The following is a 249,755-nucleotide window of genomic DNA, read 5'->3' on the forward strand; positions in this document are numbered from 1 at the left end:
CGAATACTGATGCGTTGATTTTTTTTTGTCATGTTTGGAAAGAAAAGCTTTTGGTATTGCCGGTCCACTCTGGCTGGAGGTGCACAGGGTGTGGGCTTAGTCATGCAGTCTTTGGACACATCTGCCCTGCCTTCTCCTCTCGAGGAGAAGACAACTAAGACAACCTATGAAACAAACCCCATGTTGGAGGCACACACTGGTCTGATCTGATCAATCATCCATCATCTTTATCACCATCATCATTATTATAATATTAATTATTAATATTATTAAACTACTATTTTTGTTTTTTAATAATCTAATAATTGGCATGACACTCTTTCGTAAATCACCCTTTTCACCCACAAGTTTGGGCTCTATTAGTCTACAAGAAACAAGACTAGTTTGCCTTGGATGAAGAAGTACTGTTGACAGTTTTACCATTAAAAAAAAAGTAAAGGGAAAAGAAAAGAAAAAAAAAAAACCGACAACATTTATTTGGATATAGATAATATATATATATGTATAATATATATATATATATACGTATAGATTGGCAACTCTGTGCACCAGTCCAAGGTGCAATAGGAAATCTGTTTAAATGTTTTGGTGATGTAAGTGTGTTTAGTGTGAGACTGAGAACTATTTGGGGTTATCCACGCTGCTTAGAGGGGCTGGCAAAGCCTGCTGAGAAGGCTCTGAGGTTTTGCCGTTGTTGGTGTTCAAGCCATGACTTCCATCTTCCTGCAGCTCTACTTCCATCTTCCCAGCATCCTCTACACAACTGCTGTCATTGGGAGGGATGTTCTCAGAGTCTGCATTATCGACAGCACCCTTCTCTTCTTCTGGGTTCAAGTCGGTACAAACACAGTCCGTTCCTCCATTAGTCTTTACATCCCTGGCCTGAGGCGATTCCACAGGCTCCGCCATTTTTGCTGTATCTATCATCTCCTCGCTAACTGTGGTTTTGAGAACTTCCGGGACACTAACTCCTGATTCACCTGATGCAGCTTCAGGTGTGACTGCGGCCGCTGGCTCTGCCATTTCACCCACCTTTGGCTCTGCCTTCACTTCGGGAACTGCTACGGTGACTGGTACTTGCACGCTAGGCTCAGTGGGACTCTCCTGCACACACACTTGTGTAGCATCCTTTGAGTCTTTCATGCTCCCTAACTCTGTGCAGTCCTGTTTAGAATCCTGTAGGATGTCCGTCTCCATGGGCTGAGTCAAGTTAAAGCTCTGGATGAGGCGGACCAGGTGTTTTACCTTGTCCAGAGAGGCCTGCATCTCCTTCTGACGGGCAAGTATGCTGTTCTTTGTCTCCATGCATTTCTGTTAAATAAAAGGAATACAGCATTATATAACAAACACAACTTGTTAAAAAATTACAGTCATTAAATAGAAAAGAAGAAATACCAAAATCTGTCATGAAACCAGAGATGGCGCAGGCTGATGGGTCCTTAACGTAAATGAAGATATTCTTAGCATTAAACGACTTGTCACAAGCTGATTGGTTCATGTTGCATATGCAGCGGGTTATTTTATATGCTATTTGTGCAGCAGCAGTATGTCTTTAATACTTGCTGCCCCCTAATAGTCGACTAACTGTTTACAAAATTTTATTAGTCACAGAAAAGAGAAAAAAAAAAAGAATCCACACGACGTGGCGAAATCACGCAGTCTGTGACGGACAAATCGTTAACGGCTGGTCTATGTGGTAATGTAGTACATCGGGCAGGACATAGGCTACACTCACCTAACATTCATCGACCTCAAAAAATCAATATAATCTTAAACAAGAATGTAGTACCAACTTCAAATGTTAAATCAAACTAAATTAAACCCACAAAAAACATCTCCTCTTAAAATACTTAAATAATATTATGAAAGCATCTGTAAAGACCCTACGCACACACAATAACAATCAAAAGCCACTGTGATCATTTGCTCTTAAAATACTTAAATAATTTTTGGTCATACAGTAATGCATCTTTCATATCTGTAAAGACGCTACGTTTATTCGTGTGCACTCAGAATAACAATGAAAAGTTGTGCTTTGGTAATATAATCCAAGCAAACAGGATGCGCTTTCTGCCATCTCGGACTCTGTGAACTTGAGCGCGTCACTTCGAAACTCTGTATTCTTGCCTTATTACAGATATGAAAAATATATCTATAGAGAGTGAAACTTTTAAATGAACCAATTCAAATAGAAAACGAATATTCTCAGTTTATGAAATCTGTATGAAACATGCATACAGGCGCATACTGCGGAGATCAGTGTCACCGACTTCATCTCTTAAACTAAAAACAGAAAGCACTACTGTATCAATAAATTATTAAAACATTAATGCAGTGTACTTGCTCTTTTCCCCTAACACATTCATAATTATTATATTTGCCGGTTCGTTGTGGCAAGCCTTTTTTGCGAGCGCTTAGACTATGTAAGCAATTAAAGGCTCATTATTATGATTTATATGGTTTTATTAATAAAAGTGTGACTAATAGTCGACTTATGCTTAAAATGAGCAACTACTAGTCGACCAGAAAAATCTTTAGTTTAGTTTAATCTTTAAGTAGCAAGTGCAACTTGCAGCAGCAGCAATAATCTACAAATACAGCAATAACTAACAGCAGCAGCATTTCAGCAGCAGCGTAGCAGATTTATTCCGCCAAGATCAAATACATTAGCATTGTCATATCCATTACCATGCTAAAATCTTCAGAGAGTTCTCATGATAGAACCACGTAGCTATACAGTGCGACAAGCCATACTGAATATTTGCAGACATGAAACAAGAAAATAAAGCTGAATGTTCATCTTAAAATTGGTTTTCTGAGGCAAACATTGCTTCACAGAGATGTAGAACAATTGTATAATTAATCATGTATCCGGAAAAGCTCCAGTTACAGATAAAAATAAATAAATAACTCACTGTTATAGAGTTGCTGAGCTGTTTCACTCTCTGTTCTAGTTGCTCTCGTTCCATCTTTAGTTCGGCACTCCATTTCATTAATTTCTGCTTCTCTTCTTCTTTTGCTGTTGGACAGGGACAAAACACTTACACATTTAATGGGCTATAACATAGATGTATGCATTTGGTTATATATAATGGTAACACTTTATTTTAAGGACCAAATTTTAGCTATTGATTAGTTGCTTATTAGCATGCATATTACTAGCATATTGGCTGTTTATTAGTACTTATAAAGCACATATTAATGCCTTATTCTGCATGACTGTATTTTGGGTCCCTTAATCCACCCCATACCTAAACTTAACAACAACCTTACTAACTATTAATAAGCAGCAAATTAGGAGTTTGTTCAGGGAAAACTCTTAGTTAATAGTGATTGTGTTCCCTATTCTAAAGTGTGACTTTAATAAATAATAAAAAAAAATTACTTTTTTAGAGTAAAAATGTTAAATTGGGGTACAAAATTCTACAATTGAAAATCAAAATCTCTCTACCTTCTTTGTAAGCAATGTAGGAATGGACGATTGCTAGGGTTCCTGGCCATGGAATGGCCTCTTCCTTCTTCAGAATCTGTAAAAGAAATTCTCTCAATAACAGACCAGTGCTGTGCTCATTTGACCTCTGGAAAGCCATGAAAGAAACTGAGATCAATTGTATATGGCAACAGTGATGAACAACAGAACTTCAATGGGAGTGCTTGATGCTGTATTACACTTACATGATGGGTGGAAAAAAGGCACAATCAATACCGAACCATGTGAGAGCTTACAAAGGACGAAACAGCCTTCATGCCTGAAGAAACTCATTTTGTGTAAGGGGAGAAAAATGTACACTTTTGTGTACATTTTTGGCAAGGATAGGGAAGTTTGATCTCTCAGTCAGTCTTCCATTTCTAATTATATAAAAGTGTTTGTGCTTTAAAGGACTGAATTCCAGTTAAAAGGAGACTTCACTGACTGGCCTGGGAAAGGAGTGGCCAAGGCCTCGTTGTGCTGCTATTATTTACCTGGTCTTGACATTTAGGACAGATCCACATGCCTTTGGGAATGTTTTTGAGGGGTGGGTCCAAGCAGTCGAGGTGGTAGACACGCGAACATGTATCACACATGAGCAACTGTCCACTGCGTCTGCACACAGTGCAGAAATCCTCATGGATGTCTCCCTGTCAGGAAGAACGGCAGGTGTCAGTACCACCGCCCCCTTCTGTTCCGGACCAATCAAATGACATCGAGAAAGGCGGGGAGGAGAGGAACTGACTGCTGATTGGAGGTATATGTCTAGTGGCTCACTGGTGACTGGATTGTTCACTTAGGCAGGGAACTGGATATTTAGCTTGTAGTTTTATTACTTCTACTATTATTGGGATTATTGGAAATAAATCATTATTGAAAATGTATCATGTGATTATGAGTAATGAGTATTTTGGCTTAAATGCTAAGATGTGGTGTAAGTATTTTTAAAATTCTATACTATAATTACTTCAGGCCTGATATTTGTGTGGGAAGTAGAGAAAGACTGTTCACTTTGTAAGACTGCTGGCTCCATTTCAACAAATACAACAAATAAACACATGAATGACAGTGCTGGTAGGTCAGTCTTTCTCTTTCCAAGGTGGATACGGGACTCTAACAGGAGTTACCTTGCTCCGGTACACAATGAGGTGTACGGGATGAATGCAGTGAAGGGTTTTGGGGGGTAGGGGCAGCCTGTGATGTAGATAACTCTACTAGAACAATAATAATTGTGGGGGCTTTCAACAACATGGTCACCCAGACTTGGCAGGTGGCTACTTACATCCCCGGAGCTGGGGCTGGGCTGGGGGACAGAATGAGGGTGGACAGAGAGGGGAAAGCCCCCCGTGTCAGGCCGCTCAGGGGCTGGGGAGGCGGGAAGGCTGCTGGTGGGGGAGAGCAGGGGGTTGCAGCCCAGCTCCGGCACCGCTGTGCTGCTGGTGGTGGTTGTGGTGGTGCTGTATTTGGGAGGGCGACCTGAGTGAAATGAGACAGACAAGAAAAGAAAAACAAACAAAAAAAGAACAAAACCAAAAGGAATAGAAAAAAATGGAGGAGGAGGAAAAGGGAAAAAGAAAGAAAAAAAAAACACAAAGATGAAATAAAATAATGGCATTTTCTGGTTGCAACATACCTTAGAGAGGGGATCCTCATTGGCTAGCATGGAAACAAAGGAAAGGAGGAAGAGAGCGAAGGAGAAATGGAAGGGAGGGTCACAAAAAGCAGTTAGTGCAACAGACGACCACAGCAGCATGCAGGGAATTTGAAAAGCAATGAGCAAAAGAAAGAGCAAAAGAAAAAATAAAAAAAAAAAAAAAAACAAAGCCTAAACCCAAATACAAGTACACTTCATCTGCAGGTGGCTCCTACATGAACAAGCTATGCATCAACCTAAAATAGGCAAAACAATATAAACATAACATCTAAAGCTATCAAAGTAGCAGAGAACCAACAGACTCTTACCAACTCAACCTACTCAAGCCAGTACTCAAGTCTATAAGTAGAGTCCAAGTCAGGTCTTTCAAGAATAAAAACCCAAGGGCCAGTTGCATACACAGTCACCACGTTAAGACTGTGTCTTAAGAACTAGTTTGACCAACTAGCAGTTAACTAAGTGGTTATCAGTCTTACTTTTCAGACTTGCAGGAAAAAAAAAATAGGTATCCAAATTTTAAGACTAGTCTAAACAGTTTATGCAACTGTCCACAAATCAACGCTCAAGTCTTTGAGGTGGAGTTAATATCAAGTCTTTCAAGGCCAAGTCTAAGTCAATCCCCAAGTCTTTGGGGTGAAGACCAAGTCAAGTTTTTCAAAGCCAAGCTTAAGAAACTACTTAAGTCTTTAGGTTGAAGATCAAGTCAAGTCTTTAAAGGCCAAATCTAGCTAAATTCATTATGTCGAAGCACTGCTCTAAAATTCAACAGCAAACAACAAGATATTCTCAAAGACAAAAAGGGTGCAAAGAGCACACAAGAGACTCAAATCTGAAGTGAAGCAACAATAAGAGGATATAGTTCTTCCTGTAAGCCTACTGACATTGTTCACAAGTCTCTGATTTTGGAGTCTCAAGTCAATTGCTAACAAGTCCAAAACAAGCCAAATTCTCCATCACTGAAAACTATACAAACTGGAGGAGCAGTTCCTCAACCACCACTTTTATAAGCCACTTTTTAGGTCTACTGAAACACTGTAGGTCTGCAGAGAGATCAAACCCTAGCAAAGACACAAAGCAGAATTGCAAGAGAAAGCAGAGAGGTGTCTATTAGGTGTCTGTTAGGTGGTACATAGAAGCAGCAGGGCTACAATACATCAACTTAAGCAACTAAGACAGGCAGGTACAGACCTCTCTTCCTGGTGCCTTGATGCAGTGGAGTGTTCAAGTAAGTGACAGCATTCTTTTTCCTCTGAGATGTTTGAGAGAAATCAGAATGTTAGAGCTGGGTTGGAAGTACAATCTAAGCTCTCAAAATCAGACCAGAAGGAGCAGAGAACTACAGAACATTAGTCTGTACCTCAGGTTCAAACACTGCTCCACTGTACACTGGGTTGGCTGTCGTTCTCCTCTTACGTTCTTGTCTTCTGCTCTGAATCTCTGGAGAGAAAGGACATCCCATGCACATCTGGTTACAAAACATCCTGTCCTTATAACTTTAATTTTGTGGAAACCCTCAGAGCAGCATTGACACCAGTGGGACTTACCTTCAAGATGGTCATATGTCACCAACCCAAGAGACACCATAAAGGCAAGCTTCTGAAGGAAGAAAATGTAACAATTTATTATTTAGAAATTAGAATATTTGTCAGACATGATGGTTTTGTTAACTCTGTGAAGGTGCACAGTACCTGTGGGCTCTCCTCACGTTTTGATTTTTGAGCTGGAGGAGGAGGAAGAGGAGGAGAGGATGAGGGTGGTGTACTTGTGACCACCTGTTCTGGTCCTCCCTGTGGTTTCACAGTCTGATGTAGAGAACAACAAACAAGGAAAGCACTTCAGTCAGCTGAATGTTTGTTTCTTAGAGCAAGTACAACAGCTAAAACTTCTCCTGTCAGATAAAAAAAAAAAGTCTTATGTCTGGAGCAAACAATCAAGCTAATAAAAATGGGTGCATGCACCTTCAAGTCTGAGTTAAGGTTGCTGATTTGAAGTGTCTGGGCAGGACTGATGACAATGCCTGTGACTTGCGTGGTGCCACTCGTGACTGCAGTCGTGGTCTTGTCAATGGTGGCGCACTGTTGTCCGTTCACAATGTGCACCTGATGAATGGGCCCGGCAGAGGTAGGCAGAGATGACGTCAGCTTGGTGGTGAGCATCAGGGGCCGCTGGATTAGAGGAGCCGCCACCATGGGAGGAGGAGCTGGAGCGATGGGCACATTGATGGGCGTGGGGGGTTTTGGTCGAACCTGTGCAATGGTGGAATGGGGTTGGGTCAGAAAGCAGACCATGGCTCTCCACACAAAAATATAACAAAAAACACCACACTACCACCACCCCAACAACAACCATGCTTTTTTTTAATAAGTGGCAACCTCAGCCATAAGTAATGCCAACACTGAGCTCTGGTTCGCCTCTCAGGGACTAGTTTAAAAGTTGATGAAAATGTGTGGAGATCTCAATTTAGGAACTCCAAAACAAACCAGGAGCAGGAATGGGCAACTCTGGCCCTCAATAGGGCCTTTTGCACCACTTTAGTTCCAGAACTAAATGTACAGTACTAAAGTACTGGGATGGTTTTGCGTGAACTATTTCCCAGTACCATTTGAAGGGTTGCATTCACACCGCATAGGAAGTGATGTAAGCTGGTCGACAGCGACGTCATTTGTGCGCGGCGTTCAACAACGAAAACTAAGAAGAACAACGTTAACAACAGTTGGATGGAGGACGCTGTGATCGGAGCTGTGTTTTTGTTGTGTCTCGCGGGTTTCACAATAATGGACATGGAATGTCGACGTATACGTAAAGCGATTGAAAGAACGGAAAAGAGGGCTAAGAATCTCCAACGGCAACTGGCAGTGCTACATTTGCTACAAGTGCCTGCACTTCAGCAACCCTCCATCTATCGCTGTTCTCCATACTTGCGAAATAAGTTGACACAATGTTTACAGTATGTTTATATGGTGTTTTAAATCATGGTGTGTGAGGGTGTTTTCTAACGTGTCTGGCCAATCAATGTATACTTACATCAAGGGTAGTATCAGGTGTGCTGGTTAGACCCTGCTCTGGAATAGGAGCTAATTTGGTTCTCGAAAAAAGCAGACCGGTACTAAAATCGTACCCAGTTCCGGAGGTGCAAAAACGCCAAAAAGTGGGTAGCTCCACAATTAGTTCTGGTACTATGAAAAGTTTCCCACAGTGCAAAAGGCCCTTATGTCCACTTTCCTGCAAAGTTTAGCTCCAATCCTGATCAAACCTGCCTGTAACTTTCTAGTAATCCTAAAGAGGGAAAGACCTTGATTGGACTTAAGCTCTGCAGAACAGTAGACTTTGAGGGCCAGAGATGTCCACCCTTGCCTTAAAGGCATAGTTCACCCCCAATTTAGGTCATCATTTACTCACCCATATGTCATTCCAAACCTGTATGATTTTCTTCTGCAGAACACAAAATAATACATTTTGAAGAATGTTTCAACTGTTTTTGTCTGTATAATAAGTCAATGCATCAATACAACATTGGACCTCTCCGACATTTTTTGGATATACTTTTTAAAACAGTGACTTTTGAAAAAGAAAAAAAAAACAACAACTCTATATTCTCTTTTGTGTTGCACAGAAAAAAGTAAGTCATACAGGTTTGGAACAACATAAGCGTAAGTAAACGATGGGTTCAGGTGGATTCATCTGAGCTCACTGTAGCATTACGTAGCTTTTTGAGGTAAAAGGTGATATACTGACAGTCTTTAAGGGAGTGGGAGGGGGGTTAATGATAGGTTCAGCCAAAGCAAATATCAAAATAACAAAACAAAAGCAGAAATAAAAAGCTGCAACTGAAGGAACAGCATTGTTACAAAGGAACAAACAGCAACACACTGTCTTACTCTCAAACACCATGTCTATACCAAGCATAAGAAACATACATACTGTAATAATTAGGGCTGTCAAATGATTAATCACGATCACATCCAAAATAAAAGTTTTGTTTACATAATATATGTGTGTATACTGTGTATATTTATTATGTGTATATAAATACAAACACATGCATGTAAATATTTTCTAAATAATATAATTAATGTGTGTGTATATATATATACATTTATATATACATAAAAATATACCCTGTACACATACATATATTATGTAAACAAAACTTTTATTTTGGATGTGATTAATCGTGATTAATCATTTGACAGCCCTAGTAATAAAATACCAATTTTAATACCAATGGACCTCTGCTGAGTTCAACTGTTGAACGAGTTATGCAGCTTGGACACTTTCAGTGTAGAAGACTCAAGCCATTCCAGTATAGACACGGTGCTAAGGGAGCTTACTCACTAGATAGAGCATTTTGAGAGTATGGAAAGAAGCGGGCCTTTGAAATAGAGCAGTACTAGCGTGGACAGAATTTTCACTGATCAACAGATGCCTAGGTCAGAGTGCAGGACAAAAATTATACTTGTCATTTTCAGAATCGTAGCATTTTTTTTTACACAATATCCTAAATGAAATCAACAGAATCGTAGCATTCTCTAACAGAGCATAAGATCCATAAAGCAAACACAAAAAAACAAAGAAAAAAAAATCAAAGCAAAAACCATCAAAGCAACAGCCAGTGCTGGGAAGAAGAAGGGGAGCATCAGTTTTATTGGAAGGAAAAAAAGCAGAATTTGGGTCTCTAGGTGTGGAGGAGTGATATTTTGAAGTTTGGGTGACTGTGTTCAAGCAATTTTAGTTCCCATGTTAAAAACTCTTTCAAGATGAGAAGTTTAAAAATATCTTGAATCGGAATGTCTCTGTAAACAAAGGCTTTACAGACACGAGGCCTCTGAAACTAGGTTGTGTGTCGCTCTGGTGGCGTCAGTGTGGAACTGCACATACATAAGGGGAGGGGGCAGGTCTAACAGAGACGCACCTGTGGCTGAAAGGTGGGTCGAGGCGTCAATCTAGGAGGAGGGACAAACTGGGGAACTTTGATGGGCTGGGCAGAGGTGGTGGTGGCCTGCACCTGTGACAAAACCAGCTGTTTATTGGCCACTCAGCAGGTGACATGAGAGAAATTCACACAACCGTCTGCTTTTAGAGTAAACTATCCCCTATTTGGTTACATCACAGAAGTATGTCACCACACACCCCTACCAAGCACATCATTACTGTCAGAAAGGAAGTCATTTCAAATCTTCATACTAACTGGAGACATAAACATCCTGTTCTAAACACATCAAAGCAAAGTGGGTCTGACTATGACTAGTCTACAACAAGCTATGCAAGAACACAGACTGGCATTTCTACCTCAATTTAAAATTGTTATATTTAAGCTATATGGAAACACTAAGTGAAGAGGAAGAATTTTTAGCAGCAATTCACACTCACGACAATAACATTCTTGGACACAATCCGTGTGCCCGCATCTGTATCCTGATTGGGTAGCTTGCTGGCCACCTGAAGGTTGATTGGTGTGCTCTGGGAGTCAGAATTGGCGCCGGGTCTCGGGGGGTTGCTGATGGCAGTGACCATGGCGACTGTAGGGCGTTGTGTTGCCATGGAAGCAGGCATGGTGGAGGTGGCAGCTTTCAGCACGAGAGGTAGAGTCTTTGCAGTTATAACCGGCGTCACGGTGAGAGTTTCTAGTCGAGGAGGTAGGTTGGTTGAGGGAAGCACGATGAGGAGACACAAAAGATGTTAAAGTGCTATTGACTACATTCTTCTGCTGTTAATGTGTACAAATTATCAGTACATGTGAGAAAAAAAATGGTCTGTCCTTGCCTTTCATCAAAATTTAATAACTTGAAATGACTTTTCATTCCATTGATGTTACCTAGAGAGCAAGTGCTATTGGATAATGTTAACCAATCACCTACTGAGCCACTGATTTAACAAAGTCACATTGCAGCTTTGGCTCCATTCTGGTATGCAACGCCCAAATGTCAAGTGTTAAATAATATTTTTCCTGTTGAATAATCAGTTTCTCTTAGATATATGCCACATCACATAAAAAAATGGTTGTAAATGCCACATATAAAAAAATCAGTTTCTCTTAGATATATGCCACATCACATAAAAAAATGGTTGTAAATGCCACTTTTAATTATATGAAGTTCAACTGTTCCTAAATACTATAAAAAAAATAGTAAATACTATGTTAAATAGTAACACATTCATTTTAGTTGTTCTTACAAAAAAAAAATTAAAATACAAAAAATTAAAAACAGAGAGGCTGTTTGAGGTCATACATTATTGGCCATATAAAAGAAATAACACTCAAATAAGATTCTAAGGTCACGCTGCCCTTATTTTTCACAAATTCAAAGCTTATTTCAGGGACAAAGATTTGTTTGTTTACAATTACAGAGTGTGCCTTTAGAATAAAGCACCGCAGATGACTCTGGGCAATTGTTTTTCAATAAACCTTTTGCGTAAACTAGCTATTCGGTTAAATATTTGCTACACTAAAGGAATCAAATTCATGTCTTAACAGTGTTAAATTAGTATTCCACCACAAATCACCTCTGAGTATAACGCTGTTCTACACATTTTGTCTACAAACTGTGTGGTGTTCGGGGAGTGAAGCGGTACCTGTGGCGCCCCCTGGTTGTGTGGAGGCCCTGTGGGCAGCTGTGAAGGGGGACAGGTGGACGTCAGCAGCACGGTTTTACCGTCTGCGGTTGCTGGGAGCATCTGCAGTTTCAAGTCAGGCTCCTGTTTCACCAGCAACTCCTTCCTCAACTGCTCAACCACTTTTTTCTGAGAGAGAGAGAAATTACTAGGAAACCATACATCCATTCGCAGTCACATTTTGAGGAAATGGTGATTACAGAGAAACAAATTGTTCTGAACATACACATATGCACTTTTTCCAAGAAATAAAAATGGAAAGACCTCCCCTCGCATCTCGTCTTTTAAATGTTGAGTTTATATCTGGTCGCAGTGGTTTCTAATAATAGATCATTAGTCACCAAATTCCCTGGTTTTCTTTGTTCTGGGTGTGAAGCTAAGCCATGGCTTTTATTCAGTCAGTCTTAAAAGACCCTTCAGGTACGAGACCATCTTAACAACATTGGAAATGCTTTTATAAAGGCCCAATGAGCGCTACACACACACATACAAGCAGAGAAAAACGTGATTGAAATTCATCTCACACACTCTGCTGCCTCAGAGTCCTCTGGAGCCAAAGCGCAACTAATAATGCAACCACACACACATTCCTCAACAAAGCCCTTACGCTAAGCACAACATCAAATGAAAGTCTCTTCCTCAAAATGAATTTTGACAAAACTATTTTTCTCTTTAAGCGGACGATCAATCATATAGTAGCGGCTTTAGACTCACAAGCAGAAAGTTTACATAAGCAAAAGACCTCCGTGCCAGCTGCGGGCCTCACATCGAGGCTAAAAATCCCATAAATATAAATTTATGATGCGGAAAGAATTCATATGAATGGAACTGAGATTCAAAGGCAGAAAAACTGTATTCACAGTCGACAGGATTGAAAAAGAATCTGAGGAAGCATCAACCTTTCGACCTGATACAATACACACAGACACACGTATCTTATGGAAAAAACAACTGAATCTTATGAAAACATGTGAAGGTCATATTTTATTCCAAATTCAAACAGAATAGGAAAAAAATATATAGATTTATTTTTAGAACTATTATATTTTGTTGCATAGTGACATTATTTTCAATTAATAAATTAATAATAAATATAAACAATTAATAAAAATAAATAAATAAAATACCAGTGTTATTTTTAATGAATATTAAAGATATAATGTAGTTTTTTTTTTTTTGTAATATTTTGAGACTGTTTTATTTTTATATTTTCTGTTTTCATTTTAAGTTTAGTTCAATTTTAAATCATTTTATTGTGCTTTTGTAATTTTGCTTTGCCAGTTTGCTGAAATAAAAAGGTTTTTGTATTTTGTTTATTATTTTTTATGTTTCATTTAAGTTAACGTTTATTTGTTTTTATAATGTTACTTTTAGTTTCAGTTTTAGTTAACTATAGAGACTCTGTGACTTTTTTATTAGCAAAAACTAAATACATAACATAAATATAGTTTGATTGAAAAAAATAATAAAATACAGTATGGCTCCAAAAGTCTGAGACTGAATTAAATCTTTTAAATCAAATGGTTATAAGACCATTTAAGTATAACGAAATGTATATTTGTATTAAATTATAACACATTATATTATATATACACATTATAAGGTGAACTGTGAGCTAGACAGGTTCTTGACAGGTTTCGTGAGAGAACTGAATTAGCATTCACTGAACAGTTTCATCATCTCATGCGCTAATCCTCGTCTGGATTGACTAAGGCTACACACACATACAATATTTGCCCTCAACATTTGAGTAGAGTTAAAAAAAAAAATCAAATCATCTGTACTTATAGTGATCTATTCTCTCTCTCTCTCTCTCTTTCTCAGGATAAAAGCTCAAAGCTAAGCCAGCGATCTATGAGTCAGTAAACTGGGACAATTCTCTAACTGGAGAATTTCAAGAGTAGGAAGAGAGAGAAAGTGAAACATTGCCCCAAAACAGCTGTGCTACAAATCCATACTTTTCAAGAAGCGATTGAATAAGTGCAATCTCTCAAACTCTCTGACAATCTGGAGTGTTTCCACCTCCCAGCAGGAGCACATACACACACACACACACACACACACACACACACACATTTTCCCAACTGCAAAACAATTAAATACACACACACACACACACACACAGCCGGCTGCATGTATTACTCTTCTGCCACAGTTGTTAAATGCACAGATGCCTGTCTTGCTGGCTGCTCTTTTCTCAACTGCAAAACAATTAAATGTATCAGTCTTTGCTTATTTCCACTGTCATTAAAAACTAAAAATGAAAAATCAAATCTGCTTCAACAACAAATAAAAAACTTCACCAAAAAAACTAAAAACATACCTGAATAAAAAAAAATAAATGCTTCAACTAGGGTTAAAATACATTACTAAAACAAAAAAAAAAAAAATCTAAAAAAAAAAAATAAAATTAGATGAAAAACTAAGTGAATTTGAACAGCAGAAGCACTAAAATCGCTAGCTGGAAATAAATAAACAGTAAAACTAAACTAAAACTGAAAAAAGGAATATATTAAACATAAATAATATTTAAAAAAGTAGGGCTGTCAAATCGATTAATCGCATCAAAAATAAAAGTTTTGTGTACATATATGCATGTGTACTGTGTATATTTATATGAAGATTTACACATTCATTCATGTATATATTTAAGAAACATTTACGTGTGTGTGTAGCATAAAAAAATTACTAAACAAAAACATGAAATATAAAAAACTAATATAAAAAAAAAAATTCAATTACTAAAACAAAAATGGAATATAAAAAACTAATAAAAACTATAATACATAAATAATACTAAAACAGCACTGGTTTCAACATCACAAAATCAAACAATCACGTCACTGCTTGAAATCAGAAGTTCAGAAATAATCATATTTAACTAAATGAAACTACATTTCCAATCAACCTTCTTTGCAGGCAACAACTGGATAAAATATATCAAACTGTACATTAAATGCTTATCCTTAGTAGCATTAGTTGATGTCTGTAAGTATATGAAACAGAGAGAAAGCCTGATGAAATCATCCAGTGTCTTTTTTTCAACCCCAAAAAAATCACACAATCAACCTTTGCTCACTGACACATATTTGTAGGTTTCACTGTTCAGAAACATTAATTTCAGCACCCGAAGCAGTGAATGACGTCACAATGACTGTGAAAGTTCTTACCTGTTTCTCACTCAGAGCTGTGATTTTCGCTTGGAGCTCGTGAAGTTGTTTCTTCAGATCTGCGTTCTATGAAGAGCAAAGATAAGCGTAAGAATCAATTATTTTTGAAACCATGAAATTGCTGAATCTTTGTTTAATAAAATATTTATACACACCGCCAAGCTGCCTTATTAGTATAGAAAATATAATACTCAGCCGTCAATCATGTTAAAGCTCTCAAACAAACCAGAGGATTATTTCTGAAGAGCAACGTCATAAAGAGTATTTACCTGTGGATCCTGCTTCATTTGGGCAACAAGTTTCTATGGCAACAGAAAAGAAGACAAGAATTTGCAGTCAAAACTTCTGCCATCGGTTTTGGAGGGAGTTACAGACATGGTGTGCCATCTACAGGCCACATGTGGAACTACAGCTTATTGCACCTGCCTTATATTCAAACAAAAGCAGACTGAGCAGCAGGCAGCCTGCCAACAGCTTTCTGTAACTGTCCTCCAGCTACCAACGGTTTGTAGAGACAACGTTTAATATGTTAATTTGGAACAAACATTTTACATTTGCAATGAACAAGTGTAATTTATATGAAATTTGTTAATTTCAGTTGATGAGTTGATCTACATGGGGTAACATCAATCTTTGAGGGACAGATATATTAAAGAAACGAAAAAGACGGGGAGAGTTGGGTAACTGTGCCACAAAGTTGGCAAGCAAGAATAAATGAGATGTAAAATTAGTTCTCCCCCAATTATATTTCAGGACATCTGCTATTAACGGAAATGAGCATCTATAACATCAGGTAATACAAATGTCTAAATTTAAAAAGAAACTAAATTTAAAAAGCGGTCCCATTCACATTTTCATAAACCAGCCAGAAAATGTATTGAAACAGTATGAGAATTAAAAGTTACTATCATTATTATTTGGGCCACTTTTAAAATTTTTAATAATGTAATATTGAAAATATAATAAATTAAGCATTTAATAATTCATGATTATTCATTAGTATGATTTTTTTTTCTTGATTTTATATTTGGACAAAAGCATCTGCTAAAGGCTTAAATCTAAATATTTTAAAATAAATACATTGTTTTAAAATTGAATTAATTTCACCTAAAATGTACAAATTAATTCTAAAATAATTAGATAAAAAGTACCCCATGAAATGTCCATAAAAATAAGGCACAATATATTAATATGAAGGAATTTTCTGTATAGGTATTTTTAAGCATTGCGTTGTGATTTTGGGTTAAAGTAAATATCCATAAAAACAAAAAAAAAACACTACTAATAATCTTCCACCACAGCAAAAAATTTCTTTTTTTTTTTTTTTTTTTTTTTTCTAACAAGGTACATCCACGGTCCTTTTTCAAATATACAGTCACATGACAAAAATTGAGAGAGCCACTTTTCTCCAAATTAATAAAAATAATAAAAAGAATCTTAAAAGTTTCTGCTGTCCACCAGTAGGCAATAGTGAGTCATGCGAGACCACAATCAACCGTTTCAGCTGCCCCAGATGAGGCAGAGATCCCGCTTCCACCTGCCTGTCAAATATTCCAAGCGATATGAAGACAAAACCAGACGGCAGTACAAAAAAAAACCCTCCAGTATGTAAAAGAACACCTGCTTGAGATGATTTGTTAAAATTGAAGTAATGGCTTACTCTTTATCTGCCCAGTATGACCCTGATTCTCCTGCTTTTCCTTTCTCTCCTTCCCTCCCTCCCTGTCTTTTTGTCTTTCTCTTACCCCACTCAGACAGCTCGACTAATTTTCTGCCTGCTGGGACACGCCGCCTCTGACTGCGAGGGACAAGAAGAGAAACATATCTTCATTTATCACTAAGTGCGCTGGAGGACCTGGAGACCTGTTCTACTAGACGCCGAAATCTTTTGAATCATCTATAAAACTGCTTTAAAACAACCTGTCTATACAGCAACGAAGGTGCTTTCTGGCATCAGATTGTGATTTATAGTTCTCAAGTACTGAAAATACAGTGACACTCCAGAATTGCTTTCCCCATGTGATTTAACTGATTAGAGGCCCATTTGCGAGATCTCCTACCTGATGGACTTGTATTTCCACTTTCAGGGCCTCCTGTAATGTTTGCAATTCCATCATTGATCCAGTTCACCAGAAAGAGAGTCCCAGGAAACTTTCAGCCTGTCTAGAGAAATCAAACAAGAGAGGTTTTGCACTTTTTTTTCTATTTTATGTATTTAAGCTTTATTTTGTGAGATGCTCAGCGGTTAACTTAATCCAATACCACCACGAAGGGGAACACAAGTCGGTATATAATAGGGTTTGAGGGAACAAATGTAAATCGCGGCGTGATTCATGATGTCTCAGGTGGTAGTAAACAGACACGCTTTATTCAGTTCGCATTCTGCAACTCCGCACTGCAAGAAGCTCTTGTTTAGGTTCAAAAAAGTATTTTGGCCAAACGGGACAACGAGGAGAAAAAAAAAACTCAAGAGGGTTTTTTGAAAAGCAATTTTCTGGGAAAACTAGAGTTGGTGGAGGATCAAAATTGTTGCAATCGAGAAGATGGGCAGGACTGTTTGCATGACGGACAAATCAAACAACCTTGATGCTTAGTGTAACAATGAGCGAAACGGAGGCAGTGTTACAGACATTCATTCACTCTCATTGATTTTGGTGTGCGGCCCTGTGCCAAGAGGACAATTATAACAGAGGCTATTAGAGGACTTACCAGCTGGCACTAAGACTGGTGTTCACACGCTCTCTCCAACTCCCTTCACAAGATGAAACACACACACACTATTAGATGGGAGAGAGACACTCCAATTCCCTCTCTCTCTCTTATACAGTCTGTGTTAAAAGGGGCAACATTGCAAGCGCAGCATTCAGCGGGTTTCTAATTGCTCATCCCGTCTATGAACCCCACGACAAAAAAGTCCTGCATCCCTGCGCATCTCCCGGCGTCTTCACAGACCTAAAAATATCTTCTCCAAAACCCAAGCATCGGATTTGTCCTTTGTGCAGTTCTGCCAAATGGAGTTCTGAGATATTAAGCGAAGCCTGTACTCGCCAGCGATGACATCTGTCATGACCACACGGCAGATGGGTATCTCAGGACCTTCAGCCTACAATGCACAGGAAACGACATCCTCTCAAATCGACAAGTGTATGAGTCACTCTGCCAGTCGTTGATCAAATAAAGTCTATAATAACACACAACTAAATATTAGGATCACTGGAACTTTAAGAAGAGATCTGTGTCAGCTTGGGTGCCCACAAAAGTTGGGAATGATTATGAAAACCTAAGCTGATTATGTACATTTTCTTCATTTTAAAAGCACATTGTCCATATTTATAATATACTAAATAATAACAATTCTTGAAAACTAATATTAACTAGTGAAAAAATATAAGCTGAGATGGCTTAGTGGTTAAGCATCTCTACTACTAACTACCAGAAAACAATACAAAATAATAATAAAAATTCAAAACCTATACCAAGTCTCTGTAAGAATTTACAGAAAGTCACAATATAATTATTAGGGGTAGGCTTTATATATATATATATATATATATATATATATATATATATATATATATATAGTTTTTGAAAATTTAAGCTCATAAAAATATATATATCCCTTTATTTAAATTACGTTCAAGGAGAAAGACGTTATTTTTTAATAACAAGCTTATGATTGAGCATTATACACAATGTTAGATTATATCTCAAGGTTTTCTTTTAGTTGAAAATGTGTGTAAACAAAACAAAACAAATGTATATATATATTTAGAACAAGCTTTCAAGCTCAGGCAGAGCAAATGCGAAAAGTAAAGCAGACCGTGCCAATGACTGTACAGAGTCGGCCTATGTTTATCCTGTTTATATTGTTCACATGTTAATGTTGAGAAAAACAATAATATCCATATGCTTGGGTGAAATTTGGCTCTGCAGACAGATAACAATAAGACTTTCCAGAGACACAAAGATAAATGTGTGCAAAGCAAAGTTTCTTACAGCGCTGTGTGTTTTCTGCTCTCTACTTCAGGAAACTTAAAGGAAGCACGTGTCTCAAGATCATTTGGCTGTCAGATCAGCTCTCTTCTCGGCTCACTCGGCTACAGCTGCGCTTACCTGCAGTCATGAATGCAGTGATGGACAGATGTTTTGGTGTTTGGATTTCATGTGATTTCTCATAGTGGTGGGAAATATTATGATAACTCAGTTTCACTTGATCAAAAGTAATTCTGTTTTGTAAGATCATTTAGTAAGATACTTTTGATCAAAGTAATTCCAAACTTTGCGTGGCAGACGACAACATTCTGTGATCAAATACAATCAACTTGTTAACATGCTCCACAGTGCATTGCACAGCAAAGCAACATGTAGTTAAATTTTGATTAGTGTTTTTATTTTTCAAATATAAATCACAGATCGAATATTCGACTATTTGTGCACACACCCCTAATTATTATTACTATGAAATAGTAACAATGTAAGTATTAAAGTAAATAATCATAATTGAACTCATGAAACTTTGGTAAGAGGTACATTACCCTGAAATAGCCAGGGAAAAGTGAGCTCATTGAGTATTTTGTCATGGATGCCATAAATTTCATTTGTGTTGAATCATGATGCTGATTGGCTTTTAGAAAGCATTTGAACATCTTAAATCGGGTGACTTAAAACCATGCATATTAAATCTAAAAAAAAAAGATAATACATTTACGTTTGAGTTTACAATTCACATTAAGGTTCTTATAAATAGCAATAGGAAAGCTATACAGTACAGTAACACGGGACTTTTCTTGTCTCTGTAAAGTTTTTAGTGACCTGTTGAAATGTTCTTTGTAAAACTGTACAACCAACCAAGATCAAGTCTAGTTGTAGTTTGCTGAATATATAATGTTCTTTGTATTTAAAAAAGTAACACAGCAATATGAATTACATAAAATTGAGAATAAGTTGAAACAACATATTACTGTATTCAATCAGGTACATTGTACAACAATATTATTACGCCACATAAAAACTAAGCATTTTATTTAAAATAAATGCCTATAAATGTATCAACAGACAATCATGGAAATTATTTAATTCAACTGTTAACAACTGATTCACTGATTCAGTGCTGAGAATGAATAACCTTAAGCAAACTGATATAAGATGGCTAAAAAAAAAATAGACTAAATAAGAGTAATAATGTGAATTATTTTAATTTTGAAATAGTATCCCGGCCTGGATGAGGTAACAGAATATCACAACTACACCTGACAGGACACAAGGACTAAAATACTTCCAGTGTCATGTTACATAAACCAATACGTTTTGTTTTGCATAACTGCTTGATATTCATGAACTGCATCAACAACAAAACTCCTGTGTATATTTCAAAGTAGTTTCTGAGTATCATAAAGGAATTCTATCAATTACGTACACTGGTACGTCACGTGGAATCATAAATACCCAAAAGATCTGACTACCACAGTACAAACATTAAAAGTAAAACTACCTGGATAAGGAAAGGAAATCAAAACCTAAAGAAAAAGAGCTCAACATTTCAGATGAGAGTGCAAACGCATTGTAAAGTTTCTCAAACAAGTGAATATCAAAATTTACACACAATGAAAGCAAAACATGAGCAGAAAAACAAAGCAGATAGAAAGCTAATCAACAACAATAACAAAAGGGTAAACATGTTACTAAAGTTTGACAAACATCAACAATCAGTTGAAAACTTAAATAAATTGATTCTAAATCTGTTGAAAAAGCACCTACATTTCAAAAAAGGCTTTACAAAATGATCCAACTCTACAATCGTGTACAAAATACTCACAGACAGTTAAGGTGCAGTTTGACCCCAAATTATCCTGAGCTATACATGAAACCGGCCTTTAGTTCTGTACATCTGATCAGGGATGTGCAAATGACAGGAAAAGTTAAGAAGCACTTTGATTAGGCCACTATTATAAACCTCAGGGAAACACGGAAGATGATGCCCAAAGTGTTTACCGCCAGCATACTTTCACAAAGATTCACAAAGGAGGGGGAAATGCACTACAATATGAGGGTAAATGCGTTCTGAGTTTCCTTTCCACTCTCTATAAGAATCTGCTTGTAGTCGGTACAAGCTTAAACACATCAGCTCCAATAACGCAGCCTCCTCCAACCAAAAAAAAAAAGAAAAAAGAAAAGAAAAAAGAAGCAACATTTAAAAAAAAAAAAACACTTTCTAAACAAACAACAAAATCGCAGAGCTTTAAAAAGCATTACTTTATCACCCACCCACTACAAGCCGAGACACTAAAAGCGTTGAAAACTACCAAAATATGAGTGAATGTTTTTTTTACAAACCTGCTGCTGGATACAAGGAGCTTTCATATTGTGCTACGGCTAACTCTGCTAAAGCTAACAGGCCAACAGCACAAATTACAGTTAGATGGACTCGACTGAGCCGCAACCACTAATTCAAGCCATGCATGAGCAAAAGATCTTTATTCTACCCTCTTTTATCCCCCCGCTGCCATCGGATACAATGTTTCCACTGAGCTGGAAACAACCGTTGCGGCAACAATGTATCCAGCGAAGTTTAAAATGTTACAAAATAACAAAACGCGCGGAACGTTCGGCTCACGCGCTGCACTTAGAAATACAGCACTCAACTCCTAGAAATAAGCGGAAATTCTGATCCAAAATCATCGGGATCCTGACTTCTCTACCTACCCGATCGCGACGGGGTTAGGATTTGGAAAAGCGACGAAGACTCTATGAACGATTAAAGTCCAAAAACGAGGCGCATAAAAGTTGCAATAATAAAAAAAAGATCCCAAGGTGCACTTACCCTCCTCTACTCACTTGAGCAGTAGTGCCTCTCTCTCCCCACAAATTATTTAAATAAATATTTACAAACACTCCGAGATCTCGGTCCGATCCGATCCCTCACATAGCTGTAGTGGTGCTCTGGGGTGGATTTAGCTAGGTTAACGAGCTTATTTTTTGTTTGTTTAATTTTAATTTGTGTGTGTAAAAAAGAGAGAAACTGAGATACAAAACAAGAACTCTTCTTCAATCTCATTCACCACAGCCGCAGCACACGACGATTCATCCGCGCAGGAAGAGGGAGACGAAGGGGGCAGGAAAAGTAGCCGTCAAATAGCACAAATACTCCAAACATCTATCCAAGCGATTCAGAAACATCGTGATTACTGTAAAAGTACGCGTGTTTAGTGTAAAAGTGGACGTGGGGTTTCCTCAAAACGTGTTTGGGAAGAGGACTATTTTTTGTGACGGTGCGGCGAATTTATTTCACTTTGCCTAAGGAACAGCGGTAGTGCGTCTCCCATTGCCTAGGGAAAAACCCGGATGTAAACTCGGCGAAACTCATCTGGACAAGAGAAGTGGCAGTCTAACTCATTCAAACTCATGAATATACACTCACAGACAGCAAAATGAGTTTTTTATTAGCATACTGATTATATATGCATATCACCATAAACAAAAACAGAATAAATGTTTAATTCAAATATACAGTAATACAAGTGGTTAAATTATGCAAACAATATGCATACATTAAAAAGTGCCAGACTGTAATAAAATAAGGGAAAGGTGCTGCTTAACGAATCTACCGATATTATAAGCTATTTATTAATAACAATATTATATGCTCTAACAAAATTTTACATTTATACACTGCACTATGCCTACAGTTTTTAGTCATAAAATAATAAAACAAAAAAATCCATCATAAGAATACATAACTAACCCAACAAAAAAAATAATTAACAACAAAAAAAAAATTTTTTTTTCTATTCTACTGCCATTTAAATATATATCACTTACAAAACCACATGTAGTTTTCTTTTTATGAAATGTCCTTGAATATGTGTTAATGAAGTGACAACCTTTTTATGACATTTGTGATTTAAAGAATGACTTGAATTCCCCTTTTCTATGACTAATGTTATTTACAAAATAATGTATGTGTGTGTGTGTGTGTGTGTAAAACTTTACATTAAAAAGAAACACAACACTGTCCCAGGACTGTAAAAAGTTACATTAAAAGGCAGACATTCCTGAAAATGTCGATATAAGTCATTTATCATAATCTTTTATAATTATTTCTCTAAAAAGTAAGCAATTTTGTCTGCTAATTCAAAGTCAGTGCAACTGCCAAGAAGCCATTTTGTTGCCATGTGACAAGAAAAACCTCAACAAAGAGCAAGTTTAAAAAAAGAACAGAGAGATAACCCTTTGCTCATATATATATACATATATATATATATATATATATATATATATATATATATATATATATATATATATGAGCACGCTGAAATAAAATATTTATCATTGACACTTATACAAAACATTATTGTTAGATGTACAAATAGGATCCAGACAAATGCATCTAATGTCTTTGACTTCCTCAAAAGTGCTATTAATTATACAGGACTCACGCTGAAATATATAATTATGTCACCTACACCCAGTGTCCATCCACAACATATTTTCAAATATGCAATGTCAATATAAATGTACACTCGTGTCCTTGTCAACACTTCAGAAATCACAGGTGTAGCTAATCTATAATTCAATTAAATGTTCAGTACAACGTTTCACAGGATAAAGCGCCAGCAAAAGTGACTGCATCCCCCATCCAGACCACCATGTCTGCCTGACTCCACTTCACTCCCCCCATAACCTAACTAACATCAAGTCAAAGTAATGCCGCTGTCACACACGACTCAAACCGATCCAAAGCTCACCTCCATGAGGTGTGATTTATGCATTTACCTTGCTAACTAAGCTATCAGTCGTGTCGATCGTCGCGTACCTTGCCGAGACCAAGGACGTGTGATGAGAAGCGCGACACTTTCGTCGCCCCCCTTCTCGCGTGAGAAGCTACGTGACGTCTACGCCTTGTCGTCTGTAATACCTTTTGCCAGTTGTGTGTGTGATTTTGTTAAATGTCTTAAGTGCTGTAGATTAGTGTTTTTTGTTTTGTTTTGTTCGGCGCAAAAAGAAAGAAAAAACCTGCATGTTATACACCTCCAAATCCCCGAATATTTCATAATCTTCAGAACGTTGACGAAAATATGACGAGTAAAATTAAAATTACACTGCAATATAGCTAATCAATGAACTTACAATGTTATTTAGAAGTGCACTTGTAAAACAACAACCAGGAACAACCAATTCACAGCTTTCTTGTAAGCACCATATATCACTAATGGCACAAGATAATGGCAGTATAAACCAAATGGAAAGACAACATTTTATGTTTATGTGTTTTGTCCCCCAGAAAACCGTTAATCGAAAAAATGGCTTAATGCATTAACACAGTTAAATCCAAAGGCCAAATTCTAAATTATCGATGGACCATGAGTAAACACTTCAATCATGTAATGTTTTAATAATTCAATTTAGTAGTTTAGAAAATACAATATTTTAGGCTATATATTATACTGGAATGCATCTATACACATTCCAATTATTTTAATGATTTCTCCAAAGTTGGCCTCATTTTACAGATATTTTATGTTCTCATTCATAAAACACTCACACATCAAATAATTAACTCTAGTGTCACAGTGTGAACTCAAATAACACACAATTATCCATAAGCTAACATTCAGTAACAAAATTGATGACACCAGTCAGAATTTCAGGATAGTATAAACAGGAGCACAGGTGACTGCTTTAAAAATGCATCCTAGCACTGGAGAGAGGAGCTGAAAGAATCACACAGTGTAGTACAGTAAAGTAACTATAGTAACATCACTTTATTACAGTTACAGTGTTCTGAATTGATCTCACTAGTGTTCACTGGGCAGGGAAGTTGTCTGCACTGTAAATTCTAATTAGGAAACCTTAAAAAAAAAAAGCATGCAAACCAACCTGCCTTGAAAAAAAAACAAGTAAAGTGAAATAAGAATAGTAATTTGTACTAACAAAGGTTTATTTAGTGTTGTAAACTTACATGCAAGTTCTTGTAACTAAGAATCACTATTTTCAACAACTAAAATGATTAAGTAAAATATACTGTGCGTATTTCAAACAACTCATTTAAGTTTAGCTAAATCAAGTAACATTTCCTGCAACTTGGAATTTCTAAGTTGTATTTACTTGAACAGCAATCTAGTTTTAACCAATTGCCTTAAAAAAAACAAGTTACCATTACTCCAGTAACTTAAATGCTTCAAACATCCATTACAAATTCATGACAACAATGTTCTATTCTTCACACACATAATTACCCATAAATCAAAGGTAGTGACAGTTCAAAGTTAAAGATAATATATGTTTTAACTTGTATTACAAACATTTTGAAACAAAGCAAAAACAGTCTGCTTTTGTTTATGCTAAACAGCAAAGGTAGTAGTACTACGATGAGATTAAGTATGGCCATGAGTTGGCCACACAAGTTGCCAATGTTTTTTTTTTTTTTTTCTGTCCCAAGTCAAGCATCATATTGTAAGTGTTCTTCACAGTATCAGGGTAATCCACATGTACCAGTAATCCAAACGTAGCACATGTCGGTCCGCAAGCAAATGTTGGAGGTAGACCCTGGGGACTGTTCTTTGCAGTACTACACTGAACAATGATGGCAGAAGACACAGGGTCAAGACAGAGAAGATCTGGAGAAGTACTTCATCTTCAGTGATAGTCAGCAAGCCAGCAGATACTAGGTGCCCAGACTGCATCAACATCAGACACCTGTATACCAAATAAACACAATATTAGCAGGGAAATGAGGATGATCAGTTTTCAGTGTTATCTGTCCTGCCTACACTGCCATGCCATTGTGTTAGTTCACCCAAACTTGAAATTCATGTCATCATTTACTCACCCATGACTTTTGTTTATTTTCGAAACACAAATAAAGACATTTTCAGTGAAATCTGAGAAATTTCTGTCCTTTAACTGAAGGTCTATTTACCCAACACTTTAGACAGTTGATCATATAGCAATCGTGTCTCTTTCGAAGACTTGAGACGCTTTTCCACTGTCAGGCCAAACCATTCTTAATTCTCAATGCTTAACCATTCCATGCTGTGACAATACGGATATAGTTTAATTTTTCACTGTTGGGCTGTTAACAGAGCTCTTTTGAATGCAACATAAATGTGCCAGTCCCACTGATCTATAATATAGAATAGTCATATATAGATCAGTGGTCAGTCCTTGTCTTAGTAATGCAATAGTTAAGAAATCGTACCTGATGTAACTAGCACCCATGTTATGAAACATTAAATATCACTTTTAATTTTACTATTAACTTGTTTACTTCACTCAAATAGCATGTTGGCCAGCTACAGAGAAACTGGTGGCTAGGCAAAAGACAAACGACCAACCCTGAGCAGCGACGTCACTCCAGGCGTCCTACAGCACGGTTCAGTGTTCGGCTAAGAGTTCTGGATCAAGAACAGTTCATCAGACCATAACAGAGGCCTAACAGAGTTCAAGTGGAAAATATAACAGAAACTGCTCCTTACAACTCACTGAACAGTTTGGCTCAAAATGTAGATTAATCAGCTCAATTCATATAGACTGATTTGATGGTTTCTTGGGTGTCAGAGATTTGGGTTATATATCTTCATTCGTGTCATGAAGATGCAGACTTTTTTATGGAATAGAATGACAGAAGGGAGATTAAATGGCACATTTTTTCATTTTTAATTGAACTAGGTAGTTAATCAACATTAATCTTTATAAAGGTATCTCAGTAATATACCAGCAAATACACAGGTATTTTTTCTAAAATGATGTGTTTTTTTAAGGTGTAACTATGAGAACTACAAAGCGGGTCAACTGTAGAAGTATCTGGGGTGATCATGAAGTAAAACAGGTACAGTAGGCCTCAGATGGGTGTGTAGTTCTGTCAAACATGGGTTCTAGAAGAAAAGAAAAGAAAAACAAAGTTTAAGAAATTCAAAAATTACAGTAGAAACATGTTTGTCAAAGTGTCACTAAAGAAGTCATTGACACTGTTTATTTTAAATATTATTATTAAATATAATAAAAAAATACTGAAAACATTTAAGGTAGCAACATACATTTTTACGGGTTGTAGGGTGTGAAGTGTCCTCTTAGATTTGTGAAAAGAAACAAAGAAATATGGTTACAGGTATTCTGGAACGGCAAGAAATAATTTGAAATTGCAAATAAAGTGTAGCACATGATTGAGTGAAAAACCTGAAATACCTCACCTTTATTGTACTGAGGCCCATGTTTCACAAGATCGCTGTTCAGAGAAGACAGTTGCCACAAGCTTTTTTCCTAAATATGAAAAATGATTCTTCAGATAAAGGCGAGTTCCACTACTGTTGTGAACTGAAGAACAAAGACACATTCGTTTCTTGATATTTGCATGTTTTACAATAGAAAGAAAATTTCTATATATATCTACTTGAGGCCTCAGTCGTAAAACCAATTCAAAAGCAATATTTCTTCTGTTACACAAATAACACAGCAAAGAAATAATTACTGCAAGACAACGAGCTCATTCAGTTTAAACCTTAAATGTGTGATCGCGTAATGATTATGATTGTATTAAAATGTTGACAATAAAACTGAAAAATGACTTTAACCTAAAAAGTGGCCAAAGCCTCACAGTGTTATAAAATTATAGAGGAAATTTTGCAAAAGATTACTGTTAACAATTAATACTATCAGTGGCACATAAAGATTGTCTTAAAAAACTACTGTGAGCTCATCTTGGAGACTTTGGCATGTTCTTGAATTGTACCTCGAATTTTCATGCTTTCATTTTTAACTAGCAACACATTTTTTTCAATTTGAGAAATAAAAAAAAAAAGTTTTAAAGTTTCAAATTCACCAAAATGTGCCACAAGTTCTGTATTTCTATAGTTTTTGTTCTAATAGCAGAATAGCAAAGATCTTTTCTGTCTGTTAGCTAAATCTGGTGCTGACAAGGTGTTAATGTTAGTCAGGTCAAATTAGCAGCACACAGAAACATACATCCACACACAATTATTATTTTTAAACTTACCATATTATTATTCTGTAGAAGTATTCAGTCTTTATCCAGAGGTAAAATGCAAGCAGTCTCTCTACTTCTTCCTAGTTTCAGCAAATTCGAGAAAATTCAAAACATCGCTTGCTGCGCATGCTCTCTAACCGTCCTTATTTCTTCTTCTGTGGTTTTGTTGCGCATTAGCAACACATTACCGCACTGCTGCCTCTCACTGGTGAAGTAATGTCATCGGTTTTGTTGTAGCTACTTGAATATTTCAAGTAAGAATTACTGTTTTATTCGCCTTAAAATTAGCTGTAACTTAATAAAACCAAGTAAGTATAACAACTACGTAAAGATAACTTATTATATTTAAGTAAGGTAAACTATTGGATTTTATAGTGTGTGTATTTTGTACTGTAGGTTTTGTCATCTGAGGCCAAAGTTTGATATTGATAGATGTAATGGTTTTTGACTGGAGAATTAGATTTTTAAATGGAAGTTTGCACAAGTTTGTTTGTTACGAGAATGTGTTTATAGTTGTGAGAAACGGGTAAATTGTTTCATGAACTGTGTGTTAGGAATCGAGAAAAACTAAGACAGCATTTAGTAAAATTGAAACAATAGGGAAATCTTTGGTATAAGCAATGCACACGGATTATATAAAACTATACTGTCAGTACATCATAGTTAAATTAAATTGTTATATGCATTCATTTCTTTTCAAAAGTGTGGAAATTGATTTTTTAAAATAAGCTTTAAATAGGCCTATCCCTTAGAATGTGGCTCTCTCTAGTGGACAGTAACTTTGGGTTATGTTATCACATAGGGTCTAGGCTTTGATAATAAAATAAACTGCATAAAGTAATTGAGTTTTTTTTTTTTTTAGCTTTTGATTTTTTGTGAGCACTCATTATAAATCACTTTCCAAACAATATCACCTAAAAATCAATTGAAAATCAAGCAAGTCTATTCAGTGACTACCATGGAGTGTCCAAATACATTCACAGTTACAGCTTAAATGAAATAATACAATAATAATATAGGCTAATTTTAATCTGAGCACATATGAATTTACTGGTAATAGTTAATACAACACGTCTCTAAAGAAAAAAAAAATCACTATACAGTAGACCTCATTTCTGAAAACTAGATAACTGTATGATCAGCAGATGTCTATTATTTCAGAGTTCAGGTTTTTTTTTTTCATGCCATACAGCTGCTTATTACCAGAGCAGTTTCTTGTAAGCTACTCTACATGTTCAAATTAAGAGGCTATATATTGATAAATAATTAATACGTTTATACATAGGCCTATTTGAAAATGTTTTGAAACTGGTACCCAGTTTGAAACATTTTCATTTTCAAATGTTATGTCTATATAGTAGCCTACTTTTCATGTGTTGATATCTACTGAAGCCTTATGATTACAGTCGTAGGGAGACTGTGGCGTAGCGAGTCAGCTCCAGGCACATGTGCAAAAAACTTAGTTAATTCTTAGTTAATTCGTTAGATAATTAGATAATTCGTTCAGTAACTGCATATGAATCAATGATATTTTCCTCTTTAATATTTGCACCACGAAATAAACATGAATATATGAATGCATATTGAAAAAAAAAATCAGAACAATTTAATACAAACGAATGTCTCATGAATCGATCAATCAGAGTTAGTTAAAAAAAGTTAAAAAAAATTATCGATGCCACAGACTTTTTTTTTTCACTTCACAATATAACAATTTTATTATCGTAATTTTTACATTTTATTCTTAAAATATTATGACGTTAATCTTATTTATTCAGTTATTTTTCAACGTGGCACAAAATGCTTGCCTTATAGGCTACTGAATGCAAACACAATTTTTGCACAGCGGCCCAAAAACAAAGAAACAAAAAATAAATAAATAAAAAACAAACAAACAAAAAAAGTGAAAATAGTGGCGAGATATTTGAATTATGTCTTAATAAACTAATGTCTTCTGAGTCAATGTTGTTGCAAAAATTAATTTGACGAACTGACTAGCCATCTCCTCATTGGACGTGCCCTGAGAGAGAAATGCATCTTTAGATTACATAATGAAAGAGTTTTTGTTTTCGATTTGAATTATTTCGTTTTAAAATAGTAATCTAAAACGCTAAAAAGCATTCTATAGATATTCTATAGAAAAGCATTCTATAGATATATTTATCATGTCGGTGAAGCGCTCCTGCTCAAGACCAATAGGACAATAGCTAAGCGCACCCTGTTTGTTTTCCTTATTTTACAAAAGCATAAGGTTTTGTTGATATTGTGAGTGCACACAAATACAAGCAGACCCTTTGCAGTTCCGAATGAAGCACACTCTTACCTTTATGAGCAAAAATGACGGCGTATTTTTAAGTTTTTACTGTCATTAAAAAATTTAAAAAAAAAAAAAAAAGCTGACCCATGTCCTGCACAAGCGCTCGTTATCTCCGCACAACAGCGCTCATTTATCTAGGTTAAACGTTTAAATTAATGCTGTGGAATGCATGAAGTGTATTATGTCTGTTTATTTTAGGCAAGTCGCGTTGGTTTGAGAAGGCTAAATTGATCAAACATAATACTCAACTCACTATCCGCCGCTGCAGCCTGCTCGTTCCTTTAAAAAAACAAAAACTCGAATTTACCAAACACAAAATGTTCCAAACATATTTCTAAATTAACTTAATAAAGAAACAAAAAGAAATATGACAACTTTTCTATTAAAAAACAAAACTGAAACTATTTTAATAACTGTGTAATAGGGAAGAGAGAGAGAGAAAAAAGTCACGGTATCCAGTCCGACTCGGGCCAAGAATTCTCATATTAAAACACACCCAGACTACTACTTTAGGTACTGTTATCATGATCAACACCACCTTAAAGCCTTCCTTGGGGCAAAATAAGACAAAGCCAAATGATTATCAATGTATTTATTCACGCGTACGTTATCCAGACGTTTATCCACGCGTACGTTATCCAGACGCTTATCCACGCGTACGTTATCCAGACGCTTATCCACACGTACGTTATCCAGATGCTTATCCACACGTACGTTATCCAGACGCGCAAAGTAAAAAAAAAATCATCCTTTCTTTGCTACGTCGCCGCCACGCCGCCGCGCGCAGTTTTGAGCACAGCCCCCAACACGTGACCGTGACGTCTAACGTCTTATATCTTACGTCTGACGCCTGAATACTATGGGATTTTGGCCAGACCGGCTGGCGAGCGTATACACGTCAGCTATCCCACCAGCACCCCCACCAAGAAGCAATATGTCTGTTAACGGACTACAAAATAGTTCTCTGATCAAACCGAGCGCACGTGCACCGCCGCCACGACGCTTTATGTCTGTTAACGGAGTAAGAAATAGATTTACAGAATATTCTACGCAAGCGAATGCTCCTACCATGTGGCCGCTCCGTTAACCAATGAAATTGTCAGGAGTTAACAGTTTTTTTTTCTGGGCCGCCATGACATATTTTTGAGGCTGCTCGAAATAGGCTTTTTATTTATCTTATTTTTTTGCTGAATCAACACACCGTGAATCAAAATGATTGCGCTGTGTGGCAGGTGTCTATAAATGTAGGAGCGGCAGAATTAGCTTCAAATACTTAAAACGAGCTTTGGTCTGAACTTGACTCTCAGTTTGGGGCTTTAAACTAACACAGTGCGCTGCAACACGCGTTTAAAACTATTGGACGTAAATCTCGCGAGAAATAAACATACATCATCTGAGAATTAGCTCGAGTGTATAAAACAAACGATGTAGAAGAAAGTATCCCTGCCTAAAACGTAAAGGAAAATATGAACGTTATCTTATATAAATATATTAATTTTTTTTTTTTAAACAAATGTGAAGGTTGTTTGTCAAAAATCTCCCCATCAAAAGCTAATAACAACTAAAATAGACCCTAAAGTCAATCTAATCATCATGACCCTTTTATTCTCCACTCTGTTATGTTATATATTGCTTCCACCTTTCACTAGTCTCAAGATGCCCAATTTAATAATGTTCTGCTGCAAAGCATCACATCACATATAGACCCTAAAGTCAGGCTGCACATTCAAATCTAAAATCGATCTTGAAATATATCTGATAACTGCAATTTGCTTCAAAACTTCAAAGTAACTTGATGCTTTTATTATTTTGCCTCTATGTGTGTATGTCCAATTTACTGAATAAGGATAAACTCCAAAAAGAAAAAGAAAGAAAGAGAAGTTCATTAGTATTCAAATGTAAAATCCTACATAAACAGCAGTGCAAATTATGTAATGTAGTTTCATCCATCATAGCTTTTTTCTCTAAAACCTTCTGCTGAACTGCCTTACCACATAATTATTCAGTCTGTCACGTTTCTGCAAGTCATTTATATTCCATGTAAACAGGAGATGCTGTGAAATGTAGTGCACTTTACAGCCTGGCTTGAATGATTCATAAAAATACAAAAAATAAATAATAGCACACTCATCCCCTTCAAAGCCTTTGTAAATCTTGTGAACAGTAGATAACACCAAATGTACCCATTGTACTGGCTAAAACTCGCACTAGTGAAAGCTATTGCACTGAATTAACTTCAACTTGAATTAATGAAGTGCTTTCTTGCTCATTTGTGGCACAACTGATGCTTTCAGGTGGTACAAAAAGTACAATGTGGCACAAAAGATGGAACAAAAAGTATCTCTCACCTACACACTTTGTGTAGGAGGCCGTGCAGCTAGTGTCATGGGTGACCAACAGGCGGCGCTATTGTGCAACATTCGATCTTCATGTGACAGATATTGAGAATTGCAGTTTAAAAACGGTACAGTCAGTATTTTTTTTTTTTTTGTCTAATTAAATATTTTTACCCAAAATAAATTAATATTTTTTTTTAATGTCCTTAAAATCACAGTCACATGACACAAGAGACAAAAAAAATAAAATTAATTTTAAATTTAAATCCTGAGGCCATTTGTCATTTTGAGATCACATGACCGGCGACAAACTACTCTCGTGAAAACCCAGCGCATAAAAATTGAATAAAAATTAAATGAATAAAAATTACTGCGTGTGCCTTTTACTACAGTCTAATAAAAGCTTGTTCTATTAGCAGTGGATTGCAGAGGTGTAAAGAAGAGTTTTAACTTCAGACGTCGAAAACGCACAAGATATAATACTTTCAGTGCTCTTTAGTGGGCGATGCCACTTCTTTTGTAGCAGAAATCAACTGCTGGAGAAAAAGCTAGGTGCCATGCAAAATGTAGTGTAATTACAACACTCATTACAAATGTAGTGGAGTAAAGAGTACAGACACTTTGTAGAAAACATATGAAGAAGAGAGTAAAAGCTGCTAATAGCTTTGATACTCAGTAAAACTACAGAGTATCCAAAAAGATACTCAAGTACAGTAATTAAGTACATTTACTCAAATACTTTACACCTCTGGTGGACTGTGTGCTCTTACATATATCTGTAGTCCCACTGATGTCTCAGCAACAGCATTGATTTGTGAATTCTGACATTTAACAACTGCCAGGAGATGAAGATATCTTCATCATAACTGGGGCTGTTATATAAAGATGTTCAAAGATGTTGTATTGGCAGATATTAAAGCCACATATTAACCGACTTACTTCAGAAGGCAAAATCATGCTAAAGCCTATCTCAAGCAGTCTTTAATATAGTTAACCTGCCTGTAACTTGACTTAAACGGATAAATCACCCAGAAATGAAACTTCTGTCATCATTAACTCACCCTCAACCAAACAGCTGACAGTAGCCACTGGCTTCCATGGTGAAAATAAATACTATGGAAGTCAACGGCTATCGTCAACTGCATGTTGGTTTACTAACATTCTTCAAAATATCTTCTTTTGTGTTCAACAGAATAAAGAAATTCATACAGGTTTGGAAACATATTGCCATCCAACCAGTCGTATTATATTAAAACAGTCTGTATTTAAAGGCCTATGGACTAATCCGACCTAAAACGGATTTGCAAACCACAAGGTTTGTTTCAGATCCTGCTTGAATGACCTGCTGATGTCTGTTTTGTGCCCATCTGTTGTTCCTGTGGTTTAATTTTAATGGACACACAATCAAACAGTTTTTCTTTTTCTCTCTCTCGCCTCTTCATGTTTTTGATGAATCTAAACAGGTCACTGTAATCAGCGCAAAATCAAAAGCATCAAATTACATTAAACCAGCCTTTCAGGCTAAATGCGATCCCAGAGTTCCTCCTTTGTAGTATAATTTTGTTGTAGATGACACAATAGCTGACATTCAGCAGAACTCTTTAAGTCTATGCAATATAGATAGATATATACATACATACATACATACATAGAAAAAAGGAAAGATAAAGTGATAGATGCGTCCTCAGGTATTATGTGAATGTACAGTCACATCATTCACTTTCCATATGTCGTTTAGTAGCAGGTGGTCTGCTTGTGTGTATACGGAGGATGTTTTGTCAGAACAAAGGGTTTTCCAGCAACACCTGTTCTGCAACATCAAAACCCACGTCTCTAAATAACTTTGAATTCATCAGGCAGGATCGGGTTAGTGTCCTGGCTCAGCCAGACCTCAAAGCGGACTGACATGAAAGCTGACGAATAAAAGGAAATGAGCTGTGGCTCACAGAGGTCTGTTGCAGACAGCAGTTAGTTTCACCATTCAAGCCAAAATTAAACCTGCTATACAGCTAGCATTACATGTGCAAGCATAGACAAAGTTAAACTACTGTAGGAAGGCTAGGCTGATCTATAGTTGCTTTAAGAGTCGAACCTTCCCATCTCATCACTTGCTAAAAAAGGCTTGTGACGGGTGAGAACATTTTGACCGCAAATGTGTCATCGTCTCTACCGCTGTAGCAGGAGCTGAATGAATAAATGATAGCCGTGAGGCAGTTTGGTCAAAACGATCAATGATTGATTCAAAATGTGTCTGAAAAAATTACACCAGCACCAGCAGCACCATTCCTCAAGAGATGATAAGTGTTTGCAGGCATCAGTGGATGAATTCTTTGCCACCTGATTTGACATGGTGTTGAGTTACCTCAGATAAAGAGTTGGGATTAAAAGAAATTTATAAATTGAGAAAACTGAGAAATACTGTTCATGGTCCTGATTGGTCTTGGCTGATACAGCTAAAGTAATCAGACACTATAGATTTTAAAAGTTTACATCCAGCAAGGATGCGAATAATTGATCAAAAGTGAGAGTAAAGACTTTTAAAATTGATACACAAATATTTATTTCAAATAAAGGCCATTCATTGAACTTTCTATTCATATAAGAATCCCGAAAAAATTTAGTAATGATATGTTAGTATGTTAGTAATGATGCTGAAAATTCAGCTTTGCATCACAGGAATAAAATTACATTTTAAATATGAAAATAAAAGGCAGTCATTTTAAATTCTAATAATATTGAATAATTTAACTGTATTTTTGATCAAATAAATGCACCCGTGGCAAGCATGAGAGATGTCTTTCAAAAGTATTAAAAAAGTTGAATCAACTTTTGAGTGGTAGTGTACATTAGTGTCAAATTTAAAATTTTCATGTATTCTGTATAAATATGGAAATAAAGAATAAAACCTTTTAATTTCAGTGATAATCTATATTCTATTCAAGAAGGTTAATACATTTACAATAAAATATTTGTAATTTGTTTTGTAAGTAAAACGCATCACTTTATAATTTGGATAGCATCACATATTATTATAGTTTATTTACTTTTTTCTTGTTGTTATGTACATTGTGGTATTTTACATTTTTATAATAATTTATATTTATGTGCCACTTAACCGATATTCATCTGTAGTGCCTTTACACTAAACACTAATCAAATCAAAAACAAATAATTGAAGTGAAGTGAAGTGACGTGACATTCAGCCAAGTATGTTTACCCAAACAAAAAATCAGAATGCGTTGTGTTATGCAACAGTGCTTCAACTCATAAAAAAAACATAACATAAGTGTGACGGTGTGTAACGCATCAGTCATCCTGAATTGTTTGGTATCAATAGCAGTTTAAAAATAACACTGACAGAGTTGTTTGGTGAAAGTACCTGCTCGGCTTTGTGAGGTGTCACCGGGGTTTTAATCTCCGTTTAGTCTGAAAGAGCTGCAATCAAATTAACTGACAAGAAATTCTTCACATGATGTGTTGTTTCTGTGTTCACTTAACCAAATGAACGCTCAGATTAGACTGAACTCTAGACGTGCTGCAGCTAAAAGATATTTTAGACACATACACCCTCTGCCTCTTTTGCAAGAGATTGCAAGTAGAAGTAGTAAGTGTGAAGTTTGTGTGCATTTATTATATACTACATTCTCTATATTCTTTCTTTTTTATCATTCATTTCTAACTTTTTCCGTCCCTTCCTTATTTTCTTCTATTTTTTGTCTCTTGGTTTCACCTAACTTCTTTTTTCTTTTTCTTTTTCTTTTTCTTTTTCTTTTTCTTTCTTTTCTTTCTTTCTTTCTTTCTTTCTTTCTTTCTTTCTTTCTTTCCTCCCACATTTTGTCTATTTTCCCTACCTGAGCAGCCCAATATGTTATCTAACAGAACCCAGCTTGTAGGAGGGGATTATATCCATGTGTTTATGAATATCATCTCATCATGGATGGTGCATAGCAGAAGAGTTCTTCTCTTGTCCTCTGCTGCAGGTGGAGAGCGGAACACGTGTGTGAACATTGTTGTGAACTTTAACCTCACAGGTACTAGGACAAAGTTAACACTTACTCAACATTCCATAGGAATATTTCAGCCACTCTGTCTGCATAACATTCTTACCTCAGTTAAAGTGAATCTCAGAGCATCTCTGAGTCATATTTCAACCTAAAAAAAAAAAAAATCTCTTTACTTGTATTTATCCAGATATTTTACTTTTGGGTTGGAATTCTCTTTAGATTCTCTTTTGATTTCCATAATACAGTAATGAAAACTGCCCTGCCTGAACATTTTGGGATAAATGTAATTTATATATACTTTAAAAGGCTTCAATACTTTACAATTATAAATAATATATAATGTATAATGAATTATAATACATATATATATATATATATATATATATATATATATATATATATATATATATATATATATATGTATATATATATAGTATTATGGTAAGGAGAATGAGACAAGAATGAGAATTTTGGAGGAGATGTGTTTAACTGTCATATAATGACACTAATGACACAAAAATATATCTTTATACAGAAATACATTTCTTTAAAATATTAGTATTTTTACCGCCAATGAACACTAAAAAAGTTTGCATAACATCCCTTTTAGATGAAGTAACTGAGCTGAAACAGATATGCAGTTGCAGCTCAAGACCGTTTGTGTGTGTGTGTGTGTGTGTGTGTGTGTGTGTGTGTGTGTGTGTGTGTAACAAACTCATATATGAGCCGATGCCTGGATGTAGTCCCTGCATAGCATAGTGAGCGCAGCGTGGGCCTCACTCCACCTGTCTTTATGTAAAGTCTGAGTGGGAGGGAAGCCTGAACCGCTCTTCTGTTCCAGAGTTAGAACGGTACTGCAGAAACACAGTAATGACTTAATCCAATGTGAACAAAACCACCCACTCTGACGATATAATGCAAAAAAATAAAAAAATAAAATAAACTCCTGCTGTACTCTCCTTTTGCACTTTGACCCTTTATATTTGAAGACATAATCATAAAAACCTTCCTACCCTCAAAGAAACGTATTATGCAATACCATCATTTAAAATTGTGTGCACTGACGAAGGCTTCCTGTGATGGTTTACCACCCAATCATTCACTGGTTCCCTTGATCTACCAATAGATGGTGACACATTCCTGTCCTAACCTGGACCAGTGAAGGGAGAACGTGACGTGGGGGAGGTGTCAGAGAGAGAAAACCTGATAAAAGTCTGTGTTTGAATGTGAATGAGTCAGTCAGGCTGCCTCAGCAGGAGAGGGGCGGTAAAGCTCTCAGCGTCAGGGGCAGGTAGCCACACGTCTAGGAATCCTACACCTGTTTGACACTTCCTGGATTGTGCGCACATGCCTGGTGCAAGTGGAGAAAGTGAAACAAAGAGAGAGTTTGTTTGGAGGGAAGCTTCTTGCCAAACAGACAGCTGAGTTGCAGTAGGTGAGCTGCAAAGGAGGAGGAAGACGACTGGCTGCAGCTCATGGACGAGAAAAGAAGGGCCGTTATCTGTCAAATCTGTACCCGCACTTCGAGATCTACTTCCTGGTGCTGTGCTGTTCTGCACGACTGCCTGACTGAGCCCTACCGAAGTAATCTGCTCGTGGAGTGTGCTTCCACTTCTGAACCAAAAGTTTCCCTTGTATTGATTTTCATCTGCTATGGAGACTTTGATGGGCCGGCTTCCTGTGACCTTCGTGCGTGAAGTTGTGACAAGTGAAGTCAGGTTGCACATCTGAAATGGAGCAGTCAAACTGGCACCCCGAGGGAGAGATGGAAGAGCTGTCCCGACCCCTGGAGACTCTCCTGGATGGTGAAGAACCCCGAGGTCCGGATTCAGCATCCTCGTCTTGTTCAGACCTGTCCATCACAACCTGCAGCTCAGCCTTGTCCCAACAACACCAAGAGCTTCTCTGGACTGCGGATCTTTGGTAGAAGGTGGGTGAGATGTTTGAGCTCTCGTATGGACTCTTAACTTCAGGGTTGTTCAAAAGGGAAAAAGTATGTCTTTATTTCTCTTTTCTCCAAACATTCGTGATTGGAACAGTCTGTTTGAAATTCGGCCTATTTTCATTTTTGTGTTTTAATTTTTATTTTATTTATAGGCTATTTTTATTTTACAGATTCTTAACTTCAATTTATTAATAATTAATTAGAGCAGCTCTAAAGGCCAAAAGTGGTTATTTTATTTTATTTATAAGCTATTTTATTTATTATTTTACTTTATTGACTCAGCTTCAGTGTTTAAACTAACATGATTTTTTTTTTTTTTTTTGACCAACTTAAAATGGCAAAAGTAAACATTATACGTTTTTGAAACCTGCGGTGTCTCTTCTCTTTCATTAAGTCAAACATTTGTGACTGAAACCACACGTCTGATGTCTATTTGCAATTTAAACTTGCGTTTTGCTTGGACTAGCCCTGTGGTAAAAGGCACCACCTGATGTCCTGGGGTCATGAAATCTGTGACTCTCTATCTTTCTAGGAAACACTTTTTGAAACACTTTCCCAAATCCTTCAATGTAACCATTTCTGCTCAAAAAAATTAACTCCCATGACATCACCTCGGCTTATTTTAAAGACGTGCGCTTTCGAAATTTCATCAGGCATCTAAATTAATCCTACGATCTCCTGTGGTTCCCTGGAAATAGATGCCTTTAATGGATTAGAGAAGCAATTAATTATGGACTATAATTGTCCGACCTGTTCGGAGAACAGCGTATACCTGTGCTCTGCACTCCTGACATCATGCAACTCAAGTTGACTTAGATCTATGTGATTTCAACTGGTTTTCCATTGTGTGTGTGTACCTGCAAATGACTAAGACAAGGCATTAATAATATGAGGATATGAAATAGCAGAGAAAACGGAAGTGTGTTCCTTTTTGTATCTTTTCATCTCAGCACTAACTGATAACTGATGATTCTGACATGGGTTGCATTTTTGCATTGTCCAGAATTGTCCCCTTAAAAGCAAAAATAAAGTTTGTTATTATTATTATTATTATTATTATTATTATTATTATAAAACACTGAAAAAAGTTCCTTTTAGCGTTAGTGTGTTTAGATAGTTAGCTAGTTCAACCTTAAAAACTGGCCTGTATTGACCTCCAAATGGCCAGGTTTTATTGTTGATGGTTTAATTCTTTTCTTCTTTCAAAACCATTGACCTAAATCAGATATAAAGACTTCTGCTCTTTCATAACTTTATGTTCTTTAATATAAAAGTGCCAAAAGGGGTGTTTCACAGTGATGCTATTGAAAAACTATTTTGGGTTCCCCAACGAACCTTAACATTTTCTTATTGACTCAGTGAACATTTTAATAATCATAAGAATATTTTTCACAAAAAAACCTTCTGTCCAATTTAAAGGTTGCATGGATGTTTAAAGTTCTTCATAGAACCATTAATGCCAATAAATAATCTAGAATTGTTCAGAGCTGGACTGACTGATTGGAATGTGTAATTCTGGGTTTAGTAGCAAAAGCTCCCCGTGTCATTTCCTTTTTTAATATTGACATTTCCAGTCAAATCATTTCTTCACAAACATCTTGGCCTGCAAGCCCTACTTTAATTTTTAAGTAAGTCTAAATAAAGCTTTTTGCAGATCCTGCTTTTCTGCTTTCCACTATGAACAACTTTCACAAACAAAACTTAGAGGAGTATCCAATCAGATGCATCGCATAACTCCAGCAGGAAGAAGATTGTGTAAAATTCTGGAATGTTTTTGCAGGTTTTCCAGTTGGCTTTCATTGCACTATAGACAATGGAAGCTCCCTTGCTCTATTTATGAGCACGAAAAACCAGTTTTTCCAAGTGAGAGTTTAAGAAGAATTCAACTGTAGTCTGGTTCTGTGAGGGGTTCAGTCACTCATGCAAGCATTTCAGTTTTTTTGATTTGCTTTCATTGGTACTGGTGTTTGCGTCAGGCAAGCAACCTTTTAACCTCAAAGCAAGGAAGTTCTTTCATCATTTTCTTAACTTCTTTACATTCCAAACCTGTATGACTTTCTTCTGTTTTTGGTCCACACAATGAAATGGGGGACAATGTTGTTTAGGACCCCATTGACATTAATTGTATGCACAAAAGCAGTATTATATGTACAGAATGTCTCCTTTGGTGTTCCACAGAAGAAATAAATGCAGATTTGAAATGACATTGCATTTTTGGGTGAACTATCCCTTTAAATATTAAAACTTGCCACATGACTTTTTTTGGTATATGCTGCAAACATAAAAAAGACAAGCTTGCATTGAAAAAGGGACCCAAGTCATATATACAAACCAGAATATCATTATAACTTGCCAAAAAAAAAAAAAAAGATTAAAAACGCTCCAAACTAGGACCAGGACTAGTCAAGACCGAGTCCAAAGAGGTTCTAGTCCAAGTCAAGACCGAGTCCAAATGCTTCAAGACCACATACTTAACTATTGATAATATATGTGATGCGAGAGACAGCATATCTCCTATTCTAAGAAAATAATTTTACATTATTATTTGTAATGATCCAAAAGCATGTGCAAAGTAACAACTCTGTAGGACAGGGGTCTCCAAACTAGATCCTGGAGGGCCAATGCCCTGCAGAGTTTAGCTTCAACTGGCCTTAACACACCTATCTGGAAGTTTCTAGTGTGTTTAGTAAGAGCTTGATTAGCTGGTTCAAGTGTGTTCAATTAGGGTTGGAGCTAAACTCTGCAGGACACCGGCCCTCTAGGACTGAGTTTGGAGCTGTAGGATAAAATAATTTTTTATGTACTTTATTTACATTTAATATACTTTATAATGCTGCTGTTTGCTGACATCATGTCTGTGGTCAAAAATTAAAATGACTGATGCTTTGGCGCAGCCCACACACGCAAAGCTCATTATTGTAAAGGGTAAGTTTAAGGCTATGTAGGTGTAGACGTTTATAAAACACAATCTAACAGGTAGAAAATTAAATTAGAAACACCTAAACTTTTCAGAACTGCTGGTCATGTGACAAGAATCAACGAATCAGCTTCATCCTTTCCCGTAACAAAATTGAAAACTAAGCCAAGATGGAGAAACAGCTGATCATAGCTGTACAAGGATAGCCATTTTTAAATGAATTTGTTAGCAGAGCTACTGCAAGGGATTTTTAGTGCTGGAAATCCATTTATCCTTTGTTAAACTTCTGCATCTTCATGGAGAGCAGGTCATGGTTGCTTAGCAACGGCAGATGCTACTGGAGCGCAAGCAAAGAGCGCAGGCTACAGAGTGCTTTGGGAAAAAAGGAGAAAGCACACGTTTTCAGGTGCGACAAGCAAATGTGGTTTTGTTTTGAAGGAAAAAAAGCATATTGGTGGACTCGGTCGAGACCAATGAGAACATTTGGTGAGTTCAATGACCAAGTCCGAGACAAGTCCGAGTGCAAACACCAACGAGTCCGAGACAAGTCCGAGACGACAGAAAAATGTCTCGAGACCGGACTAAAGCACTACTCCAAACACTGTAGGAACCATGTTGAAACAACCTAGCAACCACCTACAATCTCGAGCAAACAAACAAACAAACAAACAAACAAACAAACAAACAAAAAACAAACAAACAAACAAACAAACAAACAAACAAAATATTATAAATATATATATAAGGCAGTATTAAGTAATTATTTTTAGGGCTGTCAAATGATTAATCATGATTAATCACATCCAAAATAAAAGTTTTGTTTACATAATATATGTGTGTATACTGTGTATATTTATTATGTATATATAAATACACACACATGCATGTATATATTTAGGAGAATATGTTATGTTTAATATTAAAATTTATATATAATATAAAATATAAGAATATAAATAATACCTGTATATACAAAATATTTTCTAAAATATAAATTATGTGTGTGTATTTATATATACATAATAAATATACCCTGTACACATACATATATTATACATATATACATACATACATATATTAGAACTTTTATTTTGGATGTGATTAATCGTGATTAATCATTTGACAGCCCTAATTATTTTTAGTAAATATTTTTGACTAAATAAATACTACAATATGTTGTTAGGAGGTATAGAGCTTAAATTAAAAAAATAAAAATAAATAAATAAATAAACCTGTCCAACATAGAAAGTGACTTTACTCCAAAATAAATGACCATTACTCCATCAACCAGTCCCCAGTCCTTCGAGATGTGTGTGTTTGTACTCCACCTGTTCTGTGTGCTGATGAGGCACCTGTTCACTACCATGTTGGTGTGTGTAATCTGATAATGCCATACGTGGCTAGGACACCTGAGGCACACAGGTTGTGCATCACTGTGGTACAGACAGTTCAGACCAGATTCCTCAGGGCCAGGAAGACCTGTGCATCCAAACGGCCGTTAAATGTGCTGATTGCATCAAAAAAAATTTCAGGTCATAGGTAGACACAGGTTTCCTTGAACACTCTCACACCCAGTGGCCCATCCCGCACAAATTCATTTGCATGGCTCCACTGTTCCGCCCCATGGAGGAACAGGCCCATTTCTGCTAACGTCTCGTTCTATGCTGGAGCTAAGTATGGATCAGGGTCAGAGTCTCAGGGTGGGCTAATGAAGATCTTTAGGCCTATGTGGTTGACTGAATATGTGTGAAAATGATGAGTGTATGTGTAAGGTTTTTTTCTTTGTGGTATCAGCATGGAATGAGAACAATAACTATAATTAGAACAATTAGCACAACCTACACACAATAACGTGTTTATTATAAGTCTGTACCACAAAAGTTGTCAATTGTCAGCAAAAGAGTACATACGCTGTTCTTCAGGTGGCTTTCTGTGCGTGTGCTCCAAGACGAAGGGGAACATGGACAAGCAAAATACACCTTGGGCTTCGGGTGCGTGCCTGAACAGACAAATACACACAAAAATATGTCAAAATGCTGGGTTTGGCATGTATTCATGTAAACACAGTAGTTTCTGTCTTAATATTAACAATTGGAGAATATCAGATGTGTATCCATCCATGCAGCAGGTCTTAAAGTGACAGCACTCTAATTAATATACCTGTGTCCTTAAAAGAAAAAGAGAAAACCTCTCACTTCTCTCAAATGAATGACTTTTTAAACTTTAGAATCAAACTAATTCATACAGTGAAGACTATGCTGTGTTTTATTTTACATTTGATTACTTTCAGTTTCAGTTTTTGTAGGTAAATCCTATACTGTAGTCTTACATGAAAAAACAAAGCATTATTTAATTTGTATTATTTTTATTTATTGATTTATTTATTTGTCCTATTGATTGTAATTTGCTTCTTTGTTTGGACTGTTTACTTTTTTTAAAAAAATGTTTGAGGATGTCCTGGTATCAAAATTAGCAAGAATTGTGAGATTTTATTTTGTTATCTATAATTTTGGTATCTAAAATTTTTAGATCATAACAAACACACACACACACACACACACACACACACACACACACACACTGTGAAAGTATTACACACACACACACACCACACATTACACACACACACACACACACCCCTAATTTTTAAATACCATGATTGACCAAAGTTCTAGTGACAAATTCTATGACAAATTCTCTACAGATGAATTAATCTCTGGAATTTAAAACATGTTCTAAAAATAACCACCGTAATGCTGCCATGCAAAGACATGTAAAAAAAAATCATCAGTGGTATGGCACGATTCTTTACATGTTTGCAATTTACAAAATGTTTATAGTTTGTTGCGAAAGCAGATTTTATTTTGTTATCTATAATTTTGGAATCTAACATTTTTAGATCATAACAAATACACACACACACACACACACACACACACACACACACACACACACACACACACACACACACACACACACACACACACACACCCCTAATCTTATTAAATAACCATGATTTCAAATGACCAAAGTATTTTTTACCATGAGTGACAAATTCTATGACAAATTCTCTACAGATTCAATGAATCTCTGGAATTTAAAACAGGTTCTAAAAATAACCACCGTAATGCTGCCATGCAAAGACATGTAAAAAATAATCATCAGTGGTATGGCACGATTCTTTACATGTTTGCAATTTACAAAATGTTTATAGTTTGTTGCGAAAGCAGATGACATTCTATAAATATATGTAAATCTGAAAGAGATTAATCAGGGCAGCTGAAAAGTATATATATATAAAAAAAGAGATTTCTACAATCTCCCTTTAAAACATCTGAGAACTCTTTATGTGGATAGAGCACCCTTAGAGGTAATGCATTGGTATAATGGATGGTCTCAGTGTTTCCTATCCAGCAGGTGGTGGCATTGCCATCCTTTTCCCCTTCAATCTAACACTCGGCTTTCCTGCAACATCAGAGACCTTTATCCAGGGGGAAAATAAGAGGGAATTGTTAGAAATATTGTACACTGATTAATCAGATATAATGAAACCAGGAATGTCCAGAAATGTGTAAAAAAGTAAATAGGGCAAGTTTGATATCTTGTTGATTTAAATTTCTGTTTCTCTATTCTTATATGCCAAATATATGTCTAATGATAAGAGAGGTTGTGAACTGTAGCCTAATTGTTATTGATTTGAGCTGCTAACTGAAGGATTCAGATCCATTAATTAGCATCATTTTGACTCCAAGCAAGACAGATGTTCTGTTTTCCACTGTTAATTTCTTACTCTTAAGAAATAAATAGTACTTCAGGCAAATCAAGTGATATAAGATGTTTGGTGTCATTGAGTCTTTTAATTGTTGAGACTGTAATTGTCTTTTAAGTCTCTTAGGCTCACCAACATTTTGTTTTTGATTTTTTTTTTAAATAGTCTTTTTTAATACAAAAAGAGTAATATTGTGAAATATTATTACAATTAATTTTTTTTTTTTTTCTATTTTAATATATTTTAAAATGTAATTTATTCCTGTGATGCAAAGCTGAATTTTCAGCATCATTACTCTGGTCTTCAGTGTCACATGATCCTTCAGAAATCATTCTACTATGCTGATTTGGTGCTCAGGAAACATTTCTCATTATAATATCATATTATATTCTTATATAATATTTTATGGAAGCCATGGTAATTTTTTCAGGATTTTTTAATGAATAGGAAGTTCAAAAGGACAGCAATGTAAACATATTTACTGTCATTTTTTATCAATTTAAATAATATTTGCTGAGTATTAATTTCATAAAAAAAAAAGGTTACTAACCCCAAATTTTTTAATGGTAAAAAAACACACACACACACACACACACAAAAAAAAAAAAAAAAAAAAAAACAAACACACTAGAAGACTTTGTGGCCTAGAATTTTTTTTATAAAAGATTATGAATACAAGATTGACGTGATTGTCATTGATGTGTACTAATGAATTAAGACCATTAACAATGCATTAAAAAAGTGTGAATGGAATTAATTTTGATATTATGTTGACTTTAACTGTTCCACTCTCAGAAAAAAAAGGTTCAAAGCTGTCACTGGGACAGGACCCTAGGTACAAAAGCTAAATTGTACATATAAGTACCTTAAAATATATATTACTTTAAAAGAACACATAAATACCTAAAGTGTACCCTTTGAAAGGGTGTCAATTAAAAGACAAATTAATACATGATTAATATAAAATTGTTTCTATTTCAAGCGAAGTTCACAGTGACTAAAGGACAGCTAAGCATGTTTGGTTGCCATGATGTCCCACTCCATGGTAACAACCAGCAGATCTCTCTCCCCATCACTTAAAAGACAGTAATTACTTCCACACGGAGTCTCCAGTTCTGTGCACGTCCGTCACGCACAGAAGTGTGCCAAAGAACAAGGTGCACAATCAAGTGGCTCATATTGATGCTCAGAATTTAAAGCTCGAACCCCTGACATAACAAAACTGTGATGTTCATTATACATTGCCGAATTGATATTCAAGCACATTCACCCCTCGCCCGTGTTCTCTTGCGCTGATCCATAATGCAACAGCACGAGGGCTTTGAAATGGAAATGACACTCATTGTGCTTTTGGGGTGGAGTGGCTTCGCCGTGTTGTCCTATTAGGGGAAGTGAATAGACACAAGGTGTCCTCACTAAAGCCATCATCTTTATAATTAGCTTTACAATGGTTAAAAAAAACCTACATGCTGTTTAAATGCGATGCTGCTCTTGTGTGTTAAACCACACAGATCATCTTCACAGCTGTGGGTGTTGCATGTTGCGGGTTGTTTTGTGCCAGAATTAGTGCTATGTCCTCTTTCTCTTAAGCAATATGCATAACGGTCTGTTCAAAAGCAGAAGCAGCTTTGCACAATGTTCATGATGGAGATGATCATCATAAAACCATTAATTGTGTTCCTATAAAGCACCTGGTGTCAGCCCCATATGTGCCAGGAACATGATCTAGGAGTCTAGGAAGTGTAGACTCTTGTGCGTACTTCTTGCACAAACTCCCAGCGTTAAGCTGATAATTGGTCATTATTTTAAACCGGAGGCTTCGATATACCCTGCATTCCCTCCTACCGGTTACCTCCTGCCTAGTCGATGGCTCTTTCCTCTGTGATGTTTGTTGCTGCTTCCCACTGAGCTGTGTTGTTTGTGGGTGGATGTGGGGCTTCTCATCCTGTAGGCTTGAGTTGTGTGTAGTTCATCTCTTTAAGAGTTCTGTGTGTGTGGCGTGTTGGGGGAGGCTGTCTCACCTGTTCATCTCTTGGACTTTCTCTGTCAGTTCACTGTGAGGAGACGTTCAGGGAAGGAGACGGGGAGCTAAACTCTCAGGTCATATAATATCTTTTTGTTGTTGTATATAGACTAATAACTGGACAGAAATGCTAAGTGAGTTAAGCTTTAGAACTTAAGTGTTTAGGGAGGTTTTTTATGTTGTTTGTACTGTAATATTGAGCATTATTATGAATGTTTATCTTTTTACATGCATAAAGCTGTGTGTAATGTAAATCCGTCTAAATGTAGCAGACATAAACAAGTGATATGTGCAGCTGAATAGTACAAATTTTTAATTATACTGAGGAATACTATTATATTAGAAACTGAAAAATAATTTTATTATAAATACAACTGAAAATATAAAGTAGTTTATTATTATTATATTACATGTATATATCATTACAGACACTGCAACATATACAGTATATTGTAACATACAATTATATATAAAAATATATATATAATTTGACATTTTAAGAGAAACCATCTGTGTTGAAGCCACTTTATATTATATATATTTTTCCAATTATATATATATATATATATATATATATATATATATATATATATATATATATATATATATATATATATATATATATATATATATATATATATATCACAACATTTATATTGTGATGTACAAATATAAAAAATATATAATAAAATCATTGCAACACAGGTCAGAATGATTTAAAATAGTCTTAGGCTGAGCTTTTTAATTAAATCTGTTGCAGAGTAAACAAACAGAACCACTAATCTTCATGTAATCAGCGACAAACAATCATGTGTTATTATTATCCGTCTTTTTTAATGCCTGATTTAGATGGAGCTACTCAAATTCAGACTCTGGGTTTAATTCAGCTTTTGATACTAAACGAACCCACTTCACTAATTACATACCATTGCTAGAGATGACCCTGACAGTAATTAGTCTTGGTTGAGTGTCACTTCCTTATTCTCCTTGGTGAGCAAGAACAGTTGTTTTTCCAGAGAGAAGTGCTTAATGTGGACACATTATTTTTAGTCCAATTTGTAATGAACTTTTTTAAGGTAAACTTGTTTGTACTGTAATGTACTGTCACTCCTACTGTAGTACAAAACCATGTTTACTGTAAATAATACTACAAAATACTTCGCACCAATAAGTATCATTCCTTACACTGAGGGTTGTGTCTAGGTCATATCCGTCTCTAAATGAGATAGACTAGTTACGTTCCTATAATTAGTACAGGCAGTCACTACTAAAGGGTCAGAAAGCCCTTATAATCTGCCCTGGACATCCCTGTGTGATAATCAGGACGTTCATGAGCTAAGCAGAGCTTAATTTCCTTTAGTGCCTTTCACGTCATTATGACATGATATCATCACCTGTGGACTCACAATGCACCTTTGTAGTCAACTGGCTTTGCTAGTATTAATGCGATTTGAAAGGCAAATTGTCCTGGCGTAAACCCCAGGAAAATCTGTGCTAGGACAGGCGGAGTTAGCTTTCCACATTCAAAACAATCATAACAATGTTAATGACCAGTATAAACTCATGTCTAGTAGACAGGTTTAGGTTTAAATATTGGTCAATGGAGGTCAGTGTAACAAAGTTTTAGAACTTAGTGCTAAAATGGTTAATCTATGCTGACAGGCTACATTTTAAATCAACAGCCTCAGGGGGAAGTTTAGAAAAAGTACCGTATTCTTCCAGCAAGCATGGACACTTTTTTCCGACGGCATTTTAAGAGGAAGGAGGCAGGAGAAGCCATGCATGACGGCCACGTACCTGAACCCTGTCGACACAGGAGGCCTAGCATTGCAGTGCCAGCCAGCCGTGCCCGTCGACGCTCCAGTGTAGGCCTTCCGTCCACTGTGTTGACCCAGCGACGCCGATCCAGTATCCAACTTCAGGCTTTACCTCGAATCACTAACAGTCAACTGGTTCCGAAAAGCAGTGGTAGACGGCGGTCCAGCACCACCACCCCAAAGGCCAATCCTCGCTTTTCCGTACGCCGGAAGAAGGTGGGCAAGCTCCGCAATATAGACACACACCTCCTGGGCCCATCCATGCTGCTGGCCAGCTTGATTCAGATGACAGAAGAGGAGGAAGAGGATGAGGAGAGCCGAACTCCATTGCCAGGGCAGGTGGAACTCAAGGGAAGCAGCACCAAGTTCAGGAGTTACACAGATGTGCTTCTCTCAGAAGGCGACAGCGACAGTGACAGCGAGGACTCCAGCGGCCACTCGGATGAGAGCCATCACTCGGGGCTTCGCAAGGAGTGCTTGGAGGAGGCAGATTTGTCAGACTGGGAGATCAAAGAGTCCGCTGTCTCATGCCAGCAGGAATGCCTTCCTCTGGCTGTGGTGGCAGAGTGTGTCCAGGCCCACCCGCTTATCCGAGTTCCCCGCTGCCTCCGGAGGAACTCGTCACATTATGGCCACGCAGAGCTTGGCCCGCACGTGCACTACTGCTGCAGCACCCAGAGGAGGCGCCATCGACGGGTCTCCACCATCTCGAAAGCGGGAAGCCCCTGGCCAGGAAGAGGCCTGCCGCTTCCTAACCGAAGGAGCTCTACCTGCTACAGGGGTCATGCGACTCTCAATCCTCTCCTGGGAGCTTATTACGATCCCAGGCTGGAGTCTTGGAGTGGATTCTTGTCGTATGTAAAACCTTTTCTGTTGTTGGGTCTAGTTGTCATTATTTCATGTTGTGCTTGCAAATTATATACAGGGTTTCATAAAATGCAAGAACAACAATACAAATGCTAACTCTCATAGAATTGCACACACAGGACAGTGGCAGCAAAGGACATATCTATGCAAAAATCGATCAGATGACAGTATCTCAGTAGACAGAATTTGACAATCATAGAATTCAGATGTGCGTTGTTGCCTTCCTACCTCAGTACACTCAGAAAAAAGGTACAAAGCTATCACTGGGGCAGTATCCCAAGGTACAAAAAAACATATTAGTACCTAAAGCATACATATTAGTATCTTTTGAAAGGATACTGCCCCAGTGACAGTTCTGTACCTGTTTTCTGAGAGTGTATGCTGCCTGCGTAGGTATCATTTTCAGCTTTTGGCCGCAGCCAAAGAAACTAATTATGAGCTAGGCCAAGGTTCCTTAAATCTGGCCCTTGAGGGCCAGTGCCCTATAGAGTTTAGTTTCAACCCTAATCAAAGTCATCTGAGTAAGCTAATCAAGGTCTTCAGAGTTACTAGAAAAATTACAGGTAGGTCATCAGGGCTTGAGCTAAACTCTGCTGGGCAATGTCACTCTAGGACTGGATTTGAGAAACCCTGACCAAGGCTTTGCTTGGGTGCATAATGAGAAGACGGTTTCTGTTAAAACATTTGTTAAAGACAGTTTCTTTAGGCTTGTAACATTAAACGTGCATTCACACTGACAACTATATCGCTGGAGGTCACCAAGTCGCTTGACAGTTGCTGCATCATGTCACTGCGCAACTGCATGAAGCTGACCTCTGCTCAACTTTGTTTTTGCACTCTTATTAAAACTGAATGTTGACCAACAACTTTGCCGCTGCAAATTGCTGTCATTATGAAAATATCTAAACAGTTTAAATTGTAGTGAAGACCAAATAAATATACCACAATGTACAGGGTTGATTAGATATTATGACTTTCAATACATGTGAATCTCCACTTACGAAGTCAGCGCTTTCAAGTCAGTATTTTTTGTAAATTCTCAAGCATTTAAACATTTAGATTGAATGCAAGAGCAGGCAGTTGCAATGCAGCTTTTCATTGCATTGACCTTCTCATTCTCCATTCTGTGGATACAAGCTCTATGGCTCTCGCTCATTAGCACAGCTGCTACCATAGCGAGAAAATGTGACTCATCAACGTTACTGATCACCCAGTGGGCTTCTCATCAACAGGTTGCTAAGCATCACTGATTCACTCTGTAGGGGTTAGGACACAAAGGTCAGGGTGAGCAAGGTTTTGATTACAAAATGATTACAAAAAACCTTGAAAATGCCCCACCCAAGGATAGAGGTAATATCTGCCTTTTTTCATTGCATAAACTTCATTGAAAACTTGCTTGTGTATCCATACTTGCACCAGAGCTCCTGTATAAGGAGAGGCCACATCTGTTTCTGCACTTGTCTATTGTGTTAGCATTTAGCATGAACGTTGATGTACAGATAGCACACTCAGATTCTATATAGATGTATATAAAATAAAGTTACATTAAAGACCAGCCCGTTTTAATTTTCTTAGTTTGGTTTAGTATAAAATTCAGTGCTGCATCTTGCAAAGTCGGTGAGCTTAATAACATAAGCTAAGCATTAGGTATCCACAGTGTATTATGGTAGTACAAAAAGCTGATCAAAGGCAGAAAGAAATATACAGATTTCCAAGCCATGCACTATAATGTTCATTGTGGGTGGCTGGTGAAAATAGTCTTATTGATTGATACAGAATTAAACAGATGCAATTTAAAGAGACCCCCAAGGCATTCTGGCTGGAAAGATGCTATCATTTCAGGAAAAATATTCCTAACGTTTTTGCTTTTGAGGATATGATGGACACAGACAGTCTGTTTAATGTCACTGTCACTGTGTTTTTGTCAGGAAAGCCATAGCCAAGGCTGGTGTGCAGGATAACGCTCCCCAATCCGGCGCCATGATACCTGCCAAATGTGAACCCAACAAAGAGATCTGCAGCACTGTGGATTGGACTGTGAGTTACTCTGTATCTATTTTTTTATCAAACAAGTTAGCATTCCAGCTGTTAGCATTCTCAGTTATCGCAATGGCAGTGGGCAGTAAACTCCCATCTCCAACTCATGACACAGTAATCCATTATTAATTTTCTGAAACTTCTGTTCAGCTTACTGATTAATTGTCTTGCACAGGAAAATGCCCAGTTTGGTCAACACGTGTGGTTTGAGACCAGTCCGTCTGGAGATTTCTGTTACGTTGGAGAGACGTATTGTTTTGCAAAGTCACTGGTAAGTGACCCATATTTTTATTCTTAAAACCATCAACAGCAAAATTTATAGTAGTGTGCCTCTATTTGTAAGAATCCCCGCACACGAGCTCCCTCTACTGGTCAGATGTCATATGCAGAGATTCAGATGCATTACCAAGATGCCAATTGTTTCATTTTGTTTTCTCAGCAAAAATCTCTTCCTCGCCACAAATGTGCGTCCTGCAAAATATCTGTTCACACTGTATGCATGGATCAGCTGGAGAAGGTCAGATGATTGTTGTAAAGCTGAAAAACCGTTTAAAAATGATGAAGTATTTAACTTTTTTTTTCTCAACAAATGAAATTCATTATTCCTTATAGATTAACTTTAGGTGTAAGCCATCATTTAAAGATCCAGGATTGAGAAATGTCCGAGAGGTAAGACTTTTAGTCCATTCAAATGAGCTTTATCATTTAGTTTTGTTAAACAACTGAGCTGGTTTGTGTTTCAGACTTCAAATATGAGACATCACTGGGTCCATAGGAGACGGCAAGATGGAAAATGCCGGCAATGTGGAAAGGTCAGTGCAGGACTCATAAAATACGAAACGTGTAATCATCCAGAATGTATTTATGGCCTATTTTCACTCTCTTTCCTCAGGGTTTCCAGCAGAAATTCACCTTCCACAGTAAAGATATTGTAGCCATCAGCTGCTCATGGTGTAAGCAAGCAGTAAGTGTTGCACATCTGATCTGAAATAATTTTTTTTTTATCCACTACTGTTCAAAAGTTTGAGTTCAGGAATAAATAATGCTTTTATTCAGCAAGGAATGCATTAAATTGATCAAAAGTGTCAGTAAAGACTTTTTCTTTGATTGCTGCATCATGGTTTTCACATAAATATCAAGCAGCCCAAATGTCTTCAACACTAATATTTCTTGAACAGCAAATCAGCATATTAGAATGATTTCTGAATGTGACTCTGAAAATAATAACTGGCGAAAAGCTTACAAATGTCAGTAAACTTTCAGGTCATCTGATCTTCATTTGTTGGTCTTTCTTTGTTGTCTAGACCTCTTTTTACACATCTTAACAAAGAATCTATTAATTACTTGTTCGTGTTTTTGCAGAACCCAATCTAAAATTGAAACTATTCATCATTTGTAAATGTTTATAAGCTATTACTAATAATCTAGTATCTTTTTGGGCATCGGACTGTTAGCTAATGTAACAAGGTTTGTGTAAAGGGTGGCTGGTTAAGTTTAGCTAAATGCAGATTCAAATATAGTAATATATATATCAGTGCACATTGCTATGTGTCTTACAGTATCACAACAAGGTGAACTGCTTCCTGATGCAGAAAATCGAGGAGACGTGTTCCCTTGGAGCTCACGCAGCTGTGATCATCCCTCCAACCTGGATCATCAGAGTCCGCAGACAGCAGGTACCACCTGACCTGAAGAAAACTGGTTCATACACAACATTACGGTTATATACGGTGATATATATATATATATATACGGTGAAAGGAGGTCATCAGCATTGATGAGCTCAAATGTAAACACTAAAATGAGTATGTTTATAAAGATACCTATATTATACAGGCATCATTGAAGAGCAGTAAAAGAAAGAAGAAAACATCTCTGAAGGTCAAACCCTGCAAGAAAACCACAGAGGTAGCAAACACCTCTGAACATTTGAACTTTTGTGAATAAAAGGCATATGCTTTTATATATGACAAGATTCCAATATTTAATTCTCAGCAGGATGGCAAATGGAAGAACTTTGTTGTGAGACCCATTCCTTCTCAGCACATGAAGCCTCTGCTGGTGTTTGTCAATCCGAAGAGTGGCGGAAACCAGGTCAGATCCGACGCTTACCGTTCCTTGCGCTTATATGTTATTTTACAGCCACATAATAGCACTTCTTCTTTTTAATAAAGGGAATGAAAATCATCCGCACTTTCATGTGGTACCTGAACCCCCGGCAAGTGTTCGACCTCACTCAGGGAGGTCCGAGAGAGGGGTAAGAGGTGATAGATCATACTTTATTTTTTTCTTCATTCTAAGCCTGTTCTCTTACGCTTTCTCTTCCTCTTTTTAAGTTAGAAATGTACAGCAAAGTGCACAACCTGCGTATTCTCGTTTGTGGCGGAGATGGAACGGTTAGTCAAATTTCTGTGCTCTTATCTAGATAAAACCGGATGGTGGGTAATATCATTTCTGCTCATATGGTTTCAGTATGTGCAGAAAATGCAAATTTTCAAGCGATGCAATGTGCATGACATGCTCGACAAGTACTTGAAACTGATTTGAAGTACAATTTATTTGTATAAGGCATCACACCACTACTAAAAAAAATACTGACTGATCCAAGCCAGTCTCTCAGATATTGGCTAGATTCGTTCATCTGTTGAATTTAAATGAATTTCATCGTTCTGATCACTGGTTAGAAAGTTCATGGGGTCCATAACATGATTTATATGTTCTGTTTGGATAGGTTGGCTGGATTCTCTCAGTGCTGGATGAGCTCCAGTTGAACCCCCAACCCGCCGTGGCCGTGCTTCCCCTCGGGACAGGAAACGACCTGGCCAGGACTCTCAACTGGGGCGGGGTATGAATCTGAATACTTTAGGGTTTTATGTTCTTATAAACATTAATTAGTACATTTCCTTTCCTCCTTTTTTTTTTGTTTCTGTTTTTTTAAGTTTTTAGTTTTAGCTTCAGCTCATGTATTTTGTTATAACCACAAGTTTTGTTTTGCAGCATGAGGTTTGTGGCTTAAACATTGAATTTTTACAGCTGACACATTGTTAAAGTCAATATGGCCCCACTATTACAAGTTTTCCTTTGTTTTTTGAAAATGTGTGTACATGTCAGGGCTACACAGATGAACCGGTGTCCAAGATCTTGTCCCATGTAGAAGATGGAAACATGGTCCAGCTGGACCGATGGAACCTATCTGTGGAACCCAACTTGGAGGCCAGTGAAGAGGAAAGAGACGATCACCAGACTGACAAGGTCAGCTCACACCAGTAAAGGGCGCTAGACTTCAGCAGAAGAACACCATCCTTCTAGCTTCACAACAAGTCAAGCATGAAGGTGTAAAGATTTTTTATAGTTGAAAAGAATGGTAAGGGCGAGCTAATGACTACTCCATGTCTATTTCAGCTTCCCATTAATGTCTTCAACAATTACTTCAGCCTCGGATTCGATGCACGCGTGACCTTGGAGTTTCACGAATCCCGAGGTGTGCTCACTCTCTCATGGAATTTGAATTTGGTTTATGAAATGAAAGTCTGTATATAAAATCTACGATTTGTGAAAGGCTTCACATTTCTAAGATATTGTTTTGTTTCCTCAGAGGCTAAACCGGAACGATTCAATAGTCGACTTCGCAATAAGATGTTTTATGCAGGGGTGAGTGTGTCTGTCCAGTGAAGTCATGTAGATATTATAGTTTATTCTTGTATAAAATGAAACATATGTGCTCAAATACATGTGTTGCTCTGCAGACAGCCTTCTCAGACTTCCTGACAGGCAGCTCCAAAGATCTGTCCAAACACATCAGGGTCGTGGTAGGTTGAGTTACTGTATATATATGATCCAAGGTATTTGAATTTCAAATATATTTGTTTTATTTTTATTATATTTTATTTTATACATTTGTGGTCAAACTGCAGTATCTATTAATTTTTTTTTTTAACAAAATAAAAGGGATCATACAAAATGCATGTCATACTTTCCAAAATAGAAAAAAACAGAATAATATATAAAAAAAACAAAAAAAAAGACATTAACATACTGTCCACAAGAGAAAATAATAGTTGACTTTATAAAAAAAACCCCGTTCAAAAGTTTACATACCCTTGACTCTTAATACTGTGTTGTTACCCGGATGATCCACAGCTGTTTTTTTTTTTTTTTTTTGGTAAATTGTATGTAAAATTTGACCAAAACTGTATATAAAAATTGATTAAAAAATATGTATGTGTGTGTGTGTGTGTGTATATGTTAATAAATAATACAAATTAAACATAAAATTTCACAAATAAATAATATTTCTTAATAATGCATATTTATGTGATGTGTAATGCTGAGGCTAAATTCAGCACCAGTAAGCAATTTTATCAGAAGCACATACACACATATATATATATATATATATATTTACAATTTCACTTAAACACACAAAAATAAAGGCATTACTATATTGATTACTGTGATACATTTTTTAAAATTATACAAATACTATTTCACCAAGTTAGATGGCTCAAATACTTACAATGAACTATGTTCCCTGGTATGCTTTTTCTTATTTCCTGTGCAGTGTGATGGTACTGACCTAACCAGTAAAGTGCAGGATATGAAACTGCAGTGCCTCCTGTTCCTCAACATCCCCAGGTAAACTGACCTGAAACAGAAGTGCAAAACAAATGTCTTATGTAACTACCCGTATGTACATTCTTGTGTTAATTTTGTGCTATTTGATATAGATCCTCTTTATTTTGGCATAATGAAGTTTAAGAAAAAAAGAAACTTCACTCTAGTTGCCAGGAAGACAGATTCATCCGAGTGACATCAAATTTCATGTCATCAAACCACGACAGAAAACTTAGACTGAAAACCTCATTTATAATAAGAGATTTGCTGTCCCAAATTATGTTTATTCCAGGATAAAATGTAATCTTGACAGGAGAAACTAGTCACAAGTTCATTAAAATGAGATTATCCTGACTGAGTTGTTCTGTAGATATTGCGCTGGTACGATGCCATGGGGGAACCCAAGTGAGCACAATGACTTTGGGCCACAGAAACATGACGACGGGCTCATTGAGGTCATTGGCTTCACCATGACCTCTCTGGTGAGTTTTGACTATTGCTCCTTAATGGATTTGTTCTACTTTTACCCTTGAATCCATCCAAATGTTGCTGTTCTCTTCCTGTAGGCAACGCTGCAGGTTGGAGGACACGGCGAGAGGCTTCATCAGTGTCAGGAGGTGACTCTGACAACCTTTAAGCCCATTCCTGTGCAGGTGGATGGGGAACCCTGTAGACTGGCTCCATCCGTCATACGCATCACCCTCAGGAACCAGGCCAACATGCTGCAGAAGACCAAGAGAAGAATCTCTCTTCCACAACTCTATGAGTCAGTATCTGTCTGTCTATCCTGTCAGTCTAAATTGCATTCAATCCTAGATGAAATCTGACTGTTTTTCTTCTGGATGTAGTCAGCAGCCCATCACAGAGAACGTGCAGATCCAGGTGAACCGTATCAGCATGCGTGATTATGAAGCTCTTCATTATGATAAGGAGCAGCTCAGGGAGGCCTGTGAGTATTTCTTCTGCTTGTCCTCTCGCTTTTTCACAGCCTTGAGAACCTAGTCATGCACTCCCGGAAAAGCTTCTGCTTCTCAAACACGGCTTAATTTAAAGCGACCCTAACCTATGTTTCCTCTTTTCTTTCACCTTCTCAGCGATTCCTATGGGGATAATTACAGTTCCCGGGAACAGTGTTTTGGAGACGTGTCGGCTGCATATCGAGAAGCTACATGAGGTGCTTTTCAGCTTGTTGAATGCTGGTTAGAAATGTGCCATCAGTTCAATTTGGCTACAGCCTCTTTCGTCATTGGTAAAGGTTAAGGGGAGGGTCTGAACTGTCAAAGTCAACATGAAATCAAAACTGACTATACCTTCTTAATGAATGTTACTGGTCTCATTGTGAATGATTCATCTGTACATGTTATCCCCAAAAAAGTTTGTCAAAATACAATAACTTGCTCCACCTCTAAAACAACTTTCCTTTTCACTGACATCATCAAGCCCTTATTTTCAACTCCGCCCATTTGGCATGAAACCAAAACAATTTCTAAAAGATAAAATCCTGAAAATATTGTTTCAATCATTTACAAGTCAGATAACTCTAGTAAAATGGGTTGCAATGGTGTAATTCTTGGCTAAATAAGAATACTTGTGTGTTAATGCTACTTTTTGGAAAGAAAATAAATTCATTTAATTTAGCTTGAAATCTGTTTCCTGTGGTGACATTAACATGTCTCTGAAACATAAATGATGTGTTTTTCTATTAAGAAACACTTGTTTCCACTATAATTACCACTCTTCTTGCCAAACATGTGATATTGAGCATGTGACAGCCATTGCACGTTGACTTCCTGTTCAATTACAGTCAGAAAAACACATTGTGACTAATTGAACTCACACAATGAGGCCATTTTGGACAGGAGCCATTTTTCACTTGCACTTTCTCTGTGTATTTTTCCTCTCTCTGTCGCTCTCTCTTTAGGAGGGGTATGGTATGAATACAGATACGCTGCACATGCCAAAGCTTTCACCAAAATGGTGCTTCCTGGATTGTAAGTAGAGCATCTACTTACAAAATAGCATAGAATTTGTCAAAAAAAAAAAAAAAAAAAAAAATAGTGTTATAATTATACATAACTTAATTTTTGTGAGATTCATTGCTCTTAAAATTTCCAAATCTTTCAAGCCTGATGTTTGCAAACCCCATAATCACATTTTTCCGTCTTTGGTTTGTTTACAGCTACTACAGCAGACCGTTTCTACAGAATAGACCGCGGTCAGGTAGCTACAAAAGTCAGCTTTTACATCTGTGTTGCATGTCACACTGTGCCTTTTTAACTTACAGCATTGCATATCTCCGCAGGAGCATCTAAACTATGTGACGGAGATCTCTCAGGATGAGCTGTTCATCTTGGACCCAGAGCTGGTCACCAAGGAGACGGTGGGCACATCGCCTGGAATGCTGGGGGCGATAGAAACTGTCGAGGGATGTTCCAACAGCACAGACCAGTTTGCTTTTCCTGCCTGCTCGGCCGGGCCTTCTCCACTGTACAGGTAGACTGAAACGAGTCACTTCAGATGACAAAATGTCTGGTTAAATGGTATCAACTCATGTTGTTAGGACTGCAAAGAGTTTTTGCACAGTCTCAAGGTACAATTTTATGTTGCCTTTTACTTTGGCAGATCATTTTAACACCGTCGACTAGCAGAGTATGTGCGTGGGCAGGTTTAGCTTCGCCTGTGGGCATGAAAATTCTGTGAATCTCCTTGGAAAAAACAGCAGAAGTGCACAAAACACTTATGTAGACATGATTCATAAAAGGAACTAAAATATCTTAATTTTTTGATTAAAGGAGTTGTAGATTTAGCATTAAAACAAAATTATAATTTTTTTTTATTATACACAACAGATGTGAATGCGCTTACAAAAAGTACCAGAAAGTACCATGGAATTAATATTATGTTGTTTTTTGTACTAATTGTCCAGTAACTCAATATTACCATCTGATGCCATTACTATGGTCCTATCACAGTACTTTTTTGTAAGTGTAGGAAGTTCCCAACAATAAAATACAGCAATATAATATATAGTGGGGTCTAAATGTCTGAAACCACCAGAAAAAGGTTTTTCATTATATATATATATATATATATATATATATATATATATATATATATATATAGACAGATAGTATTTATTTATTAGAAATAAAGTTAATATTAATACCATAAACTTTTATAAATATACCTTTATAATCAAATTAATTCTTATAATAAAGTATCTTAAATTATTTAAATATCAAAATAATAATATAATAAAATAGCTTTTATTATATCTATTTTTTTTACGTATAAAATATATTAGCATAACAATTTGAGTAAAAACTTTACTATTTTTTTTGTTACTATTAATACAATAAACTATTCTAAATCTATAATTATAATAATTAAGATTTAAATTATATAAATGAAATTTTTATGATGTAAATATTAAAATATATTTTATTATATCTATTTTATATTATGTATTTTATATTAGCATAACAATTGTAACAAAATGTATTTATTTATATGAAAAAAAATATTCCTCTTACCACAATAAAATATTAAATTATTTCAATAAAAATATTTTATGTTATGTATTTTATATGTACAATATTACTATGATATTATATTATAAATACATATACATTATATAAATAATACATACATATAAATTATGAGCATTACAGTTTAAATAAAAAGTTCAACTGACATGAATTTCCGAATGTTTAATACATGGTATGTCCCAAATACATATAAATATAGAGAAGCCTTTGTGTGTGCACTAAATATGTATCACTAGACTGAACCGAATGCATTCCTTCCTGTTTGAAAAAAAAAGACAGTTGCTCTTCAGCTCTGGTCTATTCCCTCAGGGGAAGTTTTTTTGTTTGTGTATTTGCGTGCACATCTGATGGCGAGACAGAGAGAGTGAGAGACAGTGACATTTTTGTGCCAAAGTCTCCTGTGAGCCAGCACAAATATGTGTGTTACTCAAATGTAAGCCCATCCAAGACAGGACAGTCCCTCATAAAGGCCCCTGCTATTAAAAACTCATTTATCTGTGTTTACATTCACCCTCCCCCTGCCTGACGCACAGCAGATCGCTGAAAAAACTCATCCCATCTGTCAGACCTCATTGTAGCAGTTGTTCTGTTACAGTAAATTATACACATCTCACAAACAATGACTTTCCCCGCCCCCCACAGCATGTAAACACACTGACACCGGGTCATCGTCTTCTCTGTTGTCTGTCCACCCCATCATGCTCTCGCAGGGTTCACCAGACGCATGCTGAAGGCCAAACGGAAAGCGTGAGAACGGATAGCGACTCACACGTGCAAGCTAGCAATCCAGAGACTCCCACAAAGCCAGGCTTGTGCAGGTACATCTCAAACTGGGGGCTTTGTGGTTTAATTCAGACCTTCACATCCAAAGCTTTGATTGTTTCCATGCCTTGTACTTTTTATAGCAAGCATCATTACTAACAAAGTAATCCATCCCATGATTCCATGTGCTTAATTAGGGCTCTGTAATGCCCATCTGCAACAAAAGTACACTACAATGGCACAATAATACTATGGTACTTTGAAATATATCAATGCACCGTAATGTAATTTTTTTGCTAGTGAGAGGGGCAGAAGATATCCATTTTCAAATAAATATCTTACATAAGCTTGTCTTTGCCCAATGTCTTTCATTTTTAGAGGGGAGCAAAAATTAAGAATTTGAATCGTTCAAACACACTTGATGAGGACTCAGTGAATGTGCCAAGGTACCTACAATATTTAATAATCATATCTGGTAAGACACACAGATGTAGTTGGTTTTGATTATGAATAGTGGTATTAATATTCAGTTTTAATTTCACAGGTTAGATTTGGGCTGGAACGACAGTGATCAAGGTACACACACACACATACATTATTATTATTATAAAAGTATAACTTGAAAAATATATTTAAAAATAGTATATTTACCAATTTAGTACAAGAAAAAAACATTTTTTCCATTTCTTTCAGTATATATATATATATATATATATATATATATATATATATATATATATATATATATATATATATATATATATATAATTAATAAGTCATTTATACATTTATTTATTTATTAGAAAAATGTATTCATAAACTATTATAAATATACAATAATTATTATTATTTTATATAATATAATTTAATAAAATAGATCATCACATATTCATGCATTTTTTTTAAATTACCTAGACCAGTTTCGTGCAATAAAAGCACTCATATTTAGTTTGATGTCTTTCAGAATCAATCAGTTTGCTCTTTGATGCCGTGAACTCTGACAACATCGAAAAGGTATTCATAAAAATAATCAATATCAGCAATACCATACATTAGCTACATTGCCAGATCTCATGGACTTCTTCTCTGGTCATTCGTGCTCTGCTGGTTCAGATGCGTGAAGAAGGGGCAAACCTGTTGGTCCAGGACCGTTTCGGCCGCACCCTCCTCCATCATGCAGTTGTTTTAGGCAGTAAAGAGATTGTGAAGTATATCATTGATAATGGTGAGTCGGTTGGACATTTGATTATTGACTTTAGACTTGCGTCTCATTTCTAATTATCTCTCACTGTTTTTGGTGAACAGCTCCGGCCTGCATCCTGGATGTGACGGAGAAATCAACGTAAGTAGTGTTTTAATTTGTGCTGAAAGCAGGGATAAAAAAGTTTGTTTTGACTGACAATCATAATGGCTAGGAGATGTTTCTCTATGTTTTCTATTCAGAGGGGAGACGGCCCTGCATAAGGCAGCTGCGTTGTGCCAGAGAACAATCTGCGGTTACCTGGTGGAGGCTGGTGCATCCCTCATGAAGACAGATCTACAGGTGAGAACTTTCAAATGGACCTTATTTCTTAACATTTCCTTGAATGATTTTTAAACACTTAAAGTGGTCACGATATTTTTTTATTATTAATATGTTCATTGAGGTTTACTTATAATATTAATAAAGTATTTTGCACTAATAGCTAGGGCTGTGCAATTAATCTGCGATTATGAGCGCGATTTTGCCTAATTGTCAGTGAACTACGGCTCTGTGTAGTGAATGCTGCTCAATCTGAAAGCAGGTGATGGTGATTTACTACTAATCATGGAACCGGCTTTACTGACAAGATATGCTTAACAATCAAATGCGATTAATTGCACAACCCTACTAATAGCCTATGTGTCTGTGTGTCAGTGTTTTGAAACAGTATCCATATAAAATGACATTTTCAGACAAAGCATTATGAAATTATTTACTTACGGTTTGCGATGCAGTTGGCTGTTTCCTCTTTCAACAAAAAGTTTCTGGAACTCTCTGTTACACTATGACTCGTTTACAAAACAATCTGCAGTCAAATGTTTAGAATAAACAGAATCCTCTAGCGCGACACAGGAAGCCATTAAAAACAAACCATCCACTTGTTCTTGACACTGAGGGGCTTCTTTAAAATGTACAGACGACGGAAACGAACTGTTTAAATAGGACACGTCAGCGCGAACCTCCTTTTATTCTTCTGTTTTTACTGTTTCAGCAGTACTTCAATAAATCAGTGGGTTCTGTTTGCGCTTGACGTGATGTGAAGTGGGCGGAGCCTATGTTGCAATGATGTATTACTATTGGTCGATGTTGCTCTGGAGGCGGTCATATGCAAATATATATGACCATATAACCTCACAGGCATTGATTGAAACTTGGTTAAATAATGTATTATTATTATATTAATATATTATTATGTATTATGTGCGTAAGTTATTTATTTTTATTTATACCAGCAAGCATGTATATAAATAAAAATTGGCAAAAAAAACAAGAAAAAAATTTAGGAATTAATTAAATAAGAAAAATTTCTTTCCCTTATCTAACATTATCATAATTTTGTTGATTTGTTTTATCTATAAATGCAAAACTTTATTGGCGAAAAAAAAAAAAAATTACAAATATTGCATTAAATAAGAGAAATAATGTATTTTAATAATAATATTCCTACATAATCATAATTATGTTTATTTTGTCTATAATTGCAAAAATTATTCTGTATGCATTTATTTATTCATTCCTTCCTTCCTAAAATCATTCCATCATTCCTAAAATAAAAATAAAGTCTAGTTAATATTTATTAATTAAATAAAAAATATCTTTCTGTCATTCTGCAGGGTGAAACTCCAAAGATGTATGCAGAAAAAGGTGAAGATATGGAGTTGGCCGCATACTTGGAAAACCAACAACACCACCAGATGATCCAGAGGGAGGACCATGAGACGGCTGTGTGACTGGCCTCCGGAACCCTCTTTTCCATCCACCACCAAACCACAGAGTCTTATCTGCTCTCTCCTGTGGCCGGTTTATCCGGTCGGCAACACGCTAGCGATGCTATGAGGCAGCACGTGTGCGGAAATAAGCTAGTTGCTCTCTGTATTGATTGACAATGCCAAAAAGACAGTGTTTGTGTCATGTTTCAGAATGCATGAGTTTGTTACATCACGTCCAGCTTTCAGGGCTGCACAAAACTGCAAAACTCTGCTCCTTAGGACACAATGTGCAAAATTTTGGGAATTTCAGGGATGAAGTACCATGTATGAAAGTGGCTTTTACTATAAGGAAACCAGACAAACCTCACAAGAGATTAACAGGAGAGGTTTCCGCTGCTTCTGATTACATTTACTTAATATTAATGTTTGAATTAAAAAATTCTGATTGCATATCTAAAGGTTTTACAGATTTTATGTGACTGTAATCCAATGGAAACTTCCTCTAGCTTGGCTTCCACTTCACGTGTTTGTTCTGATTCGAGATAGACGTTGTTTTCATAGCCTCCTGCGTTTAAGAATGCTTCCTCAGCTGTTGCTTACGGCCAGATTCTCTCTTTGTGGTAAATGCTTGAATTTCGTAAAAACATTCCATTAATTACTACCTTAGATAGCATTAAATCAATTCTTTATTCACCATATATTATAAATCGTAAGCGTTTCTTAGACAATAGATTTGCCTTTGGTTATTTTATAACCATAAATGTTCCCCTAAATGAATGAAGTTTCCTTCAGGAATGGGATTGTATCTCTTAGCATTGCTTACACTGACTGCTACACATCTGAATGAAAATTTTCTCTCACCAGTGTGATTTTAGGTTCTTTACAGAATTTATCAAGTTATGCAGCAACTTGAACTTGTTCGTTTTGGTTTCCGGCCAAATTGAGCATGTTAAGTACATAGAAAATTCTTCTGAAAATAAATCACATTTTCAGTGACAAATGGCTGGGTAACAGATATATTTATATCATGACCTGCGGTTTAAATTTGTGTATATTCAACCTGGTCACTTTATGTACATGTAAAATTGACTAAATGCTTGAATAATAAAAGAGACAGGAAAGCTGGTCTTTTTTACAAAGCAGCCATTTGACAACACTGTGTTGTCAGCATTGAAATAGTGTGTTTGTGGTGAGATGTCATTATGATAGAATATGTATTTTGTCAGTGCTTTGTATGAGTTGCTATGCAATTCCAAATAGATAATACATGTATATAATCTGTCAAACATTTTAAAAATGTGTGAACAATCCGTACTGATATAAAGCTCTTTCATTTGTATGTGATATGAACTTAGATGAGGCTTTATTTATATGAGCAGATAAGAATTTTGTTAGAGGAAAAGTCATATATTTGTTCTTGGGGTTGGATTGTTACTGTCTACTTGGGGAAAAAGAAATAATTAAAGACTTTAAAAACAAGTTTATGTTTTTGCATTATTTACTGAGTGTACTTCTATCATAAGGTTTAATTGACAGCGCACTGGTAAACACATACGCACTGCAATGGCGTCTTTTCTGGGTTTGGAGCGCCGGGTGGTAAACTGTGCCTCTCCCTAGGAGGTCTTTATGTCTGAATGAGTTACCGGTAATGATGGATGTGTTGACATTTGTGACTCATTTATCATTTCGGAGATAAGCTTATTGTTTTCTCTTTCCTGCTCTAGCTTCATTTCTGGAGTAGGAAAAAGGATGCAAATGTATTTATAAATCGGTTTAACCTCAGCTCAACCTCAGCTTATTTTAAATTTGCTGGATAGTATGTTAAGTCAAAGAAACATTTCACACAAACTCATCTGAACAGAGAATCACTGAAATCATATAATGTATTATACAGATAGACTGGATTATTTAGCATATTTCCTACACAATGGCAATTCAAAGCACTTAAAAACACACAGGGACAGAATAAAAAAAATGATGAAATTAAAAAACAAGTAAAAAAAAATATTTCGAAAATACAAACAAAACAATTTAAGATGTTTTAGATATTCTAAAGGGACAAGGTCATAAAAATAAATAAAATAAAATAAAAATAATAAAACAAAACATTAGAGGAAACAAATAAAATAAACAGCTAATTAAATATGATAAATTGTACATCAGGAAAGAGAGAAATTTACTTTCCTCATTATGCACGATCATAATTTTGTATAATTATTTGTTTTATGTATCTATACTTGCAAAAAGTTCATAATATAATAGTACGTTTATTTATTTAGAAACATGCATATAAAATGTATAAAAAAATAATAAAATAAGTTAAATAAATAATTACTGAAAGTGAAATGTCTTTCCTGAATTTTGCATTTTTATAATTTTGTTTACTTATTTGTTTTATGTATTTATAATTGCAAAAAAAGTATATAGTATATAAATAAAAAGTGTGTGTGTGTATATATATATATATATATATATATATACACTAGATTTTATTTATTTATTTATTTACAGCAAGCATGTGTATAAAATGTGGCAAAAATAAGAAAAAGTAAATAAAATGTATCAATTAAATAAGATAAATGTATTTCCACTTCATCTTGCATTTTCATCATTTTGATTACTTATTTGATTATTTATTAATTTATTTTATGTATCTGTAAATGCAAAAATGTCCTTACATTATAGTAGATGTTATTTATTTTATTTTTTACCAGCAAACATCTGTATAAATATACTGTGCCACAGGAAAAAGGAAAGAGATAGATAGATAGATAGATAGATAGATAGATAGATAGATAGATAGATAGATAGATAGATAGATAGATAGATAGATAGATAGATAGATCACGTGGGGAGAGAGAGCGAGAGAGAGAGAGAGATTGGGGGTGAGTGTAAGTGCACAGCTATGCGACCAGCTCAAACTAGTTCGGAGAAACACAAAGAGCAGCAGAGATCATAGAGAGAGCTGAACACAGACACACGCTCACAGCACAGCATCATATTCACAGCAATAAGGCAAGTACAACATCATCATCATCATCATCATAACCCAACCGCTCCTATTATTAAACTGTAGTCGATGTGCTTCACGACGCTGCGCGTTTGAATTATAGCCTAGTGGGTGATAAATAATGCACATATCTGCGATTAACCGGATTTATTTTGTTATGCTTATATTATAATTTTATCTGCGTTTTCGTGAGATAATAGGATGTGTGTGTATATATAATATTTTGGATGTGTTTATGATGTGATATATACAGTAGTATGACATGATAAATATAAGAAGGCGTATGGACGCACCGTGTCATAATAACAAACGCGTTGAACGTCAATAAAGAGTTTAATCTAAAGCACGGTTTTACGATTTTTAGACTATAAAATGCATAAATTACGTTTAACATCAGAATAATTCACGAGTTTAGAATAATAGCGTCAATATTAGATTTAATTGGACGGCGACACTAAATTAAATTGAATAAAATTGTTTATTATAGTTGATTTAATGGCGGATGTCGCTTTAAATAGTTGCATTAATGCTTTAATAGAGTCTTGGAGCTTGTGTTTCCGTGCGAAAGGGCGCTTTAATGCTGTCAGAGAAAATGATGCTCTTTGAAGTGCCAAAGAGGACCAGCTGCCAGCAACTGCTGACCCACTTCTCCAAATCAGAACCATCAGGCCTTGCCATTTCATTCCGACGGAACACAAACCTCCAGATGTGAGAGAGCCTGCGGTCGGGGTGTCAAGCGATCGACGGTGAACTTTGTGCTCCTTGAGGAAGTTTTCAAAATGTCCAGTTCTGCATTTATCAAAGGCAGCATCCCACGTCCCCTCTTGCATCAACAGAGTGGGTTTTGTCCTCCAATGCAAATAGGCTTACATTCAAAGAAGAGGCCAACCCCTCCTCCTCAAGACACAGCAAGGGATCTGTGTTCGGGCCCTTTCAGAGAGGGAAGCAAAACGGGCGAGATCCTGCTTTGTTCGGAGCCAGTGAATCAGGCTCCTCTAAGGCCCAGCTGAAGGTCTTTGAGGACTTGGCCTCTCTCCCCGCGGAGGCTGAGGAGGGGAGGGGAGGCGGGGGACCCCCTGCCGACCGCTGTTTCTCCTCGCACAAAAAGCCCGACCCCGAGGAGCCCTTCACATTTATGAGTGACTGAAGAATGGAGCCGTGCCGCGGGCTGTGCCTTGAAAGAGGCCTGTTTTAATGGAGGCAGGGAAAGAATGAAAAGGAGAAGTGCTTTTTCTTGCTAGAAAGAGGAAAATATAGAGAGGCTCTTTATGGAGGCACACACAGCGAGCTGCTTGAATGGCGGAGGATATTATGTACACAGTGTCTTTAATTCAGACAGTACAAACAAAACATTCATATCTGATGTGTAATTATCTGACTTGATCTGTTTTGCTGTTTCTAAAAGAGGACTTTTGATGGTTAGTTACCGGTTTAGCAGAGTTAATGGGTTTGCAGTGAAAAATTAAACCAGCCTAGAAAACAAGATATAATTAATATATCAAAATGGAATGTTTTTGAGCAGCATAAATACAACCAAATACAACATAATATATATTCATGTTGATGTATGTATATATTTGTATATGTATATAAAATATGAAATACATATTAGCATGGCATTATGGTGGGCACCTGGTTGGATGCTGTCCTCTACATTTTAAGATAAAATCTTTTGGATAAAGATAAAGTCTTTTTGGCATTGTCAATTAAGATAAAATGAAATATAAATATTCGATTAAAACTTAAAAAATGTAAATGACAATTAGAAACGTTGCCCTGGCAGGTAACTGAAATAAGTTTAAACTGGAGAACTAAAATAACTAGAATTGAAATAAAATAAAGCTAAATAGAATATATATATATATATATATATATATATATATATATATATATATATATATATTATATATATATAAATAGTAAATAACAAATATTAAATTAAATATAAAAAATAATATAAATGACAAAAGCACATTCCAAGCAAAAGCTAATTCAAAATATTAACAAATAATTTATAATAATAATAATAAGTCTGCTTCACATTGTGCATCTACATAATTGAACTAAAATTAATGTCAGCTGTATTTTTTCCCAGAATGCGGAATTTATTCTCTATAGCGCTTGTGCTGCTGGTGGTGTTGATGATCACCGTGGAAGCCAGTATGAAGAAAAAAGGTTCTTTTTTTTTTTTTACTTAAAATGATGCAATGCACATTCCTTTGGTGTGATATAATTAATAATCATTCTCTATTTTGTGACAGAAAAGGGCAAAGAGCCCAAAGCAGATGCTGAGTGCAGTGAATGGCAGTATGGGAAATGCGTGCCCAACAGCGGCGATTGCGGCGCTGGCATTCGGGAGGCGGCCTGCAACGAACAGACAAAGAAAACCAAGTGCAAAGTCCCATGCAACTGGAAGAAAGACTTTGGCGGTAAGGAGTTTTACCATGTATGAATACACTGAATGCATGTCTGGATGTGAATCAAAGAAAAACATATTTAGACAGGCCATTCATTCTAGTTTGTCCTTGGTTTTTAGCTGACTGCAAGTACAAGTTTGGTCGCTGGGCCGAATGTGACACTACTACAGGAACCAGAAGCAGGTCTGGGACACTGAAGAAGGCACTGTTCAACGCTGAATGCCAGACCACCATTAAAGTGTCCAAACCTTGCACCCCAAAGACCCCCAAACCCAAGGGAGGCGAGAAGAAGAAAGGAAAAGGGAAAGAAAACTAACTTGAAGACCACCCCAACTGCCCCATTGCCCACTCAGTGGTATATTCCTATGTGACACTCCCAAATCCTCCAAAAGGTGAATGCTGAGAGGAAAAAAACTGTAGCCCTACCTACTGTTTTTATTTCCACTTTCTTTGTTTTGTAATTAGTAAATGTATGTGTCTATGCTGTTGTCATTTGATCTCTGTAGCGAATTTTTAATTGTAATCGACTTTGCATGTATAAAATAGGCCGCAGTACATCTGTTGTCTAACAATTTGTCTTTACTAAAGAGAAAAACTGGTGAGACCCTAATTATGCCCCTAAATGAAAGTATTTGTAAATTACAACAAAACAAATGAAGACTATTTCTGTATGTTTATAACATGTAAGCTGAATGCTTAAACGAACATCGCTCCTGGAAGTAACGGCCTATATAAAGTATCTGTTTATAAATGTTTATGTTTTTAGATTTGATGGATGAACAATCAAATTTACAACACTAACTGATTACTTCGACAGGTTGTGAATAAATGAAAGTGTATTTTCAATAATACTTTCTGGTGCTTTTTTAAAAGCAAAGTTCAGACATTTATTGTTCAAGACAAACTTAGGAATTATCGACAAGAATGTAAGTATGATTTACACAATTTTGTTCGTTTAAAAAAAAAAAATCAATTTATTGTGCAAACAATAATAGTTTTACAAACTGTAACTTAAAATAACAAAAAAAAAAAAATTCCAATGTGCCATACAATTCGTAGAACAAATGCAATAACAGTGCCCTGATGAATATTGAATTACAAACATTTATTTTTACTTTAAACACCATCACGCTCACAAAAAAAAAAACAAAAAAAACAAATGAATCAAGGTGTTTTGTAAGTTGATTTACATGTATGCATTTGAGAACTTGACTTTAAGATACATTTAATGCATACAACAAAAGCAACAAAATAAATACTTCACTTTATTTACATTTTTGGCTCTAGTAAACCAGCATCATGCTCACAAAATAAGAATCAGTGTCTAATCTATCGCATTGATTCACAAAAACTGTTGGCGTAAGAATACATTCACAAACAATATCAGCAACATAATAAACACCAATAACGTCAACCAACTTCACTTTTTTCACTTTTGGCTCTAGTAAAACAGCTTCACAGTAACTCTATCTATCTATCCAGCATTCTCATTGGTTTGCTAGGATTCATTGATAAGAGAATGAAGTCCGACTCATTTTGATGCCAGATTTCTGAACTTGCACATCAACAGTCGTTTAAAGGTTCTTTTGAAGGTGGCGTTACAGAGCGCGTAGCACACTGGATTTACAGTGCTGTTGACGTAGCACATAAAGTAACCCACCATCCATAGAATTTCAGGGACACACCAGCGGCAGAAGGTACCTACCAGAACCATAACACTATAAGGAGTCCAAGTTACAATGAAGGCCAAAAGAACGGCAAGGACGGTCTTTGTCACCTTCCTTTCTCTAAGAGCCTTGCGTCTGGCATTCTTGGAGACAACCTTGGATGCTTGACGTTGAACCTGTATGGTAGTATGGTTTTGAAGACAGTGAGGTTGCATTGTCTTGCTAGTTTCTGCACACCTTGTCAAGGTCCTCGGTCTCGAGGTTTCTGCATCCGGCACTTGGTCTTCTGCAGAGGCGTCAGGACTTGAATCCAAGGAGTAGTCCGTTTTGCTGAACTCTACAGAAGGGAGGCGTTTGATTCTAACGAGCTTTGACTCTTGTTTAAATGAGCATGTTTCATTGGGTTTAATGTCATTCACTAGGTCAGGGTTTGCGGTTGACGTTCCTCCACTTGCCTTAGACGGTTCAAGCAGGTTTGTGAATTCAGGCTTCAACTTATGAACCCGTCTCTGACTGGCCAGGGATAACCTTGTGTACAGTACCATCATTATCACAACGGGAATGTAGAACGCTGGGATGGTGGTTGCCAGGGTTACGGCAGGGTTGGAGAGGAGCAGGATATAACATTGTCCCTCTGGGACCTTGTTCCTGTCCCTCCCAGCCTGCCAAAGCAGGATGGCTGGAGCCCAGAGAAGCAGAGACTGTAACCAAGCCACAGCAATCATCACCCCAGCACACCTTGCTGTACGTTTGGTTGGGTAACTCAGAGGCCGGGTCACGCAGAAGTACCGGTCAAAGCAGATCAGCAGGAGGTTCATCACAGAGGCGTTACTCACCACGTAATCCACAACCAACCACAAATCACACATCTGCGGTCCCAAAGGCCAATATCCCTTTACGGCGTACACAATGTAGAGATTCATGGAGAAAACACCGACGATAAGGTCCGAACAAGCAAGACTAAAAAGGAAGTAGTTGTTAATGGTTCGGAGATTGCGGTTGACTTTGATTGAAAGCAGAACAAGGACGTTGCCCAGGACTGTTAGCAGGCTGATGCAGCTAGTGACAAGTATTATGAAGACCACCCCTACAGTCCCGAACGAACTACGTGGTTTTCCCAAGACCAAGTATGATTCTTCGGGCAAGGGACTCTGCATGCTGCTGTTGAGCATGATGGAGGAACTTGTGGAGGAGTCTGTGACAAGAAAACGGGAAACGGGAATTTATCATAAATCAAGAAGTGTTTAACTTGACATATGAGCAAACAACATGAAATGAACTCTACAGACAGTATATACTACACTTTTAATGGTAAAATACACAACTCTAATTGGTTATACATAGAAGTAAATATATAAATTAGACAAAACAAATTATGACCCTAACATGATCCAATCAGCAAACTTACCGTTGAAAACAAACGATTCAAAGTCCCTCGAGAAAACGACAGATGCAGTCTCCATGATCTGCTGCTCAGTCTGAACGAGAGAACGACTGGGAGGACTTTTAATTCCTCAAACAGTAACACCCATCCTCACCTTCCGAATACATAACCAGGAACAAGTCATCCATCCTCTTAGGGCTGTATCAATACAGTAAATTTACTGGAAGATGATCAAAGTAGTGTTGAACGATCATATTACTGCTGAATTCCTCCTAGATTCGTGCTGCCTTTTTAAAGCATGTATACTAAATGCAGTTCCTGTCATCTAAAGAGGAAGGCAGCAGTTACATAAGGGATGGAATCTAATTACCTGACCTGTAATGAAGCTCCACAGCTGTTTCAAATCTTTTTAATTTTATTATGATTCTATTTTAACATTTTAAATATCACACATACTACAACACTCACAGATGTTTACATAGGTAAAAGTTGTAATGAGGATGCAGGGACCTGAGTAAGTTTAATTAAAAAACACTGCAATATATAAGACAATGAGAAGAAACTTTATTACACATGAAGACAAATAAACTTTGACAAATAAGCACATTTTCCTAATTTTTTTTTATGACCACATTTTGTTACAGATGTTTTATTTATTTTAAATTGCGACCATTTTCAGGAGAATTTGGGAAAAATGTGATTAAAGGGTTAGTTCACCCAAAAATGAAAATTAGCTTGTATTTTACTCAGTCTTGAGGCATTATAGGTGTATACGATTTTCTTATTTCAGACGAATCCAGTCGGAGTTATATTAAAAATTGTCCTGACTATTCCAAACTCTGACATTGCAGTGGGTGTTGCAGTTGAACAGTCCACAAGTCATCAAATAAAGCGCACATCCATAATAAAACGTGCCTCACACGGCTCCGTGGGGGTGAATAAAGGCCTCCTATAGTGAATCCATTTTTTTTTTTTGAAAATATCCATATTTCAAACGTAATAAATACCTTTCTCTCACTTCCGATATCTGTCATATGCGGAAGCCATTACGGCGGATGACGTAGTACGTCGGCGTTGCGTGACAAATGCGGAGAGAAAATAAAACAAAACGCGGGTCACCAATTAGAAGCACTAACCGAGGATTTGTAAAGAAAAATGATGAAGGATTTTGATATAAACCAAGATGAGACTGGTTTTCCTTTGCTCCTATAAACAAACTCGCGAGACTAGCACATCTCAGAGGCGCGCGAACTGCGCATACGTACTGCATCATCCGCCGGAAAGGCTTCCGCGTATGACAGATAAGGGAAGTGAGAGAAAAGTGTTCATTATGTTTGAAATATAGATATAAATGATAGAGCTTGGAATATCCAGGACAATTTTTAATATAACGCCAACTGGGTGAACATTTTTGGGTGAACTATCCCTTTAACTGTCAATTATGACAAAAAAAAATGCTAAATAATAATAAAAATATAAGTTGTGGAAAATTAATTAGGTATTAGTCCAGGTATTTTTATTTTGTTAATGTCCAAGTTTTTTTTTCTTTCCATTATTCTCAATCATGTTTGTCAGCATATCTTTAAAGGAATAAAATACTTAAATGAATACAAATAAATAATATCAAAAACAACTGAATTAATTTCCATATTCCCATTTTATTAAAACTCTCATAATCGTCATTACCAAAGGATCTTTGGTGTCCCACAAAATTCTTTTACAACACCTAATCCTCATTTTCACTAAATAAAGAACCAACTACACATTTATGGTAAGTCATAACAACACATCCCTCTTGTCTGGTCAGGAGAGAAAGTTGAATTCTGTTTTTTTCCACCATCATGACTTCAGCTACAGTACCGATCCAGCAGTGAAAGCATATACATAACCACACATCCAACAAGAACACAATTACAGTTTTAAAATGTCACACTTTCTGTCGCCGTCAGCTATTCTCATCTGAGAGGCCTACAAATCTAAAACAAACCCTGCATGAAATGACTTCATAAAAATAAGGTGTGCATATGGTCAGAAATGAGTAAAATCAGGAAAAGATGTGTCATTGATGGAGTATAATGTAAAAAGGTCCTTCTCTCTTATAATAGAAGCATTTTTTTTAAATCAGGATTGCATTTATCATTCACACAAAGGGTAAAATAAATAATCGAAATGACAGCCAACACAACCAGACTTCAGAGTTACCAATATTTCTACCAATAACTAAAACACTCGACGGTCAAAAGGCTTATGTAGAAGCTATTCTAGTTTTGTCGCACCTCAGAGCGGATTTGTGGTTCAGTATGGAGGAGATTCCCCAAGGCACTGAACTCATGGAAAAAAACGCCAAAGGGTATGTGGTTTCTGAGAGGTTCCTCAGCTGCCATTGTTTGTGATGAGAACACAATCCATCAGAATCTTGCATCCAAAACCTTCAAAACATAAACCATTCCTATTTGGGACTGCTTTTTTTTTTTTTTAACAAAAAGATACTAATTCAAGCCAAGCAGCTAAAATAAAATCTTTTACACAAATAAAAGCAGAGGGAGATAATTATATAAATGCTTGTTAACGAAAGGCCTGTGCATATGCATTGACAACTCAAATCACTAGAGTTGACCAATTGTACACGAGAATCTAATCAAGCACAATAGAGCACACAAGGCAAGTATGTCATAAAAAAACCAAACCCCACCCTGAAATATGGATTTAAATGTTTTTTCCCTTGATTTATCAGCTCTACATTTACAATGCTACATTTATTTATAATAAAACACTCTAGGTTTAGTGGCACACACTCACAGACATACACATCCACACATACACGCATTCAGACAGTGCCCGTCTTCAGTGACTTTCAGCAGTGTGCGTGCATATAGGGGCGTCTCTCTCCTAAGTGTCCAGTGCCCAAGAAATACTCTATTATGGGATATTCAAGTGTGATTATCAATCATAATCCAGACCTATGATAGAGATATGTCTAGTTTATTGTCTGTCATCAGGGCAGTTTGTTGTGATTGTTGTGATTGGTAGAATGGAACAGTTGGCCAATCAGATGATTTTAGGTGAGTTAATGGCGAATTGGCTAAATTGAGCAAAAAGTGTTGAGTTTGAAGCATGAAAATGATCTAGCACATTAATTTTAATGGCCTTACATTAAGGTATTTCTGGGTAATCGTATCAGTAGGATTAGTAAAATTGTGTTTAATTGCAACAATAAACGTGAATTGACTCATAAACACAAGTTAACGGTCACAAATGTATAAAAACCCAATAAAAACTGCTCAGCGTCACTTGGTGCGCATGTGCGTTCTACAGCCTATATGCTAATTTGCTTAAGCCCCGCCTTCTGCATTCAGCCCGCCTCCTCATATAAAAGCTCTGGAATTGGACACACATGCAGAGATGAGAGATCTGAACCAGCTTGAGGGTTCCTGAACTGCTTTTTTTTATCCGATACACGATTACAGACGACATGCTTTCATAAGTGTATTTTTCAAATGACAGATAAATAAATTCAAATTAAAAACCATCATAAAATTCGCAATCTGGAAGTTTAGTGGGACTTTCCAGTCTGAGAACTTCAAAGCAGACGTTGTTCTAGATCAACTGTTCAACCGAATGACTTGACCACTGAAAGTCCGTTTATCGCAGACAAAAAACAATCACATCAAGCATAATCTCTGAATTTGAACGCAAAAACTGTTAGAGGATGTTGTTAGAGTTAGTGTTAAGCTGTGAAGAGTCTGTACTGTTTTACAGTTCCTCAAACCGAAATGTCCTGCAGACAACGGACCCCATGGGATCCAAAGGAATTCCAGCCTCATCTGGCACTTTGATTGGCTGATAATTTTTCCTGGAGCTTGAAAGGGTGGTTAACTACAACCATGTAATTCCGTACTGCAGTAGGGGAAGGATTCAAGTATGTTGCCCTTTCTCGCATGGAATGATGAAATGTCTGATACTCAACCTTGAAAGGAAGAAAAATTATAACTTAAGTGCAAAGCGCAAGTGCAATAATGATTCTTCCCCAAAGCGAGAATCTGTTGTTTTGACAGAAAAGGTGAGGCTGACGTCTCCCGGTCAGGGAGATGCCATGAAAAACTTGGCACTCTTTTAATCCTAAATAAGGCCAGAGTGAGAGGAGTCAGAACTGAGGCGGGAAGTTCAGTGGCTCCGCCCTAAATGCTATGTTCTATGTGTAACAAAGGGTTCACCATGAAATGCTCCAGCACCATGCAGACCAGTTTTGAGATGTTCATCTCTGTGAAAACCAGACTTAGGACTATCTGCCGTACAGGTCATCAGGGTAATCTCGGCTCCTGCTTTCACTGTAGCTATGTTCATTGTTATTGTTGTTGCTATGGTTGGACATATTCAAACCGCTCGGGGATGGGTGGTGCTGCACATCATCAACTTGACGATCGCCAAACAAGTCCATCTCAACAATAGGAGATGCCCTCGGAAACTCAGAACGAGTTGTATACTGTGATGGAAGTGGGACACCACTCGAGCCTGAAGGCCCAGGAGCTTCTATTGAGTCTACCAATGGTTCAGTGTGAAAAAGAGTGGAAATACCGAGTCCAGCAGGCATTTCCGAGGTTGGGTTTCCCACCTGAGTCGTCCTGACCGAGGTCTGTGAGCCACGGTGAATCCGATGACTGACCACGATGTTGTTTCCAAAGCCACCCATAGAGGCCATAGTAGTGCTGCGTTCCCGCTGGACCACGGCCGTCATTCCTCCTTCTGCCATTAGGCGGCGAATCCGAGACAGCGCGTCCTCTCCCGGGCCGGGCTCGGCGGCTGACTCCACTAGGAAAAACCAGACAGAACAGTGAGATGCTCATATCAGATAACAGCAAAACAAACAAAAGATTTCAGATTGCGTTAAATATTCCTTCCTGTAGCACAAACAGTAAAGCACAGCGGTAGCAACGCCAATGTTATGGGTTTGATTTCCAGGGAGAGCAAGAACTGATCAAACGTATACTTTAAATGCAGTGTAAGTCAATTTGTATAAAACAGTCTGCCAAATCCATGCACGTATATTTAAAAAAAGAAACAAATACATAAAAATCAGAAAATGGAAATTTGTTTTATGGAAATCTATTCAGAAATTTTGCTGAACGATCCAATTTCAATGGCTGCTACAACAACTTGTTGAAACAAATTTTGCTATATTGCTGCACAAACATTAGTGGGCAGAAATACTTGACATTATTTATATAATTTTTATGTTTGTTGCTTGCTGACAAACCCTGGAACAATAAAAAAAAGCAGAATTATGACAAGGAACAACTTATTTATTTACTGAGTTTTCAACTCAGGAGTTTTAAGTAATGTGAACCTATAATAATATTATTTCATAAATAATATTTTTTGGGGGTTGCATCCATCAAGTTAAAAAGAAAAAAAGAAAAATAATCACTTAAGATGAAGCACCTTTTGTTTTTGATGTATTAAATCCACTAGATTATCCAAAAACACCCAGGTTATTTAAAACAAAAATAAATACAATAATATTTATTTAAATTAAAAATATAATTGCATTGAATTATCAGCAAAATTATGTTACGATCATGATATGAAATTAAATATACAGTGAAATAAGATTTTTTGTTAATGATAAAAAAAAACAACAACAACAGTCTTAGCAAGTTATCTATTAACTCCCCATGTGTGCACACTGGGTCTCCTTAAATCAAGAAAACAAGGGCGCAGATTTAATTAGACCAGCTAACAGCAGGTTATAAAGCACTTGAAACAGTAATAACAGTGTAAAGCCCTCAGCAGGACACAACACAGATCTCAGAGAGATCAGTTCAATCAGTTTCACTACATTACCTGTGTCCGACGAGGGAGGAAGAGACAGGACGAGAAAGAGTGAGACAAAGCAGTTACCGTGATATGTGGCGGGCAAGTTGGTCCGGTTCAGCGATCCCTCTGAAACCGTTGCCTGAACCGGTGTGTGTGACAGTGTGTGTGTCGTCTCTGAGTGTGCATGTCCCTCAGTGCTGGTGCTGGCTGTCTGAACCGCTGCAAGAGTAACACATTTTGCAGCTCTGAGTGGACATAATCAATATTACTTAATGTGGTTTCAGAGAAATGAACTGGGGCGTTATAGATATCCGTTAGAATCACCGTGGCCTTGAGCAAGACACTTCACTGCAGGTTTTTTTTTTTTTAGCATTAGTGTCATTACATCTGGGCCATATATATCGAATATTCAAAATGATTTTGCTGGCAGTATAAAAATAAGAAATCTTATTATACTGATTATGTGGTTATTAGGTATCCTAAAACTATTAATAAGTTCAATTTATTAAATTGAATCAGTTAAAACAGTCCACTTCAATGAATCAAATCAAAATTATTCAATTTACTCAATGTTCACAGAAGAAAATCAAGTGAATGAGGTATTTCCATGCATTAAAATCTTTTATTTTAGTAAAAATATATAGAAGATCTGGAGTTTAACATCACATTTAATATTATAAATAATAAAAAAAAAAGTGTCAGGGTTTAAAAAAAAAAAAAAATACAATGAAAGTTATGCAAAAAACCTTTGGTGCATGTGTCATGAAAGCAAAAAGGGGTCAAACATGTTTTTTTACTGTATATTCTTGATTTTAAAAAAAGTGGATTTTGTGCAAATTACATTTATACAAATGTCTTACTGTGTCTGGATGTGTGTGCGCTCTGGAAGGGGCTGGCTGCAGGAAGTTCTCTCTCTGTCTGCGTCTCGGCATTCTGCAGTCGCACTACTGGTGTCTGCGTCCCCTGTGAAGTCACAGAAGGGGCGGCCTGACGCGGCTGCAGGCCAATAGCATTCATAAGACCCATGTCTCGGTCAAATCGCCAGCCGGACCTGCTGGTGCTGTAAGAAATAAACACAGATGAGCATTTCTGGATCTATGACTATGACAAGCTGTGACTTCAGATTCAGCTCATTTCTGACCCTGGGCGCTCCACTCCGCGGGTTCGGCTGCTGCTGCTGACGGTAAACAAAGAATCCGAGTTCAGATCCGCCGGACTGTCTCCATCACTGCGGAAATCACTGACAACAAAACAGATATTTTAGACTTCATTCTTCATCTTGTTTACACACCTAAGTAAATGGCTACGGATGATTCATTTGGCGATGGCTGATTATACAGTATCCCACTTATTACACAGCAAATATATAAATAAACAAATGGACGTTAAATATCATAGTTTATCATGCAGAGTGATACAATCCATCAATCTTGCACACCAATGTAGGGCATCCGTTGAATCAGAGCACGGTTGATTATACAGTTCAGCATCATTATACAAAAACAGTTGATTGTAGAATGGCCAATCAGAATCAAGTATTCCAAAGAACCATGCAGATCTCAGATTGTGCATTTAAGACCAATAATACACCCAGACTTGACCAAATTACAAAACTGAACAACTGAATTGCAAAGAAGAAATGGAATTATTGTGACGTACTCCATCTGTCCGTGTGGACTCTGATCTGATTATAAAGCCATCAGATTGGAGGAGAATTCCTTGAAAGCGATGAGCTGCAAAATTCATGGAGCGCAGGGGTAATGTGGCTTTTAACCTTGTTAAAAAACAATAATTGCTTCTTTCCAGTCGAACACCAGAGTTTCCTGCCACTAATGAAGAAGGTAATCTAATGAAAGGCGGCTTCAGGTAACATGGTTGTTTATCTAAAGTCCATGTATCTGAAAACTGACACTGATCTGGGATCAGGAACTCGCTTGACTATTCAATCGTTGAAGATCAACTGCTGACAGACAGGTAATGAATCAACTTTGGCATGTTTAACTCAGCAAGTCAATATTGACACAGGCTCTGGAACACGTCTAGGGAAATTACTGGTTGTAAAAATTACTGGTTCATTGCGCTGATAAACCGTGTTTGGTTTATCTGCAATATCCATGGCTACTGTGCTTCACGGTGGCACTTGTTTTGTTTGTCTTGCTGGGTGGTGTGGCATACTGGTAAAAGATCTGGGCTGGAAGCCATAAAGTTACTGGTAGCATCCCAAGTAGAAGCGATTCACAAACTATCATTATCACTTGCTCTGTTGAAAAACCTAGAAGCTAGCTAGAGGAAATATTTTAAGGTATCATAGTCATGTTAGATATGAGAGAAATGGTGAATATTTAATATTAATTAATCAAAAATAAATGACAAACCACTGTTCAAAAGTATGGGGACAGTACTGTGTTTTGGAAAGCAATTAATACTTTTATTCAGAGGGATGCATTAAATAGATCAAAAGTAGTAAAGTAGTTTATAATGTTACAAAATATTTCTATTTCAAAGAAATGCTGTTCTTTTGTTTCTTGAGCAGGATATCAGCATATTAGAATGATAGAGTAATGATGCTGAAAATTCAATTTGATGTTATAGGAATAAAATAAATTTTAAAATATACAAGTTATTTTAAATTGTAACAATATGTCTTATATATTATTGTATTTATTGCATTTTTACCATATGCAGCCATGGCGAGCACATGTATAGTAGCAATAAAAATTGTAGAGGTGATTATATTACCCAAAATTTTTTGTGATGTATTTTCATACTAAAATTCCATGCTATAAGCAACAACATGTTAACTCAAACTGTTAAAAATCAGTTAGTTGCAGTCTATATAATTGGTCACTTATGAGATTCTATTTCAGTTAGGATGCTTCCTTAGCAGGCAGCTGCCTATGTAGAAAACCAGCATGGCAGCTCAATAGGTTTTGAAGCTACTGTTTCCTTAATATTATGTTATGCATAATATAATGCATAATAATTTGTAATATGCTATGGATAAAAACTTTTAGTTTTGTGGCGCCGATGGTCCAACATTTAGCGCCGTTGCGCTTCGGGCGTCCCGAGTTTGAGTTCTTTCCCGATCCCAACCCCCTCTCTCTAACCCACTCCGCTTCCTCTCGACCTACTGCCCTAATTAAATAAAAAAGGGCATAAAACGCCAAAAAACATTCAAATTTGCTAAGGACTAAAGATGCATGTGGACCGGATAGTCTGCTTGGTGATTGTTGTTTCAGCCGGATGTTTACTTACACTGGCCTGCAGATGACCAGGTCACCTTTATTGGTTCCGTAGGCCAATCCCATGCCTGGCTCTGGAAGCCACCGGGCTGAGTTAATACTGACGTGTCTCCTCTGGTCTGGAGCCATGGGGTACACCACATTAAACATCATCTGCAGGGTGCCAGGAGAAAGCAGACCATCAAAAAAAGTTTTAGTCACAGTACTGTCTCACTTTTTATGGCTTATTAGCTTTGGTGGGTCTATGAAAAAAAAACTCACTTTAAATACCAGTTTATGTTATAAAAAAAATCATATTTTACATTACTGCAGACATCTTTGTTTTATAAAAAAAAAAAAAGAATGGCATTTTCAAACTCTTACTCTAATGGAGGTCTCTCCTCCGTGTGGCTGCTGTAGACGAAACACTTGTGCCACCATGTGGTCGGTGGTGGGATGGAGCAGGATCCGCCTGGAGGCCAGTCCCACCATCACATAGCAGCCCATAGGTGAAAGACTCACAGAGATCGCATTTGGACCTGAAATGCAGGTTAAAAACAAAACTCAAAAACAAAAATCAAATAAAAATAAAAAAAAAAAAAAAAAAACCAAAAAAAAAAAAAAAAACGGAATGCTCAGAGTGTTACTGCAAAAATGAGCTGCTGAGTTACTGTTCGACAGCACCGACCAAATCTCTTGGTGTACAGCATTTCTCCCAGGTTATGGGGAGCGAGGGAGTAGACGGCTAGGATGCCTTCATCCGCAAAACCCCGTTGGCTGCTGGGAATGAACACGGCCAGCAGCTGCCCGTCGGCTGAAATATCACAGCTGGCATCGTTGTAGATCTTGCAGTGAGGAACGAGCACATTCACAGTGGCTAAGATGAAAACGAAAAATATATATATTTTGTATATTTCTGAAGAAATTAAACAAGTGAAGCAAGCTACCTATATTCCGATAATGTCATGTGGATTATGTGTGCAAAAACTCCAGAAAAATAAAAATAAATAAACAATAGTATTCAGAAGAATGTAGTACCATTACTGATCTCTGGAAGGTCAAACTTGGTGAAATCCCACCACTGCAGCCTATAGGTGGTATTGGCAATGTTACTGGCCACAGCTGACTGCCCATCACCTATAGATGCACCTGCAACAGAGCATTATGGGTAGATCTATTTAATTATCTTCAGTTTGTTTAAATTCCCTATCCTCGTGTTTCTGACATTATGGGATAAAAATGATTGAAAGTGCTTCGTAAATTAAACAAAACAAGAAAGATGTGAAACGAAATGACAAGAAATAGAAAATCTGCTTGTTGTACCTGCTAATACTCTGTTAATGGAGGAGTGAGTGGCCAGGCCTGACTGACCCCTCTCATGGAAGAGTCCAGCGTAAGGCAAGTACTCTGGTAACAGGAACCTTTCAGACAAAAATACCAAGAACATATACATTAATAAAACAAACTATATATATTATATATTTCTGAAAAAGCTCTGAAATCTGAATTAATTTATTAATTCATCTAAAGAAAGAAACCACCAAAAACAAAAACATCATCACAGAATGATATTTTATATACCAGTATTTTTTATTATTTTTGTTTACTCTTTACTCGGGACACTTATATTCAAGTGTTTAAGGTCAATAAGATTTAAAAAAAAAAAATGAATACTTTTATTCAGCAAGGACGCATTATGTTGATCACAAGTAACAGTAAAGACATGTATAATGTTACATGCAATGTTAAATGTCACATATGACACTAACCGTGGGACAAAGCGCCCAAGAGAGGGGGCTGACATTCGAGCGTTGCGGGGCATTCTGTGTCTTGTCCTGTCTCCGGGCTCCCTGTGACCGAGAGCGAAAAGAAATATTGAACACTTACTCTTAATCCAAAACCACTGCGATGAACACAGGATTTATAAAACTGTAATTGCAATCGTACAGTAATACAGATGTATGTATGCATGCATGAGTGAGGATGCAATGAGTTTTATCAGACTCACTCGATGTCCTCATAGTCTCCATCACTGGCCTCTGGTGGCATGGAGGAGGGGTTGTTTGACTGGCTGTCGGCTTGAGAGTTTGAGAGCGTCCGCAGGCGATTCTGAAGGGAACGCTGGCGTATGCTTTCTCTCCGAGACAGATACTGGATCATTCTCTGAGCATAGTAAGCAGCGGGAGACAGCCTGAGGAGATGTGGAAGAGAAAGAGTTTTCAACTCTGAAGTTAAAGTCCAATAATCAGCTTTGACTTTGTACACATAGGCTTTCGAACAGGTACCTGGCAGGATCTGGGTATATGGGATGATCTCTGGAGCCAGACATATCATATCGAGAGAATGGAAACAGTGACGATTCCAACAACCTCCTGAAGAGGAAACAAATAAGTTACAGGAAAGACAAATGGAAAAGTGCGGTGACATTTACCATTGTTCGGGGATATTTGCTGACAAAATCCAATAATTTCAAGAGGAATTCTTCCCCACCTCCTGAGTGAGTCCTCGTCCGGATTATCAACAGGCACCTCTGGGTTTAAGGCGTCTTGTGTTGCCTCAGAAGCAGCGCTTGCTGTTGGTTGGCGGTACACACTTTCCCACTGCCCCGTCTCCTGATTGTACACCAGACCCATAGGCTGCTGGCCCTGTAGACCAGAGGAGGCCTCGCCCAACTCCATGGGCCTCATCTCAGGGGCCTGGGCCTCCACTCGTGCAGCCTGAGCTGGGTCCTCAAATGGAGGCATTGAAAGCGGCCATGATGGTCCGTCTTGTGAAGAAGAAGAAGAAGAAGAGGTCTGACCGGAACGTTCCCAGCGCTGAGTGTCGTGGTTGAAGGTGAGGAGGTTGTGGCACGAACGGCAACGATTAGGGTGGTTTTGAGCGGGGCCAGCGACCGTGCCTCCGTTTCCAGTGTGCGATGAGCTGTTGTGCGAAGGCCCAGGACGTTCTGTGTCCATACCACTGTTGAGGAGCTCCTGCATGGGTCCCGGTCCACCCGGCACCTCTCGGCTGCCACCGGGTCGCTCCAATTCCTGCATTCGCTCGTATTCCATAAAGTAACGGCTCAGGTTGCACTGCAGGACATTGCGTATGGAGGCGGGGTTGTTGCGCTGGGTGTTGTCATAGATGGGGTGATGGCCACTACTGGTGCCGTCGTTGGCTCGTCCCCGGTTGGGCTCCGTGCCAGGCAGCACTAGGCCTCGCCCTTCTGTAGCAGATGTGTATATGGGTGATGAAGAGGAACCATCGGGGAACCTGTGCAGGGAGAGGAGGTCCATGGAAGAGGAGCTCGTCCTAGGAGGGGGTACAACACCCCTTATGGCGCTGCTTTCCACCCCAATCGCACCTAAACCATGTTCATGTCCCGTGCTCAGCAGACTACCAGACCAATCAGCCCCAGGGAGACGCCCAGGGGCCTCATGAGGACTAGGTGTTTGTGACCCTAAGGGATCAATAGTCCTAAGAGGCAAGAGTCCCCGATGTGCAGAGTTCCCCGCAGCCCCGCTGAACACGCTGCTAAAAGCAGAAGGTCGGTCCTTGGAGGTGCGGGTCTGGCTAGGGGTGGGCGAGAAGGCAGAGGGGCCCGACTGAGTTTGCGGTTGAGGCGAATCCGAAGGCTGGAGGCCTGTCGGATTCTGTGTGAATAAGTTCCGCGAGGCAGCGCAGCGACTGCACAGACAGCCCAGACCCAAATGCTGTGTGCAGCCCTGTAAGGCAGGGCGGTCACCCGGTTCCGTCCGCACCGGGTACTGGAACCGAGGTATGCTGGGAGGCTCTCTGGGCTCTGGAGTGGGGCGGGGCTGATCACCAGCCTGTGCTCCAGAAGACCGAGAGGATAAGATGTGCAGGAAATTGTGCAGGATTGGCGTCCGACGTACAGGTGGGGAGCGTAAAAGAGAACGTTGGCGGAACAAAGCCATCTCCATGCTGTCCATGGGGACCTCGGAGTCATCATCATTCTACAGAAACACAGTCAAACACTCATAAAATTACGTTTGTAAAAGAGAAATGCACACAGGAAAAAACAGAACAGCTATTTTACTGGAAAAAAGGTTGTTTCTAACCTGCTGGTTGGATGGGTTCACAATAGCTGTTAAAAGATTATGACCTAGAGGATCAAATCTCACCAACCTGGTCAAAAAATACAAATTCAGGATTAACAGTTTTAAAGATTACTGGAAAGATAATGGGTCCATTTTTATTTCTTGTTGACCCCTATGAAATAACAGGATCGCTTCCACACCGGACACGTTCGGTCTCGCTGGCAGTCTTGACCACAGCAAAAGGTTCTGGTCGGCTCCAGTCCCAGAAGTGAAGTTCGTTGTTGGTGGCGATGAGCAGGAGCTGAGCTGAGGGGTGGAACGCTAGAGAAGCGATGGCAACATTACTCTCAGTGAACCAGCTCTCGCTACCACCCTGGGGACAGGGAAAAACATCCACAACATTCATTTAAACAGCAACGTCTGAGTTTCTAATGCCTAGTATATTATGCAATTTGATCAGACCAGAAAAAACGACTTGAGCCGCTACTGAACGGTATGAAAACCAAACACAAAGTAACTAACACACAAGATAACAATGTTTGCAAAAGAGGAAGCTCCACACATATTAGGAATAACTAAAACATTAAACAAAACTGATGCTTACATGCAGGTCCCAAATGCGGACTTCTCCATCAAGGCACCCAGAGGCAACTAGGCCAGGGATGGTGGGGTGAAAGGTCACACACCAAGGTGTGCGTCGATGGCCCACTAAAGAGTGCAGGCACTTTCCTGTTTTCACATCTGTGATGTAGATGTTATGGTTGACGTGGGTTGAGGCCACAAGGTTCCTAGAAAAGGAAGAAATGTAAATACAATCTCTAGAAGCAAGGGAAAACATAAGTTATTTAGCATCTACTGTTCTAAAAAAAAAATTCCCCTCTCTTAAAATATAATGGTTACCTATCTGGACTGAAAGCCAGCAGGAAGGTTGATCGTGGATTATCCGGCAACTCTACTTTCTGCAGAAATAATTGACACATATACATATTATATACATACATACAAACACACATATGTATATTTGCATACATATATTATTTGCAGACATGGAGCCTTTGTGAAATTTCAGGGTCAATCAAAGACAATATAAACAGAAATTTTAAAATTAAAAAAATAAGTTCTATAAATTATTTTAATATTAACTGTTATTTCAAAAATAAATTAATCTAACAATAAAAAATTCTAAGTCTGCTTAAAATGCATTCAACCTGTAAAAATCATAAACTTGATGTGAATTTTTTTTAATGTACTGTACTACAAATTTTGAATTCAGCCTCAATAACTTTCAAAGAAACTAATTTGTATATTTTACAACACACATACAATGACCAAATTATTGCATTATTATTCTCCATTAAAGCAAGAACATTAATATTAATATAACTGTTGTCATTCACGCCACCAACCCTGAAAACAAAATTCTTTAATTGTAAAATGTTCCCAATTTTTCCAGAATTTTTTTTAACATTAACTATACCCAATAAAACATGGGGACCTAAGGATCTAAAATGCTTGTTTTGCAATTTTATTTCATTCATCATACTCATTAAATACAAAACACTCTTAAGATTAATAACGATTGATTGATTAATTAATTAATTTATAAGAAAACACCTAATAACAAGACACATTGACGATTTCAGCTGATGGCCTGTATGTGTGCGGAAGCCTCTGGATATTCTCTGCTGCAAAAAATTGATTTAAGACATAATTCTGACTGTGATCTCTTGAAATTGGTCTATATAAAAACATCTGCTGACTGTAGGCCTGAGTGAACCATTAGAATCATCAAGATTGATACCCTACCTGGCTCTGCCATTTCATCCAGCGCGTCCGGTCTTCCACCAGCTGCTGCAGGAGCTGCTGGGAGCCCAGCGTGCGAGCTCCTCGCTCTCGACCTGACAGGATCAGCACAGAGTTTCTGTTCTGCGCTGCCATTTTTCCTCTCTAGTGCTCCACGGCCCGGCCGGCCTTCCTTGCACACGGGCCGGACACTAACTCAGCAGCACTCTGGCCATGCAGACTACTGGACAGACACAAAGATATGATCTTAAATCAACAAACACGTCTGTAAGAAACATCACTTATCAGCAATTCATTAAAAAGCAGAACATTCAGAGATCATTCACTGATTACATAAAAAGATCAAGAGCAAGTTCATTTGCTTATTCATTGCAGACTTGCATCTAAATGACAGCTCGTCTCCAGACAGATGTCTGTGCAAAAACCTTGATTAATAGTTTTAACAGTGTATGCAATAAAAGTGTATCTTCACTACAAACACAGTAATCTGTTGTAGGGCCCAGCAATCAAGTCCATGAAGCATCACTCTACCATCCTTTAGACAACAGATTTGCAAATGTAAACCCTGTGGGTGTTTTGCCATGATATTACACCAAAATTGACCTTTCATTTAATTATTTTTATATATTTAAAGACAGATCAATAAGATTTGATGTCGCTGTGGACAATTAAAGCCCTATCAGATGTGCTGAACCATGTAAACAAACAAGCCATTTAAATCCACACCATGCCACATTCACATTTAATCAACTGCAAACCACGGAGCACAAAATATGCACATTAACAGCATTAATAAAGGCATAAAATGAGTTTTTTTGATCGTGCAACTAACAATAACTCACTGCCGCGCCTGCCCAAATATGGAAACTGAACTGAAGCTAGTGTTAGCCACCATTTATTCGCTATAAACGTTTATTTGTTTACACATTTCTTAGTTCTAACAATCCTATAACCACACATACACTACGATTGTATTGGAAAGCAGATTAAACAGACACTTTTTCGATATTTTACAGACCTGTTCTGTTGCGTTTGTCACTGAAATGTCATCGAAGTCGCTGTTAGCTTCTTAGCCTGTTAGCCGAGATGGATCTTCATTAAGCGACCTTGATTGACAACCAACCGATCCGAAGCGCCGAGCTTATTACATTCATGTCATTTAGGAGTATCTCAATCAAACCGTCTGAATTATCGGGACATTGAGATTGTATTGTGGTGGCTATATGAGAAATTATGCTAGCTAACTGGTTTGTGGGTAGCTCTGCGTAGGTAGGCTTACTAATCAAGAGCTGACTGCTTTGAACTGCTTTAGGTCGGTTAATCGAATGCAGAGTGGATCGCCTCAAAAAAAAAAAAAAAAAAAAAAAAACGACAGGTAGATTGTGCTATTATTTTATAACTTACAGGTTATTAGCATATATATATATATATATATATATTACAGGTTATTAGCATATATATATATATTAAATTGTGTTAAAAGAAATTGAAGTCAAAAGAAAGTCAAAGTCTTTGAGGCAGTATTAAGATACAGTGATTGTATCAGATCATAACACCATGGTATTTTGATATATACCACAGCGATTAATGATTAGCTTTAAATAATTACATACTGAAAAGAAAACTATTCAAATTGTGCTACTGTATCAAATCACAAAGAGATATTATAGGATTGTGCTTTAAAATACAAAGAAAAAATATTTCTAATACAAAGCACTCATTTTACCATTATGCAACAATAATGACATTTTTACACTATAACCTATTCATAGATTCATTAATACACAATCATTAGTGCGACTACTCACATTCACTAATTGTATGCAACAAGATACAGTCATTTTAGTTTAGAGAAAATCTGCTGTGCTTTTTTCAAAATATGTGTAAATAAATGTCCATTGCTTTTCACATTCAAATATACCATGATATTTTGGAAATATTTTAGGTGACTCCACATTCTCAAAGTCTGTACAACAACTCAAGCTCCTCAGCAAGACATTTTAAAGTAATCAAGATGGATACAACATGAAACCCTTTTCATGTAAAGTAAAAATGCTTATTTAATTATTAATGCTCAGTTTACTTCATTCTCAAACAATAGTTCAAAATTTGATATAAATTTGCCATCTAAGAAAGTCTAGTTGTTCTTGGCCCGGCCTCCTTTCAGGTAAGTCTTCCAGCATTTCACATAGTACCTGAAAATGGGGGTACTGTCAACTGATGCATGCAGCTGTAACTGGTTGATGTGCATGGTGTGGTAGTCTCAGCGTGCAAATTAGGGGCAACACCCAGGGTAAAGTGTCTCAGGTCATAAACCTTTCCAGAACCTGTGTGAAACAATGGCAACATGGCCTTGAGCGACTATAGTCCTTGACTGAACTCTGCCACATCATACAGCCCAATCAGAGAGTAGATAAAGCCATTGTGACGCCCCTGTTGGCCGTTTCTTGGTGTGTGTGTGTGTATTGTTTGCAGGTGACCAGCTGATTGCGTGATTGGGAGCACCAGCTTCATGGTGTTCATTGCTCTCTATAAAAGCAGGTCATTCCTGTTGGTGTGGCATCTCTGGACTTGGTGGATGTTTTTAAACTCTTTGTTCCATTCATGTAAAAAAACCTGGCTCATTTGAAGCATGAATGTAAAATAAAGCTCAAACATCGTAAGATGAATGTACTCGTCTTCTCCTTATTTGTAGTGAACCTTTGTGCTCGCAACAGCCATTAGGAACAAACGAACTAGGCATTGTGGGGTATTTTTCATACCGGTTGTACTTGTTCAAGAGTGTCGCCTTGACGCCATGTTGTTCCGAGGTCCTCTTGAAGGGGGATGTTGGTCGAATTGTGGCGCCGAGGTATGCAGGGTTGTGCGTCACCAGGTACGCCCTCACCAATGTCGACATGGCTTTGCCTTGGGCCATGGCTCCAGGCTCCAAGCTCTTGAAACCCTCTCTGAGCTTACGGGTCACCTTAATCGGCCAACCTCCGTGCTCATCCTGGTTTTGAAGAACCCAATCACTGGCGGCAAAGAAGGCAGCCATGTGTGCAGTGGAAGACACAGTGATATTGTTGATAAAGCCAGAACCTCTAAGAACCGGCTGGACCACACGGCGAGGCATGGTCTTGGTTGCCTTCACCACTTTTGTGTTGGACAAACCGACTCCTAATTCGCAACTGACAGTACTCCAGGAGGCTCGAGAGCCGATGCCATAGATGACCTCTCGGTCTTTAAAGGAAAGAAGGAGTGGACTAGTGATGTAATGGATGATGTAAGGACGCCCCTTTTCTGTGGTCTCCAGAACCACAGAGACGCTACTATTGAAGACAAACTTCACATCAAAGGTAAGGAAGAAATCTTTTGCGTTGTCCAAGACCAAAGACACACCATCAGAGTTCTCTATGAAAGTACAACAAAGTTGTCATCTATCTGGGATCATCACAGCAAAACTGTCGATTCATCTGAATTCACACCTATAAAAATTTAACAAGGAATTCATGCCTGCTGTGTCAAAATGGTTTGCAAACACAGAGTGACCTTGATCCTGGAGCTCGGACAGCTTGCAACCCTGAGGAATGACCCATGGACTTGAGACACCCTCTTTTTCCTCGGTCATGCTGTAGATCTTTATTTAAGGTGGCTTTTCGGTGAGGTTCTTGCTGTAGTGACTCAGACCATATTGAGCTATTTGGATGGGGTAGAAGTGCCCCTCAGGACTCCACTGGGTAGAGATTGGTACACCTGTGAACAATAAAAACACAAAAGGTTGATCCCAGAAATAGTATAACTCTTTATGTAAACATTTTATGAAACTTCAAACGTATGTTTTTTTAAACCAGGGTTGCCCAATCCCGTTCCTGGAGATCTAACTTACTGCAGAATTCAGTGGCAAACCTGCTCCAACAAACCCAAGTGTAGACGAGGATTGTTTTCATTTTAAAACGCCGATTTAAAACGAAAACACACTAGTGTAAACAGGGCCTTACACTTGTTTACATTTTAACAGAGAACATTATCTGAATAAATAACCTGCGGCTACTCACCGTCACATGTTATGCATGCCAAATGAAAATCAATCATAATAAATACATGTAGTTTTTTTTTTTTTGTATCAGTATTTATTTGTTCCTCCTTATTCATTTCAAATACAGTTTCTGAATGTCATTTACATGTAAAAAGTTACCCTGAACACCCTGTGTAGCTGGTTCAGGTGTGGTTGATCGGGATTGGAGCTGAACTCTGAAGGACGGTAGCACTACAGGAACAGGGCTGGCTACGCCTATATTATGCAAACTACCTTCCACACCGCTGATGCATTTCACCCGATCCCGCATTTCCACGTTGCAGCCCTCAAATGACATAAAGACCCCATCCGGGTGGTAAGGCTCCCTTTGGGTGTACACCTTTGAGTAACTGTGGGAGAACTCAAACCGTTCCATCCCATCATACTGCACCAAACGCCCGTAGACGTCAAAGAACCTTTCCACCCAGCTGAAAGGCAGATACACCTCACCCCCCTCCTTCAATCATAGCAACATGTTTTAATTTAGCCAATTTCAGTTAAACTGACTTGTACGACCAAACTGATTACTTAATAATTTAAGACAGCATCTGAACTTAAAGGAATAGTTGTCCCAAAAGATTACAATTTGCTGAAAAAAAAAAAAAAAAAAAATTCTCCTATTTAATCTAGTTTCCATTCGACTGATCACCACTCTCACCTTCCTCAGTTTCATTTCGTTGTCTTTTATGATTTCATACCAGGAATAGTTGCAGTTGGGACAGTTTTGCTTTCTCATGCGATAACTGAAAAAAAATAAAAAGACAAAAATAAATGTTACATACAATTTAAAAAAATTTGCATGTGGTTTTTTTAATGCAAAGAAAACTTTAGTCTCACCGGAACATAATACTCTGCAAAATGGATGCAAAGGGAGTGATGCCGATTCCAACGCCAATAAGCACTGCATGTTCAGATGCAAAGATCTGTCGGGTCAGGGTGCCAAAAGGTCCGTCCACAATAGCACTAACAAAAAACAACAACAAAACGCATTACCAAAGGTTTACAATTCCTTGTAAGACAATTACTTTGAAATAAATTAGATTACATTTTCTGTAGTGGTGAGTGGTTAGCAATCAAGTACCATTGAACTGGAGACATTAAAACAAATTACTCACCTTAATGTTACAATATCTGTGAGTTTCACTTAATTTAGCTGTAAGCTGGAAGACAACAGAAAATAAGTCTGGCTAATGTGTATCTTACATATAAGGGAATGTATGTTCTGCTTTGTTCAGACAGAAACTCACTTTTCTAATATAGCCGGAGAGGCATCTCCCACTTCTGCCTGGGCTACTGGGTCACTGATGGGCTTCTGGGAGTTTGTTTGTGTTCCACTTGTCTGGTACATGGTCAGTTCAACAACATCGTCCTTATTAGACGCCACAGTTTTGTTGCAGCTTGTGGACTTGAAAATTTAATTCTACATGGAGCAGAGTTATATAGTTTACTAAAACTGAAACCATAAAAACATTTCCATTACTTGAGACAAAATTAACGTTAACTGAGAAATATTATATATATATATATATATATATATATATATATATATATATATATATATAATATATATATATATATATATATATATATATATATATATACACAAATAAAATGAAAATGAAAACTATAAACTTAAAAATAAAAACTAATTCAAATTATTTGTGAAAACTATAATAGTATCATAATGAAACTAAAATAACACTGACATGGAGAAGAAGTGTAAATGTCTATTTTATTAAACTTGTTTGAAGTTCTTACTTTGCAATTTGAACTTGTCTTTCCAAAATATTAAATGGCAAACTGGAGAGAAGCCCATTGATTTAATAAAAGAAAATCATTAAGTCTTTGTACTGTATTGTCAATGATGTGCTTACAAAATGACCCCACCTAAAGAACTGCACCAATAACACATCACAGTAATGAACTTCTGTCACTTCTGTCTGATTTGCTTAAAAAATCTTATTTTGTTAAACATTTGCTTTGTTGTGTAAATTTTGTTTTGTGTAAAAGTCTTGTTCTGTTTTGTTATAAAAAAATGTTTTGTAAGAAAAATAAACTTAAGTCAAGACAGAATGTCTGAAAACAAGTCTCAGATTTGTTTTAAAAAACACAAATCTTATTGTTTTAAACATTTGCTTTTTTATGTGATTTTTTTGCTTTGATGTTTTAAAACAGAATTTATTCTCAGATTTGCTTAAAAAATCTTATTTTGTTAAACATTTGCTTTGTTGTGTAATTTTGTGTAAAACATTTTTTTTCTTTTGTTTTCATAAGAAAAGTAAATACGTCAAGACAGACTGTCTGAAAAAAAGTCTCAGATTCATTGAAAAAAAGTCTTATTGTATTAAACATATTTGCTTTTATTTGCATTAATTTATTTTGTTCCCTATATATATATATATATATATATTTATATTAGCATATATATATATATATATATATATATTTTTTTTTTTTTTTTTTTTTTTTTTTACAGATGTTTTGATTGTTTTACAATTTGTTTTACAAAAAGAAACAATTAAAGCGTTGACAAAAAATATTTTTTTGCAATGCATTTTAATTGCATTTAAATGCACATAGAGTACAACTAAAATATAAGCAAATCTCTGCAATCTAATAGAAGTGTACAAGAATAACATAACTGTATGCTTTGTAGTTGTGTTACCTTGCTGCTCAGGAGCGCTGCTGATGGTAAACGGATGTCACTCGTACTTGGCGATAGCGGGAATGTTAATATACACATAATCCCCAGGTTTGAAGTGAAAGAATGGAGGCCTCTTGATTACCAAATGTGTTACCTTCCAAACACAAAAAAAGGCAGTAGAGGTGAAGCTTTCAGCATGGATGACTAACTAAATGTTCCAGTAAACAACATACACCATAATATGTACATTGGCTCAGATTTTTACCTTTGAGGGCAATAAGTTGACTTCAACTATGTACAGCCCACCCATGCGGGACACTGCTATTCCAACAAGTTTCTCAATGAGGAACACCACTCCTGGCACCACAAACCATTTCCAAAAGTTTGCACAGTGGACGATCAACAGGGCCCAAACCCAGATGTAGGAAAGATGGGACCAGCAGAACACCTACACAAAAACAAACCTTTTCCTTGAACATATGCTTTGACAAAGCACATTTGAATGGTATTTGTTTGTTGGTATGCATGGCTGAAATAATGTGCTGCAATTTGCAAACAGGATTCTTTGCTAACTTGTTTTTAATGGTCTTGAAACAATCATCTTTTTCAGCTCCACATTTTCCAAATCAACAGATATTCACAGAAGCAACCATCTGCACATTCTTGCTTCTCATAAATTAAATCAGTAAGCCATCACCTCAAAATGACCACTGCAGCACATCAATCACTTGTTTACACGAGCTCACCACTATCAAGGGCTTTGGTGGTCCCCTTGAGGGCTTCCAGGGTCAAGGCAGCGATGATGTCAGCCTGCCGGACGATGGCCTCGGCTCTCTCCACGGCCTCTGCTCCCAAAGAAGTGATCATCTGAGTCCCATTGATCAGAGCCAGCCCCTGCAGACAGAGATAAACATAACTTTGTATAATTGTAACTTCGCTATACAATAAAAATGACTTGTTCTAAAGGTTACAGTAGGTTCTAAGAGGGGCTCCACTGTTAAAATGGACCAGGCAGGTCAAGGACACACATTTCTGACCCACAAAACACCTCGAAGTCAACAGCAATAAACATATTGACTGTACAATGGAGTGATTAGCTGTACCTCCTTTGGCTTCAGCGATATGGGCTTCAGACCATGTGCTTCCAAAACCTGCAGGCAATACGAAGGTCAAATATGACTTTAAAGGCTAAACGAGGAGTAAATATGTTTATGCATTGCTTTCATTATCATTAGGACAAAGATTTGCAACCAAAGCACCCAATGAATATGTGCTCACGTATTTGGCATCTGCCCAGCCGCTCTGGTGGCTGGTAAGAGAAATGAAAGAAAACGGTAAAATATCAGCTTTGATAAAACTCTTTTGAGGGAGAATTTCAAAGAAACCTTTTGCTAATATTATTTCAAAGACGCAGCAACTAACATAAAAGTATTCTTTGAAATGGCACACCATGTTTCATATGCTGTGCCAAAGAAACCAAAAACTCCAACAGTACTCTCTTCAGTTAAAATAATGAGGGATGCATTAATGTACCATTGAAGGCGTGGATCATGCTGTGCAGCGTCTCCAGTGAAACCCCGCTGTGCCCTTTGGCCAAAACATTGATCCTCAGTGCAAGTAGCATTCGAGTTCTTTCAGGACTTAAAGGGCTTCCCAGACCTAGAGTGACATATAACCAACAGTAATAATCTAGTAGACCAAATCAAAGTTGGTCCAATAATGTCAGTCAATTCATCGCAGGAAGGAATAAGTATCGTAGAATTGTCATACAAAATGTGTTCACACTACTGGTCCAAAGTTTGGAATCATTATGATTTTTCTTTATGCAAAATAAAGAAAACATTTATGCTAACAAAAACAAAATAAAAATAATAAAAATTACAAAAAAAATAACAATATAAAAAAATATAAAAACAATTAAAAATCACTGTTTTCTATTTGAATATGTTTAAAAATGTGTTTTATTCCTGTTATGCAAAGCTGAATTTTTCCAGTCTTTAGTATCACATGATCCTTTTACAATATTACTGTTTTTACTGTATTTACTGTAAAAAAAATCCTAATTATTCCAGCCTTTTGACTGGTTTCATTTGACTAAAATATGTCACACCAGATGCTCTTAATTTAAATGCAAAAGGATTCAGGAGTAAAAAAAAAAAATATATATATATATATATATCTATACTTGAGCTTGCTGACTGGGATGACAGTATGAGCAAATTTACCAAACCCCGTAGTGATGCCATACACAACTAGAAAAGGAAAAAGAAAATACTGATATTGTTTAAACTTATAAAAGCCCACACTATTCAATAATAATGAGGATTAGTTAAATATTCATGCACTACATTTTTATATTTTCAGAAGAAATAGCTGTGCAATTCCAAGTCAAAAATATTTTTTTTTTGTGACATTTTATCATCTGTACACTTAAAAATAAAGGTTCTTTGTTGACATCTATAGCTCCATGAAGAACCTTTAACATCCATGGAACCTTTCCATTCTACAAAATGTTCTTTAGATATAATTTTTTTTCTTCATACTAAGAAAAATGGTTCTATTAAGAACTCTTCACTCAAAGGTTCTTTGAGGAACCCAAAATGTTTTTTCTACGGCGTTGCTGTAAAAAAAAAATCCTTTTGGAACCTTTATTTTTAAGAAAAGGCTAAAAAAAAAAAACAGAAGTTTGATCACTTACAAAATAAACCGCATATATTTCCTTTATGTAAGTGGATGCCAAGCTCACCTGTGTTTTCTTTCACAATTGTGTCCAGAAGCTCTCTCGATTGCACAACCTTTTGCTCAGCCTCTGGGGTCAACTGAGGGTCAGATAACAGTGCTAATGCATTTCCTTTGAGAAATATTGTTCATAAATGTAAAATCTTCACAGTCCACCATAAACCCACTTACATTAATCTTATGAAGGCCTTTCCCTAAATTCACTAGATCAGATGCATGTGAACATTTTTAGTTTTGGGCTAACTGTTGGGTGTTACAGCTACTTAAATCTGCAAGTTAAATGTCCCATAATGAGGAAAAACACAATGATAATTCATGTTAAATTTTTTTTTTACTTTTCCCCCTAAATAAAACAGCTTCCTTTTTTTTGAATGTGTGTTTGAGAATGTGTGCATCGTCTTATATTATATAGTATGCCTGCAACTAAAGGAGACAAACCATTCCAAAATTTGAAATGACTGCACAAGAGGCAGAGATTGTTCCCACAGCCATTTACAACTGTTTTTTTTAAGGTTAGTAGAGAGCTCTGCAAAGACAGTGACAGCAGTGCTGATGAGATAACACATTTAAACATCAGTACTGCAGCTCAACTCTTCTCAATGAAGAAATGTGGGCAATCTGGTGTCTTAAATATAACATAAACAAAACTCAAGGTATCATAAAAAAAAAATGTTAATGTGTTTGGTAGATTGAATTTTATCATCACCAAAGCTCAAGGTGTCTTAAATATAACATATATGTCACTTCAGGTAGTATTAAATATCAATTTCTGAGTAGCATTGCTATTTTTGAATTCAAGTAGCTTTTCAGCAGCAAGGATAGTAAATTAATAACAGTCAAACTGTACGTGTACTGTACTTACTTTTTTTTTTTTTTTTTTTAATGAATCAGTCACAAACAGGTCCACAAAAAATATATAAAAATATCTAAGCTCCCTTAAAACAAGATGTACATGAGAAGCCAAATTATGAAAGATAATATGTGAAGAATGCATCTTGAATTAAATTATATAGGCACATTTAATTTAAAATAAAACTTAACATAAACCCAAATCACAAATATTATAGTTAACCTACTAAAACTATTTGTTACTTGAAATAAAACAAACTTGTGTACAAAAACACAACAAAATTACTAAACCTTTTATAACTGAAACAAAATCAAATTAAATAAATAAATCAAATTAATAAAATTTTGCCAAGGCAACATTTTGACATTTTCATTTAGTTTATCTTGATGTACTAAAATAACTTAAACTGAAATAATAATACAAAAAAGATTAATTATATAGACATATTCACATCTTCCTGAAAAACACAACAAAATTACTAAACCTTTTAAAATTAAAAAAAGAAAAGAAAATAAAAACATTCAAAATATTAATAAAAACTATAATGGTATGTCACTGTAAATAAAATAACCCTCCTTCACAGACACATCTTCCTGTTTGATTAAATGTTCCAAATTATTGCATTTTTCATTTAATTTTTAAAAATTAATTCAGTAATTTATGTTTCACTTCTTTTTGAGACAGCTTCAATAAAGAAGCAGGTCATTCTAGACAGTTAGCGCTCCCTCGAGGACTGACAGTGAACGTCGTTTTTGTGAGCTTCCATAGACCGTGGCTGTTGGCACTATAGCGCTCCCTCGAGGACTGACAGTGAACGTCGTTTTTGTGAGCTTCCATAAAGTCTACAATGCATCAGCAACTTAAAAAAATATTGAGCTTCCATAAAGTCTACAATGCATCAGCAACTTCAAAGATTATCCAGTGACACAGACTTGACTCTGAGGGACAGTAAAAGGTGGCAATTTTGGCATGTTTACGAATGTCTGGTGACAGTGAGGAATATTTTAAGTAGGCATGTGCGACATATTCTGGCAGCATCTTCAAAACTCTTCTCTCTGTCATCCATTCAACCACATACACACACTGTACGTCTTTTTCAAAGTCTTTCCTTTAAATATTCTCACACCTCAGTTTCTCCAGGCCCCCGACTCTCTGATACAGGCCCTCACAAGTTCATCATTCACTATGTCCTGCTGTTGGCTAGACTCCAGCTAAAAAAAAAAAAACCCTAACCCGCAGACGTTTGCTCCAGCCTGGGGCATGAGGCATGAGAGGAGCCCCTTGTGTTGGATCACACCCCTCAGGTGCAAAGCACTCTACATATTTTGGAGCTCTGAGGCCAGAAACATGTCTTAAAATCATTTGCTGAAATGTTCATATTTTTATAAGGGGGGATTTATTTAGGGTTAGAATATTATTTGTGGTTGGACATAAAGGGAAATGTAAAGTGTAAAATAAGGTAGTTGGGTACAATTAAGACTTTGGTATCAGAAATCAAATTAAGACAACAGATGACAATGCATTTGTGGCATGATGTTAATTATCACAAAAATTAATTTCGACTCGACCCTCCTTTTTATTTTTTAAAAAAAATCTGATCTGGCTTACAATGAGTCTCTTGGCACTTCATAGAGGTGAATACTGTAGTATAGCTACAAGATCTCAACAATATGTGTTTTAACATGTTTTTTTTTTCCATACTTTTTTTTTCAAAGATCATGGCACATCATGTAAATATGTTAGCATAATTTTAATGTGAAAATAAAACCCTAAACCACTTTGACAAAATAATGACAATAATGAAAGTTAAAAAAGTAAAAACAGTAAAAAAGTTAAAAAAACTTTTTTTTAAAAAAAAGTAAAAAAAAGAGTTCTATCCAATCTTACAATTTGCATTGCCATAACAACATAAATAAACAACTGTAAAAAAAATCTAACAAGTTTATAGCTCAAAGAATACACAAGTCTCAACAAAAGAATTAATGTAAGTGCTTTTATAAAAATTAGAAGCTTCACATTTCTGATTTTAATACTTCCGAAAATTGGCCCCAAAGTTCCCCACCATAACCTTGTTGTTTTTTTCTTTTTTTTTTTTTTGTAAAGAAAACAATGTATTCTTAAAAATAAATGAATAAATATTTTAATCATGCCACAAAATCCCTTTACAATAAGGTTCATTAGTTAAAATTAATTAACACAATAATAGTATTTACAGTATTTATTAATCCTGGTTAACGTTAATTAACAAAAACACAACTGTTCATTGTTAGTTCATGTTAGATTAAGTCCATTAATTAATATTAACAAATAAAACTGTGAATTTTAATAATGTATAAGTAAATGTTACAATTAATATGAACTGAGATTAATAAAGAAATTACAATTAATTTTTTTCATTGTTAGTTTATGCATGTTACTCATATTCCTTTAAAAAACAGTGTTATTAATACATTTCCAAAGCTGTAATGTCTTGCCAAAAAACGCCATTAGGCCAAAAAAAACAAAAAAAAAACACTGCACACTTCCCATGTCATATCTTCGTTTCAAGTGAGATCCTGCAAAGCTCGATCCCAGCCACCTTTCCTTTCTGGTGCCACCCCCACCTCAAAAACAACACGTTCCCAAAACTCCTCCCCTCCTTCACCCTCCTGGTCAAATTCCATTCACTGCTCTCACCATCACAAGCCCACTCCCCAATCTCAGGCAGGACGTCCCTGAGAACATCAGCAGCTTTTTCTTTGCTCTTGCTTGGCTAAATCTAAAAATGTCCTCGAAGCGACTTCTTCTTTTCACCTGTCTTCTTGTTTTGTCCGTCATCACCTGTGAGTAACCAGAACGTGGTTTACTGTTCTGACCAAGGGAAGTGTTGATTTACCAATGTGGGGAACCATATAGTCCATGGAAAGGGTGGCGAATCTTTTGGACTTACCTCGGATGTGTTTCTTCTGTTACAGTGCTCCATGGAGCCGACAGCACCACTCTGTCAGATAAGAAGGCAGCCAGTCCTCAAGGTGAACAAAGACCTTCACAATGTTGCTGTAGATCTTTGTCAAGAGTTTCTACCCCTCATCAATGTTCTTCTTCACTAAAGGTGCACTGAGGAAGATCTTCATGCCAGAGGCAGATGCCTCCAGCTTCTACAAACGCAGAGGCAAGAGGGCTGTGAAAACTCAAGATGAGATAAACGGTGAGGCTATTTGTGCTTATGTGAAAACTTCTTATGTGAATTCCAGCGCAACCCTTTGAGCAACTGTCAACTACAATAGACAATCCAGAACGTTTGATTTAGAGAGACTGAGTACAAGTGGGGTTTTTATATTAATAATAATAATACAAAATAAAAGTGTATACACACAAACACTAGCATTTAAATGTCTTATTTTGAAAGAAATATTATTTTATTCAGCAAGGATGCATTCAACTGATCCAAAGTGACAGTAAATACATTTATAATGTTACCAAAAAATAAATAAATGCAGCTTTAGTGACCAAAACACACCACAAACTACTAAACCAAAAAAAAAAAAAAAATCACAATTTGAAGTCTTGCAAAGTAAATTGTCATCAATCATGTCACTTTTGTGGCTTCTAGGACCTGTTTGGTCAGGTTTGCTAATGTAAAACAGTAATAAAGAGCCCTTTCACTGGCCACACAGGTGCTACGTTTTGAGCCAGCTGAGGAATGTAAAGACGGTGAACCGCAGCACATAGCAGGAACCACAGGGCAGGCTGGAGAAAACCAGCCTTCAGTCTTCAACTCCTGCCAGTGACGGAGGAGGGGCTCTGCTGTTTTTTCAAGCCTTTCATTTGGCTCAGACCTGGTCTGAGATTGTTAGTTTATGGTTATGGGCTCACCAAAAATTATGTTTGACTCACCTGTGGGAATTCAAGTCTGTGTGTTCAAATGGTGAGGAGAGGATCAGGACAAGAGCATTTTCTTGAATCATAAATAGCTTTTTTTGGACTTACAAAAAAATAAAATTAATTAGTATGCAGCTTTGGGGTTTTATAATTCGCTGCTGCTGTCACACCAAATCAGGTGATCCTATTATGTAATACAAACAGTGATGTAATCACAAACAGCCTTTCGAATACTATAGTGAAACTGAACTGTGTATTTTATATAAACCATATTTAGTTAAAATATGGTATATTAAAAATATGATACAAAAAAAAAACATGTTAAATGTTCTTCTGAACATTATAATTTGCATATTATTATATTTCTGTTTTTATTTCCTTCTTTTTCTTCCTTTCACATTTTGTTGTCTTATTAGCTGAGCAGAGGCAGAGGCTGGCCGCAGATGAGAGAAGGAGGAAGTATCATGAGGAACAGAGGAATGAGTTTGAGAGTTTTGCTGAAGAAGAGAACGACGGTGAGTCTACAGCAAGTGAACTCAAATCACTCACCTGGACCAGGCAGAATTAGTAGTAGTGTTGGAGATCATTCACCCACGTAAACAGGATTACACATGAACTTAGCTGAACCTAGGGTTTTACAAAACAGGTTTACCAAATCTAATTAAGAACAAAACAATGATTATCTGACTTAAAACTTATTATAAATATAATAAATAATACAAATATAATTGTATATATATATATATATATATATATATATATATATATATATATATATATATATATATATATATATATGTATAAAACTACATTTCTAATTAAATTTAAGGTTACTTTTCATGTTTCATGTCACATAAATAAAAACATTCCACGCCCAACTTATTTATTTGTACTGGCTTTTCTTTAGGCGTGATTACAACATTTCATTATGCATTCAGAAATTGATTTGTTTCATATTGCTTGCTTTGTTTTATTTCAAGGTGCATTTAAATTTTCGTATTTCATGAGGTTTTTCATTTTTAAGGCATATTTAATTTCAGGTGGTGTCTTTAATAAATACATTTATTTATTTACTTATGCTTTTATTTTAATGTTCATTTATTTATTGTAACATTTCATGCCGTATTTAATCATTTCAAAGTTTTACTAATTATTATTTTTTTTTAATTAAAATCATTTTTTTTAGTTTAATTTAATACAATTCGGCCATTATTTACTCTAATATTGTTTTAATATCTTGCCTATACTTTTAAATATAATGGGGAAAAACAGACCCAAAAGGATGATCTATATATAGTTTATATAATAGTATATTTTCATATTCAGTGATCATATTTAACATAATATGACACTAACAGCATGTAATTAACCTTTATTAAATACGTCTGCCTTTAATGGTTATACAGAATACATGCTAAACACATACATGGTCATGTTAGTGCAGTATAGGATCAAATATTTACACAAATGTGACCCTGGAGCACAAAACCAGCTGGGGTATATTTGTAGCAATACCCAAAAAAAAAAAAAAAAAAAAAACATTGTATAGGTCAAAATTATTGATTTTTCTTTTATGCCAAAAATCATTAGGATATTAAGTAAAGATCATGTTCCATGAAGATATTTTGTAAATTTCCTACCGTAAATTAATCAAAACTTAAATTTTGATTAGTAATATACATTGCTAAGAATTAATTTGGGCAACTTCAAAGGCGATTTTCTCAGTATTTAGATTTTTTTGCACCCTCAGATTCCAGATTTTCAAATAGTTGTATCTATAATATAAATATTGTCCTATTCCATCAAACCATACATCAATGGAAAGCTTATTTATTCAGCTTTCACATGATGTATAAATATTCAAATTTTGAAAAATTGACACTTAAGACTGGTTTTGTGGTCCAAGGTCACATATTATATATCTGGTCCTATGTAGGCCTATGTGTAAATATCTGAATGCAGTTAAAATATTCATTTTTATCATTTTTACTCTCCTCCAGAGCAAGACGAGCGCACCAGAGAGAAGACCGAGCAGTGGAGAGAGTTTCACTACGACGGCCTTGACCCATCTTACGAGTACAACCGCCACACGGTCTAAAACAGAGCATAACTACAAGAGAATGGGTGGAGAGCTTTACAGTACTTTACAGTGCGTTTTGGCACAATGTCTACAGTAAACATGCACACAACAGCAAAAAAGAACGTAGTCTTATATATGTATTCATGCATGCAGAACGTATGTAATCAATGTATAATAATTCTCTAAAAAGATGTACATTTATTCATATGTAGGCTGTACTAATAACTCCCAAGTTGTTATTTTAATAACTAGTTTAAAATGTATTGTACATTTCGTCACACAATAATGACACGAGTCATTGCACAAGTTACAGAAAATCTGTAACAGTCTTTTTTTAATGAGTATTATTTTCCAATTTCTTTAATTTCAGAGTAACCTGATTTTTATTGGTTTTGTGCTGGGAGAATGTAAAGTGTTACAGTTAATACAAATAATATTAGCAGTCTAAGCAAACATGTAAATCTTTGTTACAATCCTTTAATTTTAAATGAGTCTGAACAACAATAAAACTACTGTAATCTTTGTCTTTAATGAAAATTTGAATCCATACACTCACCACAAACACTCACCACAGAACAAATCTACTAAAGAGAAAACACTGCTTACATCATTTCTGCGACCTGAATGAAAGAACCAGCACTCGGCTGCTAAATTCAGAGGGCCGGTATGAAGACCAGGATGACATGCAAGATTTAAAACTGTTTGAAACTCTCACGGTCGTATAATATATCAGTGGACACATCATATCAAAACAGCTTCAGTTAAACTGGAAAACTGAAATGTTTGCATTCGTTTTTCACTTCAATTAAACACAAAATCAGCAAATACAAATCACCGTCACTGAAGCTGGTACTTTTCATATCGATCTGTGATAAAACAAACACGTTATTGGTCAAGCGTTCATCAGTCTTCTCAATTAAAAGAACAAAATTATGATAACAGTTTACATTACAGTGTCTATATTACATATATTTAATAATAATGTACTATGAATAGTAATTTGGGTGGCAATAGCAATAGATACTTGAAACGCAACATAATCACTGCAATGTAAAGTGTGACCAAGAGTCATTTTAAAAAAGCAAAGCTTACAAAATAAATGCAAAACATACACAATATAGTGCTTTTCGCCACCCTTTTATACACACAAATCACTCCAGATTCTTTCACTGATATGAACAAAATGCTGATTAAAACATTAAACTGCACATTTCCGTTTGTTTATGCAATATTCACATCCTTCATTCTCTCATTAATAAATGCCAGACACATCCAGGACCGAATTTTATACGTATTGGATGACAGTAAACCTGGCTATTGGTTTAAAGCCTGTATTTAAAGCCTGCTTCCGTAAATCACATCCTTTATCATTTGGTTGTTCGAAACAGCAGCAGGTTGAAATAAAGCAGCAACAACTTTTGAATGAATGAGACTCTTTTATCTACACCTTCTAAGACCCAAAGTAGATGTTCTTCTACTCAGGGTTTGTAATCCCCACTCAACAGCCACATAAGCGTCAAAAGCATGAGCTTTACTCATTAAAACAGTCCCTGAAATTCACACAGGCCGCTATTTTTTGAATCAGTCTTGTTTTATAGCACGCCATTGGCTTTCCAGAAAGGAAAACTGGTTCGACTGTGGACAATGGAAGTTACCGTTAAATAGAAGAAAACACGTCTTTCCACAAAGTGCAACAGTCAAGTGAGCAGTCTGACAGGAAGTGATGTCATTTGGAGCCAGTGATGATGGTAGTGACCGTAGATGGCCCCGAGGAAGAGTTTGCTGCTTGCATGGGTGAACCTAGACAAAGATAACACCCTCTTCAAGGGCTGTTCGACAATACGACATAATACAACACACAGCACATCACTGGTGATGAGTCAATCAAGTTGTTCAACAAAAGTCTAGTGAGTTGTGAGTTTCATGAAATATAAAGTATCAAGGCAAAAACTTACAGTCGTTGTGGTGGACTGAGGAAACATCGACCGACTGACTCTTCCCTGGCATGGATGTTAGATTCTGCTTCCTGTGTTGAGAGGAATCCATACTGCTGCCGAGCTGAAGACGCCTCATATGTCTGATCACTGCAGTAGCGTTGAACGCTTGCTGTGAGGAGAGAAGAATATAGAATTTCAGATCATCTTACATAAAATTTCTCTGAATGAGGAAAGGAAGTGGTCACTTACTCGCCATTTTGCTTTGGCAAAGTTCTTCTTCATCTGTCGGCTGACTGATTCGTGGATGTTCTTACAGAGCGCAGTATCTCCAGCTATCCTGGAATCAGAAAAAAGTCAGCAGTTGGACTTCCTGCAATATCATCCAGCATCCATGAGGAGGCAGAGTCTTATGATGTGTGACCATATATGAGTATATATTGTTTAATTAATATTTTGATAAATTTTTGCCTATGGAGTTTTTATTAATTTTTATTTGAGTTTTAGTTTTACAGATTTTAGTACATCAATTACATCATGAGGAGAGTGTAATTACAGTTATTGCAATATTTTTTATATAATATTGCAATCTAATAACTAATATTATATAAAATATGTAATTATCTATCTATCTATCTATCTATCTATCTATCTATCTATCTATCTATCTATCTATCTATCTATCTATCTATCTATCTATCTATCTATCTATATACACACACACACACACACACACACACAGTAAGATTTATATATATTTATCTTTTATGCTCACCATGGCTGCATTTATTTGATGTAAAATATATATATATTTTAAAATGTAATTTATTCCTGTGATGCAAAGAAAATTTTCAGCAGCATTACTTCAGTCTTCAGTGTCACATCTGAAGAAATCAATCAGAAATTTGATCAGAAATCAATCTAACATGCTGATTTTTGCCTTTTCATGATTCTTTGATGAATTCAAATGAAAGTTCATATGAAAAGCATTTATTTGAAATATAAATATTTTGTAACATTATTAAAGCCTTTACTGTCACTTTTTTTTTTTTTTGGTAAATGTAATGCCTCCTTGCTAAATCAAACTATTAATTTCTTAAAAAAAAAAAAAAAAAAAAAATCTCCCCAAACATTTGAACTGCTGTGTGCATATGAATTCTTACATAGTATAAGTTTTATTTTGCAAAACAGGCCTAATTGATACTATTATTATTTCTCATCATAATATTTATCAGTGTGACAATTTCATGACAAAAAAGTAGTTTGTCCCCAGGTCTCATTACTGTAATGCATGTAAATAATTATCATATTATGACATAATATAATACAGTACGGATCATTCAGGATGATTGGGCCATTTTTCCCAGTCATTCAATCACAAAAAGTGTCCTAATTTACCCAAAGTCTCTCTATATTATTTGAATTGATATAATATTTAAAAGTATCCGTGCATCATGGTGTGAACATGTTTAATTTATGCTGATTGTATTGGGAATAATGAATTTCAAACTCAAAACTCAGTAATGAGCATTATGGAATCAGAGAAATATGCTTAATCTTACTGAGAGCAACTAAAACCTTAAACCTGCAGCAACTGATACAACACCAGGGTTTTTCACGAGAAAGGCTGTGTCTATATTCCTGACCGCTCACCATGGATGCCGAAGAGCCTCTTCACAAGTCAACCTCTTTTCTGGATCTTTCTGCATCAGGTTATTAATGAAGTCTTTAGCTATGAAACAACACAAATGTGAAAATAAAGAAACCTGAATCAGTTACACAAGGGCGCAGTTCTAATTGTGAAAAAAATGACACCCTCCTACACTTCCCCAGACACCAGAGAACAGCTTGTGGTGTGGGTGTCGAGCTGTTATTTTCAGACGATGCCGAATCGCCTAGCGCCAGATAATGCTTTTCTACTGCTGATTTATATCTGGCTGCAATACATCAGTGTTACTTTTGAAAAACCCTTATTAAAGTGTTGCTCATGGGAAAAAACAAAGTCGTGACTATTAGTGACAAGTAAACACAAGTAACCCAAGTCTTACTTAATGATGGCATTTAAGTGGGTAGAAGAGACAAAAAGAGGTGAAGAAGGGTGTCATTTTATCCAGAATAAATGTAATAACAAAAAACATAATAAAATATATAAATAACAAAAAAATAAAAAACCCAAAAACAAAAAATCTAAAAATCCAAACAGCTTCAGTACCCATAAGCTACCCAATCACGATAACAGAATTTTCCCGATGGGACGCAATGAGTCACCAACATTCTTTAGAATATCTTCTTTTGTGCTCTGGAATGACATGAGGGTGAGTAAACGATAACAGAATTTTCATTTTTGGGTGGACTGTCTGTTTAACTATAATATATGATCCACTTCACAGTGATTTCCAACGCCATACACACCTGAATCCGAAATATCGTCCCAGTACGGGGAATCAAACTCGTATTCTGCCCTCAGTATTTGCTCAAAGAGTTTGGAGTCATTCTCGTCATAAAACGGAGGGTATCCACACAACCTGAGGAGGTCGAGGATTCAACAGTGCTCAGTATGTTAACCTTAAGATTTCTTTTCAAAATAATGAATGTAAAAATAGTTTGGAAAAAGCCAAATGTGTTTCATATGTGGTAAAAAAAAAAAAAAAATACTCACAAGATGTAAGCAATAACTCCGATAGACCAGCAGTCCACAGCTTTGCTGTAAGGCTTCTGTGCTAATACCTCTGGAGCTAAAGTAATAAAAAAGAGAGAAATCGAATGAAATGATACATTTAATAAAGTGTAAAAGGGTAATTAAAGGATAATTGACCCCAAAACAAATTTAATCATCATTTTGATCATCTCATGTCTATAGAAGCTTGTTTCCATCACAGAATAAAAAATAAAAAAGGTAACTGTGACATTTTTATCTGTGAAAAAAAGACTGAATTGTGAGATAAAAAGTCTTTTATTTAGTTATTTATTTATTTTTTCATTGTGTGGCGGAACCAAGCCTTCATGAATGTCATTTCAAACCATATGTTTCCTAATTGGCTTTTTCTAACCACTTTTATTGTTCATTTTTGGACTTGACAGACATGGTCACTTCATAGTCTACAATTTGCATAGAAATTGTTTTATTTGTTTCACCAGAGTAAATGGATATGGGAAATATGAATGTAGAAATAACAGAATATGGATTTGAAACACATGAAGGTGCATAAATGATCAAATTTTCGATTTTTGCATGAACTATTCCTTTAAGTATTAAGTAAATTTACAGTAAAAAAAAAAAAAAAGGCAAAATATATATACATATATATATATATATACATACAGTTGTGTTCAAAAAATTACACAACACACTGTTTTTGTCAAAAATTTAAAATAAAACTTTTACAAATAAATAAATAAATCAGTGGTTGCCAGAACTGTACCTTAAAAATAGGGTAGCAACATTTTAAGTTTTAAATTTATGGTTAAAAAAACATCTTTTATTAAGTTAAATAATGTTACTACACCAAATAAATTTTTTTTGCCTTTATAATACACTGACAACTACATTAAAACACAGGTGGTAAAGTGAAATGACACTAAATTGATGCAATAAATATTAATTTAATAAAATAAGATGTAGCGTAAAACCCTAATGTACATAACTGATAAGAAAAACGCAGAAGACAGTTAATTAATTGAAAAACCATCAAATGTGAGCTGTCACAAAGATAATGTTTTTTAGATTAAAGTATAAGATGACGTTTCTTTTTCACTTTCATAAATAGGGATGTAAAGATTAACTGCGAGCCAGTCGAAAACCGATTCAAATATGTGACGATTCAAATCAGTTGAGATGCTAAACAAATCGTGATACAACTGGAGCAGGAGTTTATATGAATGTATGTCTGAGGGGAACTGACTGTCTTTAGAAAAGTTTAGATGGTATTTTTTCTTTTCATCTTGCTTCTGTATAATGCATATTAAAGTTCATAAATGCAGCGCTGCTTTGTTAACAGCAGAAACCAAGGAAAGGCTTTAAGTGCCACCTGCTGGCAGAGAGTGAATCTGCGTCTCGTTCAGCTCGTCCACTGAAGTTTCATGCAGATATTTTCATGTATAGTTTACAAAACTGAAGTGAAACCATTCTGTTTTTGCTTCAAAATTTCGAAATTATACAATCTAATTTAAATTAAAAACTGCTCATGTTGCATGAATGCAACATCTTTATTTGGATCATGATTAAAATGCAATTTACATTCTATTTACATTTAGTCATTTAGCAGATGCTTTTATCCAAAGCGACTTACAGATGAGGACAACAGAAGCAATCAAAACCAACAAAAGAGCAATAATATGCAAGTGATATATTAGTATATTATTAATAGTTATATTTAAATTTCACAAAGAAATGTACAGCATTTTGTCCAAGCAATAATAAAAGGACCCATTAATGAATAATTTGTCTTAAATATCATTTAGTTAAAAAAAAAAAATTGAATAAATCGTGAATCGAATCGAATCATGAAGTCAAAATCGTGACTTGAATCGAATCGTGAGTTGAGTGAATCGTTACATCCCTATTCATAAAACATTACACATGCACTGTACTGTAAAATTATAGATTTATTACAGTTTTTCACAGCATAGAGTAAAGGAGTTTACCATTAACCAATTAAAAGGCTTTTACTGTAGCATGTTACAGTGTATTACCATTAAAATGATCATTTTATTAAATATTCAGATCCAGTGCAGATTCACATTGATATTAAGTGGATCAACAGCCCTACCCACATATCCCGGCGTCCCACAGGCTGTGGACATGATGTCATTGGCCACGCCTTCCATCTTGGACAGCCCGAAATCACTTATCATAATCTTAGATTCTTCATGTGGGTTAAAATAAAGCAGATTTTCTGGCTGTCAGGAGATGAGAGAGAAGGTGATAAGGTTAAAAAGTCACACGGAGTTATTTAGACCATACATCTTGTTTCCACTGGAGTGGAAGTGAGTGTTCGCTGTGCGGTGACCTTTCATTTCATGTTCCAACTTCCTTATACACTGTATAATGAAACTGTACTTCTCTGTAAATAGATTTTTTTTTTTGCTGTGAAGGAAATCAGTCAATGGAAATCATCACCTTCAGGTCTCTGTGCACTATCCCCAGTGAATGGAGATAGTTAACCGCATCCAGAACCTGTTTGATTAATGCACTGGCATCCTGCTCCGTGTAGAAACCTCTCTCTACGATACGATCAAACAACTCCCCACCAGACACACTGAAAAAAAGAAATGTTTTTAACAAATGTGTGTGTTTTTTATTTATTTTTTTTAAATATAGTTAAGAAAATTCTAAATTATATACAGGTATATATAATACTGTTAAAAAAAAAAACTTGCTCTTATTCACTTTTCAAAATAAAATAAAATAAAATAAAATAAAATAAAATAAAAAGGTTAATTTATAGGTATTTGTATATATATATAATATATATATATATATATATATATATATATATATATATATATATATATAAGGGGGAAAAATATACATTAAAAAAAAACATAATTCAGTCAATATATATATATATATATATATATATATATATATAAGGGGGAAAAATATACATTAAAAAAAACAAAAAATCAAAAACATAATTCAGGTGATTCAATTCAACAACCATCAAATAATGAAATAAATACAATAATAAACACTCAATACTCCAATCTATAAATTAAACAAAAATGTTTTGCATGTCAGCATATAGATTATGGATTATGGTTGGAGAATCCCGTAATCATCTGTTGTTCAGATCATTAAAATGATCTCAAACAACAGCAGCAGCCTTGGACATAAATTAGAATAAGAATTGGCTTTCTTTCAAGTCATGGGTTTTGTTCGCCACACAGGACGTCGAATTGGAATGTGAATTGAAATGACAGGAAGAATTTCCTGGATTAAAATTCTAATAAATTCAACAGTGACACAACATGAACAAATTACTTTAAGTTTTCCATTTTGCAAACAAGCTTCAGATGGTTTGGTTCTGTTTCAAACTTCACTTAGCACACTTAAAGCATTAACTGAAGCAGCAAACAGATTCTACTCACAGTTGCATAATAAGATATAAATGAGTGGGGCTCTCATAAATGTCTTCCAGTGCCACAATGTTCTCATGCTTGATCCTGAAAAGAACACATGAAATATTTGATCAATTACAATGAAGCAGAGTTGCACTTGAGTGGATTATGAAGGCTTTGTTTTGGATGGCTGATGTTGGTTCCGACTGCACATTCACCATAGCATAAATTCTGGGCTGATTTGTTGAGCTATTTTATTAATGCAGATGAGGAAAACAAAAGGAATTCCCATATGTAAGTTGCTTAACAACCATCACAGTCTCTACTATCATTCTGACAACTGCATCTGCAATCCAGCTACAAGCTGCAGAGTTTTTCCTCGCCAACGTATTGCCTCGCCTCCTTGCCTGAACGCCTTTTTACCATGACAACCATGGACCTGCGCTCGGCCTCAACGTGCGGTGAATAGCGAGGTCTGTGGTGGAGGCCACATGAATCATTTGTACGGCCTTTAAAATGCTTCTGACACCTTTGACATTGACAGGTAGGAGTCAGTAAAGGTAGGAGGTTGCGAGGGGTGTGTCGTAAAGGCTGAGTCATCTCTCGCTTTGAGGAGAAAAGCACAAACTCCCACTAACAGCTTCCTTTGAACTTTAGGGTTTTTGTCTGTAGCTAGAAGAACTTGTGTAAAGCATGTAATGGGTGTTGGGTTTGTTATTTTAAGACTTTTCCGGGAGCTTTTAGAATACTTACTTCCTCAGCACGGCAATCTCGTTTTCTATTCCGCTCTCTTTTCCTCTTAATGCTTTTTTTGGGATGCATTTCACGGCGTACATCTCTCCTGTGGCCTTCTCTTGGGCCAGGACCACCTCAGAAAATGCCCCACTGGAAAAAAGCATAAAAGAAAGGCTGTGTAAAATGGTAGTTGGAGATTTTTATGAATATAAAAAGAGGGCAGAGACAAAATAAGGTGCTTGAAAGGTAAGCAGCAAATAGTGGGGCCTAATAGTCTAAAACAACAATGAAAATACAGTAATAAAATAAAAACAAAAATAAAAATTAAATAAAACAAAACAGGCTACAACAGGACAGAAGAATGTAAGAAATAAAGTTGTGCTTTAGATATATATAGAATAATATATAGATATATAGAATAAAACAAAATAGTAGTGCTTAAGATAGCCTACAAAGGGACAGAAGCATAAAATAAAACAAAATAAAATAAAAAATATAAAATAAAATTAAAAAAGTAGTAGTTTAGCCTACAAAGGGGTCCAAGCACACACACACAAAAAAAAAAAATAATAAAAATTGTGCTTCAAAAAGCCTACAAAGGAACAGAAGCAAAAATCAAACCAAATCAAATCAAAAAAAAAAAAAAAAAAAAAAAAAAAAATAGTGCTTCAGACTCCCAAGGGGCAGAAACATAGAAAAGACAAAATAAAAATAATACTGCTTTAGTCTACAAAGAGACAGAAGAATAAAATAAAACATATATATATATATATAAAAAGTACTTCAAAATCATTTGATTTGACTCATTTATGAGCATTTAAAATACTAAGAACCCACTTCAAATGTCTGTATTTCTTCAAATATTTGCTTAAACCAATGCCAAACCTGTACATCCACATTCACGTCTGCTGTGATTCTGTGTAGGGATGTTGTATCATAATGCACTATGTGTAATCAGTTGGCCACTGTGGCTTGCAGCTAAGCCTTTATTGGTCACTGAAAATCTGCTCTAATCCCTCGGCGCGCACACACACACACACACACACACACACACACACACACACACACACACACACACACACACACACACACACACCATAATTCAGAAAGCTTGGAACAAAAGGCTGTTTTTCAGTCAAAAGGTTTCCTGAACCATTTCATCAAACATAGGGCTTGGTGCTTTTCCAAAATGAAGCATTTGTCATCGGTTTCTTAAACTGTAAAATTCATTTCACATCTGCGATTGAAACATAAGCCCTTCAGGAGGCTTAAAATGCAGTGACTCATTGGCCAAGCGCCCAGCAGGTTGAGTACTTTGTAAACTATGTGTTCATATAAGCGTGCGAGATTGCAGTGGGCGCACCGTACATCTCTGCAAAGGATTAAACTAAAAGAAAAAAATAACAGTGCGTGGTTGCATAGAGTGCATTAAATATCAGAATTAACACATATGTAATTCATAGACCTTTCACAGGACAACATGACTGGTGTTTTTTTGGTGCAAACGGTACTAAAATGTTATGGATGGTTGACAGGAAGTTGCTAGGCGGTTGTTTAGATGTTCAGAGTATTATGAAGTGCATTGCTATGTGGTTTTTAGGGAGTTATAGGTTGATAGGTGACTGTTTACTGGGCCAAGTCAGAAAATATGATTGTTTAGAAACCTTGAGTGAACAAGCAAGGCAAAAAATAAAGGAATAAAACAAAATAAAACAGAACAAAACAAAACATAGCAAATTTGATTTATTTAGAAAGTGACAGCACACCTCAAGTCAACAAGCAGCGTACAAAACAAAAAATAAAACAAAATAATAAGTCAACAAGCAGCGTACAAAATTGATTTATTTAGAAAGTGACAGCACACCTCAAGTCAACAAGCAGCGTACAAAACAAAAAAATAAAACAAAATAATATAGAACAAAACAAAACATAGCATGTTTGATTTATTTAGAAAGTGACAGCACACCTCAAGTGAACCAGGAACACAAAAATAAATTAATAAAAAATAAAATAGAACAAAAAAACCTTGCAAATTTGATTGTTTATAAAATAATAGCACACCTCAAGTCAACAAACAAATCTAAACCAAAAAACAAACAAACAAACAAATCAAGGCAAACCAAAATACAAAGCAAAACCAACCCCAAAATTCAAAGCAAATATAATAATAACATAAAATTAAGAGTGGTATTATGTGCATTATTATGTGGTTGCTAGGGAGTTATGGGTGGTTGCTATGTGACTGCTTACTGGGCCAAGTCAGAACACAGCATTTGATTGTTAAGAAAAGAAATAGCACGCCTTGAGTCAACAAGCAGCACGAAAAACAAATCCAAAACAAAAAGCACAAAACCTCAAAAAACATAATTCAGGTGATTCTAACTAAACTAATTCTAACTAATACAGACAGTATCGTGTAATAGAGTAGCTAGTTACATTTTTGCCATCAGTCTGGGATCAGTCAACCAACAGAAGAGGAAATGATCACAGGAAGTTTGAACTCAGAAACTCAATGCCATTTGTGTCACACCTTCAGGTATAAGGCTATGAAAGCAAGACCGTTAACCCACATCCACTGATCTTTATGTGCTTTGCGTTCCTTGTTGTGCACCTGACTGTAAAGTATATTTTGAAACAAAGCTGTTCTCTGGAAAGCATGCATATGTTTGCCTGTTACACTCCTAATTAGCATGAGGTCAACAGGGAACCAGTCTTCATTTATCACCTCAATGCTTTGCAGCGATGCTGAATTTCTAGAGCAAATGTCAGTTTGATAAGTCTATATATAAGCATATGAGATGTGGGTGTAGCCACATATTATGGGATGTGAAGGAATGTCAATTCACTACTAAAAAAGATTTATTTAAAGGAACAAATCCACCAAAAAAGTATTTTTATTTCCAAAAAACTTTTTAGCAATGACATACTTAACGTATGTGACCGCGGCCTCAGGTGAATTCAGGAAAACTGGCACCTCCACTTGGAAGGAAACAGGATTAAGACGGGATTAATCTAAAATTAATGGATTAACACTACACTGATGATATTTTCTCATTTAGAAATGCCTAAAGCGGTATAATGAGTTTGAACAATAGAAAGTGGGTGGAGATTGTGTGTAGGTTTTTGTTGAGTCATTGTGTGTAGGAAAGTCTGAGCTATTTCTGACAAGAAATAATATGCGGCCAAAGTCATACAACCAAAACAACATGTGTCCCTGTCTTTGAACAAATTGAAAACATGCTTGCATGCAGATTCCATCAAATTACTGTATGGCACATATAATAGAGCATCATGGTTTTGGAGTGTCAAAAATATCATGTCACAATTTTTTTTTTTTCAGGAAAATCACAATTTATGATTTTAACACGATTATTTGTCAAGTTTGTTTTACTATTTTCCAAGTTGTCTTAACAGTTCAGCCAAACTAATTTCACTAAACAAAGCCTTACAAGGTAACAAAATATAAAATAAAAAACAATGGCAGATATTTAGGACAAAGTGGGTGAATATAAAAAATCTTTGTCATCATTTTATCTTTGTTATTAATAAAATAAGAACAAAGATACACATTACAAATACACATACTATACAAATAAAACAAATTGCTTTATTTTTTAGGTACAGTATAGGTTTATTTAGCATTCAAGAAATTTAATGAACAAGTATAAAAATAAAACACTATATAGACTTCACTGTAAAGCAACTGTATTAAAGTTATTCAGTCAAGAGCAGTGAGTAATTTTTCTCTTTGTGTTTTGCTGTTTTATTAACATTAACATTAACAATTAACATTGTTTTAAACCTGAATGAGTTTCTTTCATCTGTTGAACATAAAAGTTATTTTGAAAAATGTGGGTAACCAAACAGAAACAGTTCCCCATCCACATTCAATACTATACTATCCTCTACTACTATCAAAGTTAATGGGGACCAGCATCTCTTAGGCTACCTACATTCTTCAAAACATCTTCTTTTGTGTTCAGCAAAAGAAAGAAATGAATATAGGTTCGGAACAACATGAGAGTGAGTAAATAATGACAAAATAAATTTTTGGGGGGGTGAACTATCCCTGTAATGACAATCGGCAGCATGTTTAGTACTATTAGTCTGCTGTCACTTTAAGACCTGCATCTAATATACAAGCACGCATCCGTTTTTCTCTCAACTGTGTTTGTATGTAAACCTTGTGTGTTTTTGACAGATAACTTAGTCAAGTAATCAGGTGCTGTTTGACAAGCTTTTTAGTGTGTGTGCTTCATGTGTTCATGCTCAGAAAAAGCGCATGTCAGAACACCCCACAAATTAAATGTTTAACCAGCAAGGCTTTAAAACACGTACAAATAATGTACTTTTGTGACTGTGAATAAGTGCAGCGTCCCGTGAGTGTAACTCTCAACGCTGAGCCAACATTTGATGTGAATGTATGTCGCGTTGTACAGTATATTGAGACGGAGATGCCAGTGATAGACGAATACAATGGGAACATAATACATTATTATAATTATAGATATCCAAAATCTACAGGCCAAATTCTATGATTTCTAAGAATTTATTTTATTTTTGATTTTTTTTTTTACATTTTGATCTGGCTTTGTGTCTGTGTGGTGTTTTCAGTTTAGTGCCTCAGAAGGCTGCATCTGTAAAATCTTGTGTAAGGCGTATTAGAGAATCTGTTATGTCATCGTTAGGAAGGGAAATCCTAGAGAGATAATCCAAGTAAAATATTACTACAAATCAAAATAACTGCTTTCTTTTTGACTATATTTTAAAATGTAATTTATTCCTGTGACACAAAGCTGAATTTTCAGCATCTTTACTCCAGTTTTCAGTGTCACATGATCATTCTAAAATGCTGCTCAAGAAACATTTAGTTTATTATTATCAATGATGAAAACAGTCATACAATATTTTAGTAATACTGATATTAATATTGTCCTGATAATATTTTTGTGGAAACTGTGATAAATTTGTTCCGGGATTATTTGATCAAAATAAAGTACAAAAGAACAACATTCATTTGAAATAGATATTTCTGTAACAATGTAAATGTCTTTACTGTCACTTTTGATAAAGATAAATAAAAATATTAGAATATTAATTCTTAAAAAAAAATTTTAAATACTGGCCCAAACTTTTGAATGGTAATGTCAAACTACCGTTAAAAAAGTTTGAGCCAGTATTTTTTATTTATTTATTTTAACTGATGGTAGGTCACGTGACAGTAACAGCATATATTGGTTGAGAACCACTGATATAGAACATACCTTTAATCAAAAAACAAATTCAAAATTAAAATTAATAAACAACCAAAAAAAAAGTTAATTCACAACACACCTGCTACAAATTTTTCAGTAATCCCGAAGACCCTGATTAGCTTGTTCAGGTGTGTTTGATAAGGTTAAAGCTAAAGTCTGCAGGAAGTGGGTCTACAGTAGCAAATTTGAAGAACACTGGTGTAATTTATGCGGTTTATGTTAAATTATGGTGAAAACAACAAAAACACAAAATACTTTACAAATGACTGGAACAATGGGGGGAAAATAACTTAATGCAATAGTGTGTGCACAACACACATAAAAAGCATACATAATATGGACATACGAAGAGTGAGACAGACAGAAAACCTGTAAACTGCACAATCTTTTCTGAGTCCCCCCCCCCCCCCATATAATCCACAATCAGCACATGTGCAAACATGACTGTGATTCCTGTTGTTGGACCAATGAGATATAACCCAGTATCAGGGCCTGGGACAAGGAGGCTCAAAATTTAGAGGATTCTCTGAGGTGTAAAACTATTGTAACTGGCGTGACTAATGGAGCTTCTACAGAAATGAAACATTTACAGGTCAGGATTGGTCTGTATCCACTAAAGCTGCTAGTAAATCCTTTTTTAAGAGACTTGGTGTGCTATTGTAAAAACGTTATGTAATACAGATCTCCATCGTGTTATTATGTCGGTTTGTGACCTAAGCAACCTCATCTGACACATATCTTCAAATGTTTGGAAAAGGCACCGAATAGAACAATAAATACAAAAAAAGAAAAAAGAAAATACACTATCTTCAGATGTTTGGAAGAGACACTAAAAAAATAAAAATAAATAAATAAATGTAAAAATGTAAAAATAAATACATATATATATATATATATATATATATATATATATATATATATATATATAAAAAAAAAACCTAAAAAAAAAAAAATAATAATAAAAACGAGTTATTTATATCTGACCTGACCAACCTATTTGGAATGGGCACTGCATTAAAAATTAAATTAAATGAAAAATAACACATTAAACAATCAAACATAAATCTATGTTTATATATATATATATATTTAAATAAAATAAATTAAAATAAAATTTGATGTATCATTTTCGCTTGACCTGTCAATAATCATTAGATTAGATTCAACTTTATTGTCATTGTGTGGAGTACAAGTACAGGGCCAATGAAATGCAGTAAGCAAATAAACATAAGTGCAAATACCAAAAACATTTAAATAAGAAAAAATGTGTGTGTGTGTGTGTGTGTGTGTGTGTGTGTGTGTGTGTGTATGTATATATACACATATACATACATACATAAATATATATATATATACACATACATACATACACACATATAAATAATTGTAAGTGTGTATATGTACAATAAACATTTATGAGGGACAGGTGCAGAGACTTATATAAGTATTAGCTGGGCTGAGTAGGATTGTGTGTTCATTGTTTAAATTTAAGAGTTTAGTAGGCTGAGAGTTGAGGGGAAGAAACCGTTCCTGAGACTGCTGGTGTGACAGTGAAGACGAAGAAGAGTAAACAGTCCATGGCTGGGGTGAGAGGTATTTTTGACAATGCTTCTCACCCTTCATAGGCAGAGTTTGACCGTGCAGTTGACACACCACATTGTGATGCAGTTTGTTAAGAGGCTTTCAGTTGTGCATCAATAAAAGTTTAGCAGGATGTGGGGGGACAGGTGAGCTTTCCTTAGCTTCCAAAGGAAGCAGTGCACCTTTTTGATCAGAGTGGAGGTGTTGAGGGTCCAGGAAAGATCCTCAGAGATATGGACACCCAGGAATTTGAAACTAGACACACGCTGCCTTATACAAATTATCTTCAGACGATTGGAAAAAGAGAGTGAATGGAAAAATTAAATAAAATGAAATGTAAAATATAATATAAATTTAATTAATTTATTTATTTTAAATGGCAAAAGACTATGATACAGCACAGATGCACTGCAATTGAATCTTTATTAATGGTTTTGAAAATTAAGTGTAGTTCATTTTACAATGGTGCTAAACACATCAGCTAAGGGACTATCACAGTTTACAGGACAAGTAAATAAATAAAACCCATACAAATGGTGAAATGAAAAATGTTTTCTCTCTAAGGGACATAAACATACCTGTCCTGTTTTTGGTCCCTGCACACCATATAAATAGACATCTCTTGGTCTATTTCAGGAAAATACTAGGGAAACCCAGTGAACCAGTACTTCAATGCTGCTACAACAGAAGAGGAACAGCTGTTCATGACAACATAAAGCCATGCTGCCGGATGTGGGACATTAACAGTGACAGAAGAAGGCCTGCATTAAAACCCGCTATGCCAAGTAGGTTAAGTAAGGATTTAAAATGCATACATACAATGCAATAATACAGACCACAATGAAGGGAATGTTGGGATACACTTTCACCTTAGTGACAGGGTTGACAGTTTTACAGTTCACTTAGCCATTACTAGTCTTGCGCTCAAGGTTATGAAACTAATAGTCTTTATTAAAAGAAGAATGCTGATATTTTTACAAACATGCAATTGTCAATAATCATTATGTTTACTGTATAAATCATGTTACAGGGTTGACTGACAACCCCTACAAAATGTAAGATAGTTTTTTAAATGTACTGAATTACATTTCATTTTAATAATTATTTATGATGTTAATAGGGTTGAAGGATAACCTAGGGATGCAAATTCAAGTATTTTCTTTTCTTATTTAACCGGTCTTATAACATCTGAATGAATAATAAAAGCATATATATGAAATGTAAAGTGTTTATTAAATATATTGAAAGAAAAAACAAAAACAAACAAAACAACAACAACAACAACCACCCAGTTCTCACTTTACTGTAGCCTAAAAAATCCTGGTAACAGGGTTGACTGACAAATCCTTCAAAATGCAAGATAGTGCTAAAAATAGGTGGTTGTTTTTTTTTTTTTATTATGATTCCATAATATATATATATTGCATTATGTATGTATGTATGTATGTATGTATGTATATATATATATATATATATATATATATATATATATAAAACACACATATACATATATAATATTTCCATTTAATTTTAGTAATTAGTTATGATGGTATACAGGGTTGACAGATAACCTGGGGATGCAAATTTGAGTCTTTTTTTTTTTTTTTCTACCTGTCTATTTAAGTCTGAATAAATAACATAAGTATACATAAGCAGAGTAAATACAATATACTAGCTTTTATTTTCATATATAAATATACATATTAAAATTAACGTACTGCTGTTTAGCCTACACATTTATTCATGAGGGACAAAAAAAAAAAAAAAAAAAAAAAAAAAAAACGCAACCTTTTCGTGAGACAATGAGCCAGAAAAACAAGCTTTCACTTTTTTTTAGCCATTTATAGCCCAGCAGATGTGTCTGCTGTGATGATTTTACCTGTCTGTAACATCGGAATATTCTCACAGGTCAAACTTTGAGAACCCAAACGGGAGGACATTGACTCTGATATGTAGATTACAGAATTCACAATGTCAAAGCATCATTCATACTCACGTCCCGAGGATTTCCTTAAACTCAAATATCTTCCTGATGTCATCCACTTGCTTTTTCCACGTTCCATTCACAGATTCCTCGCTTCCCCTGGCCATGGTGCTTCCAGGGTGAGCGCTGCCTCCGAATAACCTTCTTAACGCGTCAATCTTTCCAGCCTTACAGGAAACATAAAACACTAACGGATAAAGCCGCGAGCGCGAGCGTCGGTCTCTGTGACTGTATGACCGGCTTTAAACGTTGCCCGCATTCCGTTTCATGCCGCCCGGTTACGGTACCGCCAACAGAGCGAGGACTGACCGACGCACAGAGACTAATCCAATCGCTCGGACTCACCGCGGTTCCCGCCTCACTGACTCACCGCGACGAGGAGACGCGCTCGAGCTGAACGAACAGAGCGTGTAACGCGCACGCAAATGCGTGATTCCGTGTTCTTAAGGTATTGCAAAGTAGGGCTGCTGTACCGCACCGGTTGACAAAAAAAATGCAGCTGTTGCCCGCTAAATAATCGGTGAGCGCGTGTGAGGGATGATAGCAGACGGCAGAACAGACTGCGTCAGGAACGGTACACCTGCTGCATCGAGAGCAATAGGCAACTACATTCATCATCAGCCATACAAACTCAGTGGAGTGAGGAAGACACTTGGATAAACGTTCTATTTCGGTCTAATTGCTACTTAAGTAGAAATTTCTGGCGGGGAAAAAAAACTTTAAAGACACACATAGATAAAGTATAACAAAATGAATACGTAAATGGGTATTTTTCTTAAGACATTAACTGGAATTCATTTGAATTGATTGATTAGGAATGAATATACTAAAGTACAGACAGACAGGTTTAATTATTAATATATTTGCTTTGCATGATAAGTATGTTAATGGTAAGTGATAAGATTTTTATTTAATTTTTTATCTCTAGAATATGTATTCAATTACAAATTCAGTTTCATCCACAACATTATGATTACTGAAAACAATGCCTATAATTCAACATTATAAATTATATTTGGATGGGATTGTCATCATGAGTAAAAATTCACAGTAATATAAACTAGATATCAAATCAAAATTATTAATTTTCCATTAATACATTCACTTCAAAAACATGTAACAGTCGATTAATTTTTGTTATTTCTGATTCTACATTCATAGACGTATCTAATTCTCATGCACACATTTAATGCACCAACATTTTGAGCGTGAGACGCTACTAGTACACATCACGATATTCATCTCAGTGCTGCAACAAATATTATTTATATTCTTTTCTTTGCCTCCAGTCTTCTGCACGTATATAAAATTTAATTTAAAAGTGCTTTGAAAAATTACACACAATACGTATGTACTGTATGCTTTTCTACATGTCTTCTATACAATAAAATTTTTTCTGTGCCAAATATTACTTCTGAAATATCAATTATGATACTTACAAAAGTTGTATTGATAAACTGATTTGGATGTCAGTAAGAAATGTTTCCTTATACCTAAATAAGGGGATGCATTAAAGAGCCAAACGTGTAATATGCCTCTGTTTAGTGCTCAGGCTACAAACAGTACTTGGCGTTTGTTGTCAGTGTACCAGTCATCGCTTGTTTGCTACAATAAGACGATCATTTCTTGAAGTTTATGTTGGTGTGGTCTCAGGAGAAAGCCGCGGTCAGGATGGCTTCATGCTGCTGATGGTGGAGGGTACCGATGCCCACGGCAGGAGCAGGTAATGCTGGTCTGCTGACTAATCTCAACTGAGGGAACAAATCACAAGATCAACGTCAATCGTTTTGCAATAAATCAGTGTTCATTTAATGAATGTCAAAAATTTAAGCTAAGAGGCGATCAAGGCATTAGCTAAGAGGCCATCTATTAGCGTGAAGTGGTGAACCTGACCTTGCAGGCTAACTGTTTTTCAAATCTCGGTGATACAAATGACCAGCTGCCCATGTTCTGTGGCTCCTCTTGACTCCAGATAAAATCTGTAAAGGAAAAGTAAATATATTAATTGATATAATATAATATAATATAATAAGAAGCTGGCCATGATTTCTGTTTAAATGTGTCAGCTTACAATAGAGTTTGCTGTTTACATTGTTCACAACTAACAACAAACCACTGTAATAAGCATTAAATATACACTACTGTTCAAAAGTTTAGGGTCAGAAATATATTTTTTTAAATAAATGACTTTTTTTATTCAGCAAGGATGCATTAAATTGATCATAAGTGATTAAATTGTTCAAAAGTGAGATTTCCATTTAAAATTACTGCTGTCCTTCAGAATTTTCTATTCATTGAGAAAAATGCATCACAGTTTGCACAAAAATATTATGCAGCACAACTATTTTCAACATTGATAATAAGAAGAAAATGTTTCTTGAGCAGCAAATTAGTATATTAGAATGATTTTTTGAAGGATCATGTGACTGAATGAAATCACAGGTATAAATTTTAAGATATATTCAATAAGAAAACAGTTGTTTTAAATTGTATTTAAAATAAATCTGAAATATATTTACTTTTTTTTATTGTATAAAAGATTTCTTTTAAACTTTTTTTTTTATCTTACTGACCCTAAAGGTATTGTGTTTATAATAAACACAAATATTTTACTAATACAATATTTTGAATCAGATATATCTCATATATTTCATTCTATAAGGAAAAGCTAGTATAACGTTGTATTTATTTTTTCATGGAGTTTTGTGTATTGCATTCTGGGATTGCTGAAAGGCTTTTTATTAAAAAATTTTTTTATGAAAGTGAAAAAAAAAAGTGATAAAAACCAAAGGTGGTGATAAAAAAAAAAAAAAAAAAAAGATCACCACCTTTGCACGTTTGTGATTCCTTACAAAGGCCACTCACAGAGCAACTGCCACAATACCAAAGAAACAAATGCTAATTACGACAATCCTTTGAGTGGTCCATGAATAAAAGATGTGTTTATGAGCAACTCACCTTTGGCGTTTGTGTATTTATTTAGTTCCTGTTGTAGGGCTTCCGTGGGGAAAGGACACAGTTCCTCCACTCTGATCAAAGCTGTGCTTTTTTCTGCCTCTGGTAACGTCTCTCGATGTTTCAGCAGGGCGTAGTAATGTTTACCTGAACAAAACAGAATCCGCTGCACACTGCAAGACAAGAGCAAATGATAAGTCTTTCTGTAAATGTAAGTTTTGTTTTGTTTGTTTTTTGGAAGGAAAATAATCCTTTTATTCAGCAAGGATGCATTAAAATAATCAAAAGTGACAGTAAAGTCATTAACATCATTACAATTTATTTTCTATTTCAAATAAATGCTGTTTTAATAGCAGCACAACTGTTTTCAGCATATCAGAATGGTTTCTGAAGGATCATGTGACACTTAAGACTGAATGATGCTGAAAATTCACAGGAATAAATAATATTTTATTTTACATTCAAATACAAAACAGTTATTTTAGATAGTAATAATATTTCAGAATAGTAGTGTTTTTACTGTATTTTTCATCAAATAAATGGAGACTCAAAAATGTGTTTAAAAAAAGTGACTGAATGAAGATACCTTGTGGGGTTTACAGAAATATCACCAATGACAGGCTTAAAGGAAGTTCCTGGTCCCATATCAGCCAAGCTTGACACTGCCCCCTAGTGCCAAATAGAGGTGAATATTTTTTTTAAAAAACAACAACAACAAAACAAAACATTCTTTTTTTTCAGTAAGAAATTCATATTAAACAAATATTAATATCGCTAACGCACAGAAAAGCACAGAAGAGTCTTAGGAGAGGCCACGATTAGCGGCTTCCTGAAGTTTCTAATCATTTGTCTCCGCAAAAGGTGGTAGTACTGCGCAGGTAGGGTAGGATTCACCACTCCCATGTTCACTGTGTCACCGTCCACACCTTCCTCTTTACTGTCACAGAGCTGCGGGAGGAAGGAAGTGCAGTTATGAAGATTATCAGTGATGCTGAATGATTGAGTCTTAGTCTGTACTTTCCCTGTAAGAGAGCATGCATTAACTCGCCTGTAAGAAACGCTCGATTCGGCAGGATGAATGCTCTGGTCCGGCTCCATCGTATCCGTGCGGCAGTAAGATGACCAATCCACTCTGCAGGAGCCATTTCGCCTCACCTAAGAAGTTTTGCCACAAAACAGGATTTAGTCTCTAAAGATGTATTTAAAGGGTTACTCCACCCCAAAATGAAAATTTTGTCATTAATCACTTACGGTTTGGAACGACAGGGGGGTAAGTGATTAATGACAAAATTTTCATTTTGGGGTGGAGTAACCCTTTAACCATTTGACCAAAGGTTGTGTAAAACACTGCAAATTATACTTTGATCCTTAGCATTTGACTGCATTTTTTTTTTTTACCTCCAGAGAGGAAAGTGTCAAATATTATCTGAGCGCCGTTGAAGAAATCTCCAAACTGAGCCTCCCAGATGGGCAGCAGTCCAGGCTGAGCAATGCTCATTCCATACTCAAACCCCAGAACAGCTTCCTCAGAAAGAGCACTGTTGCACACCTGCGAGGACACACACAACATAATTATATGCTGTAAAATGTGGTGGCATAAAGAATTAAAACTGCAACCACCCAGCTCAGGAATAAAGAGCAGCTGGAGTATTGAGTTACAAAGCTAATATGTTACATGCCATCAACCAAACAGCCTAAACTAAAATGTACTATTAAAACACACACACACACACACACACACAAAAGTAATACAGTAAATGATTGCAGCAATGCATAACTCATGTTTGCAGAAAACGGTGCCTGTTGTGTCTGTGTCTGGTCTGGCTCACCTCCAAGTGGCCTTTCTGTTCAGGGCTGATGTGATTGAGGGGGATGTACATGTCGTTGGTTTCTTGACACACAACCATAGTGTGACGCTGACTGAATGTACCCCGGCCAACATCCTGACCGCTGATATGGATATTAAATCCTGCATTAAATGTATATAATTTTTTTTCTTTCTTGTACACTGATATCAAAACTTTAGGGTCAGTTTTTTTTAAAGAAATTATTCAGCAAGGATACATTAAATTGATCAAAGTGACTTTTACATTATTACAAAATATTTCTATTTTTTAAACAAATACTGTTCTTTTTGGAACTTTCTATTCATCAAAGAATCCTGAAAAAATGTATCACAGTTTTCACTAAACAACTGTTTTCAACATGGATAATAATAAGAAATGTTTCTTAAGCAGCAAATCAGCATTTTAGAATGATTTCTGAAGGATCATGTGACACTGAAGACTGGAGCAATGATGCAGAAAATTTAGTTTTGCGTCAGAGGAATAAATTACATTATAAAATGTATTGTAACAGAAATTGCAATAATGTTTCAGAATATTATTGTTTTTACTGTATTTTTGATCAATGCATTTATTTTGGTGAGCATAAGAAAATTTTTTAAACATTAAAAAAAATCTTACCATCTATTTTAATATTAGTGCAACTTAAAAAAGTAGCAATAGTATACAGTACATTTGCAAAATGATTGGCTTTTAAATTATCATTGCACTTAGGCAAAAGAAAATTAATAAAATATTATCTGGAAAATATTTTGTTTGTATTAAGCTGACTCAGAATTTTCAGTAAAGATCAATAAATTCTCTGTTATATCAAGAAAATAAATTCTAAATTTAGAAAATGTATTACTTTTCACAATAAATATTGTCAAAAAAAAAATCTCCAAAACGCAAAAAAATTGTCCAAAAACACCAGAGCACAACCTAAAGGCAACAGTGACTAGGAAAAAATCTGTATAAAGATACAATTTAAAAGCACAAATTATTCTTGAATATTTTAACAGTGCAAGGAAGAAGAGATGAATACTTTACCCTGGCACAGCAACGTGCCAAATGCCAGGGCTTCCGCTGTGGACCAGTCTAATTTTGTGCCCTCTTCCAGTTTCTGCAGGCGTGCCTGTGACAAACCAAGACATTTGTATAGGCATGTTCAAATCAACTAGACTGCATCTATTATTTACTGAGAAACCTAATTCACATAGACAATTTAAGTGATGTCATCTTATGGCTGTACAGCATATGTTCCTACTGTTACATAATATATGCATCAAAGTTAAACCTCTCAACAGACATGTGGCTTTTTTACAAAATGCCATAAAACAGCACAAAATGAGGTCAAAGATCAAGCGAGGTGTTCTTTCATTACCTGCACGTGTGTCTTTCTCAGGTGGCTGTGCATTTGAATCTCCTCAGGTACGTCTACTGATCTGGCACCTACGAACTGCAGCAGGGGCAGCGCTACGCCCGTGTCCCAGAATGAGACCCTGTTCTGGGGCTCCACCAGGTCTCCCCAGCGCCCCTGGAGGTTGGTGGGCGGAGGGCTGTAGAGGGTCATGTTGTTCAGCCAGTCGTTGAGCAGGGCGTAGTGGGTGGTCTTGATCTGCCCGCGCTCTTCCTCTGTCATCAGACCCTCAGAGATGAGTTGGTCGGCATATGAATCTGGGATACTTTTTCTCGACCTAGAATGGCACCAAATAAGGAAAATTAAACGTAACATTTTAGAAATATGTTACAAAATAAAGGCTGTTCCATTCGTTAAAACCAGAATTGCCAAAACCGTGACTGGTAGAGGTACCCACCGGATAATTTTATACATTGCGGGGTTTGTGAAAAAGGGCTCATCCAGCTCATTGTGCCCCCATTGGCGGTAACAAAGCAGGTCTACAATGACATCTTTTCTGAAGCGTCTCTGGTACTCCACGGCCAGCCGGGTCGCCCTGAGGACATCCTCAACATCATCGCCATTCACATGGATTATTGCACATCCCACCATTTTACCTAAACAGCAACAAACAGAATTGCAAAATGTTGTTAGATGTTGTGTAAAATAATAACAAAAAAATTACTTATTTTACTTCAGCTAATTTTATATATATATATATATATATATATATTTTTATTATTATATATTATATTTTTTACTTTGTTATTTATTACATCAAATGTGACCCAAAAATGAAAAAAAAAATGATATTATATAATATATATATAGATATGTGATAAAAACTAATAAAAATGACAACAACACATAACAACTAAAACCTTTAACTAAAAATAAAATAAAAATAGAAAATATTAATATAAAAACTAATTCCAATATTAATAAAAACTGTAATTGTATCTCAACGAAACTAAAATAACACTGGTGCAGAAATTCAGGCATGTGATCAGTTAAGGACAAAAAAAAAAAGAACAGATTTTTTTTAACCATTCAATATGACCATATATAAAAATAACAATACTTTATTATTTAAATTATTAAAAATTTTATTAATAATAATAATAATAATAATAAAAATAATAAGTTAAGTTTTTAACATTAAATTAATAAAGAAATATCATTATTGCAATAATTATACTGCAGTGTTGAATAAAAAATATGTATTATTATTATTAGTTATAATAATAATAATTATTATTATTTTATTGTACAAAACAACAATAAAATTACAATGCTTACATTTATGCTTTCTTAACTTTATTTCCTTTTAAATGTTTAGGGCCCTATGAAATCCGTTTTATTTTTTTCCTAAATTCTGTTTCATTTTTTCCAAATTCTGTTTTTTCTGGATTCTGTTTTTTTCTGTTTTAATTTTTCCTCGACTCCTTTTTAATAGTTAAATTAAAGTTTATTAATCAAAAAAGCAGGTCTTATTAATTAAAATCATGAAATGTATACATTTTCACATCAGTTTAATAAAAGTTTAACAAAAATTACATGTTTTCGGGTCCTATGAAATGTTTTATTTTTTCTCACCATATTTTTATTGTTATCAGATTCTGTGTTTTAGCATGTCTAATTATTTGAATGCATAAAACAACCGAATACATTTTTTTATTTTTTATTAGTCAAGTAGCCTTGTGATTTTTTTTTTTTTTTCAGAAATTCTGTGTTGTGTATTTAAATTTTTCTGGTTATCAAATGAAGGCATAAAACATTAATTTAATTTATCTTTTAATTATTGAAAATTAAGCAAACTTTATTTTTTGGCAAATAAAGGGGATTTGCTGTGAATACCTTTACAGTTCTGTGTATGTGATACAATGCTAGTTTTACTCAAATCAAACGGTCAAATGCTCATGAAGTGACTCTCAGAGCAGTTCTGGAGATGTTGTTGATGTATTTACGTCCTCATTTAGTGAGACAGCAGACGCTGAAATCACCGCGAGCGTCACGCATGCTTCAGTATGTGTGTAGTAAATGGAACCTTGTGTCTGCGCCATTCATTGACAGAGATGCGCAGAACATGCAGGATTCATATTTAAATAGACGTTTGCGGCTTAATAGTTACAGATATTAGAGTCCATATCATGATTTGATTTAAGTGTAATGACCTACTTTTGATTAATTCATTCAAAATTCTGTGACATTCCGCGTTAAACTGTGAATTCCATTTTTATGACTGGATTCCGCGATTTCCGTCTGCGTTTTCCACATCACAGAAATCATAGGGCCCTAAATGTTAAACCATAGAGCTTTCATTTGCTTTGAAAACTGCAGGGAGACCTTAAAGGAGCGGTCACATTAACTACTGTTGGGTGAACTTATAATTTAATAGAACCATTGTATAATTTTCCTTATTTGGATGGCAAAATATTAAAAATGAACTACAATATTATTTATCTCAAATAAAATAAATCAAATCAAATTAAACTGAATGAGACAATAAATCAATAAAAATAATAATCTACACATCTCAGGCCAGAAAATATGCAAAATCCATATACTGGGGAAAAATTTAAAAATACATAAATAAATCACTCACACCCTGAAATGTACATACCAACATCACTACAGTACAGAGATGATCGGCCCCTCTCTGAGGGAGTAGTGTAGCCCACTTGATTGTTCACAATGAGGTGGATGCTTCCACCTACTCTGAAATGGGGGAGATTTGACAGTGTGAAGGTCTCCGTTACTATGCCTTGGCCTGAAAACGAAGCATCGCCATGAACCTGCACAGAATAGATAAAGAACTGCTACGTTATAACATCAACATAACTACTATGTATTAGCATGGTGTATAATGTTGTTATTAGTGAACTTAACTAATCTAGAAACTAAAATAGACATCATAAAATTGATTGAAACATCTCTGCTCAGGTCTCCTGGTTGTGCATGAGGGTCAGCGGAGTAATCACCCTCCTGTTTGACTTGCTGACGGACACGAGTCTTTCCTTGTGTCACAGGGTTGATGGCCTCCAGGTGGGAGGGGTTCGGCAGCATAGTGACATGGAGAGTGTGTCCGCCCACCGTGGAGGTTAAATGGGACAGCACGTCTCCAATAGAGGGAGAGTTCTCCAGAAACTCGCTGAGACCCCTCATCTTACGGAACATGAGTGAGAGCGAGAAATGAAGAAGTATTTGGTTCGTCAAAAGCTTGATAATGGCTGCAGGCAATGACTCAATTATAATGTTCCCCCAAAACCGTTAGCAAATAAACTGTCATTCCCTGGAGAATGAGTCTATTCATGTAGTATGAAGAGGCGGAGATTGTGACTCAGAGGATTAGATGTTAAGAAGAAGCAATGGGTGAGGAATTAAACCAAGATGGCATAAACATTGCTGACGAGGAAGAAAAAAAAGGAATCAATTTTGAACCGCAGCTGTGCACGCAAACTAGGGCTGCACGATTAATCGAAATTAAATCGCAAAGGTGATAAATCACGATTAGGCAGAAGCTGTGATTGTCATGCGTATCTTTCAGTGAAACACGGTTCTGTGATCAGCAGTAAATCTCCACCTGAAGGCCAGAGGGCGCTCTCATGATGAAACTCCAAATAAGCCTTGCAGAAGAAACCAAGGAAAAGCCAAGCAGCAACCTTCCACTCGCTCTCCAACACGGAAGTGACTAAAACTGCAATTCATCGGCTGGCCGCTAGAGGCTGGCACCAAAAGGCAGTCAGTCCCATAGGCTCCCCATGTTAAAATGTTAAAAAACTTTACAGCAGAAAAAAATATGTTTACAGCCTGGTACAAAAAGTGGTTTTGGTCTGTAAACTCATCCATTTAAATTATATTAAGCCTTAAAGTTCTGCATAATTAAGGGTGTGTCCACTTGAGTGACAGGTGGATTGCCGCTGCTGTCACCACCATCGAGCTGGTGGGCGTGGTTTCAGCAACTAGCTCCTGCCTCTTTGCCCATTTTCGATTATCCGGGAGTGACGCCGACATTTTTTTGTACATATTATGGAAGTCAATGGTAACCAAAACTGTTTGGTTACAAACATTCTTCAAAATATCTTCTAGGTTCCACAGAAGAAAGAAATTCATGCAGGTTTGGAACAACATGAGGGTGAAAAAAAAGAAAGATTTTTGTGCGAACTATCCTTTTAAGAGTCATCACTTAAAACAAAATAACAAATAAGATAAGTCTGAAATCACTAGTGAAAATATTACTTTGCATTTTCAAATTTAATACAATATTCCCATTACAAAGATTTAATATTACCAGCTTACCTTTAAATTAATTTTAAATTGATATTTGCCTATGATTAATTATTGTGAATGTTATTATTGTGTATTATTGTAGAATTTCAATTGCTTGTTTTTTTTTTTTTTTTTACATATTTCAGAAAATGTTTTACTTGACGTAATTTTGTATTCTTTTTTATTAGCAATTTCTCTTTTTGTTTACACGGCTGTACACTGTATTCTGTTTTATTTATTATTATTTTTTGTATGTCTTGTTTTTTGTCTTAAGTAAAGCCCCTTGAAATGCTACCTTTAGTATATAAAAACAAATATTATGATTTCTTTTTACGATTTTTTTCAATGTACTAAAACTCTTTATCTCCAGGATTAAATCACTAAATTTTAAATGCGTTTTCTATGTGTGGACTGCATATATCTCGCTGTATATGTTACAGTGGCAGGCTGTCTAGACACGTTTTAAACTGTAAGTTAAGCCAATCTGTCCAGTTTACTATCTACATACAGTAAATATAGCCAGAAGAAACAAGTATCAATCTCTGGAGGGAACTGCAGTAGTCCGGTGAGGAGGTTGAGACGTCCACGGTGAGGCATTCCCATGACCACGTCTGTCACTCCACTGTACACCGCAGAGCGGAACAGCTCGTAGAAAAATCCCATCATGCTCTCTGCTCCCTCACCTCCATATCGTTTAACAGTGGCAAACTTGGTGGCTAAAAAGTGGTCAAATTCCTTTAAAAAGACAACACAGGAGACGCACATTTGCTGATACCGGTGTAATGTGTAATGATTTATATGTTATTCAAAGTGTTACAGGCATCCAGGCATTCAAAATAAAAGTGACTAAATGCAAATGGCTGTGTTACCTGTGATTCAAGCATCAGTTTAGCCAGCTGTCTCCTCTCCTCCGGTGAAAACGCCTCTTTCTTGAGGTCCTCAAATCGGTCTGCAAACCATTCTCTTTCCTGCAAGCTCTGGAGCTGAGTGGTTTCCACTGAGATTCTCCCACAGTACGTTCTTTCCAGAAAGGCCACCACCTCTTCAGAGGTCGCCTTGACTTTCCCAAAATGCCGCAATCCTGGAATGATGACAAATAAAAATGTATAGGTGCATCTCAATAAATTAGAATGTCATGGAAAAGTTCATTTATTTCAGTAATTCAACTCAAATTGTGAAACTTGTGTATTAAATAAATTCAATGCACACAGACTGAAGTAGTTTAAGTCTTTGGTTCTTTTAATTGCCACGATTTTGGCTCAAAAACCCACCAATTCACTATCTCAACAAATTAGAATACTTCATAAGCCCAGGTTTCTTTGACAGTGGCCTTCAGCTCATCTGCATTTTTTGGTCTCTTGTTTCTCATTTTCCTCTTGACAATACCTCATAGATTCTCTCTGGGGTTCAGGTCTTGGTGAGTTTGCTGGCCAGACAAGCACACCAACACCACGGTCATTTAACCAACTTTTGGTGCTTTTGGCAGTGTGGGCAGGTGCCAAATCCTGCCAAATCAGTCTTATAAGCTTTAAAGGCTATTACATGGCAGCCATAGATTCAACAAACAATATAATAAACATTATAGAAAATTAAACTTAAAAAAAAAATACAGATTTGTATAAACAACACTATATAATTTTCTTTAAATGTACGTTATAAAAATTGAAAATTGTCACAGAAAATAATTCTGACTAATCACTTTGTTTAGAAAAAAAGCACATTTACAGTGACACACTGACAATGCGAGTGTATGGGGCAAGACACTGCACTGAAAAATAATTAAAATATAACAATGTATTTTTGAATAAAAATAACAGTAATACTAATAATGACAATTATTATTTAGTCATAATATATAAATCACTTGAGGCCAAATTGTTCAGCCCTCCAAACTAGCACAGCAAACTTGGAAACTTGGAAGGGGAATTTTTTTTTTTTTTTTTAATTGTAACCAAAAATTTTATCTGAATCAATCAATCAAACAATCATTTTTTTTCCAAAATGTATATATAATATTCAGAAATAATACTAAATTAAAAATAAACTAAACAAAAAATTATTTGAAATAATATTAGTAATACAAGTAAAAAAAAAAAAAAAAAATCAACACTATTATTAACCAATTAATAACATTATTATAAAATAAAAAGTGTTTTAATAAATACAATAAGTGCAAATTTATACATTTAAACCCTAATGCCTTGCCCAATGTAGGCTTCAAAAGTAATTAATATGCACATTACATTTCTGCAGTAAATTGAAGGACGTGTAAATTATTTCTTGTGCTAATCTACATAATGAGATATAGCCCTATATGACTAAATACATACTTGCCATACCGTTCGCACCCGGAACATTCGTTTAGTAAGAATTAAGAAGCATTTTACGACCAACTTCAAAACTATGTGCCAGGAAACTCACCAGTGGTGTTGAGGACTCCATGAACGACTCCATTCAGCAGGCTGACCTCAGGCACCCTGTCCAGCACAGGAGTTTGGGGAAGTAAAGGCCCGTTCACACCAAGAACGATAACTATAAAGATAACTATAAAGATAACGATATTACCGTCCACACCAGCGAACGATATCTTCTGTTTATTCTAAGCGCACGCTCGTCTGCCGCTTTAAGTTCTCGAGCGCGTTACAGCAGGATGGATTCTGATTGGCTGTCAATTTTTTATCGTTCATCAGCTGGAAAAAATCGTTTTGAAAGTGATTCCAACGATATCATTTTTCTTTGTCTTTATCGTTATAGTTGTGGTGTGGACGCTGCTGTTCTTTAATACTGAAAACGATTTTTAGAACTATATCTTTATCGTTATCATATGTAAAAGAACAGATTAATCGATCCTTTGAACCGGTTGTTTGAAATGAACTGTTCAAAAGAACCGATTCGCGACAATGAGTGGGAATAAGCATCACTAATGCACAAAGGCAGGTGGGAGGTGATGATTTACTCACCGTGATTGGTTTGTAAGAGGGTTTGGATAGGTCAACTGGTTTATGCCTATTCAGAATATGTGTAGTCTTTAGCAAACTTCCCAGACGTGTTTGGACACTTACAGTTTGGCAAAGATAGTTTGTTTATTGGTGATATTGTAGGACAACTGCACAAACGGCTATTTTTTATTAGTTTTTATTTTATATACATACATACACACACACACACACACACACACACACACACACACACACACACACACACATATATATATATATATATATATATATATATATATATATATATATATATATACGCATTTACCAGAGAAAGAAAGTTTATTATATGGTCTTAATATAGTCGTAATATGGTCTTTATATTTTGTTAGCAATGTACACATTGAGAATTATATTAAGAGGATGGAACCCTTTCACATGTTAAAAGGTATTTGCTTTCTTTCTTTCTTTTTTTTTTTAAGTTTCTAAACAGTCACTGCCTTCTTTGTAATGTTAAATTGGGCCAGAATTATTACTGAATAAAAGTTCTCATGTTTTTCTCATTTATTTATTTATTTATTTATTTTATGGTTGTTTTTAAATGTATCTACGTATTTATTTAGAATAATTAAAAAAAAAAAAAATCTAATATTATTGGATATTTGGTGTACCAATAAGATTACAAACACTTTGCTTCCACCTATAGGCAGACATAAGCATTGCAGGCTCTCACTGCTCAGAAATGCCAGTACAAGTAAAGTGACATACAGCCAAGTATGGTGACCCATACTCAAAATTCGTGCTCTGCTCTGCAAAGTGCGCACACACACCGTGAACACACACCCGGAGCAGTGGGCAGCCCTTTATGCTGCGGCGCCCAGGGAGCAGTTAGGGGTTCGGTGCCTTGCTCAAGGGCACCTCAGTCGTGGTATTGCCGGCCCAAGACTCGAACCCACAACCTTAGAGTTAGGAGTCAAACTCTCTAACCATTAGGCCATGACTTCCCCAACATACAGAAAAAAATATTTAAATAATTACCTCTATCTCTAAACCGAAGGTGCTTAAACATTAGTCAGTTAAGATCTACAGTATGTCAACATCTAGAAATCTATTTTAATTAAATTTCTACAATTCGAGGGCTGGCATATCTGGTCCCCAAACAGCTTAAAGCTTCACTAATGGAAAAATAAAAGCTTTTCTCATTAATTTATGAATTCTGAGTTGCCTATAAGGCACAATGAGATTGCATGACTTCTCTGATATTTCATGTATTATTTCCCTTTCACAGGTCTGTGGTTGGGAGGCAGCACACGAATGTCCCCCAAAAAATACAACAAATCACCTCCTCCCTAGTCCACCCTCCACGTGTACGCGGTCATACACGCCTCCCAGGCAAATGTACTCTGATTTTAGTCACGCACCTCCTCCTAATCGCCACACTGTCTTTTAAAAATGGACCCGGAGCAGTTCACAAGCTGAGCTCCAGCATGCACAAGATTACCTGCTGCTCATACAAATAGGACACAGTGTGTTTTAACATTTATTCCTTAAAACTAACTAGTCTGTTGTCATGTACGTTACTAGTTATTTTTTAACTACTATAAGGTGACTAGTATCTTTTTTATTTCATTAGATACTAGTATGTTTGTATTACATATTAGTTGCTATTTCTGCCACAGAATAAAACATTAAAAAAAAAAAGAAAATTGACTTTTTATCTCATAATTTCAGACTTTTTTTTTTTTTCATAATTCAGAGATTACATCTGACAAATTTGACTTTTTCTCCCTGAATTCTCACGTTACATATCCCAATTAAGTTTCTTTTTTTGTTTCTGGCATGGAATAATAATAAAAAAATAAAATAAAAAAGTAATAGTTAGCCTACTTTTTATCTAACAATTCTGACTTTTTCTCGGCAAATAAATAAGCTTCCTTATTTCTGACTTTTTTCTTTGAAGTGCAAATGAATATCTCACAGTTCAAATGTTTTTGCCCAATTGCGAGTTCACATCTCACAATTCTTTTTTTCCTCAGAATTACAAAAAAAAAAAAAAAAAAAAAAAAAATGAAGAATTTTGAGATCTAAACACAATTGCAAGAAAAAAGTAAAAATTGTACACTTACCATTTTCATTTTTTAATTCTGTGGCAGAAATGTTTCCTCTCACAGATTTTTTTTTTCTCAGAGTAATTAGCATTTCTGAGGAAAGAAAAATCAGAATTGTGAACTTTAAACTCACAATTGCAGAAAAGTCAAAACTGTGTGATAAAAAGTTTTTTGTTAATTATGTGGTGGAAATAAGCTTCCATAATTCCTGTAGTGAAAAGCAACTATTTAATGAATTCTATGGAGCCATTTGGTTCAAATATTAACTTTTCATTTCTAGTTCTAGTACTAGTATTTATTTTTTAATAATAACTATTCCACTTTCCAGCATACTACTTATTAGATAGTATATATTTATTCCAATACACTAGCACACAATTTTAGGCCTAACATTTAGTACATTAGTTAACTTACTAGGCTATTTACAGTAGCTATTTACTTAACAGTATTTACTTAGGCTAATGACAGTAACCAGGTCGTTTGAATAGTTGTTGAATATAAGATGTTTATTTTTTGAAGGACAAAGAATGCATTGTATAGTGATATTTTCAGGAGCCTGCAAGTAGCGCTATTCTAGTTTGTTTTAAGGACTACGTGCTAAAACGGCTTGTATTGTGTCTTCCACCCCGAGAACATGTTGAGTTTTTGTTCGCGTGGAAACAGATTTTAGATTGAGCTCTGGTCCTGTGAATGAAAGACCCTCCCTTGTTGCTGCGACGCCTGTTTCTTCAGACCGTCATCACAAGCGATCCGCTTCAATGGGACTTCGGGCTATTCAAAGCACCATCGATTGTGCCTGCCTTTTTGAAGGCCACTAGAACTGCTGGAGGCAAGATCTGCTGCTGGTTTGTCTGTTCGTTCTCAAAGAAAACGGACGTGTAGCGTTTTTTCTCTCTTTTTTTAGGGGAAGCTGTAGCACAATAGGGACACTGGAGTTATGAAGGATCGACGGATGACTGGCGCTGTCCGTTCAGCACCAACTTGCGCCCAATGACACCGTAAAAAAACCTTCCTGACTCCCTTAAACCCGAGCCGGGGGGTCAGGATATTGGGTTATTGGAGGGAAAACGCGTCCGCATCTGTCCTTAGAAGGCATTCAAGTGTGTGAAGGGTTTTGGATTTCTATTGTTGGCATGGACACTTTGAGACGCACCTGGCACGATCGAAAACACATTTGAATTTTCTCAACATGGGTCCCAGCGGTATGATGACGGTCCATGGGTTGGAGATATGACTAGAGAGGTACGCGATGGGCCAAGGGGACGACAAGGATCGCATCGTGATCAACGTCGGAGGAATCAAGCACCAGACCTACCGCAGCACCCTGCGCACCCTGCCCGGCACTCGACTCTCCTGGCTGGCGGAGCCCGACGCGCCTAATAACTTCGATTATGATGCGAATATCGGGGAGTTTTTCTTCGACCGTCACCCCGGCGTTTTCGCCCACATTCTTAACTATTACCGCACGGGCAAGCTGCATTGCCCGGCGGACGTGTGCGGACCTTTGTATGAGGAGGAGCTGGCGTTTTGGGGGATCGACGAGACGGACGTGGAACCATGTTGTTGGATGACCTACCGGCAGCATCGAGAGGCGGAGGAGGCTTTGGACAGTTTCGCCGGGGTTGCTCTTGAACTCGGACATGAAGACCCAGAGCCTGAGGGGGTGGCTGAGGCGGCCGAGGGGGATGAGGGTGTTGAGATGACCCGGAGACTGGCGCAAGGCGACTCGCCCGATAACAGGTCCGGGCGCTGGAGCAGATGGCAGAAGAAGACGTGGGCGCTCTTTGAGGACCCGTATTCCTCAAAATACGCACGGGTGAGTTCATTGAGAAATGCTGTTATCTGTTTTCTGAAAAAGCTATGGTTTGCTGGGCATCCAGTGTGAAAAAATGTCCCAAATTTCTGTAAGATTTTAATCTTTATGTCAAAGAAAAATGACTTAGAGAAGCTAAATGTAATAACTTTATTATATAGTTGAATATAGCAATGCCTGTCGACAATTTAGTTTATAATTCATTTAGCAATTACTAGCAATTTCTAGAAATAGAATTGAATGATTTTATACACACACACAATAAAATTGTAAAATATTTACAAAGAATAAATACAAAATACTATATAAAAGGTATTTAAAATATATTATTTTATTTATATATTATAAAACTTGAAAATATTTAAGTAGAGTAAATAAAAATAAATAAATACATATGTTTATTCATTTATTGGAATAGGATAAAAACAAATCATCATAGAGGAATTAAAAGGAAAATAAATAAACTAATAAATATAATAATTATATATATATATATATATATATATATATATATATATATATATATATATATATATATATATATATATTTTTTTATTTATATAGAAAATGCCTTTTATAAGTCATTGTTTACTAACATAATTTTGAATAATCCTTTTTTTTTTTTTTTTTTTTCGTGTAATGACCAATCACACAACTCCATGATACCACAGAGAGTATGTGTGACTACTCATGCCACAACTCTGGGTGACCTTGAAATAATACCCACCTTCTCTTTAGTGAGATAACAGAAGGCATGAGATGGAGCCATAAATTGTCATGTACTGCCATGATTTTATGGTATAAAATAACTCCATTTGTTTTCGAGTCTTTACCACAGTGCACATTAGTTTTGTTGTCTCCTCTGCCTGATGATCAAGCGACTGCGAATTGCTGATTGACTAGGGGCTGAAAATAAAGACTGCTCACATCCTTGCTTGTCCATACAGTTCATGTTTTGTTCAGGAGCACGCTGCCACTTACTGCAGCTGGCCTGTTTTGATGTGTGACAAGTAGCCACTTCACCCCTAGAGACAAGCACACACACAGATACACATACACACAACCCCAAGGCACGCAAACACTAAAGATGCACTTGCATAAAGTATGCAAGATGGGCACTTGTGCTGTAAAAGACACACAACCCTTGAGATTTTATGGGCATTTCATTAGCTCATTTCAAATGTCAGCTCTTTGCCCTCACCGCTGTCCCATCATTGCTCTCAGCAGGAAGCCTATAAGCTCTTAATCGGAGATGAACGCCATCCCAACATTTCTACAAGTTTTGGCAGCCAGGTTAAAACAGGTCAGCTCTACTGACTCTATCCCACCGCTTTGGCACTAACAGAGCCGGAGATGGATGTCCTCCAAAATCTAAGTGAGCAGATTGTAGAAAAAACTTATATATACAATGGTGGCCAAAAGTTGGAAGTTAGAATAATTACAAATTTAAATGATCAAAAAAAAAGTAATATATTCAAACAAAATTACCATTTGTTTGATCAAAAATATAGTAATATTGTGAAATATTATTACAATTTCAAATAACTGTTTTCTAATTGAATATATTTTAAAATGTAATTTATTCTTGTGATGGAAAACGTAATTTTTCAGCAGCATTACTCCAGTCTTCAGTGTCACATGATCCTTCAGAAATAATTCTAATATGCTGTTTTGCTGCTCAATTGTGATTGGTATTGAGTTATTAATAATGGTTCTTATTATTATCAATAAAAAATAATAATTTTGTGGAAACCACTTTTTTCAGGATTCTTTGATGAATAGAAAGTTCATTGAACTGCATTTATTTGAAATGGACTTTATTTTTACATAACATTATAAATGCCTTTACTGTCATTTCTGATTTATTGCAAACTTCCTGAATTTTTTTTTTTCAGTATTCATTTTTCAGTTATTATTTCTTTTCTTTTCTTTTCTTTTCTTTTCTTTTCTTTTTTCTTTTCTTTTTTCAAATCATACCTACCCCAAATTTTTTAATTGTTGTGTATCACAGTTTCCATAAAACATTAAGCTGCAAAAACTGTTTTCAGCATTGATAAAAATAATAAATGTTTCTTGAGCATTTGAAGACTGAAGACTGGCTGATGAAAATTTAGCTTTGCTATCACATGAATAAATTACATTTTGTAAAATATATTCAAATAGAAAACAGTTCTTTCAAAATGCAATAATATTTCACAATATTGTTTTTACTGTGTTTTTGAAAAATAAATACAGCCTTGGTGAGCCTAAGTGAGGTCTTAAAAAAAAAGTTACATTTATTTCAAACTTTGGGCCACCCATGTAGAAAGAGTTTCATGTAGTTTTTGAATGCAGATGATGTGTCTAAACAAAAAAAAAAAGTGTAGGTGAGACTTGTTTTCTAGAAGGAATGTATTATTCAGTTGGCTGTGTGCTGCTCTGCCAGGAGCCAGGCTGTCCGACACTGTCTGCCGTAGCAGAGAGCTGCTGGAGTTGAGGAAAAGTGTCCCGGCTCCTGGCAGCACCACAAAGGAACATGAACCATGCTGCCTGATAGCAAATCAAGCAGTAATGGGTTGATGAAGTCCACTTATGGACATAGTCCACAGCCAGGATTTGTGACTTAGATAATCTGCATGATTTTTTTTTACCTAGTCTGAGTAAACGCTGATGTGTGATGGGAAAGTTGGGCTTCTGCATCAAATATGCAGTTCTGTCAACGGTGCTGGGTTATTTTTACCACGTTTTTATAAATGCAGCACCTCTCTGCTTCTCAAGTGGAGGCGGCTGGTAAAAATATGCCATTTTCAGATGAATGAATTGGGATGTTGAAGTGATGGCTGGACTCCATGTGCAGAGGTGGTGTGGTCAACCTTGTAAACTGCACTGTATTGTACAGTATGTCACGTTTCTTCACTAGATTTTCAGAGTCAAGTCAATTCAGTTGTTTTGAGTTATTTTTAGGTCGCCTACATCAGAAGGAATATCTTAATTACATTAGAACTTGACAACTCAATTGCTTGCTGTGATCACTGATGACATCTTTCTTTATCTTTATCTAAACTAAAAGCTCAAAAGCCTGGGAGGGAATGCATTTTGTGTAGATAAGAAAAAAGGTTTAGGCTTTTTATAGTAAGAAACTGACAATCAAGGGCAAGAATGCTTGAGTATTTGTCAATGTTTTAAATAAAATAAATGCATATTTTTCTGAATATTAAAGAAACTATGTTATAATATGGTTAACCCTTCTTTTGGATATTGGAATACATTTAGTGATTTTGTCTTTTCCTTTTTTTAATATGTTTTCTGTGTTTCTGTGCACTAAAACAGATAGATGCTGCATGAGCTAAATGTTGCAAACTTGGTGTTGATCCTCTTTCAAAATAATGATGCTCTAGCACTGTACATCAGTACAGGATCAGGTGAAAGAATGCAACTAAGGATTTCGTCTTAGTTGCATGTTTTTTGAAATATAACAGGAAATAGGATCATTTTGAGTGGGGTGTCCTGTTGTTTTGTGATGTTTGCTAGTTTGTACTTTGCATTACAAACAACAGATGCCACTCTGCGGTTGATAATGTGTCCTGTCGTTCTCCTACAGTAATGCCTGTGAGGGTGTGAATGTTACAAAACTGTTCAAGAACATGTCCAGGTCATATTTGACCCCAAAATCAAAAATGAGAAATAATATATTTTTAACACAATTAAGTCTACCATTAAGCCTTAACTATTACATTATTATTATTATTAATTTACATTACACATTTTCTTTTACATTAACATTAACTTCTTTATACATATATGTATATTTTTTATATTATTTTCTAGACAGTTAATACCCATTCATATTGATGTAATGCAGTTTTTAAAATTATATATAATTACATAAAATTAATTATATTAAATATGTGGATTAAATAGGAAGGCATTTATACATCGTGTTAGTATTTGTTATGATGCTTTATGTTGATTAAAATAAAGGAAATTATTTTACAGTATTTCTTTTGAATTCAAAATAAGTATTAGTCTTAAAAAATACTTTAAATTTTCTTTAAGAATTAATTTTTTATTTAGATAAATATCTTATTTTATTTGTTTGTTTGATGTAAAATGTGTCCGGGACATAATTTTCTAAGATTTAAGGAAAAACCAACCAGAATTAAAAGAGAAGATCTTTTCTTGTTAGGGTAACCATGAGCTAAATTTTTGTCTTGTTGTCTGTTATGCAGTAACAAACAGATGCCCCTTATTTTGGTGTAAATGGGTCAGGCTTATTCTAAAACCCTGTTCAGAACCCGGAATATAAAGGCCTATCGGTTCAGACTCTGTCTGCATGCATGTAGACTTGTCCAGACTCATCCTCACAATAATTATCAAGCTGCACGTCATTCATTAGTTTGCCCGGCTGGTGTGTGTATGAGTGTGTTTAATGAGAACATTTCATATCTCAGCAGCATCAACAACACATCAGTTCATAAACAAACACACACTTGCATGCAGAATGAATCAGCGCTGGGTCGCCCACCAACTAATACAGTTACCAGCACTTTAAGTGAGTTTCAACATTCCCAGCACTGCAGCTTTCACGTTTTTTTCAAGTGCTGAAAAATGAAAATGGGCTCTTTAACTCAGATTAAATGGTTGCAAATGATGACGCTTTAGATTGACCGTCAGTATGCCTGCTATCAACGTCCCTATGGGTGTGATAAAGCACTAGATTTACTGAATGATAGAGTTCCAGAAAGTTTCTCAAGACTCTATTAATGTTCACTAGGAAACTGTTAGAGATCATGGCTGGTTAGCATGGTTGCATTAGCCCCTGCTGGTAGATGCTGTAACTACAGCATCTGGACCCAAAAAAGCATTTTCTCCATTGACAATCATTCAAGATAAGACAGATAACATTTTTTTTCCCAAGCAACATACAATATAACTTGCAATTATTTCATGATATTATAGTATATGTTTGTATGGAGAGATAAGACAAGAAATGGATTGTCACTTCAAGTCATCAGTGTGTGATGGAAGGGCAGAGGGGGAGAAACGGATCATGTTGTGTCCCCTGACATCAAGAGGATCAAGCTGTTCTTGTGTTTATCTTGATCAATGGGAGAGTGAGGATAAAACGTTCTTGTGGATCAAACTTTTGCCCTCTGGGATTTGCAAGGTCGTGAGAATATGCTTTGGCCCTCAGTTTGAGGAGAGCAAAAGTGATTCAGCAGTTAAATGTTTTTACAAATATTTGAGGTGATATATGTAGCAGTTGTTATTTTGAATGAATTACACATAATGAATAGGCCACTGGCTTCTGTGAGGGAGAAAAAGCAGTTGTGATCACGTAATCCATGTCTTACCTTGATGAATTATTAACTGCTTTTTTACCGCCCCAGTCCAATAACTGTCCGCCCAATGCATATTTGATACAAAATTGGAAAGCACTTGTGAAAACGGCAAGTTCCAGGTACAATGGCATGCATCTATAAAAAGATGACTATTCACTCTTTAGCAAATAAAGGCATTGTTTGTGGAGACGGGTTTGTGAAACACAAAAATGATCCTCTTTATTGATAACCTGTAGAACAAATGCTAGCATAGTAGTATTGTTTATCCTTTTATTTTTGGTTGTAACTAGTAGTCTTTGTTGGGAAGTGCAGTATTGTCATGTTAATCCATTCCTTATGCTGTACGTCATCTTCCAAGGATCATTAGGATATCAAGTTGTATCCCACATTCATCTTTGAATGAATCAGAGCATAATTACTCTGGAGCTGTAGGAAATTATGTCAACACGAGCTGTGATGTGAAACTGAAAAGTTACTCTATTTTACACTTTTAAGAGCCGTGCTAAAACAGTTCGGGCACTGTTAACAACATCTACAAGAGGAAATTCAGATATTTGCAATTTAAATCTCTCTTGCATATTTTTTCCATCAAAATACACGGATTCTTTTGAACTTTCAGATTCTTTTTGCTGCCAAATATAGTTCCTTCATTTCCATAACTCAACAGCTTTTTCTACAGGTCAAAGTGATCTTAATTAGTGGCGAAAAGCCGTTATTTATGTGCGTTTTTGTGTGTCTGTGCTCATAGGCTTCTTCAGACAAAATGTTTCTCCTCCCTACAAACACACAAAACAAACAACACACATCTAAAGAATAGTGTCTGTTAGACTAAGCACTGGCTGACCCAGATATAAACTGCATGTGGAAGAAGAATTTATGTAATAGAAGAACCCGAAGAACTGAGAGGTGTTGTTAGCCGTCAGAACCAGAGGCAGATCAGGGCAGAGAATGCTTTGAAACATCATGAAAACATAGTATATGAACAAAAAACAGTATTATTTGATACTAGCTTACATATTGTAAATGCATATAGTTGAATGAATGAAAATCATTTGTAATTGTTTATTGTTCAGTAATGATACAATGAAATTTGGTCATGAGTTGGCAGAGTGAGTTGTTCGCAATCGTTTGAATGAATCATTTACAAAAGTGCTAATTCTAGAATGGTAGATTTTTATAATTGAAAATAGGTCAAGAACTGTAGTTTTGTTTAGAAATGAACATATTGGTAGTGGTGTTTGCCAAGGCATTGTTTATATTCAGAGTTTAGTGATTTGAACAAGTTCCAAGCATTAAACTTTGGCTTGTGATTAGAGAATGATACATCAAATCGTGTACTGTTGCTATTACTCTTCTAAATGATCTGACTTACAATTTTTGCCTGGTGGAAGATAAAATGGGTGAGAAAATCCCATACATTAACATTAAATGGAGCAACCAACACTTGATAAGCAGCCGCCCAGAAAAGCCCTAGTATTGTACTAGCGACTTCTAAACAGGCAAGCACGAATCAACCAACACATGTTATTCAGAAAATGGAAAAATATTGTTAGTGATTATTAAATTCCAAAAATGCATTGAATTTTCATTTTTTTCCATGTTAAATGCATTTCCCCAAACCTATTATATATGTGCTGATGGATGATTTGTCATTGAGATTCACAGCCCTAACTTAATATTTTATTTCAGCTGAATAATCAATTCATATATAATGGATGGAACTTTTCTCAGTCGCAAGAAGATCCCATATAGGGAAAACATGGGCAACTTGCACTTATGTAATTCCACCACTATCCAGTATTCCGTCATCCTGTGGTGGGGGTCCCCTTCTGAAATCCAGTTCCATCTGTCTATGCTTGTCATTCTATCTTACAATAAGCTGCAGTGTAAGTGGTGCAAGCCTCCCCCATCCTCTTTCAAAACACTCGAGGGACTATCTCACCAAATCTGCATGTGATAACCTTGCCAGAGGCTGACCAGAAGTCCCTGGTGAAGGGAACTATGGTTAAATTTATCCCAAAGTGGTGGAGGGCAGTTATATCGGTGTCTTACTCTCATTCTATGCTGAGCGTACAGTGACCTTGAGTTTCAGCAGCTACTGTACTTCTGTTAAGCCCCCCGTTTGTTGACGTGGCACTTTTCAGAAGCATGTTGAGAAACTGAAGACGTGACATTATCCAAGTATACTTCCTCTGAATTCTGCTGAAATGGGCGTTTATGAGCAATTACTGTATAAGTGTTTTCATGATATTGTAATTGGATTTTTTTTTTCTGCTCTGAAATTGGGAAAACCTATTTATAGCTGAACTGTGTGTTACAGCTGTTTTGTAAGGAACTCAAAGAACAAACATTAAAGGAACACAAAAGCAGGATTTTTAAGAATTGTACTGATCGCTTTTTGCTTGTGGCAGTTACAATGAATAGGGAATGTAAGATTTAAAAACCCCACAAGAAGGTTATACAAGTTTAGGGTGAATAAATATTGACATTAGGGTGATTAAATATTGAAAGAATAATCATTTTTAGATGACTATTTCATTAAGGTCTTACATAACGTCTCTCTCTTTTTTCCCACAGTGGGTAGCATTTGCATCTTTGTTCTTCATTTTGGTGTCCATTACCACATTCTGTTTGGAGACTCATGAGGCCTTCAATCCCATCATCAACCGCACAGAGACTTACACGGTGGGCAATGAAACACTGGAGCATGTTTTTTCTGAGACGGAGACCATGGTGCAGTTAACCTACGTTGAGGGTGTCTGCGTTGTGTGGTTCACTTTTGAATTTCTAATCCGAGTGACTACCTGTCCAAACAAATTAAAATTTGTCAGAAATACCCTCAACATCATCGACTTTGTGGCCATCCTCCCCTTCTACCTGGAGGTAGGGCTGAGTGGACTCTCATCCAAAGCAGCAAAAGATGTGTTGGGTTTTCTCCGTGTGGTGCGATTCGTTCGAATTCTCCGTATCTTCAAGCTAACGCGACACTTTGTGGGTTTGCGGGTACTAGGGCACACACACCCTCCCAGTACTAATTAATAAATAATCCATCATCATCATCATTTCACTCGCACTCGGATAATTAATCTTTGCCACTATGATCTACTATGCCGAACGTTTTGGAAGAAACCTCAATGATCCTGACGCCAGTAATAACACACACTTCAAGAACATCCCCATTGGCTTCTGGTGGGCTGTGGTAACTATGACAACCCTCGGCTATGGCGATATGTACCCTCAGAACACTCATACCACGCTTCTGGCATGCCACTGTGCTCAACTGTGCGCACTGGCAGGTGTGCTTACGATTGCCATGCCTGTACCTGTAATTGTGAACAACTTTGGCATGTACTACTCCCTAGCCATGGCTAAACAAAAACTACCAAAGAAAAAAAATAAACATATCCCACGAGCACCTCAACTGGGGTCTCCCAACTACTGCAAGTCAGCTATTAACTCCCCACGACCCAGCACACACAGTGACACATGCCCCCTGGCACAGGAAGAGGTTTCCGAGATCAGATACCAAGGTAGGAGCCAATATTTTAGAATCTGTAAATTTCTGTGAATGAGACTAAAATGTTAACCTTAAGGGAGTCATATCGTAAAATTGTTTTCTCAGAGGTTCACTAGTTTGTCTTGTTTTTTTTTTTTTACCTTCTTTCTGACCGTAGAAGTAAGCAGCTCATTTTTTGCTTCTATACCTTTAAGACTTACAAACAATCTCTTTAGCATCTCCTTATTACTTTACCGCAGTTGAATGAGTCAGTTTACTGCACACTGATGAGTAATATTTGTAACAGCATTTCAGTAGATTGACTTTTTGGACAAGGGGACAGAGTCTCTCAGTTCTAAGACTGCAGTATATTCACATAAACAACTTTTATTTGAAAAGATCATGAGATTTTTTTATCATTTGACTGATCTGTTAGCTTAGCATGTTGATCTGCTGAGCTCTGGATGTTGATCTAGAATCAACTGAACTTGAGTTGGCTGCATTTGAAAAATTAATCTACTGGTAGGTTTAATTTTACACAAGAAACAATAAAATTTAAAATAGCTAAAATAATAAATAAAACTTTCCATCCAACTCAATGTATCTCAGTGGTTTTTCTCTTATGGAAGCTTACTACTACTCTAAGCTTCCACAGTCCAACCTAGCAATTAAGGGTAACTACACACTAGAGTTTATGCTATGTCAGAGAATGCTGAGAATGTTTTAATTTAAAAGGGCATGGTATGTATAAAATGAAGTAGGGGGATATGTTTTTTAAAACACATATTAAAAAATAACAAAAGTTTAAAAAAATGTTTCGGATTTGGATTTTCAAAATTTCAGAGAGTCCAGTTGTCCACTTCAACTTTCCAAGTTGTTGTGTTTGCACTTGGGAAACAGCATAATGTAGAAATGCAATATAATTTACAATATAAGTTGAATTTCCTACATGTAGGCTAGGGTTATTTATTCCTGCTCCTGGAGATGCAGTGTTTTACAGAATTCAGGTCCAACCCATCTTCAACAAACCTGTCTTTAATGTTTAAGTAATCAAAAGGTTAGCTGGTTGAAGTGTGTTCTATGGGAGCTAAACTTGTCAGGACAGTGGATCTCCAGAAGCAGGGTTGAGTACCCATGATGTGTTTTAGTGTTTGAAATTATTAGAGCCAGGTGAATTTGGCTAGGTGTACAATCATGCATTGTTGGAAAAAGCTTCTATCTTTCTTGCAGAAAGGGCAGTTTGGCTTTCAGGATGTATCGCAGCATTGATAGCCTGAAATAAATACTGCATGTCACCTTGCATCAATCTGTAATGAGTCATCTCTTTTTGCCTGTGACTGGAGATTTTAAAGTGAACGGGGAGCCGTCCAAAGCTGCCCTGGCCAATGAGGATTGTCCTCACATCGACCAGGCAGTGTCACCCGAGGAAGTCTTCAGCCCTGTGGACCGCGAGAGACCCTGCTTCCTGCTCACCTCCGGAGGAGAACGAGCCAATCACACGGGGGGGAGAGTCAGGAAGGGTACGTAACCAGCCAATCACTGCTAGCCATCAGAGCACTGCCAGTGCTGTGTCTGAAAATGGAGCAGCTGTCAATCAAAGATGCTCTTTCGGTGCAAAACGACAGACTGTCACTCAGCCTTCTTTCTTGCAGTCTGATAGCTCCTCAGGTCTGCTGTTACTCTAAGGCTGACAGGAAAAGCTGCGATAGAAATGACATATCCAAGTGAGCCGTCAACGGGCCTCTTTTCATTTATAGCTCAGTCTATACAAGATCTCTGAGAAGAACATTCAGTGCCAGTTTTTGCAAATGTATTCATGCGAATGCAGTACATTTTACAGTACGCATTTCAGGCAGATTCAGTGGACCACTATGTAAGGGTCCAATTTTAAATGAAAAAGTAAATTAATGTTTATGAAAAAAAAAACAATGGTTTTATAAAGTAAATAAAATAAATAAGCTTCAGTATAATGCCTAGCAGTGTGCTTGTTTGCATGCAGATTCACAATGGCGGGCGGTCCTGGTGATGGTGAATCTCACAAGAGATGCAGCATGGGATATGGGGCATGTGGTCACATGACAAGAACTCAGCCAGACAGAAGCGCTCAGAACAAACACCAACAGCCAACATAAGCTACTGGACAAACTAACATTCTAAACACAACATCCTATTTTATCATGAATCCCCATGATAAAACAATTCCCGTTAAATCCTGTTGAGTAGTTTTTTTTTGGGACACTGCTACCAGTATGCATAACACAACCAACTACAAAAAACAAGACAAACTAAGACTATCCTCTGCTACCAGTATGCATAACACAACCAACTATGCTGGTCTTTTCAAAAGGGTAGTCAAGATAAGACTAGGCCAGGGAATCAAACTCTTTCCTTAACTCTTGCAATAAAGATAACACCTCAAGCAACACTTTAGGATAGGAAAGTGTTAGACTAAGCATTAGATACAAGTGAAATACTTCTGTTACTTGTTAGCCCTGTAGTTAGCCCCATATTTAACAGAACCAGCATCATCTGGTAGCTAAAGAGCTACAGTTTCAGTAAACAGGGTATATATGTATGGTTGTTTCGTGTTGGGCTGATGTGTCTGGCTGAGTTCTTTGACGTCTCTCTGAACCTGTGTTGTTCTGTACAGCACTGTGAAAGCACCCCATGCATGCAGTAGATAGTTTGAAGCATAAAACGCATGGAGGATGATGCAGTTGACTTGGCAATCAGTCATTGTCAGCTGGCTAACCATGAGCATAAAAAGTACATGACAGGGCAACACTAACCAGAACTAATCTGCGCAAACACACCACATACAGTACACGCACCTCAGCTATCTGTCCATATTCCTACTTTAAGAACCATATTTGTTCAAAAGCAAACCTTGGCAGAGAGTCTTTGTTTAAAGTTGAAGGCTGCTCTGAGGTTTTACTGAAAGCCCTTTTTCTCTTCAAATGAGGTTATGAAAAGCCATGGAGCCATAGCAGCATGTCTGGAGGCGTGGCCTCAGTGTCGGCCCTGCCCTGCAGCCCGCCCTGTCTCATGCAGCAGGTCCACTCTCCCATCCCATCCATCCTGTAGCATGGACAACAAAACTAACCAATCAGAGGCCCTCGCTCTGCAGTGCTGCGCTGAGACGCCTGCTCACACTGTGTACCATCCATCTCTCATTAAAGTCTTCTTCATCTGAACTCCTCTTCACTTCTTGTTCCTCTTGCTTTTCCTCTCCTAACCCTCCTCTTCTTATTTCCTTCCTAATCCTCTGCCTTTCTCTTTCCCCTTCATTCCCTTTTCCTATTCATCATCCTTGTTCTTTTCTATTCTTCTATTGTCTCTTTTCCTTCATCTTCCTTCTCTCTTTTCTGTCCTTTCTCCCTCTTCTCACCCCCACCTTTCCATCTCCATCTCCCTTTCCCTTACCCTACCCTCTTAACCATTTTCTCACACTAATCTCCCACCTTCATCTTCCTTTTATTCATCTCTCACTTCCTTTTCTGCTCCATCTTATTTTGTTTACCTTCCTCATTTTGTTTATTTGCTGCTCCTTCCACTTCATCCTCTCTTCTCTTATCTGTTTTTATTGTTTCTTCGACCCTTCTCGTTCCTCTTCCTCCCCTTTTCCTCTTCCATTCTCTTGTCTGTTTCGTATTCCTCTTTCTCCGCCCTCCTCCACCCTCTTCCTCACATTTTCTTATCTTCTTCCTTTTCCTCTGACCTTTCTCCTCTCTTCTCTTCCATCCCTTTTCATCCTTCATCTTACTTCTCTTGTCTGTTCTTGTATCTTTAGAAATTTCTGCACTTTCATTCTTCCCCTTCTCTCTCCTTCATAACTCCTCCTTTTTTCCCAAACCCTGAGTGTTTTAAGCTGTGGTTTTCAATAGATGCTATTGGACACCATTTAAAAGGAAAAAAGATGATACAATGGCTATTTCATATATGATGATAAATTTAATTTGAAGTGACACTGAACAATCATGATTCTAGTGATGCACGTCACCAACATAGAAACTTGACTGAAGAAACCTCATCTGCATTTGCATGCCTTGCATGGGAAACTATCTGAGAAAACAATGTAAGTTCACTGAAAATATGTAAGAAAAATGTGTTTTTTCATCCAAAGCTTCTTTAAATATATCTGATGCAGAGTATGATATCATTAACGATGACATACAAAATATGTAGCAATTGTTTTTTTTATTTTTGCAGACATTTTTTGCCTTTCCCCAAACTATGATCTCTGGTGTTTTTTTAAACACCCTGTATCTATTAGTAGCAGCAACTAAGCCAACCAACCTACTTACAGACAAACAAATATACAAACAAATAACAAAAAAAAAAAATAAACTTTAACCAAACCCTAAAACAGGCAAATCAAATTTAATTTTAATAGCAGATTTTGAATTACAATACCAGCTATTATATAAATACGGTTTTATTTTCACAAAAACCCATATTTTTCATAAATTCCGTTTCAAATGTGATTTATCTGGAATACATACTTGTGTATATCACATTTTTAAACACGTAACACTGTAGCAAATCATACAGACAATATACAATATAGATGTATCGTGCATTTGACAGAAAAAAAAAGTATTTTAAAAAAGACAGAAATCAGTGTACTTTTGGGATTACTTGGGGAGAGGTGAATGCATGCACTTTTATGCAAAAATACACATGCGAATGACAAAACTGTAAATATGAACCTTGCATGAAATAAATTTTGTATACAATCTGTATATAGACTCTGGTTTTCTTTGACAGAACATCTGTACATGACTCTCCCGGTTGCTTGGCAATAGGCTATGCCTGTATTGTGATGTCTCTTTGATCTTTCACCCCATCTTTATCACTGAGCTGTTTTTCCAAGCAGCTATTTTTGGACTTTACTGTCTGTATTTAAAATTGCAATTAGGCATCAGTGTTACTAGCTCATAATTCAATCCTGGTAAAAGGATGCACAATCACACTTGGATCTTGAAAGATTGGAAAGGTCAAAGAGAGAGCGTGTGACCTCCCGGTAAAGCAAGGGGGATTGAAACAGGAGAGCCGAGGCAGAACTAGCAGTGACCGTGCCCTGTTTCGCACACCACAAGGTAGCATGCCACAAGTCTTTAACCAAGCATGTCACACCATCCCACTGCGTGCAAGCCCAATCACAGCATGACCTGATGAGTTAATCGTATTAACAATAACCTGTAGACTTACACCGGATCTGAATGAATGCAGCATGGGAGAATGCATGGTAAACCCTGAGTTTACCATGAGCCTGTAAAGGAGGACATAGTCACCTGCTTGACACCTATCACCCTGTTTGCTTGCACGGTTCGAGGGACAACAATCTCGCCAGCATTCTCCATCCGCCCCCCTCCCCCATGTTTCTGCTCCTCTCTTTTCGTATAAAAATAAATTTCCTTTTTTTTTTTTTTTTTTTTTTTCCCCTCCTGTTTTTTTTATTAGAGACCCAGCGCGGCAACCGAAGCAGACAACCAACCGAGTCAGTGTGTGTAATGAACCATGGTGTACCAACCACTATGTGTGTCAACCATAAAGCCACATCCCCCACCTGATAGTACCGTATTTAGTGCGTGTGTGAGTGCGTTTGTTGTAGATTAGTACTTCTCTTTGAGTTGTGACTGAGAATTAATTCAGCGTAGATGTAGCACAGTAATCTAGAGAAGCTGTAGTTGTTCAGCAGCCGTATGTAGCGTTGTTTCGTTTGTGGTTTATTGTGCTATCGTTTTGTGTGAAGTGCCTGTTGTTTTTCCGTTCGTGAGTGTCAATGTTGTACATGGTGCTTGTGAGTGCTGGTGTTGTGAAAACATGACCTTTCTTTTATCTCGTTGAAGTATTTGTATTAGGTTGTTTAAATGTTGTAAAAATGTTACTCCAGTCACTAATCACATTTCAGTGGGAAAAAAGACAAAAAAAATCCACATGCTCTGTGATCATGTTTGAGTAGGGAGAAAAAAAAAATTAGCAATTGTTTTCCCGTATTTTGTACTATTGTAGTTACCATGTAGAAAATGCCTTTTGCACTGTTTGCACCGTTCACTTTTACATTCCTTTCACTAATGACAGTTTGATATATTTTATAGCTCACATGTTTGGCTGGTAACTTGCGAGATGCACCGCGTACTGCTCAGACGTGACTAATCAGGCTCCGCCCACAATGAAATCTCATTGGTTCAAAATTTTACTTGTTTTAAATATTTATATTGGACGTTTAATATACATCGATCGTGTTCTGATTGACTACGATTCAGCATAAAAATACATTGTAGCTGAAAATTTGATGTGTCGCGCCTGGTTGGAACGCGGTGCTGGACTTGAAGGTAAAATACCAAGGCTTGTTAGCACATTATTGGGACCAAACTCTGATTTTTTTGAAGAAATGGGAACACCATCATTGAGTTTGATGAGGGAAATGTTTGATAAATGCTTAGATTGCATTTGAAACTTCAGTCTGAACATACAAGCTATTTTGAAAGCCACATATTACGGCGGTTTTCGTAGACACCATCACAAGAGACAATCCTGCATGGAACAACACCGTAACTCTTTATAGAGAACATACAGGGTTTATGATGGAATAAACGAAAACAACCGATACTGTGTCTTAAGTTTGTTTCGACATTTATTTTTCATTGTTGTGAAAATGTGAAGTAAACCCAATTCTTTGGGACCAAACTAGTGCACTGCCAGTTGTATCATGGGAAATGCCCATGTTGGGTCATTTCCATACAATATGCTGGACTGTCCAAAGACCCAACCACATCAGAGCACAAACAACAGTATGTAATAAAAATATATATGAATAAAGGTTCACAGCCTTTATGACTTCATAGTTTTTGGACACAGTAAACTTCCTGGCAAAAGGCTGGATCCCAAACGTTTGTGCTGTTGTGTGAGATGTTCCTTGTGTTTTTCAGCACATTGCAGTGCATAGTATGGATAGTTATCTAAAACCAAGTGGTGTTTTCATTGATGGTTTGAGTTGACATATTGTTAAGGCAATTTTGTGTCTTTTTCTGAAGAGAGAATAAAAAAAAGCAATTAAACAAAATAGTGATAATAAAAAGCACTAACACAGATTCTGTGTGTTTTGTGGGTTTTTCAAGCTTTGTTTTAAGACAGTGCAGATACAAAAATAGTAGTAGTTGCATGAACATACATATTTGACTAACTTAATGCAAAAATAATTATAAAACATTTAATAAAACACGTTCACACAGTACCATGTTTTATAAAAAACATCAGCCAATCTCAACGAGGGAAGAGTAAATTTATTCTCATGTGCGTTACGTATTAGGTATGTTACGTCTCTGACAGATGACGTGACAGCAATTGATGACGTGGTCAAAAATCTGGTAGCAGGCTATACTACCGTGTATTGTGCATGTTATTTTTTGACAGACAAAAAGTTACTTTAAGCTGTCGCAAATTTGTTGACTTCTGATTTTTTTTTTTAACCGGGAAAGGAGTGATTTTGATGCACAAAGTTGTTTTTATTGCATCTTATATCAAACATATTTTATTTAAACCCATGAAAATGCAGATCCTGTTGTAAATAGTATTGAAAAATCACTTTTTAAACCTGCCCCCTGCCCAGTCTTTAGTAGATTATCACTCTGGGATCAAATGATTGCCCCGTCACAGGGTATTCTGGGAGATTGAGTGCTTTCAGACAGATCACTTCAAAGCGGTAAATCTGTTTCAGTTAATGGCTCTACAGTGAAGGTTATTTAAGGGTATTCTCTGTCACTGTCAGGTAAAAGGTCAGAGGAAATTATCCTTGACCGTCTGTCACAGCAAAGGAAGCACGAATGGCCATTTCAGCAGTGAATTGTTAAACTCATCCAGAGAATGTGCATCTGATTGAATTTGTTCTTATTGAATTCCAGTCTTTTTCAGTGGTTGTGAATGCACCATTGAATGTACAGGCCCAGATACATCAGTAAATGCACTGGGAGAAAAAAAGCCATATAACAACATGAGAGTGAGAATTTTTATTTCTGCTATTCCTTAATGACCAATATATCAGCTAAACATTAATATTCAACGTTTTAAAATTTAGAATATGCCTTTAAAATAAATCTCATTTAAGTGATGGCTGCAAATACACCTAGTGTTCTTGTTTCTAAAAATGTTTATTTTGGGTGCTTCCCAATAATGTGTGCATCCGTGGGTAGTATTTGCATTTCTAAGACTTTGATCGAAAAATTGTCATTTAAAGGCTCAACCGAGTCTTTCTGAATAATACATTAAAACCATAACGTAAGCAAGCAGTCTTTGTCACAGACTGAGAGCCAAACGCTCAAACCTGTTCAGCTTGCTGAATCCTCGTTGCTCTTCAAACTGCATAGTGCCATTGAATGTCCTGATCCACAGCCAATCAGAAAAGCTGTAGCGTCTCTGAGATGGGGGATTGGTCGCGGTTGTGCGCTGTCACAAAGGGAACCGTCTCCACACATTCCGTGTTCATTCCAGCCCCAGGAGAAGATCCGACCCCCTAAAGAGAGACAGAGACATATATTCCATGACAAATGTATCCACTTGATACACAACAGAGTTTGGAGATTTTATTTTTTACAAATTAACAAACATCAATGATAAAATGATACATTTTATATAATTTTTTTTTTCATAAAAATAAAAAGACCTCATAATTTAAACAACAGATAGATACGTGTTATTTTATCATTTTATTAATTAATTCATTTAAATTAATTTTATTTTATTATAAAATAATTCTGAAGTTTTTTTTTTTTTTTACAAATTAATATATATACAGTATATTAAAATAAAAATATATTTTTTAGATGATAGATATTATATATCTTTCTTATATTTTATATTTATTTTATAATTTCGTACTAAGTTTTTTTTTTACATTTATTTAAATTAATCATAAATGTATTTATAATTTTTTTTAAATAAAAATAGAAAAGTTTTGTTTTATAAAATACACCAAATATAAAAGTATACATTTTATAAAAATGTTTTCAAAATAAAAAAGTCAGAAAGACAAAGATACTCTTTAGGGATTATTTGCTCAACTGATGGAGAATGGTGCTTGCAACACCAGGGTCATGGGTTTGATTCTCAGCGAAGATACTGAAATGTAAAAGTAATTTTTGCTAAAAGTACCTACAAAATCAAACATCTAAATAAAAAGTCACAGGGACATTAAAAATGACTGTTGTGCATGAAAAAGGCGGCATGACACAGGTTGCTTGTGCACACATCACACTGGTGAATCAGTCTGACAGAGATGTCTAGGACTCGAACACCTCTAACACGTCCAGCTGGTGGGTGTGGTCAAGCCTGCATTGCCATGAAAGCACGTGCCACGGCAACATGGTTACATAACAGGTCCCGTAGCCACGGCAACCAAGAGCCAGCATGCTTTCTCAAGGGTAACTGGTTTTGTCGCCTACATTCCCTTATTCACTCCAACAGCCTGTTCTGTTAACTTTAACACATGCATCCTTTACGAATTCATTGTTTTCTCGTCTGTAAGCGAGCTGCAATTATGCAAAACATTAAATAAATACAAAAAAATTGTTTACCGAAAAGTGCACAAAAATGACATTGTTAACATCAAAAAGGACATAAAAGTCTTGTTTAGTGAATCATTGTCTTTGTGGATGATGTGATGTTCACAAAACAAGAGCTCTACGGTGTTCAGTCAATGATGCACAGCAAAACTGTTCCCATGGCAACACACTTACAGACCACAGAAACATACAGAACAGCATACTAATCTAGACAAGAGAGATGATGAAAGAGAATTAGAGGATGCTACGTGATTCCCAAGGCATGCTGGGATGTTATTCCTTTGCTGTGTTGTGCCTAAGACATCATGATTTTGTGCCGTCCTCTCGAGGGGGCATCACACAAAGCAACAAAAGACAAACCTCAAGATCCCCAAGAAACCAATACTTGTTTAATAATCACAAATACTTCTTTTCAAGGTAATTAGACTCTTTTTTTCAACTTGGTTATCATCCTAGCTAATGAATTGGGATTGCTTCCGCATTTAACACAATATAGACAGAAAAAGATAAACATGCACTCGGAGGGTCATAGTGTTGATTCGGAGAGTCATGGAGTCATGGGAATAGAACTGTGTGGATCGTATTTCACCTCAAATGCAAAAGAACAAAATCAGAAATTCTTACAGTAACACAAAACAAGTCATTCTGACTAATATAGTAATAAAAATAATAATGTCTGGACACAATGATTTTTTTTTTTTTTAAATAGCATACACTAAACAATTACCATATCATTTAAATAAAATAAAATAAAATAAAATACTATTAAAAAAGTATATAAAATTAAATAACATAAAATACTGTATTACTATGATGTATAAATGTCTTACCATTTAAATAAAAACAATTATAATTTATATATATATATATATATATATATATATATATATATATATATATATATATAAAAATATATATAAAAAATTATATAGATAATTATTCAAAAAAATTATATAGATATTATATAGATAAATATTAAACATCAAATTGTATAACCTTGATGTAAATGTCTCACTATTTACATAAAAAAATACTTTAAAAATAAGCACATTTTGCGTATGTATGTGTATTCATATGTATTTATATATATAAAAATTAGAATTTGGGGGCAAAATGTGCTTAATTGTCATAAAAATAATAATGCAAAGAAAATCTTAATAAAAATCTAAAATAAGGTTTTGTTTTCTTTACGTAAAATTTATTTTTAGTTTGGGATGAAATATGATATTTCTGTGAATGAGATGATATGACATTACTGTGAATAATATCACAGAAATGTGATGCAAAGACAGTAAGAGGGCAGTTTTAAAGCTCAGAAACAAACAACAGGAACTGCAATTAGTCAAAGATGTGACCGTTTCACTCTCTCTCTCTCTCTCTCTCTCTCTCTCTCTCTCTCTCTCTCTCTCAGTCCAAGTTGCAGGGGAATTAACAGATTAACAGAGCAATAGAAATAGCTTCTATATCAATAACTTCATATTCATTTGCAGTGATGGCTCATTTCCCTCTGATGCCCTTACACAAAGGCACAAGGACTAATTCCCAGCATCCTTTTATGATAGCAGTAAAGATCACAGCACAGAGCCGGCAGCTTAATTACTCCAGCAACAGATACTCATCTGTACTAAACCTGAAGACGCGGCGCTGAAACTGTCCTATTACTGAAATCCAGACATTCAACTCTCAACAGTATAGAAGCCAGAGCTGGGCTCAGTGTTCATTCTGGCCATCAGGCTTAGTGACTTACTTCCTTTAATCCTGTCTTTTTCTCTCCCAGGCTCAATGTCAGAGCAGTCACATCCCATAATAAGCTACTTTACACCTGAAGATACTGTAGAATTATTGCCATGGCAACAGCATATGTGATGGAACCTCAGCACAAGAGAGAATCTGCCGGGTGTCAAGAAACTAGGGGTTGCACAGACTAATCGACTAGTCGACATCAATGCTCTGCCATGACACTTTAAGCTTGATGTCGACTAATCGCTGGTCCTATAGAGGGCGCAACAGGATAATAAATCTTTGAAGGACTTTCACATTTACGCTCTGTTTCCAAACAGTTAAAATTACAAATAAATGTATACTCCAAAGGCTCCACAAGACATGTGTGATTATATTACTGGATGCTTGAAATTGAACAGCAGAATGCAAATTCTAAATAGCTTATTGTACAGGTAAGTTATTCTCCGTTCTAATCTAATGCACTGCTGCACTGTAACGCACACACATAGGCTACAGACAGTAGTTTGATCGTGCTCGCACAGAATCATTCAGCACGGAAATGTACTGTCAGCGCTGTTCTTTGATTTCTCAATAAAGTAGCTTAGAAACTGAAAAGTTCAAGCATATATTTCTTAATAAGATCACTATTGCACTAACATTAATCACTAATGCATTCATATAAATGTAATCTTTACTGTGCAACTTTATCTATATCTGATTTAGAACAAGCAGAAATCTGTGAGAAATAAAACGAACCAAATGCAAAAGAACTGATAAAAATGAGCTGTTATAGGAGCAATAGCCATGTGGGCAGTGCTGTGTCGTATGCCATAGCTGTGCACAAGGGGTCTGTCACAGCCCCAGACCATAGACTGTAAAAAAGATGGATGACGCACCTTCATTCACTTTCAATGAAGAAAATTGAAGCCGCTATTGTCCCATTAGGGCACATCCATATTGCGCTGATTTGGGACCAGAGTCTGCGCAGTAGCGAACTCGGGAACAGAGTCTGTGCAGTAGACAGGCAAGTGGAGCCACATCCCGCCCACACTCCCGCAGAGTTAATCGCAAACACACGCCCCCGACCCCGACCCTTTTTTAAATTAGCCTGACTGATCCCATTTTTGTCTGCTGATTTTTTTTTTCTGCTGAAGCTTGTGTTAAAATAAGGTACATACAACTTCAGTCTCTCCAAGATCCCGAAAAAGTCAGTTGGTGCCTCAGTTCGCTCAGAGAAGCTGTCAGTCTCAGCTGTCAATCATGACGTCACACTCCCGTTTTTATAGCGTCACATAACTAACTAAAACCAAACGGGTTTATGACCTATACTGGGACCAGCCACCTGGGGGCAATCGATACGCGATGGCTTCCCTTTTGAGGACTACTGCGGCACACTTGCTCCAGACTTATTTGTTCATTAATGACGTCATCAGCGACTAGTCGAGAAGTCATTCAACCCCTACAGGAAACATGGAAAGAAAATGCCTGGGATAATGCCAAAATCAAAAGGTAAAAATAAAAACATTAATTAATGAATTAAAACATTATTTTAATGACAACTGAGCACATACACTACCGGTCAAGAGTTTTGGAATATTTAGAATTTTTAGTTAAATAATTACATTTTTTAATAATAATATCTTATGCAATAAAACAGTCATGTTGTGAAATATGGATGCTTGTGTGATTAAAAAAATAATAATAATAATAAACAAATTAAAATACAAACTATTATATACATTTAATTTTTCTTAATTTTTTTAAAAATATATCAATTACAAAAAGAATTTACTGTTGTAATTAGAGTCAATTAAAAATGAAATATTTGAAAATAATTAAATTTATGCTACATAATTTTTTATCAAACTCATCAAGGATGATGACAAACAGAAAAAAGTAAAAAATTCAGCTTTATTACAGTAATGTATTAATATAAAATAAATAAATACAAATTGTGGGACATGCTTGAATTTCATGAAAATACTGGCTTCATTGTATGCTAAAAAAATTAAAAATAAAATACATACATTTTTGGTGAAATATGTATAAGATTCACCTGAAAACAGAAAACCCCTGGTATATTTGTATTTGGTTTTCTGATGGGACGGCAGTGATTGACTTCAAGTATTCATTTCAAAGAGTGTGTGACGGAGGCCTTGAAAGGTTTCTTTCCAATGATTGTTATGGGAAATTAGATACATGAAGACCACAGTTATTGCCATGGAGACTAGATACCAAAAACATTCATAACATGATAACAGAGTGATCTGTGCCAAGAAGCATGCATGCTTATGTGATTTATAAAATAAAATAATATTATATTATGTAACTACAATATATATAAAATTATATATAAAACAACAACAAATATTGCATTACCATGATTAAAATATATATATTTAAAAATGTATAAATATATACATACATCATTTTTTAAAAATGTAAATGTATATAGATATAATATAGTATTATATACATTATGGTAATGAATGAGGACATTTTGGGGACAAAATGTGCTTAATTGTCACAAACAAATAAATAAATCCAAGTATCCAAATGTACTGTACTGGCCTACTGTACTCACCCACAACAGCCAGGCTGTGTTCAGATCCGCATGCAATCTGCCAAAGAAAAAGAAAAAAAAAAAAAAGAAAGAAATTTGTGAGAAAACACATATTATGTGCTCTGATCACAGTCCAAACACAATAATCCCTGACAGACCTCAGGTTGACCCTCTCTCTCTCTCTCTCTCTCTCTCTTTCTCTCTCTCTGTCTCACTCACACACACACACACACACACACAGAAACACACTCTCTCCATGCCTGTAACAGGAGCCTGTAATCAAGCATTCCCTGCTGTGAAGCGGGTACGAGGACTGAGGCGTACAGCAGTTTGGGGGTGGGGAGGGGAGGGGTGATTTACACATCCAGCCGTGCAGAGATGCTTCCTGCACTCAAAAATAGCACAAACACACAAGTGGCCCTGATGCTGGAGTCATATGTCCGTTACCATGACGACCCGTGAGGATGTGAGTGGGTGACCGGGCGTCTCTGGTTGGTTTATTAATGTTTGGTGATCAGAGCTTGTTATACGGAGGAAATGGGCTGCTAGTGGACAAAAACACTTCGCTAATGCTCTCTGCTGGAGCTGGGAGGATGCTGTCCACACAGACACGCTCGTATTAGTGGAAATTATACCAATGCATCATGGGAAATGGCAGCCTGAAACTTCTCCTGTTTCATGACCACATGTCTATAAACCTATAACTAAAGATGCCTTTCTGTCTTTGAGCTTACTCTGGAAGGGACTACAGTCATGTAACACAGTGGTTTAAGTTCAAATCTAAATTACAACTCACAAAATTAAAGTTATTTATTAATTTGTAATTATGAATTTTGAATAATTTAAGGAACATTTTAATTTAACTAAAAAAATACAATTTTGAATAATTTAAGGAACATTTTAATTTATTTAAAATAATCTATGAAGATTTATTGTATTTATTTATTTATTATTAATTTCTCAAATTCCATTATTACTTTATATAGACAAACAGCTAAAAACAAAAGATAATTCACATATTTCGACTTATTAATGTATAATTTTTTTTAAAATTTGAAAAAATAAATATTTTTATTTATTTATTAATTATTATTATTTTTATGCATGTATTTAATGTATTCATTTTTTTATTTTCTACAGATTTAATTTTACAGATCTATCATTATCTATTACTATTACACTACTATTTCATAATTAAAATTTTTAATCTCATAATTATGATTTACTACATCACAATTTTAGCTTTTAATCTTACAATTTTGATTTTTTTTAACAGCATAATTTTGATTTTGTATCTTGTTATTTTTAGAAGAATTTTTTTTTTTTATTTCATAATTTCGACTTTTAATGTCATAATTATAATTTATTAATCTCATGATTTCATAATATATTAAACTACTTTTATGTATTAATTTGGAATATTCTGAATATTTTTCCCCTATTTATTTATTACATTTCATAAATTAAGACTAATAATTATTTTAATATATCTTTAAAAAGAGATACAAGTATATACAGTACAGTTAGAAACAAAAGGTGTGTGAGAGTAGATGATATAGTGGTAGGCCAGAGACCAGAAACATTACAAGCTGGTGATGTAACGGTCATTTAAATACATAATGAATACACATCAATGCGATCAAATAGAAATGCTGTCTGGTATTGGAACAATTTAGCATTGATCCACGGTTCACATCGACAGACTTTGCATCAACTAATAGTAAAGTAATCCAAAGGAAGTTTTTTTGCAGATACAGTACAAACAAAAGCAGGAGGCTCCTGTCAGACTCCACCGAAGGATCTGTCCTGATGTAGTCTGTTTCTCTCACCATCACCAACAAAACAACCCCAACTACTCCTCACATCCACCTATCCGTCCCCAGCTGACCCCACGCCACACAAACAGAACACACAGCCAATCAAAACAGCAATGGGCAGAGGACAGCGACTGTCCAAACATTAAGGACTGCTGTCAGATCAGTGACAAGGGACGCTGCATCATGTAGACTCAATACTAGTCTTGCTTAGCTAGGCTTTTGACTATCAGCATAATGTCTGGTCCACTTACTCTGGCCATGATCCACCCTCTTAAACACAAAGAGATCGTCTGAGTGACATGTGAAGCAACCAACCAAAAGCACAATCCCCCCAAAATTAGCAGTATTTTAATGCAAACCATATCATTCTCATTAAATAATGCAAATAATAAAATGAATAAAAAAAAAGTCAAAATGAATTAAAATGTTTAAATTATAAGAATTAAGCAAAATAAATACAAAACACTATATATATATATATATATTTATATTTTATAATTTGAATAATATGCATAATATATATATACAATCACAAATTTAATTTGTACAATTATACATTTACAAATACATTATTCAAATTACAAAATACAATTACACCTTAATATGAAATATACTAAATCACACACACACACACACACACAAAAAAAAAAAAATACACACACACACAAACAAAAAAAAAAAAAAAAAAATATGGTAGGAAACACACACACAAATATCTTCATGGAACATGATCTTTACTTAATATCCTAATGATTTTTGGCATAAAATATAAAATCGATAATTTTGACCCATACAGTGTAATTTTTTGGCTATTGCTAAAAATATACACCAGCGACTTAAGACGCTGGTGTATATTTTAGCAATGCTCCAGGGTCGCATCATATTTACCTAACAAAATTCATATAGGATAAAGAATACACATGTGTGTGTGTGTGTGTGTGTGTTTACATATTGCCAATATATAAATGTGTTTACTTAATATCTTATATTCTTTTGGACAATTAGGAAGGTCTGATATTTTTGTATTTTATAATAGATAATACTATGAATAACAATTATATAAATACAATAATAATCATTTTATCAATGAATGATTATTGTTGTATTTATATAATTTATATAATTATTCATTACACACACACACACACACACTATATATATATGTGGCCCATGGTCATATATATAAACCCTTAAAACACAGTAATCCCCATCAGCTTTTGTTAAACATATGAAAGACAACATATTGTTTATACATTTGGTATAGATGTAAATATAAAACCCTGACATCCTAGTCAGTGCCTACAGCTGTTTTAGATACAGTTGTCCCCATCTGCCTTTGATGATGAAGTGCAGGATGAATGTCCCCCAAACCAAACATGCTGAGGTGCTGTGATGAAGCCTCAGGTACAGCACTGCACTGTGGGAGCTCAGACACAGACAGCTAGACTCCAGTGCTCTGAGTGGAAGTGTGAAACAGGCTGTCGGCTGCACCTCCATGTGTGAAAGAACTCATTTTAAAGTGCCCCTATTATGCCATTTCCAATACTGCCTTTCATGCACTGTGTAATGTAGCTGTATGTGAATGTAAATGATCTGCAAAGTCGTTAAGCTAAGTGCACTATAAATAAAGTTTTTGTCTCCCAAAATAAAGAATCGACTGAACAGCTGAAACGAGTCATTAGTAATTCAAATCCCATTCCGTGACGGCTACAATTATAAACACAACATCTTCTAAAATCATCTGATTTTACATTGGCCGGCAGCGAACAACTTGACCCGCCCACAAACACGTCATTCTAATGACGACTGCTTCTCTAATCTTGGGAAGCTCAACGCGGGATTCACAAAACGCTTGCTGTTGAAAGATGGATCATGTTTATTTGGAGCAACTGCTCCACTGAATCACAACCTGTAAGTATGTTAAATAATAGATGTTTATATTTTCTATAGAGCGTTCAAAATACAAACTATTTAAATAGGTGTATCGTTTCCGACACATGCTGTATGCCGTAGACCAATCACAACAGACTAGGCCATCTGACCAATCAGAGCAGAGCAGGCTCACAGAGAGGAGGGGTTTAGAGAAAGTGAATCTTTGAACTACTTTGAACGAATCGCTTGAGAATTGCTGAAAAATAAGTTGATATTAAATGCATATTTTGAGAAAACCAAACCAATCCTATACCATGAAACCAACTAAAAACCTATTGTAAGGCGGAATCCCTATAGTAAGACTCCCAAAACAATATTAGGAACCGTAAAAAACAGCAATAATTGGGGCACTTTAAGAAATCATACCGCCCATTATTGGGAGTTCAGCTCTATATCCTGGAAGGAACAGTCATTTTTAGCCCACAGTAGATTGTGTTTCATCTACTGATCACTGTAGGGACCTATGATTTATGATAGAACTTCATAAGCATTTTAGTTTCATTTGAGTAAAACTAGCGTCATATATCATATACACACACAGGTATTCGCAGCAACCCATCAAAATAAAAGTTCAATTTTACTTTAATACATTGTGCCAGAAATTTGTAAGTAATACTACTACTACTAAAATCACTAAAACTTAATCACACAATATTTCTTCCAACTAAAATCACTAAAACGTAATCACACAATATTTCTTCCATGTTTTAATTTTAATAGTAAATTCCCCTTTGTCATCAAAAAAAAAAAGTATGAATAAAATTAATAAATTAAAAGATGAATTAAATTAATATTTTATGCCTTCATTTGATAAACAGAAAAATTTAAATACACAAAACAGAATTACAGAAAAAAAAAATCATAAAACTATCTATGGTAAGAATAAATTTGAATAAATTAAGTTGTTTTTATGCATCATCCTTGTGGCACAGATGATACAAAAGAGCATACACAGCATACAGTGAATAGGAAGAGACACTTTTGTTTTTCTTTGCTTACAAAAAAGTGTTCCCGTCACTTTATAACACTACGGTTGAACCACCGATGGCAGATAAACTATTCTGACGATGTCTTTCATACTTTTCTGGACCTTGACAGTGTTACTTGGCAGTCACAAGCCTCCTGGTTTTCATCCAAAATATCTTAAATTGTGTTCCGAAGACAAACGAAGCTTTTACGGGTTTGAGTGTAAGTGATTAATGTTTCCCTTTAATACAGAATTTGGTAACAATTAAACATAAGTTGAGAAAAAAATTTAACATTTCATAGGGCCCTTAACATGTAATTTTTGTCACACTTTAATAAGTTTCATTATTTTAATTAATTAGACATGCTTTTTTGGTTAATAATTTAATTTAACTATTAAAAAGGAGTCCAGAAAAAACAAAATGGAATTTGGAAAAAAATAAAAACAGATTTTATAGGGCCCTGTCACTGTTATTATAAATGCTGAAAGATAAAGTCATATACACCTAGAATGGCTTGAGGGCGAGTTAATCACGCTCTAGAGCGAGATAAAAACACGCCCCCCCATGGCTTGAAGGTGAGTTAATTCAGCCTTGTTACAATTATTTTTGGGTGAACTATCCCTTTAATTAACTCATTTAAGTTGTTTAAATATATATATTTTTTTATTTCAGCCTTGTTACAATTAACCTAAACAACAACAACAACGATAACACCACAGCATTTGTCACACAAAGCTATAGTATGACTCTACAAATCAGAAAAATGAAAGTCACATGGGTTTGGAACGACATGAGGGGGATTCAATGATAAAAGAACTATTCCTTTAAGCCGCAGGCAAAGTCTTTCCGTCAACCACAATTCAGCTCTAAAACTTTATATTCCGTTTGTCACCAAAGGGTTAATGTGAGGTAGAGGATACCATCCCCTGGTAGATGAGGTAGAGGATACCATCCCCTGGTAGATCTGACAAATAAAAATAATTTTTGCAAGCCATGACAGTGTCTGGACAGCTTCACATGCCCCTCTCTGCATTTTTTCAAGTTGAACTTAAAAAAAAAAAAAAAAAAAAAAACAAGCAAAAAATAAATGCCAAATGTCTCTTTTCTCTGGCTCACAATTTCTGAAGGCTGTTCTTTGATTTTAAGGTTCGGTGACACATGAAGCAGGTAAAACCTGAGATTGAGTATAAAATACTGTGTCATTCTCTTCAATACATATGCCCACAGATGCTGCATTCTCTAAGGTAAGTGATGACCTTCAATTTAAATCAGCGCTGTGTCTCTGGGCAGGATGAGAAAAGCATTGTGGGAATGTACAGAGTAAGCTGGCCCCCTGCTGGAAGATGATACATACTGCATTCTCTTGCCTTTGAACCCAGTGAGTTCTGATGTCATCTTAGCAATAAATGTATTCATGGATAGTTGTGCTCTAAATTCTGATTGGATAAGATGCGTTCAAAGCCATTGTAATGATATATTAGTAGCTGAATTCTGCATAAACATATGCCATAAGCATAAAAGTACAGCTGATGAAGAGTAATTTATGTATGGAAGCCCATTTTCACCACAAAAGAAAAAGTATGTCACAATTGTGACTTTTTATCTCATACTTAGTATGTCAGAATTTTGGCTCATCTCATAATTTAAACTTTATTTCATAATAATGATGCAAAATTTCTTAGTTATAGTGTCATAATTCTGTCTTTTTGTCTCATAATTATAACATAGTATGTCATAATTTTGACTTTTTATCTCATAATTAGGACTAAGTAAATTATTTTGACATTTTTATCCCATAATTTTGACTTTTTAATATCATAATTTTGTTTTTCTCTCATAATTTTAATTAATCTCATAGTTATGCCTGTCATAATTTTGACTTTTTTATCTCATAATTATGATTTAGTATGTCATAGTTTTGATTTTTTAAATTTCATAATGTCAACTTTTTATCTCATAATTAATGTCTATGTCAAGATTGACATTTTATCTCATAATTTCGAACTTTTAATGTCATAATTTCTTTTTCTCATTTCAACTTTTTTCTCATATTTATGAGTCAGAAATTTTACTTTTTATCTAATAATTGTAACGTTTTATTTCATAATTTCGACTTTGTATTGCATAATTTTAATTTCACACCTAAAATTTACCAAAGCATGATTTTTTTCTCACGTGGTAGAAATGGGCTTCCATATTTATGTGATAATTATTTTCATTTATTAAATATTAGAGTCTTTTATCATACTTAGTTTATATACATAACACATACCTGTGTTGCTCCAAATAAAGCTTTAACCTCGATGGGGCGGCTTATACTTTGGCCAGAGCTTGTTGCAATGTCAGACTCTTTTTCTGTACTCAGATTGGTCTGTCCTAGCTGTCCGTAATTAGCTCTGCCCCATGTAAAGACCCGCCCACTCTCTGTGAATAGATAATATATTGTTAACCGTATCACCAGAAAAAAAGCTTTATGAAAGATTTGTGTGAGTAGCATCACTCACCTGTTATAGCGACAAGATGCGTCCAGCCGCTGTGAACGTCAATCACTCTCTCACCCTGCAGCAGAGATCTATCCAAAGCCACAGGAAGGGGCAGGAAATGGCTCTCGCTGACCAGCTGACCATGTTTATTGCTTCCCCAGAGGAACACGTCACCTTTGACTGTAGAAATACGGGATTCAAATGCTTCGGTGAAACTCCGAGATCCTTTGTCTCTATCCTTACCAATCAGAGGTAGAAGACAAAATCAGTTTGATTTGTCTGAAAAGTGCTTTCACCTGTCAAACAAATGCAGTGGGTGGAGCCTGCAACAACCTTCTGTGAGGTCACGTGATCAAACCCTGCAGATGAGAAAGTCAGCACAAGTGCTATAAATAACTACTAAATTAAATACATTTCTCATTTAACAGACTTTAATAAGATAAACCAATAAACAGTACTCAAGACTACATGTATCCTAATGTGAGGCTGATTTAGGTTCGAGAACAACTGTGTGTGAATGTTACCCGGGACAATGCAAGGCTCCTTAGAGGATAGATGTGCAGGAACAGGTTGGGGATTTAACATTCTCTTAGCGTGACTCGACAGGCCAGTTCCCCATTGATAAACACAACCTGATGCTTTAGACACGCACACATACATACATACACAATCACACATAATTAAATATTCTTTCATGTTCAATTATACTATTACAAATACATTACCTAATTATAATATTGGAATTTGTGTTTCTTTTACAATTATATCTTTAATATTTAAAACAAGGTATAACCTAGATAAAAAAAAATTAACCAAAAATTAAAAAAAAACACAAAAATTAAATTTTTTCCATATTTAAAACCAATGTACCTATATTATAATAAGACACACAATTAAAGGTAATGATATTTAAATCATAATAACTATAATAAAAAATATAAAATGATAGCATTTATTATACTTGATATTAAAACCTAGATTTATTTTCAATATTTAAAATAAATATACGCATATATATATGTATAGATAGATAAATAAATATTCTAATAACTAAATTATATTGTGTACACATTCTAATAACTAAAACATACAAAAAATCTTTATAACATATTCATGAAATACATGTAATATGTGTACACATTATTAAATGTTATTAAAATATTCAATTGTAATATCAAAATAAAATTAATATTAATATCTAATATAAAATATAAAATACAATATTAATATATTTGATATTATATATATGAATATAAAAACAAAAACATAAAACATACAAAATAAAATCAAAAAATATAAAAAAATAACTAAAAAATATACTGTTAAATGTAAAATTATTTCTTATATTTGATTTAAAAATCTTTATTTTCAATATTCAAAACGAAGATACACCTGACTAAGACAAATATTTAAATATTGTGATATTGAAATTATAATGATTTTAATAATTAAATTATACTATTAAATATTAAAGTTCTTATATGTGATATAAAAATCTATATTTACACTCAATATTTTATAAACATACTAATAATTAAAAAAAGTAATGTTAATTATAAAATGTAAACTAAAACTAATTTTATACATTCTGATATTTATTTTACTTATTTATATTTAATACCTGTACTTGCTAATGTGTGTCTAAGCCCTGCAGCCACACTTGTTACCGGCTCATTCAAGGTCTGCAATCAGAAAGAGCAAAATATTATTACACACTCACACTTACAACTATTATGTAAGAGTCTCATTTATTCTCAATTCTCACCTTCACGTGTAAAAGTTCTGCTGAGTGTGTTATTCTTGGCGAGACGCCCAACTGTCCGAACGCATTGGAGCCGCACGCCAAGACCTGGCCGCCATCACCTGACAGGTACAGATCAGATATCAATGAGAGGAAGTCTCCATAGAGCAAACTCTAAACAAAACCTCTCAAAAATAACTCATGTCTGCAAAAGGCTCTCAATAATTTGCCACACAGAGTCCAGAATTTGAATCTGATGACCATCACTCACCAGTCAGGATAACAGAGAAGTCCCAACCACAGGACACCTGCTGAACTCTTGTACACCCAGGCAAAGGGCAGAGTTGAAAGGTTATGACCTCTGACGTGTGACTGAGCCCTAACTGACCTTTGTGGTTCTGTCCACACATCAGCAGAACAATCACAGAAACCGTTTCAGGATTATTTCAATAACAAAAACTACGCATTAATATCCACTACAAGAAAAATGCTCAACAATCAAAAAAACCGAACATCAAACTCACAGAAACCGTTTCAGGATTATTTCACTAATCCCAACGACGTGTTATTTAAAACTCCTTACAACCAACGGATCGGCTTCATACTACAGTCAGACGCTCTCTCTAACCAGTGATGACAGCCGAATGTCCACCTCCTCCTCACACACCAGATCATCTCCCCCCTCCAGTCCTCCAGTCCGCCCTCCACCACGCCGCGGCTCGGCTTGATCTTCCGCGTGTCCCTGTCCGAGCTGCCCGTGACTGTTGGCTCCCTGTGAAGCGAAATCAAGATTTTTGCTTACTGAGCGTTGTTTTGTGTAATTATTTCAGTTTGCTTATTTCATTTATATTTGGGCAAGTGTGAATCTCGCGTATAAGATTGGACACTGTCATTGGCGTGTGTATGATTTTGAGTCAGTTAGAGTAAATAAAACTAAACCACACATACAGAAAACATATCTCACACCCAAGCACATTCCATCAGAAAATTAGGCGCAAACTGATGACATCGCCATGACATCATGTAAACGTCACTGGTTTCCCAGGTTTAGGAAATATTAGTGGGTAGAGTGGCAATAACATGCATAAACGATTTCAATCCCAAAGTAGGCGGGACTTAGCGGTCCGGTTTCATTTTTATATATTTATTAATTTCTAGATATTTTAATATGAATGAAGAATTTTTTTCATATAAAACACAAAGATTATATTTTTTCCCAATACCTGTTAAGATTAAACACAATGGTATATTATATTCATGTAGCAATTAAACCCAAAAAAAAAACACACAAACAAAAGACAAAAAAAAAAAAAAAAAATTTTTGTAACTAAATATTGTTTTTTAAAAAAAAAAAAAAAAAAACTTTGGTATTTAAATTCTAATAATAGCAATTAAATTATTTAATTATATTAAATATACAACTATTAAATATTTAAAAACAAATTATAATATTAAAAACATGTTTATTATATAATTAATGATTAGATATATTTAAGAATTTTTATTTTAAATATTATGGTATTTAAATTCTAATAATTGTAGCAATTAAATTATAATTATTAAACACAAATATTATATTCATATACCTGTTAAGACAAATAACTAAATATTATGGTATTTAAATTCTAATAATTGTAGCAATTAAATTATAATTATATTAAATATACAATTATTAAATATTTAAAGCAAATTATAATATTAAAACATGTTTATTATATAATTAATTATTATATTAAATTTAAGAATTTCAAATTTTAAGATTTTTTTTTCAATATTTAACACAGATATAATATACGTATACATGTTAAGACAAATAACTAAATATTATGGTATTTAAATTATAATAATTGTAGTAATTAAATTATAATTATATTAAATATACAATTAAAATTTTAAATCCCATATTTTAATATATACAAAATTGTATAATATTGGAAAACATGTTTATTATAATAGGAGCTATATTGACATTAGATTAAGGCAAGAATTTCAAATTTAAGATAATATTTTTTTCAATATTTAACCACAGATATTATATATGTATGCAGTATAATAACAAAAATAAACAAATAACGTAATATTATGGTATTTATTTAAATTATAATAATTGTGTATTTAAATGAATTGATAACAGTTAAATTAAACTATTTACAATTTTATAGTGATATACAAAACACTCAATTCGGACATCGCACATTGCTCATACACAAATGCACAGCTATAACATATATGAGTAATTATATATATGTTTTAGTATGATTCTTCTGGAAGCTGGATACTGCGGGCGGCATCATACACTAAAGGCGGACTACAGGATATGTGACAACCTATATATATCATATAATGTGTGGGTGGGTGTGTTTGCGTGACATGAAAACAATAAATTTGATTCCTAAAACATTTATAATAAAGACATTTTAAACTCAATCATATTATTTGGAAGCAGGTAAGGAACCTGAGGACTGTTTATATGCGCCGATTAATAGTCATCATTTCAGTATTTACAGCTGCAATACACTAAATACGGAGGCCTGACAAACTATAGAGATATATAAAGGCATCTTCTATGCGATTTAATAAACGTAATTGGATTACTAAACACCAAATGTTAAGCATTTTTCACTTAGTTAATCTTTGACATATATGTAAAATCACACCAAGATGCAAGTCACATTCAGAAAACATTTTGTTTAAAAATATAACTTCAGAATGAAAAAGACATAGGACTCATCAAAGGCAGAGATAGTTATTATTATATACGTGAGTGGTCACATTTAGTGGTGTACAGTGCTAAAACAGTTTTTTTTACACAGTCAGCATAACCTGAACCATTGGTGAGTACCATCCCAGAAAAGCCCGACCCAGTGATATATCATGTCAAACGCAAAATTTAGCGAATAATTTTTGATTCTGGAACCGAAACCAAATGTCATTTTGAGTTTAGTATTTGTTCCGAAAAAAAGCCACATAACTTAAACATAAAACGAAATGCACACTTCCACATACTTTACTTACCCAGCACTGACCAAGAGCAATACATTTCTCTATAGCTTAAACTTCAACTGAAAGGCATATTTCCACAGCCTTTACTTAGCCTATAGAGACGCTAAGCATTTATTAATTTGTAAAAATATTCTTCCGTGTCCAATGAAATATTTACATGCATTTGAATAAATACAGATTATCCCAGGTCCTACTCCATGTAGACATCCATTTTAAATAAAGAAACAATAACACATCGCATACATTGTTGGTATATACTAAATATCTCAGACTCACAAAGGTACAAAACTGTTTCTGTTTATATACTAAAATATCTATCAGACAGTAGCTCTGAATAAATAAACATAAGGTGCCAGTTTGAAACAAATGACATAAAAAAAAAAAAAAACCAACAAACAAACAAACATAAACCAACCACAAAAAACAAACTAACACACACATACCTAGCCTGATTTTCGCCAAAAACATTCACCTTGCATAAATACCACCTTATCAAGTAGAAATCTCACATAAAATACAAGAACTCCACTTGCAAGCATTTAGCACAGCTTTTGTTGAACCATGTATTTAATCAAACAAGAGTCAAACTAATAATATAAACAGACACAAGGATTGGACTTGGTTTGGTGGGTACATACAGCATGACATATTGTATTGATGCCATATACGATTTGGAAAGTGAAGTACTGTGACAAAACAAGTGCACTGGTGATAAAGTACATTGATGATTTGCTGGGAATTTTTTTTTTTTAGCTTTTCAAACTCCTAGCTGTTTGTTTAGCCTGCTTAGTGCATCTCCAATGATGTCCAACTCATGTCTTAGTTCTTCTACCATGTTGTTGATGCTGGTTGTGTCCTTCAGAACATCTACGCTCTGTGTGTACGGGTTGTAGCGCACCGAGAATGGCCTCTTGATGGTCTTTGCAAACTCCCTAAATTCAGATTAAAATGCAAATTATAGTGCTAAATACTCAGATAATATATGAGAAAAACTTTTTGCATTTTTTATTGTTAATTTTATTAGCATTTAATTCACTGTAAAAAAAAATCTGTTTTGTTTTCTATTGCCCACTCACCTCATTTTGACTTTTGCTTCCTCAAAGGTGTCCGAAACAAAGTAGATATCCTGAAATGTGGTGATGATGCACTCCTGTTTGCATGTCACATTGGGGTCAAAGGGCAAGATCCTGGCATTTCCTGACAATGCATGCTGGAAGAAAAGGAAATAGATCATCTCTATTTATAAGGTGAAAAACATGCCTTATGCATCATCTATAGAGAAAGCTTTTGTGGTTCATTACCTTCAGCTCACTGATGGAGGACAGCAGACCGGCCCCATAAGCTCTCAGTTTCCCTTCCTGCTTACAGAGGCCGAACTCCACAGTGAAGAAATAACACTGAAACATAATATGGAATTGTTAATAAATATGTATTTGTAATATATTCACATCAAAACACTTCTCACCAAAAGGTCAAATGTCAAGGCCGGTTATTACTTACAGTGGCGAGTTTCTGTATAGAGTCATCCGACGCTCCCAGTGACGCGAGACCAATCTCCTGACTGAACTGAGCAAAGCTGGGCTCGGCCAAGAGAGGGACGTGTCCAAGCAGCTCATGACATGTGTCTCTAAAACAGACAGACGTGTTCACATGACCACCTGCTTAGAGTAACAGTTCCTCTAACAGTACAGATCTTTAATTATTGCTAACAAAGATAAAGTCTGTCGCATATCTACTGTAAAAGTTTTTTTAATTAAGGTGAAATAAACTTCATTTGACTATATATATATATATATATAGTGTGTGTGTGTGTGTGTGTGTGTATATAAATTATCAATAATATACATATATACATATATACATATATATATATATATATATATATATATATATATATATATATATATATATATAAGTGCTGTCAAATGATTAATCATGATTAATCACATCCAAAATAAAAGTTTTGTTTACATAATATATGTGTGTATACTGTGTATATTTATTATGTATATATAAATACACACATGCATGTATACATTTAAGAAGAATATGTTATGTTTATATATTAAATATATTTATATATAATATAAAATATAAGAATATAAATATATAAATGTATATACATGTAAATATTTTCTAAATATATAATTTATGTGTGTGTATTCATATATACATAATAAATATACCCTGTACACATACATATATTATGTAAACAAAACTTTTATTTTGGATGTGATTAATCGTGATTAATCATTTGACAGCCCTAATATGTGTGTGTGAGGGGGAAGTCGTGGCCTAATGGTTAGAGAGTCGGACTCCCAATCGAAGGGTTGTGAGTTTGAGTCTCGGGCCGGCAGGAATTGTGGGTGAGTGGGGGGAGTGCATGTACAGTTCTCTCTCCACCTTCAATACCACGACTGAGGTGCCCTTGAGCAAGGCATCGAACCCCCAACTGCTCCCCGGGCGCTGCAGCATAAAATGGCTGCCCACTGCTCCGGGTGTGTGTTCACAGTGTGTGTGTGTGTTCACTGCTCTGTGTGTGGGCACTTCGGATGGGTTAAATGCAGAGCACTAATTCTGAGTATGGGTCACCATACTTGGCTGAATGTCACGTCACTATATATATATATATATATATATATATATATATATATATATATATATATATATATGCATATGTGTATATATAATTAATTATAATATACATATATTTTCTCTTTTGTGAAATTATTATTTAAAGATATATATATATAACACCTAATTATAATATAAAACCTTTTCTAACTTTATTTATTGGATTATTCTGAAATATAAAAACATTTAATATAAAAATTATTTTCTATAGATGTAAATAAATACAAAATATGTCATAATGTCATATGTCAAATAAATAAATAATATGCAAATATATAAACAATATTTATATATAAATATATAAATATGAATAGAACAAACAATGTGTATAACTATAATAATATATTATATATTAAATGAATTATTTTTATAATAAATAATGGATAGATAAAATGTAGATAACTGTAATTAATTTTTTGTGTATTATATATAAAAATACAAAATAGAACAAATAATGTGTATATTATATAAAAATTATTTATTTTACACACACATTTAATATAAAATATTTACAAATATTTATATAATGTGTATATATATTTATTTTAGATATGATTATATATATATATATATATATAGTACATTTATTAGAGTGACAGTCATTCCATCAAGTTTGCTAATATTTGATTGTTTCTGTACTCACGGCTCAGGTGTGTAGAGGGGGTCTGAGCTGTGTCGGACATACTGAGTGCAGTGAAACACACGGAAGGCCAGACCTGCCAGGAAGTCTCGTGGGGAGAGATACCCAGCCACAGGCCTGATGGTGAAGCCGGTGCGCTCTGAAACAGTTAATAAAACAATGTTATAGAGAAAGTCTATGAATAGTCTATAAATCCTGAACAAACCAACATTTGATGAACCGACGTCGTTTTTTCTTACCTTTAAGGAAGCGCGAGACGTCCTCCAGCTGTGGGATGTTGTCCTCGCGGACGTCACAGTGTTTGGTGAGCAAGGGCAGGTTCTTCAGGTACTCTCGGCAGGCATGCGAGGGGTAGAGTTTATTCAGCTCCCTGAACACCACTCCCCATGTTTTCACCTCTTCCTCTGTAAACTCTATACGGGGAATGGGATCTCCACTGATGGATGAGACAAAACTTAATTAGACTTAAACATTAGTATGTTATATTAAATGTATATTACTTTTACGTTAAAGTATGTTTAAAAAGTTACTAAAAACTCACTGTTTGTAGCTCATAGCCAAGTCTGCGAAATATTTTCTCCTTTTGCGATAGACATTGTCCTTGAATCCCTGTTGTAACAGAAACAGTACAGTGAGCAACATGATGACATCATACTGATGAGGTAATCGAGATTAAATGTCGCCACTTACTGGATGATCCGCATCCAAATCAGATCCATACATCAGCACACGGTTCGCACATTTATCCAGATCTGAAATCTTCTTCGGGAACCACGGCACATTCTCCATCTCTGCAGAAAAAAACACAACAGTCAAATATTGAGTATTTGTATAGTAATTTCAAAAATCACATTGATCTGATAATATTCATGTACCGCTTTCTTCAGGCAGACGGTTGTCAGGTGCCTCCATTTCGAGCACATTCACGTGTTTCCTCAGCAGCTGAATGATCTCATGCAGTTGCTCGCGGTTGCTGTCGCAGTCTACGAAGATCTCGAACTCAGAGTTGCGCCTTTTGGATTTTCTGGACTCGATGTGCACAAGGTTGACGTGGTTTTCCTGTTGATTTATATATTAAGGTTAATTTTCTCCTTTTTAAATCAAATAAAGGAATATTTAAACGTGCAAGAAAACCCCAATGAAATCAGTCTGCCCTTCACCTGGAAAAGTTTTAGTGCCTTGACAAGCCCACCGACTTCATTCTTCAAAGAGAACACAAGAGCAGCCCGGCCCCTCTCTGTAGACGCGGTTTTGTTGTCTTTATTTTCCTCAATCTTTGGAAAAGCAGATTTGTTCATCTGTAAAACACAGGCACAGAACATAAATAAATGCCAGACTGATTTGATGACCTGAATTTATGGATCAGATCAGGTAGAATTAGGTAATTAGAGGTCACCAAAATCATTTGTAAAGCTGAAAATTTATAGAGAGGGGTTTTTTTCTCTTCATTTATTTCTTTACATGACTTGATGTGTGTACCATCAACAACATCAGCCCTCTTGAAATCCAGCCCTAAGTCATGTGCTCATGGCTTGTCAATCAGATCATGTTGATTATTAAAGAGTGCAGTAAACAACACTTAATCACTTAAGGCCACACATACAACTTTCTTTTTACTTGTTGGAACTTTAAGATCGTTTTATAAAACAACATTAAAATTAATATATATTATTTAATAATAAAATAATTATATATATATATATATATATATTATGTATAGATATATTATATATATATAAATACATCTAAATGTAAATACATCTTACATGTATCATAACATTATTTATGTATTTGTCATTGATGTACCTTTGAGTCTGTATAAATACATCTAAATGTAAATACATCTTACATGTAAACAAATAAATATACATAATAGTTTTTGTGAATTTATTATAGTGATAGCCATACTATCATAATTTATAGGCCCTGCATGTATTTATATTATAACTTGATAACTTGTCAAAATAAATTCTGTCATTTCTGCTAATTTTTATGAGTTTCATTAGAAGAGAAATTCAAAGTGGTCAAAAACTGCAATAAACTTCACTGGGGGATGCCATAATCTTAAACTACAACAATCTCCAGTTGCGAACAGGTCATCCGATTAAAGGTGCTGGTTCCTGCGTCAGTTCAGAACCGCGGACAGCGACACTCATCATGACCTGCTTAACATAAGCGCCAGCAGAGAGACGCTCCACGAGCCCTGTCCCAAGGTTGCAGACGTGGGATTAGGTTCAAGAAATCACACCGATAATTATGATTAGTGATATAAAAAAATATATATCATGTATATGAAGTACATGCATCCATATGCATTTAAAAATATGTATTATTTTAATATAATTTAATTGCTTTTGCATCCTTCAAAATATACTGACTATTAGAGAATGACCATCAGCTTCTTCACCAGTAACTCCAAAAATGCCAAAAGTTCTTTAATAATCTTAAAACAAATAATTAGCATGAAATATTATTAAATAAATAAATAATAAATTGATTAATTATAATAAAATTAATATTCTTCAAATAAACATGCGTTCCTTTTTATTTAATTAAGCCATTTAGAAACTATTAATATAATTTACTAACTACAAAATAGTAGCTTTAACTGACCCTCAAACAACGCTTGTTGTCTACTGACCATGTTTCTTTTATCGCGCATGTGGGAGAGTAATCGTCCCTGTCCTCGTCTTCCCGACAGCAGGATTCCCGACAGCATTAGTGAGCTGGCCGTGGCAAGGTTCAGAGTACTGTGATTCACTGTCTCGGTTTAACATAGACGGGCCAGTGTCTGTCGTCTTAAAACAATCTTATTTGGAGAGCGAGGAAGCCTATTATTAGCGCCCTCTTGTTTTAATCTAACACTGGGATTAGGCTGCAATTAATCACTCTTCCACGCACATCTCTGTTAAGTGTACTTAATTTGATGCATCTTTAGATTTGGTGCGAGGAGGATTGGAACATCTTATTGCTAACGGTGTCAAGCATGGATGTGTTATGGGTAAAACTGAATGGAGAGCTTTTATGTGCACCACGGTATCTGTCAACTTCAGTTTCCTCTACATTTGTCATTTCAGAAATCTGTGCTTCCTGGAAATCTGGCATTATGAACCTTATAACATTGGGGTTTTTTGCATAGAAACAGTAGTTCTATGTGACTCCACCAGTTGAAAACTTAAATTCTCACCTGAGAAATTATAAGAGATAATATAATCATGAAATGTATGCAAATTGACCAAATGAGTAAAAAAAGTGTGTCTTTTGAAATGATGGAGAAAAAGCACTTACCTCATTGTTAAGTTGCTTCTCTTCCAATGTCAGACCAAGGTTCATGGAGTCAAAAGATCTTCCTCTGCGCGGTCCCTCGCTTTTACTTGAGTACATGCTGATGTTTCTTATTATTAAAATGAGTTTGTCAGTCTTTTAGCAGTATGTGCTACAGTTGTTGTAATACAATGAGACTGTGCGCTTTGCTATTTATGAGGTCCTGAAGAGGGGGAGGAGGGGTGGCGAGTTAATCTTCTTCCTGACAGCAAATGGAAAATGAGCAGCTTCTCACGTCATGGGGATATTATGAGAGGCATACCTTTTCATATTCTCTTTGACGTTCTGCACACAGAAGGTGTATGTGAGGAGAGCCATGTCACTGGCAGGAGTTAGGAACAATAACGTCCACGGGACACCAAAAAGTATTTCCTGAAATCTCTCATATCTGTCTGCACATGAAAAACCAAATGTTAAATATATATTTGCAAATAATTTTTAATTAACATTAAACTATTTAATAAATATTCTAAAAATGGGAATTATTATAGTTTTAAAAAATACAACAGTCAACATGCATTTCACCATGATAAAAGTCAACATGCATGTCACCATGATAAAATAATAAAATGGTTTTATTTAGAAAGAATATTGTAGAAAAATTAGCAATAGTAATTTTATGTACAAATAAAACTAAACAATTTGTGACTCTTTTCATGGTGTTATGTACATTATTGTTTAACTGATTAAATTCTATTAAGCGGGGTTGGTTAATATTTTTGTGGAAACAGTATTTTCAGGATTCTTTGAAGAATATTTTTAGTTTGAAGTTGTTGTTTTTTTTGTTGCAACAATGTAAATGTATTTACTTGCACTTTATTTAATGCATCCTTGCCATATAAAACTATTAACTACTAAAAAAAGAAAAAAAAAATCACTTTTGAACATTTTAAATGCAATTGAAATGCATGCTGAAAAGCCAATTAAATAACTTAGCCTTCTTTTTTACTATATTGCAAGCAATTAAACAGTTGCAAAGAGCTTAAATGCAGTGGGGCGTAGAACTGACGTTGGTGAAAGAAGCATATGACCCCATTTATGATTATATGGGTCAGGTATATTCCAGACTTAACATGGAGAAAGTGTTGATAGCTGTGTTTTTTAAGAGGATTTACTCTGATTCCTTGAATGAGTCTTAAAGGTGTGCGTCTGACGTCAGTCCCAGGACTCCACTTAGGGGGATCTTGGCCTACAGGATGTTTTCTTTCTCTTCGTCCCACTTCAGTGTCATGTGAGCCTTGTCCCACATTCAGGGTTCACGGTTAAATTACAGTAAAAGCCCTCAAGAGGATGATCTCTCTGTCCGGGCGGGCACCCTTGAAGCGTTAGATTGAGGTGTCTTAGGCCAGCAGATTTCATTAAGTTTGATGGGTGGATCGTATTCTACTCTACTTAATACCAGTTTACCTGTGTGTGGAATTGTGCACTTTTTTTTAGGACCCAGAAGGACTTGAGGTTTAAACTTCCCATCCTTCCTTTTGGGGTTTGGGTCACATGTGGCTGACACACCTCAGGTGGACTGAAGGACGAGGTTCCCGTGACAGGATCACATGCTTTACACAAGCCTGAGATAGAAGCAGGGGTGAGCAACTTCTGAATTTAAGGAGGCGTGGAAAACATGAATGAAGGAGCGTGATTCATATACTGTAGTTCTGTGACTCATATAGACTCTTGTGTGTGTGTGTATATATATTATACAGTGTATATACATTATACAGTAAATATATATATAAAAATTTGCAGGTGCCACACGGTGTTTACCAACTTGCAGCACAAGACAAAACCTTTATGCTTAAATGAAACACTGGAAGTCTAGTGTGACTACAGGCTAAAAATAATTATGACACAAATCATCATCTAAATCTAGAAGCTGTGATGTCTTACACGTGTCAGAGTTTGGGGTAGGTGGGCAGTGTGTAAACTGAGGAAAACCCACCTGGCGGAAGGCAAACAAACTCCTATCAACAGCACAGGCGTTTGGACGGGGTGTGTGGGGAGGAGGCTGAGGACTGCTGCTAGATCAAAGCCTGAGCTCCAGGGATCTGGAGACGACACGGATGCTGTGCTGTCATGACTGATGGGTGCAGTGTCAAAGTCCCATGAGCCTTTCAAGAGTCTGTTTGCATTGACATTACGGCAGACGTGATGACAATCAAGCTGTGAGAGTCAGAAAAGTGAACATTAGGTAACATAAAAGGGAAACTTTGTAGCCTACTGTATACTTGTTAAATTTATACAAACCATATAACCCTGATAGGTGACTGAAACATAACAACTGTACTGAGAGCTCTAGTGAGTTTCAACTGGTTCGTAGTTATGTGTATGCAGCCGATAGTTTTAAAGATCAGTGCTGAAGATGTTTTTTCTTGTCTTGATAGTTTGGAGTAGATTAGTTAGATGAAGTGAACTGATGTTAGAAATTGATATTTAAACATGATGAGTCAGTCTCTCTCTCTACACAAAGCGAGCTCAGTGTTAATTAAAGGAAGGGTTGGCTTACATTATGCAGCCTCTGGTTCCTTTGTGCTGTTTGTTCTGAAGAGGCTCTTAGCTGCAGCGAATGCTCATCGGTACATACTCATCTCATTACAGCTCACTCACAACCACGAGACAGCTAGAAAAATTGTATTCCTTACAATCATTAGTCAATTAAAAATAGATTATGTATAAATATATAATTAAAAAATATAAAAATATTATAATACAATAATGATGAACTACATTAAAAACAAAAATCATATAATAAAAAAAAAATTATATTAAATATAAAAAATTATATTATATATTATATATTATATTAGATATCCTTTTTTCTTCTTTTTTTTAAGACCAGGAAATGTTTTTAACAGATTTTGCTGTATCCATTTTAATATCACATTAAATTTTGTGCTAGGCTCCATCTTCCATGTCACAATAAACATTCAAATAAGCTAAAATTGGACTAGTTATGCATTTACAAGCAGGTTTGCCAAAAAATTACTGGCATTCCTTGAAGAGGCAGAACATCACAATCCATTTTGTATAGACAAAACCGCTGTGTGAGAGAGCGCAACTAGAGACAAGGGAAAATGTCAGTGTGTTTCCTTTTAGCAGGTGGCACAGAGAACATGCCCATCCTAGACAGACCCCTCACTGATAACCTGGCCCAGTTCTGTTCATTTCAATCAAGGAAATTTACTCAAACGCACACACACAGGATGATAAATGAGCTTGGTGATCTGCCCTAATCTCAGTTGTGATATAACTCCACAAAGTGCACAAGAAGACACACAGTAAACCACTTACACACAAACACATTACTGGAGCAGCAAAGTTTTTCACTCAAAAAAAAAAAAAGAAAAAGAAAAAGTAAAAGTCTAGGCTTGACTGCTGCAGTAGTATATAAAAGTAGCTTCCTGTCTAATTCTGTTCTCACAGATCTAGATTCTACCATGAACTGGATGCATGGCATCTGCTGTACGCAGAAATCTGCTTTGCATTATAAATGAGTTCATCAGGCATGAACAATAGCAACATGAGTTTGAATTGTGAAACAGGAATATTCAGGTCATAAATGCATTTGCATAAACATACACTTTGCATTATGAGCAAACTTTTTACTGGAAGTGAGTCACTTAATGTCACACTATCAAAAAAAAAAAAGTGCATACAAAAGCAAAGTTTTTTTATGTACACTGACTCATTTTGTGTCATTGTTATTGGAAGATTGTCATTTTAGGAGCTCCATCTCTGACAGAACAAACACAAAACATATGCTAACAGCCGGTCAGCAGAAAACACTCCACTGCTATATGAGCAGATTCACTAGGAATCGGTCATTTAAATGGCTGTCAGGTTCGTGCTGAGAAATCAATACGTTCTGACATTTCAAAGCCCGGGAGGGTTGCAAGTTTACTGGACCCTGTTTCCATTCATGCAGACGGACTGTCATTACTGATAGACATCAAAATGTTCCTGAAGGCTTCCTAACACTTCCTTCTTTACACATATATCACGTCAGGTACAAGATAAACAAGATTAAAAGCAAACAGAAAGATAGATAGAAAGAAAGAAAGAAAGAAAAAGAAAGAAAGAAAGAAAGAAAGAAAGAAAGAAAGAAAGAAAGAAAGAAAGAAAGAAAGAAAGAAAGGAAAAGGATGTTAAAGCAATTGTTTTCTTAAACATACAAAATGTGTCACTATTTACTCACTCTCATGTTATTCCAAATACATCTATTTCTAACACAAAAAAAAAATAATAAATAAAAAAAAAAACAAAAACAAAAACAAAACAAAACAACAACAACAACAACAACAAAAAAACATGACACTGTTTTTATTTCCTATACAAAAAATAATAATGCATATCTTAGGACTGTTTAAAATTATTTTCAGTGTGACAAATTCATTTCTTAATTTCTTCTCTTTCTCTCCTTCACTCCACACACATATATTAGAGAGAAATGTATAAATACAGATATATTTTATAAATATATATACATAAATGATTTAGATATAATTTCTAAATTAATTGCTTATATATATATATATATATATATATATATATATATATATACACACACACACACACATACATACAGTATGTATAATTCATATAGTAGTAAGTAGTTATTTTTTTATATTTATGTTTATATGTTTTTATATGTATTATTATATATAGCATGACTTTAAAAATATAAAGTGGTATATAATAATAATAAAATGTATATTATAATAATAGTATACTATAAATATAACAAAAATAACAATTTGTTATGTTTTTAAAATTATATTTACCTATGACATGTATCTTACATTCAGGGTGATTTTGTAAAATATGTAATTGAGATTTGCAGTGAATCACACATAGGCTTATAAAGGCATGGAATATAGTATTTGTACTACAATTATGATACTTTTCATTTTGATTTTCAGTCCTTTTTGGAGATTGACAGCTGTGGGCACTATAAACTGTCCTTGTATAGAAAGAAAGGAAAATATTTCTCAAACTTTCAGCTAGTGTTTCAACATCAGGGTGAGTAAATAATGACAGAATTCATCTTTAAACAGTTGGTACACACCATCAAATATGAGATGGCATCAGAGTTATTCTGGGAAATCCAGCATGAACCAAGAGAAGTTTCATTGTGTGCTTGTTGACAGGAGAGATAAACAGCAGCTGAAGGAGGCTGTGATGAGAGGCAGCTTCACGGCCCTTAATGAGCTTCACCGCAGAAGCAGCTGGACGAACGAGTGAAAAAAAGGGACGTACGTGCCAGAGAGCACAATGCAGACGTGTGGTTGCATGTGTCACGTGACTGCTGACTACTCCAAAGACCTCATTCATGTTTAATGACATGCATTGTTGAGTTCCTACCTGATTCAGTTGTCTATTCATCAAATGGAATTTCTGAGGTAATCAATCATAAAGATACCACTGAATTTATATGAACCGTAATGAGGTGGCTACCACTAAATAATGACAATGTTTTTAGTTTTTTTGGGATGTTTTTTGGGGTCATTTAGGCCACACTTAAACCCAAAATAAAACACTGTTTGCATCTGATTTTACCCAGTGTAAATGTGAAAAAAAATTGAGGGGAAGCTAATTTTAACAACCAAATTAATTGGACTGTGAAAAGAGGGAGTTATATACCAGAATGGAGTGATGTGGTTGAAGAACAGGGGTTAAAAAATAAGATGGATTCCTGAAAAGGAATATTCAGATGTACATTTTTGATGAAAGATTAGAAAGAGAAAAGTGTTTTCATTGGAATAATATGAACCAATTTATCAATCACAACTAGACCAGTAGCGTGTATAAGGAAAGTGTAAATAGTGTAAATTTTGACTAAAAAATGTCTTTAAAAAACCCACTTATTATTATTATTATCATCAATGTTGAAAACAGTTGTGCTGCTTAATATATATATATATATATATATATATATATATATATATTGTTTTTTTTTTTAATATTTTTTTCAGGATTCTTTTATCAATAAATCAATAAAAAGTTCAAAAGAATTTGAAATAGAAATCTTTTGTAATATTATAAATGTCTTTAATGTCACTTTTGATCAATTTAATGTGTCCTTGCTGAATTTTTTTTTTTTTTTTCAAAAAAAAAAAAAAAAAAAAACAATTCTTACTGACAACAAATTAATCTAATAGTAGTGTATAAATAATATATTAAATAAAAAATGATCAAACCAAGTAGCATCTGCAAGCAAATTATGCTGACCTTTTCTCAGAATTAACTATTTCAAAATTATTTTGTAATTTAAAACTTTTATTATTATTTATTTATTTATTGCTTATGCATTTCTGCTGTATGCCTTTAAAAATAATAAATAAGATGGCTCAGTTACTGAATGTCAAAGGTTTGGGGTTTGTGTGCATTTAAACCCAAATGTATGACTTTTACTGGCTGTTGCACACATCTAACATAGTAGACTAGAAAGTGGGCGATGTGCATTTTAGGTCATGTTGCATGATCTGGGCATGAGTTGGATGATGACTGACAGCTGCCAATCATATATGTTTACGCTTTCACTTCCAAATGAACAGCAATTCCTCCATCTCAACCAGTCTTCTGTCAACTCGTGTTAGTTGAGCATTCTCTCATACACTCAGTGGTCTGGATCAAACCAACTCAAGCGCTTCCTCAGCTTGAGGTAAGACTGTCAGATCTTCCTCAGGTAGAGCTAAAAACAGACACATGTCAATCAAAAGTTCTTATAAACCTGAGTATCTGGCCTTTTCAGGCCAAGATTCCCTCAAAAACGACAAAAGCCAGCGGCTCAAAATCACGCAAACGTGGTTAAAATTAGCCCCCGTCTGCTTTCTATTCAAGCCAGGTTGAGATCCCAGCTGAGTGTCTGGCCGTGTCTCTCTCAGGTCCTCCTCCTACACACCACATTTCCATAAGAATGCAGCACGCTCTGCATATCAATCCGAACTCTTAATTAAAGAGCTGCTATATTCCTGCTGGCGTCACATATGCGGGAAGTGCGCAGTAGACCCTTTCTCCCCGTTCTGTTGGCCATTTGGAAAGCAAATGAGGGAGGTGATCACAGCCTGGACATGGCACCCACGTTTGCAGGACACCTGATGGGTTTTTGTAGCAGTGAACATCAGTAAACACTCCAAGTGTGCGTAAAAAAAACGTCAGCACATGTTCGCTATAATATGCTGGAAGTTATAGAAATGTGTGTACTCTTTTAATGTTAAGCATAATGGAAAAAAAGAGGAGAAGAATGCACCGCTGTTACATGTTGAGGTACAAGGGTGCCAACAGCAGACACACAGCTTCTCTCTGTCAAATAGCCTTCCTTGACTATAGATGATAACAGATCCTGAAGATTAAAGGGAATTTTCAATAAATTAATCAGTAATATATTTAACATTTGTATGTTTAAATTTAGGAATTTTGAAATATACTTTACATTTTCATAGTATAATATAATACATGAGTTATATGAGTTTCCAGCTGTTCGGCTCTGATGGCATACAGCATTGAACTGCAGGATGCGAATAAGACTTCCTAATAATTCTGAACCTGATATGAATAAACACACATTATGAAACCAAAACGGCAATACAACAGCAAACATTCAACAAACAACACAATGCCTCTCATGAAGCAATGGATTTGATATGCTAAAAGTGTGTTTTGTACTGATATCTGTCTGCAGGCTGGAGTGTTACGCTGACAGTAGGGCGAACGCTGGGCCCAGGAGAGCTTTCTGCTCCTGCAGGATGAGAGGAGGATCGTCCGCTTGACATAAATCCTCACATACGATCTTACACACAAACGTCCACACCGCATGACCACACGTTCCATCTGATACTGTAGACAAGGTAAAAACAAGAAATCAATACAAATGATAAAAATGAATACTTCAAGGACATATTAAATTGATCAACAAAAGGCAATAAAGACATTTTCTAATGTTACAAAAGACTTCTATTTCAACTAAATGATGAAAATAATGCTGAATCTTGAAAACAATTTATCACCATTTCAACAAAAATATTAAGCAGCACAACTGTTTTCAACATTGATAATGAGGAATGTCTTATTAGATCAATCAAATCAGCTTATTAGAATGATTTCTGAAGGATCATGTGACACTGAAGACTGGAGTAATGATATCTGAAAATTCAGCTTTGCATCATAGGAATAAATTATATTAAACAGCAATATTACTGTTTTTACTGTATTTTTGATTAAATAAATGTAGCCTTGGTGAGCATAAGAGACTGAATATCAGAGAAGGAATGCCAATGTGCAGCTAAAGTGAATATGTTATTGCCCCTAACAAAAACTTTAAATATAAATTAATTTTCAGGGTCGTGTGTGTGTGTCTCACCCAGTGCCTGCATGCCCTCTTCTACTGTAGTCAGAAGCTGGAGTGAATGAAGATACACTTCTAAAACAACATTAATCTGATTCAGGTGGAACGTCATATCTTCCTCTAGCTGCAGACAGAAGAATATATTGGTACAGTAAACAACTCAGACAAACAGACGAGCAGAAGGTCACATCACCTTAATTAATGTGTCTCACCTAAGCTGTGTGGCGGCCTCAAGCAGAGAGGACACAATGTCCTGCTGTGTGTCCATATTTGGGTCACTGTTGCTGGGTGGGGTGGACACCCAACTCTTCATCATCTCCTCATCCTCATCAAAGAGCTTATCCACCAGCTCCCCAACCTTAACCACCAAATCCACTGCAGAGAGAGATGCAGAGTATTTGTTGTCCCAATACTTGAGAGGCTCAAATCCATTTTATCTAAACTAGCATTAAAACACATCAAATGTATGTATTTTATGTATGTAAATTTTGTTTTGTCTATTAATATAAAATGTCAATTCATTTGAAATAAAATATATTTTTTTAAATATTAACTGTGATGAATTAAAAATTTTGGGTGGTGAAAATATAACCTTTATTATATATTCTTTTATACATAAAATATTAACATTAAGAATTTCCTAAACGTATTCATTATTCATTAAAGGGATACTCCACCCCAAAATGAAAATGTTGTCATTAATCACTTACCCCCATGTCATTCCAAACCCGTAAAAGCTCTGTTCGTCTTTGGAACACAATTTTTTGATATTTTGGATGAAAACCGGGAGGCCTGTGACTGTCCCATAGACTACCAAGTAAATAACAGTGTCATAGTGCATAAAAGGTATGAAAAAGTGTTCCCGTCACTTTATATAACCCAGATTGCACGTCTGATGGGAGATGGAGTTTTCTGACGACGACTTTAATACCTTTAATGGACCTTGACACTGCTATTTACTTGGCAGTCTATGGGACAGTCACAGGCCTCCCGGATTTCATCCAAAATATCTTAAATTGTGTTCCGAAGATGAACAAAGCTTTTATAGGTTTGGAATGACATGGGGGTAAGTGATTAATGACAATTTTCATTTTGGGGTGGAGTATCACTTTAAGTAATCAAATGTATAAAAACGCTTCATATTCTTCACCGTGTTAATTAATTATACATTTCTTCTTATTAAAGTTACAAAAGTGATTTAGCTGTCACTTTAAGAGCTGTCCAGATCAAATGTACTGTTACACATGTCTTTTCTTTCTCAGCTGTTTGCTTTCATTTAAGACTTAAATTACGGTTTACGAATAAACATTCAAAGAATTTAAATATAAAAAAATAAAGTGTGTGAATTTATATATATATATATATATATATATATATATATATATATATATATAACTATCAATAACTATTTATCTAATAATTAATATTAACTATTAAGCCAACATTTGGTCCCAAACTAGCAAACATTTTTTATAAAGTTCATAAAAATAAATGTAAATAACAATAATGATACGAATTATTATTATTATTGCTAAAAACACACACTGATTTTCAATTAACTTAAGTACTTTTTTAATGTTAACCTATATTATATACTGATATTAACTATTATATATTATTTATATATTAAATATTAACAATAATATATATTAATAATAAAAAGCTAATGTTATTAATTAGTAGTAGTAGTAGTAGTAGTAAATGTGTATTTAATGTTCATTTCTAAAAAGCAAAAATCAAGTTTCAGGCACTTTTTGTGCCTGTTTGTAGAAAGTACCATTAGCAAAATTTTTAAACATCACTGACCATTGGTGGAGCTGGTCATGATGAAACACAGACCACTGCACACCGTCGTCTGCTGCTGTATCCTCTCTAACCACAAAGAGGCAACGTCAGGCTGAGAAACACAGGTTAGCAGGAGCCTGAGGAAGCCACAGTATTGCAAGTCACACAACCACATTCAGTAGAACGCAGCATATATTGCGAAGTTTTCTTCAAATTTTGTAACAGGGCTTTATCAGCACTGACCTGCAAGTTTCCAAGAGCGTAGGTGGATCATTGTCACATCACAGCAGAAGCAAAACAGCACTGAGATCCAGAGAACACGTCAGACATGTTTTCATTTAACAGAGTTAGCAGTATTGTATTTACAAAAATAGTTCAATTATTCTGAAGTGAACAGAAAGGGAGAAAGATGCTACCTGTGTGTCTCTTACCATAGGTCAGAGTTCTGGGTGAGAGATACACATGTGTAATGGAAACAGGCCATATTACCCAGAATTCCAATGCAGATTTCGAGTAACACAAGCTCTGAGCAATTATAAGATGTTACAGACATACAAGCATTATGTAAAGCAGTTACAGTGGTAAAATGACTAACCGTGAGCCGTGGACTACGTGACTTTGCGATCACACCCAGCAAGATACCTGGAGCTTTGAACTCTTGAAAAAAAACAGCCACATCCTAGAGAGAAAACACATGTTATGCATTTATAGCTGGTGGGCATGGAACAGGGTGTTGAATACCGTGTGTTTCAGTTTACCTTATCCATAGCCATGTCCCATACTTTACACAAGTCCTCCTCCAGATCCTCTGTCAGTTCCAATGAAGAACCACTCAGCCCACTTTCTTGATCTGTCACCATCTAGAAGGTAAATAAACTATATATTAAGAAAGAAATGCAGGAATTGCACAGCTTCAGGAAATTGATTAACTGATGACAGACAGACAGACTGATACAGATAGATAGATAGATAGAATTTAATAATAAAAGGGGTCAAATTATATTTAAATGTAATTAAAACACATACAACACATACATCCATTTTATATGTATTTTTTTTTACTTTAGAACAATATTTATATAATTAAGATAAAAATTATAAAGACAATTACAATTAAAAGTGGTCAAATCATATTTAAATGTTATTAAGAATAAAACTTTAAAACATGTATTTTTAGTAAAACACAAATGACATTTATTTAAATATTATATAACGTCTTTCAATGTAACATATATTTATGTAAAAATTAATCAACATAATTAAATCTGACCTGTACTTATTAAAATATATAAAAGAAAAGTGATCATACTACATTTTATTATATTTTAAATGATTAAAAACTTCTTGCTGACAAGAAGTAGGCCTGAAACATGCAGGACAAGATTTTTGGTATATGAACTGAATCTTGCTTGTTATCTGGAGACCAATGATGTGGAAGTCTAGCATGCATGCATGCATATACCTGAATAAGGCGGGTCAGGGTGCAGAAGAGCCAGTGTTTGCTGTACACCGTCTCCCCGATAGTGTCCGCCTCCTCACCGGCCTCAGTCTCATCTTCCTCCGCTGTACTTTTGGAACAATAAAGCATGAGTTGAATGCGGGTCAATTAAGGTTTCTGGGCCTCTATGCGCCCCCTGGAGGAATAATCCTTGTTGTCACTTTAAAACGGTTGTGGTTTTTGTTGTCGAAAGGTTTTCTTTTTCACACTGTGCCTAGATTAACAACTGTGTATGTGCTTTTTTTCTTTATCATTAATTGACTCATGATCAAGAAGCAGTGCAGAATATTTCTTATATTTTTCATTTTAGCGCATAACTGTATTTTCACGTTTAAATGTGGTCTCAGACTTCAGAACCCCACAGTACTATTTGTACAAATTCAAGTTCAACATTTCTGTAGGCCTACATGAAACATTCAGATTTGGTATGGATTGTAGATTATTGTAAACTGCACAAATCCAAGGTTTTGTCCTCAACTCGATGGTCAGATTTGACTCTTTCCCAAGAAGTGAACCGACTTGAATTCAGTATCTAATAAACCATGCAATTACTTACACTGTACACAACATAAATGAGGCAGTGGCGATAGAAACTCAAGGCAGTACAACCACCAGTGTCCCTCCCTTTGCCAACAATGTTGCCCGGTTTCATAAAGGCATTTTCTGTTTACACTTGTGTTTGCAGTGTCACAAAAAGGTGGAGCCATCATCTCACTTTAGATGTACATCAAAAAAGATGTTTGCCTTTGGAGGAACTTTTGGATGGTGGTGGAGAGAACACTGCAACTGAAGAAAACATGCAAATAGAAAAAAGAAAAAAAAAAACACACCAGCAAATTAAGAAAATATCTTCATCAGTTTGGCTCACAATGCAACCAAATACAGAAGTGCACTCAGAAATAAAAATAACAGATTTCAGTGTTTTTCCTTTTGTTTTCTGAAGATTACATAAAATTGTCTTGAAAACTTTTTGTTGCCTTTAACATTTATTTGCTTGACTTTTATTCTTGTCCCAAGCACATATTTTCCAAGTAGTGCTCACTGCAAAGCCAAATGACATCTCTGTGGACCTAATGGTTAGAGTTAGGTTTCGCAGTGTTTCCTGGGGATTGTAATCTTAACCATGGCATCTTTGTTTTCTAAGATCGAAGACTTAAGATATTGCAAGATGGGCCTCTCAGATGAATAGGAGAAAATTTAATGAACGCTTGATATAAATAAAAGAACCAATCACTAATTGGTAAAGTCTTCAGTTAGAAGCTCTGGTTGTTATAGAAACAGTCAGTGTTCTGAGATGCGTGTTTAGAATGGCACATGAGCCTGAAAATTTTTTTAATGCTATTTGAGCTTATGAAACAATTTATGACACAGTTGTTAGGTTTCATTGGTGATTTTAAATATGAAATTTAATCGTAAGCTTGGTGAACAGCTTTGAAGAATTTGATGTTTCCCCATTCAAAGAGATTGGAGCTGTATTTGCATGACTGAAATAGCTGCCCGAGAGAGTCAAAGGGCCTGTGGTAAGACTCGGTGGACACAGCTTACATGCTTTTAGAATAAAAAAAAAAAAATTCATTTTTCATTGGGCAATGCCGTGTCATTTACTGTATTTTCAGTATGTCACACCCAGAACCGTTGGTTCTGGTCCCACCTAAACGCCATCATTGTGTAATGATTGGGCAAGCACTCAAATGGGCAGGACTTTTCAGCAAATGGCCAATAATTGAAAGACGTGGGGTGTCAAACTGAAGGCCCAGAGCCCTGCAGAGTTTTGTTCCAACCCTACTCCAACACACATACCATGTAGTTTTCAAATAAGCCTGAAGGACTTGATTAGTTGGATCAGGTGTCTTTAATTAGGGTTTCTGGCCCTTTAGGAATTGAGTTTGACACCCCTGCTGTAGACGGCATTTTTTAAACTTGTCGAAAAACCTGATGCACATATAAATTGTCCCCTTCACATCTGTTATGATAATTTTAATTTATGTTTTACCTTTGCAGTTTACATGAACTTTACATCTTCTCATGTATGTCAATTGGCATATTGCTTCATTAATATTATGAATGTCATAACCAAACTTTATAACATTAGAGCAGTTCCCTTGAACACAGATGATGACGCTTTGAAGTGATGCTTGAGTAATCAAGAATATTCCAATGTACAAATAAGCATTCATTTGATTCCTACATCCTTGTTTTCTTTCCTTGCATCCCTCGCATACTAAGGGGGGTGGAGCAAGAAAAGGAAGCGAGGAAAGGAAACAAGGATCCATAAATAAGAAATTAAAAGCACCCTAAGTTCATCATTCAAATTGTTCCTTAATTGTTTTACTATGGAATTTATAACAAACAGGGGATTTTAGAGAATATAAAAATGAAGTACACACAGCTTGTGCAAAATAAAACTCTGATGTTGTGCTTTCTTCAGACTCAGCTGAAAGGATGGTAAAATGGTGCAGACGTTTCACTTTCCTACATCACCAGTGAGGGAGAGAAGAAATTATTTTTTTCAAACTCTTTGATTCTTTTTCTTTCAGCTGACTTCAGGGTGTTCAGGCCGTCATCAATTCACATCATGCTTCAGACCATCTTTGGGCTGTAGACAGTATTGTTGCTAGACAGCAGCCCCAGATGAACATCCCTTACCAAAAAGTAGTATACTTCAAGTTTATTTTATTAAGTATACTTAAGTAAAGTTCAAGTATATTTAGACTTTTTGTAAGTATAAGTCAAGTATACTTAAATGTCATTTTAAGTATATTTCTGAGAAGTACATAAAGCCCATTTCTGAGAAGTACATAAAAAGCAAACTAAAAGCATACTTTCCTATTTTTAGTTTAAAAGAAGTATACTAATAGCACACTTGAATAAACTTCTTTTTCGTAAGGGATGTATTGGAGTGTACAGAGACTTGTATGCAACAGAATGTGGACTATGTGAGTCCATGGATTCTGATGGTCGTTTATGAGCATAACAGAATTTTGCTTTTGCATATAAATAATGCCTTTTCCCACTCTTCTTTCCAGTTCTCACTGGACTGTCAGTCTGGCTGACAGTGCCCTAGATTAAAAGTTGTTGTTTTAGATGTGTGTTTAATAATTTATGTTGTTAAAATAAGATTCTGTTCTGCAAATGCATTATCTGCTGGTTTATTTAGCTAATTTTCAGTGCACCACATTAAGAATGCCACTTGTAAGGCTTTGAATGTTAAAGTGCAAATTAACACCAGACCACTCTTTTGGGTTTGCTACTGTTACAATTAAAAATTGTAGAAGGGGAAAAACAGTGGTATGATGTAAGCAACACAGCTAAAGCAAATACAATTGATAATGGGTGTGCTAGATTTATAATGTGCGAATAATCAAGCATTGACAATAATCAGTCATATTGGCGGCACTGAGGGGGCCACATGTAAAATTCTGCTTAGGGCCCAATAAAGGCTTGGGCTGGCACTATTCTAGTCTAGGCTAATACAGTTTTTTTTTTTTTTTTTTTAACTCTTTGATATTTTTCTTTTTATTTATTTATTTTTTATTATTTCATTCAGATTTTTTACTCTTTCATTGGAATTAAAATGTAATTGATTTTTATTTTTTTTTTGTTTTATTTTGTTCTATTTTATTCTGCTATAAATACTGTAAAACTTTTTGTTGACTAATGTTTCATTTCCAGATGAACTATTTTTCGAAAGGTCCACAGGATCAACTATGCTTGAAAAAATTGCTGAAGAAATACCCATAAATGGTTATGCATGACATCACAATTCTTACAAATCTGAAATCTTGGAAAAGAAAAGGATAGGGATATGAGCGCTGCCAGATGGTGAACGGTCAGTTTGTTTTAATTCGCGAAAGCACTGGTGGCATTCAGAAGCTTGAGACACACCTAGGTACCTGCAAAGATGCTGCACGTCAGATTATCTGCCAGACAGGATGTTCAAACCTCACATGCAATCATGTATGTGATCACTTGACATTTACTGGCATATTGCTGCAAGCTTGATGGAAAATTTTATTCTTTTGACACGTTTATGATCATACCCTACTCGAGAAATTAGGTCTACAAAGTAACTCAAGACACTTAAGACTCTAGTTATTTACACAAGACCATTAGTCTTCATCTCATTCTCCATATCATTGTATATTTATTTTGCAGGATTTAGGAGTGAATGGTATTTTTTGTAATCCTCACACACACACACACACACACACACACACACACACACACACACACACACACACACACACACACACACACACACACACACACAAACACGCTATAACTGGTCTTTTGTAATAGCAGGTTGACTTTTTTTTTTGTCATAAACATTACAGAAAGCTGGCAGACCCTCCCTGCAGGGTGGGGAGAGAAAGATGATTGAGAAATGATATAAAAGGGTATGAAAAGAAATCCAGCAGTACTGGAGCTCTACCTTTAGACCTCTCTCACCTCCTACCATGGAGTGGAGAACATCCACAGTCTGCATACTGCTTCTGGCACTTACCGGCATTCAGGTTGATTCAAACACGGGTAAGAGTTAACTTTCAGTCAAAAACATCCTACTTGAAATGATTCTTGAGGGGTTTCATTTGTCCCATTTATTTTATTTTATTTTATTTCATTTTCTATTTTATTTTATTTTATTTTATTTTGTTTTATTTTATTTTTTATTTTATTTTATTTTATTTTTTATTTTATTTTATTTTATTTTATTTTATTTTATTTTATTTTATTCTTTAATACTCTAAAAGTTTTGATGATAAATATTTTATTTTTGGATGAATTAATTATTTTCCGAAAAGTCCACAGGGTCAAACATGCCCATATTTGAATAAATATCCCAAAATGAATTTATTTATTTATTTATTTATTTATTTATTTATTTATTTATTTATTTATATGTTTAAGTGTGTTAGAATTTGAGTATGTACATGAGTTATTAAGTTTAAAAAAAATTATTCACAGCATTTTTTTTCTTTTTTATCATTATGTTTCTTGAGGATTGTAACCTTGACCATGGCAATGTTGGTGCAAATAGCTTGATGATGTGGTTGGAAACAGCATTGGTATCAGAATCTGAAAAAAAAAAAAAAAAAAAAGAACCACCTAGGTGATGACTGCTGAAGATCATAGTTTCATCACCTGAACCTGATACGATCAGTTGCCATTGATGACTTGCCTTAGAAGTTACTTAATATTTTCAGTTGTGAAAAAGTGGCAAAAGTTTATTTACTTCCCTTCATGATGACTTGAAATTCAGCTTGATCAACTTTGCATAAATTTGTGGATTGACTGTTTTAGTACAAATGTAAAAGTGACCAAATAAGGAATTATCTGAGAACGTCATTTGAATTACTGAATTTTAATTGAGTTTGCAAACAGAGAGCATAATTGTAATTAAAGTTTAAGGACATATAATTCAAATATAAATACATTTATATAACTGCTGTAAGCATGGATTTTTAATAATACATTACATGTTTTACATACATTTTTCAGGGATCAACATTTGAAATGCCACTTATAGAAATTTGTATTTGATTTATTTTTAATAAATGATATTTTTATTTATGGGCTGTGGTAGAAGAATAAAAATTGCAAAAAAATGCTTTAAATTCTCTCATAATTTTTTCATATTTGACTTTTCATTTTTCTTTTTTTTTTGCAGTCTATACCAGTAACCATGTCAAAAACATCTGCAGCATGTGGGGAAACTTCCACTTCAAGACATTCGATGGAGACATGTATCAGTTCCCAGGCATGTGCGAGTATAACCTGGTGTCTGACTGCCAAAGCCTCGTCCGCCAGTTCTCGGTTCACGTGAAGAGAACAGAAAACAGCACTGGCCCAAAGATCAGCAGGGTGTCGATTACCATCAATGACATTGGTGTTGAGTTGACAGAGAAAAAGGCCGTAGTCAATGGAAAAAAGTAAGATTCTGGGAAACCCAAATGCTGCTTATTTTCTTTCACAGCTTTAAATAGCTTTAAAATGTATTCTGGTTGGTCAGTCTTTCATTTGAATCTTTTCTCTTGTTCAGAGTAATGCTGCCTGTGCAAGTCGCAGGGATTCTTGTGGAAGAGAATACACTTTACACCAGACTCTATTCCAAAATGGGCATCACTGTCAAGTGGAATAAAGAGGATGCTGTTATGGTGAGGCTGTAGGCTAGTGTGGCTCATCATGAGCTCAAAATGACTTTTACAAAAGTACATATTTAACTACAGGGTTTCAAATGGATATCAGAATGATTTAAGATTCACAAACCTAAAATACACTTAACTTGCTTAATTCCTTCCAAGATGGACAACGGTTCAGTAATTAAGTCAGTTAAGCGATTCATGGATTGGATCGGTAGGCTGCATATGGCCTGGTTTCACAGACAGGGCTTAGACTAAACCAGGATTAGGCCATAGTTCAATTAGGACATTTAAGTAATTTTTCATAAACATGCCTTTGAAAACACATAACTGGTGTGCATCTTGAGACAAAACAAACAGGGGTGTGTCTACATGTATACACTGTTTGGCCACCCCAGGTGCCCCCCCACCAGATGTCGTGTGTCTGGCTTGTTTTTATTAAATTTCTAAGTGTATCTGGCAGTGGCGGATCTTGGCATGGGCAATATAGGCAGCTACCGTTTTTTTCTCTTCAATATAGGCTACTTATTGAATTTAAGGCAGTTTCTATAGCGATATCTTACTGACAAAATGTAGAGACCGCAGTAATGTAACGCGATAGCACATCCATGAAATGCGCAAGCAAGAATCTCTCCACTCACAAGACTGGATGTACACTTTTAAATAGACAGTGTTCTCTTATGAATTGGCTCTGCTCTCGCTCAGATATCGGGTGTGCGCACTCAAACTTTGTACTTGTATCACTGAAGGCCAAGAGCTTTTTTAATTCAGGTGAAGAGTAGGCTTATCCTTCTAAATGGAAGCAAGTTGATTATAGTCAGCCTTCTGTAGTTATTTATTTTATTATGTAATACATATTCAAGTTAAGTGCATATTGTAAATATGCATTTATTAAATTATTTTATTTAGTGCATTTGTATTTTGTTCTTTTTGTATATAGTTCTACAATAAAAGCATATCAACCAGGTCCGGTTGCACAAATAAGGTGTTTCTGAAATTAGTGAGGGTGCTCTAGTCTTAATTCACATTTTCACATATTTTGTCCCATGCATTGCTATGGTTATCACTATGTCAATCACTGTTATTTCGAGAGTGAATCCCACATAACTATACAGATGCTATTCCCAAAACTTTGCAAAGTGTGTACAGCTGAAAAAACTGAAGTTCTACATTTTGAATGGATTATAGCCTAGAAAGCTCACAAAGAGCGCTCCCTTTATAATCACTAAAAAGCTGTCTCTCTTTGTTCATTGTGATCTCTGTTATGACCAATGAATCTCTCTACACTGCATGATCAATCTATTATTTACATTGTGTATATTATAATGAGAGGATTCAACTGTATAACTCAGCATGGAACAAAAACTTTACGTTTGAGACAAAACCACCATATACTCTCATGAGGAGGATGAAAATGTTTTCATTTGAGTAAAGCCTTTAAGTTGCTTTAAGTGTTTTTCTTCATTGAATATGTAAAATTTTTCCTGTGGTAACATCTAATTTATTAGATTTTATTAAATCCAAGAATATTAACCTAATTAGTCTATACATTAGATTACAGTGATAAAATGAAATTGAAGAATTAGATCAGGTAGAAATAGCTCCCTAAAATAAAATTTACAGGTTGGCACTTCTTAATAGTGTACCATAGATTCTACAATGTTTTTATTTCTTTCTTTCTTCTCATCATGCTCATTCTGGTCATTTTGAGCCCACCCTTTTTTTTGAGGCAGTGTCTCAGCCTGGCCCCCCATTTAAAATGTTCTAGACACGCCCCTGAAAGGCACTGATATATTTTAAAATCAGTCAGTGCAAGTTTCTTCTAATATTCAGTGGAGCTTTGCTGTAAATTCCATGTATTACCATTAGATATTGAAATGTCACGTTTGAATTTGGTTTACCAATCAAATGCATTTATTCAGAATTTGACTTTTGAACGAACTGTGTGCATATCTATCAGATACCATGCCAGATACCACTACCCCCCACAAACAGCAGACTAAGCAGACATAGTCAGTAAAAAATCCCCAGCTATCAGGTTATTTTACTAAAGCTGATGATGGAGTAGAAGTTGTGGAACAGCAAGTGGACCGGGCACATGGAACAGATAAAAACAGCGCCATCGTCCACACAGATTTTAGGTTAGTTTGATTATTAACTTGATGGATTTATTTGGCTTTTTGTGTTTGAACAAACTCTATATTCGCTTAAGGTTTGGGAAATAACCCGGTAGAAATGTCAATCGTTTTTCGCGTAATGATGTAAGCTTAAACGCGTTTTAAGCATTGTGGTTTAAAAACAAATGGTTTAAAACTATTCATGGACATTAAGCAGTGGGGCAGAATTCATGCTGGTAAATGCTCGCGTTAAGTCTGTTTCAGCCTGATACGCGCGGCGCGCACCTGCTCTTTTCCGCTCCTTGTGCTTAACCGTTCAAATACACGTGTCAAAATGCCCGTCTTTGCGAGTATTCTCGTCAACACAGTCATTTGTGTCTTACATGAACATTAATAGTTAAAGACAAATCATGTGTAGTAGTAGTCTATATGAGATCCTGGCATTATATGATGAGATCATCACCCAAAAATTTAAATACTGGCATCATTTACTCACCCTCAAGTTGTTCTAAATCTGTATGAATGTCTTTGTGCTCCTCAACATAACAGAATATATTTTGAAGAATGTTCATAACCAGAAAGTCTCAGGTCCCCATTGACTCCAATAGTGTATTTTTTATTGTATTGTTATTATTATTGTGTGTGTGTATATATATATATATATATATATATATATATATATATATATATATATATATATATATATATATATATATATATTGGTTACCAGTATTGTTCCAAATATATTCTTTTGTGTTCAACAGCAGTTGAAATTTCATACAGGTTTAGAACAAAAACAGAATTTTCATTTTCCTCTAAACCATCCCAACAAATCATTCCAATAAATCTCAATAATCCAAATCAAACAACAAAAAAAAAAGCACTTAATGAAATCACTCAACTGTCCTTGACTGAATCACTTTTGTAAAATAAGTAAGACTTAATGTAGCCTATATTGAATTTATACAGTGAACACTATTCAGTCTATTTGTATATTTACTTTATACAATATAATATTTCTTATTAATTTTGTTAAGTTTTTTAAGTAGGCTGATTTTGGATGTATCTTTGTTCAATTATAATTTGTGACTGTTTACTTGTGTTCACTGATGGGCGGGACAGCAAACTGCCAATAATTGAAATGTCGAAATACATGATTGACAGACCCAGTACTTTAAAATCACGCTGGAGATTTTCTAGACAGAGGTAAATGAAATGTTTAAGAACAAGTGTTTGGCTTAATGGCTTTAAATTTGACGTTTATAATCTTTTTGAGAAGCTAAAGGAGCAGAATTTATTTATTGCACAACACGACAGTTTTTAATTGAGGTATAACTAGTTTACGCCACAGGAAACCAGTAGCAGACATTTCAAGGAAGTGACCAGACAATGAATGATTTAGCATATTGTGCAAGATGAAGCAACATGTGAAGTGAAATGCTATATAAGGCAATGCTCTGTTACACACTGAAATGTACAGTATATCTGTCCTTATGAACATGGTTGTTTCCAATACTGAATTTCAGTCTGCAAGTAATATTCACTGGTGTATACTGACAATTAATAACAAGTATATAATTATAGTATAATTTGGTGCCATTGTATTGTTACCAGGGCCGTGCACCGACATTTTGAGGGACAGTGGCCCAAACCAAAAAAAAAGGCACTGGGGGGTGGGTGCTTGTTAATACAAATTATCCAGTTGTTACAAATATACAGTTAACAGAGAAGACAGCACACTTTGTAATAATTCCAGACTTTATTGTAGATGTTTTGATAAGAGTGGGCTCTCCCTCACTCTCTGAGCCTGCTTCTGCCTCATCTTCAATGAAAGTAGGGGAGAGTGGGTAAGTTGACCCACCCCCTGTTTCTTAGCAACTGTACACTTTTACTGTCTTGTGACCATGTATTTTGGAACCACCCATCATTTCTGCCAGATTGTGAAAAGGAGAAACACATGGGGGGAATGGAAGACACCCATTTACTTTAAAAACAGTTTTTAGCTTGTCAAAGTACAATTTTAGCATAACAGATGTAATTGTTGTTACATCAAAGCAAATTTATCCAGGTCTAAAAATAGTCATGATACATATACTGTAGGTGATTTAGCAACATATAAATATTAGCCTGAACTGATAAGCAACAGAGCTATTTTTTTTTTTCCAAAAGGGCAGCTATGGGGCAAAGTGAGCCAAATGCTGTGGGGTATATCAAGTCAGCATTTTAACTTACCCCACCATAAGGCACTGTAGTTAAGTTAAATCTCTGAATTTTAAACTAGTATTTTAATGTGATATTACTGGTTTAGTTTATCAATATGTACATATTATTTGTAGTTTATTTGATAGGGACAGTTTACAAGTGCACTGAATCCTTCTCACATAATGATCATTTAAAATTATAGGAATACTTTCATCAGTTTCTAAGGGCTGGCACTGGCTTTCCCCACAAGACTGAACACAAATTATGTCTATTCCATATTCCTTGCTGGCTTTCCCCACAAGACTGAACACAAACAAAATACATAACACAAACCATTTATATTCAACATAAAATAACTTTGGCTTTCCCCACAAGACTGAACACAAATTATGTCTATTCCATATTCCAGTGTTTTGCTTGCTCTGATCACGTAACATTAATACTGACATAAAATCCAAATGGACAAAAATATTATGTCAAATGATCTAACAATGAAGTTCTTTGTGGCCCTTTGTTAGGTGGAACTCGACTCCAAATATTCCAATCTCACTTGTGGGCTGTGTGGCGATTTCAATGGCATCCCAGTTTACAATGAGTTCATTGATTACGGTAAGTCACATTTACAGCCTGATTTCTTACTTTTCAATAGGTAGTCATTATTTGGCCAATTATGAACAGTATAAATGATAATTCCTCATGGATTTCAGATTTTTCAGAGTTTTAAGCATATCCAAGATCAAGTGTCTTATTTATTGCAGGACGGAAGGTTGGCTATATTGAGTTTGGTAATATGCACAGAGTTCCCAACCCAACACATACCTGCAAAGATCCTTTTGAAAACGCCGATGAGCAAAATGTGGTGAACAAATGTGAAAAATTTGTAAGTTACAGAAGAAAGTTGACAGCAGCAACTCAGAATTCCAGTATTGTTACCTAATATGAACCTTTGAGGTTCAATATGTTTCATGTCCTTTTCACAACAGCGGTCATATTGTGCAGACCTTTTGAAGGATGAAAAATGGTCTTCTTGTAGCTGGGTTTTGAACCGTGAGCCGTATATCAAGGCCTGTACAAAGGATATTTGCTTGCGTCAACCTAAAGATAAAGACACCGACACCTCTGTGCTCTGTGCGACTTTGTCTGAATATTCACGTCTGTGCTCTCACGCTGGAGGAACTCCGCCGAACTGGAGAACAGCAAAATTCTGTGGTAAGTACCTTGATAATTCCGGTGAAAATGATGGGATTCTTCTCTCTTGAGCTGTTCCTTTGTTTTTAATTCTTATTATTAGCAGATGTAAAGACTCTGTGTGTCTTGTATTTTTATGCAGCTGTGACATGTCCGTACAATATGGTACATTCTGAAAGCGGCTCCCCCTGTATGGACACATGCTCACACAAAAACACAAACACACTATGTGAGGAACACAACATTGATGGCTGCTTCTGTCCGCCAGGTCAGTACCACTGTTTATATAATATAAACCATTATTTATTAATATAAACTACTGTTTAAAAGTCTTGGGTGGTTTTATTCAACAAGGATGCATTCAATTAATCAAAAGTGACAGTAAAGACATTTACTTTATGATGTTACAAAAGATTTCTATTTTTGAAGAATCCTGAAAAGAGTAGCCTAAGCAGCACAACTCTTTTCAACATTAATGATGATAAGACTTTTTTTCTTGAGCATCAAATTTCTGAAGGATCACGTGACACTGAAGGCTGGAGTAATTGCTGCTAAAAATTAATCTTTGCCCCACATGTATAAATTATATTTTAAAAAATATATTATTTTAAATTGTAATAAAGTTTCATAATATTAGTGTTTTTAATGTATTTTTTTTTAAAGAACCAGATAAAGTTGATACTGAATGCATTGTGTCTTCATTATAGGAACTGTGTTTGATGACATCTCAAACATGGGCTGCATCCCAGCAGAAAAGTGTAAGTGCAAGCATGACCGCATCTACAGCACAGGAGAGATCCTACGCAAAGATGACGGAGAATGGTAATAAAACCCTTCTTACTCGGTTCTCCTCATATTTCTATTATGGATATGTATGGCAGAATTTATTTATTTTTATCCCAGTGCATTCTATATTTTACTTGTATAGAAGAACAATATTTATATACGTCAATATTACTGTTAACTGCATATGCCTGACAAAATGCTAAATTATGATGCACTGGAGGAATGGGAAAAACTGCAATTTTATAAATGTATAAAAACATCAGAACTGTGATTTATCATGTTGACCTCTGAAGCTCATTGTTTTCAGCATCTGTTTGTAATTGTATTGTGTAATTCAGTATATGTAAGAAGGGAGAATGGATCTGTACAAGTATTCCCGTCCCTGGCCTGTGCGCAGTAGAGGAAGGATCTCACTTCACCACCTTTGACGGGAAAGAATTCACTTTCAATGGAGACTGTAACTATGTGCTTTCAAAAGTGAGCGTGTTTTAGTTACTAACTACACCTTATTTAATTGTTAAGACATGTTGGGATTTATGTTTGTATCCATGCTTAAGGAATATGTGAAATTCCTAATAAATGTCAACATCTGCATTTGTTTTTGTAGGACTGTAAGGAGTCCAAGTTCAACATATTGGGGGAGATAGTTCCTTGTTTTAATCAACAGACTGATACCTGTTTAAAGTCTGTTGTGGTGCTGTTTAACAATGACATGAAAAATGTGCGTACACCTCTCTACTTCCACAATCTTGTATATTTGGCTTTTACAGCAAACAAGTCTTTTTGACAGTATGAGTGTGTAATGAGATACATAAGTTTAAGATCAAACGTTTAAAACCAGTAAGATTTTTAAAATGTTTATGCTTACCAAGGCTGCATTTATTTGATTGAAAATAGTCAAATTAGTAATATTGTAAAATATTATTACATTTTAAATAATTTTTTTTCTATTTTAATATATTTGGAAATGTGGTATATTCCTGTGATTTGCAATGTATGAAATTTTAGTCTTCAGTGTCACCTGACACTGTGCTCTTTCTTTTTCAGCCTTTGATTATTAAAGCTGACGGGACAGTCCAGCACAATGCAGACGTTTTACTTCCTTACATGACAGGTGAGGGAGAAGAAACTCTTTATTTCTTTTCTGTGTTTTAGAGTCTATATGGTAAAAAAAATATATATATATGAAGTAGGGCTTGAACGAAGTTGACTAGTCACTGATGACATCATTAATGAACATAAGACTGGAGCTGTAAAAAAACACCTTGTGCACAGCTATGGCATATGACAGTGCTGCCCACATGGTTATTGCTCTCATAACAGCTAATTTTTTTCAGTTCTTTTGTCTTTGGGTCGTTATATTTCTCACAGATTTCTGCTCGTTCTAAATCAGATAACGTTACAGATAAAGTAGCACAGTAAAGATTACATTCATATGAACGCATTAGTGAGAGTGATTGCATGTTTGAATTAATTCTACCTGGCAGCGTCTCTCTACTAGTAGTGAAGCTGTGGGATTTAATTAAGAAATAAATTATATAACTTTTCAGTTTCTAAGCTATTTTATTGAGAAATCACAGAACAGTGTTGATAATACATTTCCGTGCGTGATGTACAAGCCACTGTCTGTAGCCTATGTGTGTGCGTTACAGTGCAGCAGAGCATTACATTAGAACGGCGAATAACTTACCTGTACAATATATGGGTGTTAAAACGTGCATTCTCCCGTTCAATTTCGAGCATCCAATAATATAATATATATACTCGTGGAGCGCTTTCGGAGTGTGTATTTATTTGTAATTTTAACTGTGTTGGAAATGGAGCGTAAATGTGGAAGTCCTTCAAAGATTTATTATCCTGTTGGGCCCTATAGGACCAGTGACTATGCGACGTCAAGCCTAAAGGGATACTCCACCCCAAAATGAAATTTTGTCATTAATCACTTACCCCCATGTCATTCCAAACCTGTAAAAGCTTAGTTCGTCTCCGGAACAGAATGTAAGATATTACAGATGAACAACGGAAGGCCTGTGATTGTCCCATAGACTGCCAAATAAATAACAGTGTCAAGGTCCATAAAAGGTATGAAAGTCATTGTCAGAATACTCCATCTGCCAATAGACGTGCAATCTGGGTTATATGAAGTGACGGGAACACTTTTTGTAAGCGAAGAAAACAAAAATAATGACTTTATTCAACAATTCCTTTGTCAGCAGTCTCCTCTGTGTCTCTCCATATCATTGTATGCTCTTCTGTATCATCTGTGCCACAAGGATGCTCAGTTTTCTTTCAAATCAAAGCTAAATGCACGTAGAAACAGTGCATCCTTGTGGTGCTGATGATATAGAAGAGCATACGCAGCATATGGTGATATGGAGAGACACAGAGGAGACTGTTGACGAAGGAATTGTTGAATAAAGTCGTTATTTTTGTTTTCTTCGCTTACAGAAAGTGTTCCCGTCACTTCATATAACCCAGATTGCCCGTCTGATGGCAGGTGGAGTATTTTGACTACAACTTTCATACCTTTTATGGACCTTGACACTGCTATTTACTTGGCAGTCTATGGGACAGTCACAGGCCTCCCGGTTTTCATCCAAAATATCTTAAATTGTGTTCCGAAGAGAAACTGAGCTTTTACGGGTTTGGAATGACATGGGGGTAAGTGATTTAATGACAAAATTTTCATTTTGGGATGGAGTATCCCTTTAAAGCATCATGGCAGAGCACTGAAGTCAACTAGTCAACTAATCGATTAGTCGGTGCAACCCCTAATATGAAGTGTTTTTTAAACTCTTTAATTTTTTTTCTCTTAGCTGACTTCACAGTGTTCAAGCCGTCATCGTTTCACATCATGCTTCAGACTACCTTTGGGCTGCAGGTGCAGGTTCAGCTGGTGCCTCTTATGCAGGTGTACATCACTGTGCACCAAAGCTTCCAGGGCAAGACTTGTGGTGAGTCCTTCATCTTAAAAAGCATGATAAAATATTTAAATTATAAAGTGAATCCATCATGACAGCCAATGATGTGTGATTTCTGTGTTTATGCAGGTATGTGTGGAAATTTTAACAAAATGCTGTTAGATGATCTGAAGACCCCTCAGGGAGTGGTGGAGGGTACAGCAGTTTCCTTCGCAAACGCATGGAAGGCCCTCACCAACTGCCCCGACCGTACTGAGAGAATGGACGACCCCTGTTCCTACAGCAGTAACAGCGGTGAGAAACTTTTTGATTCTGAAGTCGGTGTGACAAAGTCAGGGTGGACAGTTTTCAATTTCATATTTTATTTGTTGTAAACATCTACAGAAGGTTTTAGAAGTGCACAAATTCATTTTAACCAAACCTTAACCAAAGCCACATCAACAGCTGTCAGTATTCTTCTAATACTGTTGCATCAGTCAGTATTCTTACATAAAATTACTTGGTGCACATGTTTTTAATACACGGTATTTGTTCATTTATGCATTTTGTTGTTAAGTAGAAGTATTGCTTAAAATACCATATTTTATGATGCTTTTAGAGCAATATGCCAATCACTGGTGTTCCAAGATGCAGGACAAGAAGAGCCTCTTTGCCAAATGTCACACCACTGTCAATCCAGACAGCTACTACAAAGTATGATCTGAAACAGTTGCGGATTATAGAGAGACAAGTAACATTTTCTTAACCTTTTGCAATTAAGCAACCCAGTATTCATTTTATATTATTCATATTGTATTATAGCATTTATTAATATTTTGAATTAGCTTTTATTTTTCTGTTTAGATTCAGTTTTAGTTTAAGTTTTAGCAATTTTGTTTTGTGCTTTTATTTTTTTATTAAAATTTAAATAAAATTCTATTTAGCTTAGCTTATGAAAAAAAAGAATGCAGTTTATCTCAGCTTCCATAATATTTAGTGACACAACATGTTTATGTGCTTTCAGAGATGCAGATACTCGAGCTGTAACTGTGAGAAGAGTGAGGACTGTCTGTGTGCGGTGTTCTCCTCATACGCCCGGGCCTGTGCAGCTAAAGGAATAATCCTCGAAGGCTGGCGAAAAATTGTGTGCGGTAAGATGGTTGAAAACGTAAATGAATGCATAAGGGGAAAATTTCGGTGAACAAAACATCAAAAATATTTTAAAAGTTTACTGTCATTACTAACATTCTGCTTTTGGTTGAAAATCGTATGATTATTTGTGATTTGTTTAACGTTTTTCACATGAACAAAGAAATGCATATACAATTTTGTACAGTGTACAATTTTTCCTTTGCACTATTGCTCTGTAAAACTGCTTTAGAACTAAATTTAATATAAAAAACTGGTCTCTACAGAGAAGTATACAAAGAATTGCCCGACCTCACAGAACTACTCCTATGAGCTGCAGACCTGTCAGCGTTCCTGTCTGTCTCTCGCCTCTGAGCGCCAAAGCTGCAGTCTTGACTTCGTGCCTGTTGATGGATGTGCATGTCCAGATGGACTCTACCAAGATGAGAATGGACTGTGTGTACCAATGGAAAAATGTTCATGTTTCCAAAATGGACAGCAAATTAATCCCGGGAAGTCTGTCACCATTAGGGATGAACACTGGTAAGTGAATGATAATATAGGTATCAGTGCACTAGGTATACAATAACTTTGATTTTAATAGAGTTTTATCTTATGTTTTTGTCCAGTGTTTGTAGGAATGGAAAACTCAACTGTCGTTCCTGGAAACCCCAAACTCTGGGTATGAAAAATTACTTTCATCTACTGCTTAGGTTAAATAAGTTTGCTTTTGCTTTAATTTAACACTTAAAATTTGTTTTATATAATATAAAATAGTAATATGAATAGTACACCCTTATCTGCAAATATGCTCGACGTCTGATGTAAATAGTCTTTAAATATGGTTTGTGATATAAAAAGAAAAAATATAAAAATGAACGATGCAGCATCTGCATTTGATATCTTTTGCAGGATGTTCCTCTCCGAAGGTTTTCTTCAACTGCAGTACATCAGCCCCAGATGAACATGGATTGGAGTGTGCAAAGACTTGTTTGCAACAGAAAGTTGACTGTGTGAGTCTGTAAATTCCAACATCTCTCTTTTTCTTTTCCATTGTCTTTCACTTGATTCTGCTGGTGTTATTAGTGTGAATAACAGCATTTTGCTTGTACATAATGTTTTCTTCCCTTCTTTCCAGTTCTCAGTGGACTGTCAGTCTGGCTGCCAGTGTCCTTCAGGTCTATTGGATGATGGCAGAGGAAATTGTGTTAAACCAGATAACTGCCCGTGTACACATGATGGACAGTTTTATGCACAAGGATCTCAGATAACCACAGATTGCAATAAATGGTCTGTAAAACCGGTGTTTTTATATTTTACATTTTAATTAAATTTTAAAGTATTAGTAATTTTGTGTTTGTCATTTTTAAACTACTTTTTTAAAAAATATATTTTTTATTCATTTTTATTTAAGTTTTAATAGTTTTTTAGTACTTGAGGTTAAACTGTGCACAGTACAAATGTTGCAAATAGCTGAAATAAAATAAGTTATTTATTTTTTTACTTTTTACTTTTTTTTAGTTTGATTATTTTATTTCAAGTAATGAAAACGTCTTCAGGTTACACATGTAACCATGGTTCCCTGAAGGAAGGAGACTCTGAGTCGAATGACCACGCTCTGAATCATGTGTGTAATCAGACCAATGGATGGGCGAGACGTCATGGGCAGGTGATGTAGAGACCCGGAAGCTATAAAAGTATGTGCGGTGGAACTGGCATCAACTTCTAGGAATGAAGCAAGCGCTCGCAGGGATGCCGGAAGTATGGCACCGAGCCACAGCATCTAGTTCCTTCCCCGACCTCGACACCTCGGTGTGAAGGCTGGGGAAGAATGGCAGGCTCCGGCGTGGAGGTGGCAGTGACGGCCTCACCCTCAGAAAGCATTCATCCAACTTGGTTTTCTGCAGCTCAGTCTGTTTCTCGGCAGGCCAATAGATGTTCAACTTGGCCACGGCATGAGTAACCACCTTCACTAGCTTCTCATACTGAGGCGATTGAGGGGGCGAATCCTCATTGACGCTTTAGACATAGTAGAGCTTACTGGTGAGACAAACCACCAGGTTAACAAACAACAAAGAGTTTGACTGACACACACAGAGCGCTTGCTGAAGGACATAAAGCTGATGCCGGTTCCACCGCACGTGCTTTTATAGCTTTCTGGTCTCTATGTCACCCGCCCGTGACATCTCGCCCATCCATTGGTCTGATTAAATTCATGATTCAAAGCGCGGTCACACTGAAGGCGTCCCCATAGCATTTTGACCCAGCTTGAGGTCCTGAAGGGGAACTTTATTTCAAGTAATAAAAAAAGTAATGAAACAACAGCCATTACCATTGCTACTTTAAAGTTACATTACCATAAAACCCCTAAATAATGAGAAAATACAACCTGGCCTTTAATGATCTATAGCATAATACTGTAGAACCACACAAGATTTGAGTCTACCTCTATATTTACAGCACTTGCCAACAGGGAAAATGGAAATGTACACATTATAAGTGTCCAGGAATATGCACCATATACGGCAGCGGACATTATAGAACTTTCGATCAGCATACATTCGGCTTCAGTGGAGGCTGCAGTTATATTGCTGCTCAGGTATGTGAATTTGGTCAGAAGCTTTATTTAAATGAAATTACAAATAAAGCTCTTCCTTCAGGAGGCAACAAGTCACATTCTCTTGTTTTGCAGAACACGTGTGGAAATAAAACTGGCCATTTTCATGTGATCACTGAGAATATGCCTTGTGGAACAACAGGAACCACATGTTCAAAGGCTGTCAAGATACTTTTGGGGGTAAGGACGTGTTATATTTAGCAAAACATTCAATATTATGCTACATTAAGGGTCATGAAATACTAAAGCAATCTGTTCAGCATGTTTAGTTTATTTTATTGTTGTTGTTATGTTAATGTTATAGTTACGTGTGGTATAAGACAATAATAGTGCACGCAATTTTACATTTAAAAGGCCAATGATGGATTTCCCCTCCATCTTCTTCAACATTTCAAAGCAATATAGAGTCAATGTCAGTCACTGGATTACAATGTTTGTGATTGTTTTTTTTTTTTAATTCTTTTTCACAAAGAGGACAATGCTGCTGCTTTCTGGTGGAACTGTAACAGCCGCTGATACTGGAAGTGGTCCAGAGATCAAGTACATTGAGAGAAGCATTGGGATGTACCTTGTCATTGATGCAAACATCGGACTGACAGTTTTGTGGGACCGCAAAACCACTGTCCGTATCATTCTGCAACCTCAGCACATGGTGAGTTGAAATCTTGAATAATGATCTGCAGTTTTTTCATGTTTTGAACTGATACTTCCAGATATTGTACAATAGTCCCTGAATTTGATTTATTTGTTGAGCAACATCTGTGCTTTGTTACTTTTTCACAGGGAGACGTCTGTGGTCTGTGCGGAAATTTCAATGGAAATGCAAAAGATGATTTTACCACTCAGGGAAATTTGCCAACTACAAATATAAGGGAGTTTGTGGACAGCTGGAAAGTTTTAAGTAATTGCCCAGATGCAAAACCAGACTTTAACCCATGCTCTGAGACCTCCAATCGAGAGACATGGGCAAAAATTCAATGTAGCATTATCAAGGACATCAAGGGTCCATTCAAAGACTGCCATAACAAGGTACAGTTGCAAAGACTTTTGAGTCAATAAATGGAGTTCCCTATAATGTGTTATACAAGAATCCTACATATTTGTTAAGGATGGAAATGCTTATTCCCACAGGTGGATCAAAACCCATATTATGAGAACTGTGTGAAGGACTCGTGTGCATGTAACACAGGTGGAGATTGTGAGTGTTTCTGCACAGCTGTGACAGCTTATGCTCAAGCCTGCAATGAGGCAGATGTTTGTGTGAACTGGAGAACACCTGAGATCTGCCGTAAGCATCTTCAATTCTAGTGTGCAACTTCATAATCTGTAATCTTTAAATGTGATTTTCATGCAGATTCTGAATCTTCAGCTACTGTGTTTTCACAAAAAAAAGATTATGTGAATGAATCGATTGTCCGATCATTGCTTGAAGTGATTTCTATCTTTCAACAATGTACTGCAGTTTTATTGTATTTCATTTAGTTCAACTGTACACGTTCATACTTATATCAATGTTTTCCTCTCAGCTGTGTACTGTGACTACTACAATTATGGAACAGAAGATTGCACATGGCATTACAGTCCTTGTCATACACCTTGCTACAAAACCTGTCTCAACCCTAATGCTACCTGCGATAACAGTTTACCCAACCTGGAAGGTGAGTTGTCAGCTTGAGCACCTGCCCCTTTTCCCCTTGATGCCCAAAGTGCCCTTTTGTCAACGCATTTTTTTTTTTTTGTAATTACATGCCCTTTTGTGAAGGCCTGCCCAATCTAACTATTAGTAAAATCAATGAATAATAATTTAGCTATAAATAAAATGATCTATATGATGACCTTTCACCTAGCGATCTCTTCCGGGTGATCCCTCACGTTCAGACACCTTTATTAATTTAGCCTGCCACCAGACACCTTCAATAACATCTGCGGCTGCCAGTAAGTGGAGTTCTCAGTGGAGCAGTGTGCGTGTATATTTTTATTATTCAATTATTATTATTATTTTACAAGAACGATGTGAAGAGAGCATGCACAGCTGTTGTTTATATTGCTGTGTGTAGCCTGTGGAAGTAATGTTAGCTGTAGCAAGGGGCTATAATATTTTTGTTCAGTATTTTCCTAATGACAAATTTATGATTGATTTATAAAGGCTACTAATAACACCTTTTTCCCATTTTTATCACAAAATAAGGCAGGAAATATATTTTATAGTTTCTATACTAAAGGATATGTCAAGAAGTACTGCATTATTCATATAGTTTATTTATTTATTACCTGGAGATAACATGTAAAACACACATAAACCACATATTGTCGCAATCATGTGTTTATTGTCTTCACGTTTAATCAGTCAAACCATTTGTGTTTTTTATTCAGCTCCGCTACGGCAGATATTGGTTTGCCTACAGAGATAGCTGGATGCTTTTGTCCATATTAGGGATTTCCTGCACATCATCAGTTATAACTTCTATGAGTCTGTTTTGGACTTTCTGCACGAGATTATCCTCTGGCTTCGAGTATGAATGAAACGTATACTGCCTGAGAGTGTTCAGTGTCCATGATGTTCACATCGCCTCATACTGGTTACAAAAAATGTCAGGTCATGCATAGACAATAGATCCTGCCACTTTGAATTTAAATCTAGATTTATTTACACTGGCCCGTAAAAGCCTCTATGTGAACACACCTTCCCGAATAAAGTGCAGGGGACAAATTTACATTTAAATTAAAATAAAATATTTATTAAGTATTAAAAATGCAGCTAACATAATTCTACACACAGCAATACAAACAATGATGCCCGTTCTCTTTCGTTCTTGCTGTTTGATTGAGAAAAGTTTCACGAGCGCCGAGGGGTCTGGTCTTTTTATGTTATCTGACTTAAAACTATTCATACTTTATTATTATTATTACAGTATTAATTAAAAAAACGTAGAGTGCCTTAAAAATAATGATCGCAATACTGGTAAAAGGCTTATACTGATTTTCTCATCCTCCGAATTATCAATCCTGTTTTTATTATCATTATTAAATTAGAACAGTAAATTTGAATTCTATTTTAAATATGATAGTTATTTTTTTTTACAATAGCAACAGTAAAACCACCATACCCTGTAAACTCCATAATAATAATAATAATAATAATAATAATAATAATAATAATAATAATAATAATAATAATAAATATAGCTGCAAGCAGCAATTACGGGGCCAAGCACTCCAGCGGCAAGTTGAGGAGCTAAGCATGGCATGGAGCATCAGACCAAATGCAACAATGAGCAATAAAAGCAATTTTAGGATGATTGTAATTGAAATGGATGAAAAATCATAAATACAACCTCTAGTAGCATGATTTATTGGCCTATCAAGTGTAACCAATAGGTGGCGCTGTTATCAAATCGATGTGGTGTATTCTGTGTGAGTTGACAGTGACACACACAAAGTTTGGTGTCAATATGCCAAAGCATTGCAGAGATACAGCTACAAGTGCCATTTTGGCATCATGCCTCAAATTCGTTGCTGTGGTATGCGAAAATGGTTTTGTCTATCGACACAAAATCCATAGCTTTTTGTCAGCACAGTCAAAATAACATCACACTATATTTTTAAAAAAATAAAAAAAACTTTATAAGAAGATCTAAAAAAAAGTATTTCAACAAAAAAAATAATAACGGACAACAAGTTATTCAGCTTACTCTGGCATATTTGGTATCTATGTTGTCGGCATAAGCCACAGAATATTTTGAGACCAGTTTCAATTGCAATAGGCTAATGCAGTAAAAAGTTATTAGCATTTTTATAAATGTAATTATTAATGGTTAATGAATGATTTATTACTCTTGACCAATAGGTGGCGCTGTTACCAAATTGACGTGGCATGGTCAGTGTGAGGTGACAATGATACATACAAAGTTTGGTGCAAATATGTCAAAGCTTTGCAGAGATATAGCCTCAGAATTATTTTGGCACCATGCCTAAAATTTGTAACAGTGCTGTATGAAAATGTTATGACTCGATTTTGGTGAAAATCAGACCAACAGTTGAGGAGGAGTTAGAAAAAGTAGGATTTTAACATAAATCAAAATGGCGGACAGGGAGTTCAGATTTCCTACTAAAAAATTGACATGTCTTTTGTCGGCATGACCTAAGGAATATTTTGTGACCAGTTTCATTACAATAGCCTAATGCAATCAAAAGTTATTAGCATTTTTGGAAATTTCATAATTAAAGGTTAATGAATGGTTTATTACTCTTTGCCAATAAGTGGCACTGTTACCAAATTGATGTGCCATGATCAGTGTGAGGTGACAATGGCACATACAAGGTTTGGTGTAAATATTTCAAACCTTTGCAGAGATACAGCCCTCAGATGCAGTTTGGCATCTTTCCAGCAAATTCATTCATGTGCTTAACGATAACCGTTGCATGTATCAACAAGAAATCCATAACTTTTTGCAAGCTTTGTCTGAAGATGATCCAAGCCAAATTTGGTGAAAATCAGACCAACGATCTAGGAGGAGTTCGAAAAAGTAGGATGTCAACATGAATCAAAATGGTGGACAGGAAGTTCAGCCAATATTGGTAAAATTGGTATAGGTGTTCTCATCATGATCCAAGGAATCTATCAAAATCAGTCTGATTACAATAGGTTAATGTAAGCAAAAGTTATTAGCATTTTTCTACATTTCATCATAACTTGACCACAAGGTGGCGCTTCCCCCAAAATTTTTGAGTTCCATGAGGGTATAGAACTGAAGATTTTTGTAATTAGTTTTGTAAAAATACGCTAATGCGTTCGTAAAATACAGCATTTTAGAACATAATTCAAAATGGCTGATGCCCAAAATGGCATGCTCGCATCGTTCACAGTCTGGTTATTAGCAGAGAACACAGAGGAGATGGTCCTCACTGCAGAACATAAGATCCAGGGGACATGGTTAGCCAGATAAAACTCCTCCCACCTTTCATATACCTAAACATATCCATCTCCACCCCCTGATTCCTAAACCTACCCATCTCCGCCCCTAAACCTACCCATATCATAGAGCTCCGCCCCTAAACCTAAACCCCCTGGGTCTTGTGTTTTGCAGTGAAGGGCTATTTCCGGCCATTCCCGCAGGTTGTATGCTTATAACGCGATGACGGAATGTATCATTTGCACGTGCTTTTAAGTCTTGAGAACTCTCTCGCTCGCGATAAGGAGAGTTACAGCTTTTAATAGTTATTAAGGTAGTTTGCGAATGTGATATTGATTTAAAACAACAGTTCAATAAACTCTATTTCTTTAGGATTTGCTCTATTTCTTCAAAGAAAATAGTTCAATATATAGTAACAGCTCAGCTGCTTCACATCTCTAAAAGCAAACAAAGCTGAGTTTCATTCATTCAGTAAAAGTGTGTTTTTGGAGAATCTAGTGAGTCAGTGATTCATGATTACCCATTCATAATGACAGTCACTTGCTTCATTCCTGAATGAATCAGCCATTTGAATGAATCAATTGAATGAATGATTCAGTGATAAAATCAGTTACTTGATGCCACCTGCAGGCGGATTTAGTTTCATTTTTAGCATATAATTTCAGTTAAGTCATTTAATATTTCTGTAATCAAAAATTTATTTCTAAAACATCAATCTCCATATAAATGTATGAATTTAATTGCACTCATGCCACCTCTGAGCCTCGTTAAATGTCTGAAAATGTACCTACAAGCCACTTTTGTGTTCTGTGCCACCGCTGTAGTACAAATACATTTTTTATTAATGCTAATTAATGCTAATTATGATTGGTAACTTATTTGTCATATTCTACTTCTCCTTATATTGTTTTAAATAGAAATTTTAAAAAGCTTATAAACATACATTTTTGAATTTTAACAAAAGAAACTAGCCCTGTAAGTCTCTCTGAGGAGTCAAATGTCACCTCATATTAGGAAGGATAATTTTTGATCAGAATTTTTGATTATTAATCAGAAGGTGCTCCTAAATTTTTTAAGTTAGGAGGACAAGTGCTACTAAAAAGAAAAGTAAGCATAGAGCCATGTGTAATAGTATATTAGATCTGTGCATGAGGTCTTAAAAAGACAGCAGCCTAAATAAACCTCCTGCTGTCTTTCATAATACGGTGAAGACTACCCAGTGTTGTTTACAGTTGAATAGATTATAGTTAGACCTAACTGAAAAAAATAAAGTACTGTTAATTTAATTTGTATCTTTTTATTGTTTTTGTTTAAGCTATTGATTGCTGTTAATTTATTTGTTCTTTTTTAAATATTTACTATTTACTTGCCTTTTTTAGTTAAAATAAATTCAATTCTGAGTGCACGTGATTCTTGGGTGGGGAGGGGGTGTGGTCCATGGGAAATAATCCTGCCATTACAGCTGGAAAAAATCCTCAGAAAAAGAACTGCACATTAATAAAATGTGAAAAATGTCATTACAAAGGTAAAAAGAAATTGCCTCTGTAAATCACTTTGAGAAATTTTTATTATTGATCAGAAGGTGCTCCTTAAGTTTTTAAATTAACATTTTTAAAAAAAGAAAAAAACTGCTCAAACTGGGTGTGTGACATGTATGGCTACGGAATGGGGTTTGGCTGAGGAAAAATTTTCAGTCAAAATTTTTTTTAGTGGGGCCTAGACAGCGAGTTTGAATGATCACTCCCATCTCGTGTGCAAATTTAACCCTATTCGTTTTTTCCGCTGTCCCTGTTCCGCTTTAACCACTCCTCGTTGTTGGCTGCGCCCTTTTTTTGTGCTTGTAATCAGCAAGGCAATGCGTCACAGTATATTGTTGTATTGATATTCTGAGCACAGCCCTATTTAAAGCCTTGTTCCATGTGCACCTTTTATAATTTGACTGCCCTTCCAAAGGACTCAACGCAAAAGTGCAACAAGCATGAGTGAACAAAAAAACAACCTTGTGAAAGGTCATGCACATTGAGTGCGCCAGACTCCATTTTGCCTTGAGGCGTGCACAACATTTTTTGTAATTTTGCCTTTCTATTCATTTTTTTTTTTCCTGTAATTTTGTGCACGGCTCCACCTCGGAAGATGCACGGGTTCAAGGTGACTCTGGCCAAGGTGGCACATCTTTATCCTCATCTTTATGAATTGGAAGAAGCTTGATGTGATGTTGAAACTCCATCAGGTGCTTTTTGACTGTTTGAGAGACAAAATACAATTTATTGCATATGTCATCCAAAAGGCTTTTAAAATTGAAATGTGTTTTATTTTTTTCGTAAATAAAGTTTAGCCTATTAGTTAAAATTAGTAACGAATTAAAAATAAATTAACAAAATTTTCTTAAATTTTTTTAACATAAAAACAACATAAAAACCTATTTTAATTCTATTTTTAATTCTTTATACCATTGGTATCCCATTCATCACTGTCATTGCAAATATACACGATCACTATAAACTGGCGTGACAGACAGTGATTAACCTCATGCTTTTGTCTCCACACATAAAGATATATGCATAGATGGACAAACATAATTGCCTAATTTTGTAAATGTGACCTTTTGCATTTAGCTCCTAGTTTGTGCTTGTCTAAAATTTAAATTTCATTTACAAAATGAGCCTACAATTAGGCCTGTCATTAACGAATATTTTGGAAATCGAATATTCTGACGATTAATTGAGTAAGATAATTTTTTGTAGTAATAAAAATATACCTAAGTGAACAATAGACTTTAAAAATGTGACCTTAAAACACATAAAAAAATAGCAATGAGGCAATAATCATTGGTTCAAATGAAATATCAAAAGCTAGTAATCATATGGTTTTATTGAACAAAACAGTTAAAATACATAATGTAATAAAACATAATCATACCTTAACATAAACAGTTTAACTTAACATAAACAATATAATCATTACTATAATCATATGAACATTATGTATTATGTCAAATGCCTGCAGAGGGTGCCAACGGCCTGAACATTGTTTTTACATTTTACATCATGATCTAATACTTGTTTAATATGGACTAAACATTTAATTCAAATGTCCACTTAATCTGTAATATTTGACCACTTTTGTCATTTGTTGACATCAAAGCATGCAAACTCAGTGCAAGGGTTTAAACTTATTTTTAAATCATGATGAACAGTTAAAATATTTAGAAGATAATTATGTAATTCTCCTGTGCTGACATAGGTTTATAAATTATTTCCCTTATAAATCTAATAGAATGGTGCACGTTGTTCCCAGATGAACGTTATTTCATTAGATTCACAGCAAATGCAAAGATGGAGTCTGATGATCTGTGCATGTAAATGCTAACTGTTTGTGTGGAGCGGCATTTGCTGTGAACAGCGCCACTCTGAGATGCACGTGTACCTGCAGCACATATATTTATTTAATTGAATCACAGCCCTTGTGAATTCACAATAGCACTTCACTTTATTATTTAAATGGTTTTAATATTTTGTGCAGTCTTAGAAAACAGTGTAATAATGCTTTTCTTGGATTCTTGTCTATGAAATGTGCCACATTTGGTATTTTGCTGGTTAATCAACACAGGCAAAATGCATTCAAGGATTTTATTTATAAGTACTAGAGTACTCAAATTTAACTGAGGAATCGTGACTAGGGCTGTGCGATTAATCGAAATCGTCATAAAATCACGATTTGAGCGTGCGCAATTTCTAAATAGCTTTACACTCACCTAAAGGATTATTAGGAACACCTGTTCAATTTCTCATTAATGCAATTATTTAATTAACCAATCACATGGCAGTTGCTTCAATGCATTTAGGGGTGTGGTCCTGGTCAAGACAATCTCCTGAACTCCAAACTGAATGTCAGAATATGAAAGAAAGGTGATTTAAGCAATTTTGAGCGTGGCATGGTTGTTGGTGCCAGACGGGCCGGTCTGAGTATTTCACTATCTGCTCAGTTACTGGGATTTTCACACACAACCATTTCTAGGGTTTACAAAGAATGGTGTGAAAAGGGAAAAACATCCAGTATGCGGCAGTCCTGTGGGCGAAATTGCCTTGTTGATGCTAGAGGTCAGAGGAGAATGGGCCGACTGATTCAAGCTGATAGTAGAGCAACTTTGACTGAAATAACCACTCGTTACAACCGAGGTATGCAGCAAAACATTTGTGAAGCCACAACACGCACAACCTTGAGGCGGATGGGCTACAACAGCAGAAGACCCCCCACTGGGTACCACTCATCTCCACTACAAATAGGAAAAAGAGGCTACAATTTTGCACGAGCTCACCAAAATTGGACAGTTGAAGACTGGAAAAATGTTGTCTGGTCTGATGAGTCTCGATTTCTGTTGAGACATTCAGATGGTAGAGTCAGAATTTGGCGTAAACAGAATGAGAACATGGATCCATCATGCCTTGTTACCACTGTGCAGGCTGCTGGTGGTGGTGTAATGGTGTGGGGGATGTTTTCTTGGGACACTTTAGGCCCCTTAGTGCCAATTAGGCATCGTTTAAATGCCACGGCCTACCTGAGCATTGTTTCTGACCATGTCCATCCCTTTATGACCACCATGTACCCATCCTCTGATGGCTACTTCCAGCAGGATAATGCACCATGTCACAAAGCTTGAATCATTTCAAATTGGTTTCTGAACATGACAATGAGTTCACTGTACTAAAATGGCCCCCACAGTCACCAGATCTCAACCCAATAGAGCATCTTTGGGATGTGGAGGAATGGGAGCTTCTTGCCCTGGATGTGCATCCCACAAATCTCCATCAACTGCAAGATGCTATCCTAACAATATGGGCCAACATTTCTAAAGAATGCTTTCAGCACCTTGTTGAATCAATGCCACGTAGAATTAAGGCAGTTCTGAAGGCGAAAGGGGGTCAAACACAGTATTAGTATGGTGTTCCTAATAATCCTTAAGGTGAGTTTATAGCATGATTTTCCGCAGTCCCGACCTCCCGCAGCATGCTGTCCGATCCAATCAGAATGCAGCGCACCTAAGTGGAGCACGAGAACAGAACAGACTGGGCATATGCCTAACACCAGGTTCACACACTCTGTCCGTGATGCGTATTTTTTCCGAGCCCATGTTAATGGATCAGAGCTTCACACTGCACACGGTAAAAGACGTGAACAGAAAAGGTTAGAAATCAAGAGGTGGGAAAAGAATGAATATCTAGCGCATGAGCATAGAGAGAGACGTGAGTGAGTGAGTGAGTGAGTGAGTGGGAGGAGATATGTTTTAATTTCGCGCATTCTCTCCGGACGAGAGCAGTGTGTATCTGAGCATGCATGTCTGGTTTTGTGACAAAGCAAAGGAAATCTGTGTGCGAGCGGAGAGATTCGCGCTTGCGCATTATTTTAATGTGCTTTCGCGTTACAATAACGCGCTCTCGCTGCTGCTTCTGCACCACATACACATACTGTATACGCACTGCAAACGGAGAACGTGTGAACCTTGGCCAATAAATATATTTCAGCACCTGAGGCACCGCCACAATGAGCTCTATGACCAATGCATGGCAAAAAAAAAAAAAAAAAACCTTGGACATTTTATTTTATTTATTTATTTTTTTGCCATATGTCTAGACATTTTGTTTGACATCTTTACTTAGTGATTATTTTGACTTATGTCTATTCTAGAGCCATGTTACAACTTTTTTTAAAGCTCTCATTGGTTTTCTTTTGGAAATATGTTTCAAATTTATACTGAATGCATTTATGACTGTAAAGCATGTCTGTGTGTGTCAAAATCGTGATTAAAATCGTGATAGGTTTTTTTTTGTCCACATCGCACAGCCCTAATCCTGACAACCCTACAGTACCTACAATAGCAGAAATTAGTCTTTTTAGTGAAAGTAAAGGTCCATGTGTAATAAATTTGTTAATGAAATTAAGGGGCCCTATCATACACCCGGTGAAATGCAGCGCAAGGCACAGCGCAAGTGTTTTTGCTAGTTTCAGCCCGACGCAGTTCTCATTTCCCCGTCATGCGGCGGGTTGTTTAAATAGCAAAGGCATTTGCGCCCATTTGTGCGCCCATGGGCGTGCTGGTCTTAAAAAGAGGTGTTATCAAGCACATTGTTGGCGCGTTGCTATTTTGAGGTACCTAAAAAAAGACTGCGCCATAGACCAACTCAAACCTGGTCTAAAGTCTGGCGCAATATTTTTTCTTTGTTTTTTAAGGAGTGCGTTAGTATAGGCAGGTCCACAGCGTGCATACACGCTGTTTATTACACACACAGGGACGCACAGCAGCAAACAAACTTGCCAAATATTAAAAGTTTAAGGATTACAATGTAAAATAATATTATTGTGTAGGACATAAATATAAAAATGCCTACATGTCATAACGGATAGTCATCGCATGTATCAGAATTAGGCTACGAGCACGAGCAGCTCCTCTCTGGAGACGCGTTCTTTCCTTGCGCTTGGAAATTACATTTCATTTTGCATGTAATGCTTGATAAGGTAAATACATTACATTTTGCATGTAATGCTTGATAAGGCAGCGTTTGTGAGCTCAGCGCTGTTTTGCAGCCATTACCGGAGAATCCTGTATCTCTCCCGCTCTTAAAGCGCCTCCTGCTGGCAGAAAATGAATTTGCATATATATGTCTATATGGGGGCGGGGCAGTGCCACCACAAATAGAGTTTAAGGCTGTGGGAAACACTAAAATAAAAGTTCATTTTTACATAAAGGCATTGTGCTAGAAATATTACTACTATTTAGTAGAATGTATGTGATACTGCTACTACTGTTGAAAAAACTAATAAAACTTTTTTTTTTAAAGAATAAATCACACAATATTTCTTCCATGTTTTAATTTTAATAGCAAATCCCCTTTATTTAACAAAAAATAAAATGTGTTTAAATTTCATTAATTAAAAGACAAATTAAATTTGGGTGAAACTTGTTTACTGTTTCTCATAATTTTATTACTTGTAGAAAAACTTTAAACAAATAAATAAGTATAAAGAATGGCATTGGTTTTATTTTTAGTGATAAAAAGTGTTTTGTTTTTTTAATTAGCATGTTTTTGTGTTTTGCTTTGGTACCGAAATTGGTACGAGAACCGTGGATTTTCATTGGTATCGGTACTGAATACTGAAATTTTGGTACCGTGACAACACTACAAAGCACCATAAGTATCTTGCTGTGTACAGACAATTTGATTGTTTGACAGACAGATGAATAAGCCCAGAATATAAATGTGAAGTGTAAGTTTTATTTTGAGCAAGAGTAAGATTTTAGATTTAGGGTTAGGGTATAGGGTATTTTAGATTATAAGAGTAAGATTTCCTTTTATAGGTTTCTTTAATTGCTCTAAAATGACAAATATGGCATTCTATGGATTAGGGCAGTTTGTCAGTTGGCAATATTTATAACAAGCAGTGTTTGGAAGGAAATTAGGTTCTTCTTACAGGATACATTAAGATATTAAGGGGAAAAGGCAGTGAAATTGTTTTTCAAGATTGTCATGTTTATGGTCATTATTATAGGACTGTTTAGAAATATTTATAAACCTTAACATTTCAATAAAATGTCATTTTATTATTAGTAAGAAGATAAATCAAAATAATAGTAATCTATCTTGCCATTATTTCAAAAAATATTTTGTGATCATGATCCACCAGTTAAAAACTGATGATGTATGTGCAACTTCATTATTTATGTATTTACATATTTTTGCAGGATGTTATCCAAAATGTCCAGAGGATAAGCCTATTTTTGATGAGAAAAATCAGATATGTGTGGAGAAATGTATACTAACAACAACACCAAAACCTACCACATTACCTACCCCTACACCAACAACTACAACAAAGTCAACTACAACATCAAAACCTACCACACCATCTACCCCTACACCGACAGCTACCACGAAGTCTACTACAACAACATCAAAACCTACCACACCATCTACCCCTACACCGACAATTACAACAAAGTCTACTACAACAACATCAAAACCTACCATTCCATCTTCCCCTACACCGACAGCTACCACGAAGTCTACTACAAAAACATCAAAACCTACCATTCCATCTTCCCCTACACCGACAATTACAACAAAGTCTACTACAACACCATCAGAACCTACCAGACCATCTACTCCTACACCGACAACTACCACAAAGTCTACTACAAAAACATCAAAACCTACCACACCATCTACCCCTACACCGACAATTACAACAAAGTCTACTACAACAACATCAAAACCTACCACACCATCTACCCCTACACCGACAGTTACCACAAAGTCTACTACAACAACAACATCAAAACCTACCACAACATCTACCCCTACACCGACAGCTGCCACAAAGTCTACTACTACAACACCAAAACCTACCACACCATCTTCCCCTATAACAACAACTATCACATTTTCATCAACATCAACTAAGTCTACGACATCATGTATTATATGCTGGTGGTCTGACTGGTTTAATGTATCTAATCCTGCATTAGAAAGAGGGAATGACTTGGAGACTTATAAAAACATTGCAAAAAGTGGAAAAGAAATCTGTGAAGACCCAATAGATATCGAATGTAGGGCTGTGAGCAAACCTGACATGAGTTTTGAAGATTTTATTCATGACTCAAAACAAGTTGCCCAGTGCAATGTTTCATTTGGATTGGAGTGTAAGAAAGATCAACAGACTGACCGCCCCTATAAATGTTTGGACTATAAAATACGTGTCTACTGCTGTATTCCTTGTTCATCTACCCCTGCCTCAACAACTACAACAAAGTCTCAGACAACAACATCAAAACCTACCACACCATCTACCCCTACACCGACAGCTAACACAAAGTCTACTACAACAACATCAAAACCTACCACACCATCTACCCCTACACCGACAATTACAACAAAGTCTACTCCAACATCAAAACCTACCACACCATCTTCCCCTACACCGACAACTACCACAAAGTCTACTACAACAACATCAAAATCTACCACACCATCTTCCACTACACCGACAACTACCACAATGTCTACTACAAAAACATCAAAACCTACCATTCCATTTTCCCCTACACCAGCAACTACCACGAAGTCTACTACAAAAACATCAAAACCTACCACACCATCTACCCCTACACCGACAATTACATCAAAGTCTAGTACAACAACATCAAAACCTACCACACCATCTACCCCTACACCGACAATTACAACAAAGTCTACTACAACAACATCAAAACCCTACGCCGACAGCTACCACAAAGTCTACTTCAACAACATCAAAACCTACCATTCCATCTTCCTCTACACCGACAACTACCACGAAGTCTACTACAACAACAATTACATCAAAACCTACCACACCATCTACTCAACAACCAAAAACTACCACACCATCTACTCCTACACCGACAGTTACCACGAAGTCTACTTCAACAACATCAAAGCCTACCATTCCATCTTCCCCTACACCGACAACTTCCACGAAGTCTACTACAACAACATCAAAACCTACCACACCATAAAACCATCTACCCTACACCGCCGACAATTACAACAAAGTCTACTACAACAACATCAAAACCTACCATTCCATCTTCCCCTACACCGACAATTACAACAAAGTCTACTACAACACCATCAGAACCTACCAGACCATCTACTCCTACACCGACAGCTACCACAAAGTCTACTACAACAACATCAAAACCTACCACACCATCTACCCCTACACCGACAATTACAACAAAGTCTACTACAACAACATCAAAACCTACCACTCCATCTTCCCCTACACCGACAACTACCACAAAGTCTACTACAACAACATCAAAACCTACCACTCCATCTTCCCCTACACCGACAGCTACCACGAAGTCTACTACAACAACATCAAAACCTACCATTCCATCTTCCCCTACACCGACAATTACAACAAAGTCTACTACAACACCATCAGAACCTACCAGACATCTACTCTCCTACACCGACAAACTACCACAAAGTCTACTACAAAAAACATCAAAACCTACCACACCATCTACCCCTACCCCTACACCGACAACTACCATGAAGTCTACTACAACAACATCAAAACCTACCACACCATCTTCCCCTACACCGACAACTACCACGAAGTCTACTACAACAACAACAACATCAAAACCTACCACACCATCTTCCCCTACAACCCGACAACTACCACGAAGTCTACTACAACAACATCAAAACCTACCACACCATCTACTCCTACGCCGACAGCTACCACAAAGTCTGCTTCAACAACATCAAAACCTACCATTCCATCTTCCTCTACACCGACAACTACCACGAAGTCTACTACAACAACAATTACATCAAAACCTACCACACCATCTACTCCTACACCGACAGTTACCACGAAGTCTACTACAACAACATCAAAACCTACCATTCCATCTTCCCCTACACCGACAACTACCACGAAGTCTACCACAACAACATCAAAACCTACCACACCATCTTCCCCTACACATCTTCTTCCCCTACACCGACAACTACCACGAAGTCTACTACAACAACAACAACATCAAAACCTACCACACCATCTACCCCTACACCGACAATTACAACAAAGTCTACTACAACAACATCAGAACCTACCACACAATATTCCCCTACACCGACAGCTACCACAAAGTCTACTACAACAACAGCAAAAACTTCCACATCATCTTCCTATACAATGACAACAATACAGTCTGGATCAACAAGTGCAGCATTAAGTGTACATACTGGACAACCACGAACACAAACACAAAATCAAGTTAAAGATACTGCAACACCACAACCTACCACACAATATTCCCCTACACCGACAACTACCACGAAGTCTACTACAACAACAACAACATCAAAACCTACCACACCATCTACTCCTAAACCGACAGCTACCACAAAGTCTACCACAACAACATCAAAACCTACCACACCATCTTCCCCTCAACCGACAACTACCTCGAAGTCTACTACAACAACATCAAAACCTACCACACCATCTACCCCTAAACCGACAGCTACCACAAAGTCTACTACAGCAACATCAAAACCTACCACACCATCTACCCCTACACCGACAATTACAACAAAGTCTACTACAACAACATCAAAACCTACCATTCCATCTTCCCCTACACTGACAACTACCACAAAGTCTACTACAACAACAACAACATCAAAACCTACCACACCATCTTCCACTACACCGACATCTACCACCAAGTCTTCTACAACAACATCAAAACCTACCACACCCTCCACCCCTATATCGACAGCTACCACGAAGTCTACTACAACAACATCAAAACCTACCATTCCATCTTCCCTACACCGACAACTACCACAAAGTCTACTACAACAACATCAAAACCTACCACACCATCTTCCCCTACACCGACAACTACCACGAAGTCTACTACAACAACATCAAAACCTACCACACCATCTACCCCTACATCGACAACTACCACGAAGTCTACTACAACAACATCAAAACCTACCATTCCATCTACTCCTACACCGACAGCTACCACGAAGTCTACTACAACAACATCAAAACCTACCACACCATATACCCCTACACCGACAATTACAACTAAGTCTACTACAACAACACCAAAACCTACCACACAATATTCCCCTACACCGACAACTACCACGAAGTCTACTACAACAACAAAAACATCAAAACCTACCATTCCATCTTCCCCTACACCGACAACTACCACAAAGTCTACTACAACAACATCAAAACCTACCACACCATCTTCCCCTACACCGACAACTACCACGAAGTCTACTACAACAACAACAAAAACCTACCACACCATCTACCCCTACACCGACAATTACAACAAAAGTCTACTACAACAACATCAAAACCTACCATTCATCTTCCCCCTACACCGACAACTACCACAAAGTCTACTACAACAACATCAAAACCTACCACACCATCTACTCCTACACAGACAGCTACCACAAAGTCTACTACAACAACAACATCAAAACCTACCATTCCATCTTCCCCTACACCGACAACTACCACAAAGTCTACTACAACAAAAACAACATCAAAACCTACCACACCATCTACCCCTACACCGACAATTACAACAAAGTCTACTACAACAACATCAAAACCTACCAGACCCATCTACTCCTACACCGACAGCTACCACGAAGTCTACTACAAACAACATCAAAACCTACCACACCATCTACCCCTACACCGACAATTACAACAAAGTCTACTGCAACATCAAAACCTACCAGACCATCTTCCCCTACACCGACAACTACCACGAAGTCTACTACAACATCAAAACCTACCATTCCATCTTCCCCTACACCGACAACTACCACAAAGTCTACTACAACAACATCAAAACCTACCACACCATCTACCCCTACACTGACAATTACAACAAAGTCTACTACAACAACATCAAAACCTACCAGACCATCATCTTTACCCCTACACCGACAACTACCACGAAGTCTACTACAACATCAAAACCTACCATTCCATCTCCCCCTACACCGACAACTACCACAAAGTCTACTACAACAACAACAAAAACCCTACCACACCATCTACTCCTACACAGACAGCTACCACAAAGTCTACTAAAACAACAACATCAAAACCTACCAAACCCTCCACCCCTATATCGACAGCTAACACGAAGTCTACTACAACAACCTACCAGTACAAAACCTACCACACCATCTACCCCTAAAACACCGACAATTACAACAAACGTCTACTACAACAACATCAAAACCTACCATCCCATCTTCCCCTACACCGACAACTACCACAAAGTCTATAACAACAACATCAAAACCTACCACACACCATCTTCCCCTACACCGACAACTACCACGAAGTCTACTACAACAACATCAACACCTACCATTCCATCTACTCCTAAGTCTACTACAACAACATCAAAAACAACAAAAACAACATCAAAACCTACCACACCATCTACCCCTACACCGACAATTACAACAAAGTCTACTACAACAACATCAAAACCTACCAGACCCATCTTCCCCTACACCGACAACTACCACGAAGTCTACTACAACAACATCAAAACCTACCACACCATCTACTCGTACACCGACAACTACCACAAAGTCTACTACAACAACATCAAAACCTACCATTCCATCTTCCCCTACACCGACAACTACCACAAAGTCTACTACAACAACATCAAAACCTACCACACCATCTACTCCTACACAGACAGCTACCACAAAGTCTACACACAACAACAACATCAAAACCTACCATTCCATCTTCCCCTACACCGACAACTACCACAAAGTCTACTACAAAAACAAAAACATCAAAACATACCACACCAGCTACCCCTACACCGACAATTACAACAAAGTCTACTACAACAACATCAAAACCTACCAGACCATCTACTCCTACAACCGACAGCTACCCACGAAGTCTACTACAACAACATCAAAACCTACCACACCATCTACCCCTACACCGACAATTACAACAAAGTCTACTACAACAACATCAAAACCTACCAGACCATCTACTCCTACACCGACAGCTACCACGAAGTCTACTACAACAACATCAAAACCTACCACACCATCTACCCCTACACCGACAATTACAACAAAGTCTACTACAACAACATCAAAACCTACCAGACCATCTTCCCCTACACCGACAACTACCACGAAGTCTACTACAACAACATCAAAACCTACCATTCCATCTTCCCCTACACCGACAACTACCACAAAGTCTACTACAACAACATCAAAACCTACCACACCATCTTACCCCTACACCGACAACTACCACGAAGTCTACTAAAAACAACATCAAAACCTACCACACCATCTACCCCTACACCGACAATTACAACAAAGTCTACTACAACAACATCAAAACCTACCATTCCATCTTCCCCTACACTGACAACTACCACAAAGTCTACTACAAACAACATCAAAACCTACCACACCATCTACTCCTACACAGACAGCTACCACAAAGTCTACTACAACAACAACATCAAAACCTACCATTCCATCTTCCCCTACACCGACAACTACCACAAAGTCTACTACAACAACAACAACATCAAAACCTATCACACCATCTACCCCTACACCGACAATTACAACAAAGTCTACTACAACAACATCAAAACCTACCAGACCATCTACTCCTACACCGACAGCTACCACGAAGTCTACTACAACAACATCAAAACCTACCACACAATCTACCCCTACACCGACAATTACAACAAAGTCTACTGCAACATCAAAACCTACCAGACCATCTTCCCCTACACCGACAACTACCACAAAGTCTACTACAACAACAACAACATCAAAACCTACCACACCATCTACCCCTACACTGACAATTACAACAAAGTCTACTACAACAACATCAAAACCTACCAGACCATCTTCCCCTACACCGACAACTACCACGAAGTCTACTACAACATCAAAACCTACCATTCCATCTTCCCCTACACCGACAACTACCACAAAGTCTACTACAACAACATCAAAACCTACCACACCATCTACTCCTACACAGACAGCTACCACAAAGTCTACTAAAACAACAACATCAAAACCTACCACACCCTCCACCCCTATATCGACAGCTACCACGAAGTCTACTACAACAACATCAAAACCTACCACACCATCTACCCCTACACCGACAATTACAACAAAGTCTACTACAACATCAAAACCTACCATCCCATCTTCCCCTACACCGACAACTACCACAAAGTCTATAACAACAACATCAAAACCTACCACACCATCTTCCCCTACACCGACAACTACCACGAAGTCTACTACAACAACGTCAAAACCTACCATACCATCTACTCCTACACCGACAGCTACCACAAAGCCTACAACAACAACAACATCAAAACCTACCACACCATCTACCCCTACACCGACAATTACAACAAAGTCTACTACAACAACATCAAAACCTACCAGACCATCTTCCCCTACACCGACAACTACCACGAAGTCTACTACAACAACATCAAAACCTACCACACCATCTACTCCTACACCGACAGCTACAACAAAGCCTACTACAACAACAAAACCTACCACACCATCTTCCACTACACCGACATCTACCACCAAGTCTTCTACAACAACATCAAAACCTACCACACCCTCCACCCCTATATCGACAGCTACCACAAAGTCCACTACAACAACACCTAAATCTACCACACCGTCTTCCCCTACACCGACAACTACAAAGCTACACTACGACTGTCCAGAATGGGATATAAATGTACAATTTAATATACCTTCTTTTAATTTTTGTTTCAAGGGGTCATGAGATTCAGTTTCAGATTTTTGTATTGTTTCTTGAGGTTTCTTGCGGTCCTATATTTGTAAAAATCATAATTTCCATCCTCATTTTCACTCTCTGTGAAGACCACTCAATATAAAGGGGCGTGACCTCTTGCAGAAACTCATGTTAATGCCCACTGCTGCAATTGACTAAATTTATTGCACTGCATTACAGCATGTCATGTATTTTGATACTCAAGATGGCAAGTGCTGTGATAGAGACATATGTATGAACTAGAGTCAGAACCCAAGGCACTATTATTATTGTACTATTGTACTATGTACAATATTGATTATTACTTGTCATATAACAAGAGATTGCATGTATGTGGGCTACTGATTTTATTAGTAACACTCAAACAATGATACACTCATTGTGTTAATTGCATTAAACACTTTGCACTGCAGTACTGACAGCATGTTTAGAATAATTCACAGAACAGCCTGTTGTGAAATGTGAAGAACAAATGAAAACATTATCTTTCAGATACTCAGGCACGTCATTAAAAATAAACTTCAGCCGTGCATTTCTAATTCATAAATCTTTAGAAAGGCCATGCAAAGTCTTTGAAGGTGCAGTTTTTTTACATCCACTGACAGAATGTCTAAGTTTGACAGTCTTACTCGACATCGTTATCCAACAGCAATATTGCTCTTGTGATTGATGATTAGAAATGAGTTGTTCAGAACACACCTCTTTGATTACATACAATTACATATGATATACATGTTAAGGGGTGGGTCGAGGACAACACAGTTCTCCCAATTTCAAATCTGGGCATTTCAGAAGGGTTGAAAAGAATAATTAATATTTTAAACTGGGGAGTTAGTTTTGATTTCTGAAACTTGCAGTATGTTTTTATTGTATATAAATCTCTTCTAAGAGTAATCTCTTTAATGTGTTGATATCAAGAACATTTTGATTCTCCATTTCATGACCCCTTCAAATATATGTAATGTAATTACAATTTTTTCTACAGGAGAAATGTATCCATGGTCTATTTAAATATTCCAAGTAAATAACATAACTCTTCATTGCAATTTTACATGTTTCAGTCTTATTCTAGTACTTTTTTTTATTTTCACCAGACCAATGAGACCTTCCACTTGTGTGAATGCACAATGGCAAGGTGCGTAAAAGACAACATCATCGAAATTATCCCATTTGAATGCCCTCCACTGCAGAATATCACCTGTGAAAATGGAAAAAAACCAGTGCTGGTCTATGATAAGTACGGCTGCTGCAAATATTATGCATGTGACTGTGAGTAAACTGGTCTTCACAATCTTTATATCTGATTCTGTAATCATTGAAATGAATAGCAGTGATGTCCTTTTAAACCCAGTGCGCTTTATTTTAACTGTTATGCTTTCATGTTTCAAAAGTGCTTGAATTTTGAATATGTTCCTTGAAAATGCTTGTTTTTTTTTTTCTTTTAGAAAATCCACCGTTTTAAAATTATCACTTAATATTTTATATGCAGAAGCGGACTTACCCATCAGGCAAAGGTAGCCAACCACCTTTGGCCCCCAAATGCCAAGGGCCCCCTAAAATGTTTTTTATCTTCGAGATAATCTCTATATAGGTTCTCAATGCCCTGACTGGGCAAAGTAGTTGTAACTCCTGGTCTTCCTCCCAGGGGGAGTGCCGATAGAGTTATTACCTGTGCTCTCAACGGGGTGGAGAGCACCTTAGGTATATACCTGAGCCTTGGTTTCAGGGTGACCTTAGAGTCATTGGGCCCGAATTCCAGGCAAGAGGGGCTCACAGAGAGTGCCTGTAGATCTCCCATCCACTTTACCGATACTAGTGCCAGTAGCAGAACGGTTTTCAGCATCAGGGGATGTTCTTCCAGAGCAGGGCTACCAACAGAACCCTGTGTGCCCTTGTTCCCTGATTCGCCTGATTACCTGTGCGATCAGGGCGATCGGGGGAAATGCGTAAAGGAGGAGGCTAAGCCAGTTGTGGGCCAACAAGTCCATGTCCTTCGAGAAATAAGTTGGGCAGTGAGAGGTTGTCTCTTGAAGCAAATAAGTCAACCTCTGCCTTGCCAAAGATCTCCCAGATTTTCTGAACCGCTTGGGGGTGGAGCATTCACTCTTCTGAGGGGACATTGCTCTGAGACAGCATGTCTGCTCCTTGGTTCAACCTGCCTGGCATATGCGTCGCCCTCAGCAAACGCAAGTTGAGCTGAGCCCACTCTAGGAGGCACTTTACTAGAGTAAAGAGGTGCCTTGAGGAGAGTCCTCCCTGGCGTTTTATGTAGGACACTACCGTCATGCTGTCTGTTAGGACTAGGACATGGTGTCCCCTTAGGTCTGGCAAGAAGGTGCAAAGGCCCAAACACACTGCCAGCATTTCCAGGCAGTTGAACTGAACGGGGTGCTTTCCCGCAGATCAGGAAGACACCTGAGGCGCTGAGTCCAGCACTAACTTGGGCCGGGGTCCCTAACACTTTGGAAATGGGTAGCGTCTGGCAGAGGGGGAGCTTGTTGCATGGCCTGGGATGACTTCTGTGCAGCAGTGAAGCACTCTGCAAATCCCTTAACCGCAGGTCTGAAGAGGCCAGAAGGGGAGACCGGGGAGTCCAGGAATGGGACTTAGTTTGGATCCTTAATGTCCATTAAGGTCAACCATAAATGACGCACAAGCACCACTAAGCTGGCATCGACCTACTGATCGGCTGGGCCTTGTTCTTGGTGGTGCATAAAGCCAAGTCGTTCACACTGTGCAGCTCTTTAAAAGCTGCAAGGTCCGGACCAGACTCATCCATAAGACCACCATGGAATGGAACCATGGAAAAGTGCCGAGGCTGCTTGTCCAGCCGACACATAGGCCCATCCGACGAGGGCTGACTTCATCCTGCATAGCTTGGATGTGTGAGTGAAGAATGGTGAAGCTCATTGTCGAGGGGCTTGAGGGCGCCCCAGAAAAAAACACTCGTCCCAGGTGGCTGTGAGTGGGCTCCTCTGGTAGAGACCACTCCAATCCCAGCTCCAATCAGTTTCTCTATGAGGAGAAAGCATGGCACGCATGGTCGGGGCCAACGTGAGCTCGCTTGTCTCCGGGCGCCAAGGTCCTTTGCCCTGCTGGGAGGAAGAAAACGGGAGGGAGCGAGGGGTGGGCTCCATTTCTAAAAAGAAAGCTGCCCGCAAGCGCAGAGAGAAAAGACGCATATCCTCGCAATGAGGACATTCCATCTCCTTTAGCACATCTTCAGTATGGGATCTCCCCAAGCATGAGATGCACTCGCCGTGACCGTCAGCGGCGTGCAGGGGAGCCCTGCACAAGTGACAGAAACAGGGTGGCATTGCAATAACGCCACAAAATTTGCTCTTTTAGATCATTGGATTGCGGTAGGGGATTTGGAAGACCAGTGTTGCTGCGGCGCTGTAGGCGACTGCGAGAAGCAGCGAGACTGGCTGAGCAGAGAGGTCTTGATCCACTGCGAGGTGTTTCAATGGCGAAGCTTCAAGTCCCGTAGTCTCAGCAAAGATCGTCATCTTCGCTGAAGGAGAAGAAATCTTATTGAAAAAGCTTCAGTCATCGGAGAAAAAGGAGTTTTCCCCATAGCGTCTTAGCAGACACAGTACCAGTGAAGTATCGAAAGGCAGAGGTGGAAAGAGTACGAAAATATTCTACTCAAGTAAAAGTACCATTACATTAATGAAATTTTACTTAAAGGGGTGCTATAATGCTTTTTCACTTTTTCAACTTTAGTTAGTCTGTAATGTTGCTGTTTGACCATAAAAAAGATCTGCAAAGTTACAAAGTCCAATTCAAAAGGAGATATTTTATTTAACAGAAATCACTTTTCAAAAACTACAATGAACGACTCGTTTGGACTACAACGCATATTTTATGGGATTTATGATATCACAAAGCTCGACGAATGGGACGAGACCTAGTTGAGCTGCACTGGAGAAGGCAACGAGTGTTATCACTATGTTGGAGACACGCTAGCTGTCCCAAGGCAGATGAGCTTAGAGTGGTTACAATCATTCGGGTTTAAATCGTGCCCAAATTGATTTGATTTTGATTCAATATTTACACTGAAGCTCACAGCAGGCCGCTATGATATGGGGCATGACATTTCCTGACCAGGCGCCGAGTGCTGTCGATCACAATACACACTGGCCCAGCTAACCAATCACAGCGCATTTCGTATTTCAGAAGGCAGGCCTTCATTTGATGCAGGAACTATATCAGCTGTTCATGCCAGACTGGGGAGAGAGGTGTTGTAATAATGTAAAATATGTGAAAAATATATGTTTTTCGAATAACCTAGTATGAGAGGCTGTTCTAGTACACCCCCAAAACAAATTCAAGACCTTGTAAAAGAGGACCCCTTTAAGTACAAGTAAAAGTACCAGTCTAAAAATCTACTCAAGTAAAAGTAAAAAGTAGCTTGTTTAAAATTTACTCAGAGTAAAAATTACTGTTACATTTTAACAGTGGGAGGGAGGCAAAAATGGAATAGGCCAAGGGTGTCAAACTCAGTTCCTGGAGGGCCACAGCCCTACACAGTTTAGATATAACCCTAATTAAACACATCTGATCCAGCTAATGTAATCATTTAGGCTTATTTGAAAACTACATGGTATGTATGTGTCGGAGCAGGGTTAGAATAATAAGACATTTGGGCTGTTACACCATTTCTGCAGGTATCATCAAATCTAATTTAATGCTTTTTAATGCCTTTTTAAAAAATGTTTAATGCCATACACGACCCATACATACATACATACATACATATATTACTACACACACTACCAGTCAAATGTTTTTCATGTTTTTGAAACAAGTATCTTCTGCTCACTAAGGCTGCAGTAATAGTAATAATGAGAAATATTATGTGAATTGTGTTGTGATCAAAGCTGAATTTTCAGCATCATTACTCAAGTCTTCAGTACAAGTAAATCATTCTAATATGCTGATTTGCTGCTCTGTTATGATTATTGGTGCTAAGTTGGTGCTCAGTCATTTATAATGGTTATTATTATCATCAATATTGAACACATTTTTTTCTGCTTTATATTTTTGTGTAAATCATGATATTTTACTTTTCAGCATACATTTCAGCATAAATAATATTATATTAAATATTATTTAATATTTGAAATAAAATCTATTGTAACATTATAAATGTATTAACTGTCAATTTTTATCAATTTAATTTGTCCTTGTTTTCATATTTTATATAAAAAAAACACACTTTAGTTTTTTATTTTTATTTTTGAATGATAATATATTATGGTTTCCACAAAAAAAAAAAGAAGAAGAAAAAAGATTAAGCACAAATGCTTTCTATATTTATAATCAGAAATGTTTCTTGAGCAGCAAATCAGCATATATGATCATATATATCATTTCACAATACTACTGTTTTTATTGTATTTTTGATCAAATAAAATGTAACCTAAGTAAGCATAAGAGACTTCTTTCAAAAACATAAAAAAAAATCCTAATGATCCCAAACTGTGACCAGTAACCGGCCTATTTTTTAAATTAACCATTCAATTTGACAATAATGCAATGACGATAATCTTGGATATGTAAGGAAATCTACATATTATATGATTAAAACTATCACTTCTATATCAGTTCTTACTTACTGAAATATTAATGTGATATTAAATTGATTTTCAAGGTGTTTTTTTTAACTAAAGAAAGGGCAATTGGTTTTTTTTTTTTTGTTTGTTTTAAAAAAAATCCTAATCTAATAAAAATGTTTGCATTATCTTTCATACAAAAATGATAACACATCAACAATTACAAAACAACAACATCACGAATAATGTTATGAGCTTAGTGTCTCAAACAAAACAAACAAACAAATATGATCACAAGGCAGCATTAGTTTTACTCCAGTCCGCCGCTGTCTAAACATCCACATTGCGGTTGGTTCACAGCAACCGGAGGCAATTACCAAACTGTTCCGCTTGTGTATCACACCAATGTACATATTTTGCAACAGCAAATTAAAAAGTTAATAATTATGAAGGTACTATATTCAAAATAAACTGGTAATATTTTTATTCAAAATCATCTAAAAAAATTGAATGCATGTAGAAATCAACTTTAATGACTTTTATGCTATTTAAGGCCTTAATTTTCACAAGAAACCATTTAATGACTTTTAATGCTCTTAAACAACGCGGAACCCTGTGTTACCAGGCAAATTAAATCAGTATCAACCAAACTTCATCTTTTGCACTGCATAGGGGAAACAACAGAAGTCTTCATCTGAAGTGGCATTTAGATTCCCCACTGTTTTAAGTGCAGGACATGAATGCATTTAAACCTGCAGTTACAAATGCATGAAATAAGTTTTGATATATACAAACATAAAATGGTTGGGGGGGAATACTCATTTCAAAATTATAACACAAATAATAATAATTTCAACAAGCTCCTTTAAATTGTTGAAATTAAAACCGCCATTAGGTGGTCAGCCAGTCACTGTTAATAAGTGAAGTTCATTGCGATGAACGATGAATCAAAACAAACGTTTGATTCATTCTGGAACTAAAAAACCATCCTTGTCAGAGACACAAAACTGTGCTATGGTGGGCATGTGTTTTTGGAATTATTTTGGTTGTCGAAATAGAGCAAACAACAGGCAATATGGTGTTTTTTTTTGTCATATAATCTCATTTCGTATCTTTAAATCAGGCCCAGTTCTACGGGGGGTAGCAGTTAAAGCACACGACTCTTTTGTTAATATGTGTTTATATGGCTTATTTTATTGCAGTAGGGCCAACTACCAGGCATTATGGATTTTTGTAGCTTTGGTAGACGATTTGTTTCAACATTGTTGTGCAGCGTTGCGCAATGTAGCCAATCACAGACATATCTTTGTTGATTCTTGACATCAGAGGCGTTTTAAAGGGCGTCCATGATCTTTTCACTTTTTTCAACTTTAGTTAGTCTGTAATGTGGCTGTTTGAACATAAAAAAAATTCTGCTAAAGTTACAAAGCTCAACGTCCATTTAAAAAGGAATATTTTTTAACAGAAATCACTTTTCAAAACTCAAAGAATGTACAAAAGTATTTTTTTGGGGTTTGTGATATGGGACAATGGGGCGAGACCTGGTTTAGCTGCACTAGAGAAGTGGACACATATCGAGACACGGTGCTTTCCCAAGGCAGACGAATTAGAGGGGTTACAATCTCAGGGTTTAAATCCGGAAATTTTTATTTGATTTTTACTTACTTTACACTGAAGCGGGGAGGCGGCTATGGTAAGGGGCATGACATTTCCCAATCATGCACCAAGTGGTGGCAATCACAACAAACACTGGCCCAGCTAACCAATCACAGCACATTTTTTATTCAGAAGGGGGCCTTCATTTGATGCAGGAACTATTTGAGCCATCATGCCAGACTGGGGAGAGAGGTGTTGTAATATGTAAAATGTGTGAAAAATAATGTGTTTTTCGAACAACCTAGTGCCTGTTCTAGTACACCCCCAAAGCAAAATCAAGACTTTGTAAAAGAGCATAATAGGACCCCTTTAGTTAGAATCAGTTCAGCAAAAGTGTTGATGCAAGAAAATAAGAGTTTCTTTGGCAGCGTGAAAAAATTTAAGATAATAATGTATCTTTATGAGCTCACCAGACAAGATGAGTGAAAACTTTTTTTAAGGGTTTTTAGATGAGCCCCTTTTTGCCCCCTAAAAAAAAGGACACCCCCCCAAAAATTTGTGTGGTGTGTTTATTTTTTTAATATTAATTATATATATATTAATCCCATACAAATAATCTGTATATGTATACATGCTATATCTATATACTGAATCTGATATATATATATATATATATATATATATATATAATATATATTAGTGGTGGGCAGTTACTCAGCTTAACGTGCTGCTTAACGTGAGAGACTTATCGGACGATAAAATGATCTGAGTGGTCCTTTATCGCCGTAATCATTCGCAAAGTTGGTTGGGGAGCTGGGTCTATACTACGCAAACTATGATGACTTTCACCGGGATAGTTTTGCGCGGCGTACCTAGCCGAAATGCAGTAGGTGGAGAGAACGAGTCTTTCGAACCTGTGTGTATGCCTACTGGAAATTACAAGCTTCCCCAAAAACAAAAACTCGACAAGACTCACGCTTGTGTTTCACACATACTCTGTCTGCGTGCGTATGCAGTCCATGTGGTTGGTGCAGAAGCAGCACGGACGCCATTGTGCTTTCACCCCAGGAACGCGTTTGCAGTCCCGCTACTGGTCCCGCCGGAGCTAGTTTAAAGTCCACAAACCACACATTTTGTTTCATATTCTTATCATTTCATAACCATGTTAAAAAAAAACACACACTCGTTGAATCTTATCACCGACCAGTAAAAGTCTTTAATAATCATAGACATTCGTTTAACATTTAATAAATATTAAAAACATATTATTCATGCATTTTACTTCTAGGTTTGTATAATAAGCTGTGTCTCAAGCAAGCGCCACAACATTTAAACACAACATTCTAAAAAAATAGCTTACGCGTCTTGTTGGAATATAGTAGAATATTTAAAATTAAAGCACCGGCTGACAGAAAAGCAGTCGACTCTCTCTGCCTTTTGGATGTAGATCTTTATTACAAGCAATCGCTATGGTTCTTAATGAACTGTGTTTTTTCTGATTCCATCATAAGTGCATCGGCCCTTTCATGTGGCCCTCGTTTATCTAAAGGTGTGCTCTTTTTCTTGTTTTAAACCTAGCCAAAACCCTGTTGTGGCGTGTTTAACACAGTAGGCCTTTAATTAGTCTACATTTTTTTGTGAAATTACTGCATTTCCCGTTTCAATTCCATGTTAATTTTTCAACCGCGAAGTATGCGCTGTCCATGCTGCTCTGGAACGGACTGACGGACCACATCCGCGGTGAACGCGGTATCTCGTCTCTTTCCTCATCTCGTGTTCGCGTCCAGAATCCGTTTAACATGGGAAAGCGTAAAAAAAAAAAAAGCAAGTCATACGCACTACAGACGGAGTAGGCCTATGTGGTGAAAACAGGCGTAAGTTTGTTTGGCAACTTGTGCCTGCGGAATTAGTTTACTGTAGGAGTTCTTTTATCCAGTCTTTAAGTTGACCACTAAACTGCAAGCGTCCCTTAGCTTAAGGCGGAAGTATTGCCGGCGCAAAGTCATGTAAGCGCAGGGGAAGAGTCGTCGTCCAAACTATCTAATGTTTGAGTGGGCACACAGCTCTATCAGTACTAAACAATTACAGTCTTGATGTAAAATAATTTTAATGCCTTAGGCAGAATCCAAATGAGCCTATTTTAATCTGATGAGCACTAGTCTAATCTACTAGACTTCATGGTCAATCTGTAGAAGTGGCTTCTTTGTTTGGTTTGGGCCAAAATAATGATAATGTCAAAAATCGCAAATTCTTTAAAACAACATTTACGATATTATCGAAAACGATATATATCGCATACCCTGCACCACACTGGTCTTTTTGGCTAATTTGTGCAAAAAACCTTTTTGCTAAACTGGTCCAAGCTTCATTTTAAAACACCATGCAACGATGCAAGTATTTAGCTTCGCCTACTTGCTTGCGAAGAGGGGTTGATGTCGAGATTTTATAGCTGATAGTTTGGTCTGCCCTAGGCAAACCAAGCTTACACTGCATAATAGAGCATTAATCATGGCCAGGGGCTTCACTTCATTTCCATTTTTTCTTCGATTTCAACCATTTAGCAGAATCGACAGGGTTGCGTTGTCCAGCTGGAGTCTAGGCCACCACTAACGCCTGTCTTGTCTGTCTAACATCGTGTTCATGTGAGTTTAGGGCATCAGTTTCTTCTTCTTCTTCTATCTTCTTCGTCTTAAAGAATTTGCGGCAGGCTAGGATGCATCACCGGTGTATTACGGCCGCTCCTCCCTGTCCATCTCTGGATCCGTAGCAAAAAAAAAATAACCCCTCCGCTTAACCGTAAAAAAAAAAATTCCTTGCGTTAAAAGTACAGTCATGTGCAAAGAAAAATGGATATAAAGATTTTCTTAGACGTCATAAATCCGTGTGCTAAGGATAGATTTTGACCGAAACATTTGTTACTCCATGTTCAAATCACTTTGAAAAACATGCCACGGCTTTGCTGCATGAATGAATGGGAAACACTCCATTGTAACATGGCTCACAGGTTCTTTCTTCTTGTCCCACATCTAACCATCTGCCTTCTGTATGTGTTTCCCAATCCTTGGTAACCCAAAGTTCAACGCACAATGGCCCCCCAACCGTCGTCTAGTTTAAAACGGGGACACTATCTTTTCTCCCTACCTTCTAGTCATAGAATGCCCGCCTAACTATTGGCTGAACCAGAATAGTAATGAGTCTTTGCCTTTATATCCTTCATTCCATTCTTTTTGCCATAATTTTATTGTTATTCTCTTTGATAACACGTTTTACACTCACCACTACCATACATAACCTCCAAACCGCTAAGTTCACTTCTATTTACAGCTTGTCTTATTGCCATTTCATCTGACTCTTCATGTTTCCCGGCACAACTTATGTGAGCTGGCACCTAAAGAGAATCCCAATATATTCCCCATTTTTATAACTTCATTGATTAAGTACTTACTAATCATTATAACCTATTAAGTCTGACCTGGCTTTCACCGTTCATTCCCTTTACTGCCATTAAAGCTGCAGTTGCGACGAGACACCCACAACTGTTTTCCCTTTCCTGTTTTCCCGGTACCATTTTTCTCCACCCCCTCCAAGGCCCAATCAAATAGCCCCAGCTCTGCAGTAATGACTGACATAATTATCTGCTAATCGTTTTCCATTCCCCATTCATTAATTCAACTGAGGAATATGTATTCCTATTGCTGTTTCTACACCCTCAGCTTAAATTCCTTGAACCAGGCTCCGGAAATTCTGAACATAATCTGACCAGATTCTCTTTAAAATGAGTTATAACCATAACAAACAGGCTTACCTTCCATCTTTCTTGATTAGCATCTAACATTACTACGGTAGACTTTATGAAGACTGGCAGTAACCATTGGAGGTACTGGGGAAGGCAAATAATTATGTTGCACCCTTAATATCATTCAACAGGCAAAGGAAGAATCCTATTTCCTGAAGCTCCTTACCTATTGAAGTATTCCTACTCTCTCTTTTATTTTCCATCCCTTCTCTGGAATTTCCAGTGTTCTTAATAAGTAAAGTCCTCTTGTATTTAATAATAAAAATCCTAGCAGGGTTAGAACAATGATGACTATGAAGTTGTTAAATCCCGCCGCTCTAAATGTGGTCTCCCTCCAAATTCAATTAACAAATTAGCCACCAGTGGTTGTTGTCCCCCGCCCATTATTATGTACAAATTTCCAGGAAGCTATTTTGTGTTAAAATCAGTAAATTAATGTTTTTTAAACTGGTAGAAGAACGTACAATCCGTTGGCAAAAACAAACATCTAAGTAAGTAAAAAGTAAACTTTACAGCAAAAGGCCAACTCAAATTAGCAGTAATGGTGAGTAAATGTAATTCCTACATTTCCACCTCTGTTGAAAGGGGACCCACTCCTCTTGGGGGGGTCTGCCTGGCGCCAAAACCAGTCCTGTTTATGAGATTCCAAAACCATGCCTGGTGGGACGTGTCCTGGCTCCACTTACCAGACGCTGAGTGAAATGAGAGTTTATAATGATGGGAACACATCATTTATACTAACACTTTTATTTAACGGAAGAAGGCAACTCGGTCTGTTCTTGCGTCTATGCTATTTCTGGTGTCATTGCACATTGCGCAGCTCCTTTTCTGTTATGGTTTTCATCGCGGTTCAGTGTTTACTGCACTCTCGGGGGTTGTCGATTGAAATGAATAAACCACCCATTCATCCGAGCTCAATCATTGATTAGGTGTTTAGGGGGCTCAGCCACATTCCTGGCGGAGACCACCTAACACTGCACATTTTTTGCATTTGTCTCCTTTAATCCAAAACCACACCTGGCTTTCAGGTTCACCTTTGGCCTCATAGTAGGAAGAAACAAAACTCACCCAGAACTTGAGGGATGTGGGTGTTGTCAGACAAGGGGAAGTGGGACATGCCAAAAGTTGCCCAGTGGTGTATTCAGGATAGGTTGTTCATTCCAAAAATAAAAAATTAAACCCCACAAGTTGAGAAAAAAACATTTTTCACTTCACGAACCATAAAGCTTCTCTTTCTGCTTTCTGGTGGTGGCTCTTCCTACAGCCAACTATCCAACTATCCCAAAGCCCATTGTGGTTCCAGCGTCAAAAAAATTGGATAATTCATATGCTTTTTTGGGCATTTAATTAAATGGTGAAACAAAAATATGCAGTTGAATTTTGGGGGGACCCGGCAAAACAACACTTTATTAGTATTATATCAGGCATATAGTTTTAGTGGTAGTATATCAACGCCCATTATTTTCATTTGTACAAATGGTAACTTTCTTATACCATTAAATTTGCGGGGCCTCGGGGCCCTGGAAAACGGGAAACCTCCTTGCCAACATGCAACCCATTTACCTTAAAGCTATTAAGGGCCCACAAAAATTTTGCGTGCCTCCCCCAACGCCTTTTTCTCAAATGCTCTTTATTTTTTTCAAAAACCCTGGCGGTTGTCCATAGTTAAAAGGGGGCAGAGTAGGTTAGTTTGGACCTTGCAAAGAAAGGGAGGTTTACCTGGGGGAAACCAAAAAAACTGTTAGTTTTAAATTTCTGGTACTTCTTTAAGTGGGGTTTACCCAGTTCCAAAGTAGGGTTTTGATTTTTCAAGTTCCCAACCAAAATAAAACCTGGGAATGGGTTGTTTGTTTCTTTAATTGTTTCATCCTCATCCTAATTTCATAATGTTTTTGTGGAAGGCTGGGGGTGACCCGGCATTTACAAAACACATTTTTTTGATGGACCTCTATAAACAGTTATCAAAAAGGAAAAACTGCACCTTAAATTTTTTAAAATGGGAGAAGAATTTTAGTGGGACCCTCACAATTTTTTAACAATTTGAAGATTCTTACATCGAACAGTGTGCTACTGTGGGAACAACCCTTGTGAGGCGTGTATTAACTTGTCCCCAGAATGTTTCTATTAACTTTGTGGTCCTTACCAAAAACAAAAAAACTAGTCATTAAACACTCACACAAAATTCCCACCAAATCTATTTAGGGGTGGTGGCAACGGAAAAACCTTAGACGGTAGAGGAATTTTTGATTAGATTTGGGGAAACAACGGAAATAACAATGTTTTTGTCGGGGCTTGTTTTTTTACTTAAGTATCCGAAAAATTTTGTTTCAGTTGTCTTTGGTCTCCTTTTTATAAAACGCAGGGCTTTTGTGAAACAATTGTAAAAGTTTGTTTACGGGCGGCCATAATTTTTCGTAAGGGTGTGGAAGGGAGTTTGTAATTAAAGCTTTCAAAAGGGGGCCTAGGGGACTTGATGCTTTGTATTCAAAACAAAGGCTGCGGGTGGTAAGATATCAACATTGTTGGGGAAAAAGCTACTGGGGCTTTGGCCATCCAACTTTGCCATTGTCAAGAGCCGGGCAATTTGTGGGGAAAAAAAACAACACTGACAAAAGGGTTCCCACCAAGTATGTGTTAAAAAGGGCCTGCAACACCTCCAAAATTGTTTTGTATAGATGGAGGGGGGGAAACCAATTGTGGAGATTGTGGTATTACGAGGGGAATGTTTTTTTTATGCACCAATTGTTTCCATCTAAAAAAATTATTTTTCCAAAAAATAATTCTCACTAAGGAACAACCATGCAAAACACGAACAAGGCTGTTGGGGGGACTGGCATGAGTCCATGGGAGGGAATTTCTTGTAGTGGAAAAAAAAAAACAAAAACAACCTGTTGCCGTGGATGTGCAAGATTTACTTGGGGCAGCCAAGGTTGGTGTTGGGGAATAGTTGGAAATGTGCCCCCCAAACCGTTCCACCAAAAAACTGGGGCACTTAACTATGTCCTGCTGTTATGTATTAGGGGGAAAAATTCTAACATTCTGAAGCCCATTTTGCCAGGGGCTATTCAATTTTCAGGGGACCACTGCAAAACCTCTCAAAAAAAGCGAGTTAAGGGGTGGATTCTTGTGTTGGGGTGTTTTGTCCTATTATTAAAAATTTAAAATTATTTACAAGGGGGGGAAGTGGCTTTCCAACAAAAAATGTGATACTTTTACTTTTTTTTGCTGGGGGCCTTTTCTCAGGTTGTATTGAAGCGTGTGACAATTTTTCCCATTATTTTTGGAACCCCCCAAAAATTTTTCTTTTTTTAGGGCATGTTCTAACTATGGGGGACCAGTGGCAATCATATGAAGGAAAACCCCTGGGCCCTTGGTTGTGTTTTACCCACGTTTGGCCGGCAGGGGATTTATCGCGGGAGGGCTTGCTCCTTCAATTAGGCATATCTGCAGACCCACGGGGAGGGGGAACTAACCCACTTAACCTTGTTGCCAGTTTACGGTTTGCATTTTGTATTTAAATTTTTTTTTTTTGTAGGGTTTTAACTGTGAATTGTGTCTTTAACTTTTCTGGGTTCGTGTATTTTCTAAGCGACTATTTTGTTGGTTGTGTTCGGTTTGTGGGCGTTAGTTACGGAAACAGTAAAATTCTTCTTGTTCCTATACACAGGAGAGGCTTCTTCACACGACGCTAATTGATCTTCACGTTAAGGGGTGGGTCGCTTGATCTCACGCACGCACAAACGGGACACTTGTAGCGACGCGGTCTGGAGGTCGTAGATGCTGTGGTTGTTTCATCGACGACACCTGATGTTATTTTTTTTATGCGTAGTCGTGTTAGTTAAGTGTTTTATCTTAGTGCTTCCTTCTTCTCCCCCGGAAATTGACAATGTCCAGGCAGGGACATAAAGTCCTTCCCCCCAACTTCATTGTGGGTTTCTCCCAGGGGCTGGGGCTGAGGCCCACCCCAACCCCTGTGGCTGATAATTGGTATGTGCTGGCCCATTTAATTTTCAATGGTTACATCCGATTATTTTTTACATAGGGTTTTAAAGGGGGCATTTTAGTGGATATGGGAAGGTTTACTTAAAAACTGGCTGTGTAGTACTTGTGCAAAAATGAGGAATGGGGGAAGACTGTGGGACCCAAGGGGGGGAAACACTGTTTAACTTGGAAAAAACCCCACAAAAAAAAAAAACTGATTAAAATAGTAAGTTTAAAAGGAAGTTTAAAATAACAAATTTGGTGTTATTATGTGCAGATGGTTTATTTGGGAAATGGAAATCTTAGCTTGATGATATGTGTGTAAAAAAAAAAAAAACAAAAAAAAAGGTTAACATTAACTTTTTTTTTTCTAAATATGCAGGGTCACTGAAAACAGGGGGATAAAAACCAAACAAACCATTAACCCATGGTCCCCCACAGGAGAGGGCTTTGCTTATTTTTGTTCCTAAAGAAGGGGGCACTATTACTCTGTGCAAAACAATGGGGAAAAAACCAACCAACGGGGGGGTGTGAAACATTTTGCGTGTTGAAAAAAAAAAACATGAACGGTGAACCTGGTCACTCAGGAGAGTATAATTGGTTGAAACTCAAAGATGTGTATGTGCCATGGCAATCTAATGATTTGCATACGAGAGGAATGCATATGTCAAAGTGAGAAGTAAAAAAAAACAAAAAAGGGTGCCTTTCTGCATCATCACACAAAGTCTTTTCTGGCATGTCATTTCCTGATTTTACCTTAGCTGCTTTTTCTTTTTTCAATGAACTACCCAAAAACTTAGTTTTGTCACAATTTCCTTTTCTATTCTTTTCTTCTGTTCTTCTCTCTCGTTCTTCCTTTTGTTTTTTTTTTTTTTTTGTTTTTTAATGCCTGGATGCCCTCTCTCTGTGCTCTCCTCTTCTATGGCCTCCTCACCCCCCTTCTGCCTCTCCTGGATGCCGTCTTGCCGCTCTTCTTCGAACGTCTCGCGAACACCACGTTTTAGGTTTACGGTGATGTTTTAGGCCAAAAACTAGGAATTCGATTTTTTCAAAAGATTTTTCTTAAACCAGTTTTGTAACTCCAAAGGGGTCATTCCTGAGGAAGGAGGAGGGACACAAACACTGGAATTTCATTTCATAGCTTCCTTAAACCTTTCACATTAACTTTCAAAGGTCATCCCGTTTCAGGTCTCATTTTCTTCCATTATATAATGAAACATGGACGTCATTTTTATTTTAGATCAATTATGATTATATTATTAAACATTTCTTAGCCATATTATGTCCCAATTACCATTGATGTTTTGTATCAATGCAAAATAGTTCATAGTAGTGTATCGTAATCCTTGATTGTATTTTAGTTTTGGGTTCCAAGTGTAGGGTGGTGTCGCATTGTATATAGGCCTTTCCGCAAAAAAAAACACTAAACTAACACAGCCTTAGCAAGAACACCCTGCGGCAAAGGACGGGGCAAAAAAGCGCACGGTGGCACTTATAAAATTTTATAATGGCAGGGGTGACAGTGAGAAAATATGAATAGAATATGCATATGGTCAGGGGTACCAAATGTTAGCAATACGAAAAGATAGCACGACAGAATCGCGAGGGGAACTGCATAGGTGATTTTGAAAAGTGAAAATTCTAACTAACCACCTATGCGAACAATGCTTTTTAATAGCTATGGATTACAAAAATCAAATAGGAGTTTGGAAATTGTGTTCCAACAAATCATACGTGTAAGGCCACAACGAAAGCTCATTTTAAAAAAAATGAGATAGGATGAGTAGAATGTGCTAGTTGTTTATATTTGCTAAATTAATGGGCCAAAAACAAAACTAAAGAAAACGAAAACTAGATCCGGGCAAATATGGATTAATTGACTTCTTAAACACGAAATTACTCTAGATATGAATTTTGCGGGGGCAGTAGAGTCATTTGGGGAGGGTTTTCGAGGACAATAACATTGGTTTGAGGAGGTGTATCCTGGTAAATAATTGGGACACGCTAGACAAAAATCAGTTGGGACCTTGTAAAGGCCCGCAAAATAAAAAAAAGTGTTTTGCGGCTGTTCAAGGATGGTCATAAACACCCACCCGATGGGGAAACTATCTGCAAAAAACTGAAAACGGGGCCGTGACCTTTGTTCGCTTGCGTGGGGTAATGGTGTCTACCCTGAGATCCTTTCACTCCAGGGGAGAAACCCATGCTGCATGTTCACCACAAAAAAAACACAGTTTTGCAGTTTAAAGGGGGCAGTATGTGTATGTACAAGGGGTTTTTTGGCCCAAGGGATGTTTTCTTTGTTCGCCATCTTCCCTTTAATTAAGGGTACTTCCTTGGGTTGTGATGTGAGGGGGGGGACTGTTTGGGGGGATGGGGTTCAGGCATGTTGGGGGCCCCCCACCCCATATGGAATAAAAAAAGTGGGTTTTTCCAGTCAGTGGACGGTGAACCCACGTTTCCCGAAAACAGTGCCTTTTATGGAAAAAATGCTGTTTCGCAGATCCTCAAAAAATGCGGTATTTGCTAGTAAGTTCCACACACATTTCCAGTTTCATTTTTTGTGGGGGAAAGGTTTGTATATGCTTAATTTTTGTTTTTTTTAGTGTTTTTTTTTTTTTTTTTAATCTTCAGATGGGTGTCCCCCCGGTATTCCCCTTTTAATAATCAAGGGTCTGTATAAGTTTTTGTGTGCACTTTTGTTGTTGCTTTTCCTCTGAGGCCAAAGAAAACGGAAAAAGTGGTGTGCGTCCACTCTTAACAATTATGGGGGGGAATATATGGTATACACAACTAGGGTAATGACTGTGGATATTACTATTTTTTTTTTTAAAGAAAAAAAAAAATTCAAAATAAAAAACACATTTTTGGAGTTTTGTATTTTTTTAAGTATGTTACTAAAATGGGGTATTGTACCCCTTCTCATGTTTCATTTTCCCCCATTTTTTTTTTCAACTTTCCCCCAAAGCCTGGTAACAAACCTTTCCCGTCCCGTCCGACTGGGTTCCAGGGGAAAACTGGCCCCAAGCTGGTACCGGAAGGGACGGTTGGAACTTCCTTGAAAACACACCCAGTTTGTTTTTCCAAGGTGCAAAGTGTGGGGGGCCTTTCGTGTGGCCGTGCAAAATGGAGGAACAAATTTCTTTGTTGATTTTGTTAAGGTTGGTGTTGATGGAGGATTTTGAATCGTCCTTGTCTTCAAGAGAACCCAAACGTTAAATTTTTCGCTCTGACTTTCGGGGGGGGGGAGAGGGGTGGGTGATAAATTTTTATTTTCAACAAGGTTATGATACTTAAAAATAACCTTAATGACTACTCTGTGGAAAGTGTGTGCAAACTCCACTGCCCTGGTCAATATCAATGGTGTCAATCATACATTAAAGTAAGGTCAAAATGTCGAGTTCATCACCTTGAGGTGTGGAATATTCAGTTAAAGACCTTAAAGGAATAGATTGTTAAAAGTTACATTAATTATAAATGTCAAAAGAAAAATGTCTTACTCCACCACATACTCTCATATGGTAAATGAATACTGTTCTTTTTTGAACACAAAATGAAACAGTTCATGTTGCTTTTTTCTCCTCACAAAAACATAAGTGGATTGTCAAATAGGGGACAAAAAAAAAACAAAAAAAAAACAAAAAAACTTATTCAGTATTAGTACTGCAGTAAAGTTTTTTGGATTTAGTGTGAGGACCAGACCCATAAGCCATTAGTTCTTGAAAATCTCATTCTTCCTAACAAACCTAGGAAAATAATAATCATTCAAATAATCATTGCAAATTTTTTTTGCAATGAATTTGACTGCTGTTCTCTTTTTGGTTCCATAGGAAGGAAAGACTTTTACTGCCCTCTACAAATCAGAGCTGTGATAGAATCACATGTACTAAAGTTAATGGACAGTTCATCATCAACAAATACACAGTCCAGTGCTTACTCCTTTCAACGACATTTTCCAACTGCAAACCTGTCGAAAGTACTTCATATATCCCACAAACACATATTTATTTACATATTATACTGACTGATCATGGTGATTAAGTTACATTGATAACATTCTGCCTTTGTGATTCGCTCTACAGGGCACTGTTCAGCGGTCACCCGATGACTGCTGTCCTGTTTGTGAGTATTTTTTTAAAGAAAACTATGTGAATTTCGGTTGATTCAATTATTAATATGTCTATGTGCATTCTATTGCCCGTGTTTGTAGGTGTTGACCAAATTAAGGGATGTCAACTACAGACCATTCGCAGTTACATAAAACACAGAGACTGTCAGTCAGAGAAAGAAAATGGACCTGACA

The 249,755-nt window shown here is 36.2% G+C and overlaps 14 protein-coding genes, 2 long non-coding RNA genes and 2 pseudogenes across 29 annotated transcripts in view; 6 read left to right on the forward strand and 12 right to left on the reverse strand.

The window, feature by feature from the left end:
* LOC109098238 (PHD finger protein 21A-like) overlaps window positions 1-22,064 on the reverse strand; it is a 23,360-nt gene extending 1,296 nt beyond the window's left edge. The window contains exons 1-17 of one of the 9 annotated variants that reach the window (XM_042715104.1): window positions 21,726-22,064; window positions 16,966-17,068; window positions 15,175-15,207; window positions 14,906-14,971; window positions 11,697-11,864; window positions 10,494-10,745; window positions 10,036-10,128; window positions 7,082-7,369; window positions 6,812-6,925; window positions 6,668-6,719; window positions 6,481-6,560; window positions 6,312-6,372; window positions 4,752-5,125; window positions 3,964-4,119; window positions 3,452-3,527; window positions 2,916-3,019; window positions 1-1,311 (exon numbers count right to left, since the gene is read on the reverse strand). The exon at window positions 1-1,311 is cut by the window's left edge and continues 1,296 nt beyond it. In XM_042715104.1, coding sequence (XP_042571038.1) covers window positions 622-1,311; window positions 2,916-3,019; window positions 3,452-3,527; window positions 3,964-4,119; window positions 4,752-5,125; window positions 6,312-6,372; window positions 6,481-6,560; window positions 6,668-6,719; window positions 6,812-6,925; window positions 7,082-7,369; window positions 10,036-10,128; window positions 10,494-10,745; window positions 11,697-11,864; window positions 14,906-14,971; window positions 15,175-15,207; window positions 16,966-17,022 — 2,664 coding nt within the window. In that variant the 5' untranslated portion in view covers window positions 17,023-17,068; window positions 21,726-22,064 and the 3' untranslated portion in view covers window positions 1-621. Of the gene's footprint in view, window positions 1,312-2,915; window positions 3,020-3,451; window positions 3,528-3,963; window positions 4,120-4,751; window positions 5,126-6,311; window positions 6,373-6,480; window positions 6,561-6,667; window positions 6,720-6,811; window positions 6,926-7,081; window positions 7,370-10,035; window positions 10,129-10,493; window positions 10,748-11,696; window positions 11,865-14,905; window positions 14,972-15,174; window positions 15,208-16,965; window positions 18,362-21,725 lie in introns of those variants that run through there. The other 8 variants (XM_042715110.1, XM_042715107.1, XM_042715106.1 and 5 more) reach the window with 8 other exon arrangements.
* LOC122135552 lies at window positions 16,262-18,364 on the forward strand. The gene is made up of 2 exons (XR_006153589.1): window positions 16,262-16,509; window positions 16,660-18,364. It is a non-coding gene; the product is annotated as an uncharacterized LOC122135552 (long non-coding RNA).
* Window positions 22,065-25,267: 3,203 nt separating the features above from the next.
* LOC109074150 lies at window positions 25,268-27,338 on the reverse strand. 2 transcript variants are annotated; one of them, XR_006153590.1, is made up of 4 exons: window positions 27,094-27,338; window positions 26,941-26,972; window positions 26,684-26,778; window positions 25,268-25,600 (listed from the first exon to the last, which is right to left on the reverse strand). It is a non-coding gene; the product is annotated as an uncharacterized LOC109074150 (long non-coding RNA). The 2 variants fall into 2 exon arrangements; XR_006153591.1 differs by lacking the exon at window positions 25,268-25,600 and adding an exon at window positions 25,631-26,504.
* Window positions 27,339-46,800: 19,462 nt separating this feature from the next.
* Window positions 46,801-65,274, forward strand: LOC109093326 (diacylglycerol kinase zeta-like). Of its 2 annotated transcripts, none has more exons than XM_042715120.1 (34): window positions 46,801-47,275; window positions 48,881-49,869; window positions 51,811-51,919; window positions 52,095-52,190; window positions 52,359-52,436; window positions 52,532-52,588; window positions 52,663-52,731; window positions 52,812-52,883; window positions 53,479-53,595; window positions 53,756-53,827; window positions 53,918-54,013; window positions 54,094-54,176; window positions 54,255-54,315; window positions 54,651-54,764; window positions 55,031-55,171; window positions 55,322-55,400; window positions 55,515-55,570; window positions 55,666-55,728; window positions 56,481-56,554; window positions 56,904-57,015; window positions 57,100-57,299; window positions 57,382-57,482; window positions 57,628-57,707; window positions 58,455-58,524; window positions 58,713-58,753; window positions 58,836-59,026; window positions 60,792-60,899; window positions 61,221-61,289; window positions 61,388-61,419; window positions 61,808-61,857; window positions 61,948-62,068; window positions 62,149-62,185; window positions 62,287-62,386; window positions 63,700-65,274. In XM_042715120.1, the coding sequence occupies exons 2-34, from the start codon at window positions 48,926-48,928 to the stop codon at window positions 63,814-63,816; spliced, it is 3,810 nt and encodes a 1,269-aa protein (XP_042571054.1). In that variant the 5' UTR covers window positions 46,801-47,275; window positions 48,881-48,925; the 3' UTR covers window positions 63,817-65,274. The 2 variants fall into 2 exon arrangements, with proteins under 2 accessions (XP_042571054.1, XP_042571055.1); XM_042715121.1 differs by having other exon boundaries at window positions 46,802-47,275; window positions 53,915-54,013.
* Window positions 65,275-66,658: 1,384 nt separating this feature from the next.
* On the forward strand, window positions 66,659-70,073 carry LOC109050624 (midkine-B-like). Its single transcript, XM_042715119.1, has 4 exons — window positions 66,659-66,810; window positions 68,901-68,980; window positions 69,067-69,234; window positions 69,342-70,073. Exons 2-4 carry the CDS (start codon window positions 68,902-68,904, stop codon window positions 69,536-69,538), a joined length of 444 nt encoding a protein of 147 aa, XP_042571053.1. The 5' UTR covers window positions 66,659-66,810; window position 68,901; the 3' UTR covers window positions 69,539-70,073.
* Window positions 70,074-70,264: 191 nt separating this feature from the next.
* On the reverse strand, window positions 70,265-73,762 carry LOC109050619 (muscarinic acetylcholine receptor M4-like). Its single transcript, XM_042715118.1, has 2 exons — window positions 72,298-73,762; window positions 70,265-72,084 (listed from the first exon to the last, which is right to left on the reverse strand). The coding sequence occupies exons 1-2, from the start codon at window positions 72,350-72,352 to the stop codon at window positions 70,754-70,756; spliced, it is 1,386 nt and encodes a 461-aa protein (XP_042571052.1). The 5' UTR covers window positions 72,353-73,762; the 3' UTR covers window positions 70,265-70,753.
* Window positions 73,763-73,911: 149 nt separating this feature from the next.
* LOC109050623 (activating molecule in BECN1-regulated autophagy protein 1-like) lies at window positions 73,912-88,455 on the reverse strand. Of its 2 annotated transcripts, none has more exons than XM_042715116.1 (19): window positions 88,173-88,455; window positions 87,158-87,374; window positions 86,252-86,310; window positions 85,956-86,139; window positions 85,552-85,724; window positions 85,373-85,439; window positions 83,799-85,267; window positions 83,594-83,680; window positions 83,317-83,499; window positions 83,077-83,158; window positions 82,632-82,731; window positions 82,347-82,457; window positions 81,997-82,185; window positions 81,693-81,847; window positions 81,343-81,482; window positions 79,229-79,327; window positions 78,948-79,147; window positions 78,172-78,306; window positions 73,912-77,082 (listed from the first exon to the last, which is right to left on the reverse strand). In XM_042715116.1, the coding sequence occupies exons 2-19, from the start codon at window positions 87,287-87,289 to the stop codon at window positions 76,556-76,558; spliced, it is 4,092 nt and encodes a 1,363-aa protein (XP_042571050.1). In that variant the 5' UTR covers window positions 87,290-87,374; window positions 88,173-88,455; the 3' UTR covers window positions 73,912-76,555. The 2 variants fall into 2 exon arrangements, with proteins under 2 accessions (XP_042571050.1, XP_042571051.1); XM_042715117.1 differs by having other exon boundaries at window positions 87,158-87,377.
* Window positions 88,456-88,876: 421 nt separating this feature from the next.
* Window positions 88,877-90,764, reverse strand: LOC109050900 (D-glucuronyl C5-epimerase B-like). The gene is made up of 2 exons (XM_042715902.1): window positions 90,650-90,764; window positions 88,877-90,556 (listed from the first exon to the last, which is right to left on the reverse strand). Exons 1-2 carry the CDS (start codon window positions 90,762-90,764, stop codon window positions 89,805-89,807), a joined length of 867 nt encoding a protein of 288 aa, XP_042571836.1. The 3' UTR covers window positions 88,877-89,804.
* A 3,127-nt stretch (window positions 90,765-93,891) lies between these two features.
* LOC122135672 (histidine ammonia-lyase-like) lies at window positions 93,892-95,542 on the reverse strand. The gene is made up of 5 exons (XM_042715903.1): window positions 95,134-95,542; window positions 94,959-95,006; window positions 94,594-94,749; window positions 94,121-94,303; window positions 93,892-94,009 (listed from the first exon to the last, which is right to left on the reverse strand). Exons 1-5 carry the CDS (start codon window positions 95,305-95,307, stop codon window positions 93,914-93,916), a joined length of 657 nt encoding a protein of 218 aa, XP_042571837.1. The 5' UTR covers window positions 95,308-95,542; the 3' UTR covers window positions 93,892-93,913.
* A 4,560-nt stretch (window positions 95,543-100,102) lies between these two features.
* Window positions 100,103-103,908, forward strand: LOC109077324 (unique cartilage matrix-associated protein-like). The gene is made up of 5 exons (XM_019092908.2): window positions 100,103-100,266; window positions 100,399-100,455; window positions 100,536-100,631; window positions 101,722-101,820; window positions 103,306-103,908. Exons 1-5 carry the CDS (start codon window positions 100,209-100,211, stop codon window positions 103,401-103,403), a joined length of 408 nt encoding a protein of 135 aa, XP_018948453.1. The 5' UTR covers window positions 100,103-100,208; the 3' UTR covers window positions 103,404-103,908.
* Window positions 103,896-121,557, reverse strand: LOC109086775 (calcium/calmodulin-dependent protein kinase type 1D-like). Of its 2 annotated transcripts, none has more exons than XM_042715124.1 (11): window positions 120,947-121,557; window positions 112,133-112,264; window positions 111,410-111,484; window positions 110,439-110,577; window positions 110,089-110,218; window positions 107,979-108,054; window positions 107,732-107,844; window positions 106,973-107,051; window positions 105,572-105,659; window positions 105,341-105,491; window positions 103,896-105,185 (listed from the first exon to the last, which is right to left on the reverse strand). In XM_042715124.1, exons 1-11 carry the CDS (start codon window positions 121,039-121,041, stop codon window positions 105,112-105,114), a joined length of 1,152 nt encoding a protein of 383 aa, XP_042571058.1. In that variant the 5' UTR covers window positions 121,042-121,557; the 3' UTR covers window positions 103,896-105,111. The 2 variants fall into 2 exon arrangements, with proteins under 2 accessions (XP_042571058.1, XP_042571059.1); XM_042715125.1 differs by having other exon boundaries at window positions 103,896-105,214; window positions 120,947-121,555.
* A 223-nt stretch (window positions 121,558-121,780) lies between these two features.
* LOC109086702 (probable 2-oxoglutarate dehydrogenase E1 component DHKTD1, mitochondrial) lies at window positions 121,781-130,941 on the reverse strand. 2 transcript variants are annotated; one of them, XM_042715122.1, is made up of 13 exons: window positions 130,001-130,940; window positions 129,735-129,906; window positions 127,530-127,728; window positions 127,097-127,409; window positions 126,763-126,847; window positions 125,719-125,858; window positions 125,288-125,438; window positions 124,938-125,044; window positions 124,673-124,837; window positions 124,476-124,558; window positions 123,893-124,062; window positions 122,828-122,913; window positions 121,781-122,685 (listed from the first exon to the last, which is right to left on the reverse strand). In XM_042715122.1, the coding sequence occupies exons 1-13, from the start codon at window positions 130,286-130,288 to the stop codon at window positions 122,584-122,586; spliced, it is 2,061 nt and encodes a 686-aa protein (XP_042571056.1). In that variant the 5' UTR covers window positions 130,289-130,940; the 3' UTR covers window positions 121,781-122,583. The 2 variants fall into 2 exon arrangements, with proteins under 2 accessions (XP_042571056.1, XP_042571057.1); XM_042715123.1 differs by lacking the exon at window positions 122,828-122,913 and having other exon boundaries at window positions 130,001-130,941.
* A 602-nt stretch (window positions 130,942-131,543) lies between these two features.
* Window positions 131,544-137,615, reverse strand: LOC109067893 (probable 2-oxoglutarate dehydrogenase E1 component DHKTD1, mitochondrial). The gene is made up of 4 exons (XM_042715904.1): window positions 137,578-137,615; window positions 133,802-133,857; window positions 132,250-132,461; window positions 131,544-132,115 (listed from the first exon to the last, which is right to left on the reverse strand). The coding sequence occupies exons 1-4, from the start codon at window positions 137,613-137,615 to the stop codon at window positions 131,855-131,857; spliced, it is 567 nt and encodes a 188-aa protein (XP_042571838.1). The 3' UTR covers window positions 131,544-131,854.
* LOC109086701 lies at window positions 137,109-150,227 on the forward strand (annotated as a pseudogene).
* A 3,754-nt stretch (window positions 150,228-153,981) lies between these two features.
* On the reverse strand, window positions 153,982-170,654 carry sergef (secretion regulating guanine nucleotide exchange factor; the record flags this gene model as incomplete). Its single annotated transcript, XM_042715905.1, has 10 exons — window positions 153,982-155,569; window positions 160,924-160,960; window positions 167,892-168,043; window positions 168,124-168,282; window positions 168,399-168,461; window positions 168,627-168,740; window positions 169,724-169,784; window positions 169,868-169,965; window positions 170,115-170,286; window positions 170,472-170,654. Coding segments are annotated over 10 exons (1,224 nt in total), but the record flags the coding sequence as incomplete, so codon positions are not given.
* Window positions 170,655-173,274: 2,620 nt separating this feature from the next.
* LOC109086698 (tryptophan 5-hydroxylase 1) lies at window positions 173,275-179,580 on the reverse strand. Its single transcript, XM_042715127.1, has 11 exons — window positions 179,409-179,580; window positions 177,281-177,418; window positions 176,996-177,179; window positions 176,811-176,911; window positions 176,662-176,729; window positions 176,360-176,556; window positions 176,124-176,259; window positions 174,347-174,473; window positions 174,148-174,243; window positions 173,923-174,056; window positions 173,275-173,778 (listed from the first exon to the last, which is right to left on the reverse strand). Exons 1-11 carry the CDS (start codon window positions 179,502-179,504, stop codon window positions 173,604-173,606), a joined length of 1,452 nt encoding a protein of 483 aa, XP_042571061.1. The 5' UTR covers window positions 179,505-179,580; the 3' UTR covers window positions 173,275-173,603.
* Window positions 179,581-179,675: 95 nt separating this feature from the next.
* On the reverse strand, window positions 179,676-191,326 carry LOC109086697 (annotated as a pseudogene).
* A 4,084-nt stretch (window positions 191,327-195,410) lies between these two features.
* Window positions 195,411-232,948, forward strand: LOC109086696 (mucin-2-like). The gene is made up of 27 exons (XM_042715906.1): window positions 195,411-195,595; window positions 196,734-196,995; window positions 197,106-197,220; window positions 202,043-202,133; window positions 202,283-202,404; window positions 202,508-202,733; window positions 202,855-202,980; window positions 203,420-203,534; window positions 203,837-203,975; window positions 204,106-204,219; window positions 204,546-204,612; window positions 206,315-206,452; window positions 206,549-206,713; window positions 207,018-207,112; window positions 207,423-207,549; window positions 207,814-208,069; window positions 208,156-208,208; window positions 208,439-208,539; window positions 208,665-208,816; window positions 209,987-210,125; window positions 210,219-210,323; window positions 210,616-210,795; window positions 210,927-211,172; window positions 211,275-211,431; window positions 211,670-211,801; window positions 222,795-224,407; window positions 232,844-232,948. Exons 1-27 carry the CDS (start codon window positions 195,523-195,525, stop codon window positions 232,946-232,948), a joined length of 5,214 nt encoding a protein of 1,737 aa, XP_042571840.1. The 5' UTR covers window positions 195,411-195,522.
* The last annotated feature ends 16,807 nt before the right edge of the window (window positions 232,949-249,755 follow it).

This window comes from Cyprinus carpio, chromosome A25 (assembly GCF_018340385.1).
Source record: "Cyprinus carpio isolate SPL01 chromosome A25, ASM1834038v1, whole genome shotgun sequence".
In the NCBI taxonomy this organism is placed as follows: Eukaryota; Metazoa; Chordata; class Actinopteri; order Cypriniformes; family Cyprinidae; genus Cyprinus; species Cyprinus carpio.

Bases quoted from the DNA above. Each gene is read 5' to 3' on its own strand.
- LOC109050900 (XM_042715902.1), bottom strand. From the start codon at position 90,764: ATGACCGAGGAAAAAGAGGGTGTCTCAAGTCCATGGGTCATTCCTCAG. The intron at 90,557-90,649 runs GCATGAATTCCT...AACTTTGTTGTA, and splicing joins AAACCATTTTGACACAGCAG to CTTTCATAGAGAACTCTGAT.
- LOC109067893 (XM_042715904.1), bottom strand. From the start codon at position 137,615: ATGTTGAGAAAATTCAAATGTGTTTTCGATCGTGCCAG. The intron at 133,858-137,577 runs GTGCGTCTCAAA...TGTGCTGGACAG, and splicing joins TGTGTTTTCGATCGTGCCAG to GGTGCCTGAGGTCAGCCTGC. The intron at 132,462-133,801 runs GTGAGTTTCCTG...TCATCATTCCAG, and splicing joins TGGAGTCCTCAACACCACTG to GATTGCGGCATTTTGGGAAA.
- LOC109077324 (XM_019092908.2), top strand. From the start codon at position 100,209: ATGTCCTCGAAGCGACTTCTTCTTTTCACCTGTCTTCTTGTTTTGTCC. The intron at 100,456-100,535 runs GTGAACAAAGAC...TCTTCACTAAAG, and splicing joins GAAGGCAGCCAGTCCTCAAG to GTGCACTGAGGAAGATCTTC. The intron at 100,632-101,721 runs GTGAGGCTATTT...TTGTCTTATTAG, and splicing joins AACTCAAGATGAGATAAACG to CTGAGCAGAGGCAGAGGCTG.
- LOC109050619 (XM_042715118.1), bottom strand. From the start codon at position 72,352: ATGGAGACTGCATCTGTCGTTTTCTCGAGGGACTTTGAATCGTTTGTT. The intron at 72,085-72,297 runs GTAAGTTTGCTG...TTCTTGTCACAG, and splicing joins TGAATCGTTTGTTTTCAACG to ACTCCTCCACAAGTTCCTCC.
- LOC109086702 (XM_042715122.1), bottom strand. From the start codon at position 130,288: ATGTTCCGTAAGATGAGGGGTCTCAGCGAGTTTCTGGAGAACTCTCCC. The intron at 125,439-125,718 runs GTGAGCCAGACC...GTGTCCTCGCAG, and splicing joins AACAGAAAGGCCACTTGGAG to GTGTGCAACAGTGCTCTTTC. The intron at 124,559-124,672 runs GTGCGTTAGCGA...ATTTGGCACTAG, and splicing joins AGACTCTTCTGTGCTTTTCT to GGGGCAGTGTCAAGCTTGGC.
- LOC122135672 (XM_042715903.1), bottom strand. From the start codon at position 95,307: ATGGTGTGCCATTTCAAAGAATACTTTTATGTTAGTTGCTGCGTCTTT. The intron at 95,007-95,133 runs GTGAGCACATAT...TATTGCCTGCAG, and splicing joins GCTGGGCAGATGCCAAATAC to GTTTTGGAAGCACATGGTCT. The intron at 94,304-94,593 runs GTGTAAACAAGT...GTTTTTGTGTAG, and splicing joins CCCTTGATAGTGGTGAGCTC to GTGTTCTGCTGGTCCCATCT.
- LOC109050624 (XM_042715119.1), top strand. From the start codon at position 68,902: ATGCGGAATTTATTCTCTATAGCGCTTGTGCTGCTGGTGGTGTTGATG. The intron at 68,981-69,066 runs GTTCTTTTTTTT...ATTTTGTGACAG, and splicing joins AGCCAGTATGAAGAAAAAAG to AAAAGGGCAAAGAGCCCAAA. The intron at 69,235-69,341 runs GTAAGGAGTTTT...CTTGGTTTTTAG, and splicing joins CTGGAAGAAAGACTTTGGCG to CTGACTGCAAGTACAAGTTT.
- LOC109086696 (XM_042715906.1), top strand. From the start codon at position 195,523: ATGGAGTGGAGAACATCCACAGTCTGCATACTGCTTCTGGCACTTACC. The intron at 202,981-203,419 runs GTCAGTACCACT...TCTTCATTATAG, and splicing joins TGGCTGCTTCTGTCCGCCAG to GAACTGTGTTTGATGACATC. The intron at 204,613-206,314 runs GTGAGGGAGAAG...TTTTTCTCTTAG, and splicing joins TTTACTTCCTTACATGACAG to CTGACTTCACAGTGTTCAAG.
- LOC109086775 (XM_042715124.1), bottom strand. From the start codon at position 121,041: ATGGCCAGGGGAAGCGAGGAATCTGTGAATGGAACGTGGAAAAAGCAA. The intron at 110,578-111,409 runs GTGAGTAGAATC...TCTTTTTTTCAG, and splicing joins TTATATCTTATTATGCAACT to TGTGTCTGGTGGGGAGTTGT. The intron at 107,052-107,731 runs GTGTGTATGGCG...GTTGTTTCATAG, and splicing joins GGACGATATTTCGGATTCAG to CTAAAGACTTCATTAATAAC.
- LOC109050623 (XM_042715116.1), bottom strand. From the start codon at position 87,289: ATGGCAGCGCAGAACAGAAACTCTGTGCTGATCCTGTCAGGTCGAGAG. The intron at 86,311-87,157 runs GTAGGGTATCAA...TTATTTCTGCAG, and splicing joins GGATGAAATGGCAGAGCCAG to AAAGTAGAGTTGCCGGATAA. The intron at 83,159-83,316 runs GTGAGTCTGATA...TCTCGGTCACAG, and splicing joins GGAGACTATGAGGACATCGA to GGAGCCCGGAGACAGGACAA.
- LOC109093326 (XM_042715121.1), top strand. From the start codon at position 48,926: ATGGACACTTTTTTCCGACGGCATTTTAAGAGGAAGGAGGCAGGAGAA. The intron at 52,589-52,662 runs GTAAGACTTTTA...TTTGTGTTTCAG, and splicing joins GATTGAGAAATGTCCGAGAG to ACTTCAAATATGAGACATCA. The intron at 60,900-61,220 runs GTACATCTCAAA...CTTTCATTTTTA, and splicing joins ACAAAGCCAGGCTTGTGCAG to GAGGGGAGCAAAAATTAAGA.
- LOC109086698 (XM_042715127.1), bottom strand. From the start codon at position 179,504: ATGTACTCAAGTAAAAGCGAGGGACCGCGCAGAGGAAGATCTTTTGAC. The intron at 177,419-179,408 runs GTAAGTGCTTTT...TGTGTTTTACAG, and splicing joins AGAAGCAACTTAACAATGAG to ATGAACAAATCTGCTTTTCC. The intron at 174,244-174,346 runs GTAAGTAATAAC...ATTATGTTTCAG, and splicing joins CTATACAGAAACTCGCCACT to TGTTATTTCTTCACTGTGGA.